The sequence below is a fragment of the Sturnira hondurensis genome, unplaced genomic scaffold (assembly GCF_014824575.4).
Source record: "Sturnira hondurensis isolate 20B ecotype Veracruz unplaced genomic scaffold, ASM1482457v3 Scaffold0000867, whole genome shotgun sequence".
Lineage (NCBI taxonomy): Eukaryota > Metazoa > Chordata > Mammalia > Chiroptera > Phyllostomidae > Sturnira > Sturnira hondurensis.
Window position 1 is genome coordinate 1,727,788 of NW_028073498.1, and position 263,227 is coordinate 1,991,014.

General features: G+C 46.3%; 8 protein-coding genes, 1 non-coding gene and 2 pseudogenes across 20 annotated transcripts; 6 read left to right on the forward strand and 5 right to left on the reverse strand.

The window, feature by feature from the left end:
• Positions 1 to 23,281: 23,281 nt before the first annotated feature.
• Positions 23,282 to 53,760, reverse strand: TMEM40 (transmembrane protein 40). 4 transcript variants are annotated; one of them, XM_037050930.1, is made up of 12 exons: positions 53,480 to 53,760; positions 38,186 to 38,265; positions 37,196 to 37,336; positions 34,830 to 34,919; positions 33,678 to 33,731; positions 30,782 to 30,817; positions 30,364 to 30,396; positions 29,952 to 29,999; positions 25,342 to 25,413; positions 25,186 to 25,260; positions 24,622 to 24,684; positions 23,282 to 23,879 (listed from the first exon to the last, which is right to left on the reverse strand). In XM_037050930.1, the coding sequence occupies exons 2-12, from the start codon at positions 38,256 to 38,258 to the stop codon at positions 23,860 to 23,862; spliced, it is 705 nt and encodes a 234-aa protein (XP_036906825.1). In that variant the 5' UTR covers positions 38,259 to 38,265; positions 53,480 to 53,760; the 3' UTR covers positions 23,282 to 23,859. The 4 variants fall into 4 exon arrangements, with proteins under 4 accessions (XP_036906825.1, XP_036906816.1, XP_036906812.1 ...); XM_037050921.1 differs by lacking the exon at positions 37,196 to 37,336 and having other exon boundaries at positions 38,186 to 38,266; positions 53,480 to 53,554; XM_037050917.1 differs by lacking the exon at positions 34,830 to 34,919 and having other exon boundaries at positions 38,186 to 38,266; positions 53,480 to 53,554.
• Positions 53,761 to 55,327: 1,567 nt separating this feature from the next.
• On the forward strand, positions 55,328 to 56,055 carry LOC118990986 (60S ribosomal protein L23a-like; annotated as a pseudogene).
• Positions 56,056 to 71,189: 15,134 nt separating this feature from the next.
• CAND2 (cullin associated and neddylation dissociated 2 (putative)) lies at positions 71,190 to 104,291 on the forward strand. 3 transcript variants are annotated; one of them, XM_037050938.1, is made up of 15 exons: positions 71,190 to 71,574; positions 76,799 to 76,942; positions 80,009 to 80,163; positions 81,040 to 81,163; positions 83,436 to 83,701; positions 85,277 to 85,382; positions 85,542 to 85,684; positions 87,480 to 87,772; positions 88,568 to 88,709; positions 89,020 to 90,522; positions 95,042 to 95,137; positions 98,355 to 98,524; positions 99,602 to 99,766; positions 101,164 to 101,271; positions 103,218 to 104,291. In XM_037050938.1, the coding sequence occupies exons 1-15, from the start codon at positions 71,507 to 71,509 to the stop codon at positions 103,443 to 103,445; spliced, it is 3,711 nt and encodes a 1,236-aa protein (XP_036906833.1). In that variant the 5' UTR covers positions 71,190 to 71,506; the 3' UTR covers positions 103,446 to 104,291. The 3 variants fall into 3 exon arrangements, with proteins under 3 accessions (XP_036906833.1, XP_036906853.1, XP_036906843.1); XM_037050948.1 differs by lacking the exons at positions 71,190 to 71,574; positions 76,799 to 76,942; positions 80,009 to 80,163; positions 81,040 to 81,163 and adding an exon at positions 81,768 to 83,028; XM_037050958.1 differs by lacking the exons at positions 80,009 to 80,163; positions 81,040 to 81,163; positions 83,436 to 83,701; positions 85,277 to 85,382 and having other exon boundaries at positions 71,191 to 71,574.
• Positions 104,292 to 105,629: 1,338 nt separating this feature from the next.
• RPL32 (ribosomal protein L32) lies at positions 105,630 to 110,252 on the reverse strand. 2 transcript variants are annotated; one of them, XM_037050978.1, is made up of 4 exons: positions 110,171 to 110,252; positions 108,859 to 108,959; positions 108,022 to 108,203; positions 105,630 to 105,831 (listed from the first exon to the last, which is right to left on the reverse strand). In XM_037050978.1, the coding sequence occupies exons 2-4, from the start codon at positions 108,952 to 108,954 to the stop codon at positions 105,702 to 105,704; spliced, it is 408 nt and encodes a 135-aa protein (XP_036906873.1). In that variant the 5' UTR covers positions 108,955 to 108,959; positions 110,171 to 110,252; the 3' UTR covers positions 105,630 to 105,701. The 2 variants fall into 2 exon arrangements, with proteins under 2 accessions (XP_036906873.1, XP_036906864.1); XM_037050969.1 differs by lacking the exon at positions 110,171 to 110,252 and adding an exon at positions 110,075 to 110,138.
• LOC118991012 (small nucleolar RNA SNORA7) lies at positions 109,031 to 109,170 on the reverse strand. The gene has a single exon (XR_005067333.1). It is a non-coding gene; the product is annotated as a small nucleolar RNA SNORA7 (small nucleolar RNA).
• Positions 110,253 to 111,894: 1,642 nt separating the features above from the next.
• Positions 111,895 to 132,944, reverse strand: EFCAB12 (EF-hand calcium binding domain 12). Its single transcript, XM_037051766.1, has 9 exons — positions 132,875 to 132,944; positions 127,429 to 127,868; positions 125,952 to 126,137; positions 123,391 to 123,547; positions 120,588 to 120,772; positions 118,846 to 119,059; positions 114,953 to 115,112; positions 112,821 to 112,877; positions 111,895 to 112,153 (listed from the first exon to the last, which is right to left on the reverse strand). Exons 1-9 carry the CDS (start codon positions 132,942 to 132,944, stop codon positions 111,895 to 111,897), a joined length of 1,728 nt encoding a protein of 575 aa, XP_036907661.1.
• A 2,394-nt stretch (positions 132,945 to 135,338) lies between these two features.
• On the reverse strand, positions 135,339 to 145,575 carry MBD4 (methyl-CpG binding domain 4, DNA glycosylase). Of its 3 annotated transcripts, none has more exons than XM_037050992.1 (8): positions 145,275 to 145,575; positions 142,902 to 143,126; positions 141,635 to 142,485; positions 139,028 to 139,102; positions 138,816 to 138,950; positions 137,768 to 137,917; positions 137,192 to 137,295; positions 135,339 to 136,295 (listed from the first exon to the last, which is right to left on the reverse strand). In XM_037050992.1, exons 1-8 carry the CDS (start codon positions 145,361 to 145,363, stop codon positions 136,218 to 136,220), a joined length of 1,707 nt encoding a protein of 568 aa, XP_036906887.1. In that variant the 5' UTR covers positions 145,364 to 145,575; the 3' UTR covers positions 135,339 to 136,217. The 3 variants fall into 3 exon arrangements, with proteins under 3 accessions (XP_036906887.1, XP_036906901.1, XP_036906894.1); XM_037050999.1 differs by lacking the exon at positions 135,339 to 136,295 and adding an exon at positions 136,398 to 137,083; XM_037051006.1 differs by lacking the exon at positions 141,635 to 142,485.
• A 171-nt stretch (positions 145,576 to 145,746) lies between these two features.
• IFT122 (intraflagellar transport 122) lies at positions 145,747 to 216,601 on the forward strand. Of its 3 annotated transcripts, none has more exons than XM_037051019.1 (30): positions 145,747 to 145,898; positions 158,552 to 158,618; positions 159,956 to 160,040; positions 164,575 to 164,653; positions 166,570 to 166,646; positions 168,880 to 168,946; positions 169,912 to 170,058; positions 171,065 to 171,241; positions 172,963 to 173,038; positions 175,982 to 176,173; positions 176,334 to 176,472; positions 177,650 to 177,852; positions 178,719 to 178,856; positions 180,174 to 180,338; positions 182,507 to 182,704; positions 187,104 to 187,244; positions 190,772 to 190,825; positions 193,843 to 194,004; positions 198,121 to 198,287; positions 201,316 to 201,487; positions 203,113 to 203,215; positions 205,295 to 205,435; positions 206,573 to 206,667; positions 209,871 to 209,971; positions 211,502 to 211,667; positions 212,603 to 212,714; positions 213,407 to 213,532; positions 215,203 to 215,282; positions 215,622 to 215,786; positions 216,147 to 216,601. In XM_037051019.1, the coding sequence occupies exons 1-30, from the start codon at positions 145,858 to 145,860 to the stop codon at positions 216,234 to 216,236; spliced, it is 3,726 nt and encodes a 1,241-aa protein (XP_036906914.1). In that variant the 5' UTR covers positions 145,747 to 145,857; the 3' UTR covers positions 216,237 to 216,601. The 3 variants fall into 3 exon arrangements, with proteins under 3 accessions (XP_036906914.1, XP_036906921.1, XP_036906930.1); XM_037051035.1 differs by lacking the exon at positions 145,747 to 145,898 and adding an exon at positions 154,295 to 154,314; XM_037051026.1 differs by lacking the exon at positions 171,065 to 171,241 and having other exon boundaries at positions 145,748 to 145,898.
• Positions 216,602 to 223,563: 6,962 nt separating this feature from the next.
• On the forward strand, positions 223,564 to 229,495 carry RHO (rhodopsin). The gene is made up of 5 exons (XM_037051045.1): positions 223,564 to 224,036; positions 225,812 to 225,980; positions 227,302 to 227,467; positions 227,574 to 227,813; positions 228,658 to 229,495. The coding sequence occupies exons 1-5, from the start codon at positions 223,676 to 223,678 to the stop codon at positions 228,766 to 228,768; spliced, it is 1,047 nt and encodes a 348-aa protein (XP_036906940.1). The 5' UTR covers positions 223,564 to 223,675; the 3' UTR covers positions 228,769 to 229,495.
• A 1,881-nt stretch (positions 229,496 to 231,376) lies between these two features.
• Positions 231,377 to 246,795, forward strand: H1-8 (H1.8 linker histone). 2 transcript variants are annotated; one of them, XM_037051058.1, is made up of 5 exons: positions 231,377 to 232,649; positions 236,534 to 236,637; positions 243,958 to 244,217; positions 245,620 to 245,860; positions 246,636 to 246,795. In XM_037051058.1, the coding sequence occupies exons 1-5, from the start codon at positions 232,579 to 232,581 to the stop codon at positions 246,779 to 246,781; spliced, it is 822 nt and encodes a 273-aa protein (XP_036906953.1). In that variant the 5' UTR covers positions 231,377 to 232,578; the 3' UTR covers positions 246,782 to 246,795. The 2 variants fall into 2 exon arrangements, with proteins under 2 accessions (XP_036906953.1, XP_036906963.1); XM_037051068.1 differs by having other exon boundaries at positions 246,639 to 246,795.
• Positions 234,492 to 234,640, forward strand: LOC118991008 (uncharacterized; annotated as a pseudogene).
• Positions 246,796 to 263,227: the final 16,432 nt, after the last annotated feature.

Sequence of the window (263,227 nt, forward strand, 5' to 3'; positions counted from 1 at the left end):
GTCACATGTATTCTTCCCTGTCCTGTTGTGTAACAGCCCTGCCTCCTTTGATGTCATGGTCCATTCCCTTGCCAGGAGGCTGACTCCTCTTTTTGCCTGCTAGTCTCTTGGCACAAGGAGGGTCAAGAGATCAGGCAGTGGTTATGGTTTAAAGTATAATTTGATTCTCCTGTCTCCTGGTGGAAGCATTGCCTGCCTCGAACCAAGACCTCTGAGCCGTACGGAGTCTAGGGCTGGGGGTGCAGGAAGCCCAAATTCTCCCAGAGGCTCATGGGGAGTGTGGGAGAGGAGTCAGTTTTAACTATTCCCAGATCATCTACAAGCATAACTTGTTTCATCATGCTTCGCTTAAGTGTGCTTATCAAATACTGCGTTTTTTACAAATTGAAGGAGTGACCCCTCTCCCTTCAGCAAAAGCAGCCTCACTGAAGGCCCACATGATGGTTGGCATTTTTTAAGCAACAAAGTATTTTTAATTAAGGTACATACATTGCCTTTTTAGCCATAATGCTATTGCACACTTAATAAACTACAATATAGTGTAAACATAACATTTCTATGCACCAGGAAACCCAAAATTCTTGTGAGTCACTGTATTGCGATAGTCACTCCATTGCCACGGTCTGGAATCGAACTGCAGTGTCTCCTAGGTGTGGGTGTATTCTACTCTTCATGGACAGCACTAACTACTGGTAGTTACTCTGTAATGAATACTGCATCCTGGAAGGTGATGCTTCATTCACACAGATATCATCTTCCAACTGGTGCCTCAGTGACATCTGTTTTTTCCAGCTGAAGTGCTTTTTATTTTTAGACCTACAAAATGTTTTTAATATGAGAACTCTTTACTATGCAAACTTAACTCATAACAGCACGCACACAACATCAAGGGCAGGGTTGGGGGACGAGGAGGAAGGGCAGGTTTTCAGGTCACTGTTTCGCTCTCCTGTGATCACCCTTGTTGTCTGTGAGGACGTGGTCTTAGCAGAGGAAAAGTCAGGGCAGCCAGAGGCACAGGGGACTCGGAGCCTGCTCCAAGGTGGCCTGGGTGCAGTAGGCACTTCCAACGCGACATCATCACCACCTCTAGGGAACGCCTGATGCCGTTAGGAGACAATTGAAAAGTGGTTGTTACTGAAAGGAAACATCATTTCTCCGTGTCCTGCTGATCACACCTTTTGGGCATAGAATAGAGTTTTCTAGAGACTATTAGATTGGCAAGAGGTATAAACCACCTGGGAGAAGAACAGAAATGGAATCCAAGCCTACCTCCTATCAGGATTCTAGAAACCTGGAGTCTTGGATCAGCTGAGATGTCTGGGAAAGGGAAGGAATGACAGAGCCTTTGGCCCAACAGGGCTGGAGCCTTGCCAGGTTTTCTTGACCAAGAAAACCTTCAGGGAGGCCAGGGAGGTCTGTGGGAAGCAGCTCTGGGCCAACGGTCCTCAAGAGAGCATGGCGGTACAATAGCTCTCAGGCAGAATTTACTGCATGTGTAGAAGAGAGAAAGGACTTGAGTCAAAGAATTAAGAGGTAAAGAATTAGGAAGTACTTGCTTCTTACAGGTCTGTGGGGTAGAAATGAGATAATGCCAAAATTTGTTCTCTCCTTGATGTCCAGTTTGATTAGCTTAGATGTAGGTTTCAGCTCCAAAGTCCTCCAAAGGCCAGTAGCTTCTGAGCAATGCAGTATGTCGTATTGAATCCTGTGCTCATGCACCCATGGCTCTACCTCCTTTGCTATAAACTGAGTCCCCTGGACTCAAAAGGGATGTTATCTGAGGCCAAATGTCAGTGGACTACTTTGCAAGTTTTTAGAATGGCTGAGACCCAGTACCCAGGAAAGGCAAACTCATCCCCAAAATTGATGTCCTGGTTAAGATGAATAGCTTCTCCTTCCAGGTAGAAATTCAATGTAGTTAACTTCCTACCACGTGGTTAGTGACGCTCCCCAAAGCATGATGCCACATGGACATCTCCATGATGATCTTTGTTTCTGGAAAATTGGACATTCAGTTGTGGCAGTAGCTAGATCATTCGCAGTGAATGCCAACCCCTATCCCTGCCACATAGCTTCTCTGTTATGAATCTCTTGTGCCAAAACTGGGACAACCAATGACAGAGGCTGCTACTGACCTGGTTGGATCGCTCTGTCCACTTGGTTGTTCAGCACCTCTTCCATGATGGATCCTCTCTGGTGGACATTAACATGTGATACAAAAGATCTTCAATTTTTGTGCCCATTCCAATGGGTCTACGCAGCCCTCTTATAGGCCTCCTTGTCCCCAGTCTTCCAATATTTCTCCTTCCTGTTTTTGACACTGCCCATAAGTCTGTATTTATTCTTACCTCAGGCCACTCCTCTTGTCCACAAGGTGGATGCCCGGGTGTATTGTGCAAAGCCCTGCCCTTTGGAAAGATTCCATCTCATTACCGTCTTTAAAGGTCACTTCTGAGTGAGGCTATAGCGTAGCTGTCCTCCATTTTCATCTTATACCCACTTATCAAACAGACCCACCTGTGAATGAAGCTTGGCATTTCCCCGCCTTGTCAGCGGGCTGTAAAGAAGCCCTATCACCATAGGTGTGAGATGAAGGAGAGGTGTTAGTGCAATGCTGGTGGTTGGCATGGGGGTTTGGGCCACCCACTGTGCAGCTTGGTTGTGCACTCTACCCTTCGTGTGCCTGGTCCCAGACATACTACTTTAATTTGAGTTGCTGTAGAGCCCATCTGATTTTGTGACTTGGTAGGTCCAGCAGACGCCAACTTGTGAGGGGCTGTTTTGGATATAGGATCACAATGTCCCATAGCCAGGTGCTCCATCTCGACCAACACCCACCCCAGGAGTTTCTCAAAAGGCGATAATTCTTTGCTGTACATTGAATGGCCTTGCTCTAGATTGTGGCTATCTTACTGGGGCTTGCCCTAAAAACATGGCATCTTTTCTCACCCCAGGTACCTCTACTACCACAGGGTCTCCCAGGTCATATGGCTCAAGAGGCAAAACTGTTTGCAGTACAGCCTAGATCTAGTGCAGAGATCTTTTCTGCCCAGGACTGCTCGAAGCTGTCAGCCTTCCATGTCGCTCAGAAAATAGATTGGGGCCTTGGCCATGTAGTCCAGTTGGTTAGAGCAGTGTCCTGATATGCCAAGGTTGCAGGTTTGATCCCCAGTTAGGGCACATACAAGAATCAGCCAGTTGAGCAGGGAGGGGAAAGAACCAGTGAATGCATAAATAGGGGGAACAACAAACTGATGCTTCTATCTCTCTCTCTCCCTTCCTCTCTCTCTAAAAATTAGTAAAAAGGAAGGAAGGAAGGAAGGAAGGGAGAGAGAGAGAGAGAGAGAGAAAGAAAGAAAGAAAGAAAGAAAGAAAGAAAGAAAGAAAGAAAGAAAGAAAGAAAGAAAGAAAGAAAATCGGTTGGATTGGTATTCCCAAGTATCAAATATGCTCACTCCAGCCTACAGAGGTCTACCAAGGGTTGTGCTTCCCTCTGAAAGGTGGGAGATACAAGATACCATCATGTGCCCTTTACTTTGCAGGGTTTGTTCCAGCAGACCCCAGGTTACTGACTCTCCCCAACTACACTGATGTGGTAAGCCACTAAAAACAGGGTTAATTGACTATCAAGGGCTCCAGAGGAGCTCTTGAATTCTCATAGGGTTTTATCTCCTACTCCCCAAAACCTCATCTTGTTCATCCAGTCCTAATAACATTATTTCATTAGTAAAGCAGACCAGTGTGATGTTTTGCAGAACACCCAGGTGTGTAATGACAGAGGGCAAGAGAGTTAACAAAATCTTGAGGTGGATTGTGTGTTTTCTTGTCTGCCCCACATAAAAGTGAACTGTTTCTGGTCATTATTAGGGATGGAAAATAATGTGTAAGTCAGATCAATGGTTCAATACCATCAACCTGAAGCTTTCTTAATCTTTCTAGCAAAGCTACCACATCAAATGCACCAACTGCAGTCAGAGCTACTATTTGGTTGAGTTTAGGGTAGTCCACCAGCTAGGTTTTGCCTGGGTCAGATTAGTGAATTAGGAGGGGAATAGATCTCTGGCTGGTGTAGCTCAGTGGACTGAGCACAGGCCTGTGAACCAAAGGATCAAGGTTCGATTTCCAGTCCGGGCAGATGCCTGGGTTGCAGGTCCAGTTCCCAGCAGGGGACGCACAGGAGGCAACCATACACTGATGTTTCTCTCCCTCTCTCTTTACCTTCCCTCTAAAGATAAATAAATAAAATCTTTATTAAAAAGGGGGGAATAGATAGTGACCACTACCCCTGAATCCTTTATATCTTGCGTAGAGATCTCTGAAGAAAGTATTCCTGGACCCATTTTACAGATGAGGAAACTAAAACTTAGAGAGTTATAAAAACAGCACATGTATTGTAAACCTTCTACTTTGTCAAATCTGTTTCATTCGCAAGCTTTTGCATTTAACCACTAAGCCAGCCAGACAATGGGTGCTTTTGGAGCTAATTTAGGAAAGTGAGAAACAGTCTAAAGGAACTGCTACATGTCTCCAAACATCTATCAGGCTTTTTGCTAGAAGTTTTCCTCACAAGTCCAACTTTGGGACCAAAGGGGGCCAGTTGTACTTAATTTCTGAAGAGTGGGACCTCCACTCTTCCTCTGTTGAGAAAGTCTCGTTAGCTTTTATTCCTGGCAGCTTTTGGATGAGCTTTGTTTCCTAAGCTATATGCCAGGATGTTCCTTCATTTGATTTTTCCAGGATCCTGATGGGAAAAAAAAGAGCAAAGAGTCGCCGCCACCCAGAATTAATGTTGCTGTCGGTATGGAACAACGCAGCACGTGGCCGCCCAGAGCCACCAGTGCCTTTCTTGTGCAAATGATGGAGCAACTCTAAGGTACTCTCTGTCTTCACAGGCAAGACATCTCACGGGTCTTAGTCTCCTCAACCATGCAACGGAATTAACAGTACTATCTGGCTCACAGGTTGTTGTGTCTCGCTCATCTCTGAGTCCCTAAAATAGCCGGCACAAAGGAGCATTCAGTGAATAGATGCTGAACAAATTTTGAGGATGTAATGAGATGATTCATTTGCACAGCATGTGGTGAACATTAGATTCTGTGGTGGTAATTTGACGATATACATTAAAAGCTTGAAAAACACACAGGTCTTTTGACCCAACAATTTTATTTCTGAAATTGGAAACTTAATCCTAATAACTTTAATAATTAAGTTAACGACTTAATAATTATGACCATCTTAATTATTCAGATAATTAATAATTTAAAATACACCAAAGATTTAGCTACAAGAATGCTCCTGAAAAAACAGCCTAAACATCCATCATGTTTTGGTGAGAGATCTATGTGTGACACAGACTTTTCTTTTTTTAGAACACACCATATTTTAATTTTGACATAGGAGAAAATAAATTAATTTATCTTCTTTTAATTTATCAGGAGAAAATAAAATTACTATTCAAATATAATAAGGATTCTAAAAGGAATCTAAGTACCAAAAGTAATGCAACTCTCTTCCTTGTGAGAGCTAATGGTTGCTCAGCACTCACTGTGTGAAAATGCCTCTTACTCTTCAAACATCGTTTGCGGCAAGCACTGATGTTACTCCCATTTTACAGATGAGGTAATGGGCATAGAGAGAAGAGGTAATTTGCCCATGAACACACAGATAACTAGCGGCAGAGTGGGGATTTTTTTCCTTTCATTATTTTCCACTTTTATTCTCACGTTTTTTATTTTGTGAAATGTATTTCCCAATGTATTATAGAAAAACTTTATAAGGCGATATACCAAGGCAGCAGTCCTTGTTGCCTTGGTCACCTAACTGTTCCTCTGTGTTTTCAATGTTTGCCATGACAAGTAGTGTGGTCTGTGGACCGGCATCGCCTGGGAACCTGTCAAACATGCAAATTCTTGAGCCCCACCCTGTACCTACTGAATCAGAAATTCTAGGGTGGGGTCCAGCAAACCGGGTTTTAACAAGCCTTCCGGGAGGTGTGATGTACATTGAAGTTTAAGAACCACTGCTCTAAGCCGTTACTAGACTGTTTTGTTGTGAGTGGGAGTATTCTAATGTTCTTGTATTCTCTGACTTTCCTGGAGTAAATGAACATTACATTGCCAACTGATGTGAGAAAAGTACCTAATAGTACAAACAAATGGGGGAAAAGAAAAAGTAGACTCTGAGTGTAAGTGAAAGGGGAGAAAAAAGCTATTTTTTAAACAAAGAAAGGAAAAATGCATTCCCACCTCCCAAAGGTTCTTTTCTTCCCCCCTCTTTACTTCTATCCCCACATCCATGGGATATTAGGTATTTTCAAGCTTGGTTACTTTCCAGGCCATTTTATAGCTGCTTTTTTTTCCTTTTAATATTACATAGCAGCATTTCCCATGATGCCACAGGCTTCAAAATCATCATTTTTCTGAATGTAGGCATTAATGTTATTTAATATGTTTGTTTCCTTAGTCACCTGTTTTCCTTATATTTTCCATATTTTGCCATTGTAAATAATGCTGCCACCAATATTTATACATACACCTTTCCTCAAATTTCAAACTACTCCCTCGTACAGGTTCTCAGAAGTGCAGTTGCTGGATGGAAAGATAGAAACATTTTCATGGTTCCTGCTAGGTGATGCCAGAGTGCGCTCCCGAATAGCCGTTGGCGTTTTCTGCTGCCACCAGCATTGTACAAGACTGCCGGTTTTCAGCCGGTCTCCCTCGTGTGAAGTGGTATACTTTTATATGCCTAATGGAGAAAATAAGTTATTTCCCTATTGTTTTAATTTTTATTTCTTTATCAGAGACAATTAACAGCTTCTCACTCTTAGGGTGGGCGGGGATAGGAGGAAGGACTCCGGCTGGACTTTGCCAAGATGGACATCCTCACAGTAACCTGAGTCTGAGGAAGAGACCACCAATGCTATATCACTGCTTTGTTCAGAGGGCACCAATCCCCAGCTCCCACGGGGAGCCAACGAAAATAAAACCCCACTACATTCCCTGCTTGGGCGTGACTTCCCTGGCCTCATTCTGCAGACAGGGGAACCTCACCCGGGTACACAAACCGCAATAAAGCTCTTTATTGCCTACTTTATGACTGATTGGTATTTCTTTCTCAGCGGAGCCTAAGAAAACCTTTCACTCACCTTTAAGAATAAATTACTAGTTAATATTTATTCCTTTGTAATTTGGGTTAGGAGGAAAGCTCTGGACTTCTCATCAATGAACATCATCTCACTGTTTAACATTTCAGTTTCTTTATCTACAAAATGGAGTGATACCAAAATAATTGTGAAGTCAAGTTATATAGAGTCTGGGAAAGCTGTATTTTGCATGTATTTATTATTATTACTGAACCCACTTAGCCTCAAATATACCTGTCTATCTATTTTTTTAAATTAAAGTTCTATTTTGTCAACAATCCAGAAAACTTCCACCACATCTCAACATGTTTAAATTTTTAAATTTATTTTTGGAGAGAGAGGAAGCTAGAAAGAGAGGGAGAGAAACATTGGTTGGTTGCCTCTCACATGCCCCCAACTGGGGACTCAGCCTACAACCCAGGCATGTGCCCTGACTCTGAATCAAATTGGTGACGCTTTGATTCACAGAGCCGATGCTCAATCCACTGAGCCACACCAGCTAGGGTACCTGTCAACTCTTAAAGGCATTTTTGTGTGTGTGGCCTGGAGCCTTAGAAAGCCGTGAACAAAGGCCCTTCTTCCTCCATTTTCTGAGGGAACACTGCACTTGTTTGGAGTTTTACCTAGAGGGGCCTCCACCAAAAGCCTGAGGGTGTTATTATCTGACACTAACAAGAAAGGCAAGCTCAGCAATGTGAGTGTGCAGCCTCCCAGCTTCTGCAGACTTGATCTTGCGTTTGGAAGAAGAGCCCCTCTCATCAGGAAAGGTTAAGGGTACTCTTAGACCCAACAGAAACTCTCCAGGTGCCAGAAGCTGACCTCAGGTTGACCTGGCAGGTGCAGGAGACAGAATGCCTCAGTTAACCACTCTCAGGAAGTTTTCTCCTAGGTGTTTTTAAGGTTGCTAGGAAACCTCGCTTTACCAGGGCCTACCGGTTACATCGCCCTCTTGTGTCTATGCTTGTAATAGCACCTTCAGTTGAACAAAGAGAAAAAATTACTCTATTTTGCCATGTGCAATGAGCTCCTGGTTACAATGTGCACCCATGTTTTTGGCCCAAACTTTCCGGGGAAAAATTCACTTTAATTTTTTAATTGTTATGTATTTATATTTAGAAACAAAACTGATTATTGTATTCTAGAGTATTATTTTGCATATGAATATCATTATTGCTTTCTAGAGTTACACTTTTTAAAAAAGATTTTACTTATTTATTTTTAGACAGGGCAAAAGAGGGAGAAAGAGAGGAAGAGAAACATCAATATGTGGTTGCCTCTCGCGTGCCTTGCACCAGGAAAGCTGGCCCGCACCCAGGCATGTGCCCTGATTGGGAAATAAACCAGCAACCCTTTGGTTCTCAGGCCGGAGCTCAATCCACGCCAGGGCTAGAGGTACACTTTTAACACATAAGCATAAATAAAAGAATTGAAAGCACTTATATAGATGCGGAATTAGTACTACTCATGTATAATGTGCATCCTTATTTTTCCTTCAAAAAGTTGGGCAGTGCACATTATGCATGACAAAATATGGTACTTTTTGTTTTTAGTACTTGATTTTCATCATTTTTGGTGAAATTTAATATACACAAAACTATTCAAGCTGTACATACAGCTTAAAAATAATTATAAAATAGCCCTCCATGTAACTGCCACCCAGGTAAAGAAATAGAGGATGGCTAATACCCTTTCCCAAGTCACACTCCTTCCTCTACAGATTAACATTCTCTCAATGCTTCAGTTATTCCTTTAGCTCTTTCCTTCATGGCTTTATTACCTGTATATGTATCCTTAAAAATATAGCTTTTGTTTTTTTCTGTTTTGGAATTTTAAAATATATTTTATTGATTATGCTGTTACAGTTGTCCCAAATTTTTCCCCTTTGCTCCCTCCACCCGGTACTTCCATTCCCTCCAGCAATACTACCCCTTAGTTCATGTCCATCAGTCATGCATATAAGCATTACCTACACTGTTCTTAACATCCCCCTGTCTATTTTGTACCTAGCGATTTGTGCTTCTTTTTTTTTTTTTAAGATTTTATTTATTTATTTATCTTTAGAGGGGAAGGAGAGAGAGAGTGAAACATCAATGTATGGTTGCCTTTTGTGCATCCCCTGCTGGGAGTTGGCCTGCAGGGAACTGGACTACAACCCAGGCATGTGCCCTGACTGGGAATCGAACCACGATCCTCTGGTTCGCAGGCCCGTGCTCAATCCACTGAGCTACACCAGCCAGGGCTCAATTTGTGCTTCTTAATCCCTGCACCTTTCCCCCTATTTTCCTCCTTTCCTCTCCAAACTGACAGCCCTCCAAATGATCTCCATATCTATTATTCTGTTCCTGTTCTGCTTGTTTGCTTTGTTTGTTTTTTGGATTCAATTATTGATAGTTGTGAATTTACTGCCATTTTAATGTTCATCATTTTTATCTTCTTTTTCTTTTTTTATCTTCTTTTTCTTATATACCATAATTCCCTTTAGTATTTCATATAATAATGGCTTGGTGGTGATGAACTCCTTTAGTTTTGCCTTGTCAGTGAAGGCAAATTCTAAATGCTAGCTCTACTAGATAGAGTAATCTGGGTTGTAGGTCCTTGCTTTTCGTAACTTTGAATACTTCTTGCCAGTCCCTTCTTGCCTGTGAAGTTTCTTTTGAGAAGTCAACTGATAGTCTTATGGGAACTCTTTTGTAGGTAACTATCTCCTTTTGTCTTGGTGCTTTTAAGATTCTCTATCTTAAACCTTCGGTATTTAATTTATGATGTGTATTGGTGTGGTCCTTTTTGGATCCACCTCATTTGGGACTCTCTGTGCTTCCAGGACTTGCAAGTCTATTTCCTCCATCAAATTAGAGAAATTTTCTTTCATTATCATTTCAAATAAGTTCTCAATTTCTTGCTCTTCCTCTTCTCTTTCTGGCACCACTATGACTGGGATATTGATAGGTTTAAAGATGTCCCAGAGGTTCCTAAGTCTATCCTCATTTTTTAAAATTCTGTTTTCATCCTACTGTTCTGATTGAATGCTTTTTACTTCTTTATGTTCCAAATCATTGTTTTGATTCTTAGCTTCATCCCCTTCCAGTGATGGTTCCATGTAGATTTTTCTTTATTTCACTTAATGCAACCTGCGTTTCTGCCTGGATCTTTTTATGGCATTGACGTACCCAGTGAGTTCCTGGAGCATCCTGATAACCAGTGTTTGAATTGTGCATCTCATAGGTTGCTTATCCCCATTTCCTTTAGTTCTTTTTCTGGAGTTTTATTCTGTTCTTTCATTTGAGCCATATTTCTTTGTCTCCTCATTTTGGCAGCCTCCCTGTCTTTGTTTCTGTGTAGTAGGTAGAGCTGCTTTGACTCCCTGTCTTAGTGTACCTGTTAAGTTGTATGGGTTGGAGCCTTAGGTAATTTCCACGGTGGGGCAACCCATATCACCACTCTGTTGCTCTATGTGGGGTAGGGCTCACAGAGGGGACAATACCATTGCCTAGCCGCTGGAGTTCTGCTCAGGGGGAAGCTGTCTCCTCACTCACACTTCACTTTCTCCCTGTATGCCACTGGCGCCCTTCCAGCTGTTGCTCTGGTGCTGAATCCCAGAGAGGGTGTGTCTGCATGAGTCCTAAGTCTGTTTCAGGCCCCTTAAGAGGGTGCAGTTTCTTCTACCATCCCAATTCCTACTGGCTTTTTTTTCAGCCAGAAGTTATAGGGACTTATCTTCCTGGCTCTGAGACCTTGGGCTGGGTGATCTGGGCTGGGTGATCTGGACTGGAGCTGGGATCCCTTGCTCCTGAGGTATCCCTCCCACTTTTTATCCACCACATGTGCATGTGGGACCACCTGTTCCCATATCCACACCTCCCCACACCTCTCTGAGTTTCTGCCTCTCCTTCAGCTCTGGATGAATATGACTTCTTTAAATCTCTGGTTTTTGAACTTCCACACAGCTTGATTTTCTGATAATTCTGATATTTGTTTTGTACTGCAGCTGTATTTTTTGCTATAGTTGTGTGCAGAGGCAAGGTGTGTTTATCTATACCTCCATTTTGACCAGAAGTCTGTTTTGGAATTTTATATTTAAAAAGCTATATGGTTTTACTTAGTGTCATAGTTGTAAGCTTCATCAATGTTGGTGCATACAGGTGTAGTGTATTCATTTTCATTGCTGCATAACATTCTACTGTGTGTGACTGTACTATAGTCTCTACATTCTCCTGCTGATGGAAATTCAGGCTGTTTCTAGCTTCAGACTATTTTGAACGGTGCTGCTATGATTCTTCTCGTATATGTTTGGCTGTGTATATGCATGCATTTCTGCAGGTTGTGTTTCCAAGGATAAAATTGTCAGACAACAGAATGTGTATCTCTAGTTTTATTAGACAGTGCGCAACAACTTTATGAAGTTGTTGAACAAATAAATGTATATTTCAACCCAGATGTTTATTCCTACTGCTTCATGGGGCTGCAGTTGGTATTGCCAGATAGTAATTTTCACCAATCTGGCATCTCATTGCTATTTTAATGTTCATTTCCTAATAATTAATGAGATCAAGCACATTTTCATGTTTATTGATCAGTTGAATTTCTTCTTATTCAAAGTGTCTATTCAAAAACTTTGTTTATTTTCTTTTGGGTTGTTTGTTTATAGCAGAAACCTCTAGTGTCTGCTCTCAGCTAATCTCTGATTTCAGAAACTATTATGGCGGAAATTTTTTTTTTTACTTTTTATTTTGACATAATTTCAGACTTACATGAAAGTTGCAAGATATTGGGGTGATCACTTCAAAAGTTATATAAATGTCCAATCACTATGTCATACACCTGAAACTAATAGAATACGGTATGTACAAAATTATTTTTAAAAGTTGCAAACACAGAACAAAAAACCCTATAACCTTTCACCCAATTCCCAAATGTTAACATATTGCCATGTTTATTTTATCCTCCTTTCTGTAGGTACCTTTTTCCCGCCTGTTCGAAAGCCAGTTCCAGACATGATGCCTCTTTACCCTAAATCTTTCAGTATGTGTTTACCAAAAACAAGGACATTCTCTTACATAGACATAGTACAGTTATCAAAACCAGGAAACTAATACTGATACACTAACAGTGCCTCCTGACACATACGAATGTTTTATCTGCAGACCTTTTTCAGATTTTGCCCTTCATCCCAACCATGTCCTCTACAACTGAAGAAAATCCAAGATCATGTTCACATTCATTTATGATACTTCTTTTGCCTCCATCAATCTGTAACAACTGTTTGTTTTACATGGATCAGTTATTTTGTAAAATGTCCCTCGACCTGAGTTTGTCAGATATTTCTCCGTGATCGGATTCAGCTGATGCTTTTAGGCAGGAATATCACAGAAGTGACTTTGTGTTCCAAAACATTATCTTAAATCCCAAAATCAATCTAATACATTATTTATTTTTTTAGAGGCAAGAGATTATTGAGTATAATATTAGGAGTTATAACACAATGAAAATGAAAAGAGCCAAGGAATGAGAGGAGAGTACTGAAGTACACATGTTAGATATTAAATAAACAGAGAGTAATATAAAAAATACATCAAAAACAGGGATGTAAAGTCCAGCATAGGAAACACAGTCAATAATATTATAATGACTATGTACGGTACCAGGTGGGTGCTTAAATATTGGGGACCAGGTTGTAAAGTGGATGAATGTCTAACACTCCGCTGTACTCCTGAAACTGAGACAAAGTAATATTGAAGGTAAACTGTCATTGAAAAATAAAATTAAAAACTAGAGGATTCCTACAATAGAAAAAAGGCAGACAACCCAACAGGGGAAAAATGGCTAAAAGACTTTACTTGGTTATTTCTAAGATAGGAAATCCAGATGGATACTAAATATATAAAAAAATGCTCAACCCCATTAATAAAGAGGGAAATGCAAATTAAAATACAACAAGATAACATTATATGCCTCACATACTGACCCAAGAGAAAAATCTTCCAATACAAGTGTTAGTGAGGCGACAGTCCTCCTGGGTGCACCAGAGTTTGGTCGGCCAACCACTTAGGACAAGAGTGTGGCTCTAAACGAGGAAAGCTGAAGACAAGCACACTCTTTGATTCAGCAGCTCCACAGACGCAGAGAAACTCCTGCGCCATCAAGGACAGGCAGTGTTCATAGCATCACTGAAACGCTGGAACAGCCCAAGTGTTTATCGGTGAGAGAAGGGCTAAATACTTCGTGACGTATTTGCCCAAGAGAACCCTCGACAGCAGTGCTTCTCAAATCTAAACGTGCATCAGAATCCCCGTGGGGGCTCTGTGTCCACACAAACGCTTGTCCACGAATGTTCCTGAGAGCGTTATTCATACAGTCAGAGTAGGAACAAGCCAAGTGACCACCAGGGGATGAATCGACGAACGAAACATGACCTAGCTACACAATGGGTATTACTCGGCTATAAAAAGGAAAAAGGTACTGACGGAGGCTGCAACATACATGAGCTTTTAAAATATTACATTAAGTGAAAGAAGTCAGACACAAAAGGCTACACGTTGAGTGCTTTCATTTGTCTGAAATATTCAGAATAAATAAGCAAATTCATAGAGGCAGAAAGCAGCCTAGTGGTTGACAGGGAAAAAGGGGAGTGATTGCTGGGGGTTTCTTTTGGGAGTGATAAAAATGTCCTATATTAAATTGTGATCATTGTTGCACAACTCTGAATATACTAAAAAGGTTGAATTGTACACTTTAAGTGGATAAATGTACGACATATGAACTGCATCTCAATAAAGCTGTTTAACAATCACCCGTGCAGGTTTGGGCTCCACCCCACAGAGCGCCCCATTTGGTGGGTCTGGGCGGGGCCCAAGCCTTTCCCTCCCCAGCTGGGTCTTCTGGGAGGCGGAGCATGGCTCCGGGGGCCGCAGTCCTGCGGCCATCAGAGGAGAACGCTACTCCTCCGCGGTTATTCCAAACCATTCCAACCCATCGTGTACTTGGCTTTTTTTAAAACGTAAAACCTTAAGTATCCTTTGAATGTGCCTCCTGGGTGCCAGGGCGTCCCTGCTTTATTCCCTCGTGACTTACGAAGGCTAAAACTAGCCACTGGCCAGGTAGCAGCGGCAGGACTTCCCCACCCCTTCTCCTCTGGAGTTCACAGCTGCCTGCCTCCCTCACGCTACTCTCGGCCACTCTTGCTGTCTTCTTACTCCCCGTCCACCCCGGAGGCCTCCTAATTGGAAGACTCCACAGGCCCTCAAGGCTGGCTTCCCTCTTAAACTGCACAGGCATCTATGTCACTGCAGTTCCCAGTGTGCAGAGGCCCACTGTTGGTGTCCACAGGGCCTTTGTTCTCTCCTCTGAGGTCCAGGTTAACTGAGAAGGGATGGGTGAGGGGAGCAAGGTTTATTGGGCACCATATATGTGCCAGGCACTGTATTAAGTGCCTCTTATTTATTCTCACGGCTGCTGTATGAGAAATCTATGTGGACACAATGGGTACTTCTGAAGAGGTGAGAAGTCAGGGGGCACGAGGAAAGTGGCCGGAAACACAGTGGGCCAGGTGAACAGGGCCTGACAGTAAAGGACCCCAGGAGCTGGGGCTTCATCCTGATGGTGGTAGGGATCCATGGAAGAGACTTGTGACAGGGGCATGAAATGTCAGCTCTGAGTTTGGGGGAGGTGCTTCTAGTGACAGAGCAGGGACAGACTGGAGGAAGCCTGGAGGAGAGGAAACTGAGTCAGGCAGAGGGCCGGTATGGGTCTGAAGGATAACCCTAACCCTGAACTACAGCCGGGAGTGACGTGAAGGGGGTGGGAGGCAGAAAGCTGGAAAGCCGCAGTCTGGCGCTGTGCAGAAGCTTTTTGCTTGATGGAGTCCTGTTTATTTGTTTTTGTTTTTATACCCCTTGCTGTTGGTGTCAGACCCAAAAAATATCGCTTAAACCAATGTCCAAAAGAACATACTGTCCTATTATACCATTTAAGCCTTTTGGATGCAAGGGGCAGGAACAGAAACTCCAACTCAAACTGTGTAAAAGAAAACAGGGGTGTTTATTGACTCATAAAACAGGACTAGCTTTAGGGGCAGCTTGATCCATAAGGTAGAACACTGTCGTCAGGACTTGGTTTCACAGCCTCTTTCGGTTCTGCTCTGCTCCCCGCGTGGACTTTGTTTTCAGACTGGCCCTGGGGGTGGCATGACCGTGGCTGGGGCTAAGTTCACAGCCTCTCGCTGTGAACTTGAACAGAGAAGAGTATGCTTCTCTCAGAAGCACCAGTACAATGGTTAATTTTATGTGTCACTCTGAGTGGGCCACAGGGGACCAGGTATTCGGTTAAACATGATTTTAGGTGTGTCTGTGAGGGTGTTTCTGGATGAGATTAACATTACAATCAGTAGACTAAGCAAAGCAGGTGGCCCTCCTCAGTGTGAGTGGGCCTCATTCAATCCACTGAAAGCTGAAACAGAACAAAAAAGTAAAAATTGGGAGAGTTCACTCTCTCTCCGCCTATGCCTCTGAGCTGGAACCATCAGTTGTCCTTGTTCTCAGGCCTTCAGACTCAGGCTAGAGCTACCCCACCGGCTCTTCGGGCTGCCCAGCTTGCCATCTGCAGACGTCCATAATCACATGATCAAATTCCTTGTAATAAAGCCCTTTATGTATCTCCTGTTGGCTCTGTTTCTTCGGAGAATGGGGACAAATATATCAAAGATCTCTGTTTCAATGATCCGTTGCAGTTCCCTAATGACCGTCGGTTCTATTGAGTTCTGAGCCTGGATTAAATTAGTTGGTTTACAGACTGATGTTGAGACCTGAAAAGGAAAAAGGGAAGAATAGACATCACCACATACCCCTTCCTGAATCCATGACTGGACTATGTTGAATGCCCGTCAGAATCCACCCCTAGAGCTAAAGATGGGGTCAACCTCTCCAAATCCAGCAGGTACAGATCTTGTTTGTTCAAACTTTTAAAATATATATTTTTTATTGATTATGCCATTATAGTTGTCCCATTTCCCCTTCTTTATTCCCCTCCACCCCGCACAACCCTTCCCACCCACATTCCCCCACTTTAGTTCATGTCCATGGGTCATACATATAAGTTCTTCTGCTACATTTCCTATACTATTCTTAACCTCCCCCTGTCTATTTTCTGCCTACAACTTATGCTACTTATTCTCTGTAACTTTTCCTCCTCTCTCCCCGTCTCACTCCCCTGTTGATTATCCTCTGTGTGATCTCCATTTCTGTGGTTCTGTTCCTGATCTAGTTGTTCGCTTAGTTTGCTTTTGGTTTTGTTTTAGGTGTGGTCGTTCATAACTGTGAGTTTGCTGTCATTTTATTGTTCATATTTTTTATCTTCGTTTTCTTAGAGAAGTCCCTTTAACATTTCATATAATAAGGGCTTGGTGATGATGAACTCCTTTAACTTGACCTTATGTGGGAAGCAATTTATCTGCCCTTCCATTGTAAATGAAAGCTTTGCTGGATAGAGTCATCTTAGATGTAGGTCCTTGCCTTCCATGACTTGGAATACTTCTTTCCAGCCACCTCTTGCCTGTAAGATCTCTTTTGAGAAGTCAGCTGACAGTCTTATGGGAACTCCTTTGTAGGTAACTGTCTTGTTTTCTCTTGCTGCTTCTGAGATTCTCTCCTTATTTTTAATCTTATGTAATGTAATTATGATGTGCCTTGGTGTGTTCTTCCTTGGGTCCAACTTCTTTGGGACTCTGAGCTTCCTGGACTTCCTGGAAGTCTATTTCCTTTGCCAGATTGGGGAAGTTCTCCTTCATTATTTGTTCAAATAAGTTTTCAATTTCTCACTCTTTCTCTTCTCCTTCTGGCACCCCTATAATTTGGATGTTGGAATGTTTAAAGATGTCCTGGGGGTTTGTAAGCCTCTCCTGATTTTATTGAATTCTTGTTTCTTCATTCTTTTCTGGTTGAATGTTTCTTTCTTCCTTCTGGTCCACATCATTGATGTGAGTCCCAGTTTCCTTCCTGTCACTGTTGGTACCCTGTACATTTTCCTTTATTTCACTTAGTATAGTCTTCATTTTTTTTCCTCTAATTTGTGACCAAATTCAACCAATTCTGTGAGCATCTTGATTACCAGTGTTTTGAACTGTGCATCTGATAGGTTGACTATTTCTTTGTTGCTTAGTCGTATGTTTTCTGGAGCTTTGATCTGTTCTTTCATTTGGGCCTCTTTTTTTTTTTTGGTCTTGGCATGCCTGGTGTGTAGTAAGGGGTGGAGCCTTAGGTGTTCATCAGGGTGGGGCAACCCACATAGCTGCGTTGTGACGCTGTATGTAGGGGAGGGATTGAGAGGGAACAGTAGCACTTGCTCAGCTCTCTGGCGGCTTTCAGTCGCTTCCCCTGCTACCCACAAGCAAATTGGGCCCTTCTGGTGCTGATTCCTGGATGGGTTGGTTTGTGAATGTTCTACGACCCTGTGGGTGTCTCCAGTGAACTCTCCTGTGAGGCTGGGGGTTTCTTCTGCTGTCCCCTCAACCTCTACAGGTGTTTTCAATCAGTGGTTTGAAGCTTTCTTTTCCCACCTGGGACTCCAGGTTGTGAGGTCTGTCTCACTTCCCATGTGTTCCTCCCGGTTTATCCACATGTGAATGTGGGACCATCAGCTCCACCAGCTGCTGCCGTGCTGGTCCCCCAACTGCTGCCTTGCCTGCCCCAGTCCTCCACCACCACTTTGCTGCAAGTCCTCTCCACCTGGCTGCCCACTCCGCCTCTCCTACCTGTCTGGATGGATGTTTCTTCTTTAACTCCTTGGTTGTCAGACTTCCATACAGTTCGATTTTCTGTCAGTTCTGGTTGTTTTTTGTTTTTAAATTATTGTTGTCCTTCATTTGGTTGTGTGACGAAGTACAGTGTGTCTACCTACGCCTCCATCTTGGCCAGAAGTCCTGTTTTTTCAAACTTTTAAAAATTGTGATACAATACGTAACATAAAATTTACCATTTAATCAATTAAATTATATAGTTCAGTGGCATTATGTAAATTCACAATGTCTTATAATCATCACCATTATCCATTTCCAGAACTTTCTCATCACTATGAACAGAAACTCTGTACCCATTAAGCAATAACCCCCACCCCACCTTTCTCCCAGCTCCTGTTAACTTTTTTAAAAATCTATTTATTTACTTCTAGAGGGAGGGGAAGAGAATGAAAAAGAGAAGGAGAGAAACACACAAGATGTGCATTGGTCAGTTGCCTCTCACATACCCCCCATGTGGGGACCTGGCCAACAACCCAGGCATGTGCCATGACTGGGAATCGAACCAGTGACTTTTCAGTTCTCAGGCTGGTGCTCAGTCTACTGAGCCACACTAGCCAGGGCCTGGTAACTTCTTTTCTTTTTTTTCAATTTTTGGATGACATTGGTTAATAAAGTTATATAGGTTTCAGGTTTATAACTCTATTACACATCATTTGTATATTGTAGTGTGTATTTACCACCACAATAAAAACTTCTATTTTACCTTCTGTCTCTGTGAATTTGCCTATTCTAGTATCTCATATAAGTGGAATCATTTAATATGTGTCCTTTTACAACTGGTTTACTTCACAAAGCATAATGTCCTTAAGGTTCGTCCTTGTCATAGCATGTGCCAGAATTGCATTTTTTATGGCTGAATAATATTCCATTGTATGGCTAGAGCACCTTTTGTTTATTCATTCATCAGTCGATGGACACTTGGGTTGTTTCTATGTTTTAGCTATTGCGAATAATGCTGCTGTCAAGCTGTGAAGAAGAGAGCCCCAGGGGAAGAAGAGAGGGAAAGAAGGTTGGGCAGAAATGTCTAGTCTGCCAGCTTGTCGACGGAAGGTCTGGCAGGTGTTGGGGAGCCCTGTGTCTCCCAGGAATGGGCCTGCTTTAGCATCCCTCTTGTGCTAAGTCGCCGGCTGGGAACATCCCGTGGGAAGCATGGCCTCAGTGCAAACACAGAGCACAGAAGCCCTTGGTCAGTAATAAGCCCCTGTAGGTGGAAGTCAGTGAGGCTTGTTTTCATATCTCCACCTCTCCCACCAGGCTACCAGAGCGATCTTTCTAAAATGTAATCTCACTATACTATTCCTCTGCTTAAACACCTTCCATGGCTCCCCAGTGTCTTCAGGCTACAGTCTTGGCTCCTTATCCCAGCTCTCAAGGTTATGCTGGAGCAAAGGGGACAATTTACTCTATTGTTCTATTTCCCACTAATCCTCACTCCTATGTTCAGTCTATATGCCTCAGCCACACTGGACTACCTGCTGCTCTCTTGACGTGTACCTTCCCTTCCTCCATGCCTTTGCCTATGTTGTGTTCTCTGCCTAGAAAGCCTATCTCTACATCTTCCCAATCAAAGCCTAGCTCAATGTCAAGTGCTTTCCCCACCTTCCCAGGGTCAGTCAGCAGCATAGTCTATCTAGCTCTGTCTCTGTTCCAGGATGAGGTACTCTGGGGTAGACAGAGGATTCCTGGGGCTGTGTCAGGAGAACAAGACAAAGGACTCCCACAGTCTTCTCAGGCTTCTTGCCTTTCCTCCCAGCACAAGCTGGATTTGTTTGGCCTCAAAATACTGTCATACCTCCATCCAATCTCCACTGTGATTGAAGTAGAAATCCAGAGCACAGAGTCCAGAGAATTCAGAGACAGAAGCCCCCTCCCCCCACTCCCATCTAAGCCCTTTCCACTTCCCTCCTCCACTTTGCAGCTCTGCCTTTCTGGGCTCAGGATCCAACACTTTATTTTTAGAGCACATGTTGGACTCCTGGAATCCAACTTGATGTCTGAGATGTAACCTGACGCTGAGCTGGCACTGACCTTGAGCTCTAGCTGAGCAGGGGAACAGTGACAGGGTCCAAAGGCAGTGCAGGACCCCACCATTCTATTTTCTGTCTCTCGGAATCTGACCATTCCAGGGCCCTCATTAAGTGGAATCATACAGTATCTGACATTTTATAACTGGCATATTGTACTTAACATAATGTCCTTCGGGTTCCTCTGTGTAGTAACATGTGTCGCAATTTTCTTTCTTTTTAAGGTGGAATACCATTCAATTGTATGCGTGGACTACATCTTGTTTACATATTCATTCATCGATGGACATTGGGTTGCTTTCGCATTTTGGCTATCGTGAATCATGTTGTTGTGAACACAGGTGTGCAAACATTTGTCTGAGTTCCTGCTTTCAATTCTGTTGAGTCTCTCTCCAGAGGTTGCCTTGCTGGATCATATGGTAATTCTATTTTTAATTTTTTGAGGACCCACTATACTGTTTCCCATAGCAGATTTTTAATTTTTAAGAAATTAGTAGCCAACATTAAAAAATCTGGGTTCCATACATCTTTTGAGAAATTAAAGGTCTGATGCCACCGGTCCTGCACGCCCAGCACCAGCCTCACCACCGCCCCCCCTTCAAGATTCCCGCACCCGCAGGCAGCACCCCCACCTCAGAAGTCAGGGTCCCAGCTCTGGAGGGCCTTCTTCTTGGTTCTGACTTCTTTCTTTTGTCTCCCCAGCCCTAGGCAGTCCCTGCTCCCCTCCCTGAGGCTCTGTGATTCCCCAGTGGTTCCCTTCTGCCTTTTCAGCCCTCCTGTACCTAATACAGCCCCCATGTTAGATATTTCCACTAAAATACCTGATGAGGCTGTTTTCCCTGCTGGTACCACTCAGCTGGGGTTCCTGCCCGGAATGCTGGATAGCAGCTGCCCACTTTGCTCAGATGTGAGTCATGCCGGTCCCCTCGCCCCTAATCCCCAGATGTTATTTACATCTGCCTGATTTTATCTGGCTGACTGTTAGGTACCTTATGCACGCCCCAGCTCTAATCAAGTAACTCTTGCTTACTGAGTGTCTACTATGTGCCAGAGACTGCATATAAGACTCAATATAATTACCTCATGGAATCCTCTCCACAGCACTGTGAGGTGGGCACTGCTGTGATCCCCAGGATATAGATTGAGAAACTGAGGCTGGGAGAGGGGAGGCTAACCACACTGTCCTTAAGTCAGCAAGTTCATATTGCTTTTTAAAAAAATTATTTATTGATTCTAGAGAGAGAGAGAGGAAAGAGAGAGAAACGTTGGTCTACTGTTCCACACACCTATGCACTCACTGGTTGACCCCTGTATGCTCCCCAACAGGGGATCACACCCACAACCTTGGTGCATTGGGACAATGCTCCAACCAACTGAGCTAACAGGCCAGGGCCAGCATGTTCATACTTCTGTCATGAATCCTTGCATGCTATTTATACATTTGATAAATATCTGATCTGTGCACTCCAGGCTCCCTTTAGAAGAAAGTAAGTTATACACAGTCACTTGAAATCAAAACCTCAGAAACCAATATTCCCTGCCTTAGTTCTCTCCTCCATAAAATGGGGACCATGACAGATGACGCCTCACAGGGTTTCAATGAGGGTGAGGTGACACGATGTGTGCGAAGTGCTCAACTCCACACCCAGCATGTGAGAAGTGCTGAACAAATATCAGCGATTGATATCATTACCTAAATATAGAAGGATTATTATGTAAAGCATGAAGTGTAGAGTAGCTGGAAGTGGTGCTTATGGAGAGTATGCAGTAATGGAAAAATGCTTATTCTATGTGAAAGCAAAAAGGGCCCAAAATAAAAATAAATGAACTCACACACACTAAAAAGACTCACAGAAAACAACCAAAATATCATCTGTGGTTGATTCGGGGTGCTGAGATTTGGGGCAATTTTTTTTCTAACAAGTATGTAAAAGATGCAATCCCATCAGCATTCCCATGAGCTCCTTCACAGAAGTTGACAAATGGATCCTAAAACTGGTATGAAAATGCAAGGGATCCAGAACAGCCAAAACAATCTTGAAGAAGAGGAACACGATGGGGGAGCTGTCCCGCAGGCACAGACACCCAGGCCAAGCCCAGGGCTGAGTTGGGACCACACAGCCGTGACTCCCGAGAACATTCCCTAAGGTAGGGAATTAGCCTTCTGAAAGAATGTCCCAAGTCAGTGACAGAGGCGTCTCAGGACAAGAGTAAGAAATCCTTGCAGTGGGAGTTGCTTTGGGAGGTAGTGAGGCTTTCATAACTCAAGGTGTGGGAGCTGAGCTGGAAAACTCCAGAAACAAGAGAATGTAGATCCTCTCATCTCATGTTTTCTAAAAGACAATTCTTTCACCAGACCATAGTGATCTGAGGAGGAAGGGCGCACAGTTATATTTCATAAAGCTTAGTTTATCTATTTCAAATCCCATTTTGCTTCTGATGATCATTTTCCTGCCTTTTTTTAAATGCGAAAGTGTCCTTTATTTTATAAAATGCTGATAGCTGATGTTTTTTGTTGTTTTTATTGCCCTTAATGGGCAAGGTACAGAGCTGGCTCTCTCACTTTAAAAAACATTCTGTACCTCTGAGAATCCCAGGCTCTGGGAATCACCTGGAAAACTTGCAGCTCTGACACTTATTTCCTGTGCAAACTTGACCAAGTTATGAAATCTCTTTGAGTCTCTGTTTTTCCCATCTGCAAAATGGGGATGATTCAGACATCTCCAGGCTGCTGTGAGAAAACGTACTTGATTGTACTTGGACCATCACAACCACTTGAAAACGTGTCCTCCAGAGTCTATGAGCTACATGGAGGCTCCCACTGTTGTCTTCTGCAAGTTGGAGAGTTCTTGTTTCTCCAATCATTCTTTATATTTCCACTCTGGTCTCTTCTGTGTGTTCTCAGTTTGCCACTGATTTTCTTAATCTAGGAGTCCAGAACTAAACACATGCCTTTGGTGTGGCCTGGCAGTGTAAAGTAGGGCCTACTACGCCTCCTTCAATCTAGACTCTCTACCTCCATTAATTCAACCAAAATTTACAATGGACTTTGTTTGGGGCTCTTATCTCACTTCTAGGGTATTTGCTGAGCTGAGAGTACCAAAAAGCATCCAGATCTTTTTCATAAAAACGTGTGCAAAACCCTGTCTCTCATTCCAAATCTGTGCAATTGAAGTCTTGCATCTAAAATGAGAGGCTTTACTTTATATTTATTCCCTTTTGTACTTTACTCAATAGGACAAGTTACCCTCCCTGATAATTGGAATCAAAGAAGACCCCAAATGTATTCTTACACTCAAGAAACATAAAGAAATAGTTCACTGACTCTTCTTCAGTCCAGGGAAGAAAATGTTTATTTGAATCTTGAAAAGAGTCCAGGGCTTCAGGGCTGGCACTAGGCGACAGAGCACAGATGCTGTGGCTTGAGTCCCCGCATCTGACCCACATCAGGTTCACCCAGGGGACCTGACACGGTGGTTCCCTGTCCCAGGGCAGTGGACTATCTGTCCTGGGATGGCTCTGTAGGAACTGAGAGAACATGGGTAGCCTGGGGACTTGAGAGAAACCAGGAGGCCAGACAGACCACAGCCTACAGGGCCCAGGGCTCTCCTACTGCTTCCTGAGAGCAGTGATGTCCGAGTCTTCCCGCTCCTGCAGGCACCATGAAGGGCTCAGTGACCGCACCCTCGCTCTGCCTCCATCCTGGCAGCTGGAATGCATGCCAAGGCTGCCCAAGTGGTACCTCTGCCAGGCCTGGTGCCAGTGTTCAGACCACAAGGCACGCAAAGTGCTCTCTGTATTGCTGTAGCTCGGCCTGTCCGTGTGCCTCCCAGAGCGTCACTTAGTGCTCAGGGGATGCCATGGTGGTCACAGTGGGGCCTGGTTTGGCGGCCTTCCCGGCACTGGCCTCAGTCAGTCTTCCTGAACCCTGGAAGGAAAAGCCCACTGGATGGCATGGGATTCTGAAGGCAGCCAGGCCTCATTCCCACCATCACCCCAGGTGCCTAAATAGCCCTCACAGCTGGAATAATGTAGTCACCCCAGAAGGCACAGGTCTCAATAATCCTCAGCCACTGCAACTAATTTCCCCTATATAAATTAAATGGCTTGAAGAAGATGGAAATCTTCAGCCCAGAGACACACAGCCTTTCAGTTTTGAGACTTAATGGTAGTCAGGGAGCTGCTGGTTATAAAACTGGATCTCCTTTAGCTCAGCCCAGCCACTCTAGCTCTGTGACCTGGGCAGGTTACTCTACCTCTCTGAACCTCAGTTTCCTCAGATGGTGCAAGATAAGTAAAGCCCTCCCACTTGCTATCAGGCAAATAAAATCATGAAGAAGATAGAGTTTGGGAAATGGGAAATTCTATGACAAAACACCCAGATTCCTTTACTTTTCTAGAGTGTTTCACACTTGGGGACTTTTGCATCCATCCCTCAAATGATTTTCACAGCACTTTTGTGTGGTAGGTGTTATTACACCCATTTTTTAGTCGAGAAAACAGAGGCTAAGAGGCTTCAGGGCCCCAGAGCTTGTAAATTGCAACAGGCAGTATTTGAACCCAGGCCTCGACTTTAGGCTGTGTGCTCTTTCTTATATACTAAGCCTTGTTAGCAACAGAAGCCCCTGATCAGGAGGAGAAAGCGAACGTAGGAAGAATGTAAAAGTTACCCATCAGTCTGAGCTTCTGGAAGAGGGGGATGAAGCCGCCCAGGACGCTGTGGATCCGGTAAACTGCCCAGACAAAAGAGAAGGTGAGTGAACTTCGTGCTTCCTCCGGGGATCTGGGGTCAGGCCTCCTCCCACCCACACTTGGACCAAAGCTTAACCCACACAAACAAGGTTCTAACGGTGGAGTTTCAGGCAGTAAGGTTAAGCTTAGATAATGGTACTAGAGTTATTAAAAACAGGAGCCATGAACAGCAATAACAGTGCCAGGAAACAGAGATTGCAGTACCCAACCCTATTAACTAACTTGTTTTCAATGTCTACCTAATTCTGTTTGTTTGCCACTTTCAGCTGTTTTTGTTGCATTTTTACAGAGCTGCCCATTTTTTTCCACAGAGTTTAGCTAACGACCTCACATTGACCTTGAAAGTGGTCAGGAAGAAAACATGAGCATGAGGAAATCTTGAAAAAGTGTTTAGGTTGTGGCTTTCTGGCCCTTGGCAGGCGTCTGGGCTGGTTCAGCCATCACCCTCTAAGAGTCTGGGTGGGGGGCAGGGGGGTGCTTACCCAGACCGAAGTAGATGCCAATGGTCTCCAGGGAGGCAAAGGTGAGAAGGCCAACTCCAAGGGACATGAACCAGTCTGTGAGGGCAGCCAGGAGGAGCATGGTTAGGCTGCAGGTCTGGACCTCCCCCCACCCCATTTCCACAGCTCCCAACGCACCTGCGTAATAGTGATAACACACCAGCAAGGCCCCAATTGCAAAGCAGAGGAGGACGAAGTGGAAAAATTCATCTGTAAAGGCAGAGGAGGTGGGGAATTTGCTATTTGCTTCTTTCCCCCTCTTTTTATATTACTAAAAATATTCCTGTGTCTGCTGAAACATAACTTTTATTCAGAGATGCTTCTCCTGACCAGCTCAACTAAAACATCACTCCAAACCCCACCTTTTCCAGCCTTTATCTCACTTTATTGTTTTTCTAACACTTATCACCACTCAACTGGTTATATTTTTATTTCTGTGTTTATTCTCTGTCCCCCTTAGTAGGATAGTGGGTGGAGATTTTGTCCGTTGACTAAAGCAGTGCCAGGCATGCAGAACTGCCAATACTTTATTTGGGGAATGAGTGCTAAATTTGGCTATAAAGAAATGCAGACTGTCAAGTTTAAAAGTTCCACCTTGCCCCATTTTCCCTTCCTCACCCCACTCTTCAAATCGAGTGGTTATTGGCACAACCTTTCCAGGCACATGTGTGTACATGCACAAGATTTTATTTATTTATTTTTCGAGAAGGGAGGGAGAAAAACATTGATGTGAAAGAGAAATACTGATTGGTCGCTTCTTGTACACGCCTTGACCAGGAACTGAATCCACCACCCAGGCCTGTGCCCTGACCAGGAATCAAACTGGCAACTTTTTGCCTTGCGGGGCAATGCCCAACTAACTGAGCCACACCGGTCAGGGCTGTACATGCACATTTTAAAAAATAAAAGCAGAACCAATTTGTATAGCTGCTGCTCTATAATTTGCCTTTTCCCTCTTGTTGATAAATCAGGGCCATCTTTTCATCTCAGAGCATATATAGATCTTCCCTGTTCCTTTTGATGGCTGTATAGTGTTCCATGGTATAAGGTTACCCTAGTTTATTTAATCCCCCACCGATGAATTTATTGATATCAGATGTTCAGTGTTACCACTGATACATCAAACATTACTACACACGACCCTTTGTATTCTATGGGCCCAGTGCCCAGAAATGGAATTGCAGGCTGGAAATATTCTTAATAGAATGTAGTTAACAGAGAGGAGCTGAGAGGCAGGGCTGTGCCTGGAACAGGAATTCAGGGGTGGTCTGTGAAAGAGGCCCCCCTGTACTTTGTGAGGCATTGTAGTTATCAGGGGAGAGAACACAAGAGCTTCGACCCAGTCAAGGGGCTGTGGTTAGAAGAGATGCAAAGATTTCAGGAAGAAAGAAAAAGAAAAAAGAGAGGATAATTCACAGACAGTTTCCAGGAATGACACAGGTTTCCTGAATGGGTGTTGAGGCTGCCAGAAATGTGTGTCAGTTTGGTCCAGTTCAGCCACTGATGTGCTTCGAAGCTTTGGACAAGTGTCCCGACCCCTCTGAGCTTCAGTGTTCTCACGGATATATCGAGGAGAGAAACCTCCATGCCACTGAGAGGATGGAGGGGCGTCTTGACTGGAAACATGGTAAAAGGGAGGGTTACATTTCACATTGCTGCTGGCAAGGGACATTTTGAAAGCAAATGAACAGAGAGGGGGAAGGGTACTACTGGTTTTGTTTTTGTTTTTCCGTGACAGAAAATTAAAATGAGTATTTCTATGACATTGCTGTCTCCAAAATCAGTTTACCCTCTAGGGAAAAAGAAAGCACATGCAGAAACGACCGTAAAGTTTAAAAAAGTAAGAAGTTTAGGTCTCTTTAGAGATGCGAAAGCCTGGGGTGAGGTGGGTTATAGAACTATTTTCTTCTCTCTTCCTCACCCAGTCGTTCAGGAACACAAAATGAGTTCTTAACACAGAAGTTCTTCTGAATCTTATTTTTAGTTTTCTTAAGAATATTTAGAAAATACAAGTGTTGGAGAAAGAGAGAGAGAAAGAAAGAGAGATCAACAAAATGCAGGATGAAATCAAGGACTGGATGGGTAGGAGGGCTTGCTTTGAAAAAGCAAAAAAAAAAAATCAGAAACAACCTAAAGGTCTATCAAGTGGGGAATAGTAAGTACACCATAATGTACCCCTACTGTGGAATATTATGCAGTTGTTAAAATGCCATAAAAATTCAGGGGTCATGATGACTGGGGCTGGGGCAGTCCAGGAGGGCTTCATGGAGGAATAATAATTTGAGCTGAACCTTAAAGATTGTCAAGACATGGAACTTGAATGAGAGGGAAGGACACGCACTTGTGTGTATGTGCACATGCTACTTGGGAGGCATAAATGAGAGGAGGGGAAGAAGTGGGACCAAGGCACAGACCCAGTGTAGCAAAGGGCTGGTTCAACCAGGTGAGCTCAGGGACTGTTGGAGACCAGACATTTTAGACCTGAAGAAGTCAGGCCAGGAGAAGGACTCTGGGGTTATGTCTGAGCCCAGAGGGACCTAAAGGATCATTCTTGCCTTTTTTCCTCAAATTTTAGCCATTCACACACCACTTTTTGTGGTTTTTTGCTCTTTCTATATACCACTGCTTACCATCTTCACAATTTCATATTAATCCAGGGACCATCTGGACTAATATTTACTTAAGATTTTTCTTAGCCCTGGCTGGTATGGCTCAGTGATTGAGCACTGGCCTGTGACCTGAAAGGTCACCTGCTGAATTCCCAGTCAGGGTACATGCCTGGTTTGGGGCCAGCTCCCTGGTTGGGGGCATGTGAGAGGCAACCAATCAATGCATCTTGCACATTGATATTTCTCTCCCTCTCTTTCTCCATCCCTCCGCCCTCTCTAAAAAGAAATGAAATCTTTGAAAAAAAGATTTTTCTTTAAACAGATTTTGTTTTTTTCCTTAAATCAATTTTCATTAAAAGGAAAACTTATGTTCTGACAGTAAATGGAAAACTATGATTTCCCTGACTTAATGAAAATTTCTCAATTGTCAAGGTATGGTAGCAGCCTGAGTGTGCATCAGTAGATGAGTGGATAAAACAACCACGAGACGTGTACACAGTGGAACACTACTCAGCCATTAAAAAAGGAAAAAAAATTACCCTTTGCAACAGTATGGATGGACCTGGAGAACATTACACTAAGTGAAATAAGCCTGTTGGAGAAAGATAAATACCATACGATTTCACCCATATGTGGAATCTAACGAACAAACTGAGCTCAGAAGCATAATAGAAACAGACTCATAGATACAGAGCGAGATGTCAGCTAAAGTAAAGAATGGAGGGATTGAGCAAAAAGGAAAAAGGACCCATGGACAACAGTGTGGTGATTGTGGTGGGGAGGGGGCACAAGGGGACTAAATGGTAATGGGAAAAATACAATAAAAAAAGTTCTCACATACACACACAAAATTCTGTGACTGAATGGTAACAGACATTAACTAGGCGTATTGTAGTGATCACATCACAACGTATACAAATATGGAATCATGATTTTGTACGTGTGACACTAACATAATGTTGTATGTCAGTTCTAAGAAATGAACACCTAAATTTCATTCAGGAAGTCAGGGGCATCTTAAAATTAGACATAAATGTTACCAAGTATACTTAAAGTTCTGCTCCTCTAAAGAAAATAAAAGCTATTTTTATCAAAAAAGCTATTTTTCATTGATAAAAGTTATAGTTATCATTTCATCAAAAATGTTAAAATAAGCATAAGTCAAGTGGTAATACTTTATTTTGAAGAACAGTAGTTATTTGTATTTTGTAGATCAGACAGCTCAAAATGCTCCAATTGCCAGATTTTGCGCACACACACACACGCGCGCGCATGCAGAACAAGATGGCGAAGCACTAGCCAGCTGGCTGCCTGCAGAAGGCTCTCCAAGTGGGGAGACACCCCTCTCTGTGTCTGAAGGACAATGAACAAGGGTCAGGGAAGGATGAAGGTATGGAGTCCCCAAACCCTGACCATGTTCTAAGAAAGAGAGGGGAAACGAGACTCACCTCCTTACTTTGGGGTATAATGCCACATCCTGAAGAAACTCAGATATGGTCTGTTCTTTAAAATCTCGGTTTTAGTCTGACAAGGCTCGTGTTTCTAGCCCAGGGAAATTAAACAGCTGGATAGAGGCAGAGCAGGGGGCACAGACCCAGGTCTCCTCTCCCTAGAGGTGGGCTTTTGCAACAACTCAAAATGTCTCTAGAACAACTGCCATTTATTTCACCAAAAATCATGGTCTCCCCACCCTTATCCTCCTCCATACAGCCCCCAGTTCCAGGCCTGGTGTGGAGGAGGTCCCTCTGGTTCTCATCACCCCTTCTCTAGAGTCTAATGTAACCCAACCTCAGGGCTTTCTCAGCCCGGCCATTTCCGGTTCCTCTTCCTGGCCACCCAGCCTGGAGGCCATTGATCATCCTCGTGACTCCATGTACAGCAGAAAGAGCTTAAGACCAGTGTTCAAGCTCAGGTCATGCCACTCACTAGTTGTAAGACCACTCCCCATCCTTGAGCCTCAGTTTCCATGTCTGCAGAACTGGAATCATTGTACCACCTTCTGAAGGTGATTTTAAGCGGCCGGTCACACGACAGGAGTGGGCTGTGACTACTCTTGTCCTAGGCCATTAGCTGACTTTTCTCCCCATAGAAATCTGAATCAGACAGGTGGAAGCTGCTTTGAAACTCCCGTTTACTTACCATCTTTCTTTATATTCAGTCTTCTTAACTGAGAGGCCTCCATTTCTCCTTAGGAACAAGAGATTGGTGTTCAACTCTGATATGGGATGGCAGGCGGGATTTCCTCTTCCCTGCCTCACTGAGAATGGCCCTCCTGGTTCTATTTCCAGAGTCAGAGGACATGCCCTGCAGGACCTATGGGGGCAAAGCTGTGACAGTGGGGATGGCTGTCCTTGGGACCCCCTACTGGCCCCTCCTCCCTCCACAGACCCGAATCTGTGCTCTGTTCCATTTCCCCTGAGCTTGGAGGTCTTCTTCCTGAATCACGCTGACACTGCTGGGACTGACCCACCCTTCCAGAATGCCTGTGATCCCTCCCATACCCTTGAAGGCAGGCCACCTCCTGCTCTCCTCTTGGAGCTTGAGTACTTACCACTTGCTGGGTCTGAGCCTCTCCTTCGGAGTCCTAAAAATAGAAACTCAGCATTAGTGCCCCGGCCAGCTTGGGTCCTTAATGGCTGCCTCCACATTGAGAGGGAGGCCATAGGTGACCTGTGAAAATACTCCCCTCAAACTGTCCTGCCCCCAGGAACTCTATCTGTCCACAGTGGCTATAATCTCTTTGCCTTTTTCCTGGACCCCATTTCTAATCACCGGCCCCCTGCCTCATGCCACAGCCAGCCCTGCCTGCTTGTTGAGCTCGGGTCAGAGCCCCAGGCCCCCAAGTAGACTTGGAGTCCCGGTCTGACAGCCATGAACCCTGATAACAGCTCACTCTCGGAGGAAAGATGATGCCCACACCTCATCCAACACCAGCACAGACAAACCCTCTCCCCAAACTGGACACTCACCTGATTCTCCAGAGGGCACCATCTCCCCAGGGGCACCTGCACGGAAGGAAAATCAGAGGTCACTGACCCATTAACCTCTGATCAAGGAGAAATTACACTTCAGAGAAGGTGGACCTCACTCAGAGATTTCCATTTGCTCTGAGTGGGCTGAGTGGGGGCTGGAGCAAGCTAGAGGCTTCCTAATTTCATCTAAAGGGACAGTTGCTACCCACCAGCCACTAAAGCCACTTGAAGGAATGAATGCCTGCCCAGTGTTGCAGGTCTTCCAATTTCCCTGAAACCAGAAATCCAGGTTTTTACATAAACTTTTTTATCGTAAATATTTTATTTATTTACTTTTAGAGATAGGGGCGGGGAGGGAGAAAGGGAGGGAGAGAAAAAATACTGCGTGAGACAAACATTGATCAATTGGCTTTTGCATGCCGTCAACCGGGGACCCCATTTAAAACTGGGGCATGTGCCTTGACTGGGAATTGAGCGGGTGACCTTTCAGTTCCCAGGCCGGCGCTCAAATCCACTGAGCCACACAACCCAGGGCTTACATAAACTTCTTGATTATAAAACAGATTGGCAACTCCTTGCATTTTAGTGAATCAGAGAGTTTGTGAGACATGCCATTATTTTATACGTTACTACGTAAGGAAAACCATTGCCAATTACCATTGTAAGTTGCCAGTGACTTTATAATGCACTCTGATTTCAAACATGTCCAAATGTGAAAAAGTGTTAGTTGTAGAACTGATGAAATGTATTAACAATAGTTTTTAAAAACACTCTATGAGCCAGATAAAACACTCCTGCCCACACATGGGTCACCATCTGCAGCCTGGTCCTGTTCATGACCGCCTAGATGCAGGCGATCACACCTAGCCGCATGGCCCTAGCCCCACCAGGCCCCGGACTCCTGGGAGCTGCTCTGGGTTCTACATGGGAGCCCCAACTCCCAACCCTGAGTGTCAAGCCTCTTGTGTGGGGGAGTTGAGCCCTAAGTTGCAGCCTCACCATTAATCTGGTCTGGGGTGGCCTTCCTACCCCATTCAACCTCTGGTTCTTGGTTCCTATTCCAGTTTCTGGTGAAACCTAGCTTATCACCTTCTTCCCCTCAGGGGCAGATAGGACCCCTTATAACCACACCCACTACCACCACCACCACCACCAGGAGCCCCTATTCCTGCTTACTTTCTGTCTTTTAGAGCAGCCCCAGAACACAGATACCAGAGGGGGAATTTGGCACATGGCAGTAAATATTCAGCATGCTCAACTGTCCATTAGTGCTAACATACAAATGGGAACATCATCTGTAAGTGACTAAAGAGTGACCAGTCCAANTAGCTCATCACCTTCTTCCCCTCAGGGGCAGATAGGACCCCTTGTAACCACACCCACTACCACCACCACCACCACCAGGAGCCCCTATTCCTGCTTACTTTCTGTCTTTTAGAGCAGCCCCAGAACACAGATACCAGAGGGGGAATTTGGCACATGGCAGTAAATATTCAGCATGCTCAACTGTCCATTAGTGCTAACATACAAATGGGAACATCATCTGTAAGTGACTAAAGAGTGACCAGTCCAAAGGGTACAGAAAATATACCAAGGATATCATGAAATGAGACTCTAACAGTATCGTTTAATAAGGACCTCCAATGTCTTGTGGTGGAAATGGGGGGAGAAAATAATTCACAAGTATGTGACAATATCTAATTATCTACAGCAAATATGAATTACTTTTATGATAAGAAAAAATATTTTAACCCTGGCTGCTGTGGCTCAGTGGATTGAGCACTGGCTTGTGAACCAAAGGATCACTGGTTTGATTTCCAGTCAGGGCACATGCCTGCGTTGCAGGCCAGGCCCTCAGTAGGGGCCACATGACAGGCAATCATCCATTGATGTTGCTCTCACTCCCTTCCCCACTCTCTATAGATAAATAAGTAAAATCTTTTTTAAAAAAAGAAAAAATACTTTAAAATATTTGCAAACATCAGTTTCTCACAGTTCATACCCAGTGAAATCTTTCTTTCATACTCGAGTGATTAAAAGCATTTTTCTAAACAAAATGATACTTTTTTTATTACAAAAAGAAAGAAAAGAAAAAAATCAGAAAATTCAAATAAACAAATAAACAGCATAAAGATTACCCACGGTGCTACCACCCAGCAGCAGCCATTGCTAACATTTTGATGCAGAACATCAAAATGTTTCATTTACATTTCTTTAAATATATATATAATTATACCTCAATTAAAAACATATCTTAAAATAAAAAAATAAGTGTTTCCTGATGTTTTTCTTGGTCCTTATCAGGAGTCAGGAGAATAAGTAGATTAGATTATAGAAATGTTGGAGTAAACAAAGTTAAATAGGTTTTCATATTTGGCCATTGTGCGGTATTAGTCAGGCTTTTTTGCAAACATGTTCATTCCTACAAATCCTCTCATGCTATTAGAATGCTACAAAATAAAAGGCCGTACTATTTAGATCTTGCTGTAATAATCACAATGCTTGAAGACAATTGTTCCATAATATGAGTTTTGTAGAGATCAGATCCTTAATTTTCTCTTACAGGCTTTAACAGCCCAGTATTCCAAGAAAGTGGATACTGATCATATCTCATCTTGCTGGTTGGGAAGCAAGAAGAGTTTGGGACCTGGTCAAGTTAAGATTATAGTTCAGAAGAGAACCCAGGACAGTTTCGTCACCATGGTGCAAAATGCTTGCCCCATTCCCAGCTGCCAACGCTATAGCTGCTCACTTTGTCACATTTCCTATATCCGCCCACAACTTTTCGGCTCATGAAACACACTTATGGTCTTGTTTCTGCCCTATAACCCCCTGGGCTCTCCTGTCCTTTGTTTAATTCTGTTTTCTGCAAAATCACTGGGCAACCAGTTACCTCCATAGAGTTGAAGCTCATCTGGTGAAAGGTCAGGCTCCCCATGCTCAGCACCTGGTGGAGACAAACCCCATTAGTCAGTGGTCTCCCGGGGAGCAGCATAGCACCCCAGGGCAGCTTCCACCTCACACCTGCCTGAAGCTGTAAGAAGCCACCCAATTCTTGTGCTGGAGATGAGCTGTGTGGTCTTCAAGAGTCCAGACAGCCTTCCAAGTGCTTTCCAATTGCTTTCCCTTTACTTGGTCAGACCCTAGCACACCTAGTGGTGACTGCTCAGTTTACTAAGAATGAACTGGGAGTCTGAGAGGGCCTAGGCCTCATTCAAAGTCAGTAATAACAGTTGCCATTTATTGAGCACTTGCTATGTACCAACACTGTATGAAGTACTTTAATATTTAATTTGCTCTTCATGGAAATCTGATGAAGGAGGTATTAGTCTCTCTCCCTCCCCCATTTTACAGATAAGGACACTGAAGCTCACAAAGCTATTTCCTGAAATTCACATAGTCAGTCAGTTCAGATTCAAACCCAGGTCTGTCACCAGAGCCTGCAATCGTAATCATTTTTATCTCCAGAAAAAGAACCCAGCATTCAACTCCAGCTTCATGGGCAGCATTTATTAAACACCTCATGTGTGCCAGGTTATGTATTAGGCATTAATTCAGGTTCTTTTCTTCCCATGATCCATTGGGCTGAAATTTACCTTTTATTTTTTTCCAGATTTTCTTCTTGTTGTTAAAAATAAAACATGCTCATTGCAAAATATGTATAGCATAGGATAGTTTGAAAGAGAGGAAATAAAAATCACCCATAATTTAACTGTCCAGAGATAACCATTATTAACATTTGGATACTTTTCCGTCCAGTCTTGTTTATAGCCATGTATGTGTCAATTTTTACAAACTGTATGTGAGATCAGACTGATTATATGATTTGATATCTTCCTTTTTTCACTTCAGAGAGATACGAAGAACAGAGCTCTAACCAGGACAGGGTGCAACACCCATGACCTATTTTGCAGTTGTCGGAAATTGGGTTGTTTCCCATTGTTGTCCCACTATAAACAATACTGCGAAGACCATCTTCACACAGACACACTCAGTCCCAGTGAGCCAAGGGGGCAAAGAAGAAATGGTGAGGCCTGTTGCCTACCAGGTGAGTGGCCCCTGTGGGGGTGTCTATCACCCTGGCTCTGCCGACGTTTTCTGATCTCCCTGCGGTGCTGGTCCTCATCACTGCTCTCTGCAGGGAACAGACACACGCTGTAAGAGAACCTCAGCCTCAAAACAGACCTGGGGCACACTCGTTCTGTTGTTAGTTCTCGGAGTTTAGCTTCTGTGAGAAATGTGGTCTGGGGGAAACATACTAATACATGTTTAGTGGTTATCTCTGGGTGACAGGGCAGAAAATGATTTTTTCTTCTTTCTAGTTCTTTATATGTTCCACATTTTGTACAATGTGCCTATGAGTAATCTCTCACAGTAAAATATTTTAATTAAAAATAATAGGGTATAGCTCTGGCTGGTGTAGCTTGGTGGATTGAGTGCAGGTTGCAAACTAAGGGGTTGCCAGTTGGATCCCCAATCAGGGCAGATGCCTGGGTTGTAGGCTGGGTCCCCAGTGGGGGCCATGTGAGAGGCAACCCCACACTGATGTTTAAATAATAATAATAACAATAATAGTATACATTAAGAACAAGAAAGTGTAGGAAGAGCAGTGCTGGCTACTGAACTATGAGTGAGGGTCCCACGTGTGGAGGAAGATGGGGGGCTGCAGGGGGACCTTGGGACCCCCGAGGTCACCATCTGAGCCTGAAGAATGCACAGTTCCAGCAACAGGCCAGTCATTGTGGATCAGACACCAGGGTCCTGAACATCAGTCTGTCTCTATGCTTCTGTGTTTGTTTTCTGTTGCTCTCGCTTGGTGTTCAGTTTTGCTAACCACAGCCAATCCCACGTGTGCTGTGGTGACAAGAGGGAAGCGCTTTATGGCAACTCTTGGGGGACAACATTAGTGTGGGAGCAGCTCCCCCTAAGGGTCAACCAGAAACAGAAGACAGAACATGCCCTCCCACCATGGAGAAGAAACAAAGGGACAGAGTGCCCCTGCACCTGGAGGCCCTTCTTCCACCAGAGGCCCTTCAGTCTCACAGTGGGTGGGTCTGTCTGCTTTTTAATAAGGGCAGTGGTTTCCTTTGCCCATAAGGACACTGCCTACACACAAACTCACTGGACCCACTAACCACTCTCTCTCTCTCCTGTCTGCTGACATAAGCATGGATTTTGTGGCCTTGAGTCTAAATCTCATCATTTGCAACACGAGGACATGATGCTAAGGAGCCAGGGCTTTACAAGCATTTAAAAATTTTGGCCTAAAATTACTTGCATCAAATAAAACCTCAGACTCAGCCCGCTGTGTACGACAGATCAGGAACTCTGGTTGAGGAACAGTTAGGCCCCCCAGTCCTAGAAAGACCTCCAGGGAATCCCAGGTTGGTTGCTGAGCCCTCTTCCAGCAGGTCAGTTAACCTCTGTGCCTCAGTTTCCTCACCTGTAAAATGGTAATAACAATATTTCCTTCCTCAGTGGGTTGCTACAAGAATTAATTGAGTTATGGTACTTGAACAGTAACTGGCCCATAGTCAGTTCTCAATACATGCTGGCTACGGTGTTGCTGTTGCTGCTGCTTCTATAAACTCAGCTGTACATTTTGAATCAAAAGAATAAAAGTGAAAGAATACTCTGCTGCTTATTACAGTATAATGTGGAAATTTGCAATCGAGACCCAAACAGAGACGCTCCTTCGTCTAAACCCACTGAAGTACTGGCGAGGAAACACCACTTAGGATATGGTTTGTATGAAGAATTTAAAAAGCAAAAGCTTTAGGGCAAGAATGCTCATGAATGTGATGAACTGGTGGTGAGGCGGGCCGGATCTTAACCGTAACAGATCTCTTCCAAGTTTTTACTGTGTGCTGGGCACTGAGACTTTACACGTATTATCCTCTCAAGAGTCCTATGAGGTGACAATTTTTGTTACCATCCCCATTGGAGAGATTAGGACCTCAGGGCCTACAGGGTTGAGCAGTTTACCTAAGGACACATAGCTAGTTAGTTACAAAGGAGGGATTTGAACCCCGGCAGGCTGCTTGAACGGACAGACGTACTGACTCTGGCACCAGAGCACCCCAGGGAACCTTGATGTCACTTCACATGAGATGCAGCCACTTGAGGGGTTTTTCCAGAAGGCATGAAGAGTAGTCGGAAAGATATTATAAAATAACAGGGCCAAATGTGGAGGGGAAGAGAGCAAAACTTTTAAACCAGGGACAAAACTGTCTACACGGTAGGTAACCGTGTACACGTTACATGTACAGACAGACGGGCCCTGGAAGGGTATACAGAAAAATAGAGCTGAAGTACGAAGGTGAGAGATTATGGGGAATGGTTGTCCCATGTAAAGGTTTTCCTGGACAATATAAGATTATATAAACATGCATATTTAAATCTTTGCTATACCTGAGGCAGAGGAAGATGAGGAGGAGGAAGAGGAAGAGGAGGAGGAAGAGGAGGAGGAGGAGGAAGACTTGTCTCTCTTATGCTGTTTTTGAGAAAAGGGTCCGGCCTCCCCGTCTTGCTTGTGGAAATCTGTCTCTCCGTCTGGGAGAAACACAGAGACGAGGATGAGTGCTTCCGCCCTTCCCACCCCAGAGACCACCAAGGCCTCCTCAGAGGTCTGTCTGGACTTGGGGAGCCAGGAGGGGCTGGTTTCTCCAGGGCACTCTTTCCCAACCTCTCAAGAAGACCCTGGCTCTCGGCAGGCCCAGGGCAGAAATTTCTCTGAATACAGAGCTCAGAGAGGGGCTCTCAAGGCCCCTGTCCTGCCCTGAGGCCACTAGACTGAATAAGTAGTTGCCAACTTAGAATTCTCTGTAGCCCTGGCTGGCGTAGCTCAGTGGATTGAGCACTGGCCTGCGCACCAGACAATCGCGGTTTGCGGCACATGCCTGGGTTGCAGGCCGGTTCCTTGCAGGCTAACTACCAGCTCGGGAGGCACAAAAGGCAACCATAAATTGATGTTTCTCTCCCTCTCTCCTTCCCCTCTTAAAAAGAAATAAATAAATAAAGTCTTTAAAAAAAAGAATTCTCTGTAAATTTTAGGGGAGGTAGGATCAGATTAAGCCCTAAACCTTCCTATCTCCTATTACAGCACTACACAGAACCCTCCCCACTTTCTGGGGCCCCTCCCTCATGATAGTCCAAGCCTGCAGAGACTCAGAGATTTTGGGAGCAACTGAGGGTTCCCACAGCTAGAAAGTGCTAGAGGACAGACCGGGCCAAGCACATGTATGTGTGTGCATGTGAGTAAAATCACTTCTTTTCTACAGGTTTCAACTGTGACTTGAGCCATTGTGCACATGAGCTAAGCAGGGTCTTCTTCGGTTCTACCCACTGCCCGTTTCCCCTCCCACGTGGCTTTGCCCAGAGGGTGGGAGAAGGCAGACGTACGGTCTGTTTCTTCTGTATTCTCGTGAACTCGACTGTGGTCTTGAGTCTGGGAGGAGGATTCTAAAGTCTCCATGGCCTTCCTGGAAGAATAACAATAGAACAATAGCAAGTAATTAATATCACAAGTAACTAATAATCAATAACAAGTAGTTAATATCCTTAATATACGAAGAGCTTGGCACATAAATCAGAAGAGGAAAAACACCCAATTTAAAAAGGTACAAGAAGAACAATTTACAAAAAGAAATACACGATTAGGGAAATTTGAATAATAATCTTTTGACAATATAAGAACTTACCTGCATTTTTGGACTATAAGGTGCACCCCCACATTTGGGAGGAAAGGAGGTGCATCTTATAGTCTGAATGTACCTTATCTGGCTCACCGTGTGGGGGGAGGGCAACAGTGGAGCGGGGTCACAGGTTATTAAATATTTTACCACCTTTTTTGCTTCAAAAATGTTTTTCCTATTTTCCTCCCCTAAAACCTAGGTGTTTCTTATAGTCCAAAAAAATATGGTACTTACTTTTAAAAAGTAGACTCAGTTTTTAGAGCAGTTTTAGGTTCACAGCAAAGTTGAGTGGAAGGTATAGATCTCCCATATACCTCCCATCCCCGAACTTGCCTAGCTTCCCCATTACGAACATCCTCCACTAGTATTTTTTTAGGTGTGATTTTTTCAATTTAAAATACTTTATTTATTCTTAGAGAGAGAGGAAGGGAGGGAGAAAGAGAGGGAGAGAAACATCGATCAGTTGCCTCTTGCATGTGCCCCAGCAGGGGACCTGGCCTGCAGCCCAGGCCTGTGCCCTGACCAGGGATCGCACCCGTGACCCTTTGCTTTGTGGGACAATGCCTACCAAAAGAGCCACACCAGTCAGGGCTTAGGTATGATATTTATATCGAGGTTGTATTTATTTGATAAAATTATATGATGTCTGAGACTTGCTTTAAAATAATTTTGGGGGTAGTTGGAGGGCATCGGTGGGGGTCCAAGGAAACAATAGTTGTTGGAACTGTTTCAGATCACAGACCGAGGTTTTGAGCTATATCAAAACACAGTGCGTGGTTCTCACACACTGTGTGCATGTTTAAAACACACACAGAGGTATAATTGGTATAAAACATTATATTAGTTTCATGTATGTAACATAATGATTTGGTATTTGTATGCATTGCAAAATGATCACCATAATAAGTGGTGGTATTATGCCTGTTTTTAGCTTCTTATTTTTTTTTAATATTTTATTTATTTATCTTTCGAGGGGAAGGGAAGGAGAGAGGGAGAGAAACATCAATGTATGGTTGCCTTCGTGCGTCCCCTGCTAGGAGTTGGCCTGCAGGGAACTGGCCTGCAACCCAGGCATGTGCCCTGACTGGGAATCGAACCGCGTTCGTCTGGTTTGCAGGTCCGCGCTCAATCCACTGAGCTACACCAGCCAGGGCCTTTAGCTTCTTATTTTTACTTTGCTATTGTTATAATAAAACAACCAATAATTTTTCATTACTTAAAAATGTAACATGCCACCTTACATAAGTATAGCACTTAATGATTTTCCAAAGGGCTATGTGTCTATAATTCCATCTGAGCCCGATCATAAACCAGTCAGACAGGGAATAATTAAGTACCCCTCACAGCTGAACTGCAGTTTCTAGAGAAAAAAAAGAAAATCCCCGAAAGATTGTCTCACGTGACCCTTACGATAACCCTGCAAGGTAAGTTCTATTATCCCCGTTTTACAGAGGAGAGAACTGAGACTCAAAGACATGAGATGACCTGCACAAGTTCAGACCCAGAATCCATGCTCTAGTTAATGTGACCCAAAACGCTGGTCTGAGACAAGAAAGTGCTCCAAGGCCACCATGAAGTTGGGCTCCCTCGGAATGGATGCGGAATGTCCCCCAGGGACAAAGATCACACCCACTTGAGAACCACTGGTCTAAACCATGTACTGGTTATAAAAAATTTTATATTGTTAAAATATTTTTTGACAAACAGAAAAGTAGGCAACATGATTGAAGCAAGATGTTCCCCTGTTGGCTTTGAAGATGGAAGAAAAGGCCACGAGCCAAAGAATGCGAGGAATGCAGCTCCAGCAGATGGAGAAGGCCTGGCAACGAATTTTCTTCCAGATTCACTGGGGGGAGCTCAGCCCTGATTTTGGACTTTGATCCCCAGAACTGTACGTGTGTGTGTGTGTGTGTTTAAAACACACACAGAGGTATAACTGGCATATAACATTATATTAGTTTCATGTATGCAACATAATGATTTGGTATTTGTATACATTGCAAAATGATCACCATAATAAGCCTAGCTAACATCCATCAATTGCCACACATAGTTGCAAAACATTTTTCTTGGATGATCATTTTTAAGATCCTTCTCTTAGCAACTTTCAAATACACAATGGCAGTCACCATGCTGTACTTTATACCCCCAGGACTGACGTATTTTATAACTGGGAGTATGTATCTTTTGATCCCTTCATCCATCTTGTCTACCCTCCACCCCCTGGCAACTGCCTATCTGTTCTCTGTACCTACAAGTTTGGGTTGTTTTGTTTTAGCAGAGAATCTAGTCTTAACCCACCACAAGACCCTCACAAGGCAGTATCTTTCCCTGATGTCTCAGAGCCAGACTGGCTGGGTTGGAATCCTATCTGCCACTTCCAGCTATGGGAGCTGAGCATGTTACTGAACCTCTTGCTGTGCCTCAGGTTCCTCATCTGTAAAATGGAGAAAATATTAGTGCTTACCCCCTAGTATTGTTGTGAAAATGGCGTGAATTAAAACACATGAAGCACTTAAAACAATGCTTGGTACAGAGCAAGTGTTGAACAAATGCTACCTAAGGTGATGGCCATTATTAAGACCGGGGCCAGGGTGGGAGCAAAAAGACAGAATTTGTGCAGTGGCAAGAGCGTGTGCTTTGGGGTCAGACTGACCAGGGTCCACCCCCACTCTGTCCCCTGTGCATAGGATGACTTTGGAGGGGGCAGTCCCCATCTCTAAGCTCTATTTATCACAACTGTGAACTAGTGATGGCAGAGGTTTAGGGAAGAAAGAGGGCCAGTGCCTGCCCTTGGCGGCCTCTGAAAATGTGAGTTTTGTCTCTTTTTCAGGCCGCCTATTACCCTCAGACATTCAGTGTCCAGGTCCGGCCCTGCTTATCCCCCATCTCCTATTACCCTCTTTCTAGAATAAAAATTCCCATTTTACAAGGCAGAATTCAGCTGAACATTAGGTAGTCACTAGCCAAGGAAACTGATTAATATTCAGATATGAATGACTGATAACCACAAGCCTCCAGGGCATATCTATGTTTTGAAAAGAACTCTTTGTACAGAGCAGATGCCTACTACATATTTCTTGACTGAGATCATCCCTAATGGTGGAATTTCAGGTAGAGTGGAGGAAGGGATTTACAGCACATACTGGGGAAGGAGAGCTTCTGGCTGGTGCCAAGTATACCAGAAGTTCACCCAACTGGTCCTCTCTCTTTCCCACCCTACCTGTCTAAATCACTGGGCAGTCCCTGCCCACACACAGCATTCTCAGGCCTCCAGACTTCCATCCAGGTTATTTTTCCTATTGTCACAATTGTATCTGACCCAGTCGGCACAGTTCAGATGACACTGTCTTCATGAAGGCCTGTGCTTGTTGCCTGACCAGCACCCTCCCTCCTGACCCCCCACTCGATTAGCTGTTCTCCACCCACCACCCTTGAACTCCTTCCTGGTAACAAAGCTGCAATTTGTTCTTCCAGCTCCAGTCAGATACTCGTTTTTCCGGCCTTTCTTGTAGCTGAGGGTGGCCATGTGACCCAGTTTCAGCTAGTGAAAAGTTAGCAGAAATTTGTTGGGGTTTGGGAATAGTTTCGCTTCTCCTGACAAAAGAGGGCAGCAGGGCTGGTGCTGTGCCTTGTCTCTCCTTCCTCCCCTGAACACTAATGTAATGGCAGGAGATACAGGGGCCATCTTGTGACCTAGAGGAAAAGCCAAGCAAATATAGAAATGTTGTTGAGCTACCAAGCCCTTACCAGCAACTGCCTGAGTTTTTGTTATTTGAGAAAAATAAACCTCATTTTAGTTAATCCTCTATGGTCAGAAGTTTTGGCATTTGTATCTGAACACAGTTCTGACTGAAACACATTCCCTCTCTTACATCCCTACATTAATTAAGCACCAACTGTATGCTAGCACTGGGATACTGTGGTGAACAAGTTACAGCCCTTCCCTCAAAGAATTTCAAGGTAGACTTGGGGCTGTTGGGAATCAAGAGCCAAACCAGACCAGAGTCAATCGGGGAAGTTTCCTGAAGGAGGGGAGGCAGGGAGTGAGTAGGAAGGGCAGAGGGAGCAACATGCAAAGGTACAAAGGCAAGGGGCCATGGCCCACATGGGAAACAGCTGTCAGGAAACAGCTTTAAAGAAGAATGGGATGTGGGGAGGCCCAGATTACACCCCTACCCCATCCCTCAGCACATCACTCTCCCGAGCCTTAGTCAACTCTGCCTTGTACCAGACTCTTCTTCTTCAAGGTAGGGCACCTCCAGAAGCCACCACTCCTATTCACCTTCGGGTCTGTGCCCAGCACTCAGCAGAGGGTCTGACACACTCAGGATGTGTCTTTTCCCCTAGATCATGAATGCGGCCAAGGCTAGGGACTGAGGCTGACTTGTCTATGTGTCTCTGAAGCCTGCACAGGGCTGGACAGAAAGGAAAAATGATGACGATGACAATGATGGAGATGATGATGACAATGACAATGATGGAGATGATGATGACAATAACAAATAAGTGCTTACTGTCCACCAGGAAATGATCTAAGCACATTACATGTATTAACTCATACATGCCTCTCCACAACCCTGGAAGGGCTCACCATGGTTGTGCTCATTTTGTAAAGCACACTGAGACACAGAGAGGGTGAGTGACTCAACCGGAGCCACCGAGTTAGTAAACAGCTGAACAAGGATAGCTGTTCCGTCCACACTGGGGCCTAGAAGGACTGAAGCTAGGACCGCTTCCCAGGCCCCTGTCATTTGTACCAGGAAAGAGGCAGTCATGGCAGTGTTGTGCAAATGATGCTGACTTGGCATATATTTTGCCACTGGTGGGACCCTGAGCAAGTGTCCTCATAGCCAAGGCACTGCCTGGGGCAGATCTTCAGCACGCTGATCCATCAGGAGAGGGGACCCGGTAGGACCTGTCCTTGCCCCACCCCTCCTTCGCCCATATTTCCGCTATGAGAAAGGATAAATAGAATTTTTATAGTTTAAAACTCAAGGATCAGTGTGCAAGGCAACACTTCACACAAAGTACAGAGTGCTAATGAGGTAACATCAGACACCAGAAGAGAGACAGCTGGGAGGGGCTTCTAAAAGCTCAAGTTCAATACATGCATGACTCATGGACAATGGTGAGGAAACTGACAGTGGGAATGGGGGGCAGAGTGGGTGGAGGGGGGCAAAAGGGGAAAAATTGGAACAACTCTAATAATATAAACAATAACACATTTAAAAGGTAAATAAATCCTCACATTAAAAAAATAAAAAATAAGTAAAAGCTCAAGTTCAGCGCATATGACTTTGAGCCAAGATGGACCACAGGGAGTTGACAGGGAAGTGAAGAATAAAGCATGAAGAGGAAAAGGAATATGGCACATTCCCCGCGATTTTCTTTCATCTGTGCAAGTCTTATTGATTTTATGCAGGGAAAAACCAAGGTTTAGGTAGACAAAGTGACTTGTTCAAGTTCTCCCAGCTTCCAGATGGGCTCAAATCCGACACCTGCCCTGACAGAGAACCCTCATCCCTAGCCCTTGTTAGAGACCTCTGAGGCACCCCCCCTCTTCCAGGTGGCCTCTCATTTGAGGCTGATGCCCTAAGAAAATGGACTAACTTTTTAGTACTTTTCTCCATAAAGCTCCACCCTGCTGAGTCACTGGTGGTGCCAGGGCCTTTGCACCCACAGGTCTTGCTAAACTGGATTTCCCCTTCAGTTCATCCGAATTTCCTAAGCTCCTGTTGTCACAAGGGGCTGGGCCCAGGGTGGGAGGACTATTAAGAGACACTGAGCCATCATAGCCTCACAGCACTTTCCCTGCCCAGCTCACTTGATCCTCATGCTGACCAGAGGGAAGGCAGGGTTGGGATTATTGTCCCGTATTACAGATGGAAAAACTGAGGCCTAGAAATAGAAGAACTTGCACAAGGTCACATAGCAACTCAAGGGCAAAGCTGGCTCTAGAACACTGTCCCTTGATTCGAGGGCTGCTTATCTTTCCCTGGTACCCCTTCCTGGAGGAGGGGCTGAGGCAACTGGCTGCATAAAGCAGAGTGAGAGAAAGATGTAGTGGTGGGGGGGGGGGTGGCAGTGGGCAGTTGAAAGGGTAGGAGTCCCCTGAGGCTGGAGAGATAGTCCTGGGCCTTGAGTGCCAGGCTAATGGTCAAATTTTCCTGCAAGTGCACCGTGAGGAGCATTCCTTGGGGCCACAAATGCAGGGCCAGTTCAGTTCATCAAGCCCAGGGCAGGAACCTGGGGGCAGGGGGGGGGGGCGGGGAGTATGGGAAGCGGGGACAGCAGCTGAGAGGGGAACAGAGCTGACAGAGATGTGGGCACTTGCTGTTTTTGTCCACCTGGTGTCGAAGCTCCCTTCTTCTGGTGATTACACCATGGGCGGGCGGCAAGTTAGAGCCCTTGAGAATCTCCTCCAGCTTCCCAAGCCTCCCAAACAAGAATGCACCCCACACAGGCAGACACAGATTCAGGGCAAATATCCCCCAAATTGATGGCACCCCCTCCTCATGCTTCTTTGATATGCAAATTCTGGAGGGGTCCTTGCCCCTCACCCAGGTTGGACCATCAGCCTGTCCCTCACAGGAATATGACTTGTGACATGTGCGACATAAAGCCCAAAATCAGCCTGCGCTGGTCTGCTGCTGAAGAGGCTGTCTTCTCGTGTCAGTCCCTGACCACTGTCTGCGCTGTAGTCTGGTTCCTCAGCAGCTCCCTCTCTTCTCTTCTCTTCTTCTCCCCATATCCTCCCAAGAAAGTCCCCTTTTTGGTAGCCTGAGGTAGTTTCTGTTACTTGCAACCAAAGCATGTTAGTTGAGACTAATGTGTGGGGAAGCCTCTGAGATTCTAGGCAGAGCAAAGCAGGGCTGGGGACAGAGGGGTGCACATGTTTCACTGCAACCTCCAGGGCAAGACATGGGCATGGCCCCCGAAGTCCTCCATATTCGGGGTTGCATCTCAACTCCAAGATGGGTTAGGGACTTCCACTGTTGCTTCCTTCATCCCCCTCCTTGTAATCGTCTTGCCCTAGAGACTTCTACCCTTGTTGAGGGCAAAGAGCATGTTAGAGCTGGTTTCAGCTCCTCACTGGTTTTCTATTGCTTTTGCAACTGTTCCCACAAACTTAGAGGCTTAAAAGAACACAAACTGAGTCTCATAGTTCTGTAAGTTAGAAGTCCAACAGTGATCTCGCTGGGCTAAAATCAAAGCATTAACAGGGCTGCCTTCCTTTCTGAAGGCTCTGGGGGCCAAATCTGTTTCCTTGCTGCTCTTTTCATTTCTTCTCCTTCCTCTCCTCCTTCTCTCCCTCCTTCTCTCCCTGCTTTCCCCTCCTCCCCTGCCTTATCCTTAATTTCTCTTGCTTTTTCTAGCTTCTAGAGGCCTCTCACATTCTTTGGCTTGTGGCCCCTTCTTCCACCTTCAAAGCTGATGATGTCAGGTCCAGTCCTCCGATTGTACCACTCTGACCTCAAACTTCTGCCTCCATCTTCCACTTTTAAAGATCCTTGTGATTACATTGGGCTCCCCCAGATCATCCAGAATCATCTCCTTATGTTAAGGTCAAATGATAAATAATCTTAATTTCATCTGCAACTTTAATTCTCCTTGGCCATGTAATTTATCATAATCACAGTTTCCAGGGATGATTACACCTTGGGGGGCTACTTTTTAGCCCACTGCAGTCTCTAATCCCCATGCCTGCTACAGCTTGGGTCCCAGATTTTTAACATCTTCCTCCCTAAACCAGGTTCCTTCTCTACTCTACCATTATCCTGGGACCTAAACTCCAAAGGCAGGAAGGAGGCAGGAAGGATGCCCTGACTCCTTCCTCCCCAGTCAGTTAAAGCCCAAGCTTGCCTTATTTCCCCTTCAAGAAGGTTTGGTTTCTCTGTTCCCATTGTGTCCCTCACAAGAGACTCTGTAAGGTGAGTGAGGGCTTTGTGGCTGGTCACAGCTGTGTTCTTATCCCAGCCCCTTAGCTGCCTGTCTCCTCTTATGCCCAGTTTCTCATCTATAAAATAGGGTATTAATATCTACCCCCAGAGTGTGGGGATTACATGATATTGTGCCCATAACTAGCCTAGCACTTAATAAGTAAGACTTTCCCCTCCCCTTTCCCATGCCCAGTGTTTCTCAAATTTGGCTAATGACCAGATTTCCCCAGGAACACTGTTGATAGTAGTGCCAAGTCCCAGGATTCTCTCCTCCAGAGGTTATCATTCAGGGGCTCTAATATTAGGAGTAAGGTTAGGGGCAGGGTGTGGCTCGGGGAAATTTCTGCTATTAACAAGGATACCACATGCTAGGTAGAGTGTGGTCCACTCAGACCTCCAGAACCTCTCCCCTGTGTGTTGCGATAGTCTAAACGTAGGCTTGCCTGCCTCTGGCTTCCTCCTCCATACATACTGCTGTATTGCCCTGGGCTTCAGTTTCCCTATAAGTAGGAGTTGGGCTGCACTCTACAAGGGCCTTCTAACTGTGACATTTAGGAGACTAATGCTTCTCTCTGATTAAGGCCTTCAAGATTTATCCACTCAATCATCAAAGATGATTTTGTGCTGCTTGGGCACATAAAGCTACCCAGCCAAGACTGGGAGACACAGAAGCTCTACCTAATACATAGAAACAAACATGGGGAGGGTGCCAAAATGAGGAGACGAAGAAACATGTTCCAAATGAAAAAATAGATAAAAACTCCAGAAAGAGAACCAAACAAAGTAGAGGAAAGCAATCTGCCAAAGTTCAAAGCACTGGTGATAAGGATGTTCAATGAACTTAGTAAAAGAATAAATGAACTCAGTGAGAACCTACACAAAGAGATAGAAACTATACAAAAGAGCCAGTAAGAAATGAAGAATAGTCCCTGGCTGGTGTAGCTCAGTGGATTGAGCGCGGGCCTATGAACCAGAGGATCGCGGTTCAGTTCCCAGTCAGGGCACATGCCTGGGTTGCAGGCTGGTTCCCTGCAGGCCAACTCCCAGCAGGGGACGCACGAAAGGCAACCACACATTGATGTTTCTCTCCCTCTCTCCTTCCCTTCTAAAGATAAATAAATAAATAAAATCTTTTTAAAAAAAGAAATGAAGAATATGTTAGAGAGAATCAGAAGCAGATTAGACAAAGCAGAGACCTAAATCAGCCATTTGGAAGACAATGTAGTTGAACACACCCAAGTGGAACAGAAAAAAAAAAAAAAGAGGTAGAGAGAGGGAATCCAAAAAAATGAGGATAGTTGAAGGGACCTCTGGGACAACATTATGCATAACAACATTCATATCGTAGGGGTATCAGAAGGAGAAGACAGAGAGCAAGTATTGAAAATCTGTTTGAAGAAATAATGACTGAAAATTTCCCTAATTTGATGAAGGAAATAGTCATACAAGTCCATGAAGCACAGAGTCCCAAACAAGATGACCCCAAAGAGGACGACACCAAGAACCATCATAATTAAAATGCCAAAGGTTAAAAACAAAGAGAGAATCATAAAAGTAGCAAGAGAAAGCAGTTATGTACAAGGGAGTTCCCATAAGACTACCAGATAATTTCTCAGCAGAAACTTTGCAGGCCAGAGGGATTGGCAGGAAATATTCAAAGTGATGAAAAATGATGACCTACAACCAAGATATTACTGTATGCAGTGAGGCTATCCTTTGGAATCAAAAGACATAGAAAGAGCTTCCTAGACAAGAAAAAGCTAAAGGTATTCATCACCACTGAACCAGTATTGCAGAAATGTTGAAGGGACTTCTTTAGGACTAAGAAGAAAAAAGACAAAAAAGTATGAATAAAAAGGCAATAACTACATACCTATCAATAATTACTTTAAATGTAATGGATTAAATGCTCTAATCAAAAGAGATAGGGTGGCTGAGTGGGGAAGACAACAAGATATATATGTATGTGTGTATATATATATAGCCTATGAGTGATTCACAATTGTACACACACGGACTAAAAGTAAAAAGATGGACAAATTGGAAGTTACAAAATAGTCATGGGAATGTAAAGTACAGCATAAGGAATAGAATCAATAACGTTATGATAACTGTGTATGGTGTCATACGGGTACTAAAAATATAAGGCAGAACACTTTATAAAGTATATGATTATCTAACTACTATGCTATACAACTAAAACCAATGCAAAACAATATTGAAAGTAAACTGTAATTGAAAAAGTAAATAAATAAAATAAAGGGATAAAAAAGATGTTTAATGCAAATGGAAATGAAAAAAACCTGGGGTAGCAATACTTATATTAGACAAAATAGCCTTTAAAACAAAAGCTATAACAAAAGACAAAGAAAGACATTTTATATACAATAGCCAAGGTAGGGAAGCATATTAATAGATAATATTAATAGATATTATGCTTTCTAATAGATAGATATGCTTTTTAATAGATACCATAATATCTATTAATATTACTAGATAATATGCTTTCAATAGACGAATAGATAAAGAAGATGTGGTAACATATGCAATGGAATATTACTTGGTCATAAAAAAGGAATGACATCTTACCATTTGCAACAACATGGATATTATGTTTAATTAAATAAATCAGACACAGAAAGACCTATGATTTCACTTATATGTGGAACTTGAAAAAAACTCATAGAGAACAAATTGATGGTTTTCAGATAGAAGGGGGAGTAGGGAAATGGGTGAAAGGGGGCTGGTATTAAGAAGTAGAAATTGGCAGTCACAGAGATATAAAGTACAGCAAAGGAAATATAGTCAATAATATTGTAACAACTATGTGTGATATCAGAAGGGTTCTAGACTTATCAGGGGGATCACTTTGTAAGTGATATAAATGCCTAACTGCTATTCTGTATACCTGAAACTTATATAATATTGAATATCTACTTAATTGGAAAATAAAAAACAAAAACAATATGTAATTAAAATTTTAAATTATAAAATGCTGAATATAAGAGCTCAGAGAAATAATGTGAAGCTAGAAAAGATCCTTTAGCGTCTTGATTTTCCCCCTAGAAGATCCTCCACTTATTCACAGCCCTTCCTCTTCTTCAGCACTCTCCCCCTTCCCACTCCAGATTCACCTTACCCCCTCTCTCCCCCCACAGCTTCCCAAGATGGCAGCCTCTCTCTTCCTCTAAGCTAGAGTTCTACAGAGGTGCAGCCAGGAGATCAAAACTGAGCCCCAGATGAGAAAACAGACTTGCTCGTGACCACACAGCAAAAAGCCTGGATATGAACTCAGACCTGAGGCTGAAGTCCAAGCATGAGGGAAGTAGAGAACATGCCACAGTTTCCACCTCCTCCACCATTTTGTCCCAAGTTTGTCCAGGCAGTTTAATAGTGAGAAAACAAACCACTATGCCCAGTCAGCTAAACACAAACTAGCATGGACCTGTCATGAGTCAGGGTGAACCTTGTGGCCACAGAACACCCAAGGATGAAGCCAGGGCCTTGGTTGCCCCTCAGGAGTGCAGGGTGGTACCTAGGCTGAAATCAAAGGATGCAAAGGGACAAAACCAAGTTTATGCAGAAAGAGGATGGGTGGGCCCAGCTTGGTTAGAGGTTTTTCACACAGAAAGACCTATGCCTGTTAAAAGATACTCAGAAAAGTGGGTAAGTAAATGTTAGCACAAATATCTTGTCTAGTGTTTAGCACATAGTAGATACACACACAATCAATGTTTGTTAAAGTGCAGTGTAAGCCAGCGAGGTGATAGAGCTACAAAGCAAAGCTAACACAGCCTAGGTCATAGTAATAGAAGCACAGAGCCGACAGTGAAGAAGGTGACCCACATCGCACCATCCCCACCCTGAGTTTAACCCTAGATCCTGCACAGACTAGGGTCTGGGCGAACAGAGAATCCAGAGGATGTCAGGGTACAGAGATCACACCCAACAGAAGTGGCTAGTGGAGCAGGGTGCTCAGCCTAGGGGTGAGCACTGCATGGACAGACCTAGTCATTATCCCCAAGTCTCTGCAGGACTCGTTCAGGACAGGGAAACAGGTGGGGCTATGAGTCCAGAGGAAGGGGTGAGGACCTTGGGGAGCCACCAGGCCAGGTGTCCGTTCACTATACAAAAAAATTTCTTAAAACAACATCTATTTGGGGATGGTCATGAGGACCTACCACGAGAGATGGCAAACAGGAATGGCTGGGATTGGCTTAAATGATCTTAGCTAAGAACCTATTAATCTCTCAAATAATAATCTCCAAACTACAGGAAGAAATATTAGTTCATTTATTTCTACTCACCTTTTAACTTAAAATAGTTAATAGTATACAGTCAAATTTTTTTTAAAGATTTTATTTATTTATCTTAGAGGGGAAAGGAAGGAGAAAGAGAGAGAGAGAGAGAGAGAAATATCAATGTATGGTTGCCTCTCATGTGTCCCTTGCCAGGAATCGGGAACTGGCCTGCAATCCAGGCATGTGCCCTGACCGGGAATCGAACTGCAATCGTGTGGTTCACAGGCCCGCGCTCAATCCACTGAGCCATACCAGCCAGGGCTACAGTTGAATTCTGATGTGGCCCTTGGCCATAAGTCCCCAGGGGCCGGTGGGGAGCTCAACAGTACAGACGGGTCTGCAGTGGCCACATTTTTCATTTTCAACATTCAGCCCATTTGACATATTGTGGTCTACTTGTGCTGAGTTGGGTATATTCAGGGATCAAACAATACAGCCTTAACTGAATCAGCCCCCATTACGTGGACAAGTGGCTTCAAAGAGTCCCTGCAAAGGAACCTTGAACAGAGATAACTCTAATCTGGAAAGTACAAGCAAGCAGCAGGAAATGCGGGAGACAGACCAGCCCCCATCCCTAGTTCAAGACCTTCATCAGTCACGTCACCATGAGGAAAGCTACAATGAATGGGACCTATCTCCCACACCATTGCTTACTGAAATAATAATAATAATAATAATAATAATAATGAAAAAGGAACTCCCATTCTCTATCATCAGTGAGGAAATTCACTCCGAGTGCATATTGGGCCTTGAGTCATTAGCTAATGGTCCACAGTACTTGTATATAATTTCTATATCTATAAATATGTATATGTTGGGGTGCCTAAAGCATTTTTTTGGAGAAGAGTGTGCAATCAAAAGTGTGATCCAGCTAGACACTAGAGGATGCTAGTCCCTGTTTGGGTTTGGGGACCCAAACCCAAATTTATTTATTTTGACCCTGATCAAATTTATTTCAGATTTAGGGACCATGAAAACTAGGTGGGAGTGTGCCACCCAATAAACTTTTCTGAGGCCCCTAAATGTTTGAAAATTAATGAGAAGAAATCAAAAAGTCTTAAAAGGTTGTCCCTGACTCTAACTCCCCAAGATGTGTGCCTACTTAAACTGAGCCAGTCCAGTCTCCTGTTTTTCATTCTCTCACCTCAGTTTTTCTGTCTTTTTCTGTCCCCTTTCTCATCTCTCTCTCCCACACAGCATACGTTCGAGCGCTTAGTTGGCAACAAGAGAAACCAGAAAGGAGGTCGTCAGTACTCAGAAAGAGCTTGCTGGCTCTTGAATGTCCGACAGACTTGGATTCACTGCCTACTTCTACCCGTCACAGATGCGAAGACCTCAGGAAGCCATATCCATTTTCGGAGCTCAGATTCCTCTGAAAAAGTGGGCATGACTGCAACCCAACAATAAAAAGACAACCCAATTTTAAAAGAGTCAAAGGATTTTAACAGACATTTCTCTGAAGAAGATAGACAAATGCTCAGTTGAAAGATGTTCGACATCATTAGTCACTAGGGAAACGCAAATCAAAACCACAATAAGATACCACTTCACACCTAGTAGGATGGGTGATATAAGAAATACAAGTGTCGCAATAATGTGGAAATTTGGAGCCTTCGTACATGGTTGATGGGATTGTAAAATACAGTACAGAGGCTTTGGGGGAAAATGTGGCAGTTTCTCAAAATGTTAAACATAGATTGATCATATCACCAAGCAGCTGCACTCCTAGATGCATAACCAAGAGAATTAAAAACTTATGTTCACCAAAGACTTGTACATGAATGTTCACAGAAGCATTCTTGAGGGCCAGGAGGTGGAAACAGCCCAAATGTCCATCACCTGATGAGCAAATAAACAGAACGTGATACAATTATACAATATGATATTATTCAGCCATAAAGAGGAAGGAGTGCTGACACATGTTACAACATGTATAAACCTTGAAGAAATTATGTTTAGTCAGAAAGGATCAGCTATGGTATGATTCCATTTATAAGAGACATCTAGAAAAGGCACATCCACAGAGACAAAGAGCAGATCAGTGCTTGCCAGCGGAAAGGGGGAATGAGGAGCGACTACCAAACTGCATGGGGTTATTTGCGGGGTAAGGTGGTGCTGGGACAGGGGTGGGTGGGGGCTCCCCTCTAGGCCATGCCATCTGGGTGAGCCTCTGACAGGCAGTGGGGCCTCCCTTCCCTGGGCCCAGATCTCCTTGTTCAGCATTTTTGCCCCAAAGGTGCCTTTGAGCCTGAATAGGGGAGACAAGTGGCCTCGTCCTTCCACAACTAACAGGCCTGACCCAGGGCCCAGGTGGCTTCCAAGGGGAGGCCAGTAGGGCTGCCTCTACTTGCTGGGAGATTTGAGGGGACACATCCTCACCCTCCAAAGCTGTTTGGTCCCACAGGGCAGAGTAGGAGAAGCCTTTAGCTATCTAGTCAGACTTTTCATTTCAAAAGTGGAAAAAATGAGGCTCAGAGAGGCCAAGGGTTTTTTCAAAGGTCAGGTCCCATTGCAAATTAGTGATAGAATCAGGAGTTGGGTACCTACTCCACCTGCCTGAAGCCTCAAAACAGCCAAGGGGGGTGAATATTTATCACCCTCCCCTGGATTTCTAAGAGATGGAGTCTGAGGTGCTCGCCCAGATGGGAAGACACTGAGCAGGAATTCAAATCCAGGTCCATCTAGGAACCACAAAACATCAGGCTATTGAAGGACCGACTAAGGTTTAACCCTTCACCCTGCCCCACATCCCATTACCTGTGGTCCCGAGGCTTGTCAGGTACAAGGCGAGCTGTATGTAGACTGTGCTGATGCCAGGCTGAGCAGGGGAAGAGGATGATAGGAGAGGCCTCGCCACACCCCTGTGACGGGGAGAGGGCGGGGTGTGACGTGTCCCTGGGCTCACCCGAGTGGCATTCCTTCTTGCCAGTGCTATCAGCCCCAGGCCTTCCTGTCTGACTTGACTCTTCCCTGTGAACCCCCAGGAGCAGCCAATGGGGCAACCATACCCCCAAGAACCACCCCCTGGGCCATAGCCATGCCATCTGTCTCCAGGGGGAAGTGATGTGGGAGACAGTTGCATCACCCTTGGCTGTGCTATGCTCTGAGCAGTCAGGAGGTGGGGCATCTCTCAAGCTCCCCCTCCACCTGAACTGTGAGGCTGACTCAGGGCCCAGCCATGTGGGCTAACCTGATGCTACTGGGAAGGATGAGATTGGGCAGACAGCAGCTGGGGTAGGCGGGCTCAAGGGGCGAGGGACTCCTGTGAGCAGACTGGCAGTGCCCTCTCCCGGTAAAGAAATTGGTGCAGATGGGAAAATGCAAGTCCTGAAGGGCTCTCACTGCTAAGGCCAGAGTGACCCCAGCTCAGCCTGCCTCTGCCTCTCACTCACTTATCAAACACTCTGAAAGCAGGACAATAAGCAAGTCTACACTGCACCAGTGAGCACTCAAGCCAGAGGGAGAAAGGCCACGACAGACCCCATATGAGCAAGGCCCCAGGATCTGTAAGTTCCCAGGAGGGCTTCCTGGAAGAGGAGTCATCAATTCTAAGCTCAGGCCAAAATCTTGGAGTCATCTTTTTCTCTTTGTCCTCTTATACTCTGTGTCTAACCTATCTGAAAAGCATTGTTGGGCCCTGGCTGGTGTGAATCAGTTGACTGAGTGGCGGTCTGCAAATCAAGGAGTCGCAGGTTCAATTCCCGGTCAGGGCACATGCCTGGGTTGCAGGCCAGGTTGAGAGGCAACCACACATTGATGTTTCTCTCTCTCTGTTTCTCCCTCCCTTCTCTTTTCTCTAAAAATAAAAACAAAACAAAAAATGTAGTTGGACTCACTGCTGACATAGCCTGAATTTGGCCCCTTTTCTACATGGCAACCACCCTGGTCCAGACAATACAATTGCTAGTCTTTCTGCTCCTGCTCTCGGCCCACTATCTGTTGTCGTCATGGCAACCAAAAGAATCCAGTTAAAACCCATCTCAGCTCACGTCTTACCTCCTCTACTCAGCACCCTCCCATGGCTCCCAGCTCATTCAGGATAAAACTCAAGTTCTTATACAACCCTACACAATCTACCACCTACCTCTTGCTCTCTCTGACTTTAATTCCTATGACTTCCCCTCTCACTCTGCCCCACGCACACTGGAACGTGCCCCAAACACTCCATTTAGGTTCCCTCCTCAGGGCCTTTGCCCTGGTTGTTCCCTCTACTTAGCATGCTTTCCCCAGACAGTGACCTGGCTCCTTTCCTCACTTCTTCAGGTCTCATCTCAGATGTCATCTTCTCCAAGCTGCCTTCCCTGGCCACCCTGAATGAAGTAGTAACCTATAGCACCACCTTTCCCTCTCAGCCTGCCTTACTGTTCACCCTCTGATGTGCCATATATTTTCTTGTTATGCATATTCCTTGTTATGTATTTGTTTGCTTCAGGATCCAGGACAGTGTCTGACACATAGCAGGTGCTCTATTAATTCTGTTGAATAAATAAATGATCTGAAGAGTAGCCCAAGAAGCATTCCAAAGGCATTTTAGGCAGAGGAAACCACATGCACAACCATAAAGGCTGACCATAAAGGCTGAGAGGTAAGGGGCACTGCTCATTTATGAAGGTGGAACCCAATGTGAAGAAGAAAGCCCCTGCCCCCACCAAAGCCAAGCAAAGGTTTTTGTTGTTGTTGTTGTTTTAGATTTTTTTATTTATTTAACTTTAGAGGGGAAGGGAAGGAGAGAGGGAGAGAAATATCAATGTATGGTTGCCTCTCATGCGTCCCCTGCTGTGAACTGGCCTGCAACCCAGGCATGTGTCCTGACTGGGAATCGAACCACGATCGTGTGGTTCGCAGGCCCGCGCTCAGTCCACTGAGCTACACCAGCCAGGGCCCAAGCAAAGGTTTTGAAGGCAAAGAAGGCAATGCTGAAAGGCATCTACAACCACACATACAAAAATAAGATACACAAGTCACCCACATTCCAATGACTGAAGACACCACAGCTCCTAAGGCAGCCCTAAATATCCTTGGAAGAGCACACCCAGGAGAAGCAAGCTTGACCACTATGCCATCACCAAGTTCCCCCTGACCACTGAGTCAGCCGTGAAGAAGACAGAAGACAACAATACACCTGTGTTCACTGTGGATGTCAAGGTCAGCAAGCACCAGATCAAACAGGCTCTGAAGAAGCTCTATGACATTGATATGGCCAAGCTCAGCACCCTGATCAGATGTGATGGAGAGAAGAAGGTGTATGTTTGACTGACTCCTGACTATAATGCTTTGGATGTTGCCAACAAAATTGGGATCATCTAAACTGAGTCTGGCTGGCTAATTCTAAATATGAAAAGTTACACTGTAAACAAAAAAAAAGTGGCACCACTGTGTTGAGAACCTGCAAACAATTCGGTACAACAGGAGAGTAGGGGCCTTGGGAGCTGAAGGAAGGGAGAGGGAAAGTGAGAAAGGCACAGCCTCAGTGGCCAGGCCAAGAAGGCTGGACATTGCCCTTAGAGTGATGGGGAGCCATGCAGGAGAGACACGTTCAAATTAAGTTTTAGACAACAATTTGGCTGCTGTATTGAGGATTGGTGGGGAAACTGTGAGCAGGCATCTGGTGAGCACAAGTCATTGCAGGGGAGATAAGGACAGGGTCAAGGTCATTGCATTGTCCTTAACAGCAGTCACCAGCCACACGTGGGTATAGAGCCTCTGGAATGTGACTGGTCAGAATTGAGATGTGCTGTAAGTTTCAAATACACACTGGATTTCCAAAATGAGGTATGAATATAAAACATATACAATAGCTTATTAAGAATATTTGTATTGATTATCTGTTAAAAAGATAATATTTTGGATATATTGATAAATAAAGTATATTATTAACCTTAGTTTTACTTCCTTCTTTTTGTTATTTTTATTTTTAAAGATTTTTTAAATTGATTTTTTGAGTGAGGGAAAGGGAGGGAGAAAGAGAGGGAGAGAAATATCAATAGGCTGTCTCTTCATGCCCCCAAGAGGGGCCCTGGCCTGCAACCCAAGCATGTGTCCTGACCTGTTGGGAACTGCCCTGGCTGGTTTCAGAAGCTGTAACCCCCCATGGCTAAGGCTGAATAAGGGACCTTGGGACAATAAGTCACTAAGGAGACAAAGCTTATCTCCCTGCTAGGGGCGCCAGCCTCTGCTCCATTTTACTTCACCCTACTTGGCCCCAGGTGGATGACTAGTTAGCTAATGATGGGTAAGATTCCTCAAGGAAGGGATGACTTAAGATAGGCATGGTCACGAAATGGCCCTCAGGGAAGAACTTGGGGGGCTATATAAAAAGGGGGTGATGGACCCTCACTGCTCAGCTTTGACATAGCCTGAATCCTCATTCTGTTTGCAAGAGGTCTCCTAATCTCTTGGCTGCCTTACTTCCCTCCACTGGACTTAAGCCTGAATCAATGCCAGAGGGCAGTGCATACCTGTTCAGGAACAGGCAGTTCCCTGGGGCGATCAGGCCTAAGAAAGAATGAATAAAATCCTGTGAAACATGCTTTGCTAAGAGTGCTTTCAATTTTCTGATAAGGGTCCAAGCATGAAATGAATTTATTGCCCAAAGTTTTATAGCCCTTTAGCTAACTAACTCTGACTCAGAATAAACCTTCATGGTTCTTTGAATGTTATGTATTGTTTGATTATTACTGCCTGACAGTGATTGATGAGCTTTACCTGTATTCCTGTGCAAATTGAACCCAATAAAAGCCCATTTAGAAACAGGCTCATGGCCCTTCTCCTTGGAGAGACTGGCCACCTTTCCCCCCCAAGCAGATCATGTCTTGGTAGACTTACTCTCATCCATGGATGGGGGCACTCTGTGGGTGGAGCACCCTCACACTGACCAGGAATCGAACTGGAGGCCTTTTGATTTACAGAAAATGCTTAATCCCCTGAGCTACACCAGTCAGGGTCTTTTTGCTATTTTTAACGTAGTTACTGGAAAATTAAAATTTTTTCATAGGTACATAGAGCTCACAGTATATTTATTTTGGACAGCACTGATTTAGAGGTTAGAATGGATAGGACTTGGTGGTCAATGGACCATGGAGGGTGAGGGAGACCCTTGTTCTACTTGGAAGTCTCCACTCTCCTCTGATCGCTCCTTTGTGATGACAGCATGGTCTAGAGAGAGAAAGAATGGGCTACATGGGAGAGCCGATGGAGTTAGTTTTCATCTCAACATAAGCACACACAAACAATTCATATCTTCAAAGTTAGAACTATTTAGAAATAGGTTGGCAGAATAGGCAAAAAATCTCTGTCCTGGTGGTACATAAGAAGAAACTTGAAGATGACTATTCAGCAGGAAAAAGGAAGCTGAATTCATTAGTCACCGTATTTTTCAGACTATAAGACACACCTTCCCCCCTCAAATTTGGGAGGAAAAGGGGGTGCGTCTTATAGTCTGAATGTAGCTTACCTGGCTCACTGTGCAGGGGGCGGACCGCAATGTTATTTATGTTATTAAATATTTTACCATGTGTTTTGCTTCAAAAATTTTTTTCCTATTTTCCTGCTCTAAAACCTAGATGCGTCTTAGAGTCCGAAAAATTCAGTATTCTCAAAATGTGGTCCTTGGACCAGCAGCAACAGCAGCACCTTTTAGAAATGCAAATTCTCAGGTCCCACCTCAGTCCTGCTGAATCACAAACTCTGGAGGTATGACCAACAATTTGTAGTTTAATGAGACCCTAAGGTGATTCTGATGTCTGCGCAGGTTTAAGGACTGGACTAAATAATACTTCCTATCAGATGACAGTTTCAATGACTGGCAGTAGGTGTCCAAAAAAATCAGTCACTGACATCTATTGGCTTGCTAGTCCCAGGTTAAGGTACTTCCCCTCCCTGAGCAGGTGCAGAGTTTACCTCCTGCAACACCTGGTTGTATGAGAACTTGGCACAGGATGGAGGCACAACCGCAGGGCACTTCCTAGCTCTGCTGCAGGCAGATCTCCAGGGCCATGAAGAGCTGCCAGAGGTGTAAGGGAGGCCTAGCTCAGCTCCATTAGGAGGTAACCTCACTGCTGGGGGTGAAGGGGTGGAGGGGGGTGGGGTGATTCATGAGACAACCTCCCATGACAGCCTGGGGGAGCCAGCTTGGCAGCTGAGCTTGGCATCTGGCTTCCCTGCATTCCAGAACTGCCTGCCTGGGGCCCCCCTGACTCAGCAAGCACGTGCACTCTGGAGAAAACAGACTGCTCGGCCTCAGTGTCCACATCTATAAAAATGGGGAGAAGGCAGCCCCTATCCATGGTGATATTATTTGTGTAAGGTATTCAGATTGGTGCCTGGACACTAAATGTCCAGTCAGGCCTCACTATGCCTTGGCCTTCTTGTGATAAGGCCATGAGATCCCTCAGGCTGATGAGAACTCCCCAGTGACCTCCCTCTTAGGTCTGAGAATTATGCCCTGCAGGTGTAAGGGGGAAAGAATGTGCACCTACTATGAGCACCCAGTTCCTGATGAAGAGCTCCTAAAACCCCTAGATGTAATTTCCTTAGATGGTGGAGATGATAGGATCATTTTACACAGAGTTCCTAAAGCCCTCGGAATTTCCTGGGTGATGGAAACCTCTACTGTTCTAATGAACCAACTGTTGGTGGGCTCTTGGAAAGCTTCAAGATGGGGCTAGTCATCAGAAAGACCAAACCACGATTAGAAACTTATAAATTTCAGCTTCTGGGGAGGGGAAAGAGGCTGGAGTGTGACTTAATATTTAATGATGCCTTCATGATGAAGCTTCAGTAAAAATACCTAAGCTATAGGGTTCAGAGAACTTCCAAGTCTGTGAACACACCCACGAGCTAGGAAGGCTGTGCGAACTCCAACATGGTGGGGACAGAGGCCCCGTGCTTAGGGCCCTCCCAGCCCTCAGCCCATGTACCTCTTCATCTGGCTGTTCATCCATATCCTTCATATCTATAAATTAAACCAGTAAACATAAGTAAACGTTTTCCTAAGTTTTATGAGCTTTTCTAGCTAATTATTGAACCTGAGGAGTTTGTGGGAACTCTCAATTAATAGCAGGTCAGTCAGAAGTGTGGGAGGCCCAGACTTGCAACTGGTGTCTGAAGTAGAAGAAAGGTCACAGTAATAAGCCCTTAACCTTTGGGGCCTGTGCTAACTATGGGTAGTTAGCATCAGAATTGCTTGGTGTGAGGGAAAAGAAAAACCCCACGCATTTGGTGAACACTTAAAATACTAGGATTGAACATATAAGTAAATATTGTAGATAATGAGAGCAAGATTTATCCCTGTTAAAGAAAGAAATTACAAATAAAGAAAGAGGGAAGGCTAAAATGAATCCTGTGGTATTGGATTGAAACCAAAGACATCAATATAAACTCACTTGTGAGTATTATTATAAATACAGCATCTTAGTCCACTAGGATTGCTGTAACAAAATACCATAGACCAAGTGGTTTATAAACAATAGAAATGTATTTCTCACAGTTCTTGGAGGTGGGAAGTCCAAGATCCAGGTGCCAGAAGATTCAGTGTCTGATGAGAGCCTGATTCCTTGTTCAGGGACTGACACCTTTCCACTGTGTCCTCAAATGGTAGAAGAGACAGGGATCTCTCTGGGGTCTCTTTTACAAGGGCATTAATCCCATTCATGAGGGCTCCACTCTTCTAATTACCTCCTAAAGGCCCCCACCTCCTAACACTTTGGGTATTAGGATTTTAACATATGATTTGGGAGGACACAAACATTCAGACCACAACATATAGATATAGATGTGTGTACATGAAGATATACATGATCATAGCTCTGTCTTTGGAGCAGTTCTAGAAGAAATGACATCAGTAGCACTGAGCAAACCTGGAACCCAGATCTTGGTTTCTAAGCACCATTCTTCAGTAAAAGAAACCAGTACTCCTTCAAAAAGCAGATGGTTCTAGAGCTGGAATGGGGAAGACAGAAGGTTATCCTTGAACAGCTTTTGGTGCCAGGAAAAAAAGGAATTGTTTAGAAAAGGACGGGGGCTTATAAAAGAACACAAGAACCAAACTGAAGGAGCTCCATTCAATGGTCAAACGGGAGACAATTTGAGCAAATACCTAGTAATGGTATTGGATTATAACCCAAATTATAAAATGCGTATAGACGAGACCATGGATATAAATGAATAATTGGGGAAAAACAAATGAGGGAGAAGAGACAGCTCTTCCTTTCAGAAGAATGTCAGTTAATAAATGCGGAAAGAAAGAGGGAGATAGAAAAAACCATTTGACAGTGATGATCATAACACCAATGACCGCTAAAGTTAGAGGTGCAAGTTCAAGGAGAAACAGAGTCTCAAAGGGTCTCCTTCAATATACAGGTCCAGGACAATGTATAAAATTTTATGAATTTAATTTTAAATAAATAAAATGACATTTTAATGTAAATTTCCAAAATTATAAATGTAAAAATTACAAAGAGAAACAGAGTAACTGTATGGTGGAGAAACCCAGCTTAACCAAGACATAGCCTAGCCAAGGGACCAAGATCAACGTCACCAGTTGTTAGATAGATACACAGACGCCACGAATCCCCCATTAGGGTGCATCAGAAAGGACATGATACTGCGCCTGTCGTATTCTGGCCCCAAAACATATAACCTCAATCTAATCATGAAAATACTTTAAGCAAACCCTAATTGAGGAACATTCCATCAAACAACTGACTGATTCTTTTCAAAAGGGTCCAGGTATTAAAAAACGAGGGAAGAAGGAGGAAGAGTCACAGATTAGAGGAGACCAAAGAATGAGGCCGACTAAATGTATTATGGAGCCCTGAACTGGACCCTGGAAGAGAGAAAGGTTGTTATTGGAAACTTGGTGAAATCCAAATAGGGTATGTGGTTGGGTAAATAACGTACCGGTATTAATTTCCTGGTTTTCATCACTGTGATGTCATAATATAAGATGCTAACATTAGGGGAAGGATCTGGCTGAAGGGTTTATAGAAACTCTCCATACTATTTTGCAACTTTTGGTAAGTCTAAAATTATTTCAAAATAAAAAGTTTACAGAAGATACACCCAAAACATTAGCATCCAGAAAGATTTAAACTAAAAGTGTGGGGGGAAAAGGGCAGGTAAATTCTAACCAAGAGAAAACAGGCATCTGTCTATCTATCTATCTATCTATCTATATCACAAACAAAAGTAGCTTCAAAGCAAAAAAAATGTTACTTTGGAAAAAAATGATTACCAGGTAATAATAAAGATGATACTTCACAGGATTTATAATGCATTTGTCTAGTAATAATGTATTATCTAGTAATGATACAAAGATGCATTAAATAATGGATTTACTAGAAGAAATTGACAAATCAACTACCAAAGTGGGAATTTTGAACAGTTTTCTCAGTAAGGGCTAGATTGAACAGACAAAAATTATTAGGAATATGGATACCAATTAAGAAGATTGGTATAATAGATGTACATAAAACCCATATAATAGAACATACATTGGAAAATGTATGTTCTTTTCAGCACATGTAGATATTTATACAAATCTATCATCTACTAGGTCATAAGTTATGTCTCAACAAATACTAAGAACTGGTCCTGTGGATCTAAACAGCAGCATCCTCAGGTTTTTTGCCACGAGGAGTCCAGTATCTCTCATCCTAGTGTTGCAAAAACAATCGGATTTTTGGTTCCACTGTCATTTACTCCAAGGTTCTAGGCTGTACACTAAGTGTTTGCTGTGCTCCTCCTCCGGAACATTGTGTCCAGCTAGACCTAATATCTCAAGACTCCTTGGCATTTAGGTTTGGCCATGTGACTGAGTATGGCCAATGTCATGGGATTAGAAGCAATGTCTGGGACTTAAGACACTGGGCACAGGCTCTTTCATACTCTCTTCCCTTCTGCTGGCTGGAACCCAGATATGCCACTGATTCAACTTCAATCAAGCAGTTGAAGACAATATCCTGGGGGATGGCAGAACAGTAAGTTAGAGGGAACCTGTGTTCCTGAACACCTGAAGTGGGTAAAGCTGCCTGCCAGCTTCAGAATTCTTATGAGAGAGAAATGCATTTTGGTTTTGAAAGTGCATAATGATTGGGAGTTGTTGGTCATAGCAGCTTCGCCTTTACCCTAATGCATTAGTCTCACCCTGGACAAGAGCTTCCCACCGCCACCTATGATAGTAACAGTTATTTTTCACCCCAATTATTTTTAGATCATGGTAAAATGCACATTGTGTAAAATCTAACATCTTAATCACTTTTAAGTGTACAGTTCATTGGAATTAAACCCATACATAATGTTGTGCAACCGTCACCACCATTCATCTCCATAACTCTTCATCTTACAACACTGAAACTCGGTGCCATTGAACATTAACTCCCTATTCCCCCTCCCTCCCTAGCCAAGGCAACCACCGTTCTGCTTTCTGTCCTTCTGAGTTTAACTACTCTAAGCACCTTATGTAAGTGGAATCATGTAGTGTTTGTCTTTTTGTGATTGGCTTCCTTTACTTATCATAAAGTCCTCAGGTTTCACCCATGTGGTAGCATGTGTCAAAATTTCCTTTTTTAGACCAAATAATACTCCTTTGTGTATATAGACCACATTTTGCTTATCCAGTCATCTGTTGATGGACGTGTAGGTTGCTTCCACATTTTAGTTACTATGAACAATGTTGCTCTGAGCATGGTAATACTAATATCTCTTTGAGACCCTGCTTTCAATTCCTTTGGATGTATACCCAGAAGCAGACTTGCCGGATCACATAATAATTCTATTTCCAGTTATTTGAAGAACTGCCAACTGTTTCCACAGTGGTTGTACCATTTTATATTCCCACCAACAGTGCGTAAGGGTTACAATTTCTTTGCAACCTTCCAACACTTGTTATTTTCTGTTTTTTTTAATTAATATAACCATCTTGTGGTGATTACAAATAAAGTTGCTATGGACATTTATGTAAAAGTGTTAGTGTGAGCATATGTTTTGATTTTTTTGAGTAAATTACCTATGAATGGAATTGCTAGGTCATATGATAAGTATACTTTATAAGAAACTGCCAGACTTCTGGCAAAGATGGAGGCATAGGTAGACACACTGTGCATCCTTGCACAACCAAAAGAAGGACAACAACAAATTTAAAAACAAAAACCAACCAGAACTGACAGAAAACCCAACTGTATGGAAATCTGACAACCAAGAAGTTAAAGAAGAAACATTGATCCAGACCAATAGGAGGGGTGGAGATGGGCAGCTGGGACAGAGAGAACTCGTGGCAAGGTGGTGGCTGGCAGAGCAAGTGAGGCAGCAGCTGGTGGACTGGGTTGTCCCACATTTGCATGCAGGTAAACTGGGAGGAACAACTGGGGAGTCAGACAGACTGCACAACCCAGGGTTCCAGCAAGGGGAAATAAAGACTCAAAGCCTCTGACTGAAAACACCTGTGGGAATTGAGGTAGCGGTGGGAGAAACTCCCAGCCTCACAGGAGAGTTCTTGGAGAGACCCACAGGGTCCTGGAATGTACACAGACCCACTCACCTTGGAATCAGCACCAGAAGCGCCCAATTTGCTTGTGGGCAGAAGGAGAAGTGAATGAAAACCAGCAAAGAGCTGAGCAAGCGCCATTGTTCCCTCTTGAACCCCTACCCCACAGACTCAGCGACATGGGTTGCCCTGCCCTGGCAAAAACCTAAGCCTCCTCCCCTTACTATGTAACAGGTTCACAAAGACAAAAATATATGAACCAAATGAAAAAACAGATCAAAGCTCTAGAAAATATATAACTAAGCGACAAAGAGATAGCCAACCTATCAGATGCACAATTCAAAACAATGGTAATCAGGATGCTCACAGAATTGGTTGAATTTGATTGCAAATTAGAGGAAAAAATGAAGGCTATTCTAAGTGAAATAAAGGAAAATGTACAGGGAACTAACAGTGATGGGAAGGAAACCAGAACTCAAATCAATGGTTTGGACCAGCAGGAAGAAATAAACATGCAACCAGAAAAGAATGAAGAAGCAAGAATTCAAAAAAAAAAGGGGGGAGAGGCGTAGGAACCTCTGGGACAGCCTTAAATGTTCCAATACCCAAATCAAAGGAGTGCCAGGAGGAGCATAGGAAGAGCAACAAATTGAAAATTTATTTGAAAAAAATAATGAAGGAAAGCTTTCCCAATCTGGCAAAGGAAATAGACTTCCAGGAAATCCAGGAAGCTCAGAGTCCCAGAGAAGTTGGACCCAAAGAGGAACACACCAAAGCACATCATAATTACATTACCCAAGATTGAAGAGAGGGAGAGTATCTTAAAAGCAGCAAGAGAAAAGGAGACAGTTACCTACAAAGGAGTTCCCATAAGACTGTCAACTGATTTCTCAAAAGAAACCTTGCAGGCAAGAAGGGGCTGGAAAGAAGTATTCCAAGTCATGAAAGGCAAGGACTTACATCCAAGATTACTCTATCCAGCAAAACTATCATTAAGAATGGAAGGGCAGATAAAGTGCTTCCCAGATAAGGTCAAGTTAAAGGAGTTTAGCATAATCAAGCCCTTATTGTATGAAATGTTAAAGGGACTTATGTAAGAAAAAGAAGATGACCAAAATATGAACAATAAAATTTCAACAAACTCACAACTATCAACAAACAAACAAAAACAAAAACAAAACAAACAAACAAAAACTATGAACTAACCAAACAACTAGAACAGGAACAGAATCACAGACATGGAGATCACATGGAGGGTTGTCAGTGGAGAAGGGGAGTGGAAAGTTGGGGAAAAGGTACAGGGAATAAGTAGCATAAATGGTAGGTAGGAAATAGACAGGGGGAGGTTAAGAATAGTGTAGGAAATGTAGAAGCCAAAGAACTTATATGTACAACCCATGGACATGAACTAAAGTCAGGGGAATGCAGGTGGGAGGGGGTGCACAGGGCGGAGGGGACTAAGTGGGAAAATGGGACAACTGTTTTAGCATAATCAATCAAATATATTTTTAAAAAGATTCGCTTTATCTTTAACCTTTAGCTTTTTAATTATGACGTGTCTCAATGTGGTCCTCTTTGTGTTCATCTTGTTTGGGATTCTGTGCTTCCTGGACTTGCATGTCTGTTTCCTTTGACAAATTAGGGAAGCTCACATTCTTACTTTTTCAAATAGATTCTCAGCTTTTCACTCTTTCTCTTCTCTTTCTGGCATCCTGGTGATGCAAATGTTGGAATGCTTGAAGTTGTCCCAGAGGCTGCTTATACATTCGTCACTTTTTAAATTTTTCTTCTTTTTCTTGTACTGATTGCTTATTTTTTTGCTTCCTTATGTTCCAAATTATTGATTTGATTCTCAGCTTCATCCACTCTATTGTTGTTTTTCTGTAAATTGTTATTTATTTCTATTAGTGAATCCTTTGTTTTTGACTAGATCTTTTTTATGCTGTTGAGGTCCTCACTAAGTTACTTGAGCATCCTTTTTTTTAAAAAATTTAGACAGAGGGGAGGGAGGGAGAAGAGAGGTAGAGAAACATCGACATGTGGTTGACTCTTGCACGGCTCCCCACTGGGATCTGTTTCACAACCCACATACGTGCCCTGACTGGGAATTGAACTGGCAGCCCTTTAGTTTGAAGGCTGGCACTCAATCCACTGAGCCACACTAGTCAGTGCTTGAGCATCTTTATAACCAGTGTTTTGAACTCTGCATCTGATAGACTGCTTATATCATTTTGTTTAGTTATTTTTATGGAGTTTTGATCTGTTTTTTCATTTGTTCCATATTTCTTTGTCTCCTTGTTTTGGCAGCCTCCCTGTGTTTGTTTCTATGTATTAGATAGAGCTGCTATGACTCTATGTCTTGGTGGCCTAATGTAATAGATGTCCTATAGGGTCCAATGGCACAGCCTCCCCTGTCACCCAAGCCGAGTACTTGAGGTTCACCCTTTGTGTGGACTGAGTATACACTCCTTTTGTAGTCAAGCCTTGGTTGCTGCTGGCAGGTGGATTGGAGGGATTTACCCAGGCTAGTCAGCTCCAAGGACTAGCTGTGACCATGACCACCAACATCCATGGAGGATCAGATGTGGTCTGTAGCTGGCTGCTGGGTGCAAAGGCTCTGGGGTTTCCTGGGTAGCACAGACCAAGTTCAGCCCCGACCTGTGTTTTGCCTGGCCTGTGCTATAGATCAATCTGAGATGGTTGCTACTTGTGCTGGGCTTGGAGATTCCCTGGCAAAGCCAAACTGAATCTAGGCTGGCTGCTGCTAGTGCCATGCCGGCGCCACTTTGCAAGAGGTACGGGGATTGCAGGCTCACTGAGTTTGCTGGCTGTTGCTTGTTTGAGAAGATTTAGGAAGTCGTGAAGCATGAGCCAAGAGCGGCCATTCATATGGAAGTCTCTGCTAATAGCTTGGGTGAGCCCATAAACTGGGTGAGACGGGAGTCTCAGGGGATCTCCTGGGCGGGGCAGACAGTATAAGCCAGGTTGATGGCGTCAACCTGGTTACCTGCCTGCCCGATCTGTGGCCCTGTTGGTAGGGTTCAGAAAAGGGACGATGGCCTCTCTGGCTGGGAGAAAACTGTCCCCCAGCTCTCATCTTGATGTCAAACGATTCACTTCCTCCCTGTATGCTACTGGTGCCTTTCAAGCTGCCACCCAAGTGCTGGAGCTGAGAGGGAGTAGGTGAGTCTGTGTGTGGGTTCTTTAAGAGGAACTGCTTGGGACTCTAGAAGTTTCTTCTGCTGACTAAACCCCCACTGGTTTTTGTAGCCAGAAGTCATAGGGATTTATCTTTCTGTCACTGGGACGCTGGGCTGTGGGGCCTGGTGTGGGGCTGCCACTCCTCACTCCCAAAATATCCCTCCTGAATTTTTATCCACCACATGTGGGTGTGAGGTCAACCCATTCTACATCTCCAACCCCCCACCAGTATGGATGGATGGGGTTTCTTTAATTACATAGTAGTCAGGTTTCCATTCAACTCGATTTCTGATGGTTCTGAGTGATGGTTGTTCTATAATTTAGTTGTAATTAAAAAAAATATATTTATTTTTGAAGGTTTTATTTATTTATTTTTAAACAGAGGGTGAGGGAAGGAGAAAGAGAGGGAGAGAAACACCATCAGCATATTTTTCCCCTCGCGTGCCCCCCACTGAGGACTTGGCCCACAACCCAAGCATATGCCTTGACTGGGAATCGAACCAGTGAATCTTTGGTTCACAGGCTGGCACTTGATCCACCGAGCCACACCAGCCAGGGCAATTTAGTTGTAATTTGGATGTGGTTCTGTGAGGAGATGAGCCATGTTTACCTATGCTGCCACCTTGACTGAAAGTCATTATTATTTATTTAATCTTTTTTGACTTGTAAAAATATATTCACTGACTTCTAAAATTATTATAAAATGTTATTCAACCAAAAATCACTTGTTAAACTGCATGTTTTTTTCATTTCCCTCCTTTTCAATGAGGCATATTTCCATGTAGCAAAGACCAGCTCGACAATTTTTACCTATTTATATACTCTACCCATAATCATCACCCCAATCAAGAGAGAGAATATTCAGAGCAACCCCCAAAAGCTACCTTTGACCCTTCCCTATAAGGAACCCCCAAAAGCTACCTTTGACCCTTCCCATCCCCCTGGTAACTACTATTCTGACTTCTATCAGCTTTAGACTACTTTTGCTTGGTTTTGAACTTCACACAAAAGGGACCACATAGTGGACATTCCTGAGTCTGGCTTTTTTTATTCATTATAATATTGCTGAGATTCATTCATGTTATTTTGTGTAGCTGTAGCTTGTTAGTTTTTGTTGCTATGTAGTATTCTATTTTAACGAATACACCATTGTTTGTTTATCCACTCACCTGTTGCTGAATGGTTGGGTTGTTTCTAAATTTTGGCTATGCTGGATAAAGCTGCTCTAACCAGTCTTTTGTTGAACACATAAGCATTCATGTAGCTTGAATACATACCTGAGAATGGAATTGCTTATCTGAACAGGTCAAGGTAGGTATATGCTTAGCTTTTGTAAATATTACCAAGCAATTTTCCAATGTAATTGTGCCAATTTAAAGCTCCCATTATAGAATAATTTTGTTTATTCCCATCCTCAATAATACTTAATATTGTCCATCCTTGTACACTCCCATCACTTTAAATACCGCCTGTGTGAAGACCTTCCATCGATCTCCATCTCCAACGCAATGCTCTTCCCTGATGCTACTAGTGTGTCCAACCGTCAGCATGACATGTCTCCTTGGATGTTTTGTCGGTATCTCCCAGGTAACAGGTCAATGCAGAGCTCTCAAACCCTTGTTCCTCTCAAAGGGTTCCTTTCCCTGGCTTCCTCCTCCCTATCATCTACTCAGCTGCTCCACCTAAAAACCTCTAATTATTCCCTTTTTCTCGCCTCCACATCCAATCCTTCAGCAGAGCGGCTGTATTCTATTTCTATACCACATCTACAATCTGTACATTTCTTCCCATCTTCACCACCATTCCCCTAATGCAAACCACCATCATTCTTGACTGCTGGGCAGCCGAAGGGATATTTCTAAAAATAAATCAGTAATGTTACCTCTTTGCTTGTTGCCCTCTAGTCACTCCCTAGTTCTCTGACATAAAATCCTAACTCCTCACCTTGACCTGAAAGGCTGTGAATATTCTGGCCCCCTACCCATCTCTCTGACCTCACTTCCTTTCTTAGGGGACTAAGCACATTCCATCCTCTTTTTTTTTTTTTAATTCTCATCCAAGGACAGCTCACTGATTTTAGGGAGAGGGAAGAAAGGGGTAGAAAAACATCAATGTGAGAGAGAAATATCAATTAGTTGCCTCTCTCGTGTGCCTTAACCAGGCACCAACCCGCAACCTGGGCACGTGTCCTGACTGGGGATTGAACCCATGACCTTTTGGTTTGTGGGACAACACTCCAACCAAATGAGCCACCCTGGCCAGGGCCCAGTCCAGCCACTTTTCTTAAATACATTAGTCTTGTTGTCACCTCAGGACCTTTGTACTTGCTGTTCCCCCTATATGGGAAGCTCTTCTCTCAAATCTTTGCCCAGCTACCTCTTTCTCATTTGTTTGAATCTCAGCCAAAATGTCTCTTCCTCAAAAAAGGGCCTCCATGACCACTTTGGCTAAAGTTGGCCCTCCATACTCAGGTACTCTCTATGCTTTTACCTTCTTTTATTTTCTGTATATATCTTAATTTTTCTTATCTAATCACTTACTTTTTTTAAGTGAGAGAGGGAAAGGGAGGGAGAGAAACATTGATGTTCAAGAGAAACATGGATTGGTTGTCTCCCATGTGCCCTCAACTGAGGACATGGTCCGCAACCCAGGCATGTGCCCTGACTGGGAATCCAACTAGTAACCTTTTGGGTTGTGGGATGATGCCCAACCCACTGAGCTACACCAGCCAGGGTTAATTACTTACTTTCTTAATGCTCATGTCCTGGGATGGAATGTAAGGTCCCCAGGGGCAGGAGTTGTGTATGTCTAGTCCCCTGCTGTGTCCCTAATATGCAGAACTACATTGTCCAATATGGTAGCCACTAGCCACATGTGGCTATTTAAAGGTAAATTAATTAAAAGTAGAGTTAAGAATTCAGCTCCTTAGTTACACTAGTCACATTTCAAATGTTCAATAGCCACCTGTAGTCACTGGCTATCATATTGGATAGTGCAATGTAGAAGATTTCCAACATTGCAGAAAATTCTGTTGGACAGCACTGCTGTAGAATCCAGTTACCCATAATAATAAGTACCCAGTAAGTGTGTTATTAATAAAGATTTATTTTATCACCATCTTATGCGTCAGATAAACATAGACCAGAGAGGTTGTCTCATTTTCCCAAGGCCACGCAGCCAGGAAGTAGCCTAGCAGGGATTTGAACCCAGGATTGCCTTGATCCAAAGTACATGCTACTCCCTTCTCAAGAGCCATCAGCCTTCTGGCTATTTAGAGAGGGTTCTCCTTGTCCTCCTACAGAGCCTTCCACCCTGAGCTTGTACCTAACTGTGGGCAGCTTTATGGAAGAATTGTTGCTCCAGGTATTAAGGATGCTGGGGTCAGTCCTAATTCCATTTCAGATTCATTGGTCGCGCCTCTCTCAGCCTCGGCTGCATTGCTGTAAAATAAAGAGACGCACCTTGATGGGCTGAGGCTTGGGGATGGCAGGAAGGGGCCCTGGTGTGGCTGGCTACACTCTTCAGATACTGTCCGCTTCTGGGGCAGGCCAGCGTGATGAGTGGGGTGGGCTGGGAAGGGCTTTGGTTGGCTTGACCTACAATTAGCAGCTCCTGTTCCTTGAATGCTTACAGAGAGAAAGCTGAGGCTTATAGAAGTAATTTAGCCAACGCTACACAGCAGGGGAACTGGCGGAACTAGGACTCTATCCTGAGACTGTGATACCATGCCTATGCCACCAAGCAGGGTCGAGGGGTACAGAGGGCAAAGTCAGGACCCACAAGAATCGCGGGGAGGAATGGTCCTGTAATAAGTGGTGACCTCCCCATCTCTGGGGGTGTGCAAGCCGGTGCTGGGCCATTCGCGGGCAAGAACTGATGCCCGGGCTGGACACTCAGGCTGTACCGCGGAGCCCTTCGCTGGCCCCCTTCGGCCTCCCGCAGTGGCAGCAGCAGAGGCTCCAGCACTGCGCCGGCGGGGCGGGGCCCGGCGGGGGCTGCTATTTCGGTCTGGTGAGCACAACCGGTGCGGCTAGGCGGGGCCGGGGGCGCCTGCGCCGCCATATTCCCTCCCGCCGGCCGGCCATCGGCGCGCAGCTACCATGAGCACCGCGGCCTTTCACATCTCCAGCCTTCTGGAGAAGATGACGTCCAGCGACAAGGACTTCAGGTGCGCTCCGCAGCTCCGCCCCACCTCTCCGCCTCCACTGAATCCCTGGGTCTCCCTCCCCACCAGGGGCATGAGCCACCCCCTGGACCCTGCAGTCCCAGTCCTTTTATCCAGGGTTAAGCCCCGCCCCTTCGTCGAGACCCTCCCCTCCCCCTCACCTCAACGCCCCCAGGAGCTAGGGCTGGCTTCTCCCCGGATTGCATCCTTGCCCTGTCCGTGACTCTAATTCCTGGTTCATCTCCGGCCATGTAAATTTCAATCCCTGCCTCCTGTCCCCCATTAAAGCCCCAGCTCCACCCCGCTGCACCCTTCCTCTGTCTCTTCTTTCTTCATTTACACCCAGCCCTCCTCTCTCCCCACATCTGATGCGCCCACAGTGAAGCGAGGGACCCCAGCGCTGCCTATGCTGTACTGCATTGAAACCCGGCCCCTTTCTGGGATTACACTCCGGGATTTACTTGTTCACTGGTAACCTCAGCAACAGCACCCCCACCCCACCCCACCCCCCGCCCCAGCCCTCTTCTCACTATCACTCCAGGCCTCCTGCCTGCACAGGAGGGCACCCTTTCCCATACCCTCCACTCCCAGGTTTGCTTTGACTCAGCTTGAAGGAGGGGGCTGGGCTGAGTGGTCTTGCAGGCACAGGTAGATAATGGTTGAGTTGGGGGGGGTGTCTAGGTTTTGGATGTCCACTCCCCTTCTTCTGCCTTCCCCTAGCATCCAAGCTTCACAGGAACAGGGCTGAAAAGAATAGAGGAAACTTGTGGTCTAACTCCCTCATCCTGGGGTGGGGGGTGGGGAACTGAGGCCCAGGGATGTTTGTCCCATGGTCACACAGCCAGTGGACCCTCTGAGCTGAAAGGAGCCTGCAGGGACCAATATAGCTGCACCGATTTATTGAATATTTTATCACTCTATCCCCATTTTACAAATAGGAAAACCAAGCCCCAGAGGCATGAAGGGTCTAGGTACAGTCACAGAACTAGAAAGTAGAGGACTTGGGGCCCAAATCCAGGTCAGTCTCACATAGAGACTGAGATCTTGGCAAGGCCATCTGATTCCAGCCTTCTCCTGAAACCCATTCCTCAACACTCCTCAATAACCTCTAATACAGCTTTAGTAAACCCTTCGAGCCACAGTCCTGGGTTCAAATCCTAGTCACAACCACTTACTGGCTGTGTGATCACAGACAGCTTGCTTGACTTCTCCTGAGCCTCAGCTTTGGTTCCTATAAGATGGGAATAATAACAGAACCCACCTCAGAGAGTTGGTGCGAGGATGAAATGAGTTGATGCCTGTGCAATGCTTAGATTAGTGGCTGGCACCAGGTAACCACATAATAAATGGACACTATTATGGTTCTGTGCACAGCCGAAATCTGCCACGCCCTTTTTCCACTCTGGGCTTTTACCTGGAAGTTCTTTGCCTCCCTGCATGTCCCCCATTCACCTGGCTAGCTCCTTCTCAGTTGTCACTTGTTTGGGATGCCTGCTAACACCCAGGCAGGGTTGGGCATCTCCTCTGAGCTCCCACACCTCCTCTGCCCATGTTCCTGCTGCATCACATCTTAGCCTTGGGAGACCCAGGGCTCCTGGACCACAGAACTGTGTGTTTCCTTTTCGTATCCCAGAGCCTGTTCTGTGTACACAGTAGGTGCTCAAGGAATGTTTTATGTGTCCCAGGTTCCCTGCTGTGCTGTGCATTGTAGTCTCATTCAGTCTACCTGTCCATCTGGGTGATAATGATTGCTCTTCCTGTTCTCCAGAAGCTTGGAGAGGTGACTTGCCTGAGGTCACACAGCAGAGGGGATTTTGCACCACTGTTTCTAGGGCCTTAGGTTTAGTCTCTAGGAGAAGGAGCTGGTCCTGCCACCTAGAGCTTAAGAAGCCCTTTCAGCCTGCTCTGCCAGCAGCCCTAGAACACTTAAAACCACCCAATTACATGAGGATGGTTCTATTTTTAGAGTCCAAATACCAGGGAGGTTGGGTCCTGCTGACCAGCTGTCCAGGCACCCATGTGGCCAAGTGTTTCAGCTGAGCTTCCTCTAAGGTTTCTCTGGAATGAAACAGAGGCTGTGTCCTCTGGCTCCTGGAGGCAAGCAGTGACCCCAGACGGAGGTGGGCAGGGTGGAGGACATTTTCCATTCCTGTTATTCCTGGGCCCCCACTCTGGGCAGGAGGCTGCCCTGTTCCCACACAGACTCCAACAGTGAAATGGGTAAGCTGGTAGGTCTGGTAGGAATTCCTTCATCATTACTTGAAAACACAGTAGTGTTGGTTGAGGAGCCAGAACTGACTAGTGGGCTAATTTTCCTCCCAACTTGCTACGTGACACTGGGCAGTTCCTGCAACCTCTCTGAGCCCAGTTTCCTAATCTACCTCCTGCTAAGAACTCATTGTTCTCTTGAAACCTCCCAAGGAGGACAAAGAAAGTTCTCGTTTTGTAGGTGGAAGAAGCGGGACTCAGAGAGGAGTCTGTTGCTCAGATTCACCCAGTTGTTAAATGACAAGACCAGTATTTACTTAAAGCCTAACTTTGGTGCTCAAGCTCTTATCTACCAAATTAAACACTGTTCTGTACACCCCCATTGTTACCGCCACACACAGATGCACAATAGGGCTTTCTTTCTTGGAGAGCCAAGCATTCCCAGGACCCAGGGAATGTCTGAAATGCCGAGGCGTATTTCAGAAAGGTTGGTTTCTGAGTTCGGGTTTTTCACATATCTGTTTGGCTCTGAGCCCTGTCAGAGGCTAACTCTCACCCTTCCTCCCTTCCTGCCCTCTCCCCGCCCCCCACCCTAGCCTTCTTTGGACCTGTTCTCTGTGGGGCCTGAGTTCTAAAGATGAAACTGACAAGCCTCTGTGTGTCGNACCCAGGGAATGTCTGAAATGCCGAGGCGTATTTCAGAAAGGTTGGTTTCTGAGTTTGGGTTTTTCGCATATCTGTTTGGCTCTGAGCCCTGTCAGAGGCTAACTCTCACCCTTCCTCCCTTCCTGCCCTCTCCCCGCCCCCCACCCTAGCCTTCTTTGGACCTGTTCTCTGTGGGGCCTGAGTTCTAAAGATGAAACTGACAAGCCTCTGTGTGTCGACAATTCACTGGGGGAGACACACTGGTGATAGGAGTGCAGCGTAGTATGAGAGGTTCTGTGACAGAGGGGTGCAGACTTCTTTGAGAGGTCCTGTCCCGAAGAACCAGGTGTGCAGAGAGAGTGTGCGTGGGGGGTAGGACAGAGTGGTCAGAGGAGTCATCCCTGAGACTGATGTCAGCTGAGCCCTTGGCACAAACAGGTGTTCAACAGATGGAGAAGAAAGAAGGGGCAGGAGGCCCATCTTGGGCAAAGGAGCACACCCCTTGAGTTGTCAGGCTGAGCTGGATCTCCGTGCACTGCAGCAGAAATGGAGCTCAGAGGTCCTGCCTGCCTTCTGAGAACGTTCCCTCAGGTGGACAGACCTAGGAGTGCATGTGCCTGACTGGGACCTTGGCCTGGCTCAGATCCAAGCCCCTTCCTTCACCTCGCTTCGGCTGTTTCTCCGACAATGACCAGGCCCAGAGACAGGCACAGTCAACCCTGCCACTCCTCCTTCTCTCAGCAGCCTGAGGCTTATCCCAGCTGTTAAAAATAAACAGCTATGACATCAACAGGTGACCTCCTAGGAACAGGGTGGTGTGAGCCACCATGACTTCCAGCGGCAGGTCTGAGCCTGCAAAGACGTGGCTGACCGTGACTGATTTTTCAGAGGGTGGGGGGAAGGCAGCAGAGGGTAGGGCTTTTGGTTGACTGGCTCAACTCAGAAACCAAGGCTGGTGCGAGGAGGTGGGGTGCCCTGTAGGTCAGCAAAACCTGGAAGCTTCCCAGGGCCACAGCTGTTTGGTCCCAACTTTGTGACATCTCTCCTTGCTGCTCTGTCCTGCTTTTTCCTCTAGTCTCCATTCTCAGGTGCCTGCAAGAGCCTGTGGACAGGTGGAGTGGGCCTGGTAGGAACCTGGTGATTGGAGAGTGTGTGTTTCACCCAAAGAGGGCAGCTGTGACTTGACTAGAGCAAATTGTTGTCACCAGGACTGTCAGCCAGTTGCATTCAAATAGTCTGTCTTCAAGAGAATCTGGAAGTCAATACTTTTAAGTCAACTCTCCCAGCTTTCAAGTATTGACAGATAATTCAAATTTTTTTAAAAACATTTGCAAGATGGACACAGCTGAGGGCTGCCAGTTTAAGACTCTGCCCCCCACCCCGAATTTTGGCAGGAATGTTGCTCCACAGTGCCCCCTGTAGCCCCAACTCTCAATGGCTTTCCAGCTCAGACCACCACCCACCAGTACACTTTCAAATGCCTGAAAGAGGGCATCAGGCCACACTGATCTGCCCACCCAGGGGCAGGTAGCCCTTGACCATGATACCCACCCCGGGCCAGGGAGCTAAAACTGGGGACTGGTCAGCTGTCAATAGCCGTGTCTAAGGTGTACCTGGGCCCACTAGTATGGCCTAGGGCAGTGGTTCTCAGAGAGTGGTCCCTGCCCCTCAGCGTCATCCAGGAACTTGTTAGAAATGCCCCAGCTCAGAGCTACTGATTCAGGCACCCTGGGATGGCACTCTTGCTGGCTGCAATTTGAGAACCACAGGTCTAAGGGCAGGGTCGGTTCTGTGAAGTGGAAGTGTGCGGGGCTAGCCCCCTCCACTTTCTGGTAGAGGGGCTGCTTGCTGACACCTGACTTGGCTGGAAGGTGTCTGTTCAACTTTCTAGTGTGAGTGAGATGTGCGTGATGTACTTTATAATAATGGCAGTGCCACTCACTGAGTGTTTATTTACTGACCACTAGCTGTGTGCTGGGCACATCACATGCATTATTTCTTTTTATCTTCCACACAGCTCCATGAGACAGGTGCTATTCTCATCCCCATTTTTCAGACAGTTCAGTGAAGGCTCAGTGAAGTGAAGTAGCCCAAGTTCACATTTGCGTAAATGGTGGAAGCAACTGCCATGACTTTGAAGCCCTAAGCATTTAGTATGCTGCCCCACTCTCAGTCGGCCATGGTGTGGCAGTTGGTGTCTCTCACGCAAGGTCTCCCTGTGGTAGCCTGACCGTGCCCACAGCCCAGATGATCTCCTCTCCCTTGAATCTCTGTATCGAGGTCTGCTTCTGGGGGAACTCTATGATGCTTCCTAAATCACTGGGGCCGGGGCCCCAGAGCTGCTCAAAAATCCTCCTCTGCCCTCCCTGCCCAGGTTCATGGCCACCAGCGACCTGATGTCAGAGCTGCAGAAGGACTCCATCCAGCTGGATGAGGACAGTGAGCGCAAGGTGGTAAAGATGCTGCTTAGGCTCCTGGAGGACAAGAATGGCGAGGTGCAGAACCTGGCAGTCAAGTGGTGAGTGTTGGCCTTGTGGGGTCACGGAGGCACCCTCTGGCTGTACGCGCCCAGTGTGGGAGCTCCCTGGGCATCCCTGTCCCTTTAGTCTACAGTCTCCAAGAGAAGAATTGCTAAGCGGCTCTTGGTGTCCCAGTGCAGTTGGACAGTGACTTGGTCTGTCTTCCCCCAGAAGTAGAACCAGCAACAAGGGTTCACTTGTAAGTTTATTTGAGAAGTGATTCCAGGAAAGTCCAGTTTGGGAATAGGGAAGGAAGAAAGCCAACAAAGCCTGTGTTATCAAGCAAGTTACCACCGTGGGGAAGCAGAGCTTAACCCTGTGGGGGGCCCCTTAGAGTGTTCCCACCTGCCAGCTCTCCCTCAGTCCTAGGCTGAGGGCTGCTTCTGGGGTAGCGGGGAGGGTGGTGCATTCCCTGGCACCAGTGAAAGCCTTCAGGCACAGATGCAGGTACTAGCACTGGAAGGCAGAGTGACATGAACCAGAGTGGTGAGAGCTGAAGGATACAGTGGTCCCAAAAGTCTTTGCCCTTGGCATCATGAGGCTGTGGCCCCAAGACTTTCGCCACTTACATCCAGAGCTGAAAAAGCAAGATAGGGTATGCACAGGGTGTTGGGGGGGGGCAGGGGGAGCAGGGAAGGGCACTGAATCATGGCAGGGGTCAATAGTCGACAGAGAGTGGGGACACTGCTCTCTGACAGTACTCTATGAGCTGAGCCCAGGCATTCTGGGCCGTGTTAGTGAATTTCAGCTTGATCCCAAGAGCAAAGGGAATTCAGTAAAGAGTTTTATGCAGAACGTGACATATCTTCTGTACACCTCAACAAGGCAGTGCAGAGAGACAAGGTGAACTGTGGTTTCCCACTGGCACAACCAATATCCACTTTTTACAGCAGGTAGTCTGAAATACCCTCTTCTTCTCATGAAATGACATTCGTACACGTTATAACCTGCCTGCATGCAGTTTCAAAGCTGTATATATAGTGCCCTCAACTGCAACATAAAGGAGAAATAGAAGGAATGTTGTTCGTAGGAAGACAGTATGTTTCTCTAAGTACTCAGGCGTGATGGCAGCAGAGTGATGATGAAGTCAGGAGAAGCCTGCACCTCAGCGTAAACTCACTGTGAGTGCCACAGCAGTAGCAGGTGGGAATGGAGGGTGGGGACTCAGATACCACCAGGGGCATTGCTCTTAGTGACAGGATTTTCTGAAATGATGACTATTTCCTTGTAAAGTTTCCCAGAAAACCATAGAGTCTTCTTTCAATTTACCTGATAATTACATTCTTGGAAAATTCAGCATATATTAAGAGTGCAACAAGTACTTCGAGTTTATATGTAAAATGAAATTAGGTTCTGGACCGAAATGATTATAGAAAGACTTTTTATCTATACAGATGCCCAGGGGAATGTTAGAAATGCCAGCAGGACTTGAAATGTGATTTGCTTTGCAATACTGTCTTTCTACCATTCCCGGCCACTTGCCCCTTCCTCCGTGGCATCAGTAAAAGCCAGAAGTGCCATCTCATTAGTCATAATGACCAAAAAAGGCTTCATAAATTTGCAAAACACCCCTGGGGGCAGTGTCACCCCTACTGTGCACCAATGGCACAGGACAGAGAAGGGGGGGGCATGATTACTTAGATGGAAGAGCTACTGGGGAAAGCTGGCAGGAAAGCCAAGGTTTGCAAACTGGCATGAGTTGGGGTCACTTGGGACTTTTGTTACAACTATGTATTCCCCATCTGGGGACTCAGGAGTGGGAGTGGTGGAGGGAGGGTCTGAAGCAGCAGATGAGAATCTGCATGCTAATGCACACTGACAGAGAACCACTCATTTAGGTCAGAGGTTCACACCTCTGACTACATGTTGGAATCATCTGGGAAAATTTTAAAAACGCCTATCGTCCAGGCTAAACCTGAAACCAGTTAACTCAGATTCTGGGGCTGGCACCCAGGTGACAGTTTTTTAAAGGCCCCAGACAATAGCAATGCACAGTTCAGGCCGAGACCCAGTGCACCGAGTGCAGCTGTTTTTAAACACTTACATGCATTTGAATCACTTGGGGGACTTTGTTGAAATGTAGATTCTGGTTCAGGAGCTCTAGGGCAGGACTTGAGAGTCTGCATTCTGACAAGCTCCAGATAATGCTCATCCGTGACCACACTTTGAGAAGCAAGGCTCTAATGGGGGTCAAACTCATTTTCTCCGGGGGCCACATCAGCCTGGTGGTTGCCTTCAAAGGGCCGAATGTAACTTTAGGAACTGTATAAATGTAACTACTCCGTAACTAGGGGCAAGGAGCTCAGCGCTGCTGCTGGGTGCTGGGCCAGATAAAACAAGGCAGAGGGCTGCATTCAGCGGGCCTGTTTGTCACCCCTGCTCTAAGTGGTTCTCAAAGTGTGATCTTGGACCACTATCATCAGGATCTATTAGGAACTTGAGGAGCTTGATTGAAATGTAAATTTTGAGCCCTACCCAGACCTCTTGAAGCTGAAAATCTAGGGTGGGCCCCAGGGATCTGTAGTTTTTGTTTGTTTGTTGTCTTAGATTTTATTTATTTACATTTAGAGAGTGGGGAAGGGAGGGAGAAAGAGGGAGGGAAACATCAATCAGTTGCCTGCAACCCAGGCTCCTCCCCAGGCAGGCACCCTGATCCAGAATAAAACCTGTGACCTTTCGATTTGCAGGCCAGCGCCCAACCCACTGAGCCACACCAGTCAGGGCAAGCGATCTGTGTTTTAAGTCTTTCGGAGGATTCTGGTACCCGCTCCCATTTGAGAACCACTGCTCTGGGGCACTCTTTGGTTCCCAGCTGAGGTTACTGAGTTCGCTGTTTTCACCATATACTGAGTTGCAAAACCCAGGAGGAGATGAAGGTTTGGGAGGTGCCAGGAATGGCATTGGCATAGGCACAGGGTGCCAGTCCTGGCAAAACCCGGAGTCTCCTGTTGACCCGAGGCCTTTTCCTCAGCACATGTGGCCCCACAGGCTCAAGGAGATGTAAGGGGTAGCCTGACTCAGGCTGAGCCTGGACTTTTGAACCCTCTCCTCCCCTCTCTGCTCAGCCTGGGTCCTCTGGTGGGCAAAGTGAAGGAGTACCAGGTAGAGACCATTGTGGACGCTCTCTGTGCCAACATGCGGTCAGACAAGGAACAGCTCCGAGATATCGCTGGCATCGGCCTCAAGACCGTCCTGTCGGAGCTCCCCCCTGCAGCCACAGGTACCTGCGTGCCAGGGACTAGGTGCTGTAATTACTTGTGTTAATTTATGGTTAAAGAAACTGAGGCTCAGAGAGGTAAAGGGACTTACCTAAGGTCAACCAGCTAGTCAGTGGCAGAGAATTCAGACCCCTGTCTACTCCAGTTCATGGCTGTGTCAGGAATACCTGTAGCTGCAAGTTACAAAATCTAACTGTTGGCAACTTGAAGAAGTAGGGGATCACCCACTCCACTTTTGCAGCAATTTATTTAACATTTAAAAAAATATTTTCTTTCTTTATTTTTAGAGTGAGGGGAAGGGAGGGAGAAAAGGAGAGAAACTTCAGTGTGTGGTTGTCTCTCACATGCCCCCTACTTGGGACCCAGGCTGCAACCCAGGCGTGGGCCCTAGACTGGGAATTAAACTGGTGACCCTTTGGTTTGCAGGCTGGCACTCAATCCCCTGAGCCACATCAGCCAGGACAAGCAATTCATTTAGTAGCTTAGTTAGGACAGGGTTGAGTCTGCCTGGTCTCTTGCCCTTTGTAGGAAAACATGTGTTTCCCCAGAAGCACCCAGAAGATTTCTACCTATATCTACCTGGCCAGAATGGAGTCATCTGGGCCCCTCCTAGCACCAAGAGAGTCCAGGGAAGAAAGTTTTTAACTTTTCCCTTTGCCCTAGTGAAGGGAGGAAGGAAGGAACAGTGGGGTATGGGGTCAGCCAGCCAGCAGGTTGCTATCAGTTCTTGCTCCCCAAGCTGCCACTTAGCATGGCCAGGACTTTGGGTTAATCATGGGACCACTCAGGTGCTAGCTTCTCTGGGTCAGCAGAGCAAAGGCTGATCAGAGATGGAGTCAGCCCTGAACCTCACCATGCCCACCTTGTGCTCTGTGCAGGCTCCGGCCTGGCCACCAACGTGTGCCGGAAGATCACTGGCCAGCTCACCAGTGCCATTGCCCAGCAGGAGGATGTGGCCGTGCAGCTGGAAGCCCTGGACATCCTCTCTGACATGCTGAGCAGGTGCGGGAGGCCAACCCAGGCAAGGAAGACCAGGGTAGAAGGGAGTGCAAAGTGGACAGGGAAGGATTTAAATCCACAGAGCCAGCACCTGCTGCACACCCGGCCCTGTGTTCAGGGCTCCTTGATTGTCCCTGCAGCCCTGCAAAGGAGAACTTGTTTGTCACAGTGTTACAGGCTGTGAGAGGTGATGTGGCCTGCCAGAAGTCACACTGTCAGTAAATGGCAGAACCTAGGATTTGAACTCAGGTCTCTCCATAGTGGAAACCTAGGTGTGTTCATCCTCTCTCTCACCCTCTTCTTTCTTGTTTTGAGCTAATGAACCTGGGCCTTTGTTTTAAGTTGTACTGCCATTTTATTTTTATTTTTATTTTTATTTTTATTTTTATTTTTATTTTATTTTCAAAAAGATTTTATCTATCTTTAGAGGGGAAGGGAGGGAGAGAGGGAGAGAAATATCAATGTATGGTTGCCTCTTGCATGTCCCCTGCTGGGAACTGGCCTGCAACCCAGGCATGTGCCCTGACTGGGAATCGAACTGCGATCCTTTGGTTCACAGGCCCGCACTCAATCCACTGAGCTATGCCAGCCAGGGCTTTATTGCCATTTTAAAAGCATTCATTCATTCAGCCAACCAAGATATGAGCACCTATTCTGTGGCCAAAGAAATGTCAGGTGCTGGACTAGCGCTGGCAGTGTGCAGTGGCTCATCCCCGTCCTCCCTAGGAAGGAGCTCACGGAAGGACGCATTAACTGTGCCTGGAGTAAGAACAACAGTAAGGATAAGAGCGGGGCCTGCAGGAGCTCAGAGGAGGAGACCCTAATCCAGCTGGGGGGTTGAGACCCTTCCTCGAGAGGGTCCTGCTGGATGAGCTTTCAAGGGTGGACGGGACATGGCCAGGATGGGCTGGCATAAGTGGGACACTAGATGAGAAGACTGCCCTTGGTCCAGAGGGCAGAGGCATGAGAAGACAGGTGTCCGGGGGTTATGCAAGGCAGTCTGGGGCTGGGGCATACTGTGGAGGGCTGTTCTGGAAAGATGAGGCCTGAGGGCTGAGCAGAAGCCAGGGGTGGGTGACTAAGGATTATACTGAAGGTGTGAGGAGCTCGTTTTTATAGCAGAAGCAGAGGAATGCCGTGTGCGTATTTGTGAGTTTTAGTCCGATCACTCTATCTTCAGTGTGCACAGGAGATGGGAGGGGGTGGAACAGGCAGGGAGACTGATTTGGAGGCTTCTGCAGACAGGTGAATTCAGCTTGTATTTTGGAGGCAGACTCCACAGGGCTTGGAGTTGGTGATAGAGGTGAAGACTGAAGAATGATTTCTAGGGGTCTGGCTGTACTAACGGGGCACAGACACAGGGCCATTGCTGTGGAGGGGTGCCCTCTGGGAGTGGGAGCAAGTGTGGTGAAGGAGGCGATGGATTCAGCTTGGGGCATGTTGACTTTGAGGTTGCCAAAGGAAGGCTGCCACTCATCTGAAAACTCCCTAAGGGTAGGTTCTAACGGTGAAGTCTACCTTGCTCTCCTGAGCCCCCAGCACAGGCTCTGTCACATGGTAGGTAAATACACAAATAAATGAGACCAGAAGAGAGGTCTGGGCTGGGTGGAGAGATATGGGAGAGTGAGGTCAGTATGTAGTGCAGAGCGAGAGAAGAAAAGGATTAGGACATGTGTGAGGCGGAAGATGCACAGGCCTGGTCTGAAGGCGAGAATAGCAGCTGCTAAGGTGGGCAGGGGCTGCCTCTGACTTATACAGAAACTGTTTCCTTGTGTTGCCTCTTTCTTTGAGCCCAGAGCTCAGCTTATCTAAAGGGCACTGGGGAGCCATTGAAGGAGACTGAGGGAGATAAGCAGAAGAATGACCAGGTCAGAGGTAGATTTTAGATTCTTCTGGTCTGGGGTGGGGTGGGGAGGATGGAATTGAGGCAAGTCCCAGACTCCCAGGAATTCAGGACAGCTCCACTGAAGCCCCCCCACCCCCACCCCACACACACACCCTTTACCAGTGTTCTTCCCAAGCTGGGAACCTGGACAACTGGGTTCTAGTTCTGGTCTTGCATTTCTTGCTGGGTGGCCTTGAGGAAATTCCTTCCCTTCTCTGCTTTCTTTGTGTAGGAATAATAATCACTTCACACAGTTGCAGGGTGCCTTTCCATTTGCCGTTTGGTTCTCAAAATTCCTGGGAGGAGGCCAGTAGAGGATGCGGGGAGGTGGGGGGGCTGGCCCAAGGTGCCCACCTGGTGGACCCACCTGATGCCCTTCCCGCTCCCCAGGCTGGGCGCCCCACTGGGTGCCTTTCACGCCAGCCTCCTGCATTGTCTCCTGCCACAACTGAGCAGTCCCCGCCTGGCTGTGCGCAAGCGAGCCGTTGGGGCACTAGGCCACCTAGCGGCCGCCTGCAGTACCGACCTCTTCGTTGAGCTCGCTGATCACCTGCTAGACCGGCTGCCAGGTCCGCGTGTACCCGCCAGCCCTGCCTCCGTTCGCACCCTAATCCAGTGTTTGGGCAGCGTGGGCCGCCAGGCAGGCCACCGCCTGGGTAAGGGAGCCGCCGGGTCCCTGGGCAAAGAGTCAGGGCCTAGGTGAGGAGGTGCTGGGGCAAGGGGCGGGGCCTGGGGGCGGGCCAGCTCTAGGAGTGAAGTGGGGTTCAGTACCCGGAAGGGGAGGGTGGGCCCTAAGAGCCATCTGCTTCTCATCGGCAGGTAATTATAAATCATTCCACTAAACTTAAATAAAATGTTATATTTATCTTTTAAAGATTTTATTTATTTATTTTTAGAGAGGGGAAGGGAAGGAGAAAGAGAGGGAGAGAAACATCAATATGTGGTTGTGTCTCAAGCACCCCCTACTGGAGACCTGGCTCCAACCCAGACCAGGCATGTTTCCTGATTGGGAATTGAACTGCCAACCCTCTGGTTGGGAGGCCTGCGCTCAGTCCACTGAGCTACACCAGCCAGGGCAAATAAAATATGTTTTAAAAATAAGTACTCTGGCAGCACCTATACTAAAAAATAAAATAGTTTCTATCCCACTTTGACAAAGATACCTTAATAACAACCTGTAATCCAAGTTTGAAATTTTTAGTTTCTATTGAGAGAAAAATGTATGTACAATAAACCATACTATTTAAAGTGTACAATTCAGTGTGTTTCGGCCTTTGGGCTCACCCATGAAACTACTGCAATCAAGACACAAAACATTTCTGTTAACTCCCGAGCTTCCTTGTGCCCCTCTTGGAGTCCCTCTCTGCCTTTGTCTCAGCCGAGGCAACCACCAGTCTCGTTTCTGTGACCATAGATTAATTTTATAGAACTGGAATCCTGCAATCAGGTTTAAATTTATTCTCAAACACCTTGGAGTTCCAAGCTAGGAAAAGGAAGTGTGGGTAGAACTGGCCTTGAGCTGCCCCTCCCTTCTCTCAGGTCCTCTCACTGAAGTCGACCTGACAAGCACACACCTGGGGCACCAGCCCACAGTCTGCACTCTACCTACTCCCCCCACCCTTCCCTTCTCCACCTTCTCTTGCCAAACAGCAGCCATCCCTTGGCCACTCTTGGGAGCATAGACCTGGAAAAGAGGTCTACACAGAACCCAGACAAAGGTTCGGGGTCGGTTGGAAAATGGGGAAGGGTGTGGCTGGAGAAGGGTTAGGGTGGGACCCTCTAAAGCCCAGGGCCCCTCTTGTCTGGTCTGTAAGGGCAATACCTACATCTCCCCTTTTTCCACCCAGGGCTACAACCTAGTGCAGGAAAGGCAAGGATAGGACTGATAGTTTCAACAACCGATGCTACTTACTGAGTGCCTACTCCATACCAGGACCAGGGTGAAGCTCTTTGTCTGCATCATATTAGTCTTCACAAAATCTCTCTGGTAGGCATTACTATCCCTCCTGTGAAGATGAGTAGACTCAGGGCAAGTGTTGTGCCATGCCCAAGATCCCAAAGCTCATAGGTGGCAGAGTCAGAGCTAGAACCCACACCTACTTGATTCTGAAGCCTTTGAGTTGAGTTTGTAGTGGTCAGGGCTGTGGGTACAGGGACAGGCTGGGTGCTGTGGGCTAGGGAAGCCTGGGAAAGGGTCTGGCCTCTTCTTAGTGATGCACCTGGCCTTACAGGGGCCCACCTGGACCGCTTGGTGCCTCTGGTGGAGGAGTTCTGCAGCCTGGATGACGATGAGCTCCGAGAGTCTTGCCTCCAGGCCTTCGAGGCCTTCCTAAAGAAGTAGGTGCAGCAGAATGCTGGAATATGGGGGCCCCAGAGTTTCTTTGGGAAGTTGGTGGGGGCAGGGTAGAGTGCAGGAATCTCAGGACTCCCCACTGGGGCCCACTGCCTACCCTGCCCCTCCTGGGTCCACCAGAGCCTCCCTGTCCCACCCCACAGGTGCCCCAAGGAGATGGGCCCTCACGTGCCCAGCGTCACCAGCCTGTGCCTCCAGTACATGAAGTACGACCCCAACTATAACTACGACAGTGACGGGGAGGAGGAGCAGATGGAGACAGAGGATAGTGAATTCAGTGAGCAAGGTGGGTGGCCACCTTGTCATGGGGCCGGAGGGTGGAAATGAGTGTGGCCCTGCTGGGATTCCCCTCCCCAGCCACAGACGGGCCACATTTAGTGCGCTAATGCTGATCCCAGCTGTTCCTGGGGCTCCAGCCTTGCCTTCCGTAACCTGGATTCCCCGGTGTCCCCATCCTTTCTTATTGCACAGTAAGGAGTCCCATAGTCACTCACATTTATTGAGCATCTACTGGTGTCCCAAGAACTCTGTTATTTCATATTCCTTACAGTAACCCTAGAAAACCAGGTGTTTATTATTATCCCCATATGTCAGACAAAGAAACTGAGACCCAGACAAGTGATTTGCGTGAGATAACACAGATCTAAGAGACGCATCCAGGAAGTGGCATGGCTGGGCCTTGGAGCCGTTTCTGTCAGACTCTCTGACCTCCATGCTACCATCTCTGCCCTTTTAGCTGTGGCTTCTAAGAGATAATGCTTTAACCCAGCAGAGGGAAGCTCTAATGGTGGAATGATAGGCACTGACCCAGGAGATATCTGGATGGGGGGTGGACTCAATGGCCACTTTTCTTCTGTGCCTGTGGTCCAGTTTGTCACTCACATGGATGCCTCTGGGTTCTGAAAGCAGGGCATCAATGGAAGCAAGGGACTTAGAGTCTGATGAGATGGAGTGGTGGGAGACGAGATTGGACAGGAGTATCCGGACCTCAAATGCCAAGCCAAGGGCATCAGGCATTTTCTTGTCAGTAACACGGAGCTATGGATCTTTCTTTATAGATGGCATAGGGTAGAGGTAACAAGTAATGATCCATCAGAAGGGACATCTGCTGGCAGGATGCATCCGTGTGTCCCACTGTTGCTTGTCCTGATTCCAGCTCTGAGAATCTGAGTTGTCAGCAGAGCACTGTGAGGAAGAACGCACTCGTCTCTGAGCCTGAGCCCGGGGTGTCCCTGGTTAGGACCATCTCCTTTTGAGTCTCATGTGTCTCCACAGGTGACAGGGGTGGGCTTCACGGGCCTGCACTCAGCTCTCCTCTTCCCTGGCTGTGTGCCCTCAGGAGAGGCTCTTACCATCTCTGATCTTTATTCTAGTCATCTGTTCATCTGTGAAATGGGGCCCAAGGCACTGTGAGCTCTAGCCTCTCTGGAGAGCCGGGAGGGTAGGAAGCCACACAAACACAGCATTTCCTGCTTGGAAGCCAGAGGAATCAGGACCCTTGGGAGACTGGAGCAGGGCGGGGCAATTCAAAAGGAGGCCCTATTGCCTCTTCCTTTTGGAATCCTAGTAACGGAAACATCACACAGCCAGGTCTGAAACCAAAGGATGGGTCTTCGGCCCCAAATGGATTCTCTTGGTCTTCACCGATGACTTGGAAGTCAATTTTCTTCCTGCAGCAGTCAAAACAGTGAAGGGAAGGGAGGGAGGCAGAGGGAGGACCCTGATGTAATTGCAGCTATTTCTCTGCTCATGAAACTTGGGGTCAGTCACTTCCCCCTGAGCCCCGATTTCCTCATCTCTGTACTGGGAAAGTAATCCCTGTCTCACAAGGTCATTGTGAGGCTAAAAGGAGGCTGTGCATGTGAAGTGCTTGGGGCCATCTCCAGCACACAGTAGGTGATTATGAAATGGTAGGTAACACTCCTAATAGTAATGTAAAGATACTCATCATCCAGAGGTGAAGTACAGGCTTGGCTTCCTCTTCCCCTCTTCATCCTGGCAGACCGCCTGGGTGGGGCAGGCAGCTCCCTGTCCATCTGCTGCAGAGCACGGGGCTCCATGGTGTCTGCTTTCTGCCCCAGAGAGTGAGGACGAGTACAGTGACGATGACGACATGAGCTGGAAGGTGCGCCGGGCAGCAGCCAAGTGCATGGCGGCCTTGATCAGCTCTCGGCCTGACCTGCTGCCTGACTTCCACCACACCGTGGCGCCAGCACTCATCTGCCGCTTCAAGGAACGTGAGGAGAATGTCAAGGCCGATGTGTTTGGGGCCTACATTGTGCTGCTGCGGCAAACACGGCCCCCGAAGGGATGGCTGGAGGCCATTGACGAGCCCACCCAGACTGGCAGCAACCTCCACATGCTGCGAGAACAGGTGGGCACGCCTTCACCTCTCTCCCCCTTCTCCCCCACTCACAACTCTCCCTCCCACCCTCTTACAACCCTTTGATCCATCCATCTTCCCACTCCACCATCTGTCCATCCACTGAAGTGTGCGTATTGAGCACCCACTGTGTGCTCAACCCTGTGTAGCAGGTGCTGGGGCACAGTGGGTAGACAGACCGGTGGAGGCCCTGCCCCTGGACCACACAGTTTGGGGTCTTGCTGATAGATTAGATGTGGAGGGGGGGACAGGGAGGTGGCACTTGAGTTCCAGGCTCTGGCTAAAGCATGGAGCACAGTTCCCTGAGGTGGCAGAGCGTGAAGAGGGCGGTGCCTAGAGTTCTGTTCTGGACATTTATGTTTAAGGTCCTTGGGTGTCCGAGTGGAGATGTCAGGCAGGCAGGCAGCATTGACGTCTGGTGTTGACAGTGTGGATTGGGAGCCAGTGCTGTGCTGGCATCTGAAGCTTGGGGAGCAGATGAGCTCATCTGGGGAGAACCCAGCTGGGGAAGGGAAGGGGCCCGGGGCTTCCCCCCTTGGGGTGTAGGGCTGAGAGCCAGACTGCCTGCCTAATTTTGAGCAAGTTACTTAATCTCTCTGTAAAGTGGGCCTACCTAGGAGTAGTACGTATTTCAGGTCTGGATATAGTACAGAATCTGGGGTCTGGTACAGAGCAAGTGATGGAAAGCTTGGGTGGACTAACCCTCTCCGTGCTGACTGAAGTCCTCAGTGGATGGGGTGTGGAAGTTCCCTGAGTGGTCACTGACCTCCCTTCACCTGTCCACAGGTGCCCCTTGTGATCAAGGCCCTACAGCGGCAGCTGAAAGATCGGAGCATCAGGGCCCGCCAGGGATGCTTCAGCCTCCTCACCGAGCTGGCGGGCATCCTCCCCGGCAGCCTGGCAGAGCACATGCCTGTGCTGGTAGCAGGTAAGAAGGATTAGAGCCTGGCATTTGCTGTCCTGGGCCTCTTCCAGAACCCAGCCCCCAATCTTTGAAGGTGCTCCCCATTGCCCTCAGTGAGAATAAGGCTGGGGTGCAGGCCCTACACCCTGGTTTCAGATGGCCTTGTGTCCCTTACCTCTGGCCCCAGCCAAGTCCTAACATCTTAGAATATGCTGCATAAGAGCCCGGGTGCTCAGATCCAGCTCAGACACCAGTGGGTGTTCTACCCTCACATCCAGGGAGGGCTTTGTGGGGCCAGGGTCTGTGGCCTATAACCTTCGCACTACCCCTGCAGGCATCATCTTCTCGCTGGCAGACCGCTCCAGCTCCTCCACCATCCGGATGGATTCCCTGGCCTTCCTGCAGGGGCTGCTGGGCACAGAGCCTGCTGAGGCCTTCCACCCACACCTGTCCACCCTCCTGCCACCTGTAATGGCCTGTGTGTCTGACCCTTTCTACAAAATTGCGGCTGAGGCCCTGCTGGTGCTACAGGAGCTGGTGCGTGCCCTGTGGCCTCTGGGCAGGCCTCGGATGCTGGACCCCAAGCCATACATTGGAGAGATGTCTGCAGCCACCCTGGCACGGCTCCGTGCCACCGACCTAGACCAGGAGGTGAAGGAACGGGCCATCTCTTGTATGGGCCACCTTGTGGGCCACCTGGGTGATCGGTTGGGGAATGACCTGGAGCCATCGCTATTGCTCCTCTTGGACCGCCTGCGGAACGAGATCACCCGGCTGCCTGCCGTCAAGGCCCTGACACTTGTGGCTATGTCCCCGCTGCAGCTTGACCTGCGGCCCATTCTGGCCGAGTCATTGCCCATACTGGCCTCATTCCTGCGCAAGAACCAACGGGCGCTGCGGCTGGCCACACTGGCTGCCCTGGACGCCCTGGCTCAGAGCCAGGGACTCAACCTCCCTCCATCCGCTGTGCGGATTGTGTTGGCGGAGCTGCCTGCCCTGGTCAGCGAGAGTGACATGCATGTGGCCCAGCTAGCTGTGGACTTTCTCACCACGGTGACCCAGGCCCAGCCAACCTCTTTGGCTGAGGTCAGCGGCCCTGTGCTCTCAGAGCTGCTGCATTTGCTGCGCTCACCCCTGTTGCCAGCAAGTGTGCTGGCAGCTGCCCAGGGCTTCCTGCAGGCCCTGGTGGGGACCCGGCCCCCGTGCGTGGACTACGCCAAGCTCATGGGCCTGCTCACTGCTCCTGTGTATGACCAGGCAGTGGACAGTGGGCCAAGCCTGCACAAGCAGGTGTTTCACTCGCTGGCTCGATGTGTCGCAGCCCTCACAGCTGCCTGTCCCCAGGAGGCAGCAGGCACAGCAAAACGCCTGGTCTGTGATGCCAGGTCACCCAACTCCAGCACAGGGGTCAAGGTCCTGGCATTCTTGTCACTGGCAGAGGTGGGCCAGGTGGCTGGGCCTGGACCCCAGCGGGAGCTGAAGACAGTGCTCCTGGAAGCCTTGGGGTCACCCAGTGAGGACGTGAGGACAGCAGCCTCCTATGCCCTAGGCCGTGTGGGCGCTGGGAACCTGCCTGACTTTCTGCCCTTCCTGCTGAGACAGATTGAGGCCGAGCCCCGGCGGCAGTATCTGCTGCTACACTCGCTCAGGGAGGCACTGGGGGCAGCCCAGCCCGACAGCTTGAAGCCCTACGCCGAGGACATCTGGGCCTTGCTATTCCAGCGCTGTGAGGGTGCTGAGGAGGGCACCCGGGGGGTAGTGGCTGAGTGCCTCGGGAAGCTTGTCCTCGCGAACCCCCCGTTCCTTCTGCCCCGCTTCCAGAAGCAACTTGCTGCAGGTAGGGGCACAGGCCTGGGCAGGGGCAGCCCAGATCTTTAGTGGGCAGTTTGCCGCGAGTGTCTGAGCATCCCACACAAAGTAAGCCAGTTCCCGGTGATTGGGTCTGAGAGGCGTGTGTAAGATGAAGGCACAGGAGCCATTTCCAAACCCTGTTCTGAGACTTTCAGACCTCCTCCTGTGGGGCTGTCTGGGACGGAGGAGACAGAATCCCTGGTCTTCAGCAAAGAAATATTTCATGATGCCACTTTCATAATCCTTGGGGTGGGCAGCAGCTTTACGCTCTAGCAGGGGTGTCAAACTCATTTTCATCGGGGGCCACATCAGCCTCGCGGTTGCCTTCAAAGGACCAAGTGTAACTTTAGGACTGTGTAAGTGTAACTACTCCTTAACTAGGGTCAAGGAGCTCTGCGCCGTTGCCAGGTAGAAACAAGGTGCCGGGCCGGATAAAACAAGGTGGAGGGCCAGATTCAGCCCATGGGCCTTGTGTTCACCACCTCTGCTCTAGACGGAGGTTGATAAAAGTAATTCTCTGAAGGGCCAGAAACAGCAGCCAGCAGAGTACAGCTCTTTTGGGCTAGCTTGAGCCAGGAGCAAATGGAAATGTAGACAAGATTGGATGCCATGCCCTGAGGTGTGGGGAGGACAGGGCAGGAACCAGGGGTCAGCTTGCGTGTGGTCAGAACAGGGCACATCAAGGTGTTCCACGGCTCAGGCAGGAAGAAAACACAGGTGTACTTCTAGAGCTATTTGGGCCCCTAGAACAAAAGGCTTCCAGGACTGGAGCTGGTCAGCTGTTCTCCTGATAGAATCAGTGGGTATATACTGATCAGTGGGATCAGTTCATACAATGCAGGTGAGGGCTTTGTATGGTGTGTGGTACCCAAGCAACACTGAGTAACTGCTGCCATTGCTATGCTGGTGACCCTGGTAAGCCCTTGCTGGGTTGCTGGGTTTATGAGAAGCAGATCTGTGGCCCTCACCCCTGTATGAGTGGGAAGAACCTTCCCAGAGGACGTCCCCTGTTACACTCACAGGGCTCCTCATGAGGACCCTTAAGAGGCAAGTTAGGATGAGGTGCAGTCCTGGTTTTTCTTCTTTTCTTTTTTAAATTTTTAGTTATTGATTTTAGAGAGAGAGGGGAAGAGAAAGACAGAAACATCGATTTGCTATTCCACTCATTTATGCATTAATTGGTTGATTTCTGTATGTGCCCTGACCAGGGATTGAAACCACAACCTTGGTGTATTAAGATGGTGCTCCAACCAACTGAACTACCCAGCCAGGGAGCCCTGCCTTTTCTAAGCTCTGATTTCTGCCTCACAAATATGGTTGAACCAGCTAACCAGTTATATGTCCTTTTTATCACTGACTTTGAGGAAGGAAGGTTAGAGCCAAATTGGTGGCCTGCTTCTGGCAAGTTCATGGGACTTCCCAGTGGCCTCTCTCTGCGTGCCCCTCACTGTATTCTCCATCTCACTTCCCTTCCTGTCCTCATTTTTAAAAAAGATTTTGTTTATTTATCATTAGAGGGGAAGGGAAGGAGAGAGGGGGAGAAACATCAATGTGTGGTTGCCTCTCATGTGTCCCCTGCTGGGAACCGGCCTGCAACCCAGGCATGTGCCCTGACTGGGAATCAAACCATGATCCTTTGGTTCACAGGCCCACGCTCAATCCACTGAGCTATGCTAGCCGGGCTCATTTTGTCATATTTTAAATTTACTTAATCCCCCTCTATTTGCATATCTTTACCAGCCACCCCTTCTTAGGGGCTTGTCATGATAGAAAGAGAATGAGGGAAAAAGACTAAATTGAGTAACTCATTCACTCACACATACCCTTGCCCCAAATTGTAAACTTTCTCCTGAGTCACCAGCATAAAGTTTGTAAATGAAACAGCCTTAACCCATTTACTGTTATGCTGGCAGGTGGTTGGCAGTGGGAGGTGGAGAAAAGTAAGCTGTTCATCTATTTGGTTCTTTTTTTTTAGTTTTACTGAAATATAATTGACATATAACATCGTATTAGTTTAAGAAGTATAACATGATTTGATGTATATGTATGTTGTAAAATGATTACCACAGTAAGTTCAGTTAACATCCATCAACTCTCATAATTACAAACTTTTTATCCTTGTAATGAGGACTTTTAAGATCTACTCAGCCCTGACCAGTGTGCGCCAGTAGGTTCAGGGTGTGTAAGAGGCAACCAATGGATGTTTCTCTCCCTCTCTTTCTCCCTCCCTTCTCCTCTCTCTAAAAATGAATAAATAAAATCTTTAAAGAAAAAAAAAACTACTCTCTTAGCAACTGTCAAATCTATAAAACAGTATCGTTAGCTACAGTCATCGTGCTGTGCATTACTTTGCGGGAATTACTTGTCTTCTCCCTGGAAGTCTGTATCTTTTTGATCACCTTCACTCCTTTCTCCCACCTGCACCCCCATCTCCGGGAACTACAAATCTGATCTCTGTTTCTATCAGTTTGGTTTTTTTTTAAGATAACACATATGGGATCATATGGTATTTGTCTTTCTCTTATTTCACATAGCATAATGCCCTCAAGAGCCATCATGTTGTGGCAAATGGCAGGACTTCCTTTTTGTGGCTGATTAGTATCCCTGTGTGTGTGTGTCACGTTCTCTTTATCCATCCATTTTTGATGGGCGCTTAGGTTGTTCCCGTGCCTTTAGCATTATTGCTGAAGTGAATGGGAGTGCAGGGAGCTCCCTAAGATTCTTGCGTTTTCTTCAGATGTACACCCATAAATGGGATCCCTAGATCATATGGCAATACAATTTTTAATTTTTTGAGCAACCTCTGTACTGTTTTCTATAGTGGCTGCAGCAGTTTGTGTTACTGCACGCCCACCAACAGTGCACAAGTACTCCCTTTTCTCCACGTCGCGGCTACCGTTTCCTAGGACAGCCGTTCCGACAGGTGTGGGGTGATAGCATGTTGTGTTTTGATTTGCATTTACCTGATGCTTAGTGCTGTCAAGTGCCTTTTCATGTACCTGTTGGCCTGTCAAGTATCTTCTTTGAAAAAATGTTTGTTCAGGTCCTGTGCCCATTTTTAAATTGCATTATTTATTATTTACTGTTGAGTTGTATGAGTTCTCTAAATATTTTGGCTATTAAGTCCATGTCATGGTGTGCCAATGTTTTTCCCACTCATTTGGTTGTTGGTTTCTTTTGCTGTGCAGAAGCTTTTTAGTCTGATGTAGTCCCACTTGTTTTTATTTTGTTGCTTGTGTTTCAGGCGTCATATCCGAAATGCCACGACCAAGACCCATGTTGGGGAGCTTTATTCCTGTGCTTTCTTCTAGGAGTTTTATGGTTTCAGTTCTTACATATAAGTCTTTAATCCATCTTGCATCAATTTGTGTGAGTGGTGTAAGGTAGGGGTCTAGTTTCCTTCTTTTACATGTGATTTTGCAGTTTTCCCAGCACCATATATTGAAGGGACTGTCTTTTCCCTGCTGAGTATTCTTGGCTCCCTTGTCAAATATTAGTTGACCATACGTGCCAGTATTTATATCTGCGTTCTCAATTCCGTTCCGTTGTCCTGTGTGTCTGTTTCACACCAGCCTCGTGCAGTTTTGATGATTGTACCTGGAAACCAGGAAGCGCGATGCCTCTTGCTTTGTTCTTCTTTCTTGTGAGGGTTTTGCCTATTTGAGGTCTTCTCTGGTTCAATACAAATTTTAGGATTTTTGTTTCTGTTTCTGCAAAACATGCCACTAGAATGTGAACAGTTTAGAGAGGGGTTTGAGAAGCACGTGGAGAAGCTGCTGATTTATTTCTTTCATGCAATGGGAAATGTATTTCCCTCCCTTATTCAGCTTCTCCACTCAGAAAGCAAGCAGAAAGGCAAAACTAAGTGAGTTCTTTATTCCCAGACTTTGGAGATTCTCTGAATTCTGTTGCAGTCCCCCAGGTCTTCAGCTTCCTGAAGTACGCCTGCCCCCTGCCTGGAGAATTCAGGGCTGAGGACGAGAGCCCAGCCAAGGCTCAGAATCAGCTGTTGGCCTCTGGATCTGCTCTCCAGCTTTAGATGTGAACTTAACTTTTCTGGGTTTCTCTTTCTTTCATAAAATAGAGATTAATAATTTTATTAGTCATTTAAATTATATATTAGTATCAGCCAATTAATAGGACAGTCCTGTGGAGTAATTGAAATAATGTGTCTGGAAAATAGAATGCAGTCCCAAGGCCTGAGTAAAGAAAGATCTTTCTTTGGGTTGGGTTCTTAGTTCTCGAGTCCTTGGTTCTCCATTGATATGTTGCAGTGTGGTTACCTGCAGTCCGACAGTTTTACTCTCTCAGCTGCAGCAGGAAAAACTTGGGGAAGATTCTAGGCTGCCAGGGGAAATGGTAGCATTGACTTCAAAGACTGGGGAGAGTTTCAAGTGTGGAGGGGGTACATTTCTGCCTTCCATGGAGGCAGAGGAGAGTTTGGGCACCTTCTTCCCTATAGGACTGGCCCCGCCCCTCATCGAGCACTGCCTCTTCTCCTGCAGGTCAACCGCACACCCGGAGCACTGTCATCACAGCGGTCAAGTTCTTGATCTCGGACCAGCCCCATCCCATTGACCCCCTCCTGAAGAGCTTCATCGGTGAGCAGAGCGTACCCTTTGCTCCCACCTCCCCTGTCCCATTCAATCCCCTTCGTAGCCCTTGAGTTTGGGCTGATTTCTCTTGCATATTAATGGAATGGAGTTGGGGGCCTGGGAGGCCACCTCATCCCCATGACAACAGAGGCCCTGGGTTTAAAACTCTGCGCATCCACTGAGCTGCTGCTGGGTGAGCCAAGTATGCCCCTTCTCACGTCTGAGCCTCAGTTTCCTGATCTGTAAAATGGGGACACAAAAAATCTGCAGTTCTAAGGTTTGGGAAACACCATGTATAATCAAGGGGAAAAGTACACCCTGAAGTGGAAAAATACCAAAACTCAAATGCATTGGCTTCAGTGGCACCAAGCTTGGCAGGGCTGCACCAGAGCAGGGGAGAGTGGCTCTGTGACTTGTCCCCCGTCTGAGGGGCCTTTGGACTTCTGCAGGACCAGGCTCACTTCTTCAGAGCTCCAGGCCTGTGGGCTTTTAACTGGATGGCACTGGAGGCTGGCTCTCCTCTTTCAGGCAGCGCGACCTAGTGGACTGTGGAGAGGTTCCGGAGTCTTCCAACCTTGGGTTCAAATCTGACTCTGCCACTCCCTGGCTGTTTGAGTGTGGATGAATTATCTCATCCTCAGCCATAAAACGGGGGTGCTGATCTCTACCTGCTGTGGCACCATTGTGTGAAACCAAGGGGTCAGCAGATATGACCACTCTCTGAACTGGAGAACATGTTCAGAAGCTACAGCAACATCACCAGCAGCAACTTTATCCTGTGTTCTGATCCAGCAGGCACACACTCCCCCCAGCCCTGTTTTTCTCTGTCTTGCCTGAGCTGCCAATGGCTGGTACCCCCTGGGGCCTCTAACTGGGTGTTTTTTGTTTTTTTTTTTTAAGATTTTATTTATTTTGCCCTGGCTGGTGTAGCTCAGTGGATTGAGCGCGGGCCTGTGAACCAGAGGATCGTGGTTCGATTCCCAGTCAGGGCACATGCCTGGGTTGCAGGCTGGTTCCTTGCAGGCTAACTACCAGCAGGGGACGCACAAAAGGCAACCATACATTGATGTTTCTCTCCCTCTCTCCTTCCCCTCTAAAGATATATAAATAAATAAAATCTTTTTTAAAAAAAGATTTTATTTATTTTTATACAGGGAAAGGGAGGGAGTTAGAGAAACATCAATGTGTGGTTGCCTCCTACATGGCCCCTGCTGGGGACCTGGCCTGCAACCCAGGCATGTGCCCTGACTGGGAATTGAACTGGCAACCCTTTCGTTCACAGCCTGCGCTCAATCCACTGAGCTACACCAGCCAGGACAGGTTTTTGTTGTTATATGTTGGAATCAGTGTTTGAGCTCCAACCGTATATCAGGTATGTTTCTAGGTTCTTTAATATATCTCATCACAACTAATTCTCACTGCTCCCAGTGTGGATGTGTAGGTGTGGCCCCATGTTATAGATAAGGAAACTGAGGCCCAGACAGTAGACCGAACTCAGGTCTTGCTGGTTCCCCACAGCTGTGTTCTCACAGAGAGTGGGGATCTCAGCAGCCAGCATGGCACAGTTGAAGGGGCCCAGGGCTGCCAGCCCTGGGTTGGAATCCCACTCTGCTGGGAGACTGTCTCCCCTTGCACGGCATCAGGAGGCTCGGGATGGCAGTTTGCCTGAATTCTGGTGACAGTAACTCCCATCACCTCATTTGGGTGGCGACTTCCAGGTTTCTTCACTCTAAAGTTACTTTTTCCTTTCAAACAAATAAGTAGTTTTTAGTCTATTGAAATATTTTCTTCCTTATCAAATTTTTGCCTACTGTGTTTTGAATCCATGGTGGTTTCTTGCCTGAATCAGTGATTACTGACAGTTGCCAAACGACAGCTTTCTCATTCCAACATTCCTTCCAGATTTATTAGTTTGCATTCCATTTGCAGAAAGAACTTTTTCTGCTCCCTCATTTATTTATTTATTCATTGATTTATTCATACCATTATAGACTCATAGTGTCCTGTTTCATTCAGTGGGTCATAATCTGTTACCGTCTTTATTTATTTTGATTCTCAAGACTCAATTCTCAATTCTCCCGTTGCTGTCTCAGATTTTTAGCTGGCTCCCACGTTCACTGACATGTTTCCAACATTCTCTGAGCCTACAGTTTGGCTCAGTAAGATGTTTCAGCCCCATCTGCGTTGCCCCAGCCCTACCATTAGCTGCTAATTCAAGGAGCCCAGATTCCTTTCAGTGGAGGATGGTATTTAGAACCCCAGATCTGGACACTGTGTATGCTCATGGTTACTGGGGTGCCACTGTCTCAGCAGACGGATGTACGTACACAGACAGACACACATCCATCCCTGTGTTGGGTCCCGTTGCTATGCAGCACCACGGTGTTCATTCCAGCCTTCCCCCTTCTCGTACACCCTTCTCCTACAGGAGCAACCCAGCTCCTGTTATTGACAAGATATTTATTCACTACATGTTGGAATATACAGGAAGTAGCCTGAGAATTGCTAACCTTTATGTTTGTTTATTCAGTGTTTGTTTATAATTATTTTGTCTTTAGTCTGGGGGCATGTAGTCAGAATTCTTTATTTGGAAGTTATTGGGTGAGTTGTTTTTTCCTTTATAACCTGGGTGGTTATGTTAATCATTTAAAATATAGTTAGGTTGTCTTTTTTTAGGGACCCCCCAATTCTTGATTTTGTTGATTTATTGAGTAAAACATTAACACAGTTATTGAGAATTCTAATTTATACAGAAAGGTATACTCAGAGAGGTGCTGTGTGACTATGTCTAAGTTTCTGCATTTCTCTGATCTTCAGGAGCCTCATCTATAATAATATCAAGTTAACATTTGTAGGATCTTTGCTTTCTGCTGAGCTCTCTGCTGAGAGCTTTATATACAACCACATTTTAAACTATAAATGCAGAGCTATGGGATAGATTCTGTTATTAGCCCTATTTTACAGATGAGGACATCAGGGCTCTCAAAGGTCTGAGTTAGGAAATGGTACAGTATGGATTTGAACCCAGGCCAGACTCAAGTCCACATTCTTGTCTGGACTTTGAAGGCTTGCTGGACATGGTATAGAATAGATGCTTGGAATATGTTCACCCCCATTCAGGCTAGCTGGCATACCTCACATGAACCCAACAATGGAGATGGGGGTGGGGGCAGTGTGCCGTCTTGCCTGTGTTGTCCCTCACCCCCTCTCATCTTCCTGCCAGGAGAGTTCATGGAGAGCCTGCAGGACCCAGACCTGAATGTGCGCCGGGCCACTCTGACTTTCTTCAACTCAGCCGTGCACAACAAGCCCTTGTTGGTCCGGGACCGGCTGCACAACATCCTGCCCCTCCTCTACCAGGAGACAAAGATCCGCCGGGACCTCATCCGAGAGGTGAGTCTGGGAGAGAACGGAGTGGCAGAGCTTGGGCCAGACCGAGGTAAGGATTAGGTTCCGGCTTGTCAGACAGCCAGTCCCATGATCTGAAGTGGTCAAGCCCTGCCCTTCCACTTCCCAGCTGTGTGACCCTGCCAGGGCAACCTGATCCACACTGAGCCTCAGTTTCTCCTCACAGGCAAAGTGAGCAAAATAGTCATATCTGCAGCATGGAGCTGTAGAGACCATTCACTGAGTGAAATCCTGCAGGTGCTCAACACTGCTCCCAGCACACGGTTGGCAGTCAGTGGGTGTTGGTGACTCTTGTTATCATTCAGCATTCAGCGGGAGTTTGTGGAGCGCCAGCCCTCTGTCTGAGCACCAGGATTCAGAGCTGGACCAGACAGGGTTTCTGCACCAGGGAGCTCATGGCCTACTGAAGTAGAGAGACACCCACTGTACTGATTATGTAATTAATTTAGAGGCCAATTGGTGAAGTAAGAATTTAAAGGGAACTTAATGGATATAAATCATCATCGCACAATGGGCTAAAAAGGGCTGAACTATGTGGCATCCCTGAGGAAGAAATGACTGTTTAGAGGGGTTAGGAAAGTTTCCCAACAGAGGGACATTTGAACTGGACTTGGAGGGATGAGAAGAGCTTACCGTTAAGAGCAGAGCCCCATGGTTGAAAGGTCCAGAGAGATCTGGGTTTTTAAGTCTGATTCAGCCATTTATTAGTTATGTGTCCTTAGGCAACTTAACTTCTCGAGCCTTAGCTTCCTCCTATGGTAAATGCAGTTAATAGTAACGCTGGCTTCCTAGAGCCATTGTGATGCTTGCGTGAAATGTCATCTGTCAAGCACTCAGCACAGTGCCTGGCACATCACAACTGCTCAGGAGATTATAATAATGATAATTCTTATGGTCATCCCCAGAGGGCATTGCAGGCTAAGCAGAGGCATACAGTCTTGAGAGTGTAAGACAGGAGACACAGCACTGAACAGCAGATGTGGGGCACGCAGCAGGAAGTAGGAGAGGTGTTCCTGCACTCTGGGTTCACATCCCCTAATCTGCCAACCTTCCCTCCTGCAGGTGGAGATGGGGCCCTTTAAACACACAGTGGACGATGGGCTGGATGTGCGGAAGGCAGCCTTCGAATGCATGTACTCATTGCTTGAGAGCTGTCTGGGCCAGCTGGACATCTGCGAGTTCCTGAACCACGTGGAGGACGGCCTGAAGGACCACTATGACATCCGGGTAGGACGAGTCCCCTACCTGACTCACGGCCACCACATATCAAGGGGACAGGCAGGTGCCAGTGGGCCTACTGCTTGTTTGTCCCCATTCCCTACCCCAGGAAACCCCATGAAAACAGCTGTATGTTTTCAAACATCTTTGGTGGGATTTATACTGGCAAGCTGTTTGGAGGATGGCTTGGCAATAACTGGAAAAATTTAGAATTCCCAGACACACCCATTGACTCAGCAGTTCAGTATCTGTGAGCTTGACTGACTCCTGCACATGTTCAGAGTTTTCTATTCAAGGTTGTTCTTCACTGATTTCTTGGAATTGGGAAAATCTGGCAGCTACCTGAAGCTACCTGCAAGTCCACTTACGAAGAACTGACTCCATAAACTGGGCACCTCCAGTCATGGAATCCTAGCAGCATTAAAAATAAGGAGCTGGGTTTCTGTGGGCGGATGTGAAAGATGGCCAAGGCCCACTGAGTGATAAAAGCGAGTTATTTTTAAATGGCTTTTCCCTTGCTTGAGTTGTGTCCAGGCCGAGGAGGGTGGGTGGGACATCGACTGAGCAACCTACAATTATCTCATTAAGCCTTCACATTAACCTTTGGAGAGTGGGTGTAGATGCCCAGTTTACAGGGGAGAAACCCGAGACCTGGCTAGTTCAAGGGCACAAGGCGGGAAGTGGAGGAGCTTTGGGTCATAGCTCATGACATCTAACGCCATGCTCTTTATTGCTCTTACCACCCCCCTCCCTGCCTTCTTCCTTTGCTGTGGAGCGTGTGGGGACGGGGCATGGAAGATCGCTGGTGGGCATATTGATGTCAAACAGCCATCCATTATGCTGTGTTATCATTTGTAGGGATTTTACCATTTTCAAAAGAGGTCACCATTATTTCTCCTGTAGGCTGGATCCAGCCTATAGATATGTGTAGTTGGCTCACATAATTTTTTGTTTTTGTTTAAATCAAGTGCCAACATTTAAAAATTGAGAGATTTTTACATGAGAATTGGGGTTTCTTTTGAAAAGAGTCCATCAAGCCTGGGCCACATTCCCACCTGGCCACAGGAGCTGCATGGCTGCTATCTGGGATGTGGACTCCGACTCCTTCCCAGTTCCCCTCTTGGCCCTTCACTCATGGACAGTACCTGCCTGGCACAGCAGGCATCTCAGCTTGAGGACTACACCCTCCCTGATGCCTCTTCTGATCCGAGTTTCTTCAGGACAACCAAGCGCAGTTGGCATAGTTGGTGTTACCAGACTCTGACAGGGACCTGAGCGGGAATTAGTGCTGGAGTTTGGACCTGAGCTCCAGGTGCTGGCTCCAGAGTCTCTGCTCTTCCCCAGGGCTTGCTTCTTTTGGCCCTGGTCCATTTCACCAAGAACTCCGTCTCCTTCCTCCTGGGCAGATGCTGACCTTCATCATGCTCGCTCGATTGGCTACCCTGTGTCCTGCACCTGTTCTGCAGAGGGTGGATCGGCTCATTGAGCCACTCAGGGCCACCTGCATCGCCAAAGTAAGCCACTGCCCAGCCCTGTGCACACTTATGGGTCCTCTGCAGATGGATCATAGTTAGATGCCCAGTTAAGAACCTTCTGCGGTACTGGTGGCATGAGAAGTGCTTATTTTCATCATCCTCCTCCTCCTCTAAAGTACTTCTGGTTACTTCTTAAGCATTGTATACACAGGGGAACAGAAGTTAGGAGAGGTGAAGTTGGCTGAGGCTACATAGCTAGTGAATTGTGGAGCTGGGATTCAAACACAGCTCTGTCTGTGTCATTTATTAAATATTTCCTGGGTGCTAGGCTTTGTACTAGGGATGCAACGTCAAACATGGGCTCTCTCATCTCATGTCCTAATTGGGAAACTGAGGCAGACTCTTAGAAATTATTGACTGACTGATTGATGGACATGGGGCAGAGTTGCTGTTAGGCTGGAGTGCTCAGGGGTCCACAGGAGGGATCTGGGGCCTCACGGAAACCTGCAGGGTTGAGAACAGAGCCTGGCACACCTAAGGGGTACCTAGTAAATAGCTGTTGAAAGAACTAATTTGGGTTTTAGAACGGTAAAAAAAATAGTTAAAGAGGGCAGAGTATTTTAGATTGGAGCCCAAAGAGCAGAGATACCCATATGGCAATAATTTCCAAGTAGCAAAACCTCCCCCCCCAAAAAAAAAAGAAATGAAATCTCATGTGGATAAAACAGATAAAATTGGTAATTTATTAATAGAAACCTACTTTGTAAGTTTTTATGTTTAACATATACTTAGTATGAAGTCAAAGAAAACAGTGGTTCTTCAGGGCCATTGAACCCTTGACAGGCTCAGTGGCCAAACATTTCTGGTTTTCTTTGAACAGTAGAGATGGAGAAAGTCCCAGTGCGCAGGAAGGAGCTTGCAAATGGCGCAATTTGTCGCATAGGGATGAAAGCTTGTCACATGTCCCCGGTGCCTCATCCACAATTCTGAGTCCTATGAAGCTCTGCAAGCTCAAAGATTTTAGTTACTTATTTGGCACCAGAACTTAACTTGGACTGGCACGAGGCTGTTTATGGCTCTATTTCCGTTTTCGTGATATTCATAATATTCTTACATTTTAATAAACATAGTAGGGGAAACATTAGTGTTTCTGATTACAGGGTATTGTACCACACCCATATTATCTGCATGTTATCACTTTTAAACCCCCCCAAAAGCCCATCTGGCCCCTGGGTTTTAGAGAAGAGTTGGGCAGCCATGTAGTTCTCATAGTAGCCCTGTAAGGGGAGGCTCTTAATTAGTTTGGGAAGTGAGGGGCAAAAAGGTGACAACTACCTGAAGTCACGGCTCTCAGGGGCAGAGCCTTTTGAACCCCGGACTGTCCAACCCCAATACCAAGCTCTTAACCATCACAGATTCTTTAGGGGGAAGGAACTAATGTTGTCTGGCATAAGTCAAGGAGGGCCTTTATTCCATCAGCAGTGGGGGAGTTCCTGAGATTCTGCGTAAGGGGGGGGGGGGGCGGCGGGCGATGAGGCAAGGCACTGTGGGTGTGTGCTCTGCCACCTGCCATCTGCAGAATGGACTATGATGCCTGGCCAGAGGACTGTCACAGTAATCCATTCATTTAAGTCCTATGGTACGAGTCTGTTTTAATCACAGTAAAGAGATAGCCTAATACTTCTAATAGGGGAAGGAGATTAAATGAACCCTTTAAAGCAACCGTCACCGTATTATCAAGAAGATAACTTAGATTGGTTGCTCAGAGGCCCTTTAGGTGACTTTGAAGCTGACTTGAATGACAAAGGGAAGTTAGCCAGTGTAAAAGCCCAGAGGTGGAAGAACCACCAGGAGGCTGGAACCACAGGAAACTGCAAAGCAGGACAGCGTGCCAGCGTGCCGTGGGTGGTGGAGAGGCAGCGGGGGAGGGTGTGGTGCAGGGACTGGCTCAGTAAAGGACGGCTGGTGGTTGTTTCCCACTGTAGGTCAAGGCTGGTTCTGTGAAGCAGGAGTTTGAGAAGCAAGACGAACTGAAGCGCTCTGCCATGAGAGCAGTGGCCGCCTTGCTGACCATACCAGAGGTGGGGAAAAGCCCCATCATGGCTGACTTCTCTTCCCAAATCAGATCCAACCCCGAACTTGCTGCCCTCTTTGAAAGCATCCAGAAGGATTCTGCTTCAGCCCCCGGCACAGACTCAATGGAGCTCAGCTAGTCCTACCCCAGCTGCTGTATGGGCCCTTACTCAAGGGCAGGGGGCCCACTTAAGCCAAAGGCTCAGACTCACTTTCCCACCACCTAAGGCCACTGGCTTTTACTTACAAACTTGCATTTCCCTGGGGGCCCCCTGTTCCTGTGTGGGGCTTACAGTGCCTTCCCCAGGGACCCTGACTCACTGGCCCCCAACCTGAAGCTGTAAGGCTGCCAACAGTTGGGCCCTTTAACTCAGGACAGTCATTCAAAACAATAGGGCAGAATCTTCCAAGCCTTTCACACTGGTTTGTCTGGTTTCTTCAAGCTGGGGAGGCCCTGCCTCACAAAATACTTAGTGTTTAGTTTAGACACACTCTGTGCTCACAGCTGTGAGAGGTTAGGGGGCAGCAGGCTGGCCTTTCTTCCCACTAGTGTCACAGATTTGTCACACCACTCGCATGTTTTCAATTCATGTGACCCAACATATCAAAAATTAATACTTCGGCTGAGCATCTTAAAAATTCAGATACTTCTGAGTTATTCACATTTTAGAATTCAAAAAAAAATTTCTAATTGATAGGAATGAATCAGAAATATTTACCTGCAAGGGGGAAGAATGTGGGTAGAGAATGAGAGCTAACGTGGTTTTCCAATTTCAGAACTCTTACGCAGCAAACCGAGAAACAGTAAAGCAGGCAGTACAAGCCATGTTTCACTCGCCCGACCTAGGCGTAAGCAGTTGGTTTGTGTCCTTCTAAGGAGGGTTTTGAACATGTCCTTTTTAGTATCAAGAATACAAAATCAAGCAACAGGCCAAAGAATTTTCTGTGCTGTCCCAGGTTAATAAAGGAGAGACCCTAAGTTACCACTGTTTTCTCTACACAATTCCTCTAGTCAGTAGTCACACCACCTATCAGCACACGTCCCGCGTCAGTTTAAAGAAATAATGAAAGCGACCAATAATTAATGTTTCATACAAGGTCTTGAATAGGAGGCAGTCAACGTGTCAGAAAGACACTTTATCTGCTGACACTAAGAGGCTTAAGCCTAGGCATGGCTAGCACACCAAGAAAATTTTAACCAGTGTTATTTCTGGCTCAGTTGACAGATGGCAAAAAAAAAACCCTGCCTCACTCTGGTCTATACTAGAGCAGTGATTTTGCCTAGTCAGACACTGACCTCTTTTCCTCTAGATCATCAAATAAAAATGACAACAGCCAACACAATAGCCATCCAGTATGAATGAATCAAAATTATGCCTGTATTTTGTCAGATGAGCAGAAAACATTTTTTGATGTGCTAGCTTTAGTGTGTGCACCCTGATGAAAAGGGTTGAAGATCTCTGGAGTACCACATGCCATATACCACGTGACCTACACTGCCACTTAACACTATTTCTTGGAGCATCATAACCTTAGAATTAAAAACAGCTAGATTTGCCCTGGCTGGTGTGGCTCAGGTAGTTGGAGCATCATCCCGTAAACCAAAAAGTGCTGGTTTGATTCCCCATTGAGGCACATGCCTGGGTTGTGAGTTAGGTCCCTGTTGGGCACACACAAGAGGTAACCAATCAATTCTCTCCCTCCCTAGCCCCGCCTTAAATTGATGGGCATGTCCTTGAGTGAGGATTAAAAAAAAAAAAGCTTCTTTCTAGCAATTATAGGCCCAATTATCACCACTTAAGAATCCCACACCCGTGGAAATTAGGCCTGGAGCAGCAAGCCAGGGGAGTTCAGATACAGCAAACTAAAAGCCATCCTCAAACATCCAGGACTGACCACATGTAAAGGCATGTGTGTGTCATCCTGTTATATTTTTGGACAGAAGCTATACAGTGCTATTTTAGCACCAAGGAAGAATTTAAGGAAGAAAGAAAGTGGCCTGGATCCTTTTACATGTTTTCTCAATCTTCACAAGAACAACACAGGGTACCTGTCATCCAACTTTAAAGTGAGGCTAAGAACAACTTCTTGCTATTAGATACAAAGTCCTTCAATTGAGGGTCTCAGAACCTACCTTGGCCTAAGGGCCAAGTCTTCCCTACCCCCAGCTGGAACAGACCACGGCTGGTTTGGGCAATTGAGGCCAGTGCCTGGAGAAGCATCAAGTATCCTCTATAAATCCCTTCCACGCGGCAGATTCTGGAGCATTAACAGGCAAAAGAACAATCTCTGTGACAAGCTGTCAAAGAAACTGGCAAGTAAAATCAAGGGCGGAAAAGCCAGATGGCAGAATTTTAAGGTTTTATTAACACAAATACAATGTGCACACAATCTGTCTATTCATTTTCCTCACTGCGCAGCCTGGCATTGGGATTGGTGACTCTGATGGCCAGCTGGGCTGCTCTTTCCACAATGGCTTTGCGGTTCTTTGAGGAGACGTTGTGAGCAATCTCAGCACAGTAAGATCTGAAAGAAAAGCCGTAAGTAGGTAAGGAGCAAGCCAGCCTAGAACATATAGTTCAGTGTGTTCCACTGGGGAAGCAACGGCTTTGGCCACTTCACCTGCAGAGCAGCCACAGCACTGAGGGAAGAGGGTGCTATAGTATCTGCATATTCCAAATCCTAGGATACTACCAAGGCTCTTAAAGTGTCCGGTGCCACACACACACACACACACACACACACACACACTCACACACACTCACACACTCTCTCTCTCTCTCAGTCCCCTCTTATTTACTCCTCACAGTAGCCCTGTAATCCTGGTATTGCCTCTGTATCACGGACAAGGAAGCCAAGGACCAGAGGTGGAAGTGAATTTTCAAGACCACATATTCAGCAATGGACAGGGCCAGGATGGCTCAGCCCCAGACTCCATGTTCAGAAATTCTGTCTTTATAGCCATCCGCTCAACTCTCAGGGAGCTTGGACTTGCTTGTGAAAAGTTTTGGAACTGCAAGTAGCAGAGCAGACTCCAACGGTGTGACTAATCCAAGGGGTCCCTGATCCAGACCATAAACACTTACTTGTTCAGCTGCTGCAGATAAAATCCACGGTAACAGTAACACTGCCGCAAGCCACCCAGCGAGAACACCTAACATTTCCTGAGCACATGTGCACTAGGAGCTGGCCTCACCCCCAATTTGATAACTGGTCTAATGGACACTTTTCAGCAGGGAGGTGATCTGAATCCATACAAGATGGATTAGGAAAAGGCATAACCCCTGGAGGATTTCAGCAAAAAAGAGAAGACTGGAAGGAGTTTGACCAAATAAGGCAATAGGTACACATAGTTCTTTTTAAAGACCTCTGTTAAGAAAATAGCTTAACAGTGTGATGAGCAAAATGGATAAAAAAATTGTTTTATATAAAGGAGTCCACTCAAGCTCAAAGTAGCTACATTTTAAAATGTCTCCATAATCTTTGTTTTCAAGAAGACTTAAGTTGTATTACTGTCTTTTTTTTTTAAAAAAAATCTCAGGTCCTTGTCTATTTCTATTTAATGACCACAACCACACTGTACATATTTTAAAGACTTTCCCTGCTGCTTGGGCAGTTTCCACACATGACAATTTTTAAATCTGTAACATTCCATTCAGCGCTGCACTCCTATCACCCACCAACTATATTCACAATTGTTCAATTACTCTTGCAATGATTAGCCTATAAAGCTTCCCTGTTTTTTAATTATTTAGTTTTTAAAGACTTTTGGTTCACAGGCCTGCACTCAATCCACTGAGCTACACCAGCCAGGGCTTCTTTTTAATTATTTAAAGACAAAGGCCCAGAAATGGAACTTTTGGATTAAAAGTTACGGACTCTTGATGCTGCATTTGCAGCACAGTCGTTTTTGCTACACCACGTGTGGAAGGCTGCATCGTTCTGTCACAATCCTCTATCAACCTACTCAGTGCAGTTTGGGCATCTACCATTATTAATCCCTGTGCTCATCCTTTCTACAGAAAATTTCCAGCATTTCAATGCCTGGTTAAATCTCCAACCTAGAAACTCAAACAAAAATGGTTTCATTTTGATTATTGTCTTCAATTGCTATACCTTAAAGACGTTTGTAAACCTGTACACACAGATGCGACCAGCTGTGTCTACATCACTTGCCATCAGCCATCTTTTCTCAACCACTGCCCTTGTTTTGGCCTAAACCAACCAAAAAGTCTCACAAATAGCTCACCAAGTGTCTGACTTTCTTAAAATAATGAAAGCAACACTGTAACCCCTCCACGCACTCTTGCACCTATACAACTTTGTCTAAGTACCCTGTGTCTGCAGCCTGCCTTCTTTCCCCGACCCTGATCACACTGAGCTCTAAATCAGACAGCAACCCCTCCATTACTGCAGCATTCTGAAGAAGCATGTGGCCAGTTTAAGTGCTCTTTAGGTCTGAGGCTATCCCCCACATAAAGCAGTGTTCTGGGCATGACTGCAAGTCCTTCTCTTTCCAGATCTTGGGTCTCTACAACTTTTTAGGACAAATCATAGCCCCTGCCCCCATTTTGAAGTCCCCAACAAGCATTCACTAAGCTCCTAAGACAATATACAATGTCCCCAAATGCATTCTGAGAGGTCTGGAGTCCCTCACAGAAATGCTCAGAGATCCACACTTCTGACATTGGAACCCCCAGACGGGATCCAACTCACTTGTTGCACATCAGCAGCACTTCAAGCTCCTTGACGTTATGGACCAGGAACTTTCGAAAACCACTGGGCAGCATGTGCTTTGTTTTCTTGTTGCTCCCATAACCAATGTTGGGCATCAATATCTGGCCCTTGAATCTTCTGCGCACCCTATTGTCAATGCCTCTGGGTTTCCGCCAGTTCCGCTGAAAGAAAACACACAGGTGGGTTAGTGTCTGTGCGGACTGCCAACTCTTCCTTCTGGAGGAAAAAACAGGAACCAAATGAAAAGAAAACATGACAAACAGTAGTTGTCTTTGGGTAACAGAATTTCACTACTTATATATTTTTTTTGAAGAAAAATAGGCTCCTGTATCTGCACACAGACACACACACACTCTCGTGCTCCAGGAACACAGACCCATAACCACTCCTAAGGAAAGGAAAAGCAGACCACACACCAATGGAACGCGAGGGGATTGTGCACACAGCAAGATGAAGAGCGTGGATTTCAATACTGCACTCAAGACCCAGGTTTTTCATCTATAAAACAAGGATAATTTAGCTCTCAAAGCATCATAAGGCTACCTGAAATATGACACAAATATAAGCCTCGAGATACTCAGAACAGCCAAGTCCAAGTGTGCCTTGTTATTTAAGTTTCAATTTACACATCAAGAGGCTGACTGCCATAAGTGCCTGGGTTTCTATATTACAAGTGAGCTCTTTTCCACCAACCAGACTGGTTGGTTTGTCTGTCCAAGGTACTCCTCTAGGAGATGTCAAAAATCCAGCAGCCAATTCAGGAACCCTTTTCTTCATCCCATCACACGTTTCCATTTCCACCCCAGGACCATATACCTTAATTTTGACATAACGGTCCGACTGGTGCCGAATGAACTTCTTGGTCCTCTTTTTGACAATCTTGGGTTTCACGAGGGGTCTGAGGGCTGCCATGGTGCCTTCAAAAGAAACAGATACTGTGAAACAAAAAACAGTGCCAGAAGGAGGCGTTCCTCACCCAGAACTTCAGCATTGTTGCAGAGTGTCTTCCAATCACCAGCTACAGAGCAAGCGGGGAATGGAATGGGTACCTCTGCCAGGCTTGTTTTCCCTCCTGTCTCCGAAGCTGGAAGAATATTAGCCATTCTCCAGACGCGATCCTGGGAGGTTAGGAGTCACCTCACTTACTCAACAGCCAAAAGAGAATGCCAATAGCTGACTTAACACAAACTGGACCTCAAAGGTTCTCGGCCTGCAAAGGGGCAGCAAATCCCACTTCACCAAGTATCTGAACCCCCCATGTGGCCCAGTTTCATTCTAGTTATTTAGGACTTTGACAAACTACACCAACTGGAGTTCCTTTTCGCACCTGTCAAAATGGAGATGCTCTCGCGCATTGAATACCTGTAATGCCCAGACCAAAGGAAACATTAAGTAGAAAAACCTCTAGACGTGCATCTAGATGTACCTCTAAAATGCCTCTGGGTTTTTGAACGTACCTTTCTATACCTGCACATGAGCTCATGTTACCTTTCTCAAGGTGTCCTCAATAGCCCTCTTTACAGCCTTTGCTCTCTTTATAGCCTTCAACTTCCTTGTTTAGCACACAGTAGGTACTCCGTGAATGACATACGCTCACCCCCCAACCCCTGCGCCATGATTTCCTCAATGACAAGAATACAGTTTCAAACTCCCAGAGATCCTATCAGAACTTCTGGTAACCGAACCGGTTTTTGGGGGGTACGGGGAGGGGGGCATTCCCGCCGCAGCAGTAACCACGGCCAGCAAGTAGAGGGGCGCGCCGGGCAACAGGTTCAGGTTTTTTTTATTTCTATACCACGTGGGCAGATATCGTCGAAATAATCTGACGATTTGAGGCCCGGCCAGTGAGGCCGCAACCCCCGGATCACTCCAAGTCCCGAGGAGCCTCGGCAGTCTGGGACCAAAGGGGGCTGACCCCAGGCGACCTCCGCAGGAGCGCAAGCGGCCCTAATAAGAGAACCTCCATTACCAGCCAGATCACTTTGCTCCGTTCCTATACGGGCTCCAGCAAGGCAACAAAGACAATACCCACCGACACGACTGCTTGGAAGGACAGGCCTCCTCACTAGGGGGCGATGAGGCTTAGTGGAGACCGCACAGACACAGATGTTCAGTGATTAAAACTCACCAAGTAAGAGATGGCTGCCACCTCCGTAGGCAGCGCCGAAGAAGAAAGAGGAAGCCGACACGCGAGGTGTGTGCGACTTGACCTCTGGGTCCTGGCAGGAAAAAGGAGAGCACTTCCGGCTCTTGGTCATTCAAAAAATAAATAATAGTCAGAGAGATAATACTGAAAAAAGTCTAGAGTTACTTTTTTCTTAGACATTAATATCCAGGAGTAGTCCTGAAAATTTTCCTACCTGCTCTTGGGAATATGTAGAATGTATTTGGAATTCTTTCTTACCTTCTAAGACCTGGTCGAAGCACCCGCTTCCGCCAGAAGTTGAAGCCGCTCCAGCCGCTCCACCTCCAGCTTTTAGATTATTTTCGCCTTCGTTTCTTTAGCGCCAAAGTGCGCCTCGTAGTGGCCAGGAGGAAACAAAACAGAGACTTCCTAATAATTCCTCATGTGAATTTGTAAATAGCCGTGGGACTATGTATAATAGCTATAATTCAATTGGATTTAATAATCTCACAATTCTACGAAGTAGGTCTATTATTTTCCCCATTTTACGTACGTAGTCTCACAATTCTACGAAGTAGGTCTATTATATTCCCCATTTTACGTACGTAGGAAGTGAGGTTTGACTTAAAAAATCTACACTTGTAACCCATTAGATAAAACTGCCAAGTTTTTCATTGTTGTTACTGGTTTGTTTGGTTGGGTTTTTTTTCCCTAGCTTTTTAAGATTAGTGTGAAAATCAGATTTCACAAGGGGAAAAAAAGCCCCATGATTCCACAATAAAGATGTCATTAGTGATCTTGATAGGAGTAATTCCAGGGGCCAGATGGAAACAAGCTAAACTGGATGTGTTCTTAACTGCAGAGAAGTGAGAAGGGAGGAGAGCAAGTGTTGACAACTCCTTCATGAGATTTTGACTGTGAAGGAAAGGGGAGTGTGAGGAAACCCAGAGAAGTGAAACATGAAATGTGAAGTCAAGTGTGCTTTCCCAAGTCACACAATTGGCAAACAGTAGAGATTAAAACCCTGTTGTGTCTGTGACTGCACCTCATGGATCCTGCTTACCTCGTGGTCTGTGGGAAGTCACATGAGATGTGGAGCCAAGGAGCACTGTGTTAGTAGCTGCCTACATGATGTGCGTTATGAAGGAAAAGGTCCTGATGGAGATCAGATGAGTTAATCGGGCAAAGGGCTCACGGACCGGAGAGCATGCTTCCAATTACAAAAGACCCAAGAGATTTGGAAGTAGTAATCCGATGGTTTGATTTGGGGGGGGACAAGAAACATGTTATTTCTCAGAGGAGGGCACAGGGCTCCCTACACTGTCTGCTACTTCCCCATGGGCACTGAGATCCCAGGATGAGAGGCCAGAGGTGCCATGCAGGCACCCATCAACATCCCAGGAAATGTGCCTGCTGCATCACCCCAGGTACCCCAGCTTTTCCAAACACCCCTATGGCCACAGCTTCTGAGCAAGAAATCCTATCAGCTGGATCACAAGTGACATGAGAAAAACTCCAACCTTATTTATTTCAAAAGGCAGGAAACACTCAAAAGTTGCACTTCTTTCCCTGGACACATCTGCCTCTGAGGCCCTAAACACTTTTGCTCTACAGAGAAATGATTTCTTTTGTCTGGCTCTTTGACACTCCTGGTGTCTATGGATTTGGGTTGCTAGCTGCACTGGTCCCCAGCCCCAGGATGGCTGGGTCTGACAACACCTCGCATTCTAGTTGAGGTGGTAGACCTTGGGGGCATCATAATAGCCACAGGTCATGTAGTTCATGTTCTTAATGGGCCACCAGTGGTTGGAGCAGCAGGCAGTGGAGTAGACATGAGGCTTCTGTTGGATACAACTGAACAGTGCCAGGCTCCGGTCTGTAGTCATGGTGGGCAGGTAGAGCTGCAACTTGTCCAGGAGGTGACCTGGCCAGAAGAAATTTGGGTGGGTTCGCTGTGGATCATGGGGCCTCTTCACCTTCAGCTTCCTGGAAAATGAGAAGACACAGGGAAGATTGTCATGGTGGACAGGCCAGGGCCAGAGCTATTCAGCAGAGCAAACCAACCATGACTACTGAGGAGGTGTAGCATTGGGCTAAGTGCTTAGTATCTCAGTTTTTCTCTATAGTTCCAGCGTGGTAGACTCTGTTACCCTGTCTACCTTCAACTTCCCCAAGGCTACACAGTGACCAAGTAGCAGGGTGCAGGCTTGACCTCATCAGCTGCCTGTAAAACCCAAACTCTTTAAGAGTACACGATCTGTTCTCTAGAAGAAGCATTTTAATATGGTATTCAGAGTAGTCTTTGGAGCCTGCATAGCTGGATTAAATCCCAGCTCCACCATTTTAACAGATGTGTGACTTTAATAAGAAATACATTTTTATGTACCTATTTTCTCTTCTGTAAACTGGGTATGTTAACAGTAGCTTCATAAGATTGTTGAGAGGGTTTAAACGAGTTAATATGGAGAGCACCCAGGGCAGAGTCTGCCTGGCATTCTAAGTGGTTTTCCTGCCTCTCAGCTCCTGGGCACTGAGCTCTGGATACTGTGCTGAGGGCACCATGAAACATGCAGAGTCCCAGGCACCTCCCCAAAGTGAGGCTAGACCTCCTCCCACCTAACTCCCTTCCAGAGTTAAATGATTTACTACAGACCTGGTGAATTCCTCAAACTCCTTAAAGTGTATTTTCTTGATTTTCTTTTGTGGTTTCCTAGTGGATAAGAGAGAGGGGTATCTTGTTAGGAGAGGAGAAATCCAGGTTAGTGGGAGGAGAAATCCAGGTTGGGAGTCTCAGGGATATGTCCATCTCTAAGTCCAAAGCAGAGCTTTGAAAGGAGAAATTTTTCTCTCTGGGTTGGGGCCCTGACTCTGTTCTCTCACGCTCCAGTGGAATATACAGTGGGCTTGGATCAGCCAGACCTGGGCTCATAACCCAGCTGGCTGGGTAACTCCTGGCAAGTCACTCCCCCTTTCAGAGCCTTGGGTTTCTAATTTCCCAAAATGGAGATTAGTTATGAGAGATGTTCAATAATCTGAAACATTTCTGGGCTCCTGGCTTCCATTTCCCCTGAAAGGACTGAATCCAGCCTCAGAGATAAGGATGGTAAAAACTAACTCTCTGAACCTTGGGCCTGGCAGATACCGACAACAGCACTCCTTCCCAGCAAGCCTGTGTTCAGCCTCGGAATCTTATATGACACAGTCTAAGCAGCAACATGAAATCAATGTCCACCCCTGCCCTAGATGACGTCTCTTCATCCTTTATAGCTATGGCCTACATAAGCATGGATAAAAAGTCCCTTTCTGTTCTCACACACTTCCTAGGTTCACAGTTCAGGAATTGGTACCAGCCACTCAGGCTGGAAGGCAGTCACTAAGGGATCAGTAAGGACCCTCTAGGCCATTACCACCTGCCTGGCTCATGCTCAGTTCTTCCCCAAAAGAGCTACAGACAGGCTTCACCTGCAGACCTGGGCCACTCCTGCACTTGAGAATACCCTGACAACAACAATAGTCATTGCTCGGGTGCCAACTATCGACCAAACACCATGCTACAAAGTTTACATTCAATTTTTTCTCTTGTTCTCATTGTGTATGTTAGGAGCTATTATGCCCATTTTACAGATAAAGATGCTGATGCTCAGAGAGTGAAGTAACTTGTCCACTTGATTTACAGGTTGTTTGTTTTCCACTCTGTTTTGCTGCATCCTACTCACTCCTTCTGGCCATAGCAAACCACCCCAGTGAGTATCTGGCAAGAATCCAGAGTATGGGCATGTCCTGAGTCCCTTCCCCATCAGGGTATCCAATCAGCTGTCCCCTCATTCTCCCACGCTGGCCCTAGCCCTAGGCAGGATGCTATTTGTTCTCCAATAATCAGCTACTCATGTTTCACCCCCTTCCAAAGAAGAACATTTATTTTCTTTCTTTCTTCCTTTCTTTCCTTTGTTCCTTTCCTTTCCTTTCCTTCCCTTTCCTTTCCTTTCCCCTTCTTTCCTTCCTTCTGTCCTTTTCTCTTTTTTTGAGAGTATGTTTATTAAAGCTGGGGACAACGAAACACAGAAGGGCTTAGAGTAGAAGAAGCATCAAAAGAGAGCCTGGGCAGGGCTGCTTTGGCTCACTGGAAAGTCAGAGAAAAGGGGGTCTTGTGGACAGATTCAGGGGATTAGTCCAGGACAAGCTGTCATAGCCCATTGTTTCCTGGGTGCAAACCTCTGGGGACACAGAGTTCAGAAGATGCACTCCTGAGAGGGAAGAAAGATATGAGTATGCTCTCAGGAGGGAGAGCGCAGTGTACCCTGAGTCAAAAAGGACATTTTCTCAGAGAGGACTCGAGTTGACCTGAGGTAGTAACCAGTGCAGAATTCTTTTCTCCTCCCAGGGGCTGTAAGCCTCCTTTTTGACAGAGAATGGGGCAAGGGAAGGGGCTGCTCCCCAACCATCCTCTGCAGCACCCCTGACACCGGGTCCATAACTGGTGAAGGGGCCTCCCAATTCCCTAGGAAGGCCATCTTTTTCATTTTTTCCAGAGAGCTTGGGATCATGTAGGATGCGTTCGGGGGATAGCTGTGTGGGGGTGAGGCAAGGAGGCCGTGGATCAGCCGTACGTCAGGGGTGACACTGGGGATTAGTCTGGCCGTGGTGACTCAGTTGGACATGCTGGGTTAGGACAGAGGCACTGGTACAATGTGACAGCCCCTTGTGTCAAAATCCTGGCTTCTGCAGCTGAAGCACAGCAGCAGGGCAGGAGGGCAAAGGGGAAGGGGAGGGAGTCTGACACTCAGCTTGTCGGTCTTCTTCGCCATGGACTCTTCGAATCCCAGGGACCTGAGCAGGGCTTGAGTCGGGCTGAAGACCTTAAAGTCTGAGTAGTAGCCTCCTGGCTGCCGGATTGGGCGCACCCGGTCCTTCTGGAAAATGATCTTGTCCCCCGGATACAGCAGGGCTGTGAGCAACAAGAGACACATGGCCTAGCAGCCCAAGACCCCTCCACCCTACAGCCTTTGAGGCAAAGGGCAGAAGAGGGCTTTAAAAATAGTAATAATAATAAGGTCACATTTTTGTTTAAAAAGATTTTTCTCAGTACGTTTTTTAACTTTTAATTTTTAAATGATTGTAGATTCAGAGTAAATTGTAAAAATAGTACAGGGGGCCCCTTAGACATGACGTGGCATATACGGACATAGCTCGTTTCATTGCATTTTGCTTTGCTACACTTCACAGGTGGTACATTTTTTTACATATGGAAAGCAAAACTGTCCACCAGTAAAAAGATTACGACCCACTTTGTGGGGATACCTGCTTTATTATGGCGGTCTGGGACTGAACGCACAGGATCACCAAGGTATGCCTGTAGCTGTAGCATGAGATTGGGAAATGGAGTCGGTACAATACTGCTAACTGCACTAGAGACGAGGGAGCTTGTTTATAACCAGGTTGGCAATAGCCCCCAGGGATGGGATGCAATTAGGATGGAACCTGAGGCCCCCACACACCACTCTGCGGGGGATGTCCTGTCCCGGAGGAGGGAGGAGGAGTCCTCCAAGACTTCACTAGGGTAACTTGTAGTGGGTGGCAGTTTTCCCCTTGCTTAGAATTAGTCTCCCAGATAAACTTTTCTAAGTACAGTACATCAAAAACACGGGGCCAGGGTCTCCATCTTCCTGCCGCTGTGAAGCGGTGCTTGTCCTAAGAGGGTAACAGCGGAAGAGCTCGTGTTCTGGAAGAATTGGTGGAAGGCTATGCTCCTGGTAATTAATGTTGGTTATTTGTGGGAAGGGCAGGCAGGGATCACGCAGATGAGAAAGGAGAAAGGGAAGAGGATATGCAGGCAGCATCAACATTTTAAAGCTTTTGGTGTTTTTGTTTTTGTTTTTGCTCTGGCTGATGTGGCTCAGTGAATTGAGCGCCACCCTGTGAAATGAAGGTCACCAGTTCAATTCCCAGTTGGGGGCATACGAGAGGCTCACACATCAGTGTTTCTCTTCCCTCCCTCCCCCCCCCCTCTAAAAAAACCCCTTAAATAAATAAAAATAAAAATATACAAGGTCTGCCAAAAGTAAGGCCCGCCTGACTGTGGTTAGTAGGGTAATAATATGGGTTTAATAATTTATAGTTTTAATTTGAACATTTCACCTAAAATGCTATATGGTGGGCTTAAGTATGATATTGTTATGTTACAGAATTACATGCTTATGGGAGGGAGGTGGGGAGCACTGGTGAGGGGGCAGGGCTGGGAATACAAGAAAGAAAACTGTACTTGAACAAGAGTTAAATAAAAATAATAAAAAATAATAAAAAAATTTTAAAAAGAATTACATGCTTATGATTTTATAATAAAATATTTTGTAATAAAAGGGGTGTTATTTGTGCCAGATCCTGTATTCACATGATTTTTAAAATGATTTACATAAATAATTTTATGTACATAGGAAAGAAAAATAGGTTTATGGAAGGGCAGTCACTAAAATATGAATGGCAGTCAACTCAGCTAGAGGGGGTTTTTATTTTTATGTTTTCAAAAAAATTTAAGTGAGCGAGTATTATCTATAAAACAAGGGGGACAAAAACAATGAAGCTATATTCACTGGGGAGAGAAAAAATGCCTCAATGTTCTAGAATTCTCACCCATGAGCTTGAGACCTGGAGTCTGAGCTCACCAATTTGTAGCCCAGAACACACACTTGGAAGTCCTGATGCTTGGGCTTCTTTGTTTATAGCAGAGCAGGCCTCTGTCATGAAGCCAGCCAACAGACAGTGGCCAGGACAGCGGACCTTGTGCACTAGAAATCCCATCTAAGAGCAAAACTCGCTGGTTGTTCTTCCTCTCCTCTTTCTCCTTCTTCACAGTGTCCCCACCACAGGCCAAAGTGGCTCTAGTCAGAGATGGACTGGAGTCTTTTGCATGTAGACCAAGCAGGGGCAAAAGGAAGCCAAGCCGTGGATGCTTCGGTGTGCCCATGAATGTGAAATCCTGGCAACAGAGGAAGCTCACAGCAGTGGATAGAATCCATAGTGGCTTTATGTTCTGATAGGGACGAAGAATCCACATCCGGAAGAAAGACCTGACCCACAAGAGTAGTCCAGGGTATGTAGCAAGCCTGCCTACATTTCAGAAAACGGTTGAAGCTCCTCGATTAACCAAGATGAGGGGATGTAAGGACAGGGAAAACAAGGCCCCCTGAGGAAGAGGGAAGGATAGATGATTTGGTGAAAAGTCAGTGCCCAGAGCTGCAGGATCTTGGGTCTCTGCAATTCCAGCCCAGGAAGGCAGCAAGTAGCCACCAAACAAGGACATGTAGCATGTGCAGGAGACAATGACCCTTTAGGCTGCTTTGTTCCTGAAGGCCCTTGGCCACGTCCTCCTGGAGAGACCTGTTATGGGCTAAATTGTGTCTCCTCTAAACTCATATCTTAAAGCCCTAACCCCCAGAACCTCAGAATTTGTATTTGGAGATAGGCCCTTTCAAGAGGTACTGAAGCTAAAATGAGGCTGTTAGGGTGGACTAGAATTCAATCTGACTACTTTCCTTATAAAGGAAGTTTGGACAGACAAAGAGATACCAGGGTATGTGTGCACAGAGAAAAGGCCATGTGAAGAGGTGGCCATTTGCAAACCCAGAATTGAGGCCTCAGAGGAAACTAATCCTTCTGGCACCTCGATATTGGGCTTCTAGCCTCTAGAACTGTGAGGAAATAAATTTTCTCTTGTTTAAACCACCCAGTCTGAGGTATTTTGTTATAACTGCTCTAGCAAACTAATATAAGATTCTAGGACTTATACATTTAGCACATGTTTCCCTCCCTCTAGGGAAAAATATGGAAATAATCAGTTGTGACTATTAACTCTTATTCGTGGGTCAGTCACACCACTCTCTGTGTGCCCTTTTCCAGAAAACTTCATTTCCTACTATGGCCACACTCTTCTGAAAAGTTCCTACAGGAAAATCGCTGCCCTCAAGGAGCTCGCAGTTCATGTTTTTTAAGCACAGAAAAGAACTGGCCCATTAAATGTATAAATTCATCAATTTGAGATGCCAGTATTGTTCCATGGTCATCAGGGAAATCTGGGGCACTTCCTGCCCCCACCTCTCAGAAGCACACACTCTGCCCAGAGACGTGGAGGGTTCAAGTCTGTTTGGATGTTTGAAAACACAGTTCTTCCCCCAAGCAGAGTGTGGAACCAGTACGGAAATCTCAGCATTGAGTCCTGTTGTCTGAGCGGAGGGCAAAAAGCCCCAGCAGAGGCTGGCTCCTGGTGCATTTCTACCTCAGTGTTGCAGAAGAACCAGAAAACTGGCCAGGCCTGGGGAGGCAGTTTTGGAAAAGCCTGATACAGCACAGCAGTTGTGACATCTATCAGATCTCCCTCTTTGAAATTGGGATTGTTTCTTTATGCTCAACTTCAGGGCTCCCTTGCCTAGAACTCCTGTCTTTGGAGCTCCCTGCTCCCGAATGCCAAGCTCAGCTGGGGAACCCTACGCCTGTGGAACTCATGGACCTACAGGATTCTACAACTCCCATCTAACAGCAAAACAGGCTTGACTGTGCTTTCCCTCCTTCTTCCCAATGTCTCTACCACAGCCAGTGGCTTGGCTGGGTGCATGTCAGCTGGAGAGGGACAAACCTCAGGTGCACATCTGAGGCATCTTTCTGGGACCAGCCACCAAAGCCTTTACCTTTTATGAGAATGTCCTCTGTCAGCGGGAGGCCGTAGGACTCACAGAGCTTCTGGCACTGCAGGTAGACCAGGAAGGTGTCCCTGCGGGACAGGTTGATGAGGTCGCTCATCTCCCCGCAGATGGTGGACGGGAGGCAGTGGTTGTCAAAACGCTTATTCCCACTGCGCACCCGATGGCACCACTCCACGTACTGGATGCAGGGGATGGTGAACTGCAAAGAGAACAGCAGTTGGCACACACTTCATTTTTCTCCTGGACTGAAGGCTGTCAATCTACCTTTCCCCACAAGGCCCAGGGCAAAGAATGTGTGGTGGGACCCAAGTTTGGGTTGTGAAGTCAGTGACTCGGGAGAAAAATCACATATGGTCAAGGTTACCCTCGAAGAGTGCTTGAATGGTCAGCATGTGTGGTTCTGTGTGCACAGCCCTGTATACAGATGTGCACACATGAACGTATAATATATACAGTGGGGTACCATGGGAATGTGCCACATATGTCCTATTGAAATACTCCATTCAAGTGTTTGGCTGCATGGGAATTTAGATTAGGTGCAGCCATCTGTGACTTTGAGGTGGAAGCCATGTGTTAAGGAGGGCAGAGTGAGGTAGAAGAGGTCTGGACACTGGGTAGCCACTTTTGGCCTTCTCATTTATTCATTCACAAAGAAAAAAAAATCTGTCTTTTAAAAACTTCCATGGCCAGAGTCAGTGAAATACAGCCTATAGGTGAAATCTGCCCCACCACCCATTTTCATAAATAAAGTTTTATTGAAACACAAGCTGCACTCATTTCTTTAGATGTTGTCTGTGGTTGCTCTTGTGCTCCAATGGCAGAGCAGACCAATTGTGACAGAGGTAATAGGGCCCACAAAGCCTAAAACATTTATTATTTAGCCCTTTACTGGAAAAGTTTGCCATTCATTGCTCTAACATGCTGGGTTTTCTTGTCATGCAACTAAATCAGACTTTAAGTGATATAGCACTTACCAATACCTAACACTATATATATATAAAATATGTATCTATAGTGCTGGCTGGTGTGGCTCAGTACATCGAGCGACCTCCTGCAAACCAAAAGGTTGCTGATTTGATTCCCAATCAGGGCACATGCCTGGGTTGCTGGCCAGGTCTCAAGTAGGGGGCGCGCAAGGGGCAACTGATCAATATATCAGTATCTCTCACACTTTGATGTTTCTCTCCTCTCCCTCCCTTCCCCTCTCTAAAAGTAAATAAATAAAATCTTTAAAAATATTTTTAAAAACATAGTACTATATTAATATCGTTTGCTCTCTGACTAGACTCTATACTCTATACTGGCAGCTTCTTGAGGGCAGGGGCTGTTTAGTTGTCTGAAGCACATAGAAGAGTGCCTAATACATTACAGGCTCTCAATAAATATTTATTGGGTGAATTAATTAAGGCAGTCAGTTCTTCCTTCTGTCCCTGGAGTGCCTGCTCGGTGCCACGCCCCATGCCGGACTCAGGTTCCTGCTGTGATGAGACGCAGCCCTGGTCCCTGGATACTATGTCCTAACTAAAGAGTGGGAGGAGGGCAAGCTGACACCTTCAGAAACATTATCTCATTTCATCTTCACCGAAACCTTGTGAGACAGGTATTGTTCTTATTATCCAGGTGAGGGAACAGAGAGGTAAAGCACCTGCTCCCAAGAGTTCCCCCAGCCAGAAGGTGGTGCAGGTGCCAAAGGTTTGCTCCATGCCCTCCCCCTTTAATGGGGATACCTTGCTGTGCTGCTTCCTCTCCCAGTAACGTCTGTTGACATCCTCCTTCTCCTTCGGGGTCAAGGGCCTTGCTTCTGTCTTGGTGTCAACTACAGGCACAGTCAGTAGGTCCATCTTGGGACACTGTGGGGCTACATTCTTGGGTGAGTGCCGTGGGGAAGTTCGTTGCTTGACAGATCTATAATCTGGGGTTGAAGCGAAGAGACAAAGGGAGGAGGGACAGAAAGGGTGCTCAGCCATGGAATCCATCAAGCAGTTAACCAATGTCACCAAGCAAGCACTAGGCCATCCCTCTGCTCATTTCCCACGTGTCCAGCCAGTGCTGTCTGCGATGCAGCTTGAGGTGCCCCTTCTTTCCATCTCCACTGTGGCCTCCCTGGTACAGGCTGCCTCCTCCCTCACCTGTGCCATGGCCTTAGCCTTCCTGTTGCCGTTCCCGTCCTCTAGCACACTGTTTTCACCAAACAGCAAAAAAGACCTTTGAAAGACACCAACCACGTTGTCCTGGCTGGACCGAATCAGTTGGTTGAGTATCGTTCCCCAAAGCAAAAGCTTGCTGTTTGGATTTCCAGTCAGGGCACATGCTTAGGTTGCGAGTTCAGTTCAGTCACCGGTCAGGGGACGTACGAGAGGCAATCGATCAATGTTTCTCTCCCTCTCTTAACTCCCTCCCTTCCCCTTTCTCTAAAAATAAATAAATATAAAAAACTTAAAAGACATAAACCACATCACTTCATTTCCCTGCTTAGAACTCTGTCCTGGTTTCCCACTGAACTTAGACTAAAATTCAAAATCTTCTCCCTGGTCTACAACGCCCTCCAGGATCTGGCCTCAGCTGACCAGCCACCTGACTCTCTCCCATTGTCCTTAAAGCATTAATCACTATTGGACATCATCTTGGTTAACCTTTTCTATGGAAACTCACTGAAAGCAGGGATGCTGGCTTCTTCACTGCTGTGTTCTCAGTTCCTAGAAGTGCCTGCCTGGTACATTGCAGGTGCTCAAGAAAGGTCCAAATGAAGAGAGCATTCATTCCTTTGCCCCCAGCCCTGTTTCAGGCCCGCACTGTCCCTGACTCAAATGAAATCCAGGCCCTGCCACCCTCTGGTTTTGAGACAGTGGACAGGTGGTCAACCTCTTTGAGCTTCAGCTTCCTCCTTAAAAAGCATGAATAGCAGCCCTGATGTCTGGGGACTTGAAGGATAAATTGAGCTAATGCTGTGGGTAGAGCTACCCAGCCCTACAGAGGGAGCCCCGAAGGCTATCACCTTCTCTCTTGTGAGCCTCGCCCAGATTCTTGACACTGCTTCCCCTTCAGGCAGAGCAAGAGGCTCCCAGGTCTGCCTCCCTTACTTACTGTGGCTTTCCAGGGAAAAAGAACCCAGCTATGACAGTGGTGACAGTGCCATTTAAGCAAATACTTGTGCTTGGCTTTGAATCTATTTATTGGGAAATAACAAGCACCAAATACCTTTGCTGCGAATATGCATCATGGCACACATTGTGGTCACTCACTTAATGACTTGCAGCCAACTACTCAGATAACAGTGGGTTTTGGTCATTTACAAGGAAAAGGCCAAAAGAACATGCGTTGGAAAGCACGCTCAACTCAATGCGGCCCTGAGGATGTGCTGGACATGGAGGGTGAGGGAGATTATAACTACAGGGGTGGTGACACAGCCAGGAGGCAGCTGTGGGGGTGCTCAGGTTCCCTGGGACTGCGAGGCCAGAGACCCTGCCTAGGCGTGAGGATGCCTCTGCCCAGTAGCTTGTTGAGACTAGAGGTTGGGAATGCACGTGCTGCCCTGTGAGTGAAGCTCCAGGGGACTGAGGAATGGATGGTCTAAGGGAGCTGCCTCTGTCCCCAAAAGAACCAACCAGTGAGGACGATGAGCACCCAGCTCAATGTGAGTGGGAACTCCAGAGGCCCTGCCCCAAATCTTCACTGATGTAAAGAACCCCTAGGGTTTTTACATAACCTCAGGGAGGGTAAGGAGCTCCTCCTCCCCAAATATGTCTGAAATTAAATTCCTGCCAACCTGGCAGGTGGAGGCAAAGCAAGATCTGCTTCATTTAGAAAAAGAAAGATGTGGTTATATTTGGAGAGGGCTCAGGAATGGTGGGTGGTGGTTAAAGGGGGGCTTTAATTTTACTTGTAGTTGTTCAGGTTTGTTTTTTTTTTTTACAACAACTAAACTGTGAAGAAACACGCTGTACCCTTGTGGTATACATTCATACCCAGAGCTGTGGCAAGTACATTTCTAACTTGCCTCTGAGCTTTGTCTGGACAGATATGCCTCCAGAAGCACGTGGCCTGGCAAATGGAACCTGAGCTGTGCACAACCTACACAGCTGTGCACAGCAGCCTTGCTAATGCCATGGTAGAATACCAAAGTAGACTTTCCAGTAAACTCTAAAAATGTGCTAATTCTGGTTTCTTAATTTTAGTTAACTTTTTATCCACAAGGTGCAGATTAGTAGTAAGAAGGCCTCAGACTCACATGCAAACAGAGAGGCTTGGCATTTAGTGAGTTTTGGTGGGCTGAAATTGCTCTTTGAGAGGCATCCCTGAAGGATAAGGTCTGGGCCTCATCCAGCTTTTAATGGACAAGGTACCCAGCCTGGTATTCCAGAAAATATCTACTGTTTAGTTGATCTCCTGGTCTGGCAACTCCAGAGGCTTGGCCCACCTACAGTAGGCTAAAGTTGGAGAGCACACTCAGGAAATGAGCCAAGGCTGCCTCTACCACGTTTGCACCAAGGAGGGGAGAGTGGAGGCACTGGGGTGGGGGTGGATACGTACTATCCCTTGTAGTTTGCAGTATGCTTCTCTGCTGGGACAAAAACCATTGCTTGTAGGTGCTGGCCAGGATATCCACAGTGATGCTGTTGTGCTTCTCCAGAGAGCTGAGGTAGATCACAATATCCTCTATCTCCTGGTGTCCCAGAGGGACTCCAATCTGAAGGGAGAAGAGAAGTCCCCAAAGTGGAGAGGCTCCATCCCAAACATCCTATCAGGGCGGCCAAGGCCTGGTCAGACTAGCCCTGCCTTTTGGTCTGGTTTTATCCACAGCCACTCCCAGCTCACATCCAAGGTCCCTGCCACAGGTCAGAGCCCTTTCCTGGCCCTGAACACATGCTGTACTTTCTCACCCTCCACCTTTACTCAGATGTTTCCCTTTTGATGCCTGAAAAACTCCTATTCCTCCTTCAAAACCCAGTCCAGAGATGCCATCATCTTTGCAGACTCCGTTACTACTTACTCTGGGCTCATACCAATCTCAACACCAGCTTTCTCATGAAGGATTTGAAGAAGGATTTCACATGTCCATCATCCTTGCCTATGAGGGACATGTAAACCTCCTTTAACTGATGGAAAACAGGATCAAAAACATGGTACATGTTACTCTTTTAAAGACCGAGCAACTTTAGAGGAGTATAATGCTTGCCAGTTATATTGAATATTCAAGAAAAGTTTTATCTTTTTAAAAGATTTTATTTATTTATTTTTAGAGAGAGGGGAAGGGAGAAAGAGAGGGAGAGAAACATCAATGTGTTGGTTGCCTCTCGAGTGCCCCTCACTGGGAACCCGGCCCACAATCCAGGCATGTGTCCTGGCTGGGAATCGAACCAGCAACCCTTTAGTTCACAAGCCAGCATTCAATCCACTGAGCCACACCAGCCAGGGCTCAAGAAAAGTTTTAAAGGAAATATAATTTTGTTCCTCAGCTTCCTTAGACAGCAGTCATTGTTACTGAGCTTTTTTTTTAAAGAAGATCAGAACTCTCTAGGTGTGAAAGAATTTAATGTTTTATCTTCTTAGTTATGGTGATTAAAGACTATTTATCTTGTTGTTGCTTTTAATGCTTTGAAATGTCGTTTAGATAAGTGCACATCATAAAATGATGATGTGAAAACTGGCGATGATTTCAAGCCATAATAGTTGTGGTAGTCAGCTTCCTAGAATTACTTTATAAGGTATCTTGTATGTGAAGTATATAAAAATTTAATTCAGCCCTGGCCAGTGTGGTTGGAGTGTCATCCTGTAGACTGAACGTTCGCAGGTTCAATTCCCAGTTGGGCACACACCCGGGCTGTGGGATGGATCTCTAGTCTGGGTGTGTACCACAGTCAGGGTGTGTATGAAAAAACAGCTGATCAATGTTTTTCTCTCTCTCTCATTTCCTTCCCTTCTCTTAAAAAAAAAAGAAATAAAAAAATGTTCTCAGTGAAGATAAAAAGAATTAAAAAAGAAAAAAACCTTAATTCATTCAGACAGGGGTCAGCAAACTGTTCCTATACAGGGCCAGATAATAAATATTTAGGCCCCATGAGCGGTATGGTCTCTGTCATAACTACCCCACTCCACCATCAAGCATGAGAGCAGCCCTGACAACCCGTAGATGAATGGGGCTGCGCCCCAACAGAACTTTTAAAAAAGATTTTGTTTATTTATTTCTTAGAGAGATGGGAAGGGAGAGAGCAAGAGAGGGGGAAAAACATCAATGTGTGGTTATCTCTCGTGTGCCCCCTACTGGGGACCTGGCCCGCAATCCAGGCATGTGCCTTGACTGAGAATCCAACCAGCAACCCTTTGGTACGAAAGCCAGCACTCAGTCTACTGAACCACGCCAGCCAGGGCCCCAGTAGAACTCTATTTACAAAAATAGGGAGCAGGCTGGCTTTGACTCCTGGGCCATAGTTAGCAGACCCCTCCAAGACCAACAGAACCTTCTAAATGATGGATGTGTTCTCCATCTCTATGGTCCAATAGAGGAACTGGTCTCCACATGTGACTATTGAGACCTCAGATTGTGGCTGGTGTGACAGAGAAATTGGATTTTTAATTTAATTTATTTATAATTAATTTGCGCTTTGAAGAGCCAGTGAAAGTATTGTCCGTGAACCAGTACCACCGGCGTTGATGGGAGCTGCGCAGTTACTGAGTTGTGGGAGCTGCCTCTTCACAAGACCTCTATGTGGTCCACACGCCAGTGACAGTTGGAGGAGCTCTAGAAGATTCTAGGGGCAGGACTAAAGGCCCAGCATTGGAGGCCCAGTAATCTCAGTGTTCAGTTCTGGGGTCTGATGGGCAGCTGGCTGGTATGGGGTCTGCTCTGTAGACCTTCTTCTCAGGGAGGGCTTTTCAAGGTCAGACCAGTGCAGGGGAGGTTTTAGGAGTCCAATGTGGCCACAGGTTAAGCCACAATTTCCAATCTGGTTTTACAAGGGAGAAGACTAATAGTTTGAGTTCCCAGAGTCTCCTTTTCAGGTAGTCCAGGCCCTGGGCCATGGCAGCAGTGGAGAGCGCACGGGCACCCTGCCCGCTCAGGCGAGCCCAGAGGGAGCCCGGGAGGCACTTACCGCCTTCAGAGCCACAATGAACTTCTCCCTGGAGATCCTGTGGGTCTCGCTCCGTTCCAGCTTGTGAAATACCTCCAGGATCTTGATCTTGTGACTGTGCAGGTAGGAGTACAAGGCTGACAGGGCGGAGGGCTTCGGCAGCTGAAGCTCAGGCACCGTTTGGGGGGTGGTTTGGAGGTTTTTCTTCTGAAAGAGGCAAGAAAGTGGGACACAGAAGGGAGAGTTCAGGGGATACAGGTCCATGGAACAAGATCCCCAGAGTCAGAGATAAATGGGAGAGACAGACTGAACACCTCTCAACAGACAGCAAGAAGAAGTGCGAAGAAGACTGGAGTCAGGCAACCGCAGGAGAGCTACATTCTGCCACAGAATTCCATGGAGACTTCGCTTTTCTGCGCTTCAATTTACCCCCAGAAATGAGAGGCTTGAGCGATATGAGAACTAAAGTTTCATTCTTCTCCTCGTCTCCCTTGTCAGACCAATCACATTATAATCTTACTGGGCTCTCAGCACACCAAAATACATTCCCCTGCCTGGAGCCACATGAGTCTCCCCACTTCTCCCACCTCCCAGCTTTTGCTCCATCTGGGCCTTCTGCCTGGAGTACCTTTCCTTCTTTCTCTACCTGTCCAAATCTACTCCTCCAATTTCAGGAGAAGGGAGAAATTTAGAAATAACACTCCCTTACCTTGACGCTGCAATTGACAGTTTACAAAGGGCATCCCTTTCCCCTAGCTTACAGTTCCTCTGTGCTCCCCGAGGGTTGGGACCCACATGTATTCAGGGCTGGTAGCAAACCGTAGAGTCATTATCCATCCCTAGGGTGGTTTTAAGTTATAGCTATACATTCTTCAACTCTCCTCCTCTCTGAGATGGAGACTAATTCCCCTCCCCTTGAGTGGAAGCAATACTTAGTCGAGACTTGCTTCTGACAAAGTGTATGGTGGATGTGATAAATAGACAAACAGAGTCTGGTGGTTGTGATAGTGTGAAGCTTCTGAAACAGAGACCTCCTGAGACCGGCTATAGAAGGCACTGCAGCCTCCTCCTGTCCTCTCTTGGACTACTCCCTCTGGGGGAAGCTGGCTGCCATGTGGTGAGGACACTAAAGCAGCCCTGTGGAGAGGTCCATGTGGCTAGGAACCGAGGTATCCTTCCAACAGCCATGTGACAAGCTGCTTGAAAGCGGCTCCGCCTGCCCTGGTCAAGCCTTCAGAAGTCTGTGGCCTGGGCCAACATCCTGAGATGAAAAGACTGAGCCAGAGCCACCGAGCTAAGCCCTTCCCAGATCCCCGACTCTCAGAAACAGTGAGACAATAAATGCTTGGTGCTTTCAGTCATTTGGGGGTATTTGTTATCCAGTAATAGATAACTAATCCACCTCCCTTTAAGGATTTTTGTTTGCTGCTCTGTGAAATGGGGCAAATGACCCACATCCCGCCCATAACACTCTCATCTAGCAAATGGGGATGCTCACGTCAGTGGCTCCAGCAGTAGTCAGGTGGGCCATCGCCTGGGCCTCATGCTCCTTGGGGGGCATGTGTAGGATCTTGGCCTCTGAAGGCGTGAGTCTGGACTTGTTTCGCAGCCACTTGTCTATGTTGCCAAACGACTCCAGTTCCTGCCGAAACTTCAGCCTCTGGCTCAGCCAGGTTCTTGTGTCCTCTGGTGGCTCTTGGATGTCCCTGGCTTCCAGGACTTTAAAGCTGCAGGTGGGCTGTGGGAGAGCCTGGGGTTGGGGCATTGGGTTGACGGGGGTTGGGTCTTCCTTTTGAGGCAAGATGATGATCCGCCGGCGACTTTGAGGCAGCTGGAAGTCCTTCTTCTTGAACTGCTTGAAGCAATGGGCGGTGACCAGTTCAGGCTTGAAGAAGCTGGCATTTTCATAATCAGTTGAGGTCTTAGACTGGTAGAGCCCTTGGGGAAGAGTGTTAAAGGGTGAGCTCCTCTCAGGAAGAGGACTAAAGGAGTCAGAAAGGAACAATGCTTTAGCGCCAGGCTAGGCACCGGAGCACCTGGGTTTCATGCCTGGCTTTATCACTGCCTTCCTATAGTGATGAAGATAATTACCTCTCACGTGACCGGGCACTCCCAACTTCGGGCAGTATGCTGAGGGCTTTACGAGCTTTCTCTTATCTAATGGTCTCAGATCCTACTCTTACTACATCCAGCCCCAGTACTCCTTATTGGCAATCAGAATGATCTTTTTCAAGAGATCTTTTTTCAGATCTTTTAAAAATGCCATTTGTGTCTGCTCTGATCATCCAAGGCGGCAGAGCACTGTTAGGAGCAGAGGCTTTGATGCCAGAATGTCCTAGTCTGGGTCCTGGCCCTGCCAGGTACTGACAGCATGATCTTGGGCAAGTCCCTTAATCCTCTCTGTGTCTCAATTCCTTCACCTGTGAAACAGGGACAATGATGCTAGCTGTCTTAATGAGCGTTGGAGATGTTTAGAATCAGTCAGTTTTGGAGTTGCTTTGTTCATTATTTTTTTATGTACTCACCCTCCACCCAATTTGAAACCCTTCCATGGCTTTCCATAGCCCTGAAAATAAAGTCGTTTGACCCTCCATTGTTAACTTTTCCTGCTTCATTGCTTGCCCAGCTTTCCTTACTGTGTCCCAGAGGCCTTGACCTTCTCTCCAGATGATCCCTGAACGATCCAAGCCCCATCCTACTTAATGGTTTTCCACGTGCTGCTCCCTCCTCCATGCATCCCCCCCCCTCACTTTCTCTCAGACAGAATGGTACCTCTCCAGCTCCCAGGCTCCTATGTTATCTCTCTATTACACAACCCATACTTTTCCTTAAGGCCACTTACCACAAGTATGTAAATGAAGGGCTGCAAACTGGTAACCCTCATGCTTAATGAGACTTGGGATCCTGTTTTATTGACATTGTTTAAAATCTTCCAGTTTGAGTTATTTTAAGCTGGGTATGCCCTCTCTAGCTTGCCATGGTTGCAGCTCAATTCTTTCTTTAATGTGCCTGGTTCAGGCAGCCATTTGTGTTTGAAACCCTTGGTTTGACTCTTTGGTTAATGTTTATTTCTTTCAATAGATTGTGATCCTCTGGAGCCCCAGCATCTCCACAGTGCCAAGTCGAAGATCAATAAAAATCTGGTGAATGAGTGAATGACAGATGAACAGACCTAACAGGTTGGTTCTATGATTATACTCATTTTATAGTCAAGGACACTATGGCCCAGAGAGGCCCGAGATCACACGGTTGCTAAGTAGCACAGCCGGGATGTGAACTCTGGTTCTCCTGGCCCCAGAGCTCCACTCTTCGCCATTGTCCCAGGCTGTCACCTACTCCTGCTGAGTTTCAGTTCTGTCATGCCTAAAATGATACAAACTCTGCTCTAGACCTCTTGATGCTGTGATGAAGATCAAATTTGTAACAGATATGGGTGTGCTCTAAAACTCAGAAGAGACATAATATTATTATTAAAAGCATTGTCACCATTTTTCCTCTAAAACCAAAACTTCTCTGCCCAAAACCCTTCCATCACTGATGACTAGCTTTCAGAATAAAGTTCAGTCTTTCTAACCTGATTTCACCTGTCCAGCCTCTGGTTTCTCCTTCTCTTGTTACTTCTGCTTCACGTTATACCCAAACTGTATCTGACTGTGGTTCCTCAGTGTCTCCCCCAAAACAACCCATGCTGTTTCCTTCTTCAGGAATGCTCTTCTCCCTTCCCTGCTTCTCTCGATTATTTTGTACCGATCCTTCCAGACAAAGCTCAGCCATCATCACTCCCTAAAGCCTTCCCAGCCTCCCTTGTGGCCCCTCTGGGGACATCCCCACAGCCCCCATGCTTAGCCCCAGAATAGCATTGACCATGTTTTTCTCTGTAAAGATGTTTTCCGAGGCTTTCCTTCCCAACAGCCTGTGAGTTTCCCTAGGGCAAGGACTGTGTCTTAGTTTCCACGTGCCCCCAGTGCCCAGCCTGACACAAATGAACACGTAGGACATTTGTTAAGTCTCTTTATAATGCCCATGTGTTCCTTTTGTGGACAGAAAATAATGAGTGTATATCAATGTGGGCAAAAGCGAGTGCTTCTCAACAACACATTTGTCATTTCTTTGAGGACAGGATGCTGGGTATGACTGAGAATTTAGTCATTCATTGTACCAGGTTTTACTCACAATCACCCAGGGCTTGGCCTGGTGCAGATCCAAACAAGCCTGGGCACTCAACCTCAGTACATTGGCACAGTACAGGGTGGGGGTAACCAGAGGGATAACAAGGTGCTTTCAGTGGGGAGAGAAACACTGATGGAGGGACCCAGGAGGTCATCATGAAGGAGGGGGCATGACATGTGCTTTCAAGAATGAATGGGGTTTCAAGGGGTGGAGACATGGGCAAGACAGGGGACAGTGGGATTGGGGGTTTCAGGGTCACTAGTTGGAAGCACATTGAATGTGAAGGAGGAGGTTAGTGGGAAATGAAGTTGGCATCATCTCAAATGCCAGGTTAAAGGGTTTAAATTTTACCTTGTAGACCATGAGGACACATTTAAAATATGCTCCTCACTGGTATCACTACTTCTACTTGTGCCCTTTCTAGACCCCCGAATCTGTGATCTACCACAGAAGAGTTATCCCCTATCTGAAACCCTCCATTGGTTCCCCTGAAATGCTTTTCGGTGTTCTTGGAATAAATACCCAACTCCGAACAATGGCCTACAACACTACCCTTGCTGCGGTCCTGCTCCCCTCTCCCTCCTCCTCCTCTCCCTCCCCCTCCTCTCACTCCTCTCCCTCTTGATCACTTGATTCAGCTGCACTGGCTTCCTTTCTCTTTGTCCAGCTCTCCTAGCTCTGTCTTGGCTCTCAGTTTTGGCATTTGCTGTGCCCTCTGAAGAGCATGGCCTTCCCCAGGTTTCCTCCCTGGCTGAGTCTTCATCATGTAGTTCTCAGCCCAAGTGACATCCCCACCCAGAGTCACCCTGACCAAGCACTGGAAGGCAGTGTGCCTACCACACTATGGAGTTTGCATTCTAGTGATCTTTGGGGTTCTGGGTCTATTGACAGGAAAGTGAAGTGGGCTCTTATAATAAAAGAAGTCACTACATAGTTGTGCATAGAGACACACAACTCTTCTGCAAGAAAATGTTCCTAAGGATCCTGGCTGATATAGCTCAGTGGATGGAATGCTGGACTGTGAACTGAAGGGTCACTGGTTCAGTTCCTGGTCAGGGCACATGCCTGGATTGTGGGCTAGGTCCCTGGTTGGAGGCATGTGAGAGGCAGTTGATGGATGTTTCTCTCACACATTGATGTTTCTCTCCTCCTCTTTCTCCCTCCCTCTTCCTCTGTCTGAAAAAGAAAAAAATGTTCCCAAGGGATTGGTGAAGAGAGATCTCAGAGGCTAACTAATTGCTTCTCAGAGGCTAACTATCCCATTCAATGCCTGCCCAGGTCAAGGAACTCTTGCTACGATGCCCCTGGCAGACTTGCCTCTGTATACCTCTGATGACAGGGAATTCCCTACTTAACATGGGGACACTTAAGTCTGACTGCTAGAAAATATTAATATTAATATTTTAATATGAAACCAGAAGTTGTTTCCCTGGAATTTCTACTTTTTGGTCCCAGTCCTCCCCACTGATGCTTCAGAAAACACATCTGATTCCTCTTTTTCTGGGACAGTCCTTCAGGGCTTGAAACAATTCAGCTTTTTTTAATCCCCCTTTTTGCCTTGACTCTGATTCAGATCTCTCCCTAAATTTCATTTCTCTGGCCACTTGTTCTTGGGCCCCTCTTTTCCTACTCACCCCTTAAAAGTTAGGGCCCTTCAAGCTTACACCCAGGTTCACCCTCTCTCTCTTTTTCTAAACAATCACCTTTACTCTTTTTTTAAAAAAGATTTTTACTTATTTATTTTTAGAGAGAGGGGGAGAAAGGGAGGAAGAGAGGGAGAGAAGAAACATTGATGTGTGAGAGAAACATCAATCGCTTGCCTCTTGCATGTCCCCAACCAGGGACCTGGCCGACAATCCAGGCGTGTGCCCTGGCTGGGAATCAAACCCACAAACTTCCACTTTGCATGACAACACCCAACAAACTGAGCCACATTTGTCAGGGCTTGACTTCCCTCTTATGTTTCCGTAGCTCTCTATATGCTGAGGACAAGCATACCATTATTTATGACTTGGAATTATCTCCAACTTTCTTTTTTTTAATTTAATTCTTGTTCAGGTACAGTTTTCTGTCTATCTCCAACTTTCTACACAGAGCTGTTCCTAAAGCATCTTCACTTCAATGGCTTACAAGGATTTCAAATTCAACCAAGACTAAACTTGTCTCCAGGTCCCTGCCCCCACCAAATCTGGTCCTCCTGGTAGGTTCCCTATCTCTGTGAATGGTACCTCCCATCTACCAGGTCACCATAACTACCAACCTGAGCATCCTCTTTGACTGCTCTTTCTATGTTCCCCATCCAATCAGTCCCTATGTCTCTGTCCCTAGTCCCCTCTAGTCTGGCTCCTGTTCCTAAGCTTCCAGGTACCTCCCACTCCCAATATTCTGAGTCTACCAATTCAGGTTCTGCATTTGCTAATGCTCCCAATCTAATCCCATCATCCCCAGCGGCATCTCCATCTCCTGGCTCACAAGATCTTTCATGATCTTATCGCTTCTGACTTCTCTTGTCTCTCATCTCTAGCAGCACTCAAACTACCAGTGGTTTCCTAAGCCTCTGTGCACTCTGCTCCCTCCGCCTGGCATGCCTTTTCTACCTTTTTTTGGTTTGGAGAACTCCTTGTCAGGCTCCAATGTAAAGATCTCTTCCAGGACCTTGCAACTGTTCTTGCCCATCCTCTATATTTACCAGACCTCTTACTCCTGGATGTCACCCCTGGACCAAGCATTCACTTCTTATTCTGTAATTATCTGTTTATCTGTCTGTCTTTCACCTCTGATGTTGTAGTAGTCTGCCAGTAACTTATCCCACTGCAGGCTACCGCCAAAAGTTTGAAGACTCATGGTTTCATGCCTCTTTTCCTGTACCAAACACATTGATGTCTGGAGAAATCCGGTGAGCCCAGGCACACAGGGTTGGGTGTCTGGTTTCCAAGCCAAGGCAACGTGGCCCACTTCTCCAGCCTGGGTATGGAAATGTGCACGATAGGCCTCTGACTCCCTGGCAACCAGAGGGGGGACGGCACAATGAGATATGTGCCTCCCGTCCTTGCCCTCTACTCCACTCGCCTGCCTGCGTCAGCTTGGGGCTGAGGACTTCCTGGAGGCAGTGCTGCTTCCTGAGAGCTTACCTAGCAGCTCGGCAGAAGAGCCTCGAACTTTTCCTAGGAATAGGCCATGGTCAAGGCACTGAAGAGAGAAAGGGGGGGGGGGGGCGCAAGTACGCACGCACGCACACACGCACGCTCTTACTTTCACGCGGGTGTCGAGGTAGCCGAAAAAGAGAAATGTTAGGGTTCATGAGATACTTGAGACTTGCAGAACCTGAAAACAGTTTGTTGTCAGGACTAGGAACGGCCGGCGCTGATTGGCTGAGCGCCACCACTGCCGCGGCTTTGAGAACTGTGAGAGGGGACACACCCAGGACTGAGATCCTGCGGATTAGACGCTTCTCACCCCGTCCACGGAGGGGCAGTAGGAAACAATAGAGGTGCAGAGTTCCAGGCTTGGTGAAGGGCAAGACTTCCTAGTTTGACCCCTGAATCTGGATTAATAATAAATCCTTGGTCTTCTAGTCAACCATGGGATCTTCAGCCATGGAATCTTCAACAGGTCTAGTCAACCATGGGATCTTCAGCAGGTCTCCATTTTTCCAGGTCATTGTCCTCATTCAAAGAATAGGCCCTCTTGTAGGAACCCAAGCAGGTCATGGCCAAACAAAGACAGCGTGCTTTGGTATGCTTTGCCAGTCCAAAACAGTCTGCCAGGGTCTGGAATCACAGAATCTGTGAAGTGGAGTATTAATAATGTACATTTGAATGCCCATCAACTAACAAAGGGGTAAACTAAATGTAATCTATCCATACAATGGAATGTTGTTTACTCAAAGGAATGAAGTACAGTCAAACATCAGTTCTTGAACGATTGAGTTTCTTGAGCAAGTTGTTCATGGAAAAAACATTGCGGTTGCCTAACAAAACTTCAGGTCTCGATTCTCTACCCGACAACATGCTGATGCCTGTGAGATCAGTCATGAATCAGGTGACAAACAAAGGAGATTCCGTTCTTGAACAAGTCACATCTCGAACAGCTTTCTGGGACAAATTAAGTTTGAGAACTGAGGTTCCACTGTATGGATGCATGCTGCGAAGTAGATGAGCCTTGAAGACATTGTGTTAAGAAGCCACACACTATATGGCCACATATGCTATGATTCTATTTATAAGAAATGCCCAGCATAGGCAAATCTATAGACACAGAAAGCAGATTACTGGTTACCAGAGGCTGGGGCAAGGGTTGGGGAGGGGTGGTGTGGGGGGAAGGCACTGGGTTTGACTGCTAACAGGTAGAGGGTTTCTTTCTGGGGTGATGGAAACTTTCTGGAATTTAATGATGGTGGTTGCACAACATTGTGAATGTATTAAAACCCACTTAATTGTATATTTTAACATTAGTCATATGATGAATTTTATGTTGTGAATTTTGTCTAAATTAAAAACACTTCAGTGCTTTACATTATGTAAGGTATCACCTTTACTGAAATGCATTGTTTTTGTGCCTCCTCCACAACCTGAGGGAAATACTCAGATCATCCTTGGGGGCCACATTAGTGTTACACTCTTGTAAGGCTCCACTGAAGCACTTCCATGTATTAACTTAATAAGCATAGGCACCACTATCCCATTCTAAACAGATTAGGGAACAGGTACAGAGGGCAGGCAACCTCATTTGCAGCGAAGGGGAAAAACCAGGTCTGGCCCTGGCACTCCTAATGGAGAGTCAGGGGGATGGAATTTGACAGCAGGCCCTGCCACCGAGCGGCACTGATGCCCTAAGCTTGGTGAGCTTGCCCTACCTTCCAACCCCAGCTGTAGCCCATGGCTTCAGGTGCCTGTCTACTTTCTTAGCTGCAGTATTTGGGGCATCTTTTCTGCACACCTTAACTATTATGTATGTTGTCGTCTCTCCCCGTGAAGGTCTCTACGGAGCCTTTTCATCTTTGTATCCCTCCCCAGCACAGAGCTTTGCACTTAGTGAATGTTACTTTGACGTTTATTAAATTAAAATGTGGGAAAAAATTATGAAGTGGATGTTTGCCTTTGGGGGTGTGTTATCCTGTTCTCTGGTCAAAATCCATTCCTCTCTAAAAACAAACTTGCTCACTAAAATGGAAACAACCAACTGGCCCTGCAGCACACTGCATTCTGATTCTATTCACACACCACCTTACAACAGAGGTAGTTTCCTTAACTTTTTTATTTTTCACCTGTTCAATACATTTAATGTACAAATTACACCTTAAAATGGCGACTGGTTACTAAGACTTGCTACCAGGATTACTTTGGTCTGGCGAGTTCTTCCTAAGGCAATTGTTTCAGTGTTTGAGCTATAACATTATAAAATGTGTGTTAAAAATGACATAAAACTTTAAAGGTCTTGTCCTCCAGCTGGAAGATGAGAGATGGGTAAATGCTCGAGTTTTCACAAAGGGCTCGAGGTAACATGCACGAGCTAGAAGCTGGCACTGTGATCTGGAGCAGATACTTGCATCAGGTTATCAAATGGACGCTGGGGTCAAATCTCCAATTCCTGAAAGTCCACACATGATGACGAAAGAATCTTATTTTTCTTCGAGGTGTTAGCTTTAAATAAACATATTTTAAAAACTAACTGCCCAATACCTACTGTGCTACCTTTTTATATGTTTGGCTGCAAACTCTTTGATTACTTCTTCATAAAACAATTGTATAACATCATTTTTATAGGAAGAGTACAGAAAGTCTAATCTTTCCTCAAGCAAGGTTGACAGAAATTTGCTTTGTATCATTGATAGCTTGAAGGTTTTTTTTCAACTTCAAATCAAATTTCATTATTGGAAAAGTCATATACATTTTTAGGACTGCTGTGAAATCACAATTTATTTTTTTAAAAAACCTCAAAACATGTTATAGCACATTCTGTAGCAAAGCTCTACCACTGGCACGCATGTTACGAAAACATAATTAGTTTCTAGTTGGGCTGATTAAAATCTATACACTTGGGAAGGTGGTTGGCTGAATGAAGCTCTGAAGAATCAAAGGGATGTATAAAAAACCAGTTTGAAAACTTCACAGAATTTTAAGATAGACTCAATTTTTCGTGATTTTCCCAAAGCCAGTCATGATATTTATTTAACTTATGGTCTTCAGGGTGCACCTGGAAGAAATGAGGAGACAGAGGCCTTATGTACGTTAGTCAGAAATGCATTTTAAAAATTTGCTTTTTAAAGATATAGTAGAACATACATCATGAAAATGTACATGGAAATTATAACCTCACAAATGTTTAAAGTTATACCTTGAAGTAATTCTTTACACTTTATAAAGTACTTTTCAATTTACTACCTGTCTTCTCCAGAATCTGGGGCGTGGAGTAGTGGTAACATGAACAAGCATCGACGCGCCCTTTCCTCTGTTAGACCTGAGAGTTCAATGGGTTGCTCGGGTCACAATAAATGGTGAAGCAGGGATGGGCTGGGCCAGACCTCTACTAGCTAAATGCTTAGGGTGGTCACAGATGGAGAGGACAGTGTAGCAGGCTACCTGGCAGTGCCTACCAGCCAGGACATCACCCAGATGCCTGTGTACTAGGCAAACTCAACAGAATGGGCAGCTGAAGTACGACCCAGACCCGGTTACCACAAAAATGGTCTGAGACTGCTAGAAGAAACCCCAGTGGCATTCCAAGCTCTAACACTGCTGCTTTCCTGTGGTGTACTCTTGAAGATGAGTATGATTGTGACAGAAACAAAACCACATCAGGCTTAGACATATTACATGAATGGAATGAAAGGAACAGGGCCATGTGACAAACTTTTGCACGTCAGTCAGGGGCCACACCAAGGAGTCTTTACGTATGAACTTTGTGCCCGTGGATCCTCTTCCTGTCGCAAATAACTGCATGCCACCTACTGCCCCTCAAGTTTGGAACAAAAGTGTTTGTGACTGTAACAGCAAATGTGTCCAAGGAATAGTTTCAGCCATAACAGTGGACTTATTTTTGTCTCAGAGATAATATGTGCTGGAGATGATCTGGCTGCAAGTGGACCTCACCTGCTTCCACTCATTGACGCAAAAAATTCGGTAGGAGTCGTTGCCGTATTTGCCAATCCCATGAAGCTCAATCGGATACCTCCACTGCTTCGTCAGATACTCATCTGAGAATATAACAGCTCACGTATTAGGCCAGCCTCTAGGAAGATACTGCCCCCCAATGTGTGGTGATGGGGGGCTAGATGGGAAAACAGAAAGGGACAGGAAAGAATCTCTCTTAACAACCCCAGTTGTGACTGCTCTTTCTTCTGAGAGCCTGAAGCACTGTTCTGTCTGAACATCTCACCTGCCACTTACTGACCATTATCATTCTAACTCAAAGGTATTGACTGAGGGCTTTCTGCTCCATTGACTTCTTCCTCTAATTATGCCCACATGGCTGGACCCAGTGCTGGGCAAAGGTTTATTGCCTAGATGGATGGGAGACTGTGGTTTGGGGCAAGTGGACTGCTTTTAAATGCCTTTGGTGCTTGAGCTGAATGACTATTAATGTAGCATCCATGGACATAAAAGTTTAAGTTGTGGCTTTCTTAAATAGACAGTTTATGTTTTCCCTTTGGGAATATGGGAAAGTACCTGAGAACTTGACAATGGTTTTTGCTCGAAGTTCGTAGAGACCAAGAGGTTTAAGAAGTTCTGACACATCTCTCCAGTCTGCGGTTCTTGCTACCTCAGCCGAAGGATACTTCTCCAGAAACTCCCAAAGCACGGGGATTGCCATTTTACCTGGGATGCAAAAATAACTATGTGATCACAAGCCTCCACACGGGCTAATTTAAGTTCAGGTACTTCTTCAACTACAAATCTCATATAGAGCTTTTTTTCTTTTAAAAGATTTTACTCATTTATTTTTAGAGAGGGGAAGAAGGGAGAGAAACATCAATGCGGGGTTGCCTCTCATGCATCCCCAACTGGAGACATGGCCCACAACCTAGGTATGTGCCCTGACTGGGAAGCGAACTGGTGACCCTTTGGTTTGCAGGCCAGTACTCAATCCACTGAGCCACACCAGCCAGGCCCTTTTTTTTTTCTTTCTTTTAAAAACACTAATGAGAATTACCTAAATCAACAACCAGTTTCAGGGCAAAAGACCAACACCAGTAACCTATTAGGTTAATAGTCCAGATTATGCTTAAACCTGGCCCTACATAAAACAGGGGTGGCCAAATGTAGGTTTACAGTTATGAGCATGCAAAACAGTTTATTCCTGTATTATTATTTTTGTCTTATTTATTTATATTGCAACTGTAAAGCTATGTTTGCTCACCCCTGTATTAGTTTTAAAACAATCATATTATCAGATAACTAGGATGAAAGCAGGTGGCAACGACGTTAAAGAAAGTAGTCAGTAAAAAAGAAATGCTCTTATGCACAACTAAGGGATGCTATGTAACTGACTTTCATTGATAACCAAAATCAATTTGGAAGTAGAACACAAACAAAAATCTGCTCTTTAGTGCTACAAAGGCTAGTCTAACTTACTCATGGGTGACAAGGTTAAGTGCTGGAAGAGGAAGGTCACATAGACTCAAAACCAAACTTGAACACTGGCTTCCCAATCAATTCAGTGCTCTCTGTCATCACACAATTTTTGCTAAGGCACTGGTTAAAACAATCCACAAACCTGAGGTCCGATTGAGAAATATAGTTGCTATGAGGAGCTTCCATGGGTCGTGAAAAAGCGTTTCTTGGACAAGATTAAAAGGTGACCGAGGAGGTGTCCACTTCTTAAAGGCTTTGCGTCGTGGGGGGCTAAGAACTGAACAAACACAATGAATCAGAGTTGCACATCTGAAATAGGTTTACAATCTGATTTTCTGATTGGAAAAGGGATACCTTCTTTGTTATACTTGCTGGAAAAATATAGGCTTGTTTTCCTTTTCTCTACTTGTGTCCGTGGGATAGTGTCTTCTGAAAAGGAAGAGAGAACACTTTAGAGAATCTATGGTTTAGCCTAAAGAAATATTCAGGGATGCAAATAATAATGATAATAATAATAATAATAATAGTAAAAAACTACTATTGTAAAGCTTTAAGAATGTGCAGGTACTTTCCTAAAATTAACCAATTTAATCCTACTAATGACCTATGAGCTAAGGCACTATTTTATCTCTACAGATAGGGAAATTGAAGCACAGAGAAGCTGAGCAACCTGGCCAAGGCTAAGTAAGCATTATAGCTGAAGTTCAAATCCAGGCAGTGTGGGTCCTGATTTCAGACCTTTAACCACTGTTATACTAGTTCTTTCTTATTTTTAAAATTTTATTGTTGTTCTATTACAGTTACCCCAATTTTCCCCACTTGCTCTCCTCTGCCCCACCCATCCTCACTCCCACAGTCAATTCCCATCCTGCTGTCCACATCCATGGGTCCTTTATACGTGTTCTTTGCACACTAGTTCTTTATGACCCACGTTCAGAGTTCACAGTATTATAAAATTGGAAACAATATGGAATATTTAAAATTATGACACATTTGTACAATGCTGTCATTAAAATATTTTTGAGACTGTATCATAAAGACTTTCTCACTTCCAGGTGAAAAAAAGCAATATTCTACATTTGACCCCAATTTAATTTTAAAATGGAAAAATAATATATATATTTACAGAGATTATAATAAAATGAGTCAAAATGGTATAGTGGTTGTTTCCGATGTTCTTTTCTTCTTTAATTTTCTCTATTTGCCAAAATTTCTGCAGTGAACATTTTTACCCTTGCCACAAAAAGGGGGGAGGGGGGTGGTGGCAGGGAGGAATAGATAAAATAGAACCTTCTGAAAATCCTAAGATTTTGACCTCAGAACACCTGAGACAATTATCTACTGGGAAGCTCAGTTACTTTGCCAGAGACCATCTGATCAGCATTATCAGGCTTCCCAAGTTTCAAAAACCATCATATTTAATACCCTCTTTAGCCGTACCCTTTACATTTGAATGTCAGTTAATAATACCTTGTATTTACATACCATGAAGCCATCTTTTTCACTTCTCATTTTACTTTACAATACTCTTGATAAAATACACAGCACCGGTGAAGGGTATTACCTCCACTTGTACAGATGAAGAGACCAAGCCCTAGAAATTAAACAACTGTCTAAAAATGACAGTGGCACTGACTGGAGACTGGGACAAGTATCCCGGTCTCCAGAGGAGTTGAGTGGCGGTTTCGCCATTCTACAATCGTTTACATAGGCAAAGCCTAGGAGAAAGTAAAAAAGTTAGAACAGAGGAAACTGTGCTTACTAGCTACTTTATCATTTTTTCTGTGGGTTCCTATTAATAGTTACTAAAGAGCCGCCTTTATTACTGAGCGACTGGCCAATTTCTACTTAAGCCAATGGGAAAGTCTTTACTATTTCATTGAATATCTATTAACCTAAGGGTTCTTCACCTAATGTTGAGAAACAGACTTTATGTATAGGATACTTTCATTGTGAGTACAAAAGAGTGTTTCTAAAATGTAATTTGCCCATTGTACTAGCAATAAATCTACATAAACCCGAAGGCTTTAAGAAGCTCAAAGTTTTTAAAGAACAGCCTTGAAGAATTCTTATGCAGGTCCTAGGTATATATGGCCACCTTCTGTTAAAGGTGGAGAAATCCCAGGTACAGCAAAGACATAAAATCATGAGTGCGCCTGAAAACAGGAGTAAAGTCTAATCCCTTACTCCATCCACTTGTCCACGTTGTCTCCTCATAAGATTTAAGTAAAATTACTATTGTTTTTTTAAAGGAGTTATTCATTGTATCATAATGGCATGATGAATAACTAATACCAGGCTGCTCAAAAGATCTCCTTTTTCTCTCTTATTCATTGAGGTATTATAAAGGTGAAAGTACTCAGCTCTATACTCTGTATTAAGAGCATATTACAAATAATAGATGCACTATGCGAGTACAGTTTTGAATTATTTAGATCTCTAAAGTAGCAGAGAAACATTACATTATAGATGATAAAAATGACTATGATATATGTAAAATTAAACTGGAAGCCACACATCAGTAATAAGTAACAGCAGTAGTGCAAAGAGAAAACACTGACTACTCTCAACCAGTTTATGTACAAAAGGGTCTTCCCCAAACCTTTCCCAAGTGAAGCATTTTCTTTTCCCTCAGGTTGTAAGATTATTACAAAGAAGATAGAAAGAAGGGAAAGCACTGTTGAGGAGAGTCCCAGCTGCTGCACCAGGGAGAGAAGGTGGCAGCCATTAACGACATGACGTTCCTCTGCTAGGAGCGTCAGGGCAGGAGCCAGCTGGTTCCCTCTGCCATAGGAAGGGGTTTGAAGGTGGATCAGACAAAGTACTAGGATCACTTGGCAGAATGTATCTGCTATTTCTTTGTTCTACTCCCATATCTTAACTAGTTATAAGCATAAAATACATCATCAGGAGCATAAACTTCTCATCACATGTTTAATAGCACTTTAATGCACTGAATACCTTGACATATTTTCACAGAAGTAGAGTCTTTCTCAGTCTGTGAGCAGTTGTTGTCCATTTCAGAGCTACATTTTAAATTGTCCGTATGCAAATGTTCCTTCCTTTCCCCAACTTCGACTTTTGTTATTTCCTCAGATTCTAAAAAGGTATCCTCACACTTCTTGTTGGGTTCGGCTTCTTCGGTTGAATTGATTTTGTTCATGATGCCAGAAGTTATCTGTTCATAACTCAAATTTGATCCTGAACTCAGTGATTTTTCTTTCTTAAGCCTCTTTTTATTTGTCACACTGAGGAGCTTGTTGCTTGCTCTGGCATGAGAAATGCAGGAAGTTCTATCAAGCTGACGTTCTTGCACAGCAGGTTCACTTTCAGCATCTGCCTTATACACATATTCTCTTTCTCTATTACTTTGAACAGAATCTGGAAGACTCTTCTGGCACCTCATTTTAGTTTTCTTAGTTTGAGTTTCTTTCAGAGTAGTCATCTTCCCTTTGGATTTTCTAGCCTTTCTGGAGTCAACATCATTAACACCCTCACCTCCTTTCAAAGGCAAATGCATAGAAGTAAAGTTAGGCAGTTCTTTGCTACCTTGCATTTCCAAACTGCCACTTGGCAGGGAAAACACATTGTTTTTGCACCTGCTTCTTGTCCTGAGGTTCCACTTTGAAACGCTACTTCCGTTTTGCAGTTGTGACGTCAGAGCTGCCATGCTGCGATCTTTGTATCTTGAGCTGGTGCCCCTTTTAGAAAGTACAGTAAAATCAAAATCTTCTGGCTTAAGAGAAGTCTCTTCATTTTTATGAAGATAATTAGCAAGTGAACTTTTGGATCTGAACTTCAGTCCTTGTGGGCTAGAAAATAATTTTAAAGAAAACTTACTGACAGTAAACAAAGGGACTTTTAAAAAGAATCGGACCATGTTTCAGATTTTTAATTAATAATTTCCAAATGTTGCCATGGATATTTGTCATTTAAAATAAAAAGTGATAAAATGGTATTTTTATAATAGTTTCCTCTTTGAGAAGGAATATGATACTATAAAATATTTTACAAATATAACTTACATGCAACCTTACCATTAATCATTCAAGGAGAAAATGTGTGTAATGTCCCTAAATCACTTGATGAAATCAACCAGCAATATTAAATAAAATCCATAATGGTTTTTTTAGTAAAAACAAAAAAGTCAGGATACCTGCTATACTTCCCACTATCTGCTTAGACAAAATGATATGGCAGCACTATTTTTACCACCTTGCATGCTCACCTGATAAAATATACATCATATCTTCCTGCTGTTTTCCCAGATAACCTCTGCTTCACAACTCTTTCCCATCCGTGTGGGACAGACTTATGGCATTCTGTCATTTCAGGACCATCAAACTGAGCAGAGGCAGTGGGTTCTTGTAGCAGGGCATTACACTCACTGCTGCTTTTTATCAGCATTTGTTTTTCATTTTCTACTCTTTGTGATCCCAGAACCTTTTCCTTGCTGAAAAAAGCAAAGTACAAGTGATTATTAGCTCATTTAAAACTGATTTTCCTCTGCTTATTCAATTTCAATCCTTAACAGAGAAGAAACCACATGAACTATCTGGATTATGGAAGAGATTAAAATCAGTATGGACCAATCTCATGCTATGGAAATATCTTCCTGCCCTTCAACAAGGGCTAAAAAAGGGTTGGAAATCTCCTTACACAATGAAAAACTCAAGCTATTTGCTAAACACTTTTTAAAAATTAATCATTCCATAGGGCTATAATAAAAACTTCTGGTGACACTGGGATATCTTTAAAAAATATGAACCAGTCCCAGTTAGTAGGAGCATCATCCCATATACCAAAGACTGTGGGTTAGATCCCTGGTTAGGGGTGCATAGGAGAGACAATTCGTTGATGTTTCTCTTTCTCACTGAAGTTTCTTGCCTCTCTCTCCCTTCCTGTCTCTAAAATCAATAAATATATCCTTGGGTGAGGATTTTAAAAAAATGAACCAAATGCTGGGCTCTTAACCTGGGGTCAACAGACCTGTTTAAAGGAATCAGTGAGGTACCCTCCTCTTCCCCAAATAAGAAAATAAGTTATATATATTGGGTTGGCCAAAAAGTCCATATGGTTTTGTCTATAAAAGACACATTTTAAAAAATTTTCACCAATAACTTTATTGATTTGGATATTCTAACTGTGGCAGCTATCTTCTGTGTGGTATAACACCAATTGTTCTCAATGTCTTGATTTGATCACTGTCAACTTCAACTCGTCTACCTGGCAGTGGAACACCATCCAGCTGAGAAAATCTCCAGCATGAAACTTCGAAAACCAGTTTTGACATGTGCAATCAATCACAGCACCTTCTCCGTATACTGCACAAATCTATTTTTGCATTTCAGTTATGTTTTTACCTTTCTTGAAATAATAAGGTATAATATGTCAAAAATGTTGCTTATTTTCTTTCATCTTCAATATTAAAATGGCTACACAAGAATTCACCAATTTTAATATATTTTTTAAAAATGCACACTGTTGTGACAGCTGTCACTATACAATCTGATAGAATTGTTTTGAATGAAGTAAACACAACTAAAGCCATCTTATGGAAAAAAACCCAACAAACATTTTGGCCAATCCAATAAAATATGTATGTATTTTTCTGGGGAAGAGTATTACTACTTTCATCAGATGTTGTAACCCTCCAAAAGGTAATTTCTGACACAGAATTTTCAAATATCCTTCATTCTTGATCCTCATGAAACCTTGTGAGGTAGGTTGAATAAAACCTCTTCTTGATAAAACTGATAGGAAGATTAAGTTACTTGCAGAGCTGATATCAGAACCCAGGTCTATTAAATCTTGGTCTAATACTTCTCCCCCTGTACTATTATTGAAAAACTTTAGTAGAGTGTATCCTGATCACACATTTTAAAAGTTGACTGGGTCTATAAAAATGTCTAACCCAACTTCTTTTCTACGAATAGGGAAACTAAGCAAGAGCTAGTGATTAAAATTAGAATTGAGATCTTCTGACATAGTTTGGGGTTATATACTTTTGGAGAGCTTGGTGGATCTTGAGAAATTATATAGTTCACGATTTTATAGATAAGGAAACTGAAACCTGGTGGAAAGAGTACAAACTTTCAAGTCAACGTATTGGGTTCAAATCCCAGGTCTGCCATTTACTAGCTGGGAGGTTAAGACCAAGTTACTTAACCTCCCAGTCGCCTTTCCTCATCTGTAAAAAGGAGGTAATACCGTTTAAGGTAGTTCTCAGGATTACATATCATAGAAAAGTGGGTAACCCATCTTAGCTCCTTCTGTTACTTCTCATAGGACAGAGGCACTGCTGGCTGCTTAATTTTACATTTCCTCCAAGCTCTCTTCCTAGGATCCTCCAACCCAAGTAGGCCTCTCCTTGTACCACCTCCTTGCTCCTCCAAGTTCCTCTGTCATTTTGGATAAGAAAGGAGCACTTAGGGCTGACCCCACTCTAATACTACTGACCTCAAGCCTTAACGCCTAGTCAGTAGCCCTTAGGCCTTAAGATCTCTGTCGACCATAGGTTAGAAAGGCCCACCCACCGCAATCGCCTCACTCCCATTTTACAGGTGGTGAACCTGAGGCCCGAAAAGGGACAATAACTTGCCAGAAGTCACACGGCGGGTCTGGCGCTAGATTCTCATTGGACGTGATGGAGGGGGCAGCTCCACCGTCCCCCAGGCTCGGATTCTCCATTTCAGCCGTGCCCCTTTCAGCCGAAAGCGGGTTCTGGCTGCATCAATAGGCCGAAACGGTGCGACGCTCTGGGTGTAAAGCAGATTAATATGGGAAAACGTCGTAGGCTCAGAGGGCTAGGCTGAAACCAAAAGCTGAAGGAAGTAGAAACATTTCACACTCTATAGCCTTTTTCTGGCCCGCCCACTCTTCCACAGCTCTTTCCACGGCTCAGCCAATCAACTCCTTTGTTGAGGAAGACGCACCGCCCCCTACTCATCCAGGCCAATCGTGAGCGTCCCTGTTGCCCAGAAGCCTATGAAGCTCCAGTTCCATCTTGCTCTTTTTCGAGCCCTCATTTTTAGACATGCGCACTCGTAACTCTCAGCCGCGCGCGCGCACAGCTCACTGCGCATGTGCGTTGCCAGGGGTAGCGCAGGTAGCCAAAGTGGCTCGCGGTGAGGGCCTTGTTGCTGAGGCGGGGAGGAGGGGCCCGAGGTGTGAGGGAAGCCGCGATGAGGGCCGTGTTGACATGGAGAGATAAAGTGGAGCAGTGGTGAGGAGCGGGGCAGTCCGGGAGGAGCGGGAGGCTGAGCCCGGCTTGGGTGGCGGGAGCGGCTGCCTGATCTCTTGTGGTTGCCGGGGCAACGGGCCTGAGGCCTAGCGGGACTTAGCCGACTTGTGTGGTCGCACTCTCACTCACCCCCTTGCAGATGGAGAAACTGAGGCCCTGAGAGGGGACAAAGGGATGTACAACGCGTGAGGTCGTGGCCTTGTCGAGGTGGTTTTACAGATAGTCACATTCTGGTCTTGTCGCTGCCTTACATTCCACCCTAGGCTCCTTGTACATCCACGATGTTTCTCCAACTTAACAATTTCTGCCACATCCACATATGACTCATACTCTCATATACTTGCCATTTTTCTCTAAATCGTCTCACTCATTTTCGCCTAAATATGCTTTTATTTTATATTTTACGATTTTACAAGGAAACTTTATTGCTGCACGATTAAAAATCAAAAATTCACTCGCTATAAGGTAACTATAAAACTTAAACCAAGGAGAAACAAAATTGTTAGTTTAGTTGTAGCTAGATAAGGTTGTTACGGAGCCTGGAAGCCTGAGGTCTGCTGTCTCTAGAAATGGAGGTTTAGCAAGTGTGGTCAGAGAAGTGCTTGAGATGAATAGCATCAAATCAAGACGTTCTCCTATGCTTAATTACTGTAGGTTCGAAAGAGACTTGAAAGAGAATGACATTCTCACTTTATGATTCAATGTTATTAAATGTCCTGTTACATTTTTATCACCTGAATCCATCACACAGTGATACCTTTTGAGAAATACTGACTTATTGGACAGCTCTCCTCAGCCTGACTTAAAATTTTTGCATAGATGATCTTTTCAGCTTCACTGTTAAGCCTCTGTTTTGGCCACTAACACAGGATATTTGCCATTCTGTCTGTCTTTTCTTAGGCCTTTCTGTGTGAAGAAAGCATGCCCTCTTTCCTCATCTCACATTGAAACCCTAAACATCCTGTAAAGGCTCCGTTTGGAGATGGTTGCTCTCTCTATTGTACTCTGCACTAGTAAGAGCTAACATTTACCATGTGCCAAGCCAGGCACTGGCTAAGAATATTACATCTTTTATCTCATTGTCACCTGACAACAACCCTCTGAGGTAGGTAATTACCTCTATTTTATATATGAGGAAACTAAAGCACAGAGAGGGCACATAAATTGCCAAGGTCACACAGTGAGTAAGTGCTGGCGCCAGCTTTTAAGTTCAGATCTTCCTCATTCCATAGCTAATGCTTTTCTTTGTATTACAGAGGCTGCAAACCCAAATGCCTGCCACAGTCAGGCAGGCAACATAAATGAGTGATCTTATGTGCATCTTAAACATGATGAGTTGTCTATTGGATTTCCTGGGAGTATTTTTCTATTTTACCATCCACTTTTCTTGAAACACATAGCTTATTACTTCTACTTTTAATAGAGATTTGAATTTTAAAAAAATTCTCTTTTACCTTTCTCTTAACTCTATTATTAAAAAGTACTCTCAAGCTGATGATGACTGGCAACTGAACATTGGGCTTTGATGTCAGGGTGTAATAGGAGTGGCAAAGAATGTGGCAAACTGGAGAGCTCTGCCTACAAGGGGCAGCTGCTGCCCAGATCCTGCCAATTAGCACCCTGCTGGAATTGGCCTAGTGTGCTCAGATCTTCCTGTTTTCACCAGACACGAGAAATCTGGGTTTTTGTGAGAAATGTCCTAATTTTTAAATGTTGGAGTCTGATTTTTAAAGCAAACAAACAAATATGTGGGCCAAACAAAACATTTGCTGGCCAAATACAGCCTGATTTGCTCCCAGTTTTCAACCCTGGCATAGAATTTCCTCTCATGGTACTTAGAATCTGTCTAATGCAGTGGTTTTCAACCAGTGTGCCATGGCAGGCACAACCGTGTGTCGCATTTTTAAACCATGCAATACCTAAGTATTTAGTTAGGGGCACTGACCTCTTTTCCCTTTGTGGACAAAGAGGGCAATGTATGAAACATGACAAATCTGGGGGAGGCCTGTGTGACAGCCTTACAAACTCAGAGACCTAAAGTAACCACAAAGGATGGTCTGAAATTAAAACTTCTTAAATAAAAGCAGGTCATGGCTGGCAGTCATTGTTGCCTTATGCTCTAATTTTCGTTGACAAAAAATTTATCTTTACCTTAATTGAGCCTGTCTGTTGTCTTTTTTGCATTTATGATAACATACCTTTGGAAAGTCAGGTAACATCCCTTTTTTCTAAACCTTTGGAGCACAACCACCACACCAGAGCAGAGACTACAGATTCCCTCATTGTTATTGTTATCATGTTAATTGTTGACTGTTACTATTCTGTACTCACCTATGTAGAAGATGTGTCTATCGTTTTACTTTTTATCTAATCCCAGCAGTACCCCCTCCATTTGCTTTGCTTTCTTCCTCCCTACTCTAGCACCAATTCCTTAGGGTCTTCTCTTTAAAAAATAATAAATACAATAATTTATGTATTTCCAGAGAGGAGAAAGGAGGGAGAAAGGAGGGGAGAGAAACATCAATGTGTGGTTGCCCCTCACACATCCCCTCCCGGTCCACAACCCAGGCATGAGCCCTGACTGGGAATTGAACTGGTGACCCTTTGGTTGACAGGCTGGAACTCAATTCACTGAGCCACACCAGCCAGGGCACATCTTTTTTGAATCTGATGTGTAAAATAAGGTGCTAACCTGCCATTCTCTTGAACATTTTCTCAATTCATTGAGGCTTTGCATCCCAGCAATTGTCAGTGTGGCTCAAATAAATTCATAAAAATTCTTACAGGTTTGGATGTTTCTTGCATTGACATACTGGATTGTCAAATTAAAAAATGACAACAGCTAACACAACAATAGCTGTCTATTATGACTACTTGCTGAATAGTTGGGTAGAAATAATAATAAGTGTATAAATGAGTGAATGAATGATGAATGAAGATTGGTTATTTGGGCATTGCAGGTTTGAAACAACATACTAGAATACAGCGTGTAGCGGTTCTATAGACCAGCAACCCTGATGGCAGCTACATATGCCAGCTGATAGCCCAGAATGAGACAAAACGAAACAAAAAACAGTAAGAGGTAGATAGTAGAACACAAAATATCTAGATGTCAAAGATAAGTTTTTCATAACTAAACAAGCTGTTGTCTCTCTGATCTTTTGCTTAGTCTAACCTTTCCATATCAGCAGGAGGAATTACCTGTTTAGAGTCCTGTTACTGTGATCTGTTACTCACTTCTCATAAACCTACACTGACTCCCAGTCACTTTCCACATCAACTTGTGTACTTATTCCCCATGGCTAATGTTTATTTTTTCTTTCTTCTTTTTCTAATTTAATCTTTATTGTATTTTTTCTCTTTTACCATTTAGTCCCCTTATCAGCCCCTCCCCCCAGCAATCACCACAATTTTGTCCATGAGTCCTTCTTTTTTGTTCAATCCCTCCACCCCTAAACCACCCCACCCCACCCCCGCCCCCACTAGCTGTCATCTGCTCTCTATCTATGAGTCTGTGTCTGTTTTCCTTGTTAGTTCAGTTAGAGTCCACTTAGGAGTGAAATTGTGGTATTTGTCTTTCTCTGACTGGCCTATTTCATTCATCATAATTCTCTCCAGGTCCATCCATACTGTTGCAAAGGGTAAAATTTTATTTTTTTTACAGCCAAGTAGAATTCCATTGTGTAAATGTCCCACAGCTTTATCTAGTGATGGGCACTTGGGCTGCTTCCGAATCTTGGTACAGCAGTGAACACAGGGATACATATATTCTTTTGAATTAGTGTTTTGGGTTCCTTCGGATATGTTCCCAGAAGTGGAATTGCTGAGTCTAAAGGCAGATTCATTTTTAATTTTTTGATGTTTCACCATACTGCTTTCCACAGTAGCTGTACCAGTCTGTTCCCACCAACAGTGCAAAAGGGTTCCGCTTTCTCAAAATCCTCACCAACACTTGCTGTTTGTCAATTTTTTGATGACAGCCATTCTGACAGGTGTGAGAAGGTATCTTATTGTGGTTTTAATTTGCATTTCTCTGATGATTAGTGACGTTGAGCATCTTTTCATGTATCTATTGGCCATCTGCATGTCCTCTTCAGAGAAGTGCCTATTCAGGTTCTTTGCCCATTTTTTAATTGGGTTGTTTGATGATTTTGATGTTGAGATTTGTAAATTCTTTATCAATTTTGGATATTAACCCCTTATCAGACATATCAGCAAATATGTTCTATTCTGTGGGTTGTCTTTTTTATTTTGTTGATGCTTTCTTTTGCTGTGCAAAAACTTTTTAATTTGAGGTAGTCCCATTTGTTTATTTTTTCACTTGTTTCCCTTGCCTGGGGAGATATATCTGATAAAAAATTTCTAAAAAATCAGAATTTGTTGCCTATGTTTTCTTCTAAGATTTTTATGGTTTCGGGTCTAACATTTAAGTCTTTGATCTATTTTGAATTTATTCTTATGTGTGGTATAAGAAGATGGTCTAGTTATAGTTTTCTGCACATATCTATCCAATTTTCATGACATCATTTATTGAATAAACTATCTTTAGCCCATTTTATGTGCCTGGTTCCTCTGTCAAATATTAATTGGCTATAAAGATGTCAAATAAAGGTTTATTTCTGGGCTGTCTATTTTGTTCCATTGATCCATGTATCTGTTTTCATGCCGGTACCAGGCTTTTTTGATTACTAAGGCCTTGTAGTATAGTTTGATATTAGGTGCCATGATTCCTCCAACTTTGTTCTTCTTTCTCAGGATTGCTGTTGCTATGAGGGGCCTTTTGTGATTCCATATAAATTTTTGATATATTTGTTCCAGTTCTGTGAAATACAACAAACAGGAATCTTAATAGGAATTGCATTGAAACTGTAGATTGCTTTGGGTAGTATGGACAGTTTAATGTTGTTAATTTTTCCAATCCACAAACACAGTATGTGCTTCCATTTATCTGTATCTTCTCTAGTGTCTTATAATTTTCCATGTACAGGTCTTTTATATCCTTGGTTAGGTTTACTCCTAGGTATTTTATTCTTGTTGAAGCTATTATGGATGAATTGTTTTCTTAACTTTCCTTTCTGTTCATTATTTGCCTATAAAAATGCAACTGATTTCTGGAGATTAACTTTGTATCCTGCTACTTTGCTAAATTCATTTATCAGTTCTTGTAGTTTCTTGGTGGAATCTTTGGGGTTCTCTATGTATAGTATCATGTCATGTGCAAATAAAGACTGTTTCACTCCTTCCTTTCCAATTTGGATGCCTTTTATCTCTTCTAGTTTGATTGCTATGCTAGGACTTCCAATTCTATGTCGAATAAGAGGTGAAAGCAGACATTGCTGTCTTGTTCTTGATCTTAAGGGGCATGCTTGTAGTTTTTCCCATTGAGTGTGGTGCTGACAGTGGGTTTGTCATATATGGCCTGTATTGTGTTCAGGTATGTTCCCTCTATTTCTGATTTGCTGGGTGTTTTGATCATAAATGGGTGCTGGATTTTATCGAAAGTTTTTTCTGCATCTATTGATATGATCATGTGGCTTTTATCCTTCATTTTGTTTGTGTGGTGATTCACATTTATTGATTTGTGAAATTTGTACCAACCTTGCATTCCAGGAATAAATCCCACTTGATCATAGTGTATGATCTTTTTGATGCATTGCTGTATTCGGTTTGCCAATATTTTGTTGAGGGTTTTAGCCATCTATGTTCATCAGGGATATTGGCCTATAATTTTGTTTCCTTGTAGTGTCTTTACCTGGTTTTGGAATTAGGATAATGCTGGTCTTGTAAAATAAGTTTGGGAGCCTTCATCCTCTTAAATTTTATGAAACAGTTTGAGAAGGAGAGGTGTTAATTCCTTGCTGAAATTTACTTGTGAAGCCATCTGGTCCAGGGCATTTGTTTGTTGTGTGAGTTTTTGATTACTGCTTCAGTTTCATTAGGTGTGATCTGTCTATTCAGATTCTCTGATTCTTCCTGATACATTTTTTGAAGATTGTATGTTTTTTAGGAATTTATCCATTTTGTCCAGGTTGTCCAATTTGTTGGCATATAATTGTTCATAATATTTTCTTACACTCCTTTGTATTTCTTTGGTGTCAGTTATTTCTCCTTTTTTATTTCTGATTTTATTTATTTGGATCCTTTCCCTTTTTTCTTGACGAGTCTGGTTAAAGTTTTGTCAGTCTTGTGTATCTTTTCTTTTTTTGGTTAAAGGATTTTATTTATGTACTTTTGGAGAGGGGGAAGGGAAGGAGAATGAAAGAGAGAAAAATATCGATGTGAGAGAAACATTGGTTATCTCTCGCACTCTCCCCAGTCAGGACCTGGCTGGCAATCCAGGTTTGTGTCCTGACTGGGAATCAAACCTATGACCCTTCTCTTTGCAGGCTGAGGCCCAGCCAACTGAACCATACTGGTCAGGGCTTGTTTATCTTTTCAAAGAGTAAGCTCTTGGATTCATTGTTCTTTCATATCATTTTCATAGACTCTTTCATTTATTTCTGTACTGATCTTTATTATTTTCTTCCTTCTATTCACTTTGGACTTTGTTATTTTCAAGTTCCTTTAAGTGGGAAGTTAGATTGTTTATTTTAGCTTTTTCTTCTTTAAAAAGGAATTTTATTTACTTATTTCAAAGAAAGAGGGAGAGAGAAACATCAATATGCTAGGGAAACATCAGTTCGATGTCTCTCGCATGCCCCCGACTGGGAACCTGACCCACAACCCAGACATGTGCCGATAGGAAGTCAAACCTGTAACCTCTTGATTCACAGGCTGTCGTTCAATCCACTGAGTCACACCAGTCAGGGCTTTTGTGGGGTTTTTTTTTGAGATATACCTGACATGCTATGAATTTCCCTCTTAGGATTATTTTCCCAGTGTCCCATACATTTTGGATTATTGTGTCCTCATTTTCATTTGTTTCAAGGTATCTTTCAATTTCTTCCTTGATTTTGTTGTTGACCCGTTCATCGTTTAATAATATTATTTAGCTTGCATGTCTTTGTGTGATTTTAAGTGTTTTTCTTGTGATTGAATTTTAGTTTTCATAGCGTTGTGGTCAGAGAAGATGCTTGATACGATTTCAGCCTTCTTAAATTTATTGAGACTTGTTTTGTGCCCCAACATATGGTCTATCCTAGAAAACATTCATTGTGCATTTGAAAAATATGTATGTTCTGTTGCTTTGAGGTGAAATGCTCTGAAGATATCAGTTAAATCCATTGATTAGTGTATTATTAAAGGCCACTGTCTGTCTCCTTGTTGATTTTCTGCCTGGGCGATATAGCCATTGAAATCAGTGGGGTGTTAAAATCCCCAACTATGATTGTATGTCTGTTGATCTCTCCTTTTATGTCCTTTGAGATTTGCTTCACATATTTAGGTGTTTCTTTGTTGGGTGCATAAATGTTTATTAGAATTATATCGTCTTGCTGGATTCTTCCCTTTATCATTATGTAGTGTCCTTTGTCTCTTACTATATAGCCTTAGTTTTAAAGTTTATTTTGTCATATATAAGTTCTGCTTCCCCAGCTTTTTTTTTCTTTTCCAAATGCATGGAACATCTTTTTCTAACTGTTAACTTTTTTTTTTATCTTTAGAGGGGAAGAGAGGGAGAGAAATATCAATGTGTGGTTGCCTCTTGTGCGTCCCTTGCTGGGAACTGGCCTGCAACCCAGGCATGTGCCCTGACTGGGAATCGAACCGCAATCCTTTGGTTCACAGGCCTGCACTCAATCCACTGAGCTACACCAGCCAGGGCTCCCCTCATTTTTTAAAATTCTTTTTTCTTTTTGCTGCTCTGCCAGGTTGTTATTTTCTCCCTTGTCTTCTAAAACACTGATTGTATCTTCTGCTTCATCTAACCTACTTTTTATTCCGTCCAGTATATTATTTATCTCAGGTATTGCATTCTCTACTTCTGACTGGTCCTTTTTTATTGTTTCTATGTCTTTTTTTCATGCTGTTGAGTAGCCTTATAGTCATTATTCTATACTCTCTGATAAATTTCTTGCCTCCATTTCATCCAATTCTTCTGGAGAATTCTCTTGTTTCTTTGTCTTCCTATTTTGGCTGCTTCTTTGTATTTTCTCCTTAGATGTTAAACTGATTAGTTGTCAAGATCAGTTGTTAGTCTAATCAAGCCGTGGTCAGCAGTCCGGTTTAAGCACCACAGTGTGGGGCAGAGAAATTCCTGTGGGCAGGGCTATTGCCTCCCCTCAGGCTGATGCCTCTTGGAGAGGAGTCCTTTGCCTGAGAAAGATGGCTTCTGCAGTCCTGGGAATGACTCAGCACAGGAATCCTGGTAGTTGATCCTTCAGTTCTCTCCCCAGAGCCACCAGCCCCAGATTTTCCTCAAGCATCTCTCCACTCTGCCCTCCCTCTGTGAGAGCTCAGGGTAAGTAGCTGCAAATGAAATTTTGTGCCTTGGCCCTTTAAGAGGCTCCCTACATCTCTAGCCATCTCCCTGGCAGACAGAAACCCTGCTGTTTTTCATAGCTGGGTGTTATCTGGGTTCCTTTCCTGCTCTGGTGCTGTAGGCTGAGGAGCCCAGTTTGGGGTTTAGAGCCCACACTGCCCCCCAGTCACTGAAATATCCCTTCAGAACTTCAGCTGCCACCCATGGGAGCCCAGCCAGCCCTCTCACACCTCCTTCAGCATCCCTACCAGTCACATTGTGGTGAAGTGGTTTCTTGCATCTGTCCATGGTTATAAGACTTCTCTCCAGCTAGTGATCAGTTGGTTGTTCTGGATGATTTCTGTACAATTTAGTTGTAATTCCCCATTGGTCCTGGGAGAAGGTTAGTACAGCTTCCACTACTCCTCTGCCGTCTTGGATTGAAATTGCTAATATTTACATTTATGCTTTTTATTTTTATTTTGTACAGATTTTATTTTTTTATTTTCAGAAAGAGGAGAAGGGTAGGAGAAAGAGAGTGAGAGAAACATCGCTGTGGGAGAGAAACATCAATTGGTTACCTCTTGCACGCCCCGACTGGGAATCTGGCCTGCAACCCAGGCATGTGCCCTGACTGGGAATCAAACGTGCAACCTTTCAGTTCACAGGACAGTGCTCAATCTACTGAGCCACACCAGCAAGGGCAAATTTATGCTTTTTAGTTTAGCTATAAACTCCATTTTTCTATCTAAAGGCCCTTCCCAAATGCTATGTAATTCTTCTCTGAACTCCTTCATTTTCTTCCTTAAAAGCACTGCTCCAGGTTCATCTCTACTATGATGCCTTATTTGGCTAACCTATCTTATTCCTGTCAGGCCAGCATCTGCTGTAATCCTAATATTTACTGGAGTTAATTCACACCAGGTAGTATTTACTGAGTACTTGTAGGTCCAACTGTGTTTATAAGCATTATCTTGTTTAATCTACACAACAACCTGAGAGGTTGGAACTATTACCCCATTTACAGATGAAGAGACTGAGACTTAACAAGGTGAAATAATTTGCCAAAAATACCAAAGCAGGTAAGGGGGGCTGGGGCAGATTGTGCAGGATTTAGAGAGGCTCCTTGGGACGTCAGTTTATAGTGGGTAGGCACAGCATCTGCAGAGGACAGTTTGTAGGACTCTCCCTCTGTCTCTCTGCAATGGAATCTGATGATGTGTCTTTTTCATAAAAGGTGGCAGGGTGGGAGAGAGGGACGTCCTACAGTACAATAGCCTGCCTATGGATGGGTGAGCTGCTCAGCCTTGGAAATGTTCAAGCACAGGCTGGATGGCCATCTACAGGGAATTCCTGCCCTGGCAGGGAGTTAGACCACGTGACGAGGTCTAGGGCTTTTTCTAATTCTGAGTTTCTGTGATCTCATGATGGAATTAAAGTCCAAGGGGTTCAAGATAAAATATTGTCAGTTTGTTGATTATGTTTCTATTCATTTTGTATCTAGGATAAAGCCATGCATGTGGGTCCACAAATGTCTAAAACAGGGTCATTCCTCTCAAATTGCATGTGACTGTGATGCAAAGGACATGAGGTAGTATCTGAAACAGTGTAAAATATAGAAGACTAGATAATTCATAGCTAAATTGGATTGTACAGATTCTAAGTACAGTAAGCATTTAGGTGGGGATAAACCAGATATGTGTGTTGTACTTTAGGAAGGCAAATTTCAAGTATTCCGAGAAAATGAATTTTCACATCTGAGGGAAGATAGCTTAAGGGTTTGCCCAAATGAGACACTCAGAAATGATCTTCTGGTAATTTAACCCAATTGATCTTATGAAAAATAGGCCGCACAGGAACCACTTTGAGGAGCTCAGGTATGTGTAAGACAGAAAGGGAACCACATATCCTAGGTTTACTATAAAGAGAAGTACAGACCCCTTCAAAATCTAGTACCTCATCATACAACCCACAGGTGGCAGGTGCTTTGCTCAAGGGTGGCTTATGCACAACTCTATCCTTGTTTTGTAGGTGAGGATAAAAGCTCAGACAGGTGAGCTCTTCTGGGCCCAGCTCCCCTCTACTCTACCGCCCCACTTCTCTGACTCAGTGCGAAATGTGCCAAGTTCATTTTTTCCAGACACAGAGAAAGAAAGCCTGAGAAACAGGAAGGCCCTGTCTATTACCACATAACAGTGAGGAAGCTGAAGAACTCAGGGTCTGTGTTTGTGTCCATGAACAGTGATGCCCAACTGGAAAGGGTGTAACAATCACCCTTGTTCCAGCTTTTCCATCAGCCAGCTGTGCAACAGACACATGACTTGCCTTTGTTCTTTAGTTTCCTCATTGATAAAAATGGGCTAGTAGTGCCTGGCCTGCCTGTCACATTATGTTCTCAAAGCACCACATGAGGTAATGTAAATTTACACTCTAACAACCCTTAAATATTGAATATATGTGAAGAATTATTTTTCCTTTAAGAAGCTTTTGAAATCAACAGAGCCTATATTAAAGCTTTGTGAATTCTACATGTAAATGTATTGAGTAGGTTATAATATCCCCTCCTTTTTTTCTGTTGATAACGCATGGAAACTCTTGCTAATTATTTTGTCAGCTCTGGCATATGGTAATAATAATGATAATGAAGGCCCCAAAGCATAATGGTTAGAACATGGGCTTTGGAGCCAGACTGCTTGGATTTGAATTCTGGCTCCACCTCCATTCAGTAGCAGTTTATTTGGGGGCAAGTTATTTAGCTTTATATAAGTTCTTTATATACTTTGGATGTTAATGCCTTATCAGATGTATCATTGGAGAATAAGTGGTTTGTCTTTTCAGTGGTTTGTCTTTTCCTTTTGTTGATGGTTTCCTTTGCTATGCAAAAACTTTGAAGTTTGATGTAGTCCCATTTTTCTTTTGTTTCCCTTGCCCTAGGTGATATATCCGAAAAAATATTGCTTATGAGAAATGTCCAATATTTTACTACCTGTGTTTTCGTTTGGGATTTTTATGGTTTTGAGTCTTACATTTAAGTCTTTAATCCATTTTGGTTCAGACGAGATCAGGCACCTTCAGAGTGGTATGGTTATAGACAGTCTTTAATCCACTTTGAATTTATTCTTGTGTATGGCGTAAGAAGGTGGTCTAGTTTCTTTCTTCCTTTCTTCCTTTCTATGTTATCTGTTCAGTTTTCCCAACACAATTTATTGAATAGATTGTCTTTACCCCATTGTATGTTCTTGCCTCCTTTGTCAAATATTAATTGACCATAAGATGTGGGTTTATTTCTCCTAAAGCTTTTATCACAATGTTCTGTATTTCATCTAATTCAAGAGGTCATTGATTGTAAAATACCATTATTTTACACACCACTAAGAAAGCAAAAAATCCCTGGCTGGTGTAGCTCAGTGGATTAAGCGAGGGCCTTCGAACCAGATGATCGCGGTTCGATTCCCAGTAAGGGCACATGCCTGGGTTGCAGGCCAGTTCCCCACAGGGGCCAGTTCCCAGCAGGGGATGCACAAGAAGCAACCATACATTGATGTTTCTCTTCCTCTCTCCTTCCCTTCCCCTCTAAAGATAAATAAATAAAATATTAAAAAAAAAAAGAAAGCAAAAAATGCTGCCAGTTAAACTGACACATCATCAAATATAAGACACATCCCAACCTCAGAGATGTTAAAATGTGAAAATGTGCGCTTCAGAATTGATGACATATGGTAGTTCTTTGTGAATGTTTCTGAGTCACACCTTCCCACTGGATGGTAATTTCTTTGAAGACAGGAAGGGATTGTGATTTACGAATCTTGTATCTCTTAGTGCCTAAGAGATGCCTCAGAGACTTTCAGTAAATATCTGATTTATTGGAAATAGTTATATTTTAATAAAGGACCAATTTTTCAGAGGTGTGTGGATTTACTAGCCTCACACGTTCTCTCTGATTGTCTAGACTTTATGGTATTATTAGGAGAATTAGCGCCTTCAACTGTGGACCCTTTGAATCACATTCAAAGTGGAAACTGGGACACAGAGCTAGCTGCCTAGTGGATGTGATTGAATGGGCTGCCAGAGTGTGGTGGTTGAATGGAATCTGCAACCAAAGGCAGTTCTTAGCCATTATTTTTTTCCCTTATCCACAAATAGTGTTTTATAATGGAAATAAAGTTTGCTTTCCTGGCCATTAGCAGACCTCATCATTTTGGTTCCTAATTGTCCTTTTGTCTTGTCTCCTGTTTAGTATATATGACCTCGCTTTTAAGCCTGATGGAACCCAACTGATTTTGGCTGCAGGAAACAGATTACTGGTAGGATTTTGTCTGAGTTTCCTTTTTAAGTGCTTTTTTCCCCTTTCCTTCTTGTAAGTACTCTGAAATTTGACACCCCCCTTTTCTTTCTTTCTTTTTTTTTTTTTTGAGATAAAAAAGGCAAGGGCGGAAAAACCAGTCATTACTTTTTAATAGGGAAGGAAATGGGCTATTTAAAACAGGTAAGTAAACTGTCTATCAGATAGGAACCTGTGAACAATACCTCCTTTGGAGTCATTAATCTTTCCGTTTTTACTTTGAGACACCCGTGAAAGGTTGAAAACAATTAATCAAAACGTCTTTGAGACTAGGCTGGTGTCAGTTCACATTTTGTCCCCCTGAATAATTCAAGCAACAGGATTGAAGGGGCTTCCTCAATGAGAAGCCAGACAGCCTGACCCCAACTTTCAGGCTCTGGCCCACCTAAACAGCTCCATATGGATGCTGTGCCATTTTTCATATTTTCAAAGAATATAAGCTCCCTCTGGAACCTATCCCGGTGTGTAAAAGTAATTTTCAGGGAACCCTTTATGTTTGACCCGAAAACCTTTGTATGATGTCTCCTTCCTTCTGCGTAAGTTGACTTCCTCTCACTCTGTTGTCTCTAGATATGCAGACTGACTGATCTCCATTCTTTTGTGGTAACTACGTAATCTTAAAGTCATGGTACATTGTTCTGCAGACTTCTTTCCCCCAGGGTAAACAGTCCAAATCCTTTTAGTTATTTTTTTCATAGGTTATTTTTTCCCAACGCTAGTCTTTGGAGAGGCTTGCCTTGATTCCTCAGATGCATTTTTTTAAAAATTCCTGCATATTTATAGGTGTTACACAGCTGTAAAATATCCTAAATTCCCATTACATCTGAATTTTGTGATACTCCCTTTGATTTGCAAACCTGGAGCTCAGATCTGTGACTTTCAAACTCTTGGTAGCAAATATGAAAAATCCTCTATAATGTTGCACTAAAATTTAATAGTGTTGAAGGTTCCTCTTTATATGTGCTGGCTTTATTTGGGTCGGCCTAGTTGGATTGGTAATATATCCAAACTCATGTAAGAATGAGTGAAGTTTGTGGAGAAGTTGCACAGAATTAATTTTTGTTTATCGAGGATTAATTATATGTTCCTGGTAATAAAATGCATAGAATTGGGACCTCTACTTCCTGGGTTTACCAACAGTGTTACATTCTTCTTGGTTTCTCAGTGCAGTTTCTACTTGATATACATTTAGAATATTGACAAATATTTTGTTATAAAAACAAAAATAGCAGCAACCTGTAGGAATTCTAATTAATGAATGTCATGTGGATAATCTGTACTTTTATCTCCTTTTGCCAGGTTTATGACACCTCTGATGGCACTTTACTTCAGCCCCTAAAGGGACACAAAGATACTGTGTACTGTGTGGCGTATGCAAAGGATGGTAAGAGGCTCCTCTGGGTTTACAGGCTCTGTAGTGACCTCATAACTTTTTCTCCTTGGTCACGATCATGAATTGAATTCTTTTCAGTAAGCTAAAGTACAACTTGCAGAAGATAGTTAAGTCTCTTAGACTTCATTTTTATTTTATTTTTTTAATTGTTTTTCTCTTACAGTTGTCTCAGTATTTCCCTCGTTTCTCTCCCCTTCCCCGCCTACTTCCCCTATCCTGCTCCCACAGTCAGTCCCCACCCTGTTGTCCATGTCCATGGGTCCTTTATACATGTTCCTCAACTGGACCACTCCCTGTCTTTTCCTCGTTACCATCTTAGACTTTATTTTAATCACTCAATTCAACAAGTATTTATTGAGAGCCATCTCTGTGCTGGGCACTGTTCTAGTTGCTTGAGATACTTCAGAAAACAAACCAGACAAAGGTCCCTGCCCTTATGGGCCTTATATCCATGGGAGAGGGGAAGGAAGAAAAGAGAGTATGAGGGATGATATACACTAAACAGTTAAACAGTGTGTTGGAAGATGATAAGTGTTAGAGAAGAAGAAAAAGTAGGTCAGAGTAAGGGGACTGGGAGTGTTGGCTGGAGCAGTGGATTGGGTATAGTATTAAATAGGGTAGCGAGGGTGGACTTTTTGAGCCAAGGACAAGTGAGCAAAGACTTGCAGGTGGGGAGGCAGTGAGATTCTGACCGTGGGCATTTCGGGGAAGGGAATTCCTTTCCGGGGGAAGAGCTATTATACAGATCTCAGGTGGAAGTGTGCCTTTAGGGGCTGGGGCAGCAGGAATCAGAGAGAGCAATAGGGGACGAGGGTAGAAAAGTAACAGGCATGGGGTGGGTCAGATCATGTTGGCTGTTGTAAGCATTTTGGCTTTGATTCTCAATGAAAATAGGGAACCACTAAAGAGTTCTGAGCAGAGGTGGGATCTGATTTGACTTGCATTTTAAAAAGATCCTTCCAGCTGTTGTAAACAACCTTCAAGGAGAGAGGGTTGGGGCAGGGAGATGAGCGAGGAAGCATCATCCAGGCAAGTTTTATAACACAGGTGTTGGGGCTCCGACCTCTGGGAGCAGAGGAAGTGGTGAGGAGTGGTCAGATTCTGGATATGGTTTGAAAGTGAAGCCAGATAGATCAGATGTGGGGTGTGAAGAAAGAAGTCAGGGTGATGCCAAGGTTTTTGACCTGAGAGACTGGAAGGAGGAAGTTGCCCTCTACTGGGATGGAGAAGGCTGCAGGTGAGAAACTTACAGTGGGAGATCAGGAGCTCAGTTGAATTTGATGCTGTAATTTGGTGCTGTGAGAGAATGGGGAGGAGATTGCCAGAATATTACATTAGAGAGTTGTCAGGTGGGCAAGGGGACTTGGGACTGGGGACATAGGTGGGACATGGTGGGAAGGTAGATTATGCCACTGCAGGTGCTGGCACATAGGGGCATGTGGTGGTAGGATTCCAATGGAAATTCTCTTCCATTCTTTCAGCAAAATAAGAAGCAAAATCAGCTAAGAGTGAGAATGGGAAAGGAGGTGTGAGAGATGTGAGGAGAAAGGAAAAAATAAAAAATGGACCTGGGAAGTATGGTGAGATTCCCCAGTGACATGAAGGGCTTACGTGAAGCTGATGATTGTGAATTGAAAGTGAGAGCAGTTGTTTTGACTGTCTCTTTCTCCACCACTTTGAGTTGCATAGTTGCAAGGGTGGAGAAAGTGGAGAGTTGGATTTAACCGAGTGGTAGATATGTAAGCACCTCTGAAAATGAAGTAAGTGTAGGGAGTGGAGGATGTATGCAAAGCAGTGATTATTTTCATTGGCTTTGAACTTGTCAGCTGAGTAAGGACGGGTGAGAGGACTGCAAGGGTTGAGAGGCAGTGAAAGGTGGCAAGTTCTGATGGGGTTGAAGTATTGTTGGAATTGGGGTATGAGGTGGGATGAGAAAGAGGAGAGGTGGTCGTCGGAGAATGGGTGCAAGAAATTGATATTGAGTTAAAAATAGATCCGTGCTACTCACAGCATGGGATTAGTGGAAAGAGCATAGGCTTTGTAATGAGATGGCTCCAAATTCCAACCCCCAAATCTCTGTGAGTTTGAGGTGGTTATTGAATCTCTCTGAGTCTCAATTCCCTCATGTGTCAACTGAATATAATATTGAAGGTAACATTCTGTGACCACTGCCGAGAAGTCGCAGAATTAGAGTGTTACAGTGTTGTAACACCTGAATGAACCTGGGAGGTCATTCAGGCTCCAGGCTTTTAACTTCTTTTGGATGACAGACCTCTGAGGATCCAATAAAAGCTATAGACTCCTTTCTAGAAAAATGCATACTTCATATATATACACAATTTTGTGCATACAGTTTAGTCTGATCTAGGCCAATCTCTTCGCTTTAGATCTACATGAAGACCTAGAGAAATTAAGTGACTTGCTAAGGTCATGCAAAGAGAGCACTAATTTCTTGCCTTGCAGTCAGGTGTGCTATGCCATGATAGTCATGTTTTTTTATATGTATGAGTTCAAGTTCAGAGTAATACTGTTGGGAGACCTGTGGGACCTCTGGAGTTTATAAACTTCAGGACTCTTGGGCCTGCAACACCATTAAGGCTTTGGAGGATTTTAGAGTGTGACCTGCTGTCAGTGGCATTTGTCAGCACTTTGCAGAGTCCTGTCACACACATTATCTCATTTGAGCCTCCCAATAGACCTCTGAAGCAGACTGGAAAGGGATGCTCAGCATTTCTCACAGGTGAGAAAACAGGCTTGGAGCAATTACAGGTAATAGGCAGCGCTGGGCCTGACCAGGTCCTGCAACTGCAGAGCCTTTGTTCTTGGTTTTTGTCGTGGTGCCTCTTCATGACACCTGCATAGCGATTAAGGAGTGTCTTGATCCCTCCTTTTCCCCTTAGATCTGGAAATGGAAATACCCTGAATTACAGTTTCGCTCTTTAAATCTGCTTGTTTCTGATTCCCCCTTAAGTTTGAATTAAGTATTTAATAAGCAACCGTGATCCAAAGGTTTGTAAGAACTGGTTTTTGTTGTTGTTGTTGTTGTTCAAGAAAAACAATATGAGACAATGTGAAGGAATAATAGTAATAATAATAGCTAATTATATTTAGCATTGATTCTAATCCAGGCAATTTCCTAAACCCTTTAATCTCATTTACTCTTCACAACAACTGTGAAGTAAATGCTATTATTGAATTTGTTTTTCAAATGAGGAAATGAAACATATTCAGAGGCTTATTCCAGGTCTTGCACCTGGTAAGTGACATCACTGGGAATTCCAACTCATACTCTGAGCTTGTAGCTCACACTCTTCATCACCCACTGCCTGCAAGGATGGGAGAGAAGTGATAGAAATAGTCACACATGAGAGCAGCTTCTATTATTTAGTATTTGTAGTAGTGTCATATGGCTCCCCCCGATATCTATGGTTTCAGCCACCGTGAAGGGTCTTATCTGAGTTGACCCCCACAAAGAGGCTCTGAAGAAGCTACTATGATTATCCCTTTATGTTTCAAATAATGAGGCTCAGAGAACAGTGATGTGCTCAAGGTCAACTTCCAGTTGCCCTAAGAATAAAGTTGAAATTTTTCACTAAAATTTTTAAGTAGATATATAGAATCTAGCCTGTGCTTACCCCTTGATCATTATCTTTCACTGGAGTAGGTGAAGGTTTGCTGTTGTTTGCAGCCATGATACCCTGCCCTACTTTAAGCACTGCAAACTTGTAACAATGTAATTAATAATTATTAATTATTAATAATTGCTATATGTCGCCTCTCTCCAGTGCATTCTTTTATAAAGTCCAAGTAGCCGTGAAAGTGAAAATCTCCTCTGTCACTCTTTTGCTTAAAGCCTTTCTTTGGGATACAGAGCAAGATCTTAACTGTGGCCCTGAGGCCCCTGGAGATCCTTCCCCTATCCACCTTACCCCTTGCCCTTGGTGTTCCTGCTGGCTGCTTCTCAGCCCCCTAGACATGCCAGGCTTTTCCTGCCTCGCAGTCTTTGTACATCTCTTTTTTCCATGTGGATGGCTCTTTCTCCTCTCTTTGTACCTGGCTCAGGTTTGATCAACCTTTAGGTCTCAGCTGAAGGATCTCATCCTCAGAGAAGTCTTCCCTCATTTAAATTAGATGCCTCAAATTATTCTCTTTCATAGGTCCCATTTCTTTTGTTACCATATTGTATTTGTATTAGATTAATTTAATTTAATGCTTGCTTTTCCCACTCACTAAACTCTGTGAAGGTAGGATTATGTGTGCTTTAATCACTACTTGATCCTTAGCACAGAACATGAATCCTAGCAGATAGTAGGCCCTCGGTACATCTTTGTTTACTCAGTGCCAGACAGACCAGGATTTGAACCCAAACTTCCTGACTCCAAAGTACTTTTGCCCAGTTCTGATAAGGAGTAGAGAAGCAGCTGATACTAATTAGATACTTTAAAGAACCAGTTTTCTAAGAAATACTCTGGGAAATGCTGGTTTAAAATAAATGTGAGAATTTTCTTTATAAAAATCTTTTTAGGCAAGCGCTTTGCTTCTGGATCAGCTGACAAAAGCGTTATTATCTGGACATCAAAATTGGAAGGCATTCTGAAGTATACGTAAGTAACCATTTAGATGTACGGTATTATTGGACTATTATGTTATTGAACAATGATAGCAAAAGCACTTTAGAAAAGGTACAAGGAAGAACTTTTTCCTCTGCAATTAAACTTGAAATTAAGTTATGGGGGTACATGGTCGTATAGGAATTTTGGGTAGTGAATAGGTGAATGAACATTTCTTGAGCACTGCCAGCTTGGCCAGCGCTGGTCTAAGTGTTTTCATCTAACTAAGTTTAGTGAATCTGACATCACAGATTCTACCCTGCCTCAACTTGCCCTCTTTCAATGGCCTTACTTCTCAGGGGGTGACCTCACATCCACCAGTGGCAACAGTTGGAACCTTGGGGTCGGTGTGCTCCAGACTTCTCTCTCTGCAGGGGCTCTGCTCTAGTCTTCTCTGTTCCCCTGCCTCGTTTTCCCTGCTCACTGCAGCTGTCAGACTCAAATGCTGTCTCTTCTGAAGCCTTTCTTGCCCCTCTAGGCCTGGTCAGGTTTCTTTGATGGCATTTCTCATAGTTGTAGTTTTGCATTTATTCTGGTGATTGAATGATGGCTCCCATCAGCCTGGAGCTCCAGGAGGGCAGAACCTGCATCTGTTTTTGCTTATGCTGCATCCCTGATGCGACAATGCCTGGCCTGTGGTAGGCCCCCAACAAATGACTTTTTTTCTTTTAATTGTGGTAAAATACACGTAACACAAAATTTACTGTCTTAACCATTTTTAAGCGTGTAGTTTGGTAGTGTTAAGTATATTGATGTTGTGCAATCAATATCTAGAGCCCATTTCATTTTGCAAAACTAAAACTCCGTACCCATTAAACAGCAGCTCCCATTTCCCCTCCCCCAGCCCTTGGCATCCACCACCCTACTTTCTGTCTGTATGAATTTGACTATTTTAGGAACCTCATATAAGTGGAATCATATAGTATTTGTTCTTTTGTGACTGGTTTATTTTACTTTTCTAATATCTTAAACATTTACTCATATTGTTGCATATGTCAAACGTCTCTTCCTTTTTAAGGCTGAATGATCTTTAAGTTTTTTTTTTAAGATTTTATTTATTTTTTAGAGAAGAGAAGGGAGGGAGGAAGAGGTAGAGAAACATCAATGTGTGGTTGCCTCTTATACTCTCTGTACTGGGGTTCTGGCCCACAACCTAGACATATGCCCTAGACTGGGAATCAAACCAGCAATCCTTTGGTTCGCAGGCTGGTGCTCAACCACCAAGCCACACAAGCCAGAGATTAAGGCTGAATAATATTAAGGCTAAATAGTGTATATTTTGACCATGTCTTCTCTATCCATTTATTGGTTGTCAGTGGACACTTGGGTTGGTTCCACTTCTTGGTTATTTGGAATAATGCTGCCATGAATTTGGGTGTATCACCAGACAACTTTTGAATGAATGGATGAAGCTGTGAGTGAAGTGTTACCTGGAAGTGAAGGAATAAAACTGAGGCTGAGATGCTGTGTGTGCTATATGACTCGCTCACCTTTCATTATAGTCTAAGGATTTGCCATGCTTCCAGATCTTAGCCTGTAATATCCTCATTGCACCTCCATCTTGTATTTCTAGGCCTTCACAAAACAGTGAGAGTAACAGCCACTGATCAAGCGCTTCCTGTGCAGCAGGCACTAGACTGAGTGCTTTACATCATTATTTTATCTGCTCACAAACTGGAGGGGTCCGGGTCCGGCACACCAGTGCTGGAGGAGGTGGCATTTAAGCTAGGCCAGGCTGATGAGTGGGTAACGTTTAAGAGATAAAATGGGGTGAGGGGCAATCCAGGGGAAGGAGAATTAATTCCTGTTCTTTCTTTGTTGGCCACTTGCGTAAGAGATTGTGGTATATAGTTGGAGAGGCTGTGGTTTGTGGTTTGCTGCATAATGATCTATAATTGTTTACTTCCCAGGCACAATGATTCCATCCAGTGTGTCTCCTACAATCCTGTTACCCACCAGCTTGCATCTTGTTCCTCCAGTGACTTTGGTAGGTTCCCAGCATCTTGTCCTGGAATAACTGCACATCTGGGTGAAAAATGAAATTGATCCAGAATGAGGTGGTTTTGTCCTGTGAGAGTTAATGATATTTTTCTCTGTTCAATGTCTGGGGGCTTGAGGAGGTGGGGAAATGATAGTTATTCTTTAAATTGTGTAGAAACTAAGAGAGTGAATGATGACACTGAGTCTGGAAAGAAATCTGGGAAACAGCGAAAAAGGCTCCCTTCCCCTTTCAGGGAAGGGAGATAGTAAGAAGAATGGGGGGACGCAGGCATAACTTGGCATAACTGTCACCCTGGCAGGGACAGTTCAGTTGTTCCCCATCTCCGTGTCCTCCACCCTCTGTTTATGTGTCAGATTCCTCACCATTTTAACTGTGCTTCCCATGCAGTGTGTCACCGTTACTGCTGGTGTGGTGGCTGTAGCTGTGCTCCCTGAGGGGACGGATGCCTTGAGGCATTCACCCTGGCCCCACACAGGGCACTGACACGGAGCTGGTACAGAAGAGGGGTCAGTGTACTGTCCATCGAGGTAGGGAGAGAAAGTGAGCATTGGCTTGTGGGTTATCTCTCTTCAAGGCCACTTCTGGCTTTTAGCTCATCCTTTTGTTTCCCTTGCTGAGAGACAGTGGGTGCAACAGAGACACTGGGGAGGAACCAGAGATCTAATCCTGTCAGTGATTCACTTTCCTCATCCCGATGAACATGTTCTCACCATTCTATCTCACTGATAGAATTCTGAGGTTCAGGAGAGAGAATAGATAAATAAAAGGGGAAAGGACTTTCATTCATTAATAAAATAGTCTTTTCTCCACGTGAGGCACTGGTCTGTGTGCTTATTTTGGGGATTAAAAAGACAAAATAGAATCCCTGCCATCAGAGAACTTGTGGTCGCAGGTAGGAAGGGAGGTAGAATTTGTAAAAATGTAGTAGTAATAATAGTACTAGTTGAATGTTTGTGATGTGCTTGCTAGGCATTGTGCTAAGGGTTCAAAATAAATTTCTATTTGAGCTCTATGACAACCCCTGAGGTCAGGTTATTATTCTTATTCTCATTCCACTGATGAAAAAGAATTGGGGCTTAGAGCAAGCAGTTCACCGGAGGTCACCCAGCTGGTAAGTGGTGGAACCAGGGCTTGGACTTGGGCCATGTGATTACATGCCAAACCTGCCCTGGTAAACACTGCTGAAGGAGGCAAGGAGGGAGGGGTTGCTTTCAGCTAGAGGCTCTGCGCAGGCTCAGTGGAGCACAGATAATATGCACACGGGTGGAAATGTTTGGGGGAAGTGTTCCGGACTGGGGAAAGGGGAACAAATAATTTGTTTGATATTGTACCTTACTGTATAAATATATCATTGCGCTATATTTACTTTCTTGGTTATGCTTTATGGCTCAGGCAAAGGGTAGAATTTGCTTATTTTGCCTTAACGTGCACCTGTTGTGAGGCCCTGAGCCAGAGCACCTGGGGACAGGAAGGAGAAAGCCGAAGGTGACCAGCATGCCATGGACAAAGCATAGCTTATATAGGGTCATGCACTGTAGATGCACTGTAGAGGAGGCCTGGGAGAGGAAATTGGATACCCAGAAAGCACCCTTCATTACTTTGACTGCTAAGTTGTACCCTGGTTGGAATATAATAGTTACTTACAATGAAGTTACCATTTCTTTAATTAAAACACCTGAAAAGTTGGCTAGAAATTCACCGATCTATCTTTTTTTTCTTGTTATTTTGAAATAATTATAGATTCACAGCAAGTTGAAAAGATAATGGAGAAGTCCTGTGTACTCTTCATCCAGCTTCCCCCGTGGATGTATCTTATATAATTATTGTATAATATCAAAACCGGGAAGCTGGGTCTGGTGCAGTCTGTGTATATAGTTCTGTCATTTCATCACCTGTATAGATTACCATCAACACAAAGATACTCCTTACCATCATCTACGCCCCCCTCACCAACTTTCTATTATTCTTATCATCTGGTACCTGATAATTATTAATCTGTTTTCCATTTCTGTAGAATTTAGTCATTTCATGAATTTATAAAATAGAATTATATGGTATGTGACCTTTTGAGATTGGCTTTTGGCTTTTTTTACGTAGCCATAAATCCCTAGAGATTGTAATTGTGTATGTATCAGTCATCTGTTCCTTTTTTATTGCTGAGTGATATTCCAGCCAATCTACCTTTTAAAAAATATATATATATTACTTTGCATTGAAGGCTTGTGGTCTCCTGAACAGAAGTCTGTCTCCAAGCACAAATCCAGCAGCAAGATCACCTGTTGTAGGTAAGTTAGGAACAGCTCTGAAAGTAGGCTTTGTGCTTCCTCCTCTTCCAAACAATCTCAAAATCCAGTGACTTCACAAAGTAGAGAAGATCTGTGTTAACCGGTGAGTTTGGGCCTCTGTATTTCCTCTTCTCTTCTGGTCTCCATGGTGGGAAGGACTTGTGCCTGCCTTTGATCATCAAGCAAAGGAAAAACTATAAATTGTCTAGCTTCAAACCTCCTCTGCCTGCAGCCATCCTCAATGGAGACTCCATGGCAATGCAAGTTTGTCCTGTCCAGGCAGCATGTGCACTAGAGAAAGCATAGACTTTGGTGCTAGACCAGGATTCAAATCCAGATGGATCACTGACGGGCCCTGTGGCCTTAGGAAAATTACAACAAATCTCTCTGAGCTGGAGCCTCAGGTTTCTCATCTGACAATACTGGCTAAAAATACTGATTTGATAGGGCTTTTGTGAAATACACACAAACTAACGAATCTAAAAGCATGCTGCACAATGCCTGGTATACAGAAGACACGATAAATGGTAGCTGTTCTCACTGTTCAGCTTCTGAGTGTAGCCTTTCTTTCATTCAGCATCTGTTAAGCACCTGTTCTAGAGGCTGGGAATATACCAAGATACAGAGTTTGTTCTTAATGAGCACTTGATGTGGGAAGATGTTGAAGTGGTGAGTGGGGAATGGAGGCTGACCCAGCGACGCAGGCACAAGCAGAGGGCTGTTTTGGAGGTCTGTACCAAGAGATGTGAGAGCTCAGGAAAAGGTGCTACTGCCTTCACATCTGTCTGTCGACCCCAGAAGTGAATGACGTTAAGTCTGGTCCTCTAATTTTTATATTATGACCAGGATGAGCTTAGTAGTTGCTGCCTTGTTAGACTCTATCTCTACCAAGGCACCATCCTCACTGGCTTTACTTTCTGTGTTCTTTTCCCTCTCTCTGTGCTGTTTGGTGCTTATTTCAACAGCTGGACAAATGATGGTCAGTACCTGGCTCTGGGGATGTTCAATGGAATAATCAGCATACGGAACAAAAATGGCGAGGAAAAAGTGAAGATCGAGCGGCCAGGGGGCTCCCTCTCCCCGATATGGTCCATCTGCTGGAACCCTTCAAGGTGCTCTTACAGCTGCCCTTCTCTGAGGGCAAACACTGTTACGAAGGAGGCCTTGTTTGGCAGACAGACTTCTTTCTCTCTCCTCAAGGTCTCTCCTTGCATTCAAAGGCTTCTCACCGCATTTGACTGATCTGTTTTAGAACCTGTTCTATTTGATTGGAATTTTTTAGGAGCCCATCTTGTGTTTTGGAATGAATCCCAGAGATTTAGCTAAGCAGATGAGCTATCTGGGCCAACTCAGAATGTGTCTGTGTGCGCATGAACACATGCGACACAGAAGGGCCATTTTCTTATGAATTAATAGTTCACCTCTTACTGTGCTTTATTTTGGTATTTTTCTTTTTTTAGTTTTTTCCTCCAACTTGGACAGAACATGTGCTCACCCTATAATACATAGCTTTTCATGAGTCTTTTTTGTTGTCCTTGCCAAAAAAGTCTAAATTAAGTGTACAAGTGTCCCCAAATTCCACAAACAATTGGCACATACCTTTTCAAACCTTACACGCACTTTCTCCTCCTCTGGCGGTGTCACTTTGAGGGACTAATGTATTTACATGCTCTTTGTATAATCCTGTGGTATTAAAGCATCAGTATCTCCCACAGAGTCCTCTGGAGGTAAATTAAAGGACTTAATTGTTTACCAGCCCAGTGTCACTTTACAGGTGCTGCCTGTGTGATTTAGAAGGTTGTTTAATTTCACTACCTTTTCTACACCAGATTGTGCTGTTCCCTGAATAATTTTGTCCAGCTCAGAGCTGTACCATGTCTGTCTAATGCCTTCAAAGGCCATTAGCCTACCCCAGAGTTCCTGCTATTAGATTTTGTGGCCACATATGACTTTGTGGCTTCAGGGCACCATTTTTAATTCATGAGAAGCAGGATGCCCAGTTTACTTTGTTGCTCTCCTCTTCCGGCAGGGTTCAGGGGCTTCTTGACAGGTTTTGAAATTATGGCTTTAGTGTAGTTCTAGGCATTGTGATTGTGAACCACCACTTACTGTCTACAGCCGATGGGAGAGTTTCTGGATGAACAGAGAGAACGAGGATGCCGAGGAAGTCATTGTCAACAGATATTTTCAGGAATTCCCTGCCACTCTGAAGTCAGCAGTGTACAGTAGTCAGGGTAGTGAGGCAGAGGAGGAAGAGCCAGAGGAAGAGGACGACAGTCTCAGGGACGACAACTTGTGAGTTTGTCCCAAGGAGCGAGAACCCTCCTTGCAAGGGTCCAGGTCCCGCTTCACTAAGCTCCTTTCTAAGAGGGATCAAGATTGTTGTTGGTAAAAAGTTCCTCCAACAAAGGGGAAACACACCCTTTAAAACTTGTGTGTGGGTTATAAAATTTTCCTTTAAGAAACTTCAAGAAATACTGAAAAGTCTAAAGGACAAAATTCAACTTTTTTATAAAACTCTATTCTTTGAGGAAACCACTGTTAGTATTCTGTTGTATTTCCCCTCAGTCTTTTAGTGTATTCATATAATTAACTAAATCATATTCTACTTTATTTTCCACTTAACAGCATAGTAACATTTCTAGTAACATTAGAAGTCCTTTGCAAAACATGATTCTGAGTGTTGCACAGCGTGCCCCTGTGTGGATGTACCGTGATTCATCGAACACTTCCTCTGTTACTAGACACTGTTTTTAGCTTGTTCCGACACTGTACCTTACCTTGTATTTGGGGGGATCCACGTCAGAGAAAAAGCCCTCAACATACCCATGATCCTCAACCCCCAAATCCTGGCTGTCCAGACAGTCTTTATTTCTGGAGCAGAAAAGCTGGGATAGCCAGGGTATTCTGATTGACTAAAAGTGATCTGGCTTGGAACTATGTTCTCTGGTACCTGGGCTTCTTTGGAAGAAGGAGGTAGGAGGTGGGGGATAAGAAAGGAAGAGGGGATGGGCATTCAGTGCCAGACACACACACACACACACACACACACGCAGAGTTTACTTGCAGGTCCCTTCCTGTTAACATCGCTCTCGGTCTTTGTCTTGGTTTCCTTTAGTTGTGAATTAGTGCCTATGCTATTTGCCACTTTGCTGTTCTTGGCTGGGTTTGGTAGAGAAGGCTGCACCATTCCTGGCCTCCATATCTAATGGTGCTACTATGGTGCTCACAGGCCTTGGGCTCAGAAATGCTGGACTTAGTAAACAAAAAGGAGGCAATATCAGGTGGGTTAAGGCTGGGCCTTAAGGGCAACAGAACATGTTTCTTAAACGAAGTTCCCAAGGAGCTCAATCCACAGCCTCAGCTGAGGAGGTTTCTCCTGCATGCTGGCCCTACAGCCCTGGTCCCAAGGCAGTGATCCTGATAGGGACTCTGTTTCCAAGACAGTTGTTGATCTTCAGAGAGCTCATTACTCTTTTTTATTAGATCCAGTCAGAAACCATTTTGCCTCAGCTGTGAGAGAACCTAGTGTAGGTATTAATTTTCCCTCTTAAGGAGAGCAAATAGGGTTTCCATTGTCCATTAAAAATGTCAGATAATTCATGCCTCCTCATGGCAAAAGATGTTTCTCCACCATTTCCCTATATTTTTTAGTACATAAGAATAAAGCACTCTTGGATCTGCAGCCTTGCCCTTTCTTAGCATTGCCCTATAGGAAGCTTTGAACTGAGGGGTTTAGCTTCTTCACTGTGGCAGTGTCTCGGCACCACAGGCTCATGGTAGGGAATTCCTTGAAATAATAGATCCCAGGAGGGCTGAAATGAGCCTGACTTTGTCCTGTTGGACTGGCGGGTGGGTTGGCCCACGTTACAACTTTCGGCCTCAGTAGTGCTGTACAACATTGGCAATCTGACAGGCTGGCCAGGGCTTTCTTTTTCCTGTTGTGTTAAAGCCTGAGGGCTAACTCATCAGCAGACCATGGCCCCACATAACCTCTTTTGTCTTCTGTTGATTAGAGAGGAACATAATGACATCCTGGCTATAGCTGATTGGGGGCAGAAACTTTCCTTCTACCAACTGAGTGGAAAACAGGTATGTAGCTCTGTACAAACCCAGTGGGAGACACAGTCACGATCATGCCTGTTACAGTTTTTCACTTTCCGAGATAGTATTCTTGGTCATTATAAATTGTTGTTGTTTGCTTCTATTTATTGAGCATTTGCTGTGATACCAAGCATTGTGCTCTGTGCTGTGCATACTTTATCTAATTTAATTCTAATAAAACCCTGTGAAGCAGATACTTTGATGATAAACTTTTTAGAAATCATAAGACTCAGAGCAGTGAAACATATGTTATGCCTGAGGTTCCACACTGCGAGCAAATGGAGGCATGTGGGATTGAAACCCAGATTGGTCTGACTGTAAAGCCTTGATCTTAGTCATGACCCTGCCTTTCTATAGTGCTTTATTCATCTTACCCACATTACTAAGCACCCACTTAGTCCAGCCCTTCACCTGTGTTAGGAGCCGTTAACATCGAGCTTTGTAAATTACTGCCTCCGCTCTGCCAGAGTTCACAGGCTGGTGGGGACACACTCCGCAGCAGTCCCAGCGCGGTACGATGCATGGCATGATAGAGAGCTGTGGGTAGATAGCTACAGCGACACAGGAGAGGGTGACATCATGCTTGGTGAAGATGGGGGGTTTTGTAGAGGTGACTTTGAGCAGGATAAGCAGGAGTTTGCTAGGCAGAGGACATTGTTTCAGGCAGAGGAAATAGCATCTGCAAAGGCTGGGAAAAATGAAAATACAGGGTCTGGCAAAAGTAATGCCTGCTTGAGTGCAGCTGGTTGGGTAATAACATGCGTGTAATAATTTATAGTTTTAATTTGAACGTTTCACTTAAAATGTCACATGGTGTGCTTAGTGTGATATTGTTATGTTGCAGAATTACATGCTTAGGTTTTGTAATAAAAGATTTTGTAATAAAAAGGGAGCATTATTTGTGCCAGACCCTGTATGTGACAATTCAGGGAACAGTGACTGGACCCCAAGATTTGTGGAGAGAAGATGGCACTAGAAGGGAAGTTGAGGCCAAGATTTTAGTGTGAGTAAGGAGTGTGGACACCATACACCACAGGAGCCATAGATTTAGGTAGGGAGCGACCTGGTCAGATTCCAGTTTCAAAAGAATTCCTTGTTTCCCTGGAGGGTGGATTAAAATGGAGAGAGCCTAGTGATAGGAAACCTTTTAGTAGGACGGAGACGCTGAGGGTTAGAGCGGAGGTAGTGGGGTGGCTGCCTCCACAGCCGAGCAAAGGAGAAGTGCAGCCATTGCAGTGGAGCCTTTTGTTTAACAGCACCCTGAGTCCTCAGAGTGTAGCATGCGGAAGTGGGGGTTTCAGCTACGCGTGGCCTAGCTTTGGGGCCATTTCTTCTGCCTCAGCTTACCATTGCTCATTTCTTTTGTAGACAGGTAAAAATAAAGTTTGTGGATAATGAAACAATTTCCTCAGTTTCCTATGGCTGTTTTCTTAGAACCCTTACTTTAATGATATGGCATCTAGTTTCTCTGGCCCTGTCTGTTCATCCACTTAATACATGTCCATCATCACTTAATAAATGTTTGTTGACACATCTACTGTGCACCAGATACTGAGTGTGGATCTTAGAATTTCCCTGGAATAAATAACCACACTACACTGGGAGGGAATGGGGTCTTGTTGCCATAGTGACAGCGAAAGAGAGCTCCATGTGGTGGTCAGGGCCGTGGGAAATATCTTGCATGTGTGCAGCCCCACAGTTCATGCTGTGGCCCCGAGTTTCTGACTGATGAACAGCCTTAGTCTGCTGAGAAGGTCATTCCCAACTTGTTTGGGACAGTAAAACTGTTTTCTTGGTGTGTGAGTATGTTTTAACTCCGAGGAGACTTAGAATCAAATAAGGGGTATGAAGTAAGTCAAACCTACACTTTTGCGTTAGGCTTAGGTATAATTTGTGTATTTTTGGCATTTTAAGTATTTGTAGTATTTAAAGAGATCTGGCTTAATAATAGCTAGCATTGGTTGAGTTTCAGGCATTATATAAACTCTTTTTTTTTAAAGATTTTATTTATTTTTTAGAGAGGGGAAGGGAGGGAGAAAGAGAGGGAGAGAAACATCAATGTGTGGTTGCTTCTCATGTACCCCCAACTGGGGACCTGGCCTGCAATCCAGGCATGTGCCCTGACTGGGATGAAACCAGTGACCCTTTGGTTTGCAGCCCATGCTCAATCCACTGAGCCAGACCAGCCAGGAGGACTTTATTTATTTTTAGAGGGGAAGAAGGAAAGCGGGGAGAAAGAGAGGGAAACATCAGTGTGCGGTTTTCTCCTGCATGCCTCCTTCCTGGGGACCTGGCCTGCAACCCAGGCACATGCCGTGACTGGGAATCGAACCAGTGGCCCTTTGGTTCACAAGCTGGCACTCAATCTACTGAGCCACACCAGCCAGGTCCTGAATCATACCCTTTAAATGAGCAAATTGTATGGCATGTGAATTATACCTCGATAAAGTCATTATAAAGAGAAGTAGGATGAATGTAGCTTCAGAATAAAGGACAGTTTTTTTTAATTGAATAAATTTAGCTTTGTGAAATACAAGAAAAGGTCAAACAACAACAAAAAACAAAGAAGCTGAGGGGAACCATTGAAGCTTACCCAGTACCATGTGGAGGAGGGTCTGTGGGAGAAAGAATATCCCCGGGTTTGCACTGGCAGAGGGGCTCAGACACGCAGTCCTGGAGTGATTCAGTGGGACTGGGGGAGACAGTGCTGGCTCTGGCAGTCAAGGCTTTGACTGGGTGGAGGGGAGGAGTAAAGGATGCTCCAGAGGAGGCTGAGCTGTGTTCACAATGGAATCACAGGACATACGGCCTGCCAGCTCTCCTATATCTTCCCAGCTGCCCCCATTAAAGTTGATGAGAAAAGCCTTGAACTGTTATGTTATTATTATGGATTCAGAAGTTTTTCCTTTGATGTGTGTTCTCTTTCCTCAGATTGGGAAGGATCGGTCACTGAACTTTGACCCCTGCTGTATCAGCTACTTTACTAAAGGGGAATACATTTTGCTGGGGGGGTCAGACAAGCAAGTATCCCTTTTCACCAAGGATGGAGTACGGCTTGGGACTGTTGGGGAGCAGAACTCCTGGGTGTGGACATGTAAAGTGAAACCTGATTCCAACTATGTGGTAAGAAGAAGACATTCATTTTGTTGGGCCTTTGCCTGAGTGGGCACTGACTGAACATCAGGCACGCTAGCCAGTCAGGTCCTTGACGTTTGTTCCTGATAGATGGGAGGGTAGACCCTTTTCCGCAGACAGCTGGGTGTTGATAACTCTTTCCCTGCAGGTGGTAGGCTGCCAGGATGGCACCATTTCCTTCTATCAGCTTATTTTCAGCACCGTCCACGGGCTCTACAAGGATCGGTATGCGTACAGGGATAGCATGACTGATGTCATTGTGCAACACCTGATCACTGAGCAGAAAGGTAAAAGACAGGTGTAGCCCCTCTGCCCTGCAGACACTGGGAAGCGGGGTAGGTTGAGAGGGCTGCTGACAGGGCAAGTGATGAAATGGTAGGCAGTGTTTCTCCTTGGTCTTTTGGAAACATGTTGGACCATTGGGTGTGTGTGTGTGTGTGTGTGTGTGTGTGTGTGTGTAACATGTAGATATCTTTGAGAATCTAATGAAAGCAAGAAACCATCTCTTTAAAAAAAGGCACAGACTCACAAAATTTTACAGATAATTCCAGGGGATCATGAACTCCCTATCTGAAGGAGGATAATATATGACAAGTCAGAGCCAGGGTGGTTGACCTGCATGGGTTTATGGACCTGCATTCTGTCTGATCAAAGGCACTTCTCCTTCAGCTCCATCTCCACGTGCGTCCTGGCAAGTCCTTGACCCAGAGATAAGCAGGGGCTGTAGGTCAGATCAGAGTTCCAGACCTAGTGCATAGTTCAAACTCAGGCTTTCCTTCTGTTCACCCAAGTGGTTGGGCTGGTTAAATAGGCTGAGAATCACGTGTTTCAGGTGTATCCATATCCAGATGTACTGGCCACAACACACTGCTGGATGCCTATGCATAGGGATTCTGGTTGGGAGTTGTCTTGCAGATGCAGGTGACGTCCTTTGGTCCCCATCTGGGAACACCTCTGTTCGAAGGGTCCAACTGTGAGGGTGAGGATGTAGCCACTGGGGAAACTCCATAGCATTTCCCCTGGAGACATTTTCTCCACCTGCTCCATAGTGAGTGTGAGAGCCTAGTGCGTACCAGAAACTACACATAGTTCTTTGTTGTAAAGGGTGGTGTTTGGGAAGCAGCCAGAGGTGTGGCCACTCAGGCGGGCTCCTGATCTTCAGGGGCCATTAGTGCCATGCAGAGTGTAGATTTATGTTCAGCAAGTGATAGTAGCACTAGGAATTTCATTCTCCATACTCAGTGGTAAGCCTTGAACCACAAAGATCCACAAGAGTTATATATGACTTCAGATCCCAGTATTTAGCAGAGCTGATTGTACATATTAGACACTCTGTCAAGATTTTTTTTTTGATGAGAGTGTCTCCTTTAATTGCCAGTAGTATTAAGTAAATGATAGCTTTTAATTTCTCTGCCTTCTATGTTAACAACCTCTTGCTAGAACTGGATTTTTTTTTCTTGACAGTTCGGATTAAATGTAAAGAGCTTGTCAAGAAAATTGCCATCTACAAAAATCGATTAGCTATCCAACTGCCAGAGAAAATCCTCATCTATGAGTTGTATTCAGATGATTCATCAGACATGCATTACCGGGTGAAGGAAAAGATTGTCAAGAAGTTTGAATGCAACCTCCTGGTGGTGTGTGCTAATCACATCATTCTCTGCCAGGTGAGCAGCAGCAAGCCAGGCTGAATCTGCCTCATGCTTTCTCCAAGGATAGGGTACCCAGCTCAGGGTTTTTGGTCATTAGGAATTGGCCATTGCTTTTATTTTATTGACATCTATATGAGATACATTCTACTGGAAAGTCATGGGCCATAAATTGGAGAATCCTTTTTTTTTGGTACTGTAAAGTAGGTTAGTATACTATATGTTTTAATGACTTAAAGCCTAAATCGATATCCCACAAATGAAGATTGATTTTTTTGGTAAATAAATACACATAAAAATTTATGATATTTTTCAATTAAACAACAAAAGATGGATTTTAATTCAAAATAATAAAGGAAGTTTTTACTTCCTGATAGATTTTTTGCCACAGGAAAAAATCTGTCAACTCAGAGCTTCCTATAGAGAATGTGTAGGTAAGTGCCCAGAAAACCCTGGAGAGACTTTGAGAGAAGACCAGCCCAGCATCCTTCTTGCAAGTAGAAGTGGATTTGGTTTCATGAAACTAGGCCTATTAGAAGTGATAGAATGGAAGAAATCCTTTAGGAATCACTGAATACAAAATACTATTAAAATCTCTCTAAAAGTCTCAAACTCCAAGCAGTTGGGCGGGGGCACAGGTTATAGGATAGAAGTGGCGAACAGGTGTGCTTTGGGCTGTGTGGAGGTCTGCGCAGAGGATCTGAGGCTGTGCTGGGCTCCATGGGAAGACTCATGAGGGACTGATGAGACCAGTTATGGGCATTAGATCAGGTAGGTCCTGAATGTGAAGTGCTTTCTATCCCTCAGAGGCAGGAAGACCCTTGGGAGAGCTGGGGCACACTTGTTCTGTTGAATATCCATGCAGAGGTGGGTTTGCTCCCTAGGAGAAACGGCTGCAGTGCCTGTCCTTCGGGGGAGTGAAGGAGCGGGAGTGGCAGATGGAGTCTCTCATTCGCTACATCAAGGTGATTGGTGGCCCTCCAGGAAGGGAAGGTCTGTTAGTGGGCCTGAAGAATGGACAGGTGAGTGCTTTGTGGATCTCCCATCAGGCTGGTTGTCTGGATGCAGTTGACAGCAGCCCATCAAGTTATGACCCTGAGATATGTTTCCAGGGCAGGAAAAGTCTTCTTCAACTCTCATGGGCACGTTAGAGCTTCCTTTTATGAGGGTAGCCTCAGGCCAAAGATGAGGTGGCCTTCGGACTCATCACATGCCCTATTCTGGCAGGGTAGCCTCTGCAGCCTCTGGACCACATGTTGAGTAAATTAGTGAGCTACAAGTTACCGGAAGGTTGGGGGCGGGGGAGGGGGGGGTGGTTGTTGGAGGTGCAGTTCCTGTGGCTTGCGGGAGAGGGAGGCAGAGATCACTTCGTAGGTCAGATCCCTATTAGGGCAGTGACTGGACTAAGTGTGTTCTAGCTTGTGTCCTAGAGGGTGCTCATCTGCAGGCTATTTCTAGATATTATAAGAAAAATGGGCCATCTGCTCAAGTGGCTGTGAAAAAATCTATGTTATACAAAGTTGAATAGTTTTCTATGTGTGTTCTTTGCTCAAAATAAGAAAAGTTCTAAGTGGGCTACATGGAAATTTGAAAGTGAAAATGTAACTGCATTAGCCTAAGAGCCAAATTGTCTAGCAGATGGCTTGTGGCAGAGGTTTTTCAGGCTTTTCCTGCGGATGGAAGTCATGGAGTATGAGTTAGCAGGAACCATAAAATAGCAAAACCAAAAGAGAGGAAAACCTGCTTCTTTGTCACAGTCAGCTGTCACTTCCAGTGTGAGGTCTGAGAGCATGGACTTTGGGGGCAGGTTGGGCTGGGGTCTTGTTTGTGCTTAGTCAGCTACTCACTAGCTGCGTGACCCTGTGCAGGTCACTTTACCTTTCTGAGTAAAGTTTTACAGGACTATCAAAAACAGTAACAGATTGCTTTCACTATTACCCTCATCATCATCATCATCATTATTTTGCTGTGGTTACACCAGATGTCTTGTCAGTGTTTATAGCAGCCTCTTCCTGGGTTAGTGACTCAGATCTCTGCTGGATGGTGTTTCCTAGTCCTGCATTTGGATAATGTGGTTAACAAATCCCCATTCAAGCAGGCCTTCAAGTGAGTTTGTCATGTTTCGGGGCTGACAGGTCATTGCTTTGGTAACCTCTGATGAACTGTACCCTAGGATAAGCCCTGGCCCCTTTCTTTTAATGAGCCCTTTTCTCTGCACAGAGCCTCTAGTGAAGTTACAGGAGTTGTTTTTGTAGAACACATGGGATTCCAACAGCTTGGCAGTGCTCCACAGTCTTGTTGCCATGGTGACTCACACTTTTTCTCTGAAATTTTGCCAGATTCTGAAGATCTTTGTGGACAATCTCTTTGCCATTGTCCTACTGAAGCAGGCCACAGCCGTACGCTGCTTGGATATGAGTGCCTCTCGAAACAAGTTAGCCGTGGTGGATGAAAATGACACATGCCTGGTCTATGACATCCACACCAAGGAACTGCTTTTTCAGGTGAAACCCCAGGGACTGCCCAGGACATGGTCCTTTGATTAGAGACCCTCCTCTAGCTTCCCAGTTCTTACAGGGGGTGCTTATGCTCTGACTTCCAGGTAGGTCTCTGAGTGGAACAGTGAGATATAGGGGTGTAGGGGCCAAGAAGGGGTGCAGAGTCTAAGGCACAGCCTGCCCCTCCCGTATACCAGCTACAGGAGCTGCGCGAGTCTCTTTGAACTTTGGTTTCCTTGTAGGTGAGATGGGCAAGTAACAACTTTCTTACAAGATTATTGAGAGCAGTAAATGAAGAATACTAAATCTGTGTGCGGCATGTTGTAGGCTCACAGTGCATGGGTTCCTGTGATGACTTTTTTGAAAAAGTCTGTTTTTCACCTACTGCAGGCTGCCTTCCTCTATGAGTGACCTAAGACACAGTAAGGAAACAGGACCAGTTTTATCATCTGAAAGGCATGGGGGGAAAAGCCCTCCCTTCTGTTTATTTCACAAGGATGCTATAAGAGCCAGCAAAATGTGAATGTTCTGGGGATAGGCATTGTTGACACATCATTTGGTCCTGTGGCTGGAGGGAGTGTGTCACTGGAGGAGAGAGCCTGAAGGCTTCATGCCCAGTGCCTGCCTGGACTTAGTGCTGCTCTTTGCCTCTTTAGGTTTTGTAAGTGGTCAGAGCCTGATTGCCTGAAGTGAGTTCTCCCAAAGCTAAAACCTCCCCTGATTGGCTTTCGTAGGATATAGCCTTTTCCTAGGCTATACTAGGAAACTAAAGGTTTCCTAGTATAATGAGCAGATGGAGGAATGAATCCATGTCTGGGCTCTCCTTGTCCTCAGGAGCAGAAGCAGCAGGGTGGAGAGGTGCTGCAGTAGGGAGCTGCCTCTGTCACTTGGAAGAAGCTGCCTGGCTACTGCTAGCCTCAGGTGACTACTAGTTGACAATGACTCACTTACAAAACAGGGGAGGCAGAGTGGTTTAGGGAAAAGAAAGAGCATAGGCTTGGCCTTCAGAGAGACCTGGGCTCCGTAATTTACTCTGTGATTTCAAGCAAATTTGTGAACCTCTCAGAGTCTCAGTTTCTCCTTACCTCTAAAACGGAACTCGTAATTTCTTCCTCACAGAGTTGCTACGTGACTAAACATGATACCATAGTGTCTAGCTCAGGGTCCGGCACGAGGCAGGGCCTTCAGTGTTACTTCTCTTCTCCCCAGCCTCAACAGGACCTGCTCTAGGTAGATTAGCAGCCCCCAGTTGTGAATCTGTGTCCAGCCTAGAACCATTTGGAGTGGGAGGGCGTGTGTCCCGCCCTATTCCCACTGCGGGTTCTGTAGTAGGCTAGGGAAGGGAATTCTCAGCCCTGGCCAGGGGTCATTCCCAGCTATTCTTTTCTCTTCTCCCTGCACCTGCCCCCTCCAAATGCAAACAGCTATATTGTTTTTTTTCTAATTATAAAAGTAATCCATGCTCATCATAAAAGATTTAGACATTGTAACAGATTCTAGGCAGAAAGGTGTGAACATCTGCTGGTCCCTGGGTCTCCAGAGCTGAGTAAAAAAACTTTGAGAGGAGGTGGGGGAAGGAGGTACTTTCCAGAGTGATTATATTTTTATAGTATGTAGGTTATAAATGTAGAGACAATATGTTATTTTTTTAATTTTAAAAATATATCACTTTTTTTCTTATTATGAAAAAGTAGATGTTCATGACTAAAAGATAATTTCAGGCAAAGAAAAAACAGAAAATATAAAGCACCCACAATTCCACCCACTGAAAGACAATCACTACTAACTCTTTGAACTGTATCCCTTTAAACCTTCTTCCAGATGTAGATATGTATACTCCACTCATTCCTTAAGAGAAGTAGAATCCATTTTACTGATTTTCTCACTTATTATTTAATAATTTAGTCCTCCCTTAATATTTGGAGATAATAATTTTTATTCAAAAGTAGTTCTTGCTAATTCAAAAATTCCAGCATACAAAAGTGCATGGAGTTGCTTGCCTCTATAGTACTATCCATTTCTTTGGATCCCCTTTTCTTCCCTTGCCCTCCATCCTACTGTTAGCGATTTAATGTGATTCAGGCTTTAAAAAGAGAACTTGACTGAATGTAGGAATGGGTGGTGCCAAAGCCCAAGGTTGTAGTCACAGGATCCTCACCATCCCTGTCCCTCAGGAACCGAATGCCAACAGTGTGGCTTGGAATACCCAGTGTGAAGACATGCTTTGCTTCTCCGGAGGAGGCTACCTCAACATCAAAGCCAGCACCTTCCCTGTGCACCAGCAGAAGCTGCAGGGCTTTGTGGTCGGCTACAATGGCTCCAAGATCTTCTGCCTCCATGTGTTCTCCATGTCGGCTGTGGAGGTGCCGCAGGTAACTCAGGGTGCCTGTCAGCCCTCAGTGATGGCAGGGCAGACAAGTTCAGGAAAGCCAGGCCCTCGCTGGTGGTTTTGGGAGGGAGTGGTGAGGAGAGAGGGAGGAGAGATGAGAATGGCAGCTGTGATGCCATGGACCCACTCCACATCTCCATGTCTCCACTCCATGGAATCTATGTGTCTTTGGGCAAGTAGCTTAATGTCATTGAGCCTCCATTTATTTCTGATCTCCCTATCCTGATAGGAGTGGGGAAAGGTAGGCAGGGTTGTCTGTCAGCAGATGGAGTTGTGTTTCACTAAGAGCCATGCTTAGAGCTGAGTGGAGCAAGCCAGCAAAGCTGAGTCCAGCAGGATATATGTACGGGTGTACGAAGAGGGTGGCATATATGAGAGAAAGAGGACACGGGTGTCATGAGGTGTGGGGGCTGAGGTCTGTGAGCCAGAAAGGGCACGTGGGACTATCTGCAAAAGTCTCTCAAACTAGGAGGAGGCCAGAATAGAAATGGGAGGCTAGGATGTGAGCCATGCCCACTGCAGAACCGTCATAAAATAGAGTAAGACCAAGGAAAGACTAGCTGTCAGAATCCCACCCTCAAAAGAGAATCACTCTTAAATATTTTTAAAAATACCCACCCAGACCTTTTCTACAGTTATTGCTCGTATAGATGGAACCCCAGATTTTCTTTACTGAATGTAGACTATAAATAAGAGAGATTTTTTAATCACCTTCCTTTATCTTCATTTTCTGACTTAACCTAATGCTTACATATTGCAGACCCGTTACTTTGTGCGGATTGTTGGTGATGTGGCTTTTTCACTTTACGTCTACTGGAGACAGGGCTCTGTGTCAATATATGTCCTTCTCTAGCAGTTTTAAATCCTAAAATAATTATAGATTCATACGGGGGCAGGGCAGGGAATATAAAACAGAAAACTGTACTTGAATAGGAATTTAAAAAAATTATAGATTCGTACAAAATTGTAAGATATCATACAACGATCCTTTATACAACTTTGCCAGTTTCCCCCACTGGTAACAGTTTTACAAACTGCAGTATAAATTATCACCTGTATAGGATGGTTTATTCACCACTGACGGCCCAACCCGTGAGATTCCTGGTGTTGGATTAATGTTTTATTATGACCACACCTTTCTCCTGGCTGCCCCGCCTCCTCTCCTGTTGTTTTTAATGACCATTTTTTGTCTTAGTTGGTGGATCTTCCACATCTTACTCAACCCAGTACCTATTGTTAGACATTTGTGCTGGTTGCACCTTTTTGCTGTTGTAGATAGTGAGCATCTTTTCTAGCTAAGTCTTTGCACCAATCCCATCGTAGTTTCTTGGTATAAATTCCGAGAAGTGAAATTGCTGGATCAAGGGCTCTCTCCTTAGGCTACATTTGAACAATTTTTAGACCTGTCTCCAGATCGCCTTTCTGCTAGGCAACTTCAATCTACGATTCCTCCACACACCTCTGTGCCTTCACTCACTCTCCCTAACTTGGTTTCTTGTAAATAGTGGGACTGGAGTTTGTTTCTTCCTCTCAGCTAATGATACCACTGTTACTCATTGCTACCCGAATTATTAGTGCCTGACACAGAGCAGTTATTCAATAAATATTAGTGGAATTTAGACCTCAGGAAAAGGAAAGAGAAAAAAAGAAAATGAGAGAAAGAAGGGAGAGAGGTGAATGGAAGTGGAAGAAGAAGAAGCCAGAACAACCCCTGTGGACTGTGTCCTTGCAGTCCTCATCTGCTGCCCACCCCAAATCTAGGTACCACATCCGTCAGAAACCCGGTCTTCCTCAATCATGCCAAACGTGCTTTGCTGCTTGAAAGTTTTTTCTCCCAAGACTGCCATCCTGACCTCAAGATAAATGTAGTTTGCTGCTCCCTGACTTTGGCTGGCCAAGAGAAGCTGAAGGGGGCAGCCTGGGGCTTCTTCTGCCAAGCTCTTAAGATTCAGATTCGAGAGTTCCCCACCCCACCCCCCAAACAGCTATCCTGCTGATGCAGCAGGTCAGAACTGCCAAGGGGTAGGAAAGGAAGCCTCAAAACAAAGGCTATTTATCTGTCGCCTCTGCCTCCAGCTATCCTGTGGTTTAGGCCCAGCGAGGAGGGAGAAAGCATCAGACCCACTCTGGGGATTTCTGGTTTCCTTTCGAAATTTACATCATCTTGTGCAAGAAATGGTTTGTCAGGACTGCCAAGTAGGGCAGCAAGCCCTAGTTGGGCTTCTCAGGGCCGGTGGTGACTTCATGCTTGGATATAATAGCAAGATGAAGTAGAGCTCAGAGGGCATTTGTTCAGTTAGGGTATTTTTAAAAACTCCAACTCCCAGATTGTACCCCGGGTGAGTCCAAATGTTAACCATTTATCAAATGCTTGATTTTAGTGGGCCTGTCGGAGTCCCTGTCCCACCACATGGGGCATTCAGCATGGGGAGAAGTTACATGGTTTAGGGAAAGGAGTACTGGCCTTCTGACTGCCGCCTAAAGCAGCTGTGAACTTGAGCAACTCCTTTCCTCTTCGGGGCCTCACTGCTTCGCTGTGTGGTGAGGTTACATGTAACCATCTTTCAAGTTTTGTCTGGTCCAGTTCCTATTTTTATCATCATTATCATCATCATCATCATCATCAACAACAACAGTCTTAAAATACCAAACACTACAAAACAGAACTAAATTGAAACAGAAGGTGTTCACCAAAGGAGTTTATTTTAAAAGCTCATTGTGCACGAGGAGTGTGAGAAACGCTTCCGGGCGGTGGTCTTGCGCCGAGCCCGGTCGGGAAAGGCAGAGAGGAGCAGCAAGGGCGTTTCAAACAGAGGGGAAGCTGAGGCGGGAACAAGTTTGGAGAGTTTGGGAGATGGGGAGGAGCTGGTGCTGAGAAAATACTGTGGATATAATGAGTATGCTCACTTTTTGCCCAGCACTTTACTAGTCCTCATGGTATTTCTTTTGTTTGCTCAGGGTGGCCTGGGAGCTGGGCAGGGCGTCTAAACAGACGTTAATTTGCCCCCAAAATTCACACAGGGAGGATGTGGTTGAGCCTGGCCTGGATTCTAGCTCAGCTGCTCCCACGTCCATACCCTGCTACCACCTAAGGGAGGGGAGGTGGTGGGGTGGCACAGTAGGAGAGATGGGGACTCAGAAGCAGGCACATCTTGCTGTCAGAAGGTAGAATGGCTTAAACAGAAAAAAATTTCCTTCAACTCTAAAGCTAAAAAATGAGACAGGAAATCTCAAAGATTAAGGCCCCAAATGGAGAAAACAGCACTTCCAGCTCCACATTTGGGAACCATTAGCACAGAGGTACTGGTTGATTTATCTGCACTGCCTAAGAATCCAGGAGAGATGTAGTTCCCTTCAGCACACTGGCCTGAAAACAAGGGCAGGGCCTTTTGTTATGAAAGACACTCAGACCCATCTCAGATTTGTTCTCATGCACACACATGCCCAAGAGGTCAACCCTGGCTCCAGCCCCAAGATCTTCCATGTGCCACTTAGGTGCCCTCAGTTGCCCTCCCTGAGTTGCAGCTCCGGGGCTATAGTCCTGGAGTGATAACGCCTCTGACACAGGACTGTTGGGACAGCTCCAAAAGCACTGTGTAAGTCACACAGCAAGGCAACCCATTCGGAAGGAGGGATGGTAGGAAGGTTTTCAACATCAGGGAACTATCAGACGTGTGTCTAGAGCCTTCCTGGGTAACCCGGGGCAAGTCATTTACCTTTCTGCGGGTAAGAAGCTTGTTTTCTCAGCCCTCTTTGTAAGAGGCCATTCCAGACCCCTTCCCCACAGTAACAATGTTCATTCTTCAAGCAGATGTAGGTTGTGGGCCTGCTGAGGGAGGGCAGTACAACCTACTGTTGCCCTCAGGTTGTGCCCCGCCTCATGGGGGAGACAGGCTTGTGGTTATAACACAACCCAAGATCTGGACAAAGAGCAGAGGAAGCTCAGACTCCATTCCTTGGGTCATTGAAGACTTTCCTAAAGTGTCACAGAAGAGGTAACATTTTAACAGGGGCTTTAAAGCCAAATAGATACTTCCCAGAGGGTGAGGAGGGGCAGAGGCATTCCAGATGAGAGTGACGTCTGTGGTGAGGCAGGCCTGGAGATGGGAAAAGCCATAGGTGGAGAGGAGGATGGGCAGGAGGTTTGTACTGCTGAACAGGGCGGTTTGGCTACCCTATTCAGCCAAAGGGGGTGGCAGAGGGGAAGGCACGTACGGTAGGCTGGGGTGTGACTGGGAAGGATACCAATTAACCACTGTAGCATTGCTCTGCAGGCATTTGTAATTTAGTCGGTGCACACATCTGGAGTCAGGCTTGGTATGAATCTGAATCTCTGCATTGCTCTGAAAACAATTTTCTTTCCCTTTGATGAAATCCTGCAGTCTGCTCCCATGTACCAGTACCTGGATAGGAAAATGTTCAAGGAAGCTTACCAGATTGCTTGCTTGGGTGTGACAGACACTGATTGGCGTGAGCTGGCCATGGAAGCTTTAGAAGGATTAGAGTTTGAAACAGCAAAGAAGGTAAGCATCTGATCAGCGTGAGCTAGAATCTGGTCGTAGAAGGGTCCTTTGAGGAGGCAGAGTGGCTCCAGGCAACATACAGAGAGACAAATGCATAGTGCAGTGGGCAGTGGGCTCTGGGTTTAAGACTGGCCTGGTTCAGCGCTCACCTCATAACTGTAAGCGGGAGCCTTTCTAAGGTTCCTCATTGGTAAAATTAGGGTGATGATAGGCCCCCACCCTCAAAAGTTAATAAGGATCTAATGCGATAATGCCTGTAAAGCTCGACACAGGAGAATCATCTGATAGATTTCTAGCTGTCACTCTTATTAGATATCATTTATGTAAAGCAGCAAGCTAAAAGCCTGACACATAATAGGCACTCCATAAATGGTAGCTTTTGTTATTGGTATAAGCACTTATTAGTATTAGGTCATTTATTACACAATGCCTGTGTTTCTTGGCATTCTGCTAAGTATGGTGGAAGAGATGGTCAAGCTCTCTGACTCTGACAACAGTGTCACTCCCCACTACCTTTGTGGCATGATTCATGACCTTGATTCATGGTGTCATTTCCTGGCTCACTCTATTAAAATTACAGAAATGGCTGAAAAAATTTGATCCCTTTTCACACATTATTCGAAAGAGCCCAGCCATATCTCTGAGTTGGCTTTCCATCTGGAAACTGAGGTGTGGGGGAGAAGGAATGGCCTCCAACACTCTCCCCTGCTTCTCCCTTCTGTCTTTATCTTCACAAAGCTGATTAATCAGATACTCATTTTGCCCACATACCTGAGCTACGAGGGAAGGAGTTGCCGAAGCATGTGATGCCATCTCCATGCTAGGTCCAGACTCCTAGGCATGAAAAGAGAGTAGACCGAGACTAGACTAGGGTTCGGAACCCTGGCTGAGACCAGCCTGGCCATGTACAGGCTGAGTGACCCCGGGCAAGCCGCCGCTCTTGGAGCTGAATCTCCCATTTCCGCAGTGGGGAGGGTGAGGACACTAATTGCTAAGCCTGCCTGACACAGTGTTATCAGGCTTAACTGTCACATTGTGAAAGGGATTCTAAAACTGGTAGTGGTTGTACAAATGCTAGCTCTTATTGAAACAAATACAATTATAATTATATAATTACCTATCTTATAGTTTCAGATCTACTGTGTCAGAAAAGTGGTAGTAGAGGAGGCTGCAAGAACAGAGGAGTCCCTGGCTGGTGTAGCTCAGTGGATTGAGCACAGGCCTGCGAACCAGAGGATCGCAGTTCGATTCCCAGCCAGGGCACATGCCTGGGTTGCAGGCTGGTTCCCTGCAGGCCAACTCCCAGCAGGGGACACATGAAAGGCAACCATACATTGATATTTCTCTCCCTCTCTCCTTCCTCTCTGAAGATAAATAAATAAAATCTTAAAAAACAAAAATGAACAGAGGAGTGAGGAAACGTTTCTGTGGAGGGCGTGTTCCTCTCCTGTCCCAACCCAAAATGCCAGAAGGAATGAAGAATAACACAGGATTCCTAGAGTATATTTTGTTTTCATCCTGGAGTGAAATTAGACAGCAGCGCCTAGCACAGTGTTGTGCTCAGCAAACATTTGGATGAATGAAAACTAAACTGGAACGGCCTTTCATTTAATACTCGCCCCCAATTCTGTGTCACTTCATACATTCCTTGAGAATAGAAATTATTGTATTACAGCCACAAGATTTTGACCATAAACTATAACTTGATCACTTTATCCAAATACCTAATCCTCAGCCTTTCTTTTCCTTCTTTGCCAAGTCACTCAGGCTTGTATGGAGGTGGGGAATGGTTCCCAGTGATAGACTGCTGTCCCCACTAGATGGCAGAGGAGAGCTGTTTAGCACTCAGGACCACTGCCCTGAGCACAATGGCAAAGCTCTCTTCCCACATTTCCCTCCCCTGAGGTTATGCACAACCTTGTGACTCTGACCACTCTGATCAGAGCACCCCTGACTCTGCAGAATGTCAGGGCTGAAGGAACTTGGAAACAGATTTCTCTCAGTGGTAAGGAAGAAGTAGGTCCAGGGCCCCCTAGCTGGAAAGAAAGCTAGGACTGAGACCTAGAAACCTCCTTCTTGCCTACCTGCTACTCTGCCAGACATTCCAAGTTTCCCTTTCATGTTGTTTTAAAGAAGCTCAGACCTCAAAGGTGGTTTATTATTGCTCAGCAAAGAACACAGGTGTTCTTAGCTTTCCATACCTTTGCTTATGTGATACCTTCTTCACCCTTTCAAAGAATTCCTCCTTGGGAATGCCCATTTGCCAGGTTCCCACTCTGCCATGCTTTACCTAATCCTGCCTCCATGCTGCCCCTACCCAGACAGTGCATCTGTGTTCTCCAGGGCATCTTGTTCATGCTCGTATAGCTCTTAGCTCAGGGAGATGCATCTGTTTAATCTGCCTGCCTCCCCTTTTAACAATATGAGCCCCTGAATTGGGGATAGGGATAGGAGCCAAGTCATATTCATCTCTGGGTCCCCAGCCCAACAGGATGCCTGGCCCTGTGGACTGAAAAGATGAAGTCACATTGTGGTCATCCCTGAGGCGCCAGAAGCTGGGTGACTTCCTCATTTCCACAAGCCTTTTTAGGATGGAGGATGTCATGCAGCTAACCAGAGGCTGCAAATGGCCAGAGTGGTTGTTCTGCATTTCATATTCTAAGACATGCTGCCTCCTCTAGTTCTATGTCAGTCCATTTCAAATGGGACGGTGTAAAGGAGCACAGCTGGGTACAAGCGTTGACGGTGAAGCCACGTGAAGATCGCCCTGATGTGGTGTGTTATGTTCCTCTAAATCCCTTGCAGCATTTGAAAGCAACAAAAGAGTCTTAGTCACTATCAGTTTGCATGAAGATGGAAACTTCCAGCAGCCCATGGGTTAAAGTCTCTGGCTTTACTCTGAGTCCAAGGCAAGAGCTACACTTTTAGGATTTACGCAAGAGTGTGCCTTCCAGGGACTTGGAGTGATTCATTCCCGACCTCCCCCTTCCTTCTAGAAACTATCTTTATTCCTTCTCAAATCTCTCCCACTTTCCTCCCTTTATGATGGTACTGTGGGCTCTGGATGGCCTGTGTTTATGCACTGTTGGTAAGCATAGCTGTCTCCTGTTTTCTGTCCAAGTCACCAAGATGTATGTGCAGTCTCTCCTCAGTCAGTACATCTCCCCACTCCGGCTCAGATGCCACCGTCTCAGAGTGTCAGACTGGCTTGTTCTTTCCTTTTGCATAGAGATTCCCCCTAAGCAGGCACCATCTCAGACTGCAGTATCACAGTTTTGTTTCACCTAATCCCAAAGTGATTGATGCAACCAGGGCTTCTTTGCTCTTTGTATGGACTAATCCCCGGGATAAAGCTGAGCCTCACTGGGTGGTATAACCCTCCTGAACACACAGTGATTAATCAATGCTTGCTACTTTTCCCCCCTTACAGGCTCACTTTCTAAAGCTTGACTTCCCACCCCCAGCCAATCATCACCTTTGAAGCCCAGAAGGCAGCTGATTTTATTCTTTTATTTCTTCCTCTGTAGGCCTTCACCAGAGTACAAGACCTCCGATATTTAGAGCTCATCAACAGCATTGAGGTAAAGATGAAGTGTTCTTTCTTCTCAAGAAAGCACAGACTCGCTGTCAGTGGTTTACAAACAGCTTTTCAAGCAGGCAAGAGCCTTGAGGATGTGTGAACAGAGCCCACTGTGTCTGGGTACCGGGCCACAGCCTAACCCTCGGGATGCAGAATGCCATGTTAGGGGGCAAGGAGTAGCTGGGGGGCAGCTGGGTTCCTGATCTCTGAGCTTCGATCTGTCTACCTGGCAGATGTGCTGGGAGGATTGAATAGCTTCTCAGTAACTGGTTTTCATCCTTGCAGTGGTTGTCAGCTAGTTACCATCCTCTAGGGCTTCAATAACGTGCCAGTGTAGGAGGCATTTCCCAAATACACACGATCTACATCCCACGCATGGTAGTGGGTCCCAGGGATGAGGTCCGAACTGGGCATCCAGGGAGCTCGTTCGCCCTCCTCGTCTAGCCCATCATTCCTAGCAGAGAACACCAGCCCCACCAACCAAACCCACAGAGGGCTAGGATGGACGAAAGGGGCTGGTTCTACAAGCACCGTTTGCTGGGTGATGGTAGAACATATTCTTAATTCCTGTGTATTTTAGTGCAGTCTGAGTGTCTGTAAAAAGGCATACATATTTTTTCTCCTGAACAGATTTATTGTGAGGCTATGAGAATGTGAGATACATTTGAATTACCATATGGAAGCAGTGAAGAAATCAGCAAATGTCTTGTCCCTTTGATTCATTCCGTATAATGAGCACCTGTTGTGGGCGATCCTTGCACTGAGCCCAGTGGGCAGCACTGAGTGGGAGAGACCTACAGGGGCTCTGGGCCTGCAAGGCCTAATAATTGTTGCCATTTGTGGAGTGCCTGCTCTGCCCTACAACATGATCATGATTGATGTGTATATTATTTTAAATCCTCACAACTGAATGAGTCAGATACTGTTTTTATCCCTATTGGATAAATAAGGACACTGAGGCTCAGAAAGGCTAGGCCATGTCTCCAAGGGTCCACAGACAAGAGCTTGGTTCAAATTCAAAGCCAGTTTTATTTCCCAGGCTGTCTTTAGGCTGTGTGACTGTCTAAGTTGCTTCTGTTGCATTCCCCACACACACATCTGTTTCCTCCCCCAGCACCAGCATAAGCCCCATTTGTGTTTTCCGTTGCTTACTTACCTGCGTGGTGAAGAGTTTGTTCAGAGCCATCTATCCATAAGGCCTAGTATCACGATCAGGGGTGACATCTATCATTCATCTGGTCTGGATTTAGGGGTCTTAATCTATGCAAAGGTAACTGAATTCTGTGGGGACCACCTCTTGTCATTTACCAGGTGTTACTAAGTTTTTGTCTTACTACTGTCTCATCTAGTGTGCTGTGAACTGGGCAGTGGGTTAAAGTAAACTTGTGAGAATTGTCTCTTGAAAAAGAGTAAAGTGCCTTTTGAATGAGGATCAATTTTGGCTGCCCTAAGGCATTTGTTACTTGTTTCTAGCTATTTGGCATTATTCCAGAGAATCAAGGACCCTTTCTAGGCTCCTCTTGGATAGATGAGAGGTGACTATACTGATAATGAGAGGAAGAGAATCTGCCCAGGTGATTTCACTCACACTGAATATACCTAAACCTATTTTCTTGAATATGGTGATATTCTGTGGCCTAGAATGAATATGCCATAAATTCTATGCCTAGTGTAAACTATTTTATTGTTGTTGTTGTTGAAGATTTTATTTCTTTTTAGAGAGAAGGGAGGGAGGGAGAAAGAGAGGGAGAGAAACACTGATCGGTTGCCTCTTGCACACCCCCAACCAGGTACCTGGTCTGTAACCCAGGCATGCGCCCTGACTGGGAATTGAACCAACAACCTTTTGTTTCACAGGCCAATGCTCAATCCACAGAGCCACATCAGCCAGGGAGTAACCTATTTCTTTATCTCACTGTAAGACTTTAATTCATTTCCTACAATTAGGAGTTAGTTATTTTGGCTGATTAGCCCAAACTGTGTAGTTTCTTTTTGTTTTTAAAAATGATTTCTGTCAGTGAGGAAGCATGTTGCCTCCAGCTGTTAAAACTTTCACCAACTTGTCTGGGAGTTTGATTCAATGTCTCATCTTCTTCCACTGGGATATACTTGCTAGAAAACAAGCAAAAGGAAACTGCTGGGGATGAGAGATTGGGTGTTATTGAGTGTTTACAAATACTTGAGCTGTAGACTAATGAATGTTCCCTAACACAGAAGCAAGGAATGTGCCAATTATTTCTCTTCATCAGCACTGCTACATGTTTATGTGTATGCACACATGTGTGTGCATGAGTGTGTGCATGTGCACACAGGTGTGCTGGGGACCATCACTATTTCCAAAGGTGTGTTATATGGTCCAAAGAGCATCTGCAGTCAGACAGACCGAGTCCAAATGCCAGCTCTATACGACCTCAATCTGATCTTCTGAGTCTCAGCTTCCCTCAGTTTGACACTTGGGTGCTACCACCTACCCTTGGGTCCATGTAGGAAGTATATACCTAGTGCCTAGTGAGTGCTCAGCACGTGGTATTGCTCATCTTCACTTTAGAGACAAGAAATAGTGAGACTCAGTGTATTCTTTTATTGGTCTCCTCCTGGGGAGGAAACCCTAAACTTTCTCCTCGTCTACCATCATCATGAGTCATAACTCAGCCAGACCAGTCCTGAGAGACCTTGGAAGCTTGGGGCCACCAAGGAGTGGGCCGTACACATTATCCTAAATATGCATTTGTTTCCTTGGAAGAATGTATAAGAAAGCAGCCTTGAGGAGCTTCCATTAAACAAATAAAAGTTTGCATCTCTTTGATCTTCACTCATGGAGCCAGGAGGGAAGTCTGCTTTTGTTGTCAAGCTTTCCCAACAGAAACCTAGGTGAGAGACAGAACAGCCAAGGAGCCAAGTGTAAGTTCCAGTAGGAAGGTCCAGGGGCTTAACTTGAAATAGCAACAACTAACCTTTGTGCAGGCTGCTTCCTGCTATGGCTGCAGAGGCCATTTCCTGTGCTTCTAATTTTTCCAGGAGAGGAAGAAGCGGGGAGAGACCAACAATGACTTGTTTCTGGCAGATGTATTTTCCTACCAGGGGAAGTTCCACGAGGCCGCCAAACTGTACAAGAGGAGCGGGCATGAGAACCTGGCGCTTGACATGTACACTGACCTCCGCATGTTTGAGTATGCCAAGGTAACCCCCCCACATCCTGGCCCAAGCTGCCACATGGAACCCACCAGTGTTCTGACAGTGTGGTGTTTGAGGTGTTTGGCCCCAAGAGCTGGTGCAGACAGAAAATAGCAATGACCTTAGAAAGAGTGCAGGCAAACTGGTAAGCAAAGGAATCATCAATAACCGCTGGTTGAAGGTGACCTAAAACTGACCCTCCAGGGTAACATCAAAGGGACAGAATATGAAAGTTCAGACCTTTGTCAATGACAGAGCTGGATAGACTGTGAGTCTGAATCAGTAGTGTCCCTTCGTTGAGTAGTGTTCAGGGTTGAGGGCGTCAGGGTTGTCTCCCACAAATTCCCTCAAAACTTTATTAGAAGCCACCAAGAACCAATGTCCTCAGGTATGAATGGTTCTTCCATTCTCATGCAGGACAGTGTGGTTCACTCTAGCCAAGGTTTCCTAAGCACCTGCTGTCTGATGCCGGCATTCACACTGGGCCTTGGCGAGAGTATGACCGAGGTCCTGCCCTCTGGAGCTGGCACGACTTGCTTCCCACTGCCCCGGCTGGTGCGGCATCGGTGGTGGGGATTTCTGCTTGCATTTGGAGGGGCCCAGCAGCTGTGGGTACGTGACGGAGATCTTCCTGGAGCAGGCTCCTGATGGTGTGTGTGGCATGAGTCCCATAGAGGAGCTCAGACCACCAGGACACTTGCAGTTTAGCCTAACGTGAAGTAAAAAGAGCCTTGGGCGTGTCGAACAACCAGGCTCTTCCTTCCACGGAGGCGCCTTTGTTAGCGTGCCTTTCTCAGTAGTGTCAGGAGCTTCAGAATGTTAATAAGTGAGTCATCAGCCACAGCCAATTAGTGGCTATTAATGGCAATTATCTAGCTCACAAGTTCAAGATGGAAAATCCTTCCCATTTTTTTCTGCTCTTCTGTTCCCGAAGGTGGCTGTACTCTGTTGTCATCCACCATCTGTGAGTTCCTGGTGCCAAAGGTTATGTCTGGGTTGCTGTGATGTGGCCCAGGAGTTCCTGGTCATCAGTCCCTGGACAAGCACCTGGTCCCCAGTCTGTCTCTTCAACTCGGTGGTCCCTTCACATCATCCCTCATATCCAAGTGCTTCAGGTTCCCCTACTTTGCCCTCTTAAACCTTGTTGAAGAGCATGCCCCCCATACTCCCACCACACACATACGCAGGATTTAACACTGAATTCATACTGAGAACACCTAAATCAGTGTATCTCTTTCTGGGGATAATGTTTAAACTGAGGCCAAAATCTTAAAGGATCAAATCCTAGGGCTGGAATATAGGCATTAGGAGGGCTGGCTGTGTATGTTCTTCGAACCTGCTGAAACCTTTCAGCAGACAGCTGGGGTGCAGCAGACAATGCCTGCTCACCTGGCATCTGGAGAGCCCGTGAGAGTTCCGGTCTCTCCTGTTGGTGACCTAGGGAAAGGCTCTTCGCTTTGCTAAGCCTCCATTTTCCTCTTAGGGGTGTGACACAGTTGCAGCTAGCTTAGTTCTGAGAAATGCACAAAATGTGTAAGAAAACCCTTTACAAAGGCCAGGCTATAGAAAGTTAGGAAAATGAGAGGAGCCAAGCCTGACCACAGAGTGGCTGTTCTGCAGACCTCTCCCTGGTCAGTCCAACTCCCGCTTCTACACTGAGGCCCCTCCTTACACATTGGGTGGGCTTCGTGCGCCCACAGTCTCCCACCCAGAAATGCAGCCTATTTACACAGTCCATCTGGTCTGCCTCTCTATGAAGGTAAATACTCTGGGAGTTGTTTTGCTTATAGTTTTTGATCACAATTCCAAGTAGATTGGTCCTGTTTCAATCCCCTCCCCCCCCAATAGTCTGATTTGAGAAAGTGTGTACATACACATTATGTCAGGGTGGGGAGGGATACAGTACTTATTAACAAGGCATGTTTTTGTTTATTTGAAAATTGCTTCCCAAGATTCAATCTGGTTTTCAGAAAATTTTTAAATTACATTCCCACGTACAAATAAATTATATGCTTTCCAGATAAGTGACATGTTTATATGGTGATAAAGGGAATTATAATGCTCTTAACTCTCATGTAGTGTGTCCTTATCAAAATCACCAAGCATGAGAACACTGTTTAGTCTCATTCATCACTCAGCGCAGCCCCTTACTGTCCACTCCAGGGCATAGTCTTTGCCATGGCCCCAGATAATGTGTAAATTAGCTTTATGGAACCAAGGAATCTTTGAAAACCCAGTTTGTTGAGCCTTGAAGGAACCATTTAGACTCAGCTTCAATTAGGTCAGAGCTCCTGGGACTAGGCTGTTGGGCTAGAGGAGGTTCCTTCAAGCATGTGAACTGTGTCCCTGGCTGATCTCTGTATTGATGACCCAAATTTATGGTTGGCTTTTGGCCTCTGACCCTTCTCACTACAGTCACCCTGAGTCCACTGAGTACTCACTTTGAAGGTCATTTCTGTTCACTTAGGGTACCTGTTTTCCCCAGCTGCTAACCTCATTTAACCAGCCAGGTTAGCAGAGTTCCTGGCTTTGCATTGGCACAAAGAATGCATGTTGCAGTAACTGCCAAGAGTGGAGACTGTGTCTGTAATGGCCCGAACAAAGCATCTTCAGACACTTAGTGGCTGCTGTCTAAGCCCCTTCCCCTCTGCGAACTCTCAAGGGACTGAAGGCCAGTGAGGTCGGCCTGTCTTTTACTGGACCCCCGGCATCAGGGTAAATGGGGTTCTTTCCTCCCCTTAAAACAGTTGGTTGTCTTAGGCCAATCTAATATATTATTTTAGGGGCTACACAATTACCCTGAAAGCAAATGGGAAAAGAAGAACGCTAATTGTTCGAGTAGGTTTTTAGAATACATTGACTGTACTTTCTTGACAAATGAGTGCTAATCATGAGGAAAGGAGTGCTTTTTTTATACTTTGTGAGGTTGACACAACGCATTCTCTGCATGGTACATTATTCCTGAGATAAATTGCTTCTTACTAGTTATGCAGATCTGGGCTCTCAGAGCTCTCAATTTCCCTTTTTGAAAACCCCCACCTTTTAAAATGTCAGCACCAAAGCTGCCTCAATTATGGCAAACTCCCACGAATATATTTTGGGTGACTGTATCCTGAGAAGAGGTGATTTTCTGAGGCTGTTTCTCATGCATTCTAGGGCCAACCCAGGGAAGCTGGGCATGGCCCTTTAGAGGCCCCATTGTGGTGGAAGGAACACAGGCCTGAAGCTGGGCCTCTGAAGATCCACAGGCCTCTCTTCCTTCATGGGTTCTCTCCAGGACCTTTCCCTCTGCCTCAGGTTCCCCATGGTGGCTTCCTGCTGTCCCCACTCCTGCAGACCTGATCTCTAGACACTGTGATACTATCTAGTCGAGAAGCTGTTAACCAAAAACATTTGTGCTATGCATCTGCCCCAGGTAAATACCTGGGGGCAAAGCCACTGGGATGATGCCCTAAGCTCAGGCAACAGAACCTGAATAGAATCAGAAAACAGATGTGAGTAGTACTTCCAGTATGGTGGTGATGGGGAGGAGGTCACAAAGGGGCTCTTCTAGACTGTCTGTCTAAGTGTAGGGGACAATGTACTCAGCCTCACTCCGAGGTGTGTGGTATCATCCCTATTGCCTAAATAAAGATTGTAAGTCTGAATATTCAAAATTATGCAACCAGGTTGCAGAGTCACTGTATAGAAATAGTCACACATATATCAAACTCCTCCGAGAGAGACAGAGACAGAGAAACCTGATCCTAAACCCTCTGTAGCACAGAGTTTGTATAAAGTACTGTAAAGAGGCCGGAAAGTGTTGTTTAGCTAAAGAAAAAATGTCCGTTAGTGGGAAGGGCAGGAAATGTTGAGGGCCATAGTCCTTGATACTGTCCCAGTATGCCCCAGGAACACCTGTGGGGCAGCCTGTGAGCACTCCTCCCTGACACCTGGGACTGCCCCCGCGCCCCCCCCCCCCGCCCCGCCCCGTCAGCTCTGTAGGGATGGGCTCACACTTGCATCCTGATCGCCTGCTTCAGCCAAACAGGCCCTTCCTTGCTTTAGCTTTCAGCATCCTGATGTAATGCTGGCAGCAGGAAGTTCTAATTCAGAGTGTTTTTGTTTGTTGTGCTTCCTCAGGATTTCCTTGGATCTGGAGACCCCAAAGAAACAAAGATGCTAATCACCAAACAGGCTGACTGGGCTAGAAATACCAACGAGCCCAAATCTGCTGTGGAGATGTACATCTCAGCCGGAGAGTATGTTAAGGCCATAGAGATCAGCGGCGACCATGGCTGGGTTGACATGTAGGTTTCCAGTCTGTTCCCCAAGGAGCATTTGGTAGCATGTCATGTCTTGTCAGCTCTTGGTTTTGATTGACAAGGGAAAAATATTGTTTCTCTAACAATTCAATCCAAATGTGATACTGACTAGGTTTTAGAGACACAGAGTTTGAATGAGGCATTTGCTACCTTTGAGGGGCTTTGTGAATCCCTGGGGGAAAGGGTGGGAGGGAGTGAGGAAAAGGAGACACCCAGGCATTGGGGCTGCCATTCCCTGAGCCTTCCCTACAAACCAGGCACTGTGATGCCTTGTGACGCTTGGTTCTCCTCCAGCACCCCAATTGCAGTTGTTTCTGTGCTTGCCTTCCAAATGAGGAAACCAAAGCTTAAGGACCAAGGGATCACACAAACCCAAATAGCTGGGAAATTACGGAGCTGAGCTTCAAACTGCTCTGACCGACTTCAGTGCCATAACACCTATAATGAATGGTAGGAACTGAAAAAGAACAAGAAAACTTGCTAGTACATCATGGAAGGAAACATGACTGCTCATAGGAGGAATCATGGATTGTCTTCTCCTGGGAGTTAGTCTGCATGAAGGGCCTTGGTGAATTTCAAGAGACAGAGATGGTAGGAAAGGGCAGGACGTGCAGGCCAGAAGAACAGCACGAACCAAATGAGTTGGTTGTGGTTGGAATAAGAGGTGGAGGACGGGGAGAGTAAAGGACATCTGGCTGCGGGCAGGAGGACCTGGGCTGGCCACACTGGGAGGGCCTCAGGTGCCAGAGTGAGGCTTTTTTTTTTAAGTTCAGTTTTTTTAAAAAATATATTTTATTTGTTGATTTTTAGAGAGATGGGAAGGGAGGGAGAAGGAAGTGGGAGAAGGAGAGGGAGAGAATCATTGATATGTGAGAGATAGTAAGAGATACATTGATCAGTTGCTTCTCACACGCCCCCAACTGGGGATCCAGCCTGCAACCCAGGCATGCGTCCTGACTGGGAATCAAACTAACCACCCTTCAGTTCACAGGCCAGCACTCAATCTACTGAGCCACACCAGACAGGGCCAGATTGAGGCATTTAGATTTGTCAGTAGTGAGGACCTCTGGTCAGAGGACAATGTACAGAGGACACTGTCCCCTGGACGGTGTGCTGTCAGCCCACTCAGGCAGTGACTGTAGAATGGGGGGAAAACTAGAGAAAGCAAGACCAGATAAGTGGTCACTGTAATAGACCAGGGAGAAATATGGTGGCTGAGGGAATGAATGAGAGGTATGGAGTAGGCAGAACTGATAGGACCCAACTAAATCAGGGCATCAAGTGTCGGGCCAGGCAAGGGTATGGCAGGCTGATTCTGAGATCTGGGACTTGTGGTCAGTAATGCCACTCGCCAAGGTAGAGAATGGAAGGGGAGCAGGCTTAGATGGGGCTGCCGAAGAAGAGGTGGATTCAGTCTTCGGGCTCTTGAAGCGTCAGACCTATAGGGGAAGGTCATAGAAAGTGTGCTTCATGCTCATACATGTGCATGTGTGTGCATACATGTGTGGAAAGGCATGCATGTTTATGTGTGCACTCTGCTGCAGCTGTTAAAGGAGAGCAGGAGAGGCAGCAGTTTCTGAGGGCAGCTCAGACTGCACCCTAAAGGCTGTTGGTTGTTCTGGAAGCCACACTGTGGTCCACAGGCAGCGGTGGCCCCGATAGGACCTGGGGAGGGAGAGGGGCCGGTTAATGACTAAGCCATTCCTGTGAACCCCACTATATGGTTGTCATATGTCTAAGAATAAAGTTTCTTGAAAAAAGAGGCACAGATTCCCCTCCCCCAAATTATTCTTTCCACAAAGAGGATGGCACAGGAGAGAACCAGGCAGACTTAAATCCTCTCTCCTACCTCTAGTTTTTCACGTCACTTTCTTTCGTGATGGATGTGTATCAGGGTTACCTTGAAGAGACTTAAATTAGTCCAGGAAGGAGACGTTCAGCAGGGTCTGCCCTTTTGCAGATCTGGTTGTAAAAGGTGCCTTTCCTCTGGGGACATCCAGTTGGGGAGCTTTAAGCATTTGCCTGTGCCACCTTTCCCTAAAAATGTGTTGTTTCTCTTCTGAGAAGTATTATTTTTAGATTCCATTATTATTCTAAGTACAGATTGACAGGCCTCCCTGAGCTTGCCTGTCTGGGAGACAGGGATCTGTTACAGCTGTTTCCCCTTCCCTTCTCACAAAGAGCAAGCTGGGTAGGACCCCTTTCCCCTGGGAAAGCTGGGTTTACCCCAGATTCTGGCCTGATTCATTGGCCCCCACATCCCCACAAGCAGTGGGAGAGCCAGTCCTCACTGGAAAGAAGTGGTGAGCCAGTGGTCCCTGTGGCCCCTCACTTGTGGTTAGCACCTTGGCCAGGAAGAGAGGCACAGTCTAGATTTCCTGCAGGCTTTCTTTCCAGAGCTCAGAGCAGGCCCAACACAAGCCTCTTCCTCTAGAGATCTGTCACTGAAGAACGTTCACACCTCTGCTTCTGCTTTCCCCTGAGAATTCCCAAAACTGGTGAGAAGAGCCCTCTGCCACTTCCTGGCTGCAGAGTCTTGGGCAGGTTGCTTTGCTTTCTACCTTAGCCTTAAGTCTTCTCATCTGTAAAATGGGAATAATGGTACTACCTCTTACTGTGGTGGAGATTCAATGAGATCACAATGTGAAAGCTCGTGGCATTGTTCTTGGTACAGTAGGTGATTAGTAGATGCTGGTTTCTCTCCCCAGATCCAGCTGGATAGATTAGTAACTCCTGTGAAAGTCACGTGAAAGGAGCTGTGGGTGGGGTGGGGGCAGTGTCCTTTCACAGACAAACTCTCCTGATCACTGGGCACTGTTTCTGGAGTGTGTCTTCGCTCATTTAATAATTCCCCTCAAGCACCAGGGGCCATGGCACTATATTGAGCACTGGGGACATCAACAATAATTGATACAGAGCCTGCCCTTGAGAAGATCCAAAAGTTCACACCACTTCCTTCCATCAGGCAGCTTTCACAGGAGTCTATCTCCTCCTTGTGCGCTTGCCTCTCCAGGTTAATCGACATTGCCCGTAAGCTGGACAGGGCTGAGCGGGAGCCCCTGCTGATGTGTGCTCACTACTTCAAGAAGCTGGATAACCCTGGCTATGCTGCTGAGACCTACCTGAAGATTGGTGACCTGAAGTCCTTGGTTCAGCTGCATGTGGAGACCCAGCGCTGGGATGAGGTGAAGGCAGAACACATTTCATGGGTTAGGGGGTCCTGTCTGAGTCCTGAGCCACAGAAGGTTTTCAGGGGTTTAGATGGAGAACAGCTCCCCTCATTGTAAGAACAAACATTAACCTGGCAGTCAGGAGACTTAATTTGGAATTTTCCAAGCCAGAGTGTTTTGGAGGGCCTTTTGATGCCTGTTTTTCATTTGTTTGTTTGTTCATTCATTTGTTCAGAGCATCGTTTTGGACTGTTGGCCCTGTGTCAGCCTTGTGGTAGAGACCAGGTATGTGAGAGTTAGTGCAGTAGCCTCTATTACCTGCTGTTGGTCTGAGCTGCCTCTGACCAGCAGCACAGGCTGACACATGTCTGACATGGACACACACTTGTGTGACATTTAAAACCTGCTGGGTGGCCCTGACCGGGTGGCTCAGCTGATTGGAGCATTGTTCCATACACCAAAAAGTTGCGGGTTCGATCCCAGGTTGGGGCACGTACAGGCGGCTACAGATTATATTGATGTCTCTCTCTCTTTCTCTCTTCTACTCTCTCTAAAATCAATAAACATATCCTGGGGTGAAATTTAAAACACAAAATAAAATAATAAAACCTGCTGGGTGACAGAGGAGGTCACCTGTACTTTCCAGGTGCAGGCTGCCAGAGCTGTTTCAAAGGCCACTTGGAGACCTAGGCTCTTCGTGCATGAAGGGCAGGTGAGAAGAATTAGCCAGGCCAGCAGCAAAGATGACTGGGGTGAGGATGCAGAAGCAGTGATCTGCTGCCCCCTCTGCGGCTTGAAGTCATCCCTCTAGCTCACTGGCTACCTGTGCCCTGGACTGAAGTTCATCCCCGAGAAGATTAGAAGTTGTGCCCTAGGTCCTTCCCCGACCCCACCTACCCACCATGGTCTAGTTTAAAGAGCCAGAATGTAGGCCTTTTCTGGGTATGAGCTGTCTGACTCCTGCTGCCCTCTGAGTGGCTCCATTTGGTGAGGTGACAGGGTCACTGATGAGAAAAGGTAGAGCCAGGGACAGAGGTAATAATGGGCTCTCAAAATAAATTTATCAGATTTCTCAAGCAGCATAAGTTAGTACATCTTGGAACTACTCAGTCATGGCTATGTATCAGGCAAACTTTCTCCCTGTTGCCACATACTGTCCCTTGTGACTCATTTCCGATTCTCTTGGCCTGACAGTGGTTCTGGGACTTAGATAAAGCAGTCATTGGGTCCCATACAGCATTAATCCATCATCGTCTTTGACAGCTAATACACAGTATGATGATAATGTCAATTCTGTTTCCTTAGGTGTTGCCTGCAATTAAAAGAAATCTGTTTGCAACGCTCTGGAAGCCCACGCAAACCCTCAAAATAAAATGTTTCCGATTTTGTACTGCTTCTGCAGTCCAGAAACAGACTGTTATTATTGAATCCAGTCGCTTGCATATTGCTGTTAATTGCCTTTTGTTTTCAAAGAGCTGGTTTGTTTTTGTGTATCTGGGGGTTGTGAGAGAGAGACACTCTCCCCTTCTGAATTGTCAGGCTGGCAAAATATGACATCCCTGATGGATTCAGCCAAGTGCCGTGTTTTCATGGAGCTGCAGGGGCTGTTTTATTACAAATGCACCCATTACTTCCTCCAGGCCTTTGCACTGGGTGAGAAGCATCCTGAGTTTAAAGATGACATCTACATGCCCTATGCTCAGTGGCTGGCTGAGAATGATCGTTTTGAGGAAGCCCAGAAAGGTAGGCCACACTGATTGGCACTTGGAGAAGGGGTAAGAGAAGGTACTCCCTCCACACATTTTGGGAAGGCTGCTGAGCCCCTCCCATGGTAGGCCCCAAGATGGACGACTTTATCTAGGCACGTGATGTGTTTAGTGGGGAAGACTGGGGAGCGGTGGAAAGAGCATGGGCTTCAGGGTCAGACACACCTGGGTGCATACACTCAGCTGCCTCAGGACCTTAGACAGGTCCTGTCTCCTGTATGAGCAAAGCACCACTCAAATGTATCTTCTCATTTAATCCTCACAGCAGCCCACAGCCCTGTGATGTAGGAACCATTTTGTAGGTGAGAAAACTGAGGCTGGAAATTGTAAATGGATTGGCCTGAAGTCTCACAACAAGGAAGTGGCAGAGAGGGAATTGGTGTCAAGCTGGGGCAAAGAGAAAAGGAGAGGGCTCCCGCATTGTCCAGCGTGACTTCACTTGCCACTTCCCTCTACTGTGAAGAGAAACCGGGGTTCTCTTTCTGGCTCAGATGAACAGGGTACACTCTCTGCTCCTCTGCATTTCCACTGGTAAAGTGGCCACAGACTAGGTATGACAGTATCTGAAATAGAAGGGAAAGGGAGTATGGAATTCTAATTGGTAATAATAATTTTAAAATATGACTATCTTCCATGTCAGACACTGTCTGGGCACTCAACTATGTAACCTTGTAGTTAAGTGTCTGGGCAGCAGCCCTACGAGGTGCAGAGGCTAGCTGTCCCCTGCAAAGTCACAAAGTCAGAGAGTGACAAAGCCCAGACTGGACCAGGATCTGCCTGGCTGGGGAGTCAGAACCTGATTCTTCTGCTAGGTTTTGCTGCCTCTTTAGGAAGTCTTCTAACTGAAGTCGGGTGTGTCATATTCCGTGGCATCTCATTTACACGTCTATATGGTTGCCACCTCCGGACACGTTTTGGAACAAATGTCTCCCTGTTGGAGTTCCTCAGCCTAAAGCCCCCTTTGAAAGACAGCATGTTCTCTCCTGCTTCAGCATTTCCAGAGAACCCAGTTGTTAAAGTATCTGCGTGTTTGGGCAAAACATATCAACCTATCCATCTGTCTGTGTCTGTCCTTCCAAGAATCTATCGCCATAGTAACTTGGTACTCAGATGAGAGATCGGAGATGAGAATGGAACAAAGGCCAGAGCTTTTCCTTCTCTAAAGCTGAGGTTTTGGATCATTTGAGTGTCCACATATGGGCCAGCGCCACGGCTGCAAGTGCCTCCCTGGCAGCCCCCAACATCCCAAGGGCCTGGCACAGTGGGTAGGGGAAATTTCTCTTAAATGGGTATAGGAATAATTGAGAGATTTTTTGCTTGTTTTCACAAATGTTCGATTACTAGAACAAAGCCAAAAATTTTTCAAGGTTGTCATCAAAAAGCATCCAGTTGAAGACTAACTGAGGACTTGGCTTGGGCTCAGTTGTATGCCCTAGGGCATGCCGCTTAATCTCCACCTTGCAGAGCCCATTAAAGAAAGTCTTCATACTTGGCATGGTGGATACACAACACGTGCACAGATGATGTATTGTAGAAGTGTACTGCTGAACCCTATATAGTTTTATTAACTAATGTCACCCAGTAAATTTGATTTTAAAAAAAGAAGTCTTTGTAAGTCTGCTGTGATGACCCATTGAGGTAATCAGGAAGAAAAGTGCTTTTTAAACCACCAAGACTATTCAAGTGTCAGGTCCTATTAGTGTCACCTCAGGAGTCACAAGGTTTCACCCTGGAGTTGGGGTGGGTGCAAAACCTCACTGATGAAGAACAACAGTTTCATCCTCAGACTTTGCCATGCAACTTGGCCCCTTAAGTTTTTCTTGCTTCCATGCCTTCCAAAGTTGGTTGCCTTTTCCCAACCAAAAAGGAGCAAATCTCACTGTAGTTTTTTTCAAGATATAGCCTCAGTTATTTATAGCCTTCGGCCTGAGAGGCGCATCTCAGCAACGAAGTGCTGTAAATGCTCTGATGAATGTCCTACTTCTCAGCAGCCCCTTGCAAGCCTCATAGAACTCCTCTAGCCCCCTGAATGGTGTGTGCTTTTGTGCCCCCACAGCGTTCCACAAGGCCGGGCGGCAGGGGGAAGCAGTCAGGGTGCTGGAGCAGCTCACACACAACGCAGTGGTAGAAAGCAGATTTAATGACGCTGCCTATTATTACTGGATGCTGTCCATGCAGTGCCTCGATATAGCTCAAGGTAAGTAAACACCAGCCAGGCTGCTTGTTTTCCCCAGCCCCGCTCTGGCACCAAGATAAACATCGAAAGAGCTGGGACGTTTTAATTAAAGCCTTGGGCTTGTTTATTTGCTGTATTGTCCCCCAGTGGCATAATCTGGTGTGTCATCTTTTTCCAGTTTGCCCATAAGCTTAAAGATGGTATGAAGACCGTCCTGGGGTTATAGACAGGAGGTCCTACCCCGTGTTGCTAATTCAGAACATGTCTCTCCCCTGCTACCTGGAAGCCCATAACTGGACCTGGGTGAAATCTGGTTAAAAATTGTTTAATTAAATGAAAAGATGAAAAAGATCACTCTACAATAACACACTCTAGATTCTCACTCATCCCAGGCAGAAATAGAGTTTCAGTGTTGGGCTCTTTCACAAGACTTCCCATGATGCACTGGGGGGGGGCTCTGAAAGTAATAAGGCAGGGAGATGCTCTTTACTAGCCCGAGGCCAGCATGCAAGAGTGGGAAAAGCGCTGGAGTTGGAAGCTGCTGGGTGACTTGTAACAAGTCACAATTCCTTCATCAATTGTAGTCCCTGTCTGTGGAATGGGAGTAATCTTGCCCTGCTTCACAGAAGCCACAGGTGTAGTTTAATAACTGTAAAGTCTAGATGTAGAGTAGCATTTTCCTGTTCTGGCCAGTGAACTGTGATATCGATAAGGAATAACCCATGGGAAGAGGCTTGAGATGAGCATGAATAAAGTTGACACATGCTCACCCTCCCCACCAGGCCCTTCTGGTATGTCTTTGATTTCAGCGATCACCCTCTTCTTGCCCCAGCTCATGCTGTCCTAGTGGAATGACCTCTGGGAGAATGTAGTGTGAGACCTGGGAGAACCTACAAAAAATATCCTCAGACTTCCTGGACATGTGCTCTGCCAGGCTGAGATTTCCCCTGCCTTGGGCTGGCCCTAGCCCCTAAACAGAGCACCTCTTCCATTCACCTCACCTCTTTGCCGCTCTTCCTGGCATAGATCTGCTGTTGGGGCGGAACTGACCCTGGCAGGACTGCCGCCGTGCCAGGCGGTGGCTTGGCCCTTCCGTCTGGACATGGTTTGACATGTCTGCTTTCTCCGGCCTTGCTCCCCTCTCACTGCACACTGCAGATCCTGCCCAGAAGGACACCATGCTCAGCAAGTTCCACCACTTCCAACACTTGGCTGAGTTGTACCACGGCTACCACGCCATTCATCGGTACACGGTAAGGTGGCCAGGAGATGGGTGTCAAGCTAGGGGCACTGGACATGTCTTAAATAAACTGACTGGGCAGGGTGATGTGCTGAGAAATCCTGCTCTTCCCCTGAGAGACAAAGTTTGGAACTTTGATTTTCCTTGGTTGGCTACTTTTTGATGTGTAGCAAGCTGTGGGCTTCCGAATTAGCAAGCCAGAGCTACATTGGATCTTTCTAGTTGTTTGCTTCGGGTTTGGGTGACTCAGACAGACTCGAGGTTAGCCAGACAGAGGGCTATCTTAAATGATCAGGGTGGACATTCCATGGGTCCCTCTCTTAGTTGCGTGAAGGCCCAGCTTTAATCAAAGGCCTGCAGTCCTTCCTTAGCCCTGCAGTTGACTTGCTATATGACCTTGAACAATTTACTTCCTCTCCCTGGTTCTCAGTTTCCTTCTCTATAAAACATGAGGGTTGGCTTGATCTCCAGAAACCCAAATAGTCCTTTTTAGTTACTTTCTAATTCTTTTGATTAAGCCATTTTAAATCTATCTCTTGACAGTGGGGAACAGGTGACAGGTTGTCATCAGCTTCCTCATTTTGTGTATCATCAGTCACTAACCAAATGCTGAAGCTCCTACGGTGTTAGCTTATCCTCTGCTGGTCAGCCTGGGGGATGATATCAGTAACTAACCTTAGCTAAGCACTTGCTACATACAGGCAAGGTGCTGAGGGCTTCACTGTGTCAGCTAATTCAAAGCCTTTCAACCACACTGTGAGATAAGTGCTGTCGTCCCCACTTTACAGATGAGGAAACTGAGGCACTGGACAGAGAGATTCCACAGCTAGGAGAGCCAGGACTTGAACAGACAGGCTCCAGAGCCTGTGCTCCTAGCCTTTCCCTGCCCCTCCCCACTAACTCAGAGAAGGCAGACCACTGGCCTCATATCCCAGCTCCACTCTCTGACCTTGGGCAAGTTGTTTACTTTCCTCTGAGCTCTGCTTCCTTCTCTACAAAGGGGGGAGGGGGGAGGGTAATAACAGTACTTACTGGATAGGGTTGTTGTGAGGATTAAATGAGTTAATAAGAGAAAAACACTTGAAAAAGTTCCTGGCACAGAGCACCCCTAGGTGAGTGTCAGCTGTTCATACTGCCCGGTGCAGAGGTCTCAGAAGAGTTTTCATCAGCCTGCTCTCCCAGGCTAAGCATTTCACAGTTCTTTGTCTTTGAGGCCCTGCTTTCCACCTGGGCACCTCTTTGCCACTCATTTGTGCTGAATTCTTAGCATATTCTTTGTCTCTGGGGGATGTCTGGCAAGAAAGACTCCTATGATAGGCTCTGCCTGAGCCAGCCAGCAAGCCAGAGTCTCATCTCTTCCCCACACCAGCGTCAGTGTTCTCAAGGGACCTCATCTGCCCTTGCAATCCTTTCAGGGGCTCTCTATCAGGCGCTCACCCAAAAAGAAGCCACCTCCCCCAGAAGACCCCAAACTCAATTTAGGCTCAAAAGTCAAGGCCCCAGATCTCTTATCAGTTTGCCTGAGGCATGTCAGAACCCGACTCTTTGAATCCTTGCTCTTCTTCTTCCTCTACACTTAGAGGCAGGGGCTTGGGGTGGCAGGTGGTCTCCTCTCTGTAACACCTGGGCTGTGTGGAGGACGTGTGTACAGCTGTGAGCTTGTGGCAGCTTCATACCAGCCAGGGACCTTGGCTGTTCATTCTAGCTGAGACTTCTTCATTGGGCCATTCCTTCATTCAATGAATTCCCACTGACAGGCCCTGTCCACTGAGGCCTCGGGACACAGTGGGGAACAAGACATTGTCCCTGCCCCTGAGGAGTTCCTAGTTTAGTAACAAGCAGTTGCAGTACAGTTCCCTCAAGGGAAAAGCTGAGAGGACTAAGACGACTTCCTGGAGAAGGCAACCCTTAACCCCAAGCCAAAAGGAGGGAGCTAAGTAAGGATGGGGAAGTGAAGAGGAAGAGGAAGAAGAGCACCCCCGGCAGAGGTCACAGCATGTGCAAAGGCCCGGAGGTAGGTGGTATTTTAGGGTTTGTCAACAGGTCCCAGCAGGACAGCTCTGATTCAGAGCAGACTGGAAAGGGAAGCGGCAGACCTTTTCCGACATGATGGCTTCTTTCCCAGGGGAGAGGTGCTAACCCTGAGGAACTTCCCCCAGCTCCTGTTCTTTCTGGGACATTTCTGAGCTTCCACACCTAGTGTAATGTAACCAGAGGCAGGCATCTCCCTGGCTGTCGCCCAGAAAAGAATGCAGTCTCAGGTTTTCTTGGGTTCTTGGCGCTAACAGAGGCTGTAGACATTTAAGTGAGAACTGAGGAGAGAATGCTGGGCTTTGAACTGAAGTGTAAAGTGAGTCCTGGTGAATTTAGACCAGTTACGCCTAAGTCCTGGTGGCTCCCTGATGAGAATGGCCTAGCAAGACTTTTACATGTCAGTTTATTACCATTTAAGCACTTGAGGGAGGTGGGTAGATGGCCTGATTAAAGTATTCCCATCTAATGCAGTCTCAGTTTGCACACTGTGCTAGATTCCTTCAAAACAGGGTATTCTTAACCTTTTATGGACCCTTTGTGGTAGAAAACTCCCTCTGGTCTGCTATGCTGAGCTTCTGGCAGCCCCTAGGGACAGAAGACCTCTTGCATGTTGAGCGCTTCATCTTTTAGGGCCTGAGTCAGGTGCTGGGACACAGGGACAAGCAGTGAGGTGCCTCCCCCCATGTGCCCATTTGGTGGGCATCAAATGGGCAGGCCGCTGCTGGAGAGCAGAGAAGAGGCACGTGATTTCATGCTGTAAAGGGTTAACTACCTCCCTTTAAAGACAGGTTTATAACGCGGTCATGCCATAAACTGCTCCAAGGCCTTCTCTGTTAGAGCTCAGGGAACTGGAATCATTACTGACCCCAGAAGCAGTGCCACTTAGAAGAAAGACATGCTTGGGATTCAGAATCGGGTCTGGGTTTGAGTTCCAGCTCTGTTCCTTTCTAGCCAGGTGACCTGGGCACATCATCTCCCTGGGACTTGGTTTGCTCATCAGTACAGAATTGCGCTAAAGGCCCTATAAGACAGTGGCTATAAAGTGCCCTGCACACAGTAGGTGCTTATTAAACAGATCCGTTTATTTACTGAAGTATCTTAGAATTATTGGTGTCTGCCTTTCAGCCTGGCCCAGCAGCAGCTCAGTTGAGGAATTCAGTCTGTTTGCTTTTCTCGCTGCAGGAGGAGCCATTCAGTTTCCATCTCCCTGAAACCCTCTTCAACATCTCCAGGTTCCTGCTGCACAGCCTGACTAAGGACACCCCCTTGGGCATCTCTAAAGTGTATCCTCTCTGTCCCACCCCTCTTGTCTAATGGCCCTGAAAAGTTCTTTCCAGAGCACTTTGCTGGCAGAAGTTTCTCTCTCTGCAGCGGCCCTCAGGGAAGACAAAGAGCTTGCCCGGCCACTGCTGCTCGCTGTAGAAGAGGCTCAGCCAGGGAGGCCAAGGGGCTAGTGCCAAGAGAAGATTAGTTTTCAGGGCTCTCTGTGCTAGACCCAGCACTGGGTCTTTGGCCAACTCTCCAAGCCCTCCCGGTACCCACAAATGTGGGTGTGACTAAAATATAGGAAGCACCAGGCCTTTGGGTTTGAAATCTTGGACACTCCCCTGGGGAGGCTCATGGGAGGTATTTGTTTAGCCCAGGTAGACTGAGCACCTGTTGTGTTCCAAGTGCCTTGCCAAGCAGTAAGCAACAAAGATACCCTCTAGTGGGGGAGGTGACAAGTGTTAGGGCCTAGTTCAGTATGATGCATGCCGTTTTCAAGGGTGGAATGCAGCTAAGGCTGGGGCCTGGCCACGGAAGGCTGCCTGGAGGAGGTGACATTCATCCTATTGCCTAAGGTAACCAGGGATGATAGTAGAGTAGATGTTCCAGAGAAGTATCCAGCATATGGAAAGGCACAGAGGTGAAGTGAGATCTTCACCCAGCTTTTCCAGTAAGTTCCATTGACGTCAGCAGAATTTCCTTGAACCCCTACCCTGAGCTTCACCTTGTGCTGTCCACTGGGCACCTGGAAATGGCTCCTGATGCAGTCCCAGACTTTGAGGAGTCACAGTGGAAACATAGACAAGGAAATTCACCTTCCTGTAACTGCTGGAGTGGAAGGTTTCACACTGAGGGTTTGGGGAACAGGGACCTCAGGGGCAGGAGAGTGGGGAGGAGGCATGGAACTGGGGTCTTAGCACTTAGCTGAGGCTTGCCAGGGGGATGTGGGGAAGGGCATTCACAGGTCAGATGGGGAGGAACGGCAGGCTGGTCCTGGGCATAGTCAACGTTTGAGGTGACCTGAGATTGAACACAGTCTTGCCAGCCTCAGACTGAGTCACTCAGAAGAAGGCCTCCGAGGGCAGGGAGGCGCCACTCAGAAATCACCATGGCCCTTGCAGACGTGCTCTGCATCCTGTGGCCTCTGTAAGCAGCACCAGCGGGCAGCTTCCTAGGCAGTCTGGAACCAGACTCCAGCTGACAGGGCTGGAGCAGGAGGGCTTGGCTGGCAGGCTGGGGAAAGTGGGGAGAGCCATTTTGTCCTGGTCAGGGTACAAGATGAGCCATCAGCGGACCCAGAGAACCTAAGCACGTTTAAAATATTAATGGAAACTGCACTGTTTCTATCTCTGAAAATATCCCTGGGCCTTGATATCTGAGAAATATACTTACATTCCACAAAAGAACAAAGCATCCCTCAGGCTGTTGCCCATGCCCTCTTGGCACTCGCACGAGCTGTGTTCTAGCGCTGGGCTCACTCTGAAGGTAGGTAGTGTCGGCTCTGGCCCTGGTGTAGCCTTTGCTATCCTTAACCATGTCATCGGCAGGAACACACTCTTCACTCTGGCCAAGCAGAGCAAGGCCCTGGGTGCCTACAAACTGGCTCGGCACGCCTATGACAAGCTGCAGGGCCTACAGATCCCCGCCAGGTTCCAGAAGTCCATTGAGCTGGGCAGCCTGACCATCCGCTCCAAGCCCTTCCACGATAGTGAGGTGAGGGCACGGCCCCTCGGGTCCTGTCTCCTCTGCAACCTCTGCAATCTCCTGACGCTTTCTTGCCCAGCCGTTGAAAGACAGCTGCCATGCTCTCAGGGGTCTGTGCGCCTGCCTCTGCCTAAGCCCTGGCTTGCCAAGTCCTGCACTTTCCTGTTTGCTTCCTCTGGTCTCCACTCAGCACTTGGTGCTCCAGCTACAGTCCTCAGCTCCCCTGAATCCCACAGCCCAGCCCTTTCTTCTTCCTAGCCCTCCCAGGGGTTTGCTTCTGCTGAGGTGCAGCCCACAGTGCTCCGTGCCCAGCCTCCCTGCATACCTCCGTGCCCAGGGGGCTCAGTCTTCATCTCATCCTGGGAGCCCCTGCCCTAGCCCACCTTTCTTTTGGAACCAGATAATGACTCTTCAATAAATCTACCTCCTGTATCCACAGCCCATCCTGTGCCCCTACACTCTTTCTCCAACCCAACTAGCTACTGTCTCTTTCACAACCCCTCCTGCAGGCTCATAGCAGAGATTTGACCTCAGGCAGACATGGCTTCAGATCCCAGCCCCACCATTTCCTACTGTGTCTCAATCTTTCTGAGCCTGAGTTTCCTCCCTGTCAGATGGGGACGTGCATAATAGCTTCCCCATAGAGGCCGTGAGGATAAACGAGTCAGTGCAGGTGACGTGCTTATTAGCACAGTACCTGGAGCATGGTAAATGACTTAGAAATGCGGCCTTGGGTGTTGTCCTGCCAGGAGAACAGAGCCACTGAGCCCTGTCTGTGAAGGAGGTGTCCGTGCCCCAGGTGACAAGGCCTTCAGTGTCTCTGTAGGCCCTTCCTCTGCTGCACGCAGCGCAGAGCCCCAAGCGTGGTACCCCCTCCACACCCACTCGGGTGTCCTTTTCTCTGGGCAGCCTGGCCCCAGTCTGTGGTGCTTGTATTTCTGTAGGAGCTGGTGCCCTTGTGCTACCGCTGCTCCACCAACAACCCACTGCTGAACAACCTGGGCAACGTTTGCATCAACTGCCGCCAACCCTTCGTCTTCTCCGCCTCCTCCTATGGTGAGTCTGGCTCATGCGGACGGGGAGCCAGTAAACAGTGGCTGGGCTCGCTCCACTGCTTCTTGGCCAGATGTGGCCTGATTTGTAAATCGAGAACATTGTGACACCCACCCCGCCTGACACACAGAGTCCTTCAGGGTTCCCAGGGACAGGAACCCTGTCTATGGTGCCACTATGTCCCACCCTGTCCCACTATGCTGCCCAAACCTGAGACACCCATTCCTTAGAACTTGGTGTGAGGTGTTGCGCAATGTATATGCCCCAGGAATAGAGGCCACTGGTTGGACCTTCGATCTGGGAGGCTGAGACAGGCTCTCAGGTCCCAGCTCCTTCTATGTTGATGTGAGATCAGAAGCCCCTTCCCAGTAGCTGGGCAGAGGCCCCGCCTCTTCCCTCAGAGAGGAGCTCATCCAGCTACTGGCTGAAGAAGGAGAGGCCAAAACCCCCAGTTCTCATCCCCATACACACAGGCACACATTCCCACCCAGCCCACTGCTGCCTCCAGACGTTCAGCAGGCAGGAGAGGTGACTCTGCTGCTTCTGCTTGTCTGCTGGACTTCAGAGAAGCTGCTGTTGAGGAGGGAACTCTGTGATCCTCCTGCCTTCTCTTGTGGTGCCTGGCAAGAGCATCAGCCCCTGGATGCTCTCAGGTTGCCATCCCCCAGCCCTTGCCCATGCCCTGTGCCCTCCAGAGGTACTGCACCTGGTTGAGTTCTATCTAGAGGAGGGGATCACTGACGAAGAAGCCGTCTCCCTCATTGACCTGGAGGCACCAAGACACAAGCGTGAGAACAAATGGCAAGAAATCACAAGCAACAGTATCCTAGGCACTGGACTGGATCCCTGTGTGTGCTAGCACAGGGCCTGGGTGTGAGGAGGTGGCAAGAGGGCCTTGGACATGGCTCGGCCAGGTATGACAAGGACGTAGCAGGCAATCGCTAGTGATCAGAGAGGCCTGCAAGGTGGCAGGGACAGGCGGAAATGGGCAGAGAGCTGACCAGGGTGCAGATAGGTGTGGGAGGGGACAGTAGGTGGTCCACAGGTTCAGAAGTGGCATGTGCAAGGAGAGACAGCACCTGGTGTTCATCTGTGCTTCATCCCCCAGGGGGGCTCCCACACCCACTGCTGGCTCCTAAATGCTTCCGTCCATGCTTCTGGTCATGCAGAGCTGAGGAGCAACTAACATGGCACGTAACATCTGTATTGGTGTCCCTGACTCTCCTCGTCAGGTCGTTTTTGTGAACAAAAGGCAGAGCGCATGACTCAGGAAGGCTGAGCAAATGAAAGGCTGTGAAGAAGCCCGTCCGCAGACGGACACTCCGCCAGGCCCTGGTGCTGACTCAGCACTGGCGGGTGGCCGTATCCTCCCCTCTTGGGTCTGCTGTCCTCTGGGTGCCTTCATCCTTAGGTAGCACTCACCTGTCCCCACTAGCAGTGCCAACCCTACATCCCATCAGCCTGTAGCCCCCCAGAAAGAGTCACACTTCTCCCAGCATATTAGCCAAAACCTGCTGGGCATGGCCTTGGTGAAACAACTTGGGCCAGAAGCCACACCTAGCTCCTCCCTGTGGTCAGGAGCGTGTTCACTGTCCCACCAAGCACAGGAGAAGGGCTTCTGTGTGCCCCCCTCCCCTGGGGCATTGCTAGTGCATGGCAGTTGGGTCAGCAGCTCTGGGTGGGCCGGGAGCCTGTGTTTCTTCATGTTTTCAGGTAATGCTGATGCCACTGGCTCACGAACCGTAGTTAGAGGAGCAGAGAAAGGAAACCCCAGGGAGCTCAAGAAGGGAGAGAGAAACCATGTCCACACACCAGCCTCGCCTCTGCACGTGCACATCTGCTTCTGTTGGACTCTTGCTGCTGTGTGGGGTCACATCCTGTGCCTGACTTGGCACTAGCAGCCCCTGGTCACGGGGGCCTTTCTCACGGGAGCCCCGCTGTCCTGGCCTCACATCTGCCTGGCAGAGATGGCGGCTCCCTGGGGACCTTCAGCCTAATCTGGCCAGGCTCGGGATCTATAGGAGCTCTCACTCCCTTGTCCATGAAATGGCATCTCAGGTGCCTGCAAACCACCTGGCCACTGCTGGGTGTTTCTCCAGGAACTGCCAGTTCCTGCCCATTCTACAGCTGCACACCACAGACCTGCAGGGCTCTCTCTGTTCACAGGGTGCTTCTGGCCCGCAGGCCCTTGGGAGCCATGACCTGTTCCCTGTGGGGCAGCAGAGAGCCCATCAGAGCCCTTTTCCCTCCATCCCCACATGTGCACTGGGACCTAGTCCCACCCTGTGTGTGACCAGGGCCGTTTGCTTCCTGGTCTGTGTCCCCTCCAATCCTCCATCTGGAAACCTGTCCCACCAGCCCTGCTGGTCTTCCCCAGAGCCGCAGGGAGACACATGAGGCCTGGGCAGAGCTCCTGTGAGTCTCAACATGGGTGGAAGGTGGGGCCTGTTTCCCATTCAGCCTCAGGTTCTATCCTTGACCAGACTTCCAGATTCCCAGACACTAAGACTGGACGAGAGCATGGACTCCATGGGAGATGACGACCCATTCACTGCGAAGTTGAGCTTTGAGGTGAGGGTGCCTCTGTGAGTGATGGGCTGCTGAGGCCAGCAAAGCCTGTTGGGAGGGTGGTTTAGGTCCCTTCTGTACACACTTTGGTGTGAGGAGAACCTGCTTCCTGTCAGGGCTGCTGGAGAGGAGGAGGTGGTGGGCTTTCTGTCACCAGAGATGGCCAACAGGGGGCTACATGACATGACAGGGTTCTGTCCAGGTATTTGACAGGGGAAGTCTCTGGGGTCCATCCTGGCCACTCCCAAAGATTCTGAGACGGGGACCCATGTCACGTAAACATGTCACTGTGGCTGCACGAGGGCACCAGTGCTCCCTGCCTCCTGCCCGCCCACCCTACAGCAAGGTGGCTCGGAGTTTGTGCCCGTGGTGGTGAGTCGGTCGGTTCTGCGCTCCATGAGCCGCCGGGACGTCCTCATCAAGCGCTGGCCCCCGCCCCTGCAGTGGCAGTACTTCCGCTCCCTCCTGCCGGACGCCTCCATCACCATGTGCCCCTCCTGCTTCCAGGTACCGTGCCTACTGCCTACAGCTCATGTGTGGTGTCCAGTTTCTTTCTGTTGCTTTTCTATTTCCCAAATGTCCCTTTGGGGGCGCTGGGCATCTGGGAGGAGCACAGGTGACACCTGAGGAACCAAGGCCCAGTTGGGCAAAGGGACTCCGCTGTCCTCCCTCCTCTGGCTTTCTTGCCTTGTGCTCTCTCGAACAATCTTGCCCCTGACCCTGGGCTGGACTCTGCACCAGCCCTTTATCTGGGAGGGCTGGGAAAGTGTGATTTATCTCTGAACTTAATTTAGAAAATGAGGTGCCAGGCTCGGGGCTACTGCACACCCAGAGCTGCTGCCCAGGGTCACGGCTGTCTCTCCTCAGATGTTCCACTCAGAGGACTACGAGCTGCTGGTACTTCAACATACCTGCTGTCCTTACTGCCGGAGGCACATGGAGGCCCCCAGCCCGTGACAGCGCCCTGCAGACCACCCTGTCCCTTTGGGCCACCTTGTAGTCGGCAGTAGACGGAAGAAAGAGTTAAACTGCTAGAATGTGTGCTCTGCCCAGATGAAGTTTTGTGTGTGTGTGTGTTTTTAAGGAAGGGGTCTGTGTAACAACAGAATTTCTATTTATGGCATTTCATACCTTGTAAATAGCACCAGGAGATGGAGAAGAGAATGTACATATATTTGCTTAAAAAAAAATCTGTTACTTTCAAAATGGCCGAGTTGTTCATGGCAACCTGCTGGAGTGCACAGATCTGTCAGACCGTTAACATGTGCACTTTGCAAACAGATTGCCTCAATAATTACAAATAAAGGGGCTACTTATTTTCATCAGTGTCTGCATTTTAGCAAATCTTCATATTGTCTGCGGCTTAATTTCCTTATGCAAAAGTGCACCTGTTTCTAATTTGATCCGAGAGGAACATTACATTTGTGTTCTTTTAAAATTTAATCTAATCAAAATGGCAATATGGAAGTGAGTAGGGGAACAGAGTTTATTTATTTATATATTTTGGTTTAACGGGGCTCCATTTTGACAAGAAAATATGATACCTGGCTTCAAAGAAGGTGGCAGAGAAGCCCCCCCCAGAAGTGGTACTTCCTGGCTGGGGTCAGGACCCCCTTCACCTCCTCCCCCCAGTACCACAGATGCCCCAGCTCAGCCTCACTCTTTCTCCTTTCCTCCAGCTCCTGAAGCAAGTGGGCTTTGTTTGAGGTCCTACCACAGTCCCTTCCACTGAGTATCAACAACGTCCAATTTGGAGCTCAAGGGCGTGGGCGGGTGGCAGACGAGAAGCTAGGAGGGGATAGCTGGTATTTATTGGGGAAGTTTTCTGTGCCAGGTGTGTTTTCATGTGTCGTCTGAGTTTTCACAGCAGCTCTTGGAGGAAGGGTTATGATTTCCATTATACAGCTACAGGGGCGGGTGGAGGTGCTGGTGACCCGGCACTCAACCAGCCCTGGGTGGGAAGCCCCTGATCTGTCTGTCCCTGAGGCCCTACTCCCCTCATTCTCCACTCTACCTGCCCAAGAGGGAATGAGCAAACAAGCACTCCCTGCAAAGTCCTGACAGCAGGAGAAAGGGACCGAGTCAAAAATCACGCATATGATTAGATACTGATACCTTACAGAGCACTTGGGAAGTGGGCAGAGTGTGACAAAGACCCCCCAGAGGGATGCAGCGGGGAGCAGCTGCAGAAGCCGGCAGTGGTGAGTGCAGGAGCCGGACCCCTGCCCCACCCCCTCCTCCCGGCCTCCCTCTCTGTGTCTCTTTGGAGATGATGGAGGAAATGAAGAAGGGGAGCCAGACAGTTGTGCCAACAGAACTCCTCCGTTGAGTGTCTAATTACTTATGATCATGCATGCTCTCTCTCACTAAACATTTATTAATGTGTTAGGATTTCCATTAGCACATTACTTGAACCAAAAATCATTTGCATATGGCTGGGAAAAAGAGAGAAGAGGGAGAAAACAGCCCCAGCCACCCGACAGGAAGGTGTCAATCACAGTGACAGATCAGATGGTCCATGGCTAGAGCAGAGGGAGGGGACCAAGCCTGAGACTCCAGCATGCATCTTTCAGCTGAATAACACAAAGAGACATGTATGCCTTGCCAGGTTCTGCTGCCACAGAGAGGCTGAGCCCTGGAGGCCTGCGTCTGAGAAACAGGCACCCTAGCTGCCGTTGAATTGAGTGTTTACTGAGTGCCGAATTCGGTGCTAAGCACTTTCCACACATCATCTCTTTTAATCCTCAGTAGCCTCCAAGGATGCCCATTATAAAGATGATGAAACAGGCTCAGCTATGTTTTCTTTCATTTAAGAAATATTTATTAAGCCAAGACAAGATTCACACCCAGGAGCAGCAGCCTTCACTTTATTCCTCGCCTGTGCCAGCCTGGGTGGGGTCCTGACCAGATCCGGTCCTCTCTCTCAGGCTCAGTTTCCTGTTGTGTGCAAAGGGCCCCTGCAGCTCTGACACTGAGATTCAGGTCTGAGATTCAGGTCTCAGGCTCCATCTGTTGCCCTGGTGACCCCTCACGTACTGCGATGAAGAAGGCCCCACAGGGACCCAGAGGTGCCCATTTGACTAAGAGGAGAATGAGGCCCTGCTGCAGGCTGCACAGCTTGGCAGTGGTTGAGGCTATGACTTTCTCCTGACCTCTTGTCTCTGGGCCTCGGCACTGTTTCCACATTCTTGGAAGGAGAAGGTAGGGAGAGGAGAAGGTAGGGTGTGGCCCAGAAAGAGCCCTGGGCCAGACTCTAAGTGGGTCTGGCTCTAACCAGGCCTCAGTCAGTTGGGTGTTTCCATCTATCCCCAGCAAGGCTATCAAAACCAGGAGCCTCCGTAGCTCTCAAACAAGTGCCGCTTTTCCAAGGTTTCCGCCAACTGCAAGCACCAGATGACCTTCCACTTGTGTCAGCCCTGCCCTTGGGACAAGTAGGAGCCCCAGCAAAGAGGCTACTGTTGGTGTGGACTCTCACCCTAGGGCAGACACTCACGCCAGTATTTTCTGATATCCTTCCACCCAGACTCCAAAAACATCTTCCTAAACTGGGGACCTGATGATGCCCCTCCCCTGCTGGCAACCGTCAGTGCCCCCTGCTGCCGGCCCACTAGCACCGGACTCCTAATCATCCCTCCCTCCTCTGCCACCCATTGACACCAACTGGCCCTCCCCTCTCTGGGCCTTGGCCCAGCTAGCCACCTGTTTAGGCTGGGTGTCCTTCCAGGTTCCCTCCTGATCCACATCTGGCTCCCCGGGGCCCCCATAGCACGTAGGGCTGAGAGCAAACCACCTCTCATGGTTGTTAGTTTTTCCCTTGTTTGCTGTCCCGAGACCAGGAACTTCTTGAGAGCAGGGACTGGGTGGGATTCATCTCAGTGTTCTGGGCACCCGGCCCAGGGCCTAGCAGTGTGTGCAAATGTTGCAGTAGGGGGCAAAGAGAGAAAGGAGGAAGGAAGAGGAGATGGGAGGAGAAGAGGAAGGAAAGGGAGAAGAGCCTGTCTGTCCCCTTCCCTTCTTCCCCCTTGACATTCTCATCTCAGTGTAAAGGCCTTGCCCAGCCTGGTGACACAGTCAGGTGGGGCTAAGCTAGTAGGGGAGGCAGGCAGGAGGAGGAAGCTGCTGACCAAGCAGCACTTCCATGCAGAGGCTTAAGAGCTATTTGTGCCATGCCTGCTAATCTTCCACGGCCAAGTCAGAGCCCGGCCCCTGGGCTCCCAGAGGGGCAGGGCTGGGGAAGCCCTGAGATGGCTACGTCAGTCTTCAGAGACAGTCAACCCCAGGCCCCCCAGTCCCCCCACTCATGGCTCCTCACAGCTTGTTCTCAGCCTGGCTGAGAGAGAAGCTGAAGGGGCAATGTCTCAGAAAGTCCCCCCACTCAGGCTTGATCACTGGCATGCTCTGGGTCCCTCTCTGGACCGCCTGACACGGAGACGGAGATGGAAGAGCTTTAGCTGAGAAGTTAGATGGCCAAGGTTCAACTGCAGCTTTACTGAGGAACCTCAACCCTCAGAGCCTATTTCCTCCATGTTCAGAGGAGATTGAGGTCTCCCCGCAGGGGCCAGGGGAAGTTGTTCATTTATTCAACAGATGTTTATTGAGCGCCTACTCCAGGCTGTGAGCTCAGAATGCAGCAAAGACAGGCTGGGTCAGAGAGAGATGGGCAGTCAGTCAAGTGAGAAGACAAATAGGACAGTTGCTGATAGTGACAAGTACTGAGTAGAAAATGAATGTGGGGGAGAGCTGGTTTGTGGAGTTGGGGTGTGGGGCTTCTCCAAGGCTGTGAACTCCCTGAGATTCAGAAGAGGATCACACCCTTAGCAACACTCACTGATCACTGCAGGCACCAAATTAGGAAACTGAGGCACAGGGAGAGGACGAGGCTGGGCTACACTGCAGTTGTATGGCCGCAGAGCCTCAGTCTGGATGAAAGGGTGGGTATAAAGGGGCTGTGCCCAGGAGGGAGGACCATAAAACCTGAGTTGTGAGGTCTGAAGATTCATGAGGCAGGCCTTGGTGGGAGAAACTGCCCAAGTATACCCTGCAGACAAGTGTGGATCCCTGAAGTTCCCTAGGCCCAGCAAACCGAAACCCAGAGAGAGGAGGGAGTGGGCTTCCCGGGCTCTCCTGGTGACACAGAGCCAGCGGGGGCCCCCTGCCCTCAGGGCCACCACTGCTGCCCCAGGCCTGTGTGACTCAGTCCTGAGCCCCTTTCACTACCTAGTACTGCATTTTTTTTTTTTTTTTTTGTCATTTATACCATGGTGTGAAGGACTGGCAGATCTTTCCTGAGAGCTGGTCTTAGTGCTGGAGGAGACGTGGCCAGGTAGGTAGGTAGGTTATAGCCAGGCTGTCACTGATTTGTCACATGACCTGGCCAATTCACTGCCGACTCTGGGCCTCAGTCTCCTCACTTAAAATGCAGTAGGAAGGGTCAGGGTAGGTGACTTCTAATGAGCTTTTAGCATACTCCCTGAACAAAGAGCATTTTTTTGTTTTTGTTTTTTTAATTATTTAGCTCTGACTGGTGTGGCTCAGTGGATTGAGTGCCAGCCTGTGACCCGAAGGGTGGCCAGTTCAATTCCCAGTCAGGGCACATGCCTGGGTTGCAGGCCAGGTCCCCAGTAGTGGGTGGTTCTCTGCTTCTCTCCCTCCCTTCCCCTCTGTCAAATAAATAAATAAATAAAATCTTTAAAAAAATATTTTGCTTTCTGGAATATAGAGCAACATGTCAATGGAATATGGAGCAACATGATGTCAGTGATGGCCTTTAATTCCCCATCGCCTCGCGCTGTCAGGGTGGGATTATTAAGCTCTCTTACAGAAGAGGAACCCAAGACTTAGAGAGGGGAAGTAGTTCCTGGGGTAACTTAGATCCATTCAGTGATTCCACAGAGGCTTGTTGAGTACCCATCGCGTGCCAGCCCTGGAGATACCTCAGTGAGCAACCGGACAGAAACCCAGCTCCTCTGGCTCTAGGAAATGATTCACACTGCTCCTGCCGCACGTGGGGGGACCCTGCTGGGCTCTGGGGCCCGGCGGTGAGCCAGACAGGTCCCAGTCCACCCTGTGGGCTCACGTTACATCCTGGAAGATGGACTAAAAACACATGAACAGAACATGAATTAAAAGCTTCTAGGCTGTCATAAACATAAGGAAGTGACAGGAAGATGCTGAGGTCAAGGGTCAACAACAGCTCAGCCCAGCCAGGCCGGGGCTGTGGGGCAGCCGGGTTTGGGTCAGGGAATCCAGTGCTGCTCCTCCCTTCTGGCTCCCAGGGGCCAGACTCTGTCAGAATCAAACCCTCCATCCTGACCTCATTAGCACGGGGCCTAATCACTGGGCCAGGTGCCTTACACTGCAAGAGGTCACACCCACTCGCCCCGCCATGCCACCCTCTGAACTCGTTCCACCAACCCTTTGTGCACAGGGCCCTGACAAGAAGGAGTCGGGAACCCCAGCTGGCTGGAGGGAAAGGGGCGCACTTTTTTTGAGCAGACAGGTCTAGGACACCCAGGAGGAAAGAGAGGTTGGGTGTCAGAAATCTTAGGGGATAACCTTTGCCCTCCCTGTTTCCTCTGCCTAGACGTCTCCACGCCCCAGATCTTGGCGGGCCAGCTGCTTCCATCATTGAGTTCTCAGCTCAAACTCCACCTTCTCAAAGAGACCTTCTGGATAACAGTGTGTTGGGAGTGGGCCATGATCTGAACTTTTCTATCTCTTTTTTTTGTTGTTGTTGTTTCATTACGGTTTGTAATGGAATACTTCTTGCAGGCAGGTGCTTGGTCCTCATTCACTGCGTCTCCCAGAACCAAGCAACTTGGTCGATACGCATCAGTGGCTGGACGATGGTCATCAAGTATCCTGCATACCAGACACTTCCAGCCGCCCTCGTTATTCCCAGGAGGTGTCATTGCACTCCCGTTACAGATGAGGGGAGCCTGTTCATACTGGTCATCCATGTGCCCCCAAAGCTTATCCCGCTGTCCTGGGACCCACCCTCATGGGGTTACTTGTCACACTATAGCCAAAGCCCACTGTCCCAGCCCAGCCTGACTGCACATCCCCAGACATGCCCCGTGCACTGCAATATCCAGCCAGCCCTGTTTCCAGGGTCTGCGTCCATTTCACACTGGAGTCCCCTGGAGGTGGAGGCCACGCCTGCCTCCCTCACTGCAGTGATGTGGGCCCAGCACAGGACGTGGAACACAGTCTGGCTCTCAGATGCAAGGCCTTGCTTCAGGATCCCTGAGAGCCTCTGTCCCCTCCCTGCTTCCATCACCCCCTTCCCTGCTCTCTTCCTCCATCTTTACTCCCTCCAATTCAACCATGGGGGCATTTGTGCCACCTCTGTCCCTGAGATCTGCCCACTGCTCTCCAGATAAAGCCAAGGTTCCTCAGCTTGGCATCAGAGCTAGCCCCAGCCCATGTGCAGCCACAGCCTAGACCGGCCTCTGGCCTCTGCCCAGCCTTTGTCTCTGGTGTGCACTGTCTTCCCCACTTGGCAACCTGGAAAAGTGCTTCCCTCCTTTAAAGACCCAAACATTGCCTCCCTGGATGCCTCCCCAAGCAGGCCACCTCCCCTTCCTGGGCTGGGGTCTGTTCTTCCCACATCAGGGTCCTCCTAAGCCTGTAAGCTCCTCCTTTCTCAATCTTTGTATCCCCAGTGGCCTGCACATAAATGTTTGATAAACAGTGAGCGAGTGAATTCCCGTTCAATGCAACAGATATTTGCTGAGCTCCCAGGCTGTGCCGGGCTGTGTGTCTGGCAGGATGTGGCCCCTGCCCTCATAATCTGGCGAGAGGGGCTGGTGTCAGTGTCCAGCAACAGGATGAGCCAGGAGGTGACTTGGGTGGGGAAGGAATAAGTAAAGGGCTGAGTGAGGGGATGAGAGCCGGAAAGCACAACCAGAGCCTCTGCCCTCTCAGAGTTCATGGTCCAGTCAGAAAAAAGATGAAGGCAGCTCATACTAAGCCAGAGGGTAATTAATGGGCTGGGAACCTGAGGTCCCAATGCCAGACCAAGGCCATCAGGCTGAGATGGGCAGAGATTTCTGGGGGACAAAAGGGTGGGGGTAGGCAAGGCATCCTGCCCTTCCCTGGGGTTCCCAACACCGCCCCTCCCCAGCCCTAGGCTTCCACCTGGAGTCACCTTGGCCTCTCTTGAGAAGCCAATTAGGCCCCCAGTTGCCACACTGGGGATTACTATGATTAATAACGCTCCCAATCTCCCAGGTGCTGATTCAGCCAGGAGCTTAGGGAGGGGAGGTCACTTTATAAGGCTCTGGGGGGGGTCAGAGCCTGGAGTTGTCCAGCCAGAGCCCTGCGTGGTCTAGCTCAGGCCCCAACAGAAGTCTTGGGTCGCAGCTGCCCACGGGGCAGCCACAAGGACCTCAGCCATGAATGGCACGGAGGGCCCCAACTTTTATGTGCCCTTCTCCAACAAGACGGGCGTGGTGCGCAGCCCCTTCGAGTACCCGCAGTACTACCTGGCCGAGCCCTGGCAGTTCTCCATGCTGGCCGCCTACATGTTCCTGCTGATCGTGCTTGGCTTCCCCATCAACTTCCTCACGCTCTATGTCACAGTTCAGCACAAGAAGCTGCGCACACCCCTCAACTACATCCTGCTCAACCTGGCCGTCGCTGACCTCTTCATGGTCTTTGGAGGCTTCACCACCACCCTCTACACCTCTCTGCATGGATACTTCGTCTTCGGGCCCACAGGATGCAACCTGGAGGGCTTCTTTGCCACCCTGGGTGGTATGAGCTGTGGTGGGGGTGGGCAGGGAGCCCAGGAGCCAGGGGGTGTGGAAGTGTCTGGGGACGGCTCCAGGCTTGGCGATGGGGGTTGAGGCCTTCTCTCCTCTGTGGTCATTGGCATCATCCAAAGCTCTCACTTAACCAGTGAGCACCCGGTGATGATGAGCCGGGCTGCTATCTTGGGAGACCAGGCACTGGGCACTGTTCCTCTCACTTGAAGTGGCGAGAGGCGCCATTGCCTTGCCTTCCAGCAAGGAGACGGGATGAGAGAGGTCAGGAGGTGGGATGAGTGGAGGTCGCATCCCGGCAGGGGCAGAGCTGTGTTCCAGGTCCACATCCATGTGGCCCCAGGCCGTGTCTGGTTTCCCTCAGAGCAGATGTGCTGGGTCAGACCCATGCTGGGCACTGTGGGGACAGGGACAAGACAGATCCCCGCACTCAGAGTGCTCAGCTCACCTCGGGTCGCAGATTCCCGGTCCCCCATTCACTGGGCTTCACCCATGCTGGGCCACAGGCTCAGGCCCTTCCCAGCCCACTTCCAGCCTCTCTCTCAGGAATGAATGCTCTTTGCATTGAAAAGCTCATCCATTTCAAAAAACAAAACAAATCAAAACAAAAAACCTTCCCACAGAGAGGCATTAGACCTATGTAATCTCTAGCTTTGAAAGATGCTTTTAAATATTTCTTTGACTAGAAAACTGATGGGAGTGCTGTGGAGACAATAGATCCCATTTAGCAGATGAGAAAACTGAGGCGTAGAGAAGGGGTGACTCATCTAGGGATACGGCAGGGCAGTGCCCAAGGCCTGGGTCTCCTGGCTCAGGTCCAGGAACCTCCCCTTAGGACACTCAGGCACTCAGGCAAGCAGGGCAGGCCAGCTGGCAGGATTGCAAAGCCAGGGCGATGGCGAGAGCACTGCACCAGCCAGAGGGACCGCTCTGCTGCCTGTCTTCTCACCCTCACGTGCCCAGGTCACTGCCTCAGCCCCAGTCCCCAGCATCCTGGGCCATCACTGCATGTCACCTTCAGTGACGGCATATTGCTCTGTGTCAGGCCAGAAGGTGGGGGTGAGACGGAAGTGCCACATACAGGCAGACACTGCTCTGCAGCCTCAGTCCCCACGAACAACTCTTGTCCTGCAATAATTACCAGTGTCCCTTCCACTCTCAGAAATGGCCCAGTTTGGACGCTAAATTCTGTGACCACCCCTCCTGGGTGTCTGCAGTGGTGCGCAGCACAGATGTCTGAATTCTGTCTCTATTTCCTCACTCATTCTCTGAGCCAAAGACCATTCAGCTTCCTGGCTCCTAGGAGAGGGTCCCACATGTCCAGGGTATGCTGTTTCCCTAGAGGGAGAGGCCACTGATCCAGTGGGAGGGAAGGACTTCCAACTCCGGGTTTCCCCTGTCCCTACAGTGCCTTGAATAGCAACTCTGCCTGTTGCCCCATAAAGGACACATTCCCTTGTAAAAAGCCCCCACAGGGCTCCCAGTCCAGCCCTGACCCCTAATCTAATTTCTGTGTCCCTCACGAACCCAGAGCTCTAACTGAACTTCCTGAGAGCTACTCCACTGCCCCAGCCTGCTGGTCCCTCTGCCCTACACTGTCTACCTTCTTCTCAGTGTCTAAGCCTGCTCCACCCTGAGGCCTCACTCCAGGCTTGCCCCAGTTGCCTTCCTAGCTGCCCTCTCCCATATAGGAGGAGCGCTTCCACCTTAGACAGACAGTGGGGTCCATGCAAGCGGCATGCTGACCAACAGCTGACTGCCCTGCAGGTGAAATTGCCTTGTGGTCCTTGGTGGTCCTGGCCATCGAACGGTACGTGGTGGTATGCAAGCCCATGAGCAACTTCCGCTTCGGGGAGAATCACGCCATCATGGGGCTCGTCTGCACCTGGATCATGGCACTGGCCTGTGCCGCACCCCCACTAGCTGGCTGGTCCAGGTAATGGCACCAGGAAGAAGGGAAGGGTCTCTGGGGGTCTTCTTAAGGTCCACCAGCCAGGACTCAAACCTGGGGCTATCACGTTCCAGGCAGCAAGCTGGCAACTCTTCTGGGGTTGGAGTTTAGGGTGGGGGAAGAAAGGATCGGACCCTAATGTTGCTATAGAAGCTGGTCCCATCTCCTGAGTTCCCAAGGAGAATCCGAGATGCCCAACCCCTCACCTTGGCTATGCCCCTAATCCTCAACTAAGCCAGGGCCAGAGTTCAATCCTCTTTGGTCCAGTGCCCTATAGGCAGCTTCCTTCGACCTTGGGCCTCAGTACCTGAGGAGACTGAGCCTTCCTAGTGTAGGTGGTGACATTGGGGGACCCAGGTCCTGTGCATTCTGCAGGCCATCATCTCCAAGTGGAGCTGAGACAAGAGATGTGGAAAGAGGGGGGTAGTGGTTTGGGAAACGTGACTGGTGACTTTACGGGTTCCCAGAGGCCCCGTGTTTCCCTGCTTCCAGGAAATTCCTATTCTCTTCCCTTTCCTCCTCAGCCTCCCTGAGGTCGTTTTTCTGCCCCTTGCTAAATTCGAGGCCACCCACTCCAGCCTCTTTTCCTGTCTGCTCCAGTCTGGTCTAGTTACATCCGAGTAGGCCCAGCCAATGGACACGGCACATTTTCTGAGGTCGGTCCAACCTCACCATCCTCTAGAATCACTGAAACAGCCTAACTACATGCCTTAGAGGCTTCTTGTTTCCAGAAACTGTGCAAAGATCTCTTGGTTACCCTGTGTGCCCAGCTTTGGCCTAGAAAATACTCTTACCCTGTGGTTAGTGAGACCCCAGTTTGTACAAACTACCTCAAATGCAGAGCTTGGGAGCTTTTCCCTTCTCCCTACCAACCTCTGCCCTGCAGAGCCTGAGGCCTGGCCTCTGGCCACTAGGGTCTGGTGAAGAACTCCTGTGCAGGCCAGCAGTGCGTTTGTGCTGCCAGGTGAAAGATGGCATGAGAGGCGAGGTCATGTCCCGGTAACACAGCGAAACAAAGCAAACACACACACACACACACACACACACACACACCAACAAACAAACAATGCAACAACAGTGTTTTTACAAGGTGCATTCGAATCCCTTCTGTCAGTCGATTTGATCCTCACAGCCACACAGCCAAGCAGACATTTCATTATCCCCGTTTTACAGAGAGAGAAAGTGAGGCCCAGAGCGGGGCCAGCCACACGGCAGGTCACTCTGGTCAGGTGGGGCCCTTTCCCCAGTTCCTCACACGCGGGTCTCTGTCGTGCCCCCTCCTGTCCCGTTCCCCGCTGGCCCTCAGGTACATCCCAGAGGGCATGCAGTGCTCGTGTGGGATCGACTACTACACGCTCAAGCCTGAGGTCAACAACGAGTCCTTCGTCATCTACATGTTCGTGGTCCACTTCACCATCCCCATGATCATCATCTTCTTCTGCTATGGACAGCTGGTCTTCACCGTAAAGGAGGTATGGTCCTGGGCGGGGCACGAGGGCCACAGGTGTTGAGCGGCTAAAGCCCAGCACCGGGCCTGGAGTCGCTGTGGTCTGGACATCAGGCCCCGTGTCCCTGCAGGCGGCTGCCCAGCAGCAGGAGTCAGCCACCACCCAGAAGGCCGAGAAGGAAGTCACCCGCATGGTCATCATCATGGTCATCGCGTTCCTGATCTGTTGGCTGCCCTACGCCAGCGTGGCCTTCTACATCTTTACCCACCAGGGCTCCAACTTCGGCCCCATCTTCATGACCCTCCCGGCATTCTTTGCCAAGTCATCCTCCATCTACAACCCTGTCATCTACATCATGATGAACAAGCAGGTGCCAGGGGGCAGGGCGGGAGGGTCCAGGCCCCCCAAGTGGCAGGCACTGCCTGTGGAGGACGAGCCACATCTTTGACTGGGTCTCAGTCTTCTCATTTGCAAAACTGAACTGGAGAGTTTGTGTCCCCCAGGGTACCATAGTCATCTGGGAGAAATGCAGATTCCTGGGCCCCACCCAGGACTGCAGCTTGGGGTGGATCTAGGAACCTGCATTTCTAACAAGCCCTTCAGGGTACTTTGGGGCTGGCTCAAATAAGATGGTTCTGGAGGCATGCTTTAAAAGTCAAGTGGTCAAAGTTCCAAGCCTGAGTACAGGATGGTGCCAGTCCCCATGAAGGAGAAAAAAAGGTGAAAGGTCTTATTCTGAGGGATAGAGCAGTCCTTTACCATGGGCCAGTGGTCTCTGTACAGACTCCATGGTCCAGGGGAAGATGCGGTCTCCAGAGTCAGGCATAACGGAGTCAAATCCCAGCTGTGCTAGTTTCTAGCTGTGTGACCTTAAGCAAGTCATTTCCCTCCTTTGGGCTTCAGTTTTTCATCCAAAGAAAGGGCAAAATTCCTAACTCCTGAGTTAAATGAGATAATTTATAAATAGCCCTTGGCACCCAGGAGCCACCATAGAATGTCATGAGTGAAAAGCCCCCTTGGGTTTGGTCCCTGGCCTCACAGGGGTAGGGTCCCATGTGTTTAGTAAGTTTTCTCCAGAGGGCCAGATGTGACGTAGGAGTGAAGGCTGTGAGGGCTGGAGCGGGAAGGGGCTGGAGGCACACCTTGCCAGCCACCCCGTTTGTTACCCACGCTTTGAGTGAACCCTGACCCTGCTCACACCCCTTGCCTTCCAGTTCCGGAACTGCATGCTCACCACCCTGTGCTGCGGCAAGAACCCACTGGGTGACGACGAAGCATCCACCACGGCCTCCAAGACGGAGACCAGCCAGGTGGCACCAGCCTAAGCCCTGCCGGGGACTCTGCTGCCGACTGTAGGAGTCTCCTGTCCCCCAACACCCACCCCCAGCAACAGCTGCCCACCAGGAGCCGTGCCTGTCACAATCAGGTCTCACAGGTCTCCATGAGTTGTTTTTTTAAAAGAATTAATGAGAGAAAAACAAGGCTCCCCACCCAACAGGGACGGCTCAGTCTGGAGTCCTGAGTTCTCGGGGGCCGGTGGGATCTGTACCCCTCCTCCCCCCAACTCATTCTCAGGAACAGAAGAATTCTTCTTGCTGTCTGGAAAAGTGTCCCGGCTTAGGGATAAGTATCTAGCACAGAGTGGGGCACACAGTAGGTGCTTAATAAATGCTAGATGGAGGGAGGAAGGAATGAATGGAGGAATGAATGAAGAGATGAGTGGGCAAGGAGAGCACGTTGTCTTCTCAAAACCACCTCAGCAGCAGCAGCCCCTTGGCTGATGACCTTGAGTGATTGTTTTCCCCCTGGGCCTCACTTTCTTTCCTTGTAAAATGGGAACCCCCCCCATAAATAAATAAATAAGTAACACGGGAATCCCAGTCCTCGGTCCCGCCATACATGGCTGCTGTGAAGATGAGATGAGATGTGTGTGTGTGCCTGTGTATTAGAGTACTTTGTAAATGGTAAGGAGCTGTACAGATTGCAGTTAATATTATGAACAATATCACCTATTAATATAATTAATAAATTACGATGATCATCTCTTCTTGATAGCGACCGTTTTGAGAGTGGACATGCCCTGACTATCCAGCCTCAAAAGGCATTTTAGAAAGTAGCCAGGAGTCCAGGCCAGACCAGGCCTAGGGGTTGGGCCACAGGGTGGGAGAGTTGAGTGAATACGGAATGCAGCCATCCGGCCTGAAAAACTACCATCAGACTGGACTCTGGGGCCAAGGCCCAGGGTTTAACCTCTGGCCTGGAACCCCAGACCAGTGCCCCCCCTTCCCAGTGCTGCTTGTGAAGAGACAGGCCTTTCTCTCGTCTTCTGGAAACCACAGGCTTGCCTACCCAGCGCTCAGGCCATGGCTTGCCTGGGCCAGCATGGAGCTTCCAGAAGCTATGCTCGCCTGCCCACATTTATTTATTTTTTTTAAATATTTTATTTATTTATTTATCTTTAGAGGGGAAGGAGAGAGGGAGAGAAACATCAATGTATGGTTGCCTTTCGTACGTCCCCTGCTGGGAGTTGGCCTGCAGGGAACTGGCCTGCAACCCAGGCATGTGCCCTGACTGGGAATTGAACCACGATCCTCTGGTTTGCAGGCCCGCACTCAGTCCACTGAGCTACACCAGCCAGGGCCGCCTGCCCACATTTAATAAAGAGCCAAGTCTCCAATGTCCCCCTTGTCTTGAAGAGCTTAGGAACAAAGCGCAGGAGATTCGGTGGAGCCCACCTTCCCTGGGGATGTTCAAGGGTCCCAGACTCCAACTCACTCGCTGGCTGAGCCCATCGTTAGCAGCTTCTGTCCGTTCTCCATTCTGGAGGGGTCTTGCCACGAAGCTGGCTGGAACTCTGGGTCATCAGAATTGAACAGCCTCAGTAGCTGCCCCTCCTTCTTCACATAATCAAAGCTCTAGGTCTCCCCAGCCCTGCCCGGAGACTAAGGTAAAACGGGACATTAAAAAAGCTCAACTCCTCTACTCGGTGTCTGTGGGGGTGGTTTTTGTCACTCTCAAGCACTTTGTCTGCAGGATGGATTGAAACTGGGCAGCCCCACCTGGCCCCTGTCCTGGGATGCCTGAATTGCACGGTCCGCCTCCTGAGGGTGCAGGGTGGAGAGAGCCAGCCTGGGATGGGAAAAGTCCCAACTTCAATGTCACAGATACCCAGGTGACCTGTGAAACTACAAGCAAATATTCTCACCTCTCTGAGCCCCCTTATCTGCAAAAGAGAATCTGAAACAGACCCTGAGGGGGTTAAATGAGATAGCAGGCAACTGGCCAGTCTCTTCCTGGCATACAGCTGACAGTGGGAGACTTTTGGCATTACTGGGGCCTCGGCTCAGAGCTGGCCTCACTGGGCACCCCATCTGCAAGGGAAAGGGATGGAGAGTTGCCCTCATCCTCCAGGGGGGAAGAGACAGCAGGAGCCTGAGATGGAAGGTCCTTAGTGCCTCAGCAGGGCTGGGAGCAGGCGATAGCTCAGATCTCCATCCTTGCCCATCTCAACTCTGCCCCCCTGGATGATGTCAGTCAGGATTCCTTTGGTTGCAAGTGACAGGAAGTTCCCTTTAGGTCTGAAACTAAAGGGAAAAGTTATTGGTTCCCATAAATGAAAAGCCCAGGGCTTTAGGAACAGCTGGAGACCGGTGCTCAGATGATGTTCTCGGGCTTCTCCGCCTCTTCCGGTTACACTTTCCTCTGTGCGGGCTTCACGCACAGGCTGCTTCCACGGGTGGCAGAAGTGGCCACAGTTGTTCCAGGCTCAGCAAGCCCTGCCAAGAGTGGGCTTCTCTTTCCCCTCAGTTCCAGGTAGGGCTCTCAGTGGCCAGGCCTGGGTCACCTGATTGCCCTTGCCCCCCAGTATTACCCCCACATGAACCAGATGGTCTGAGAGAGGGGACAGAAGGCGCCCTAAGGAAATCCGGGGGTGTCGTGGGAGGGTGGTGGGAGGAAGCAGGGTGGGCAGAGCCAGCAGTAGCCCGGACAGGATGGACTCTAAGTTGCCAGTGTTTGGCCAGCCCAGGCCTCCCTCCCACACTGGGCCACAAGGAAGAAGGTTCCCAGAGTTGGTCCCGAAGGTCACTCTCCTTTTCAGGGGCTGCGTTGGGCCAGGCATGGCAGTGGGAGAGACAGTGACAGTTCAGCTGCCCTGCCTTGCAGGCAGCCCTGTCCCCTTAGTCCCCCACCACAGTTTACTTATTCTGAAGACTGATATGTTTGTCTTAGCCTCACATCCAGAGGGAAGAAAATTACTCCAAAACCAGCACATTCTGTGGTTTTTCCTGGTAGAAGGGAAAGCCTCTTTCCTCCTTAATTTAGCACTGATGTGACAGCTGTGTATGGGGCACTTGCCATAAATGAAGGCGAAGAGCTGCTGACTTACCCTGAAATGAGGGTACCATCCACCTCACCTCTAGGCTCCTGGCAGCCAGAAGGTTTGTGGAACCCCTGTTGTGTGTAATCGTGTGTCCACTCAACCCAGTCCAAGGAAGCGGGTCCTAAGTCAGGATGTGCTGGGAACTCCAGGGATGGGTTGGAGGGACCAGGTCTCTGGGCCTGGACAGCCTCAGGGCCACAGAGCTCTCTCACCCTCAGTCTTGCTTCTGGGAGGAGATGGAACCCCACTCTACCCCTCAGGGCAGCAGGACCTGATGGCAGCCTTCCCTCCTTCCCCTCAGTGAAGACATGCACCCCTGACACCCCAAGTTTCCCTGAGGGAGATGGCGGGTGTCCTTTCTAGCTGTGTGACCTCCGACCAAGTTTTTGAACCTCGCTAGAGCCTCAGGCCTTCTCAGGTTTAAAGGAAAGAACCATGCCAGTTGGTAAAATTGTTTAAAGGGACTAATGAGATTCTTGCTACAAAAGATGCCGGGCACAGTAGACATTCAATAAATGTGAGTTCCCTTCCGAGAGATGTGAGCCAAGTTCAAAGGAACAGCCCCTGCGGTGGTCGAGATAGGCATTAAAGAGATTTCAGTAATGGAGGGAGTCTCAGAAAAAGGACAAGCAAAAGCTAACTGCCTTAATATTCATTCCCTTTCTTTCTTTTAGTAATAACACTCCCAAGTTCTAACTGGCACCTGACCAGCCAGCACCAGACTGCATCTCCCAGCTTCCCTTGCACCAGTGGCATGACATTAAGGTCTGGCCAACAGAGTATAATCAGAAGTGATGTTTGCATTCCCTGGGTTTTGCATGTCAGGTAGTGGAGGTGTCCACTTCTTTTCTTCCTTGCTGTCTGAAGGCAGGAATGTGGTCGTGATGACCAGAGCTGCAGCAGCTCTCTTGGATCACGAGGTAGAATCTATGGGCAGAGAACAGCAGAGCATCAAGAAAGGAGCTTGGGACTCCCAGCTTGCCTTACCAGCTCTGCACAACTTATTCTTGAAGAGTTTTGTGAGAAATGGTCACATGGTTTCTTGGTTAAGCCACTGTTACTTTGGAGGTGTAGCTGGTTTCTTAACTAATAGAGGTCTTTCAGATTGCAGCTCAGGATTCGGACTCAGGAAGATCAAGTGCAGGTCCTCTCTAAACTTTTGCTTCTTCATGTGTAAATAAAAGAGTGGATATAAAATATTAACACAGATATCAAACATGGCAGTTGCTACTATTTCTACCCTGCCCTCTCTGCATTTATTGACCTCAAGTCACAAATATCCTGATGCCGCAGAGGCTAGAGTTTCACAAAACAGATACCCTCTCCCCATTTTGGAAAGCTGAGAGCTGTAACCTCCCGACCTGTCAGAAAGTTCTTCTGCAGGTGGGTCCCGTTCAATGTTCCAAGACGGTGAAAATGTTTTGGACAAAACTGAAATTCCATCCAGGCCTCAGTAAAAGTCACCTCAGCCCACCATGCTGCCTTTCCTCTCCAGCAGGCTGATCCTCACGATTACCATTTTCCTGTAAAAAGGCAATCCTCTAGAAGAATTTTTAGATCGCGCAGCACATTTTAGAACTTCTTCCCTCCAAATGCAAACCTCTATCCTGGCACCGCCCAGGAGCCGGGTTTCAGATGAAGCTCGTGGGAATGTTTGTATTGCTGAGTCTTTTTCTATTCCTCAGTTCTTGGAAATGCCCCAGAGTGTGGTCAAAACTGCTGCCCCCATCTGTCCCAGCTTCCTTTGCGTCTTTGCTTCATATCCTCTCCAGCACTCAGACAGGCTGGGGGGCTCTGGCACCGGGGCCTCCGCAGCAGTGGGTGCTGAGCAGCTACTGTGCTGGGCACCAGCGGCACCACAAGACAGACACGGTGCTCATTCCCCCAACAGCACCCGCTCCCCGGCCACCAAGCTCAAAGGCTACTGAAGGAGACAAGTTAGGCAGAGCTGTAACTCGGGGTGCTGGAGGCTCCCAAACAGCAAGTCCAGGGGCTGCTGACAACCAGAGGAGGAACCCATCACCTCCTAGGGAGACAGGGAGGGCTTTTCCCAGGAAGTGACCTCTAATCTGAGGCCAAAAAAGCCTAGAGAAGATAGGTGGGAGCAAGGAAGGGTCTTCTAGGCAGAGTATATCAGCTTATGTGGCATGACAAACAGCTCCATAACTTCATGGCTTACAACAACACACCATGTATTATGGTTTGCGACTCCGTGGGTCAGCTGGACAGTTCTGCAGGCACAGACCAAGCTTGGTGGCTCTGCACTAGGCTCATTCAGGCACATGTGACTGACTGGAGCGTTGGCTGGCTGGCTGGCTGGCTGGCTGTTGGCTGGGTGATCGGGGTATGGGCCTCTCAGCATCCAGCAGGGTAGCCAGAGCTTGTTCACAATGGGATTAGCATAATGTCACTGCCACCACATGCTATTGGTCACCACAGATTTAAGGAGTTTGGGAAGACCTGCGAAGGTACATTGCAAATGAATATGGATATTGGCTGGGGTGGAAAACTGCGGTTATTTCTTCATCAGTCTAACCTATTGCACAGAGGAAACACAGGGGAATCACAGTGGGCGGAGCCCAGATCTCAGTACCTGGCCCATTCCAAGAGCAGCTGTGGCGGGTCTGTGGAGTTGTAGGGGCAACAAGGCTCCAAAAGCCAGGCCGAATGCTTACCTGGGAGGGGAGATACCATGATCATGAAGGTGGTTTTCCCAGGGCTTATCCATTGCTCTTGGGGTGTGCCGACTCCTGCGATTTCTCCAAATGTGGGAGGCTCGACTGCCTAATTTGTGGACTGTGTTTGCTCTCTCCCCTCTTTAAAAAAGGAAGCCAGACTGAAGAGGTCAGACTTTCAATCCTAGGCAGGGGGGAGCCATGACGTGTACTAACCAGGAGAGTGATTCCTGATTTCACTTTAGAATACTTTGATGCCCTCTGCCTCCCTCAATCCAGACCTCTGGCCACAGACAGTCCCCTGGGAAAACTCCAAAAATAGACTATGGAGAGAAAAGTTTAAATCCGTTTAAACCTATCCCCTCTAAACTCTATGCCCTCCCTAGAAGTAATTTCTGCTATTACCTTGGTAGACATCCTTTCAGACCTTCTGTGCCTTCAACACACACACACGAGTTATGTCTTCTCAGAAGTGTAGAGTACATTTTTCTGACGTATTCTGGCTCATTCATTTTCACTGCTGTGTCCTCTCCCACTGTAGGAAGAGACCACCATTTGTTTGTCTGCTTTCTTAATGAGCATTGACGTTGTTCTGAAGTTTTGCTAAGATTGCCGTAGGCATCCTTGGACGTCAGCGCAAGGGTTCCTCTGAGGTATACCTGGAGTGACCTGGGTCGGGTATGGCATGCGTCCATCTTTGGCTGTGTTGGACGTTACTGAATTGCTTTCTAAAGCGGCTCCCGATTTACCCTCCTACTGGGTATGCATTTCTTCATGTCCTGGGCACTCGGTATTGATAGGCAGTGAGATATTTGTCATCCTACTGGGTGTGAAGTACAGCCTCATCCTTGTTGTAAGCCACCGCGCTGTTCGAAATGGCTGCAGAGTTCCCCACAGCCAAAGTAAGGGAGTCATTTAGCCAGGCCCCAAGTGATTCACTTGGAAGTTAGTTTTATTTCACTTTCTTTTCCTAAGTAATGCACTTCTAGGGCAGAGGAGTGGAGTTGCTGGGCTCAAGGGAAAGCCTTTTCAAAGTAGGCTGCCTCCCAGCTCACACCACGGGCAGAGGCAGCGAGAACCTCTGCACCCAGCTCCCTGCCTCTTTGCCAACACTTCTTCACGTTCTGTCATTTTTATGGGGAAGTAACAGCTCGTTGTTGTTTCCATTTGAATTTTCCTGAATGTCAAGGAGGTTGAAGTTATTTTCCTGTGTTTATCAACCATTTTGGTGAATTGCCTATTTGTATTTTTTATCTATTTTTCCCATTGGCTATTGTCATTGTTTATGGAGACCTTTGCTAAGCAATTTTATTTTAAAATTGCTCTTTTATCCTTTCAAGATGACTTTCTTTAAAAACAAAACAAAAAGCCCTGGCTTTGTTGCTCAGTTGGCTGGAGCATCAACCCATACACCAGAAGGCTGCAGGTTCGATCCCTGGCTGGGTATGTACAGGAGGCAACCGATTTACGTTTCTCTCTCTCCCTCTCTCCTTTCTCTCTAAAGTCAATATATCTATATCTATATCTATATCTAAAGCTTAAAAAGAGAGGTGGCCACAGGTTGACCTACGGGTGACTGCTTCTGGCAAACCCCACTTCAGTCAGCCTCCAGCTGCCACTTCTTGAGAAACTGAGGCAAGCAGTGGCAAGGGTACAGGATCAGACAGTGGGGCCGTGGGATTGGAGGGCCTCGCCCCTACAACGCAGCTGTGCCCAATTCCCCATCAGCATCTCCAGCCCCTGGTAAGTAGAGGGTACACGAGGGACCAAACAGCTCAGCCCCCATCATTTCACATGGAGACTGAGACCCAGAGAAGTCAAGTGACTCATCCAAGGTCACACTGGACTGGGTGACTTAGTTGGGGTGTCAGTGCCCCAGGTAGGGCCGTGTGCCCCAGGCCAGCCCTCCCATCCCAATCAGCAGCTCAGCCCTCCCGGCCCAATCAGGGACTAATTGGAGTCATGGGGCCAGGCCACTGGGATATAAGACGAGCGGCTGGGCCTGGCAGGCACGTTTACATCTGTGTCCTCCAGTGTAATGGCTCCCGGGAGCGTGGCCTCCAGCGACACCTCGACCTCCTCAGCCTCCCTAACCTCCGTGAGCTCCACGTCAGAGTGGTCTGGGACTGGAAAGCCAGGTGAGCAAAGGGAGGCGGCTTCTCCTCCATGCCTGCAAACCCATCCCCCGGGTGTCTGGCACCCTTCCCCCTCCCAGCCTCTCCTTCCCCAGCCTGGCCCTGGCACCCATCCTAGAGGCTGTTGAGTTCTACTGCCTGTTTGGCAGGTGCCAGAAGTGGCAGGAGCCAGGCAGGACCTGAGAGCTGAGGGTGGCCGGCTCAGAGAAAGACGGCAGAGCAGGCCTCCCCAGCTGGGGCCCATTTCCTCTCAGGGGAGGGCTGGGTGCCCAGCTGCAGCTTCGAGGCAGCTAGTTGAAGGGACTAGAGCAACAAGTGTTTGATACAGGGTTGGGCTTTGGATTTAGGGCCGTATCCCAACTTTTAATAAACGAATAACACCTCGGGGTTTCTCAGGTTATGGAGGTCACTGCAACAAACAAACAAACAAACCCAGTTCCTTCCCTAAAGGAGCTCCCAGTTTGATGGGCAAGCCTGCCACATTAATAGGTGCCATTTAATGATGCGGCGGGAACCCAGAGGGCTGTAGAAGCTCAGAGGGGTCGCCTAACCCATTCTGGGAGGTCAAGGAAGGTTTCCTGAAGGAGGTGACCCCTTCAAAAAGGATAAACCTCACCCACAGGAAAGAGGGTGAGGCAGGGGAGTCTCCGAGTATTTGCAAAGGCCCCGTTGGAGGAGGGGAGCGGGTTCCTGGTGCCTCAGGAACGCAGGACAGAGCTACTCACTCTGGCTTGGGAAGTCAGTGCTGTTTGAGCCTTGAAGGATGAATGAAAGCGGCCTGGCTGGCTGAGGAGACAGAAGGAACAGCATGGGCAAAGGCCCAGGGCCGGTAGGGCTGGTGGAGCATTTGGGGAGTTGCAAGTCTTCCTCTGGCTGGAGGCAGAGTTGGGGAGAACACTGGTGAGAGCAGGGCAGGACCAATCAGACTGGGCTTCCCTGGGCTGTGGTCTGGTGCATAGGTGTTTATACTGAAGGTAAGGTGGGGGTGGGGGTGTGAGATACAGTGAGGAGAATGGAGTAGAAGAGAAGAGAAGCAGCAGGGAGCAGGCTGGGGCCCTGGGGATGGAGAGGAGAGGCCAGAATGGAGAGAGAGAAGCCTAGGGAGAGGAGAGGAGTGGAGTGGGTGTGGTGGTGAAGGGGAGGGGAGGTGCAGGGTGTCCCCTGGGTTCTTGCTCGGGTGTCTGGGTGGGTAAAGGGGGAGGTGCCATTCCTGGGAGGGAAAAGTCAGAGGGCAGGTGTGGGGGAGGTGTGAGTTCTGTTCTGGACATCCCGCTGTTGAATAACTGCTGAATGAGGAGCTGCAGCTAGCTGGAGGATCTGGGGAGGGAGGAGACTTGGGGGTGGCTTCCCGGGACAGGGCATGGTTTGGGGAGGCAGGGGCGTTCACTAAGGTGCCAGCCCAGGCCTAGGGCCCTTCTGGAAACCCTCTGACACTGCAGCTGGGTGGGCTCAGACCTTCATAGAGGCCACCCCACCACACAGAGGGGAAGACTGAAGTCCAGAGGGAAGGACAAAGCTCCCGAGGCCCTGAGGGTGCCTGACCTGGGACTCCACCGGGCCATAGGCCACGGCTCCAACACGAACATTCCCACACACTATGCTCTTCCCGGCCAGGAGGCAGCAATGGTCCAACCGGATTATGTCTCCAGTTTTGCTCAAGATCTAGAGCTTTGGGGTGTTTTTTCTACTTTAAAACATGTGTGTGGTTTTTTTACTTTTTGTTTTTATTTTTATTAAATATTGAATTGATAGAGAAAATAGTACAACTCGTGTATAAGTTGTAATCAAACGAGAATTAACACCTGTGTACCCACCACCCAGCCTAGTGCTGCCCCCACTTTAAATCGTAAAGGACACCATTTCGCTTCTTGCAAATTCTTTCTCCATGTTCTCCATTAACCAGAAATAACCACTATTTTGCTTTTGTTTATAGTTTAACGTTTATGTAGATATCAATAAATAATATTTTAATTTAGCATTTTAAAACTTCATCTTAAATGTGATTATTCTGTATTTTACTTGCTTTTTAAAAATCTTTTAAAAATATATTTTATTGATTATGCCATTACAGTTGTCCCATTCCCCCCCTTCACTCCCCTCCACCCTGCACACCCCTTCCCCACCACTCCCCCCCTTTTGTTCATATCCATGTGTCACAAGTTCTTTAGATTCTATATTTCCCCTACTATTCTTGCCCTCCCCCCTTTCTATTTTCTACCTACTTCTATGCTATTTTCTGTACCTGCTCCCCCCTTCTCCTCCTCCCACTCCCCTGTTGCTAACCCTCCATGTGTTCTTCATTTCTATGGTTCCACTCCTGATCTAGCTGTCCTCTTAGTTTGCTTTTGTTTTAGGTGTGGTTGTTAATAACTGTGAGTTTGCTGTCCTTTCACTGTTCATATTTTTTATCTTCTTTTTCTTATATAAGTCCCTTTAACATTTCATATAATAAGGGCTTGGTGATGATGAACTCCTTGAATTTGACCTTATTTGAGAAGCACTTTACCTGCCCTTCCATTCTAAATGAGAGCTTTGCAGGATAGAGCAATCTTGGATGTAGGTCTTTGGATTTCATGACTTGGAATACTTTTTTCCAGCCCCTTCTTGCCTGTAAGGTCTCTTTTGAGAAATCCACTGACAGTCTGATGGGTACTCCTTTGTAGGTGACTGTCCCCTTATCTCTTGCTGCTTCTAGGATTCTCTCCTTCATTTTAATCTTGGCTAATGTAATTATGATGTGCCTTGGTGTGTTCCTTCTTGGGTCCAACTTCTTTGGGACTCTCTGAGCTTCCTGGATTTCCTGGAAGTCTATTTCCTTTGCCAGACTGGGGAAGTTCTCCTTTATTATTTGTTCAAATAAGTTTTCCACTCGTGGCTGTTTCTTTCCCCCTTCTGGTACCCCTATAATCCGGATGTTGGAACGTTTAAAGATGTCCTGGAGGTTCCTAAGCCTCTCCTCATTTTTTTGAATTCTTGTTTCTTCCTTCTTTTCTGTTTGGTTGTTTCTTTCTTCCTTCTGGTCCACTCCCTTGATTTCAGTCCCAGTTTCCTTTCCATCACTATTGGTTTCCTGGACATCTCCCTTCATTTCAATCAGTTTAGCCTTCATATGTTCCTCTAATTTGTGGCTAAAATCAACCAATTCTGTGAGCATCCTGATCACCAGTGTTTCGAACTGTGCATCTGAAAGGCTGGCTATTTCTTGGTCACTTAGAATTATAGACTCTGGGGCTTTGAGCTGTTCTTGAGTCATAATGTTTGGTCTGTTCGCACCCATTATGTATGAGGGGTGGAGCCTTAGGTGTTCACCAGGCCGGGTGACCCAGTCTGTGGGTTGTGACGCTGTACGTGGAGGCGGGGTCAGAGAGGGGGAAAAATAGCGCTTTGCTCCGCTCAGCTCTCTCCCAGAACTCCATCCCCTCTGCGGCTTCCCACAAGCAAATTGGGCCCCTCTGGTGCTGGTTCCCAGGTGTGTGGGCCCCTGTACTCTCCGGGACCCTGTGGATCTCTCCAAGGAAATTTCTGTGAGCCTGGAAGCCTCTCCCAGCCCCTCGACCCTGAGAAAGTCTTTCTAGTTGGTGCTTTCAGGCTCTAATTCCCGTCGATGGGGCCCTAGCCTGAGTGGTCTGTCTCACTGTTTGCTCCTTTGCTTGGTTTATCTGCATGAGAATGTGTGACCACAGTCAGCTGTCCACCCATCGCTACCCCACACCTGGGATCCACTAACCACCTCTGCTTCCACTCCTGGGTTGGTCAGACCGAACGATCTTCCCAGCCCGACCCACTCTGCCACTGACTCTGCCACCAACCCCCCCACCCCCCCACCCCCGGTCTGGCTGAGTGGTTTGTTGTTGTCGGACTTCTGTACCATTCAATTTTCACTGTTTTGGCTGCGTTTTTGTTTTTAAAACTTTGCTGTCTTTAAATTTAGTTGTGGGAGGGGACACAGTGTTTCCACCTATGCCTCCATCTTGACCAGAAGTCCTACTTGCTTTTTAAGAAAATTATTTTATTGTTGTTCAAGTACAGTTGTTTCCATTTCCCCCGCCACTTCCCCCTACCATAGCCCTCCCCAACTCCCTCCCCTGATCCCACTGCCCCCTGGGTTTTGTCTGTGTGTCCTGTATAGTTGTTCCTGAAAGTCCTTCTTTCCTTTCCCCCTATTATCCCCCCCGACCTCCCCTCTGGTTACTGTCAGATTGTTCTTAATTTCAATGTCTCTGGTTATATTTTGCTTGCTTGTTTGTTTTGTTGATTAGGTTCCACTTAAAGGTGAGATCATATGGTATTTCTCTTTCACTGCCTGGCTTATTTCACCTAGCGTAATGCTCTCCAGCTCCATCCAGGCTGCTGCAGAAGGCAGGAGCTCCTCCTTTCTCTCTGCTGCGTAGGAACTCGCAGAGGGTCTGCTGCTTCTTCTGCCCTACTTCTGCCACCCTGTTGGTTCTTCATACTAAAATGTGGTTTTTAGCCCTGGCTGGTGTAGCTCAGTGGATTGAGCATGGGCCTGCACCCACACTATTGCAGTTCGATTCCCAGTCAGGGCACATGCCTGGGTTGCAGGCCAGTTCCCAGCAGGGGACATATGAGAGGCAACCATACATTGATATTTCTCTCCCTCTCTCCTTCCCTTCCCCTCCAAAGATAAATAAATAAAATTTAAAAAAATAATTAAAAAAATAAAATGTGGTTTTTAAAAATATATATTTTAGCCAGTTGATCCCTTTTTGAATCTTTAATTTTTGTAAGTTGATCAGAAAGCAACATTTCTAATCACTGTACTTAAAGCAGGGTTTATATTTAAACCACTTTTATGTGCCTTATAGTGACTCACAACTTCTCACACTTCCTCCCAGCTCACCCCTCGATCCTATTCATTTTTGCAACTTTTTAAAATAAAAGCTTATTGAGATATCTCAATCATTTACATACCATACAATTTATTCATTTAAAGTGTACAATGGTTCTTAGTATGTACACAGTTTTGTATTCATTTCCACAGTTGATTTTAGAACATTTCCATCAGTTCAAAAGAAAACCTGCACCTATGAGCAGTCACCCCCATCCCCACCCCCATGCCCCCAACCCCTTGCAGTCACTGATCTACTTCCTGTTCTTACGATTTGCCCATTGAGACAGTCCATTTAAATGACATTACACATGATGCGACTTCTTGTGACTGACTTCTTTACTCAGCACAGTGTTTTCAGGGAAGCACTGTTTTCCTTCTCTTCGGCAGGTGATGCTCCGTTTCATTGCTGGCACGTTTTGTGCATCTGTTCATTAGTTTATGGGCATTTGCCTTGCTTCTGCTTTTGTGCTATTGTAAATGATGCCCCTGTGAACATTTGTGTAAAAATGTTTGTGTGGATGCATGTTTTCATTTTTCTTGGGTATAAATTTAGAAGTGGCATTCTTTCATAACTTTTTAAAAAATTGTTGTTCAGGTACAGTTTTCTGCCTTTTACCCCCATCCCAGCCCACCCCCTTAGTCCTCCCCACCTCCCTCCTGCTTCCACCCCTACCCCTTGTTTTTGTCCATGTGTCCTTTATACTTGTTTCTGAAAACCCTTCCCATTTTCCCCTGAAATTCCCTCCCCTCTCCCCTCTGGTCACTGTCAGCCTGTTCTCAATTTCAGTGTCTCTGGTTATATTTTGCTTGTTTGTTTGTTTTGTTGATTAGGTTCCTGTTAAAAGTGAGATCATATGGTATTTGTCTTTCACCACCTGGCTTATTTCACTTAGCATAATGCTCTCCAGTTCCATCCATGCCATCACAAAGGGTAGGAACTCCTTCTTTCTTTCTGCTGCATAGAATTCCATTGTGTAAATGTACCATAGTTTTTTTGATCCATTCATTTACTGATGCTTGCTTCCAGTAAATTGATGGTTGGCTGTTGTAATTGTGATGCTATGAACATTGGGGTGCATAGGTTCTTTTGGACTGGTGTTTCAGGGTTCTTAGGATATAGTCCTAGCAGTGGAATTGCTGGGTCAAAAGGCAGATCCATTTTTAGTTTTTCTTCCATAACTTTTTTTTTAATTTTTAATTTAATTTTATTTATTTATCTTTAGAGAAGAAGGGAAGGAGAGAAGGAGAGAAACATCAATGTATGGTTGCTTCTCGTGAGTCCCCTGCTGGGAACTGGCCTGCAACCCAGGCATGTGTCCTAACTGGGAATCGAACCGCGATCGTGTGGTTCGCAGGCCCAAGCTCAAGCCACTGAGCCACACCAGCCAGGGCTTCTTTCATAACTTTTTATAATGAAAATTTTCATATGCATACAAAAGCAGGGGGAGTGGTACAGTGACCCCCAGCCCCACCCCACCCTACCCTACCCCTTGCACCATCATCCAGCTTCACCAGTTACTAGTGTACGGCTGCTCTCATTTCAAGGCTACTCTCATTTCACGTACCAGGTTATTTCCATGCAAGTGCCAGAGCTATCATTTCATCTCTAAATACTAGCATGTATCTTTAAAAAATAAGAACCTCTAACAAAATAATTTCAATACCATTAGCATAGCTGAAACAATATCATCAAGTATTTCCAGTGGTCACATTTATCTTGTGGCCTTTTTCTCCCCCAGCTGGCTTGTTTAAATCATGTTCCAAGTTTGAACAAGGCCCCTACGTGGCATCTGGTCGGAAGTCTCCCCAGATTGCTCCTCTCTGGGGACATTCCCACTTTTTGTTTTCTAACTTATTTGTAAGCAAAACTGGGCTCAGGATCCTGGAGAGATCCTCACAGTCTGGCTGACTTCATCACCGTGGCCCTTTCACAAAGCCCCTGGGTTCCCCGTAACACCTCAACAATTTAGGATTTTTTAAAAAGATTTTATTTATTTTTAGAGAGAGGGGAAGAGAAGGAGAAAGAGGGGGAGAGAAGCATCAATGTGTTGCCTTTTGCATGCCCCCCACTGGGGACCTGGCCCAAAACCCAGACATGTGCCCTGACTGAGAATTAAACCAGTGAACCTTCGGTTCGCAATCCAGCGCTCAATCCACTGAGCCACACCAGCCAGGTTGGTTTTTGTTTTTTTTTAAAGCAATGTTTAATTCTTTCCATGAGCTTTCATGGAGTGCCTGGTGTGTACTAGTCCCACAGCAGGCACTAGGAGACAGTGGCTGGCCAAGCAGCGTGTCCAGCCCTCAGGGGCTCATAGGCACTGACTCAGTGTATATTTGATCTCCAGCGCCCATTTTCCACCTACCACGGGGCCTGGCCGTGCCTGCTGTGTGCTTCACGGGGCATGTTTGTGTGGTCTGTTGGGCCCAAGGGTGATTCGAGCTCTGGGCGATGTCCTGTTGTCCGTTCGCAGGCCCGAGCCATAGCGCTGTGAGAGTGCCGCACCGCCACCCGTCCGTGCTGCGCATGGTCCTGGAGGCGCTGCAGGCAGGGGAGCAGCGCCGGGGCACCTCGGTGATGGCCATCAAGGTCTATATCCTGCAGAAGTACCCTACAGTAGACGCCATCCGGCTCAAGTACCTGCTGAAGCGGGCCCTGAACACCGGCATGCAACGCGGCCTCCTGGTCAGGCCCACCAACTCCAAGGCCAAGGGGGCCACTGGCAGCTTCAAAGTGAGCATGTTGAGGGTGACTGGTCAGGGTGCTGCAGGGCAAGACTGAGCCAGGGTATAAAATTCAGTTCCATCTCTCTCCTCCTGGCCCCTCTATGCTAGTTCCCCTGCCAGAGGCCTGTCTCCCCTCTTCTCTCCTTGTTTTTCCTGTGTGTTCTTGGAGACACCACCTTTTCCAGGAAGGCTCATGTGTGTGTGCCTTGTCTGATCCCTCACGCAGCTGTGGTCACCCTGCTGTGTTCACCTTCATCCTCGTCAGATGTGTTCCCTTCTGCCGGTGACCCTTCCTAGAACTCCTCATCGCAGACAGGCAGTCCAACCTTGGGCTCTAGAAGGTCACAGGGCTTGGATTTACTACCCATGCTCTCTAGCTCCAAATCAGGGTTGTTACTGCCCTGAGCCACCATGTCCTCCTCTTTCAAAGGACAGGGTCCTAGAGGGGGTAAGATTTATCATAAAATTGAACCCCAGCATCACGACTGTCAGCTGCCACCAGGGAAATCTCAGGGACCCAGACATGGGTTCTGTCTTGTGTTGCTGTGCCCCAGTATGTAGCAGTTGCTCTGACAGTTGCCATAGAACATTGTGGAACATTCTCAATGTACTGTCTTCCTGTCCCTGTGGTAATCAGTGGCTGAGTACAGGAAGTCCCATCCTTGTTAACTCGTGGGCGTGGGTCAGAGCTTGGAGCCATGGCAAGGCCCAGGGCTCGGGTGGGGTGTGGAAGAGCAAGAGAGGGGTGCTGGGGGCATGGGTGGCTGGGTTATGTGCAGGGCCTGGGAACCAGTTAGGAAAGTGGGCTGCAGGGATGGGAGGCAAGAAAGGGGCCCTAGGATGCCCACAGAGTTAGGAATGCATGTGTGCTGAGAGCGGGGGTTGTTTCTGGTCTGGGTGGGAACTGGGGAGCCGTGAGGGCTTGGGGGTTGGGGAAACATCACCAGCAGTGGACTGTAGAAGGGCAGGGACCACCTTTTTCCAGGGACCCTTGCATGCTCATAACCTCCCTGATGGCTCCAGTGTAAAGATGGGGAGACTGCTGAGTTGCACAGCCAGAGAGGGCTGGAGGAAGCTCTGAACTCTGGGCTATGTCACCTTGAAGTCCATGTTCCATTAGTGGCCATCACGGGCAAGGCAGGGAGTTTGAAGACGTGGAAGTGTGAGGTAGGGCCAGCTTTGTGGGGGAGAGGAAGTTAGGGTCAGAGCCACAGTCCATGGGAAGGTGTGGGCAGGGAGAATGCCGAAGGTTCATATCTTAGCCTCTCAGAGGATGGGGTCAGGGCTCACAGTGTGCACTATCAGCTCCCAGAAAACAGCTTTGGCACTTCCAGATGCAGGGGTGGGGGTGGGGGGAGTGTGCCTGTGGGATTCAACCCTCAATCCCACCCCATTCTCTCCTCTGCCAGTTAGTTCCCAAGCACACAAAAAAAATCAAGCCCAGGAAGACACCTACCATGTCAGCCCCAAGGAGACCTGCTGAGGCCAAGAAGGAAGCCCCCAAGAAAGGTGGCCAGACCAAGGACGGAGAGGCAAGAGTGGGCAAGGCCAGGAAGGTCCCCCAACAGCCAGACAAGGCCACAAAGGCCCCTCCTGGTGCCCCCAGGCCCCGCGGGAAGTCAAAGGTTAAAGGCAGAAAGAACAGCCCAGGTAGGTATGTGAAGAGGTGAGAGGAGGGCATGGGCAGCCACTGGATATGAGGATGGGGGCGCAGCTCTGGTGGGGAGATTTCCTGTCTGGTAAATGTGCCCTAAGCTTTAGCCTTGACCTGGACAGGCAGAACTCATGGAAACTGGTGTGGGGTAGGGGTGAGGAGCCTGACTCCTCTCTGAGAGAGGCCAGGGAAGGCTTTTTGGAGCAGGTATTTTAGGCAGAAGAGCAGCTTATGCAAAAGCTTGGAGGCATGGAGAAGGTGAAGTTTTTGAGGCAGTGAAAATAGTTCTGTGTGCAATGAAGGCGGGGAGCTGGGGCAGGCAGCGGCTCGGGGAGGCTGGGAAGGGCACCCCGGAGTCTGGGCTTTATCTAGAGAACAATGAGAAGACACAGAAGGACTCTGAACAGGGGAGCGCTAGGGTCTGAGGTATTTTTTAAGAAGATGGGCTATAAAGTAGAGGCTGATAAGCCTGTTGGGGGCCTTTGTTGTGGTGTTAGGGTGGGTGCCAAGCAGGGGGTTCACGCTGGTACTTGGCTCAGAGTGAAGGAGTTAATGGTCCAGTTAATTCTCCAACAATTCACGAGGGATATACTATTATTTCCAGTTTACAAGTTAGGGCAACCAGGCTGAGGCTAAACCCCTTGCCCCAGGTCAGTAAGTGCCAGATGAAGACTAGGGCCCAGCAGGACTAGGGCTTCGCCCCGAACCCTCCTGCCCAGCAGCAGCTCCTTCGGAAAGGGGTCCTTCCCACATACCCTCCCCACTTTCCAGCAGATGACAAGGCTCACAGGAAAACCAAAGCTGGGACTCAGAGTTCAGAACCCATGGTCGCCAAGGTAGGTGCCTGTGTGATTTCCCTGGTCTGGGTCTCCACCTTGCAGAGGCCAAAGCTTCGGTCTCCTCCCCACAGCCCCTGAAAGGTCAGCTGGGAAAGGGACTCATTTATTCCCCTACACAGCACAGCTTCTCCCCCTCTCTGGCCCTCCAGCGCCCTGAAGATCACTGTCCCTGTTTTATAGTTAGGGGACTGAGGCTGAGAGAGGTGAGGTCACTTGTCCAAAGCTACCCAGAGCTGGGATTTCAACCTCATATTCCTGGGCTCTGATCTATGTGCCCCGCCCCACCCAGCTTTGTTGCCTTGCTCCTTGATTTGCTTTCTTACAGGACAAGAACGGTGCAGTTTTCCCAGCCAAAAAGAAGACTGGGAGCATGGTCCCTAAAGAGGCAGCTGCCCAGGGGGCCGGGCAAAGGCCGAAAGCCAAGGCTGCTGCTGCTCCTCCTCCTAAGGACGGTGTGTCCAAGACCGTACCTGCACCACTGGCCAGAAAGACAGAAGTCCCCAAGGGCCCAGGAAGGCCTGGCATGCCCACCAAGGCCTTGTCATCCAATGGGACCAGTAAAAAGACAGAAGCTAAGAGCTAGAGGGAAGGTGGAAAGAGACTTAAGATTCTGTTGGAATTTTTATTTGCCTCAAAACCACTATATTTATTTCACTGTAACCTATTTATCAATAAAGAATATTTTTCCTCTCACAAATTGGTGTGGAAGGAGGCTGAGGCCAGACAGGAGTTCCTGCCCTGGTGGAGACAGATTGAATGATGTAAAAGGCTGGAGCAGGGATCTGAGATCACAGCAAAGTTGTTTAACACAGCCTGAGATCTAGGACTACTTCCTGGAGGAGGCGGCTTTTGGTCTTAAAGGATGAGCGAGAGTTGCCAGAGAGATGAGAGGAAGAGCATTCCAGGAAGAAGGTCCCAGCATGTGCTGTGGTGAGAGGAGCATGGGGAAGAGGTGGCATGAGCCACTTGGGCCATGGGGGATAGGGCAGAAAGGTGTGGAAGGCAAAATAGAAAATGTAGACCCTCTCTCAGGCAGTGGGGAGCCAGGGAGCTTATAGGCAGGGGAAAGAATGGTGTGTGTGTCTAGGAAAGCCCTCTGACAGGGAGAGGAGAGAAGAGAGAAGCTGAGAGGAGTTAGAGACCCTTCAACAACTAGTTACTGAGCACCACTGTGGGCCCTGCTCTCTAACCAACAGAATGAGAAGGAAGTGTGAAGGCGCCAGGTGGGAACATGCTTGGCAAACTGAAGGAGCTGTGGGGAGGCCCATGCGGCTCCAGCCCAGTGAGGGAGGACAGTGATGAGATGCAAAGTGCAGGGTGTTTTAAAACGGTCTGTGACACTCTTCCCATGGAGAGGTGGAGCCTGTGTCCTTGCCCTTTGAACCTGGGCTCTGTGATTGCTCGACCAATAGAATACAGTGGAAAAGATGTTATGACAGTTTTGGGACCCAGGCCTTAGGAGATTGGCAGCTTCTACTCCCTGTGTGTTTTTAAAACTCCCATCCCCTGACTGCGTTCCCCTCTGGCAACCACCAGTTCGTTCTCTGTATCTCTGGGTCTGCTTCTGTTTTGTTTAGTCATTTTGGTTTTTTCTTTTAGATTCCACATGTAAGTGAAATCATGCAGTATTTATCTTTCTCTGATCCTCTAAGCCCATCCATGTTGTCATAAATGGTAAAATTTCATTCTATTTTATGGCAGAATAATATTCCACTGTATATATAGGCCACATCTTCTTCATCCTTTCGTCTGCCGATGAAGCCCTGCGTTGCTTCTGTGTCTTGGCTATTGTAAATAGTGCTGCATAGGGTGCATATGAGTGTATCTTATAGGATTAGTGTTTTTGTTTTCTTCAGATAACTATCACTTTTCTTCAGAGGTGAACTGCTGGATCATATGGCAGCTGTGTTTTTAAGTTTTTGAGGAATCACCATATTGTTTTCTATAGCGGCTGCAGCAATTTGCCATCCTGCCAACAGTGTGTGAGGGCTCCATTTTCTCCTCGCCGTCGCTCATCTGTTGTCTTGTCCACAATCACCATTCCCGCAAGTGTGAGTGATGGCTATCTCCTTGTGGTTTTAATTTGCATTTCCCTGATAGTCAATGATGTTTAGCATCTTTTTATATGTCTACTGCCTATCTCTATGACCTCTTTGGAGAAATATCTAGTCAGGTCCTCTGTCCCTTGGTTAATTGATTTGTTTCATTTTTTTGCAGGGAGTGTGTTAAGTTCTTTATATATTTTGAAAATTAACCCCTTACTGGATGTATCATTTGCAAATATCTTCTCCAGTTTAGTAGGTTTTCTTTATTGATGGTTTCTTTTTCTGTACAAAAACTTGTAATTTGATGTAAGTCCATTTATTTTTTCTGTTGTTGCCCTTGCCCAAGGTGACATACCCAAAGAGATATTGCTAAGAGAGACACCAAAGAGTTCACTGTGTGTTTTCTTCTAAGAGTTTTATAGTTTCACATCTTGCATTTAGGTCTTTAATTCATTTTGAGTTTATTTTTGTACAAGGTATAAAGAAGTGGTTCAATTTCATTTTTCACATGTATCTGTGAAGTTTTCCCAACAGTACTTATTGAAGAGAGTGTCTTTACTCCATTGTGTGTCTATTGTGTAACTGACCATATAGGCAAGGATTTATTTCTGTGCTCTCTATTCTATTTTATTGATCAATATGTCTGTTTTTAATGCAAGTACCATGCTGTTTTGACTGTTGTAGCTTTGTAGTATAGTTTGATATCAGGACATGTGATAGCTCTCACTTTGTTCTTTCTCAAGGTTTCTTTAGCTATTTGGGCTCTTTTGTAGTTTCTTGTAATTTTTATGGTTCTAATTGTGAGAAAAATGCCATTGGTATTTTAATAGGGATGGCATTGAATCTCTACTGCTTTAGGTAATGAGGTAATGAGGGTGCTTTAGGTAATGAGGGCATTTTAACATTAATCATTCTAATCCATGAGCAAGTTATAGCCTTCCATTTATGTGTATCTTCTTTAATTTCTTTCTTCAATGTCTTATTGTTTTCAGAGTATAGGTCTTTTGCCATTTTGGCTAAATTTATTCCTCCGTATTTTATGCTTTCTATTGCAATTGTAAATGGGTTTGCTTTCTTAATTTCTGCTCTGATCAGTTGTTACTGATGTATAGAATTGCAATAGATACTGATCTGCATATTGATTCAGTATCCTGTAACTTTACTGAATTCATTTATTAGTTCTAATGGGGTTTTTTGTGGAGTTTTGAGAATTTTTATATATAGTATCATGTCATCTGCAAATATTAGTGTTTTACTTCTTCCTTTATGATTTAAATGCCTGTTATTTTTTACTTGTTTGATTGCTGTTGGCCTGTAATTTTCTTTCTTTTTCTTTTTTGTAATGTCTTTGTCTAGTTTTGTTATAGGGTGATGCTGGCTTCATATAATGAGTTTGGAAGCTTTCCTTCCCCTTCAGTTTTTTAAAATAGTTTAAGGTTTAAGAAGAATAGATATTAATTGTTCTGCCCAGGCTAGTGTGGCTCAGTGGATTGAGTGTGGGCCTGCGAACCAGGGTGTTGCCAGTTTGATTCCCAGTCCAAGCCATATGCCTGGATTTGGACCCAGATCCCCAGTTGGGGGTATGTGAGAGGCAACCACACATTGATGTTTCTGTCCCTCTCTTTCTCTTCCCCATCCACTCTCTAAAAATAAATGAATAAAATCTTTTTTAAAAATTGTTCTGAGAATACTCAGTAAAATTAACCTGTGAAATTGGTCCTGAATTTTTATTTATAGGGAGTTTTTTTTCCCTATTTCAATTTCATTGCTAGTAATTAGTTTGTTTGGAATTTGTATTTCTTAGATAGTTATATACTTCTGGAAATTTATCTGTTTCTTCTAGATTGTCAGATTGGTTGGCATATAATCATTTGTAGTATTCTTTAATGATTCTTCATACTTCTGTGGTGTTGTTACTTCTCTTTCATTTATTATTTTATTTATTTGGGCTCTCTTTTTTTGATGAGTTTGACTAAGGGTTTATCAATTTTATTTATAACTTCAAAATACCAGTTCTTGGTTTTATTGATCTTTTCTATTATTTTCTTAATTTCTATTTCATTTATTTCTGCTTGGATCTTAACTGTTTCTTCTGTTAATTTTGGGTTTTGTTTTCCCTTTTTCTAGTTCTTTTAGATGTGGAGTTAGATGGTTTCTTTGGATTTTTTTTTAGGTTCTTTTTTAAAAAAAATATATACCATTACAGTTATTCTATTCCCCCCCTTCATTCCCCTCCACTCGCACACTCCCTCCCCCACCATTCTCCCCCCCCCTTAGTTTATAACCAATGTCTCAAGTTCTTTAGATTCTATATTTCCCCTACTATTCTTGCCCTCCCCCCTATCTATTTTCTACCTACTCTCTATGCTATTTTCTGTACCTTCTCCCCCCTTCTCCTCCTCCCACTCCCCTGTTGCTAACCCTCCATGTGTTCTTCATTTCTATGGTTCCACTCCTGATCTAGCTGTCCTCTTGGTTTGCTTTTGTTTTAGGTGTGGTTGTTAATAACTGTGAGTTTGCTGTCCTTTCACTGTTCATATTTTTCATCTTCTTTTTCTTATATAAGTCCCTTTAGCATTTCATATAATAAGGGCTTGGTGATGATGAACTCCTTGAACTTGACCTTATCTGAGAAGCACTTTATCTGTCCTTCCATTCTAAATGAAAGTTTTGCTGGATAAAGCAATCTTGGCTGTAGGTCTTTGGATTTCATGACTTGGAATACTTCTTTCCAGCCCCTTCTTGCCTGTAAGGTCTCTTTTGAGAAATCCGCTGACAGTCTGATGGGTACTCCTTTGTAGGTGACTGTCCCCTTATCTCTTGCTGCTTCTAGGATTCTCTCCTTCATTTTAGTCTTGGCTAATGTAATTCTGATGTGCCTTGGTGTGTTCCTTCTTGGGTCCAACTTCTTTGGGACTCTCTGAGCTTCCTGGATTTCCTGGAAGTCTATTTCCTTTGCCAGACTGGGGAAGTTCTCCTTTATTATTTGTTCAAGTAAGTTTTCCACTCGTGGCTGTTTCTTTCCCCCTTCTGGTACCCCTATAATCTGGATGTTGGAATGTTTAAAGATGTCCTGGAGGTTCCTAAGCCTCTCCTCATTTTTTTGAATTCTCATTTCTTCATTCCTTTCTGGTTGGATGTTTTGTTTTTCCTTCTGGTCCATTCCATTGACTTGAGTCCCAGTTTCCTTTCCATCACTATTGGTTTCCTGGACATCTCCCTTCAGTTCAATCAGTTTAGCCTTCATATGTTCCTCTAATTTGTGACTATAATCAACCAGTTCTGTGAGCATCCTGAGAAACAGTGTCTTGAACTGTGCTTCTGAGAGGCTGGCAATCCCTCGGTTGCTTAGAGTTATGGGCTCTGGGACTTTGAGTTCTTCTTGCGCCATCTTTTGGGCTGTTCGTGCCTGTTACTTATGAGGATCGGAGCCCTAGGTGTTCACCAGAGCAGGGCAAGTTAGTCACTGGGTTGTGACACTGTATGTGGGGGCAGGGTCAGAGAGGAGCAATGGCGTCTTGTCTGCTGCCTCCTGCCGCAGCCCCCACAGGTGCTGCAGCTGCCACCATCACCAGGGCCTGTGCATTTTGTCCCACTGCACGCGAGTGCGCCACCGCTGTTAGCCCTCCACCACTGGGTTTGCCCCCTGGGGCCTGCATGGTCCGTCTCACTGTGCGCGAATGTGTAACTGTGGTCAGTCTGCCCCACACCCTGACTGGGTCCGGGCCACTTGCGTACCTAGGTCTGGGGATCTTTCCTTCCTGACCCTGCTCTGCTGCTGGCTCCGCCCCTCTTACCATCCTGGTTGAACGGTTCATTGTCGGACTTCCATATAATTCAATTTTCTGTTCTTTGGCTGTGTCTTTGTTCTCCAAACCTTTGTTGTATTCAAACTTGGTTGTGGGAGAAGGCACAGTGTTTCCACCTATGCCTCCATCTTGGTGGAAGTCCCTGGATTTTTTTTACTTGTTTCTTAGGGTAGACCTGTATAGCTGTGAAATTCCATTTTAGAACTCTTTGCTGCATCCCATAAATTTAGAAAAGTTGTGCATTCATTTTTAAAAATTTTTTAAATTATATTTTATGATTATGTTATTACAGTTGTCATGATTTTTATCCCTTTTCCCCTTTCCACCCAGCAACCCCCACCAATTCCTCAGGCAGTCCCCACACCATTGTTCATGTCCATGGGTCATGTGTATAAGTTCTATGGATACTCCATTTCCTATATGGTACTTTACATCCTTGTGGCTATTCTGTAACTTCCTATCTCTACTTCTTAATCCCCTCACCTCTTCGCCCATTCCTCCAAATCCTCCTCCATCTGGCAACCATCAAAACATTCTCCTTTTCCATAATTCTGTCTCTGTTCTTCTTGTTTGCTTAGTTTGTTTTTTAGATTCAATTGTTGATAGGTATTTTTGCCATTTTATTGTTCATAGTTTTGATATTTTTGTTTTTCTTAAGTCTCTTTACCATTTCATGTAATAATGGTTTGGTGATAGTGAACTCCTTGAGTTTTTTTCTTGTGTGGGAAGTTCTTTGTCTGCCCTTCGATTCTAAATGATAGCTTTGCTGGGTAGAGAAATCTTGGCTGTAGGTCCCTGCTTTTCACTACTTTGAATATTATTTTGCCAGTTCCTTCTAGCCTGCAAAGTTTCTTTTGAGAAATCAGCTGACAGTCTTATGGGAACCGCCCCGGCAGGTAACTAACTGCTTTTCTCTTGCTGCTTTTAAGATTCTCTCTTTAACCTTTAGCATTTTAACAGTGATATGTCTTGGAGTGGGCTTCTTTGCATCTATGTTGTTTGGGACTGTGCTTCCTGAATTTGCATGTCTATTTCATTCACCAAATTAGGGAAGTTTTCTTTCATCATTTTTTAAGATAGATTTCCAATTTCTTGCTCTTCTCCTTCAGGCATCCCTATGATGTGAATGTTGAAATGCTTGAAGCTGCCCCATAGGCTACTTATACTATCCTCACTTTTTTCTTTGTTGTTCTGATTGATTGTTTTTGCTTCCTTATGTTCCAAATCATTGATTTGATTCTTGGCTTCATCCACTTTGTTGTTGTTTCCCTGTGAATTGTTCTTTATTTTATTTTTAAAAAGATTTTATTTATTTACCCTTAGAGGGGAAGGGAAGGAGAGAGGGAGAGAAGTACCAATGTATGGTTGCCTCTCGTGCGTCCCCTGCTGGGAACTGGCCTACAATCCAGGCATGTGCCCTGACTGGGAATCAAACCACAATCCTTTGGTTCACAGGCCTGCACTCAGTCCACTGAGCTGCACCAGCCAGGTTGTTCTTTATTGTTATTTATTTTAATTAGCGTAGCCTTTGTTTCTGACTGGATCTTTTTTATGTTGTTGAGGTCCTTACTATGTTCCTTGTGCATCCTTATAACCAGTGTTTTTAACTCTGAATATGATAGATTGCTAATCTCCATATTGTTCAGCTTTTTTTCTGGAGTTTTGATCTATTCTTTCATTTGGGCCATGTTTCTTTGTCTCCTCATCTTGGCAGCCTCCCTGTGTTTGTTTCTATGTATTAGGTAGAGCTGCATTGACTCCATGTTTTGTTAGTGTTGCCTAACTGAAACCAGGAAAGCTAGCATTTGTGCTGCCTGTCACCTACCAGACCCAATAAGCAGAGACAGGGATTGAATCTTTATGGGCGCTTTATTTAGATGGTCAGTGAGCTGAGAAGATGGCAGGTTTGTACCCTAACAGACCATCTTAAATTCCATTTTAAACTAACCCTTTTTATAAAGAGAAGAACAGTATAGGTAAGGGGATTGGAATTCAGGGAAGAAGTTAATAAGGTTAAAAAAACTGCAGCATTCTTTCATCTGTGCCCTGGGCAGTGGGCATCTCACCCTGGAGCACAGTGGCTGAGATACCATTTTGAATTGCTTGCAGTCCTCCTGAGGCACAAACGTGAAATAGCTTACGGTAGCCTGAGTCAAGAAGGGTCATATCTTCAGTTCCTGAGACAATTGTTTTTTACATTGATTGCTAAGCTTATTAGCTATTACCTGAAACTAAAATTTTTCCAACATCTGAGTTCCCCATCATAATGTCGTAGCGGTCCTATAGGGCCCAGTGCACAACCTCCTCTATCACCCAAGCTGGGTACTCCAGGTGCATATGTCCCTTGTATGGGTTGAGTACAACCTCCTCTTGTAGTTGAGGCTTGGTTGATGTTGGCAGGTCAATGGGAGGGATTTACTCAGAGCAGTCAGCTGCAAGGACTGGTGTGACCACTTAATCACCAACCTCTGTCCTTCATGGAGGATCAGCTGCATAGGGGCAGGATGGTGGTGATCTGACCTGGTCTGTAGCTGTCCCCTGGGTGTGCTGGCCTTGAGGTTTCTGGGTGGTGCAGGCCAAGGTCAGACCCCACCAGCATCTTGCCCCAGGGCCACCCCGCCTGAGTTACAAAGCACTCTGAGATGGTTTCTACTTGTACTGGGCTTGGAGAATCCCAAGCAAAGCAAGCTGTGAATCTAGGTTGGCTCCTGCTAGTAGTGCCAGGCCTGGGGCTCACTGACGCCAGTTGTTTGAGAGGATTTGGAAATTGTGAAGCATGAGTCAAGACCAGCCATTCATATTGAAAAGCAGCTTGCAGGGAGCTATAAGTTGGGTGGGGTGAAGTGAGTCTCTGGGGATCTCCAAGGCAGATCAAACAGTTTCAGCCAGGTTGATGGAATCTCAGATATGGCACCAATCTGCTAGCTTTGTTGGGGAAAGATTCAGAAAAGGGACAATGGCCTCTGCTTGCCCTGATACTAGACACCTCAGTTTCTCCCTACATGCCACTGTGGCCTTTCAAGCTACTACCCATGTGATGGAGCTCAGAGGGAGTGAGTCTGAGAAGGTAAGTGCATCTGTGGGTTCTTAAAGGGAAACTGCTTGGGGCTCTAGAAGTTTCTTCCATTGACTCAATCCCTGCTGAGTTTTGCATCCAAAAGTTATTTGGATTTATATTCTTGGGTCTGGAACCCCCTGGTGTGGAGCTGGGGCTCCTTACTCCATAGATATTCCTCCCTAATTCTTCCCCACCACATGTAGATGAGGGACTAGCCTGTCCCTACCAGTCTGGATGGGTGTGGTTTCTTTAATTCTGTAGTTGTCAGGCTCCCATTCAGCTCAATTTCTGATGGTTCTGAGTGATGGTTGTTCCAATTTTAGTTGTAATTTTGATGTGATTGTGCAAAAGTGGTGAGTCATGTTTGCATAGGCCGCCATCGTGATGGGAAGCCCACATTCATTTTTATTTGTTTTAAGATAGTTTTTGATTTCTTCTTTGATTTCTTCTTTGAACCATTCACTTAGTAGCATGTTGTTTAGTATCCACATATTTGTGGGGTTTTTTCCCCTGTAGTTGATTTCTAATGTCATGTCATTGTGGTTTGAAAAGATGCTTGATGTGGTTTCTCTCTTTCTTGAGGTATTAAGGGTTGTTTTTGTTTTTTTTGGTGGGTGGGAGGTGGGGGGTAGCTGTGACCTATACTAGAGAATGTTTCATGTGCACTTGAAGAAAACTATGTGTTCTGCAGTTTGTGGATGAAATGTTCTGTAAATGTCTATTAAGTAGATCTGTTCTAATGTGACATTTAAGATGATTATTTTCTTATAATCATCTTCCTATTATGGATATATGTTCATATATCCATGGATGTGAGTGGGGTATTAAAATCCCTTGCTATTATATTATTGTGGATATCTCCCTTGTGTTCTTTAATAATATTGCCTCATATATTTAGATGTTCCTGTGTTGGGTGCATAGATATCCACAATTTATCACATCCCCTTCTTGGATTGACTCCTTTGTAATTATGCAAAGTCCTATTTTATCTTAACATATTTTTGTTTTAAAGTCTATTTTGTCTGATATGAGTATTGCTGCCTTAGCTTTCTTTTTATTTCATTTTGCATGGAATATCTTTTCCTTCCTTTTACTTTAGCCTGTATATGTCTTTTGATTTGAAGTGAGTCTCTTGTAAGAAACATATAGATGGTTAATATTTTTTAATCCATTCAGCCACTGTATGTATTTTGTTAATTGCTTTTTGGTTGTTTTTATAGTTCTCCTGTGTTCCTTTCTTCTCTCTTCTCTTGTGGTTTGCTGGTTTTCTTTCTCTTTATTTATTTATTTTTGTATACCTTTTGTAGATTTTTGGTTTGTGGTTACTATGAGGTTTATGTATATCATTCTATGTCTATAGCAGTCTATATTAAGCTGATAGGAATTTGAAAATGACTCTATTCTATAAGGACTACGTTTTACTCCACTCTCTGTGCTTTTATGTTATTGATATTATGTTTTAATTTTTTTAAATTTAAACATCAATGTGTGGTTGCCTCTCACATAACCCCCATCAGGCACCTGGCCTGCAACCCAGGCCTGTGCCCTGGCTGGGGATTGAACCAGTGACCCTTTACTTCACAGGCCAGCACTCAATCCACTGAGCCACAACAGCTAGGGCTGTTTTATTTTTTTATTTTTTACTTTTTTCCCTTTGCTCATTAAGTTCTTTCAGCCAGGGCTGTTTTAAATCTTTTTGTGTTGTATATCTCCTAACTACTTATTGTAGTTTGAGTTGAGCCTGAAATATTTTTCTTTTGACCTTCATAGTAACTTTTTAAAATGTCTAATTTGCTGTATTTATCCAATATTTTGCTTCTCTTGTGAGATTTTTATCTTTCTCATATTATTGTATTTCTGTTTATGATCTTTTCCTTTCTGCCTAAAGAAAATCTTTCACAATTTTTCTAAAGCTGGTTTAATAATGATGGAGTCCTTTAGTTTTTGCTTATCTTTGAAACCCTTTATCTCTCCTTCACCTCTGAATGATAAACTTGCTGGTAAATTATTCTAGGTGGTAGGTTTCTTTTTTTCAGTACTTCCAAGATGTCCTGCCACACTCCCTTCTGGCCTATGAAGTTACTGCTATGAAATCATCTGATAGACTTATAGGGTTTCCTTTGTATGTAATTTGTTGTTTTCCCCTTGCTTCCTTCAAGATTGTCACCTTCATCTTTTTTTGAAAGCATTTGGTATTTTTTATTAAAGATTTTACTTATTTTTAGAAAGAGGGGAAGAGAGGGAGAAAGAGAAGAAGAGAAATATCCACACAAGAGAGAAACATCAATTGGTTGCCTCTTGTCCACACCCCAACCAGGGACCAAACCTGCAATCTAGGCATATGCTCTGACCAGAAATCAAACTGGCAACATTTTGCTTTGTGGGATGACACCCAACCAACTGAGACACCTGGTCTGGGCAATTTTTGTCTTTTTTTTTAAAGATTTTACGTATTTACTTTTTTTTAAGCCATAAATATATTTTTAAAGATTTTTAAATTTATCTTTAGAGGGGAAGGGAAGGAGAGAGGGAGAGAAGTACCAATGTATTGTTGCCTCTCATGTGTCCCCTCCTGGGAACTGGTCTGCAATCCAGGCATGTGCCCTGACGGGGAATTGAACCGCAATCCTTTGGTTCGCAGGCCCGTGCTCAATCCACGGAGCTACATCAGCCAGGGCCCCATATTTATTTTTAGAGAGAGGGGAAGGGAGGGAGAAAGCGAGGGAGAGAAACATCAATGTGTGGTTGCCTCTCATACGCCTCTCAACTGGGGACCTGGCCAGCAACCCAGGCATGTGTTCTGACAGCAACCCTTTGGTTCACAAGCCAGTGCTCAATCCTCTGAGCCACACCAGCCAGGGCCACTTTTGTCTTTTTAATTACAATATGTTTTTGAGTGGGTACATCTTATTTGGAACTCTGTGCTTCCTGGACCTGGATGTCTGTTTTCTTTGCCAAATTAGGAAAGTTTTCAGCCATGATTACTTCAATTAAAGTTTCTGTTCCTTCCTTTTCCTTCTGGGGTTCCTGATGCAAATGTCTGAGAACTTTGTTATCCCAGAGGTCTTTTACTCTATTTTCATTTTTTTAAAAAATTCTATTCTCTTTTTGTTGTTCTGATGGGTTGACTTCCACTAGTTTGTGTTCTGGTCACTGATTTATTCTTCTGTATTAGCTAATTTGCTGTAGATTCCTTCTAATGTATTTTTTTTTTAATTTCAGTTATTGTATTCTTCAGATCTGCTTGGTTCTTTATTATACTTTCTAACTCTTTGTTGAAGTTTCTCCTAAGTTCCTCTACTCTTCTCTCAAGTTTGGTGAGCTACCTTATGACTGTTTCTTTAAATTCTTTTCTTTTTTTAAAGAAGATTTTATTTATTTTTAGAGGGGAAGAGAGGGAGAAAGAGAAGGAGAGAAACATCAATGTGTGGTTGCCTCTTGTACATCCTCTACTGGACACCTGCCCACAACCCAGACATGTGCCCTGACTGGGAATCAAGTCAGCAACTCCTTGCTTCACAGGCCAGCACTCAATCCACTGAGCCACACCAGCCAGGGCTGTTTCTGGAATTCTTTATCAAGCAAATTACTTGTCTCCATTCCCTTAGGGGTTTCCCTGGGGAATTTTCTTGTTCCTTCATTTGAGAGATACTCTTCTGTCTTTTCATTTTTTTGACTTTCTATGTTTGTTTACATGAATTTAGACAAAATAACTCTCTCTTCCAGTCTGCAAAATGTGGCCTCATGTAGAAGTGGCTTCTGAATAGGTTGACTGTGCCATCTGGTATGACTGTGGTCTCTGAATAGGTTGACTGTGCCAGGCCAGTAGGTTGAGCAGGCAGCAGTCATCTTGTAATGGGGTTCAGAGGATATTCCCCACAACCTGACTTGGGGGATGGAGGAAGCAGAGGATGATGGAGTGGTACTTTGAGTATCTATAGCAATGTGGCTAGCTTAATGGTTATGTTAAAACATTGTGCAGTGGCTGGGCAGGGAGATGGGTATGACTTTGACGTGAGATGTGGGAGGAGGGAAACTTTCAGCACCTGCACCAAGCAGGGAGGTGGTTCCCCCGTTACAGTTTGCCCTGCATCACTGGCCCACGCCTGCCCAGACTGATAATGGCAGTAGAGAGAATGTGAACCCTATAAAGAACAGGCAGATGTAACCCACTGTGGGAGAAGTCAGAAACGGGGTTGCTTTGGAAGCTCTGGGCCAGGATTTAAACTAGGTGCAGCAGTCACGAGGCTCTCCCTCTCTGCCATGCAGTCTGGGAAGGACTGGGGGTCTGCCAAGAAGGGGTCCCAGCAGCCTGCCACAAGGCCGACGTGGAAGGAGGTGCCACGCAGTTTTGGATTGACAGCTGAAAAACACGGCAGTATGGCTGGTGGAATTGCTGGGACCTGTCCAACCAAGCACAGATTAATGGGAGTTGCCTGAATGTTGAACTGTGACTGGGAATGCTGAGCCATGGACTTCCGTTCTTCTAAAAGATGGTATCTCTGACTGGCGTATTTGAAAACTGGCCTGATTTGGCAAATGGAGGCAAGACTGTGTTTGTGGGTATTATAAAGGGTATGGGATTTAATGGAAGAATTCTGCCATCATTCTAAATCTGTATAACTTTTAAATAAATAATTCCTTCCCTTTTCACCAAAATGGCATTGGGATTCACGCTTCTTGGCAGTAGGCAATCAGACACCCCCAAGTGTTTCAGAAGTGTATAGGCTGGGCTTCTGTGACAATCTCAGGCACTGCCCTGCTGAGGCAGGGAAGCTTTAGTTGGGGAGGACCTGTTGATCCTGCTTGCTTTCTTTGTTTGGCACTGAAATGGGTTTGGACAATGTGTCTGAGAATGTGCTACAGTGGTGTTGCAGGTAGGCCAAAGTACCTGGTCAGAGGGCCTGCCTGCACTATAGAGGTGGAACGAGATGTAAACAATGATGCTCACTGGCACCTCCAACCCCAGAGAAACCCCACAGCCCCCAGAGAGCTCCTGTGGCTCCGCAGCCTTCTCTACACAGTCTCGCTTGTTGTTGAGAACATGGTCTTGCGTAGAAGCGACCTCTGAGGGTGCTTTAAGTGTTGGGTAGTTTTGAAAAATTGGTGGGGAGCTGGGCAGGTGCTTACAGTACCTGGGGCACTGGCTCCCTGGGCTGGAGTGGTTCCTGGCAAGGAGACCAGAAGTGTGTGATTTTTCTTGCTTGCTCCCTTCCTTCAAAGGCTCTAGGCGATGTAGCTGGGAACTAACACTCTGGTGATCCTGCAGGTAGGGCAAAGCATCTGAATAGAGCTCCTACCGCCCTGTCTGTGGAAGTGGAGGGGGATAGAAGCAATGGCACGACCAGCTTCTCCTACTCTGAGAGTTTCCACAGCTCCGGGGGCACTCCTGTGGCTCCCCTGCCTCTCTATTGGTCTTTCTCTTGTTTGTTGTTCAGAAACAGTCCATTCAGCCTGTAGTTGCTTGGCAGGTATAATTGTTCTCTATGTTCATGTATGTTAGAGTTCATTCATGGGAAGGAATAAGTTTAGCATTTTCCTATATTGCTGCCATCTTGGACATCCTCAAATGAAAGGGGATTTTTTGATACTTACTCTTAGAATACAGCCACCATGTTGTAAGGACGCCCAAGCAGCTGGGGGAGAGGAACCAAGGCAACCCGGTTTTTAGCCCCCGCTGAACTCCCTGACCAGCCAGCACCAATTCGCCAGCCATGGCAGTGTGCCGTTGTAGCCTTGGATCTCCTAGCCCTAGCCGAACTGCTCCGGCAGACACTGCAGGGAACAGGGACAAGCCTGCCTGCGAAGAAGCCCTGCCCCAGTCACAGAGGCCTGAGCAATGTGCACGGTGGCTGCTGTGTTTAAGGCACCAAGTTTTGGGGTGGTTTGTTACTTAGTGGTAGGTTAGCATAACAAGGGCTGCGGGGCAGACAAGAGCTGGATCCTGAAGGGCCCTGTAAGTCAGGGTGAGAACGTCAGGCTTTGTTTTCATTGTGATAAGGAACCATTAGAGGACAGTGAGCAGCAGAGTGACTTCAGAGAGACTTGGGCAGCAGCAGGAGGCCAGTGAGGAGGTCCCTGTGGTGGTTCTTCTCAACAGTGAAAGGTGGCTGTGGAGGGGAGGGGTTAGGAGTGGTGGAAGATGGGTAGATATTGAAACAGGGTGGATGGGGTTTGCTGAGTGTTTGGATGTAGAATGGGGTCCACGATGGATCCAGTGTGAGGTCTTCACAGCCCGGGCACTGCATGGCAACCATCCCCTGGTGCAAAGACTCAGCCTGGTCAGGAGGCTGTCGACAGGTGGTGCAGGTGCTAAGCCAGCTGGAGGTAGAGAAGGAAAGGGTGGATTTGAAGGCAGTCAGAGGTGAACTGGACAGCACTTAAGAAGGGAACAGATGGCTCAAAAAGGGAAACTAAGGCAGCCCAGCCTGGGGCTTCAGACTGTTTTCTCCCTTGCCCTCCCCTCTCTACCCACTCTCCTCCCCAAACCCCACACGAGGCTTTGTCTAGCTGCGTCACCAGCTTCCTTGGTGTGTCTGTAAGGCGGGGCCCCAAGGGGGCCCTGTGAGCAGGTGGCAGGGGATTGGGTGGGCACTTCACAGGGGAGGGGGTGGGGGTCTGTTTTTTTCCTGTTCTTTTAATGACTTGGTCAGAGGCTGTGGGAAGTGCCTAAGCAGGGTCTCAGGGGCATCATTGGGTATCCTACTTCCATGAGCTTGGTGCGGCCAGTACCCCTGCCCTGGCAGAGGCTGGGCAGCATCGGGCACCCAGAAAATGGGCAAGACTCTCTCCTCTGCTGTATGACGACACTGTGCCAAAGGCCCCCACCTCCTGACCCTCAGACCGAGCCAAGGGATGTCTGTAGCTGCAAGGCAAGTCTTCAGGGCCCCAGACAAGGACTGTGGCTGGGTGGTTCAGAGAAGTGGGCCACCTCCTGTGCTGAGAGGTGACCCTGGAAACTAGAGATTTCCTCCATTTGCAAATACGTTTCTAAATGTCAAGAAGGAATTGCATGTTAATTAGGCATTAAAAACAGGCTGTGGAATATTTAATGATATAGAAAGATGTTACTGACATATTGTTGCATGGGGAAAACACAGGTTTCAGAGTGGTGTGTACACCCTGCTCCCAGTTTGCCTCCTCTGCCCCAGCCCAGGCAAGCACAGGCTCTGGCATCCTCTGAGCTGGTAACCACTAGTGGGTTTGGGTAGCTTTTATTTTTCTTCGTGCTTTTTGTACTTCCTGACATTTCTGCAGGAAATGCATTAATTCTAGAAGAACACCAAAAAAAAAAAAAACAGAAAAGCTTATCAAATGTGTCAATAACTTAAATTAGAAAATCTGCTTAATAAAAAGGAATCAGTGCTCAGAATAGAAAATTTGAAGAGAGAGAATCTCTCTGTACCCAGAAACCAATACAGGAAAAGGCTATTTTTAAAGCTAAAAATTGTTTACTTTTCTCTTCTCACTTTTCTGTTCTCATTAGTTCTAAAACTGGTTATTTGTGGGATTTTGTTTAAATTGTATAAATTTTTGTGTCCTAGTTCCTACCCTTGATAAATATACGTGCTTATTTTTCCTTCATAAAGGCAAAAAACTAACTTAGAGTTGC

What these genes read in the sequence shown, in the direction of transcription:
- TMEM40 (XM_037050930.1), bottom strand. Translation starts at nt 38,258, where the DNA reads ATGGAGACTTTAGAATCCTCCTCCCAGACTCAAGACCACAGTCGAGTT. An exon ending in CTCATCTTCCTCTGCCTCAG is followed by an intron (nt 34,920 to 37,195) that starts GTATAGCAAAGA and finishes TGTTCCCTGCAG; the next exon opens with AGAGCAGTGATGAGGACCAG. An exon ending in TGAGCTTCAACTCTATGGAG is followed by an intron (nt 30,818 to 33,677) that starts GTAACTGGTTGC and finishes CCTTCCGTGCAG; the next exon opens with GTGCCCCTGGGGAGATGGTG.
- CAND2 (XM_037050938.1), top strand. Translation starts at nt 71,507, where the DNA reads ATGAGCACCGCGGCCTTTCACATCTCCAGCCTTCTGGAGAAGATGACG. An exon ending in TCCACATGCTGCGAGAACAG is followed by an intron (nt 87,773 to 88,567) that starts GTGGGCACGCCT and finishes ACCTGTCCACAG; the next exon opens with GTGCCCCTTGTGATCAAGGC. An exon ending in CCTCCTGAAGAGCTTCATCG is followed by an intron (nt 95,138 to 98,354) that starts GTGAGCAGAGCG and finishes TCTTCCTGCCAG; the next exon opens with GAGAGTTCATGGAGAGCCTG.
- RPL32 (XM_037050978.1), bottom strand. Translation starts at nt 108,954, where the DNA reads ATGGCAGCCCTCAGACCCCTCGTGAAACCCAAGATTGTCAAAAAGAGG. An exon ending in ACCGTTATGTCAAAATTAAG is followed by an intron (nt 108,204 to 108,858) that starts GTATATGGTCCT and finishes GTTTTCTTTCAG; the next exon opens with CGGAACTGGCGGAAACCCAG. An exon ending in GTGCTGCTGATGTGCAACAA is followed by an intron (nt 105,832 to 108,021) that starts GTGAGTTGGATC and finishes CTTTTCTTTCAG; the next exon opens with ATCTTACTGTGCTGAGATTG.
- EFCAB12 (XM_037051766.1), bottom strand. Translation starts at nt 132,944, where the DNA reads ATGAGTCTTCAAACTTTTGGCGGTAGCCTGCAGTGGGATAAGTTACTG. An exon ending in AGAGGAAGCAGCACAGCAAG is followed by an intron (nt 119,060 to 120,587) that starts GTATCCCCATTA and finishes TTCTCTTTGCAG; the next exon opens with TTCACCATCCCCTGCATCCA. An exon ending in AGAGGACATTCTCATAAAAG is followed by an intron (nt 115,113 to 118,845) that starts GTAAAGGCTTTG and finishes TGTTGCTCACAG; the next exon opens with CCCTGCTGTATCCGGGGGAC.
- MBD4 (XM_037050992.1), bottom strand. Translation starts at nt 145,363, where the DNA reads ATGGAGAATCCGAGCCTGGGGGACGGTGGAGCTGCCCCCTCCATCACG. An exon ending in TATGATGTATATTTTATCAG is followed by an intron (nt 142,486 to 142,901) that starts GTGAGCATGCAA and finishes ATTATTTTCTAG; the next exon opens with CCCACAAGGACTGAAGTTCA. An exon ending in AACCATTGTCAAGTTCTCAG is followed by an intron (nt 137,296 to 137,767) that starts GTACTTTCCCAT and finishes TTATATTCTCAG; the next exon opens with ATGAGTATCTGACGAAGCAG.
- IFT122 (XM_037051019.1), top strand. Translation starts at nt 145,858, where the DNA reads ATGAGGGCCGTGTTGACATGGAGAGATAAAGTGGAGCAGTG. An exon ending in AACCTGATTCCAACTATGTG is followed by an intron (nt 176,174 to 176,333) that starts GTAAGAAGAAGA and finishes CTTTCCCTGCAG; the next exon opens with GTGGTAGGCTGCCAGGATGG. An exon ending in CGGCTGTGGAGGTGCCGCAG is followed by an intron (nt 182,705 to 187,103) that starts GTAACTCAGGGT and finishes GAAATCCTGCAG; the next exon opens with TCTGCTCCCATGTACCAGTA.
- RHO (XM_037051045.1), top strand. Translation starts at nt 223,676, where the DNA reads ATGAATGGCACGGAGGGCCCCAACTTTTATGTGCCCTTCTCCAACAAG. An exon ending in CTTCTTTGCCACCCTGGGTG is followed by an intron (nt 224,037 to 225,811) that starts GTATGAGCTGTG and finishes ACTGCCCTGCAG; the next exon opens with GTGAAATTGCCTTGTGGTCC. An exon ending in CCACTAGCTGGCTGGTCCAG is followed by an intron (nt 225,981 to 227,301) that starts GTAATGGCACCA and finishes GCTGGCCCTCAG; the next exon opens with GTACATCCCAGAGGGCATGC.
- H1-8 (XM_037051058.1), top strand. Translation starts at nt 232,579, where the DNA reads ATGACATTAAGGTCTGGCCAACAGAGTATAATCAGAAGTGATGTTTGC. An exon ending in GGGCCACTGGCAGCTTCAAA is followed by an intron (nt 244,218 to 245,619) that starts GTGAGCATGTTG and finishes CTCCTCTGCCAG; the next exon opens with TTAGTTCCCAAGCACACAAA. An exon ending in AGGCAGAAAGAACAGCCCAG is followed by an intron (nt 245,861 to 246,635) that starts GTAGGTATGTGA and finishes CCCACTTTCCAG; the next exon opens with CAGATGACAAGGCTCACAGG.